Source organism: Brienomyrus brachyistius, chromosome 4, assembly GCF_023856365.1.
Source record: "Brienomyrus brachyistius isolate T26 chromosome 4, BBRACH_0.4, whole genome shotgun sequence".
Taxonomy (NCBI): Eukaryota; Metazoa; Chordata; class Actinopteri; order Osteoglossiformes; family Mormyridae; genus Brienomyrus; species Brienomyrus brachyistius.
Window position 1 is genome coordinate 23452636 of NC_064536.1, and position 236321 is coordinate 23688956.

Below are 236321 nucleotides of genomic sequence, written 5' to 3' on the forward strand. Positions count from 1 at the left end.
TTGATGCATCTCTAACTGCCGATATTCTGCTTAGCATAAGTTTACCCTACTTTGCTATATTTGCTTGCTTGCCTGCCACCAAATAAGTCTCCTCTAACCCCCTGCCCCCCCAATCAAAAAGACCTTTCCACCCACAAGATGCACAGTTAGTCGGGGTACTTTATCATGTTATATCATAGACCACAGACAACGTGTTTTGTTTTTAGGTCATGATGGCTGCCATTTCAGAAATGTTGTACAGTAGCCAGAGGGCCAGGCACTAAGCTTAGCTTCACACTATTCAGATTATGATCCTATTAGATCATGTTGTGGCCCTTTTGTTCAGGTGTGCATGTGTTACACCTGTTATATTCTCTGTGGCAGTAAAGCGACAAAATGTAAAATTGATGGCTATCAGTGATGTCAGAGCGGAAGAGAGAGACCAGGAAGAGAGAGCCAGTCTTCAGAGGGCTGGTGTCTCTGACGGACTCAGTCATGGCTCCTCTGCTCTTCCTCCTCCACGTCTTCTTCATTACTCTGCCAGGTAAGACAAAAATATCGATCGTAATGCAATATTCATAAGTTCATTAGTAATAATTATAAAAAGAAGCATCCAGTTGATAAATATATCAGGTTTTATTTTCTTAGAAAAATGTTAGAATATCAGCCGATGTATGTTTCTTTTAATTGCTTTTCCTTGTTGTGGGGCATCATTAAAAGTACATTGACTCTTATTTCGTGATCATTTTTATTAGTGATACTATTTTGGTATAAGTTGCTCTGTTCCATACATGTCAACTTGGCCACATTGGAATTGGTGTGATGGATGATTAAATGAAAACCTGTACAATTTGGTGATAACAGTGAGCCATCAAAGAAGGGCAGGGTCTTCTTACGCACAGTGGGGCACTGATGTGAAACTGATATATTCTAATGCCTAGAGGAGTGGAGGGCAATGGTAATACTTGCCAAACAGGGGTGGAAGGGTGTCTGACAGTGATGCTTGACCTTCCCCATGTTGTCATTTTGTCTTCGACATTTTCATAGAACTACTGTACGGGTCCCAGTTCCCTGGATTCCTTTTAATCAGAGCTAGATAAGATTTTAACAACTCGGAGCTATTAGTTAAGTTCTCCCCAAACGAGCTTGATGGGCCGAATGGTCTCCTCTCGTTTGTAAATTTCTTATGTTCTTATGAGTCTTCTGGGAAAAACCGTCAGACTTGTCACCTGTGGTGTTCAATGTGTGCTGATTGTCTGCAGGAAGTATGTGAGTACTTAGTAACTGGTATATAAGCCAGAGCAACTAAAAACGCAGTTATTAAATACTTTTAAGTTTAAACTTAGTGATTTAAATCAAATTAGTTTTTTTCTGCAAACTTGAATTTACTCACATGTTGAATTGCATCATTTATTGCATTGAAAATAACAATGTCTCATTGTGTGAAAGGAGGTTTACATGGATGCTGTGGAAATGCTGCGTAAATCAAACACAGTCTAAGAAATAAGTTCTGCCAGTGACTGTATAGACAGTGAGTTGCTAAGTCACCATTTCCATGATGTCCCTGCAGGTGGTGACAGTGACAGTGTGAGGACATTCGGGTATTTAACTGGACAGAGTGGAGAATCTCTCACCATCCCATGTTTCTATGATCGGAAGTATAAAGACCATGTAAAATACTGGTGTAGAGGGTCATTATGGTCCTCCTGTAAAACCATGGCACGCACAGACTCACCAGAGGGCTCCAGAAAAGTGTCAATCACTGATAAACCCGCCCAGTTAGTTTTCAATGTGATCATGTGGAACCTGAGGACACGTAACACTGGTATCTACTGGTGTGCTGTAGAGATTGGTGGAATTGGTGAGATGGACGACTTCCAGTCTCTGTTGATAGAGGTTAAAGGTAAGATGCAACGACTTTCACAAATTTGAATGCCAGTATCAGTGCAGTATTTGCATACTGATTTCACACAATGCCCATATACTGATTTTTGATTAAAATAAATTTGCAGTGCCTGATTTTTTTTCCTGTTCACACAGATGCTCGGAGTGTGAGGACTGTGAGCTGGGAATCTGCAGAGAGAGGAGGATCTGTCACCATCCCATGTTACTATGATCAGAAGTATAAAGACCATGTGAAGTACTGGTGTAAAGGGCGTGACTGGAACTCCTGCTCCACATTGGCACGTTCTGACTCCAATCAGACAGCAGGGAAAGTGTCAGTCAGTGATGACCCCACCCACCTGGTCTTTAATGTGACCATGAGGAACCTGCAGGAAACGGACTCTGACACTTACTGGTGTGCTGTGGATATTCACAGGGCAGCAGATGATGGTGTTTATCTACAGCTGATTGTGATGGAAGGTGAATTATACGTCTATACAGTATGTCTAAATATTCTGTATACTCCGTTTGGCCAAGAATAAAAAATGACCCACCTTCACCACAGTCCTATGATACAGCCTCTTGACTGAATTTTAATAATTACACCAGTTTTGCATGAAGAAGCAATCTATCTATCTATCATGCTCTCTGACTGAAGAAATATTAAGATACTATTGAATCAGGTCATTTATTATGTAAGGAATAATTGACGACGGGCCATTGAATTATTAGAAAATAATGCACACCCGAGGTGGTAATGCGGCCACGACGCGAAGCGAAGCATCGATCAGATGATATATTTCAAGGGATTCGTCCGGTTTTTCTACTTAAATCGCTATTGTGAGTAGGATTATTTCTTCCGCATCTCATCCAACGACTCTTTTGCTAGTTCCAAAACGTCATTTTAAAGCTGGCAATGGAGGCTTGAGCCGTTGATAGCAGACTAATGCAGTTAATAATGAAGTTATTAGAAAGAGAGCGAGAGAGACAGAGACACAGAGAAAGAGAAACAGAGAGAGAGAGCTTGTATGAATTAGGCTACCTCTGTGTGTCCCTCAACAGTGTTCTGAAGCACCGTCTCTAAACTGTAAGTCTGCTTTAAGATGCAGCGCTGTTATTACCTCGCTAGTGAGAAATGTCATGTGTAGCCTTTAAGTTGCTACACTAGGCTAACTAATACTGCTGCAGCCCAGTTGTTGAAAGTTTCATATTCACCGTAAATATTAAAATTTACTTTCGGAAAATCGTCTGTCATGTTGTTGTTTTTGTTAGTCCTGTGTGCTGTATAGGTACTGTATGCTAATTTCCGTTATTACAGTTAACTATGCGAAGTGATATAGAACTGTAATGCGGTCAAGAGAGCTGCCTGGAACTACGTTCGCCGTGCGTTTATCTGAAAATAATTGCACACCTCAGAACGTTCGTCAGTCAATCAGATTCAAGCATTCAACGGTCCCGTAGTATAAGGTAGTATAGTGGTTGGCACTGTTGTCTCACTCTTCTGGGACTGGGGTTGGTATCTCCACCATGGTTCTTGTGTGTGGAATTTGTTTGGTCTTCCTGTGTCATTGTGGGCTTCCCTACCGGAGCGTTGGTTTCCACCCCAGTCCAAAAACAAGATGAATCGGAGTTACCAAACTTTGAGTGTGCCCTGTGACGGGTTGGCGCCCCGTCCTGGGTTGTACCCTGTGACGTGTTGGCGCCCCGTCCTGGGTGGTACCCTGTGACGTGTTGGCGCCCCATCCTGGGTTGTCCCCTGTGACGGGTTGGCGCCCCGTCCTGGGTTGTCCCCTGTGACGGGTTGGCGCCCCGTCCTGGGTTGTACCCTGTGACGGGTTGACGTCCCGTCCTGGGTTGTACCCTGTGACGGGTTGACGTCCCATCCTGGGTTGTACCCTGTGACGGGTTGGCGTCCCATCCTGGGTTGTGCCCTGTGACGGGTTAGCGCCCCATCCTGGGTTGTGCCCTGTGACGGGTTGGCGCCCCATCCTGGGTTGTGCCCTGTGACGGGTTGGCACCCCGTCCTGGGTTGTGCCCTGTGACGGGTTGGCGTCCCATCCTGGGTTGTGCCCTGTGATGGGTTGGCGCCCCATCCTGGGTTGTGCCCTGTGACGGGTTAGCGCCCCATCCTGGGTTGTGCCCTGTGACGGGTTGGCGCCCCGTCCTGGGTTGTGCCCTGTGACGGGTTGGCGTCCCATCCTGGGTTGTGCCCTGTGATGGGTTGGCGCCCAGTACTGGGTTGTGCCCTGTGACGGGTTGGCGCCCCTTCCTGGGTTGTCCCCTGTGACGGGTTGGCGCCCCGTCCTGGGTTGTCCCCTGTGACAGGTTGGCGCCCCGTCCTGGGTTGTGCCCTGTGACGGGTTGGCGCCCCGTCCTGGGTTGTCCCCTGTGACGGGTTGGCGCCCCGTCCTGGGTTGTCCCCTGTGACGGGTTGGCGCCCCCATCCTGGGTTGTCCCTCTGCCTTGTGCCCATAGGCTCCAGACCCCGCATGACCTTGAATAGGACAAGCAGTTACAGAGGATGGATGGATGTTTATTATGCTTTTACAGGTGTTGTAAATAATTTCTTAGTGGCTTAATTTGTCTTAAATGACAATTAATTTGGCTTAAATGAATTTCTATGTCAGAAATTACCCAAAGGTGTACCCTTTTTGGCCTATATTTTCAGTATTTTTTAACTTGTTGTATATTCATCTTTATTAAACTATTTAACAATATTGTGTAACTATGATTTTCAAGTTGTTTCAAAAAGGTTTTACTGCTGTCTTGACCTGGTCCTCCACAGCAATGGGAGTTTCACCCAAACAGGGAGAGCCGACTACAGCTTTACAGCAGACAGAAACTTTTACTTCATCTACACAGCAGAGAGACAATTTAACTTCAGCGACAAAACACCCAACAGGATGGGCTGTGACCACATGTCCCTCTGGTGTCTTGACTTCCAACAATAATGAGAATCTGAACACCACACAGTCACCAAGGTAAACTGACATTTCTCTTGTAATTTCTCTGTTAATTTTTCAGTCTTGTGATTACGATCTTGTGATTTCTTTGCATCATCCCTAATATTCCTTAAACCCATTTTTTTCTCTGCAAACTCAATTTAAAAATGTGCATTCAAGATTCAAAGTTAGATAAGAAAAACCTGCAATGGATCCTGCATGAAACCCCCTGCATGTCTTAAACCTTCACTTTCCTTCTCTTCTCCTTCTCCAGTCAGGTGATCCTTCTGTTGACACCGGTGTTGCTCCTTTTCCTCTTAGCCACTGTCATGATCATCTGGATTCTGCGAAGAAGAACCAGTGAGAAAAAACAACAGATAAATGTTTACCCGGAATTTGAACGACATTATTTGATTATTGATGTTATTTTCTTTTTAATTCATAATTTGATTAATCATATAACACTTTTAATTATTAAAGCTTGTATTGATCAACACAGATATGAATGAAGCTCAGCTTTACCATCATGTCTCTGCAGAAACACTGATCAGTAACAGAAACACACCCAGCCGCCCTGTGAGTATGCATTTCTACGTCTGCATCTGTGTTTGTTGCACATTGCCAGTTTGGCTGAGACAGAGCTGAGTCAGTTTATAATGGATGAAATTTACTGTATTACTGTAGCTAATGCAGATATATGGGGTTGTTTTACCTTGGCAGACCACAAAGTCTGGAGATGAGCTGGTCTACGGCACCGTGGTCTTTATGAAACCATCAGCACAAATTGTGAGTTGAGTATAATGTTTCCCTTTAGTTAAATGTAATGATTTCTGATTACCTCAGTTATGTAGGCAGGATAAATACTAACATGTGACACATTCTGAAACCGGATTGTATGGGGAACATTACATGGTTACAGTATCCATTTACAGTGTGTGTCCTCTCTGAAATTATACAGTGTAACAGTAATGGTACATTATTACTGTATCCATTCACAATATGTGTCCTCCCTGAAATTATACAGTGTAACAGTAATGGTACATTATTACTGTATCCATTCACAATATGTGTCCTCCCTGAAATTATACAGTGTAACAGTAATGGTACATTATTACTGTATCCATTCACAATATGTGTCCTCCCTGAAATTATACAGTGTAACAGTAATGGTACATTATTACACTATCCATTTAGAGTGTGTGTCTTCCCTGTAATTGTACAGTGTAACAGTAATGGTACATGATTATAGTATCCATTCACAATGTCTGTCCTCCCTGTAATTTTACAGTGTAACAGTAATGGTACATTATTATAGAGTCCATTTACAATGTTTGTTCCCTCTCTAGCCCTCTGTAGACCCACGAGACGAAGTGACATACAGCTCAGTAATCTACAGGAAAGACAGGGTATGATTCCCCTGTATAACAGTAGCTAATATGACTTCACAAACCCAGACACAACTATTAGGATATAAATAAAATAATTTACCAACTCTGAAACAAAGACAGATGGATTGCCTGTTAAATGGAGTTCACAAAGTTACCTGTAAAATCCCCTTTCAGAGACCATGATGTGTCATAATAACTGTGTTTTCTCCCCTCAGAATGTCCCCCCCTTTGACGTGACCTCTGCTGCTGTGGTGTCGAAGAAGGATCGGATCTCTTGAAGTCCTTCTTTAAGTCTGTGTGCTGCCTGCGATGCCCTCAGAAAATGGAAGTGTATCTGAAGGAGACGCCATTTGTAGTTATTTGTGTTGGCCTGTTAAATATCATGCCCCCCCCCCCCCCCCCCGCACGAAAAACAGAGTAAGATAATTATTGAAATGAGTCATTTTGTTAGACCACTTCCTGTTTCTTTGTCTTGTTGAGTAACAATACAGAAAAACAAAATAACATTACCGGTGTGACCCACATAATGCATGTTGAATTGTTTTCAGCTATTAGTTAAGTTCTCCCCATATGAGCTTGATGGGCCGAATGGCCTCCTCTCGTTTGTAAATTTCTTTTGATGATGATGATGATGAGAACCCTTTATTGCTGTTGCAATACACCATGTCACTAGTCACAAGTACCAGCGAAAAAACTGATCAACCCAACCATACATATACACAAATATCACAGTAGGGGGTAGACAGGTCGAGAGACAGGGGCAAACAGAGAGAAGAAAAGAAACAGAATAACATGAGGAGAGAGGAGGAGAATAAAAAAACAGCCCCCAGACTGTACTCCAGTGGGGAGGACATTGTAGGAACCGAAAAACACACCTCAGCAACATAAGCACATGGTCACTACACCTTATAACATAAAATGACACGACTTGCAACAGGTGAGGGAAATGGGGATGTGGAGGTAGTCCAGCAGAGACAGACAGCCATCCGGTCCTGCAGCCAAGGTAGGTGCTGGTCACAGACCCGCCTGTTCATGCTGGGGGTACGAAGCGGCGAAGGCGTGGGATGGGGGGAGGGTGCAGTGAGTCCTTGGGATCGGGGGAAAGGAATGCAAGAGAGTCTCACTGCCTTGTTCTTCTGGGGGAGTTATTAGTTTAGCAGCAGCCTTGGCCGAGGCCAGTGCTGATTGGGGGAAGCCAAAACCTGGTAGGATAGGGTTGTTTGGGTTTCCGGGCGAGAAGCTGTAATTTCCAGCTCCCCTAATGTCCACGCTTTTGAGCGGCTGTCACCGTTTTCTTCAATCTTTGATAAACTAGGGCAATGCCTAATCCAATCAGCATAATACCTGTAATCATGATTCCGAATAGGTAGATGTCTTCAATGTCCTCCACGGAAAGAGCTGCCAGGCACACGACCCTCCACTTCCCCCATCCATCCATTGTGTAGCCAGCTGCGTACGTTCCTGCCGGACAGTCGGGTTCCCCCGAACCTAGGCTTCTCGTCGAGAAGATGGTGTCAATTGCGTTCTTATGTTCTTATGTTCAATGTTCTTATGTTGCTTATACTACCATATGTTGTGCTCTGGTGCTGATTGACCAGCATCATTAATGAAATATTGCTGGTGGACCAGCTTCATGTGCTGGTAGATCAGCACGTCTGTGCTGGTCCACCAGCTACACCAGCACCCAACTAGGACTAATCAGCATAGACTAGCATTGAACTCGTGCTGGTCTAAGCTATTTTTTCCAGCAGAGAGAGATTTCTCTCTCTTTAGTTACTTCATTGTGCTTCATTGTCCTGTCTTTATTGCTTGTGCTGTGACTTCTCTGATGATGTAGAGGGAGACAGAGTGACATATTTGTGTTTAACTGTGGCCCAGCCTGGAAATGCTGCCAATGTAAACACCCTGCTGCTTATAATACGCTTATTTCACTGAATTATGTCACTGAAATTAAAAACACACTTTAAATCAGGAATTATTTTAATGATTAAGGAATATTAGGGATGATGCAAACAAATCACAAGATCATAATCACAAGACTGAAAAATTAACAAAGAGAAAATACATACAGTACAGTAATAGCCAATCATAATATGAAGGAGAATGTTGGAGGGAGAGGGGATCAATATGAATGTGATTCATTATGTGGAATTTCAGAGGGCTGACGAAATTAAAAAAAAACAAGCATACAGTACAAAACTATAGAACGTATTTCTGTTGCGATCAAACACAGCATTACTCTCCATTGTAGAAAAAAAACTGCAAAGGTTACAACAGTTTCCTTCTGCTTTCTTCCGTTCATCTGCTCAGTAAGATAATGTACTGGCGGGCAGGCCGAGGCATCGCAGCAGAGAGCAGACGAGGAGAGACAGTTTTACACAAAACTGCTCTTTAATCACAGTCCTTAAAATTGCTGCATGATGAGCAGCAACGAGTCTTTGACAAGGAAATCTTAGGGAAACGCAGGGAGGTCCCATGATAGAGGGGAAGCCTCACGCATGGTAGGTCGCTACAAAATATTAGAGCACGTGAGGATTACACATATAACACTGGTATGGGTACATGCAACTATCAGGAGCACAAGTATTTATACTAAACACAGACAGCTGTTTATAATGAGACATGCACGGGGGCAATATGAATGGCTCCCATGCATGGTGGGATATGCTAATCCTGCTAGTGCTTCAATATACTGTAATAAAAACGTCCTGCAGAGCTCAGTGTGCTTGGTTATTTAACCACTTAAAACACCACATTGTATGTGTCGTAAGTAACAACTTGTAGGTACCGATGTTAGGCTACGTTAATATCATCAAACTACCTGTTTGGCCTTTTGTGATCATGCAAGATTCTGCACTATATTTACACACTTGGATTTACTTTGGAATATTAAACTATCAGCAAAGTCTGTAATAGTGTAATTAGTACCAGTGTAATGTTTTATATGGTAACCCCATAAAGAGGCAGCTCACCCCAAAACTTTAAAAGGGCTTTAGTATTATCAATCCATCTCAGTTGTTCTGCTGGGAGTTGATCTTCTCTTGAATTGTTATGGTGAGATGTGGCACAGGTTGGAGAAAAGTGGCATTCTCCGGGGCAGCTCCGAGACAAAGGGGTGAGAGATACTCCACTCTGCAGTTAAATACCTGAATGTCCTCACACTGTCACCACCTGCAGGGACATCATGGAAATGATGCACTTAGCAGCTCACTGTCTACACAGTCACTGGCAGAAATTATTTCTGATTTACCCAGCATTCCCAAAGCATCCACGTAAACCTCCTTTCACCCAATGAGACATTGTTATTTTCAATGCAATAAATGATGCAATTCAGCACGTGAGTAAATTCAAGTTTGCAGGAAAAAACTAATTTAATCTAAATGACTAATTTCAAAGTTCAAGTTTTGTCATGTATATCATTTGCTAAGTATTCACATACTTCCTGTAGACAAGCAGTCACAGGTGTCAAGTCTGACGGTTTGCCCACAAGGCTGGCAGTCTTATGTTGCCATGGCAATGAGATGAAAATCTCGTGGTTTGTCATTTGGCCAAACCAAACAAAGACGACATGGGCGAATTCAAGCTTCACTGTCAAGTTTTACCATTGCCACCCACTCCTCTGGGCATCAAAATATATCAGTTTCACATCAGTGTCCCGCTGTATGTAAGCAGATGGCTCAGTGTTATCATCAAATCGTGCTTTTTTTTTTATCTCCCATCTCACTGTGTTCAAAGCAAGCAGTTTGACAAGTATCAAGAAATAACAGCCAGCGACATGGAATAATAAATGATGCCCAACATTAAGACCAAGTAATTAAATATAACATCCATATGTTGCTGGATGAGTATTTAGGTTGCTGCCCCTTTAATTCACGCAGTAACAAAGTGACATGGATGTGGGTTTTCTATATAGGTCAGTAGTAATGGGTTGGGGGAACCTGACGCTGAGAGCCTGGTCCACTTCCGGTTACCCGACTTCTGCTTTCTGTCACAGGTACAGTATGGGGTGGCTTGTCCACAGTCTGTTGCTGCTGTTTTGTGTCTGACTCAGTGGTTGCGCTGATCACTTTTGACTTCCACCCGCGTCCTTTGGATCCCCTGTTGGAAGCAACTGTTTCATGGTCTGCGACTGGAACTGCAAGTGCAGGGTGGTGTCTAGCCGGTTGGCAGGGGGCACCATAAATGTCACTGGTTTAGCTGCTGCGACTTGGCCTGCTCTGCTGCCGCCCTGCTTGCTCTGCAGCTCCTGCTCTGCCTTTTGTCTTTTATACCCTGCTTTTCCATGCTCTGCCTTCTCTTGTTTGTTTTGTTGTGTTTTTTTTGCTAAGAGTCTAAAGAGGGCTGGGGAGTGTGCTGATTCGCCAAAGCTGGTGGTGTCTCCTACAATTGTGTGCAATTTCAATGGTATCAAATCAGACCCGCCACAACCTGAACGTTGAATTTATTTACCATAATTTTAATGTGTTAAGCTGCATTGTTAACACATTCACCTGTCCTATTCCAGAGGTCTTTACCAGAAGCAAGGCAGGGAATAACCCAGGATAGGGTGCAAACCCATTGCAGGACACACATGATATTTAACCCTACAGACAATGTGGTAACTCCAATCCACCTCAGCATGTTTTTGGACTGTCGGGGGGTAAAAAAAAGAACCTGGAGGAAACCCCACAGGGAGAACATTCAAACTCCACACACATCGAACCAGAGCAGAGACTCAAACCCGGGTCCCAGAGATGTAAAGCAGCCTTTCTAACCAATGCGCCACTCCCAACATAAAACGTATTCAAATATTTCATAGCAGTGAATTGTTTTTTTAAGAAAATTTCCCATCAGTCTAAAAATATAAACTGCTATAGTTCAGTTTTATGACCCTTTCTAGCTAAATCATGAACATTATGTAATGGTAAATAGTTCTGTTTTACTTGGCAATGTAATGAAGAAGACGTGGAGGAGGAAGAGGAGAGGAGCCATGACTGAGTCTGTCAGAGACCCCAGCCCTCTGAAGACTGGCTCTCTCTTCCTGGTCTGCTCTGATACCACTGATATCCTTTCATGTCTCTGTTCCTAGAATCAAAAGGTGAAATACATTTGCACAGTAACATATAGCAACTACACAGACACTGTGTGATTACACGTCTCTGTGGGGTCTATAGAACCTCTATAGAGGGTCACTGTGTACCTGACCAGAAAAGGGGGGGGGGGGGGTGACGCTGACTGACTGGTTATGGTCTGGCCCTCTGAATGTGGCATCTGTAGTTGATTGTGAACTATGTGGTGTCACACTGCTCCACTCGCAGAAAGCCCGTGCAAACAGTGAAGGCGCTGTAGTTTGTCTGTGGGTGGAGCCATCAACCTCTCTTGTGGGTGGAGACTCAAGGTGCTGGAGTGAGAGCTGGAGAGCAGTGAAGCCCAGAGGTGCGTTCAGTGGTGGATGTGAGTTTGAACTGAACCAGAGATTAAGGAGGAGAGGATGAATCCAGACAGGAAGAGGAAAAAAAACAACAACTGACAGCTACTGAAGAGGATTCAATGCAGTGGTGGAGGATTTAGAGGAGATAATACCACAGGGGATCACCACAGGGTGAAAAGAGGACAAAACGAGAGGATCGCCAGTGTTGCTTGGGATACCAGTACTGGAAAGGTACCGTGGTACCACATTTTTGAAAGCTGTTCAGTATTACATTTCTTTAGTACCAGTGTTGTGATTTAAGTGGTGATCCTATTAACTAATGACATGTTCACGTGGCATGCATTCACTTATTTTTGCAGAAGATGGAAGCAGATTCATCAAATTTGTAGAGCCAAATTAGACAGATAAAAATACTCTAATGGAGAAAAGGCCCCACATGTCTATACAATATGGCAAACATGCATGCAGTTGTAAAGGTGATGTAGCAGCCTGTGAATATGAATTTGAATACCTTATGAAAAAAGATTGCTGTTGGTGTCAGATCAGTGCCACCTCTAATTTTTGTAGATCAGCACATGGTGGTCAAAAATGATCAAAGATTGTTTTGAGATAAATTAATTTAGAAAAGGCTGAGTGCTCATGTGAGAGATTATTTCCAGCAGAACAGAGAACCTGGAGACGAGCTAATCTACAGCACCATTGTCTTTAAGAAATCATCAGTAAAATTGTTTAGTACTAAAGTTTAGTGAAATGTTTCCTTATAGTTAAATCAAATGATTTTTGATTACCTCAGTCATGTAAGTGGTATTAACATTGAACAAGTGACACATTCTGTAACCAGATTGTAGGGGAAACATATGATTTTAGTATCCATCCACAGGGTGTGTCCTCTCTGAAATTATACAGTGTAACAGAAATTGCGCATGATTTCAGTATCGATTTACAGTGTGTCCTCTCTGGAATTATACTTAAATGGTTAAAGTGCTACATGTGAATACAGTTAAAGTTTTATGTTCTGTCATAATTTATAATGATAAGTAAAGTACTGTTGGAAAATACTGTTGGTATCAATCTAAATTGTTCAATTGGCACATTGAAATGTTATTTGTAATGGACATTGTGTCCAATATTGGTGCTACAAAGAATGTCTCTAAGTTCTAGCCACTACAGTGTTATTCAAATAATCCTCAATACAATAGCATTTAAAAGTATTTCTTAGCAAACTGATTCTGGTTTAATGGTAGAATATGTACACAGTTAAGAACCCCAGAAGCTGAGTTTGTAACTTAACTGTTAATCTTTTCGTTCCCAAATACTTAATAATGTTTCATAATTACTATCCATGGTGAATATTATCTATCATCCTGTTACTTTTTCTTATTGCACCCAGGCATTCTTTAGACATTTTACTTACGTTGATTGATGGTGTATTTGTTTTTTTATTTACTTTTTAACACCACCCTCTTGTGGTCTTTATTTGTAACAGCAGGAGATGCTTCAATCCCAAGACAAATTCATTATTCGAACCTCCAGGCAATAGAATCACAAGATTTCTGATCCATACAATTCACACTCTCACAGACAGAGGACAGTCTGGCAGCTCCAGCGTTCGCCACTAACCGCTGGAATACACACCAAGCCGTCAGTACGATGCCTCTTTGCTTATGCGCTATTTGTCCATTGAAGTTCCAGAACAGACGACACTGCATTAAAGAAATGTCAGGTGATCTCGCCGATCGGTTTTAACCACAAGGTGGCTTTTATTCACCTGTACCAATCGTACTGGCAACCCACTCACATGGCCCCACCATGGCTATCACCCTGCTTACGCCAAACACCCATGGTGGGCATACACACACGCACACACTGTATACAATGATGAACATTAAACCCTATGCATGTGTGGAAGTAAAACACCTATACTGACTTTTATTCCTCTAAATTCTGCTCGACACCAGGAATGAAGTAAATTTTACCTGACAGAACTTGAGGAAGATAAAATTTCTTTATTAAAGCAGGGTGCAGCCGGAGTTGACATCTAAGAAACGGGGCATTCCCGTCCCAAAGAAGCAGACCCCCGAACAACAGAAAAGCTCAGTTCTAATACATTTCTTTTACTCCCTTTAAAAGAATCTTCTACCTCACTGCATAAGATGGAAAGTGTGACGGTCTCAGAGGTGGTGATCTCATGCCCCTTCACACTCCTCTAGGCCCAGGGACAGACATCCAGTTGCCATCAGCTCCATCCCAGCCTTGCTAAGCCCTTCACATATTTCTATTCGGTCCAATCCATGCGATCAAGTAAATCATATTAAACATAGCACACATATTAGACTACATAAGAATATAAGTCTCTTTATTCGGTATTTCTGTCTGCTCCTCCATTATCTTCCTCTGCAGCACTGAGTAGCCGGTGTAATGCATCCTGTTTCTCAGCAAGTCTCCGATTATTTTCAGAAACAGGTGGTTTCAGCTTCCAGTTTCAGGGTCAGCGCAAGACACACATGCACACGTCTTCTTGCCTAAGGCCTTAGACATTGACAGCATTACCTCTACGCACCCCTCCTGGCCCTACTGGAATTTTTCTTCCACACATGACATTACAATGCAGCACAATGACATGCAGCGCATGCCGACTATGGAGCACTTATTACACTGATAGCACCAAACCAACCTCCACGGTGCTCGATGGTACCTTCAGTGCTACAAAACCATTAAATCATAAACGACCTTCCCACTGCTTTTGTTACTGAAATGAGAAGTGTCCAGCAATAGAAAAGAGCCTCGCTTATCGTGGATCTATGTGTGTGACGTGCCATCCCATACAGTAGGTGGCAGCAATATATGAACTGGAGTCCCATGGTTATAATGGAGAAGAGTAGACCAGTGACAGGAATCATAGGCGATGTTCAAATTCAGGGACTGTGTCCGAATTCAGGAGCTGCATCATTATGAGGATGAATTTGAAGTAGAACTGGGCGGTATGACCAAAAATTTATATCACGATATTTTTCAAAGATATATTGGTTTCATGGTATACGACGGTATGACTGGGTGTTTATCACATTTTACAGGACTCACTTTTGTTTTACGTCTTTGCATTGTTCCCACATTAACTATATTATTTTATTATTAGCCATTGTGCCTATCTGCTACCTTGATGGTAACATACGCCTAACATGTTTGTTGGCTAACTGCTTATAGATAAATGGCTAATGTTAAGGTGTGTGCCGGCCAAATTAATGTTTTTGTTAAGTGTTCAATAGTTCAGTGTTGCTGGAATGCGAGCTTCACTGACCCGTCCGGGATGTTGGTCTTTAAGATGCTTCACCAGGTCCGGCCAACCAGCGCAAATGCGTTCAGCGGCTATTGAGAGGAGGGGAGGGGCTGCGCGAGAGTGTGCATGTGCGTGTGTTAGGGTGGTCCACTGTTATGTAGTAAAATTTCATGTTTCTTATACTGAATCAGACACACAATGCCCTTATTACAATTGACAATGTAAATGAACTCTGAAAATTTGAAGACAATCGGATAATATTTAGAGGTCGCTCCAAATGTCAGCTTTTGCAAGAAATTACCAACCACACTGAAACAACACGTAATGCGTCCTATTGTACTATTGCACTATGCAGGCTACCAAGCACACGTACACATTGCTACAGCAGCTGCAGCACACACTAGCCACTCACAGCCAGTCTATTATTAGTCGGATTCGCTTTTTTCGATGAAAGAATCAATGCCACAGAGAAGAATGCCATGGTGCAGAACCTGAAGCAACCGCCAAAGAAAGAAGCTCTTAAGAGACTCGAAGGCAAGAATTTTTTCCCCTCGGCAGTCATCAAGTGAATTTGTGAGCATTTTCGCAGCGCTTCTCCTAGATGGTGCTGTGCTGGCTGGTCATTTGCTGTACAAGAAACCTGAAAACCCTACCTACATATGGCTCAAGACATCTTGTGATAAGATGACAGTGGTCAGTGGTTGTGCCGAAAGCAATCTGTCACAAAATTTTGTCAAAAATTCAACTCGACCCTAACAATGGACAAGAAACAGAAGCAGTATATCCTGATTGATCCCGACAGCAATTTAAGGACGTGCCTTACTCTCCAAAGGACGCTTTCACCGAATAACATCTTTGTGGGATATTGAACATTGTTGTTTCTGGTACACATGTTATTACTACAGTATAATGCTTCATTTCTGTTGTATCAGTAACAAAATAAATGTGAATCATCAAAATGAAATATCCATAGTGCAAAAAAGGCACAAACTGGACCCCTAAATGATGAGCTATAAGCCTGAAACTATGTAGTTTTATTTTGTTTCTGAAGTGGAAATAGGGCAACATCTGTCTGACCTGGTAATTTTAAACTGGAATTTTTGGACCACCCTAGAGTGCGTGCACGCGTACCTGTACTGTAATGGTGCTGTGGGAAGTGTGGCAAATGAGGTGAAAACCGCACTGTTGGTATCAATAATGGTGAAAATAAGTATCTAAACAGATACTAATTTTTACTATCGATTAGTATCTGAGAATCGATTTTGACAACCCCAGTGTCTCATTAATTTCAACTCCAGCATCAGCTATACTGTATCTTCCATTTCTGATCTTTTGTGGTCACCCCTTAAACAGTTTCCAGCTGTGTCACTTTCCGAACGTTGTGTAGGCTATTTAAACCGATACTGCGGTATAAGAAAAATTCACATCATAACAAACATAAAAAACAGTTTTCGGTATGAACCGGTATACCGCCCAACACCAATTTGAAGACTGAATGTATCACAGCGATGCAACAAGGATGCCTCATTTCAAAGGGTCCTTCAAGTGCAGCTTAGAAGTGCATCGTTCTTTCATGAAGGATCCACCTGCTCCATGATGGATGCATCCCAAGGATTCTACTCAGGCTAACATGTCCCAAGATTCATTGTGCAGAGGTGGGTGTGCCCCAGTTAGGTGATAGGAACAACGCTTCATGACTCAATGTTAAGGGCAGGAACAGCAGGTGACAGAAATTCCCCAGAACCCATTGAAAACCCTTTCTGTTTGAACTTCGATATTGGGATCTCAGCCAAAGAATGACGTTTTTTTGTATTTGTATTTGAAGAAGCCTCTGGAATAGATTAAGCTTTGTCATGTCACTGTGACACACTCAGTCTACTAATACAGCCTTAGAAGGATGCAGCCCCTGAATTCAGACACAGCTACTGTGTAACTACTCACTGTTTATGTGCCTTACTGTCCGACTTCCCTGCTTTTCCTGTTATTTTTGTTGGACTATTGGAATACACGTATTTAGTCTTTTTAAGGATTACCATTGAAGTACTCCCCATTTGAGTAAATATGTTTTCATATTGTTCCTCCCTGGGTCTAAAATGCTTAACTATATATAATGTGCAGTTTGTTAGAATAGATTAGAGGTATGAAGAAGCACTCCAAGAGAAAGGAGCCACGATGACCTTCATTTTAGAATGCCATTAGAACCACCACATCTCTAGTTCTCTGGCTGTGTACGCTATACTCGTACAAAAAATACAGTTGGCGCTATGGTAGGACCATGTCAGCAGTACATTCCTAAGGAAAGAGCGACTGACTAAGATCAGATCCAACTGGTGCCCGTGCTTCAAACGAAGTCTAGGAGACTTTGTGTTGAGGCTTTGTTTGGAAGAAGGAGTTGGTTGTGCACTGGTCAAAGTATGTGCATAACTCCTGTAGTTGCTGCCCTTTGTTATTCATGTTTCCTACTCCAGGTGTCCGAAGTAAGTGGGCAAGGATTTATGGTCAACACACACTCTTGGGATACTTCTAATGACAGTTCACAGGTTCTCATACAATTTGTCCTTTGCCTCAGGAGTGGCACTCAATGCAAAGCTCACTTCATGCTCTCTACTTATCATAACACTTCCTCTGCCAGAAGAAGGTGTAGTCTTTTAGAGTGCTGGAATCTGTCAGGTGAGTTTCCTGAAGGCTGGCTATGTTGAAGTTGAGCCTCTTGAGCTCCTTGTTGATCACAGCTGTCTTCTTGGCATTGGTAATGTCATGGAGGTTGTCAGTGAGCCCTGTCATCATCGTACAAACTTTCCAGGTACCCAGTTTAAGAGGTGGTCTCTATTGTTGTCTGTGCTTTTCACCTGGTACAATGTTTATAACCTGTAATGTTTATAACCTGTAATTCTGATTAATCCTCTTGTCCATGCACCCAATGAGGAAGGCAGGCTGTGGCAGAACAGCACCTGTTTCACTGGGGGCCCCCAGCTTAAAGTGGTCGGTAACTGTCCAGTGCGATCCTAGAATCCTTCCTACTGATGGAAGCAGCCCCTGGTACAATTGAGGTGAGTGGCTTATAATCGATACCTTTTAGAGCTATAGTATAGATAACAGAATATGATGTTGTTTCTTTTGTGATGTATGATATTATAGAAATGTTTAAAGGAATGACTGTTTATTTGTAATAGGGCACCTTACCAATGGTGCCACATAAGGTACATTTGATTTTCTCTGAGAAGTCAGAAATTCCAAGGTGTGCTATGCCTCATCCAAATAATCTCCCGTTCGAGCTACACATCACAGAACAAACATGGCTGTCACCATGAAAACACTGTTGTGTGTTGTTGCCTTTAGCAGATTTGGACCAAGATTCTTTTTTTTTGAGAGACAAACAAACAAGAAACATGAGCTAGTCAATCCACATTAAAACCTTCATAATATTTCAGTAGATCCAAAGTGCTATTCTTTCGAGAGGCAAATTACAAACAAACAAAAGACACTAACAAGCCTGGTAGAAATCTGATATTGCATGCTAGTCATGATATAGTTTTCTCTAAATCAACCACATGCAAATACATTAATAACTATAGTAAAGTTTAGCAAAATAAACATTCTTAAATATTTATAAAATAGTTGACTGTGTAAGCCATCATGTTGAAATGACGACACAGGGGAATCTTGTACAACAAAATTCTCTCTGACATCATAGGAAAGGAGACATGTTTCTGACAGGAGGTGACATTTTCAACTCAATTTCGTGACGTTTTTATCCAACTTCCAACTCAGAGAGATAATCGAATGCAGGAATAAGCATTTAAGTAATTCAAACATTTTGATGTGTGTTCAGTAGGTGTAGGGGACTGGATAGTCTGACAGATACTGGATGGATACCCTGGCAGATTCAGGGGGACCGGCATTATAGATCACCGGCACAGATCTTACCCACCTATAAGTCATCCACTTCTCCCCCTGCCAGAAGAGGGCAGAGCCCATCATCAGGGAGACCAGCCACCCAGCTCACACCTCGTTCGCACTCCAGTGCTTAGGAAAATGCTACTGGTACATCATCAACTGCACCACCTATTTCAGGGACAGCTTCTTTCTCCAAGCCATCAGTTTCCTAAATAACCAGTAACCTTCACCTGTCCCCACTGTTTTGTATTAAACAGTATTGTCAATTCCATTTCTGCACTATATTAGTACTCTCTAGCTCACTGGCTATCTACATATATCTCTTATTCTGGGGGTGGCTGTCTAGTGATGGGCCCCCATATGATGGAAAACCACACTGTAGCATTTTTCCTTCTTTTTAAATGCCTGTTGTTTCACCCTAAAGCCCTAAATTAGGGATTGGGTTAGGGTTATGATTAGGCTAGCATAATGCTAGTGTTAGGGTTCGAAAAAGTATGGTATTTCCAGGGATCAAAATGAGTTTTAATGGTACTTCTAGTGACCCGTAAGATGGGAAACCACACTGGCATTTCCAACAGCCTGTCGATCCAACCTAATGCCCCAAAATACGGTTAGGGTTAGCAAACTGAGACTAGGGTTAGGTTAGAAAAAATATGGCATATTTTTATTGGCAGACATCAACATATTTTTTATGACAGTTCAGCTCCCCCGTAGGATAGGAAACCACAGTATTAGCATATTCCCTACTTTCCAACAACCTGTTGTTTCACCCTAAGGCCCCAAATTAGGGTTAGGGTTAGCAAACTGAGACTAGGGTTAGGTTAGAAAAGGTATGGCATATCCAAACATCAACATGTGTTTTTATCACAGTTCTGCTACGCAGTTGGATAGGAAACCACAGTTTAGCAGACTTTAGTAGCATATTTCCTACTTTCAAACAACCTGTTGTTTCACCCTAAGGCCCCAAGTTAGGGTTAGGGTTAGCAAACTGAGGCTAGGGTTAGGGTTAGAAAATGTATGGCATTTCCAGACATCAATATATGTTTTTATGACAGTTCTCCTCCCTCGTTGGATAGGAAAGCACAATTTAGCAGGATTTAGTAGCATATTTCTTACTTTCCAACCACCTGTTGTATAACCCTAAGGCCCCAAGTTAGGGTTAGGGTTAGCAAACTGAGCCTAGGGTTAGGGTTAGAAAAGGTATGGCATATCCAGACATCAGCATGTTTTTTTTAATGACAGTTTTGCTAACCCTATAAATGCCTGCTTGGGCTTCCGCCTGTCAGGCATCTCCATTTCATAAATCACATAACTCAGCCTTCGACTGACCCAATAGGGCCTTTGGCCAGCCGTCGTTGGTAAAAGCAGGAGAACCTTTTGGTCAGGCTTGAAAGTCCATCTCCTTGTTGACTGGTCATACCACTGGGCCTGTGTCCTCTGAGCCTGGTGCACATGTTCCTTTGCCTGACGCACCATCTCTGCCATCTTGTCTCGCATTTTTAGAACACATGCGAGTACACTGGTGTTTGCTGTAGGCTTAGGCTGCTCGCAGGCAGCACGCAGCAGATGAAGAAGCTCCCTCATCTGCCATCCATACAAAAGTTCAAAGGGCGAAAACCTAGTGGAGGCTTGGGGCAACTCCTGGTAAACAAAGAGGAGATAGGGCAACCACTGGTCCCAGTCCTTGCCATTGGCTGACAAACTTTCAGTGCATACTTTTTAAAGTCCTGTTGTACCTCTCCACCAAGCCACCCATCTGAGGGTGATAGGGAGTGGTTCTTACCCCTTTAACCCCCAATATAGTATAGACTTGTTTAGGGGTCTTTGATAGGAAAGCAGTGCCCTGGTCTGTGAGTTTTTCCTGAGGTAGCCCTACCCGGGAGAATAACTTAAAGAGTGTACGGATGATGGCTCCAGCTGCGACTCTACGTAAGGGGTAAGCCTCGGAGCAGCGGGTTGCATAATCACACACTACCAGAATAAATCTGTGACCCGAATGGGTCCTCTATATGGGTCCGACTATGTCCATACCTATGCGGTGAAATGGAACCTCCATAATAGGGAGTGGCTGTAGAGGGTAAGGTTGAACTGTATCTGCTAGACAGCTGACATGTGGGACAAGTCTTGCAATAGTTCTGCACCTTGGTGTATAACCCCGGCCAGTGAAAATGAGTGGCTATACACTCAAAAGTCTTAAAATTGCCCAAATGTCCTGCCCAAGGAAAGTCATAGCCTAATGCTAGCACTTTGGCCCTGAGACAGTTTTGGACAACCAACTGTTCAGAACTGCCTCCATCTGGTTGATGGCACAACAGACCACCATGAACAAAGTAGTATTCCTCAGTTAAAGCTGCAGCTGCTCCTGTCTTCTTCCCCTCAATCTTGGTGATCTTATTGAAAGCTTCTCTCAGGGTCTCATCCTTCTTTTGCAGGGCACTCAAATTACTGGGAACCTCCCACAGTCCGCTTACAGGTTCCTCAGGGCTTAACACCTGGTTCTGCACTAGGGTCTGGGTGCTGCCCATGTCAAGGAGGGCAACAGTGGGCTGGCCATTCACCACCACTAGGGTAGTCTGAACCATCCCCCTGACATTCCACCGGTTCCCTCCCAGGTCGTCTGAAGGTCTGGAACCTGAAGTTCTTTGGTCCCTGGCGAGAAGCAAGGAATGCCTCCACCTGTTCTGCTGCGGGCTGTACTCCTTCACACACACCTGTACATCAGGGGCCAGGGCAAGAAGGTACTGCTCTAGGACGATGATCTACCCGATCTCCTCCACGGTCTTCCCTATGGGCTTGATCCACTTCCGATACAGGTCTTTCAGCCGATGGTAGAGTTCCTTGGGCGTCTCCCTGGGTCGAATATCTGGATTATGGAGCCTCTCACGATAGACTTCTTCATTGATGTCATATTTCATTAGGATAGCTTCTTTTACTTTATCATATTCCATGCCCTCCATAATGTCCATAGCTACATAGGCAGCCCTCACCCGACCCATAAGATACGGCACCAGGTATACAGCTCAGTCTGCCCTTGGCCACCTATAAGCTACAGCCAGTCTTTCGAACGCGGTGAGGTATTGTTCTATGTCATCTCCTTCCTCCAGGCTAGGCACCTTGGCCCTGGTCCAGGCTGCGGGCAACATACTTGTGGAGTCAGTCCCTGTACGGTGGGAGGTGCAGGCCAGCTCCTCTGGCTGGGTGTGGAGAGGAGCTTCATCCAGGCGTAGCCGTCCCCCACGGTCACCCGTATGCTCAGCTTCCAGCTCATCCTGAAACTGACTGAGTTAGACTTGTACACTCTGACACATCTGCTCCTGCTTGAGAGACTCCCGCTTCAGGGTCTGCGGGGTCTTCTGGATCAACCAGTAGAGCATGTTCAGGTCCTGGATGGCTGGCAGTTCACTCGCCCCAGGATCCACCTCTACCATTCCTCCAATGGCTCTATGCTCACCCTGGTCCCCAGAATGGTCCACTGGCAGCTAACCCATGGCTTGTTGGCTGTAGGACATATCAGGCTTGGTCTGCTTAGACTTGATGGTCTTCCACCCAAGTGTGCTGGAGGGCATCATGATCACACTTCTGACACCAAATGTGAAAAAATGGAGGGGCTAGACAGGCCCCCCACCTCATTAAGGGGATGTCAACACCCATATGACATGCAAAGTACAAACAAAGCACAGCTCCAGTAGTCAAACTTCACATCAAGCCATCATGAACAATACTGAAATTCATTTAGTTCAGGCCTGAAAAGAAAGACTCCCTTACTCTAGCCCCCTCCCCTTATATACCGGTTCTCAATAGGTTAATTAGAAGAGTCCAAAAATACAGGGGGAAACAGATTTGAGTACACCATATGACTACAACTTGCAATACCTACTTTCACCACCAAACTAAACAGAATAGCTGAACATTAGCCACATACATTCTGCCTCCACAAACGAGAAGTTTGTTTTTAACTTTCAACACAACTATCCGGTTGAGGGTGGTGCTTGAGAATGGCACCCCTACTTGAGCCGCTAGGCAGAGGATTCTGAAGGCATACACACATTCGCCAACGCTAAGCACAAGTGCTTTAGAATCTGATGATTACGCCTCCCACTTTGCTTGCTTTGAGGCCTGGCACCTCAGATCCATCCACTTGTTAGTAGCCTGTCTTATCCAAGCAACATCATCAAGAAGCCTGGATAAGCTGCTGAATCTTCTCACATCCAGATGGTTTTTGACAGCTGAGCCACCAGGTGTTGCCCTCTGTAATATTTTATCTTGTAAACCAGTGGGTGGTGGGTGTATCTGAGCAGAGTTCAGGTTGAGTCAGAACAGTAGTGTCGTTTCTTACTCCAGATTCCTCAGTTGTGGAGTTCTCATGCGAGGTGGCTTCTTCGCGTTACTTCTTAGCCTGAGCTCTTGTTGTCGTTGCTGAAAATGCCTTCCTTCTCATCTTCTTGATGCTATCTCTGGTGTCTGTCACAACCTTATCAGCAGACTTTATTGACCATTCAGCAGCACCTTCATGCAGAGGAGAACATCAGCAATGGCCACTGAGAGTACATCATGACAGCAGCACAAAATCACTTTTCACAGAAAACGTGAATTAGATCAGTGATGCTGCTCCACTCAAAGAAAGCCCATGCAAACAATGAAAGCACTGCATCTTGTCTGTGGGTGGAGCCGCCATCCTCTCTTGTTGGTGAAGACTCAATGCCCTGGAGTGAGAGCTGGAGAACAGGGAAGCCCAGAGGGGCATTTAAGGGTGGATGTGAGTTTGAACTGAACCAGAGATTAAGGAGGAGAATCCAGACAGGAAGAGGAAAAAAGCAGCAACTGACAGTCAAAGAGGAGGATTCAATGAAGCGGTGGAGGATTTAGAGGAGATAATACCACAGAGAGGTACTGCACGCTGAAAAGTGGAGAAAATGAGAGAAGTACTGTAGTTCCAGCAGCAAAAGGATAAAGGCAAGAAATATGGTCTGGGACAGAGAAGAGAGATCAAAGTGAGGTAAACACGACAATATAAGAACCCATCACAAATCCTGTGAGTTGAACTCTTAGGGCTATAAGACTCAGCACCAAGCCCAGCAGCAGGAGCTGAGATAGTCAGCTGGCAGAATTTCCAGGCTGGGCAGCAGTTTAGGCTATATACATGACCATGAGAGGTGGCATGGTGGTGCAGTGCTTAGCACTGTCGCCTCACATCTCAGGGACGTGGGTTCACGTCTCCACCGGGGTTCCGTGTGTGTCGAGTTTGCATGTTCTACCCGTGTTGTTATGGGGTTTCTTTTGGGTACTTTCATTTTCCTCCACAGTCCAAAAACATGGTGAGGCTAATTGGAGTTACCAAATTGTCTATAGATGTGCATGTGTGTGTGAATGTGCCCTGCGATTAGCGCCCCATCCTGGGTTGTTCCCTGCCTTGTGCCTCTAGCCTTCGGCATATGCTCTGGATGCCCAGGATAACTGATTTCACCAAATGGATAAAAATCACCCTGAACACAAATATGTAACTCCCTACCTAGTGTACCAGAGAAGTCACAGCACAAGTAATAAATACAGGCTTTTTTAGCAAGCAAAGTAATTAGCGAGACAGAAATCTCCATCTACACAGGAAACGTGGGTAGAGTATGCAAACTACACCCTCCAACCTGGAGGTGCAAGGAAACAGCGGTACCCAGTGAACTGCCATTGAAAACTGACTCTATATTTTCAAAAATATCTTTAGGTACCATTAAGCATACGATTAACATGAGAAACACAGGAAAGTCTATTATCCATATACATCTCATAATAACTACCAACACATTATCAAACATTCATGTAATTCTATGAAAATTTTACATGACTGGTTTCAAGATTAATATTGTACCACCTTCTGAGAATGGTGAACAAACAGAGTCACAGGACACTGGGATGGGCAGAAGGAACAGTCATTTATTTGGGGATGGAGGGGAGGGCAGTGGGGATGGTTGAAAATGAAAGAAGGGGAAAAAAGCACAGAAAAAAATAAACAGGTCACAGGAAGGACTAAACTGTCTCACTTGTCCTGTTACCATGGTGAGTCTCACCAGGCCTGTGGTTTCAGGTTCTATTATTGACTGTTTAGTACATTGAGGGAGTGACTAAATAAATATACTCGGTAACGAGACACAAAAATGATTACAGGAGGCCATCAGTATCCGCAAGTTCAGCATCAACAGATTCAACCAACCATGGTTTTAAAATAGAAATGAAAAGCAAGAACAAATATTTCCAAAGCCAAACTTGGATTATCCGCTATCATAAGGAGGGGAGCGTAATTTTCAGTCAGGTGTGGGGGCGGCTGAAAAGTAACGTGGCTTCATTCATTTTTCATTCACCACAATGCTTTATTGTGCTAATAATAAAAGATGGAAAAATTCAGTATATGAGCCCAAGCTATATACAGTACAAGGCACATTCATCCCATGTTATTTGTGTTGTGTTAGGTATTACAAGTGAGATAAAGATGATTTAAAGTATATGGGAGGATGTGCATAGATTATATGCAAATACTATGTCATTTTATAAAAGGGACTTGGTAGATTTTGGTATTTGTCTTGTAACCACTCTCCCAGGGATAGCAAGGGATAACTATATTCTTAATTTGAATAACAGAAAGCATTAAGAACTAACATGTAATTCACTGCAGTTCAGTAACTGAAGGAAATATTAATTTTCCTCGTGCCAAGACAAACAAGCAACTCAATGAATTTCTCAGAAAAAGCAATCTGTAATAGCAATCTGTAAAAAGATAGATCCTATTCCTTTTCAAATTGATTTGTACAATCAATCGCTCACCAGCTCTTTCCCATTTTAGATGTTTTTAGTGGCACTCACGCCACTCAGTGGCTGTAAGTGCAGTGACTTCTGCCTGCTGTGATGTCATGTGCATACCCTTTGCAGTACGAGGAGTGCAAGAACATAAGATAAGAGGGTGACAATCTGGAAGTATTTTAAGCATTTAACAACAACTAGTAGGACAGCGACTTGCAATCGTTGGAAAAGAAAAAAGTTTTGAGAGATGGAAGTACGAGTAGCATTTAGTGGAACAAAGCCCACCATTTGTTCCAGACTGCAAGTAATATGAAAAAAGCAGTGGATGCCTTGAGACTATTCGCCACTTGTATATGCTCGATTATTGTGGGCAGTGCCCTGAGCAAGGTACTGTACTGTCCCCAAGCACTGCTCCCCGGGCGCTGAATTAGCTGTCCTCTGCTATGTCACATTGTCACATATGGGTTAAATGCAGAGGACAGATTTCATTGTTGTGTGCTGTGTTAACACTGATCACTAAATTCCATTTTTTTTTTGGGGGGGGGGGGGGGCGTGTGGCTCAGTGAGCTAAGCCTGTGTGCCTGTAATCACAAGGCCACCAGTTCGAAACCCTGCCTCAGCCCATCTGTGGGTCCTTGAGCAAGGCCCTTAAGTCCCAGCTCCCTGGGCACCCCAACAGGTGGCTGCCCTTTGCAGACAGCTTGGTCTACAATGAGCAAGTTGAGGGAGGCATAAAAAAGAATTACAATAAAGAGTCAATTCCTGTTTTTGGTGGCTTGATGATTAGGGAAGCGCACTTGTAATTGAAAGATCCCCGACCAGCAAGGCACCACTGAGGTTCCCTGAACAAGGTACTGTTCCATGGGCGCTGAATTGGCTGCCCCCTGCTATGTTACGAAAGTCACATATGGGTTAAATGCAGAGGACACATTCTGTTGTTGCGCACTGTGTGCTGTCGTGTGTTAACAATGACCACTGATCTCTAAATTCTAATCAATTTGAACTGCAAAATGCCTTAAAAATGTTTCCAACAAGATGTACAAACGAAGTGGAACAGTACGTTATGTTTCTATTAGCTTAATTAAATTTTTGTGCATACATTTTTCATTGATTTACTAGTTTAAAATGATTAATAATATATGAAGTATAAGTAATATACAGACGCTCCTCTACTTATGAACTTTCCACTTACGAACTTTCAGACATACGAACTAAGAGGACTGTAAGTCCAAATTGTGTTCATTGCAGACAGGAAGCGGGAGCCCAAACATCTTTTCTGCAGGCCAATTCTGTCTAGTATGACTTCTGGCTGCTACTGTCGCTGTACAGCAGCGTAGCGTGCGTACTCCCAGCATCCTAGTTCTTTGTACTTGTGTATACCCTTAAAATGATGTTGAATAGCGATTTACAAACATTACGAAGTTCCGAATGGCCGTTCGGAACGTATCACGTTCATAAGTTGAGCGGCATCTGTATACATAAGTATCAGAATCTGTATTAGTATCAGCAGTTGTGTATCAGAATCGGATCAGAACTGAGAAAATCTGGGTTAGCACATCCCTTAAAAAAAGGTCAGATAAAATGACACATTTTAAGGTGCACCCAAGCTGCCTAGAGGGGCTCACCTGCCTTATACAGTAAAAACACAAATAACTACAAATGGCGTCTTCTTCAGAAACACTTCCCCTTTTCTGAGGGCATCGCAGGTGGCACACAGACTTAAAGAAGGACTTTACAAGATTTGTTTCTTCTTCGACACCACAGCAGCATAGGTCACATCAGAAGGGGGGCATTCTGAGGGGAGAAAACACACTTATGATGAGAGATCATGGTCTATGAAAGCAGGTCTTATAGGAGACCTTGTGAACTTGAGTTAACAGGCAATCCATCGGTCTCTATCATAGAGCTCATAATTTTTTGTCCATCCATCCATCCATCCATTCTCTGCCACTTATCCAGGTCCAGGTCGTGGCCTCAGCAGTCCCAAATGCCCAGACCTCTCATTCCCCAGCCACCTCCTCGAGCTCTGCTGGGGACACTGAGATGTTCCCAACCCAGCCAAGAGACATAATCTTCCTAGCATCTTCCTGGGTGTGCCACAAGGTCTCCTCCCAGTTGGACGTGCCCAAAGCACCTCCCCAGGAAAGCATCCAGGAGGCATCCCAGACAGATGCCCGATCTACCTCAGCTGGCTCCTTTCAAGGTGGAGGAACAGCAGTTTTACTTCAAGGCCCTCCTGAATGTCTGACCTCCTCACCCTATCTCTTAAGCTAAGCCCAGGCACCCTGGGAAGGAAACTCATTTCTGCTGCCTCTTGCTGTTTCCATGATCTCATTCTTTTGGGCACTTTCTAAAGCTCTTATCCATAGCTTAAGGTAGGGATATAGATATATCAATAGCTTCACACTTTGACCAAGCTTGCTCTTCACTATGACAGACCGGGACAATGTCCACATAACCGTTGATGCTTCTGTCACTCATGAATAAAACCCCAAGATACTCCTCAGCTAGAGGCAGTAACTCACCCCTAAACTAGTGGGGGCAATTCACCCTTTTGTGGTGCAGAACCTTGACCACAGACATGGAAGTGCAGATCCACATCCCGACCGCTCCACAAAACACATGTAGACTAGTTGTGCAAATGTTGTTCTCCCATGAACCCTCCAGTATCCTTGTGAATGTAAAGCACTGGCCAGGTGTTCCATGACAGGAGAGAATCTGCATTGATCAGTACCCTGGCATAGCCCTTCCCAAGGTGGCTGATGAGTGTAATCCTCCCGGGAAATAGAATACATCCTCTGGTACTCTTTCTTAAATACAGTGACCACCACCCCAGTCTACCAATACAGAGGCACTGTCCTCAATTTCAGTGCAATATTGAAAAGGTGTGTCAGCTAAGACAGGCCAGCAAACATCCAAAGGTTTCAAGAATGCAGGGTGAATCTCATCTACCCCTAGAGCGTTAGCATTGAAGAGTTCTTTGACTATGTGATGAGTGAGACCTCAGAGTCCTCTGTCTCTTTTCTGCAAGGAAGGGTGATTTAGGAGGTTCTCAAAGTGCTCGTTCCTCTAGCGACTATATTCCCAGTTCAACTGCATTCCATCCCTGCTGTAAACAACATGGGCAAAGCCCTGCCTCCCCTTCCTGAGTTCCCCGATGGTGTCTCTTTGAAGCTGACCCAAAGCCATATTCCACAGCTAAATTCCCCCCTTCAAATAAGTGTCCAAGCGAAACAGTCACGGGTATGATGATTTCCTCCCAATGACACCCTTTCACTTTTCACTTCATGTTTTTCTTACATGATAAAGGATGGCTTTAGATTCTTACTATTGTACAGGTGAATATTACCTTGTCTGTCCTGTAGATTGACTGAGTTGTATGTCACTTCATCCCCGGGGTCTACAGAGGGCTGGAGAAGGAACAGACACTTTAAATGGACTCTATAATAATGTACAATTACTGTTACACTGTATAAATACAGAGAGGACACACTGTAAATGGATACTATAATCATATACCATTACTGTTGCACTATATAACTACAAAGAGGACACACACTGTAAATGGATACTGTAACAATGTTCCCCATATAATATGCTTACAGAATGTGTCACAGGGAAACATTTTATTTAACTCACAATTTGTGCTGATGGTTTCTTAAAGACCATGGTGTTGTAGATCAGCTCATCCTCGGGCTCTGTATTCTGCTGAGATGAAACAAACACCTAAATCAGCATTAAGTGTTTTCTTAATAAATTTCATCCATGATATACTCTCTCAACTGTCATTTTTGATGCTTTTTCACGCAAAACTGACTTAACAGAGGGTGCGTACATTGTGTAACTTATTTCCAAACTAATGTGAGAGTCAAAGTAGGATATTATTGCAGTTTAATGACACCTATTGATGATCACCACACAGAGCAGAAGAAATGGACACTCACAGGCTGGCTGGGTCTGTATTTGTTACTGATTAACGTTTCTGCAGAGACATAATGGTAATGCGGCACTTCATTCACATCTCAATACAAGCTTTGAGAACTAGGAGTGTTATATGATAAATCAAAATAATTAATTAAAAGGAAAATAATCAATAATCAAATAATGTGGTTCAAATTCTGGATAACTGCTTTAATTATGTTAAAGATATTTCACTCACTGTTTCTTCTTCGCAGAATCCAGATAACCATGACAGTGGCCACCAGCAACAGAAGCAGCACCAGCATCAGCAGAAGGAGCATCTGACTGGAGAAGGAGAAGAGAAGGAAAGTGAAGGTTTAAGACATGCAGGGTTTCATGCAGGATCCATGACAGGTTTATATTTATCCTGGTTTGAATATTTAATGTACACTTTGTAAACAAGTTGACAGAGAAAGAAATGGGTTTGGCAGTTTACCTTGGTGACTGTATGGTGTTCAGATTCTTATTAGTGGTGGAAATCAAGGCACCAGAGGGACATATGGTCACAGCCCATCCTGTTGGGTTCTTTGTTGCTGAAGTCAAATTGTCTCTCTGCTGTGTAGATGAAGTAAAACTTTCTGTCTGCTGTACAGCTGTAGTCGGCTCTCCCTGTTTGGGTGAAACTCCCTCTGCTGTGGAAGACCAGGTCACAGCAGTCAAAGCATTTTAAATAACTTAAACCACACTTATCCAATTCCATAATATACATTTAACAAAAATGAATCTAAAACCAATAAAACTTCCTAATGTATAATAGGCCACAAGAACACCATGCAGTCATAACTGTGTCCATAACATGTTTAATACTACTACTACTACTACTACTACTACTACTACTACTACTACTACTAATAATAATAATAATAATAATAATAATAATAATAATAATAATCCATCCAACCATCCATCATCTCCCGCTTAATCCGGGGTCGGGTCGTGGGGGCAGCAGCCTCAGCAGGGAGACCCAGACTTCCCTCTCCCCGGCCACTTCGTCCAGCTCCTCTGGGGGGATCCCGAGGCGTTCACGCAAACCCCTCCACCACGATAAGGTGTCGGCTCCAGGAGAGGATAATAATAATAATAATAATAATAATAATAACCAGGGCGGCATGGTGGTGCAGTGGTTAGCATTGTTGCCTCACACCTCTGGGATCCGGGTTCGAGTCTCCGCCTGGGTCACATGTGTGTGGAGTTTGCATGTTCTCCCCATGTCGTCGTGGGGTTTCCTCCGGGTACTCCGGTTTCCCCCCATAGTCCAAAAACATGCTGAGGCTTGAGACATGGACTTGCTAAATTGCCCGTACAGTAGGTGTGCATGTGTGAGTGAATGGTGTGTGAGTGTGCCCTGCGATGGGCTGGCCCCCCATCCTGGGTTGTTCCCTGCCTCGTGCCCATTGCTTCCGGGATAGGCTCCGGACCCCCCGCGACCCAGTAGGATAAGCGGTTTGGAAAATGGATGGATGGATGGAATAATACCAAATAACTAACAAATCATAGAATGCATCGATTTAAAATATGTAACACACGGAGTAGTTCGTTTAACCTACAGTCTAATGCTAAATAACAGTCTGTGTCTGTTTAATGTGCAGAGGAGTTAATATAATCTGCAGTGCTGTGAACTGCAGGCAAATATAATAATTCACCTTCCATCACCATCAGCTGTAGATAAACACCATCATCTGCTGCCCCGCGAATCTCTACAGCACACCAGTAAGTGTCAGAGTCCTTTTCCTGCAGGTTCCTCATGGTCACATTAAAGACCAGGTGGGCGGGGTCATCACTGAGTGACACTTTCCCAGCTGCCTGTTTGGAGTCAGAACGTGTCACTGTGGAGCAGGAATTCCACTTAGAACCTCTACACCAGTACTTCACATGGTGTTTATACTTCTGATCATAGTAACATGGGATGGTGACAGATCCTCCTCTCTCTGCAGATTCCCAGCTCACAGTCCTCACAATCTGAGCAGCTGTATGATATCAAAGATAAAAATGTCAGAAGAGCCCCCCCCCTTCACAAATCAACCTACGTTTTATAGCTTTTTTGTCAGTGACATCCCTACATGAACTTGCCAGATGAAAGGAGGAAAATGAAGTACTGTTTGCTTATTTTAGCAATCAAATACTGTACATTCCAACCCACTGATACTGGCAAGAAAATTTGTGAAATTTGTTAAACATCTTACCTTTAACATCTATTAACAGAGACTGAGAGTCGTCCATCTCGCCAATTCCACCAATCTCTACAGCACACCAGTAGATACCAGTGTAACTTGTCTCCAGGTTCCTCATGGTCACATGGAAAACTAGCTGGTCAGGACTATCAGTGATTGACACTTTACTGGAGCTCTGTGGTGAGTCTGTGCGTGTCATGATGGTACAGGAGGACCATAATTGCCCTCTACACCAGTATTTCACATGGTCTTTATACTTCTGATCATAGAAACATGGGATGGTGAGAGATTCTCCACTCTGTGCAGTTAAATACTCAAATGTCCTCACACTTCCACCACCTGCAGGGACATCATGTAAATCAGTGTTTACCAGTTGGTCGATTGCCAAGACATTCCTAGTTGATCACAACATCGTCTTCCACTGAAGACCCCTCCCACCCTCAATGTGCTAAATCAGCCATTACAGCTCTCTAACTCCCCTCATTGTTTTTTTTTTGTTATAGTAGCTCGCAGTGTAAAACTGGTTGGAGACCAAAGGTGTAAATGCCACATGGAGGAATTCACTGTCACGGGCAAAGGATCAGTGTCATGAGTGGCATTCATGGGCTATTCCACCCCCCCCCCCCCCCCCAAATTCCCCCCAGCAAGATACTGTCTCTTCTCATCTAATATTTTTCAATGAAGTAATTCATCCTAAAACTAATAAGCTTCAGGGCCCCTGCCTGCCTGTCCGCTGGCTGGTCAACGCTCACAGGGCAGCTCCGGAGCAGCACTGGAGAGATGTCTTCATGGGAAACAGTGAGACACTGTAATTCCTATTACTCCCAGACAAACCCTCTAGAGGGCGCCACTCCCCCAAGGAATAAATATATATCCATCCATCCATCCATCCATCCATTTTCCAAACCGCTTATCCTACTGGGTCGCGGGGGGGTCCGGAGCCTATCCTGGAAGCAATGGGCACGAGGCAGGGAACAGCCCAGGATGGGGGGCCAGCCCATCGCAGGGCACACTCACACACCATTCACTCACACATGCACACCTACTGTACGGGCAATTTAGCAACTCCAATTAGCCTCAGCATGTTTTTGGACTATGGGGGGAAACCGGAGTACCCGGAGGAAACCCCACGATGGCATGGGGATATCATGCAAACTCCGGAGACATGTAACCCAGGCGGAGACTTGAACCCGGGTCCCAGAGGTGTGAGGCAACAGTGCTAAAGAACAGTTCTAGAGACTTCTGGAGTTGTGGTGAGATGCGCTGTGAGTTGTGGGGGATATTAGCATCATGTGAAGGTAAAACACTGTGCTTGAGCTTTTTAAATGGAGCAGGGAGGTAACAGCAAGTTACCTGTTTTTCTATAACAAAATGTTTCTATATCAATGGACTGTTTACATTAATCAATGAAATTAGCTATGGGGGGCACTGGCCTGTCCCCACTTATTGACAACTTTTTTACTGCCACCATGTACTTACAACCCCCCCCCCCCCCCCAATGTGTCCCCCTGTGAAAATCTTGAGCCCGTCAACCTCCTCTCATTCTATGAGAGACTGTTCTTGTAAATGTGATAAATGATGAAGTTCACTGCATGAGTGAACTCAACTTAGCGACACTTAACTTTATTAGGTACACCTTACCTAATAAAACATTCTTTGCAGAAATTCAACAAGGTAAGTTCTCAGAGTATTTGGTCTATGATCACATCACGGAGTGAGATTTGTGGGCTACACCTTCATGATGTGAATCTCCTGTTCCACCACATTCCATAACTGCTCTATTGGATCATAGTCTGGTAACTGTGGAGGCCATTTGAGGACAGTGAAATTATTGTCATGTTCAAGAATCAGTCTGAGAGGATATGAGCTTTGTGACATGGTGTGTTATCCTCCTGGAAGTAACCATTACAAGCTGGGTACACTGTGCTCACAGGATGGACAAGATCAGCAACAATCCTCAGGTAGACTGTGGGATCTAAATGATGTTCAGTTGGTATTAAGGGGCCCAATCTGTACCACAAAAAAATACCTCACACCATCAGACCACCACCAACAGCCTTAACTGTTCAATTATACAAGGCAAGATGGATCCATCCTTTCATGTTGTTTACAGAACATTCTCAGTCTACCATCTGCCCATCCATAATATCTAATTGCCCCCCCAGCCTGAGCAGTCTAGATCCAGGCCTGATCTAAAACGCTGTTCAATTGGTACTAATTTAGTAATCTATGGCACAAAAATTTCCCTTGCACCATCAGACCAGCACCAGCCTTAATTGCATACTGTAACCATGTTATTCATGCTAAATTCTGACTATCAATCTGAATGTCAAAGCAGAAACTGAGACTCATTTAACCAGCAAAATTGTTCCAAAGTTCTATTTTGGTGAGCCTGTGCCCACTGTAGCCTCTGGTTCCTGTTCTTAGCTGACAGCAGTGGCACCCGGTATTTTTTCTGCTGCTGTAGTCCATCTGCTTCAAGGTTCCTGTTGTGCATTCAGAGATGTTCCCCTGCATAGCTTGCTTGTAACAAGTGGGTATTGGCTCACTGGATTTTATCTAAATTTTGGTTTAATCTTTTTCAAGCCCATTCTCTATAAACCCTAGAGATGGTTGTTTGTGAAAATCTCAGTAGATCAGCAGTTTCTGAAATACTCATACCAGCTCATCTGACACCAACAACCCTGCCACCTTCCAAGTCACATAATTCACCTTTCTTCCTCATTATGGTGTTTGATATGGACATTAGCTGAAGCTCCCGACCTGTATCCATATGATTTAATAGATTGTGTGACGCCCGCTCCGTCCGCTCCTCGTGTGTGCCACGCCCCCTAATTACCCACGTGTGATTTCCTGATCGTGCCCAGTCGTGTCTTGTTTCCTGCTGCCTTGTTTCATGTATTTAAGTTCCTGATTTGTACTAACCCGTGTCTGTCATTGATGTTAGTTGGCGTCTTCTGTTCCCTGCCCCGTTACTCGTAATAAACCCCTTGTTTGCCCTGATTACGGCTTGTCTGCCCGTTTCTGCCTGCTCGCCCGCACGATCGCCACTCTGCCCGCGATCGAGCGTTACAGATTGCATGCATTGTATATATTTTATGCATCGTACTGCTCACTTGATTGGCTGATTAGAAAAATTCTTCAGTGTGAAAACAATCTAATGTCATCTTACAATATTCACGTTTTAAGCTGTTTAATCATATTTACTAATTACTGACTCACATGCCTCCTGCAGACTAGCAACAAATGCATTTACTTACTTCGCAGACACTTTGCTCCAAAGCGACATTCAAGTGAAGCAAATAGCAAATTGCCAACATACATGCTGTCAGTAAGTCAACTGGCATAAGTGCAGCAAGGCTGAGCTTCCAATAAATGCACAGGTACAAGTATAAGCAGGACTGGAGCAGGAGCTACACAAGAACTATACTTCTACACAACATCTACACAACAACCTCTAACAAAGCAAACGTTATAAAGAACAACGTAGACCATAAGAGCAACACTAGTAAGTATCAAGTAATAACAGCCAGTGATGATACTGAATAATTAATGATGCCAAGCAAGAACACAGCAAAACACAGAAAAACACATTGTAATATATTAAGAGGAATTCAATTAATATTAACATTGTTTATTGTTTCTCTAAACAAAAACACACATCTGAAAATACAAACTGATATATTCAGGGATTGCTCTTTTTTCATTGTTTCTGGTGAAGTTATATGAATATTGCGAAATGGTCATTATTTCTGTCTTACCTGCTAGCCTAATGAAGAAGACGTGGAGGAGGAAGAGGAGAGGAGCCATGACTGAGTCTGTCAGAGACCCCAGCCCTCTAAAGACTGGCTCTCTCTTCCTGGTCTGCTCTGATACCACTGATATCCTTTTACGTCTCTGTTCTCAGAAGAAAAAAGGTGCAACACATGCGCCCAGTAACACGCTGCAAATGCGCAGACACTGTGTGATGCGACATGTTCTGTTAAAACAGTCACTGCACGTCATTAAAGTGTCTCTGGGGAGGGTCACTTTGTAACTTTACATGAAAAAGAGGAAGGAAATGACGTCAGTGATGCAGTATGTCAGAAATGGCCACCATCCTATCACACAACAGGACCTCTGTGGATCATCATGAACTCTGTGGAGAAACTGAATCTACAAGACTAAGCCCCATCACTGGAAACATGGGGAACATGGGGGTAGATGCCAGAAGCAAGATAAGTACTTTGTGTCAGTAAGGCAGGCCACAATCAAGCACACAATAGCAAGTACAGCAGTCTCATGCAGAGCAGAATATCAGCAATGGCTACTGAGAGTCCATCACAATAGCAGCACAAAATCACATTTCACAGAAAACCTGAATTAGATCTGACAGTGACTGTGAGCTGTTTTGTTGTGAAATCATATGACAGCATTGTTAGATCCATCAGTGATGCTGCTCCACTCACAGCAAGCAACCAATTAATGCCAAAGGTTGGCTCACATGAGAAGGCCTCTCTGCCTCAGTCCTCACATAATAACCTGCTGACTGTCTGTGGGAGGAGCCACCATCCTATATAGTGGGAGGAGTCTTAAGGTTCTGGAAGGGAGGCAGGCGCAGAAAGCAGAGATGCACAGGTCCAGGAACAGTGGAGGCAACAGAACCACAGTGAGTAACCAGAAGCAGAAACCAGGACAAGACAAGAGGTCTCATACCAAGAGACAAAGACCAACATCAAAATAACAAGACAAGACACAGGGCATAGGACAGAGCAGAGAGATCAAAATCAGGAAAATCGACAAGACAAGAGCCCCCAACAAGTCTAGTTACTCAAACATACAGGAATTTAAGGCTAGGCACCAAATCCTGCAGCCAGGATGTTCCACGATTTAATTCACTGCAACTATTAGCTGGTTATGATGAGGCTACAAATTCAGTTGGAGGCATTTCATAATCAGCTTTAGTTTGGCTAATTACTGTCAACAGCACAGTTTACATTAGGAAGTTACTGGAGTGTCATTATAGAAATATGCTCCCCTGATAATTTTAAGAATTCACTGGTTTCTGGGCACCTCCAGGAGAAAATGGGCAGCATGTAAATCAAATTTAAGGCCTCGGAAAGCAAGCTGAGGTGAGCTTTGGCCCAGCAATATACTTCCCTTTCATTGTCGTGCAACACAGAATTAATCTTATTAATATGCCCTGATGCCCAAAAAGTTTGAGATGTTTATTTTTGAGTGTGGAGTCACGTGACTGTGGCAAAGAGGAGACAAAATGACATACAGCTTATAAATAGTCTGTTCCACTTTCAGCAAAGCCTGCATACGCCCCGTTGTTTGGCTCTGTAGCCAACTGCCTGCATTTCACTTCTGCTAAACTGTACAGAGAGCCGTGTTGGTAAGTGTGGGTCACCAGCTTCAAAGGGGGAATAAACTGCCAAAGCCACCAGTGACAAAGTGTCAATCTTCACACCCGGCCTCAAGTGACACGTACATCAATACATCTGTTTGCAAGTAAACATGCTGCACATTTTCCATCACATGCTTAGTGTGAATCTTTATTTTATACATTCAAAAATTCAGCAGTGAATAATGTACAATATCCTACAGCTGTGCCGGTCGATGCTCCAGACGAGCTTCAAACTTTAGTTACTTTTTCTTGCCTGGGGGGGGGGGGGGTAATGTGGCGCTGGTAGTTTGCTAAGTTGGTGTCCCCTCAGAAGATGGTGCCCTAGGCAGCCCCTTATGTCGCCTAATATGTTGACCAGCATTGTTCAGTGACTAGACCATTTTAATCAGGTAAGGAAAAAAAGAAATTATAACCATCAGAACAATAGAATGCATGAAAGAGGATGTTTGTGCTCATGTCACTTCCTCCTTCTCTCTGATCCAAACTTGGCCTAATTATGTCTTTTGGCCCTGCTGTCCTTATTCGGCCTGAAAATAGACACATTTATCTGGCTGAGCAGCAGGGGGCGCTGTGACACAGTGAGCACCATGCTACCTCACTTCCTGTCTGCCTGTGTGTCATTTGTATTTTCTCTCTCTCTCTCTTTCCCCCCAAAGACCTGCAGCTTAGCTAAGCTGCTCTCTCCACGTTCCCTGCTGTGTCTGTGTGTGTCTCTGGGTCCCTGTCCATCCCCTGCCCTCTTCTCCAGGTTCCTCCTGACCCCACACTGGATAACTGCTAATGGGGAACAGACAGTGTGTAATGTGACCCAAACCATGGCCAGTTACTACAGGGTGTGTGGATGATCCCTTACTCACAGTGTGGTGAAAAGGTGAGCTTCTTTTCACTGATATCTTAATTGAATATGATTCCTTTGTTTTCTGATGCCAGCATTGTTTGTTTATCTATTTGTTTCATGCATAAACACTGTAGGGGATCTAACTTCACCTCTTTTGTTTTTGTTCCTGACACATGGCCTCATTAAAATTACATGCCAGTAGTTTCTTACTGTTGCTCAAATCACACTTGAAACAGCATGATTGAATATGACATACTGTATATTCCAGTTTCAACATAGTGAGTTTCATCATCCGGATTTAGTCTGAGATAAAAGGCCACGATTCAGCTACTTACTGCAGTAGCTCCATATTCTCATCATAGCTACAATGGTGCAGATTAAGGAGACAAGGTCAGTGGCTGAGTTCAGAGTAAAATCCAGAGGTCGCCCTCTAGTGGAAATAATCAGGAAGCTCAGGTTAACCATACCAGTGGACATTATAATTTTTTTAGGAGATTTAACAAAAAACAAGTGTATGTTCTACAGGTTTTCATCCATCCATCCATCCATTTTCCAAACCGCTTATCCTACTGGGTCGCGGGGGGGTCCGGAGCCTATCCCGGAAGCAATGGGCACGAGGCAGGGAACAACCCAGGATGGGGGGCCAGCCCATCTCAAGGCACACTCACACACCATTCACTCACACATGCACACATACGGGCAATTTAGCAACTCCAATTAGCCTCAGCATGCTTCACAATGAGTGCCTATTTAAACTTATCTACCTACCTAATGATAAAAAGCATTAACCATCAATGTACGCAAAACGAATACATAAATGAAATTGCACACATATTAAACCTACTGTATAAGCATGAAATAAATGCCAATTTTTAAGCACTTTACCTGTTTTGAGGTGAGCTAGAGGCATACTGGAAGGGGCGGGTGGAGAGGAGGAGGGATGGAGGGGTTATTGTTGGTGACGTGTCTCAATCTATACTGTACGAGTTTTAGCAGGTCTCCTTGGTTTTGTCGTGTTCCATGTTTTTGGTTGAATTACAGCTAGATTTTTGTCAACAACCCGATCGAATTAAATGAGCCTTGACCCATACAGCATTTAGTAGTTTAAGTTGAGGTAAATTCGACAGACCGGTGTGACGTCCAAGTTGGTCGAGTCAAGAGGCGTTCGAGTTCCAAGCTTCTACTGTATAGGAATAACTCAGAACAGAATGGGGAATGATGTAGGAAAAATGAACTCAAATAATTTGCCTCCACCAATATGTTGGGAAATGAAGTATTAATCAGTAGTAGACTACATCCACTTCCTGCGCAAACTCATTTTGGCATAATGCTTTCTTGAATCAGCGTGCAGAAGCGCGATCAAGCCCTATTCTAGTCTGTCTTAGGAAATAACCATGCCTTAAGCCCAGGGACGGATTATGGGTTGTGTGGGTCCCTGGGCAAAACGTTCGCGAGGGCCCCCCCCCCCACCACCAGCACCACCACCACAACCACCATAATTCAAGGGCCCTTGGCAGCCAAACGCCCTCCCTATAGGGTCAGGGGCCCTTGTAGGCAGAGGATCAAAGAATGTAGGCCCTCTAAAATAGACAAATGAAAATACATTGTTGATAAGCGTTGCAAATTGTTTTGGGCTAGGGGCCCCTGGGCAGCGGCCCTGCTGGCCCGGTCCGTAATCCGTCCCTGCTTAAGCCTACAATGTAACAAAAGCTAATTAAATCTTTCATGGTTGCACATTTCTTGCCTCACATTGGAATTGGGAATCCTGGGTAAGGACATAGTCCTTGCAACTGACAATGGCTCAAATGTGGTGGCAGTATTTAAGGACTACGTCAGGCTTTCCTGAGCAAGGCATAACATTAACTTGGCTTTGAAACATGCATTTGACCACTAAGATGAGGAGACCCCAGGGCATAATAGGGCAGGGGCGCGGTGGCAGTGGTGGTTTAATGGTTAGGGAAGTGCACTTGTAAGTGGAAAAACTTCTGGTTCAAATCCCTGATCAGCAAGGCACCACTGAGGTACCTGGAACAAGGTCCACCCCAACCCTCAAGCACTGCTTCCTAGGTGCCTTAATTAGCTGCCCCCTGCTGATTCACATATGAGCTAAATGCAGAGGATACATTTCATTCTTGTGTGCTGTGGCATGTCATGACCGTATTCTATTCTAGTCACACCCTTCAAAAGAGCAGGGTAATATATTTTACAGTGCTGTCATGCCTGTCTATCTACTTATGTAATTCTAAAATATAATATAAATCAACATAATAAATTAACTTGAAACTGTTGACTGTTGTAGAAAATGAATGGCAAAGACTGTGTTTGTGTTCATTTTAACAGTTTCAAGCTCTCAGTCTGTTCTCTGTCTTCTAGCAGGAGATGACAGGTGAACTAGTTCCAGTTGCCAGTAGATTGCTGGCAATTCCTAAGAACTTCCCTGTCACAGAGGGGTTTTAGCTTTACTGGGAGGCTAATTGAGGAGAGGTGCACCAGCTTAAATTCAGAAAATGTGAACAGTCTCTTCTTCCTCCATAGCAACATACTGACTAATAAGTGTTAGCAAGTGCTTTGACGGATGATGTTAGTTTTAGTGTCAGTTTCATGTCAATGATTTCAAAGTTTTAAAACTGGATACTTGTACTTGTCAGGGGTAATGTCGTGCACTAAGGCACCCGGAACACAGACAGAAGCGCAGGACGGCAGAAGTCGGGGAAACACGGGGTTTAAACGAAAAGCAAAGCAAACGCAGATGGACAATACAATGACCGGACTGAGGAAACAAACTGAAACACAGACTGAATACATTGGACTAAGGACAGCAACAGGAAACAGCTGGTGAACATGTGGAATCCACACGGGGTTAACGAGGAGGCATGGCACACGGAAGGAGCAGACGATCGGGGCAAGACAGGTACCTTGAGGCTACATTCTTTGCTCTAAATTTTGTTTAAAACAGAAAAGCATGACTTTTCAAAGAATGAGTTATAATAATAATTATCAGAATTACAAACTTTATTCTTTATTTTTACATACTGTACACAAGCCCAGAGCTGTGCTTTTTGTATTGAGGGAAAGGGTATAAATGACAAATTGCAAATTTAAAAAATGTTATTCAATTTATATTGTCCTGGCCCCTCGTTCCTTAACATTGTTCTTTACTGTTGTCCTACAAGGTTATTTGTCAACTGATTAAGAGTGTAACTATGGGACTTTTCATGGCACTGTAAAAATAATTTTTCACATGTAAAATACAACATTAGACATGTCATGTTTGGGTTTAAGTTCAGGTAACATAAACATTGGATTAAAATTTTTTTTTTTTATTTTTCATGGGATTCATTTTTTTGTGGGAGCAGGATGGTATTCGAGTGAAAATCCACCCCCATATCACCCTCTACTCTTGTGGGTAGTGACAGCAAAACCTGGAGGCGTGTGACTGGGCAGAATGGCCCCCATCTGAAATTGAGCGGTGCTCTGTTATTGGATTTCTGTACTAATCATGATTTGTCAACGATGAACACTGTGATTGAACGTAAGGGTGTTCATAAGTGTAGTTCAGGTAAAGGGAAGAGCTGAGCTGCGACCTAATCGCCACCTGGTGTTGAGTTGATTCCAATGGCAGGGGGGGATGCTATATAGACCTGGTAGACCCAACCACATAATGCGGACGTGCTGGGAGCGTATGGTGGACGGCCTTGTCTGGGAGATCTTTAACTCACACCTCCAGCAAAACTTCTGTTGCATCCAGAGGGAGCCAGGGTACATTGAGCCTGAATGGGCCGTGTTCCGGGACTCCATTGCTAAGGCAGCTGTGCGGAGCTGTGGCCATACGGTGTTGGTGCCTGTTGCTGCGGCAATCCCTAAACTCACTGGTGGACAGGAGCTTTAAAGGGAGCTGTGAGGCAGAGGAAGGAGGCCTTCAGGGCTTGGTTAGCTTCTGGGACTCCGGAAGCAGCTGACAGACACTGGATGGCCTAGAAGAATGAAACTTTGGCAGAAGGGAAGCAAAAAGGGGCAATTCAAGGGTGGAAGAGGAAGAAAAGCGACAACTGACAGTCAGAGGAGGATTCAATGCAGCAGTGAAGGACTTAGAGGAGACAGTACAACAGGGAGTCACCACAGGCTGAAAAGAGGACAAAACAAGAGGATCAGTACCAGCAGCAAAAGGACAAAGGCAAGAAACAGGGTCTAGGACAGAGCAGAGAGATCAAAGTGAGGGAAACACGGTGATAGAGATCGTCAGCTGGCAGCATTTCCAGGCTGGGTCACAGTTTACGGAGTATAATCACCTCAAACACAAATATGTAACTCTGTCTCCCCCTAGTGCACCAGAGACGTCACAGCAGTAAATAAATACAGGTCATTTTACCAGAAGAAATTAATTAACGAGACAGAAATCTCCATCTACACATGAAACACGGGAAGAACATGTAAACTGCACCCTTAAACCTGGAGTTGAAAACTCACTCTACATTTACAAACATAACTTTAGGAAGCATAATATAGCACAGATAACATTAACGGGAGAAATACAGGAAAATCTATTATCCATATTAATCTCATAATTAATAACATTGCGATCAAACATTAATGAAATTCCATGATAATTTTACACCAGTGGTTCCCAGAATGATATTGTACCACCTTCTAAACATGATGAACAGAAGCACAGGACACTGGGGTGGGCGGAAGGAACAGGCATTTATTTGGGGATGATGGGGGGGGGGGCACTGGAGATGACTGAAAATGAAAGACAGCCTCAAAAAGGGGAAAAAAGCACAGAAAAAACAAACAGGTACTGGGTCACAGGAAGGACTAAACTGTCTCACTTGTCCTGTTGCCATGGCGAGTCTCACCAGGCCTGTGGTTTCAGGTTCTATTATTGACTGTTTAGTACATTGAGGGAGTGACTAAATAAATATACTCGGTAACGAGACACAAAAATGATTACAGATGGCCCTCAGTATCCGTAAGTTCAGCATCCAAGGATTCAACCACGGATTGAAAACAGAAACAAAATGCAAAAACAGAAATTCCCAAAAAGCAAGACTTTTGCCACGTGCCAAACACTATGTCGAAAGTTAAATTTAGGGAGGCTATCATAATTTTCAGTCAGATGTGGGGGCAGCTGAATAGTAACGTGGCTGAATGCCAGAGATACTCTCCTTTCCCGTTACCCACGTTGCTTTATGTATTCTCAGTTTTAATAACAAGCATTAAGAGATAACATATAATTCACTGCAGTTTAGTAACTGGAAAAAAAATATAAATTTTCCTCATGTCAAGACAAACAACTCAGTTAGTTCCTCCAAAAAAAAAGGTCTGATAAAGTGACACATTTTAAGATGCACCCAGGCAGTCTTGGGGGTGGTGGGGGGGGGGGGGGGGGGTTAGACGGGTCATCAAATGGGGAAGAACACAAATAACCACAAATGGCGTCTCCTTCAGATACACTTCCCCTTTTCTGAGGACATTGCAGGCAGCAGACAGACTTAAAGAAGGACTTCAAGAGATCCGATCCTTCTTCGATACCACAGCAGCATAAGTCACATCAGAGGGGGGGCATTCTGAGGGGAGAAAACACACTTATGATGAGAGATCATGGTCTCTGAAAGGGGGTCTCACAGGTGACCTTATGAACTCCACTTAATAGCAGTACATCTGTCCCTGTCACAGAGCTGGTGTTTCATCCCTCCATTCATTCTCCACCATTTATCCAGGTCGAGGTTGCGGCGTCAGCAGTCCCAAATTACCAGATCTCTCCTTCCCCAGTCACCTCCTCCAGCTAAGAGGCATAATCATCCCAGCATATCTTGGGTGTGCCCCATGGTCTCCTCTTATTTGGACCTGCCAAAAGCACCTCCCCATCCAGGAGGCATCCCAGACAGATGCTGATCAACCTCAGCTGGCTTCTTTCAATGCGGAGGAGCAGCAGCTCTACTTGAAGTCCCTCCTGAATCTCTAAGCTGAGTCCAGATGCTCTGTGAAGGAAACTCATTTCTGCTGCTTGCTTCTATGGTCTCATTCTTGTGGGTACTCCCTAAAGGTCTTGACTATAGATTAGAGTAGGAATGTAGATCAACCAGTAAATTGATAGCTTCACATTTTAACTCGGTTTGCTCTTCATTATGACAGACCAGGACAATGTCCACATAACTTGTTGATGCTTCCCTCATTCGTGAACAATACCATGAAATATTTAAACTCCTCAGCTTAAGCCTGCGCAGAACCTTGACCACAGACTTGTACGTTCTGATCAGCATCCCGGGTGCTCCACAAAACAAATATAGATTAGTTCAGCAAACTCCCATGAACCCTCCATTATTATTCTGAATGTAATGAGCTGGTCCAGTGTTCCATGACCAGGATGAAATCCACATTGTTTCTCCTGGATCTAATGGATGGAACCTACTCTCCAGTACCCTGGCATCAGCCTTTCCAGACTGGCTGAAGTTGGAATACAGCCTTCGTTTATCCTTTCTTGAATATTGGGACCACCACCCCAGTCTACCAATTCAGAGGCACTATCCTCAGCTTTATGTAATGCTGAATAGGCGTGTCAGCCAAGAAATCCCAGCAACATCCAGAGCCTCCAAGGAAGGTATGTCAGTGAGATTTAGGAGTTCGTCAAAGTGCTCCTTCTCCTACCTGACTATACGCCCAGTTGAAGAACATTCCATCCCTGGTGCAAACTCCTTGGGGGAAACCCTGCTTTCCCCTCCTTAGTTCCCTGTTGGTTTGCCTTCTCTTTGAAGCTGATACAAAAGTCATTTTCCACAGCTCAACTTCTCTCTTCCCCCAACTGTCTAAGCCATACATTCACAGATCTGATGATTTCCTCCCAGTGACACCCTTCCAGCTTTCACTTTTGTTACACCTGCAAGAGGTAAAGTTCCCCAGTAGGAGAACTGAGACCGCAGAGAAGGTGTGATGTTCCATGAAGCACAGACAACATTTATAGCCCATCGTCGATGAGGGGCGACCCTCTTGTTCACACTGAAACTCTCTGGCACCGAACCGGGGGGCTATGAGAACCTACACTTGTATAACGCCTCTCACCCACAGCAACTCCAGAGTCCAGCATCTTTCCAGGAATTGCTTTCTGTGCACTGAAGTGAACCTGACTATACCTGGAGAGTTTCTCTTGACGTTACACACTATCTGAGGCTCCTTTCCCACCAGTGAGGTTGTGTTCCATGTCTCTAAAACCAGTTTTATTAACAGGAATCTGTATGTAAAGGCCCTACCTTTGACTGCCGCTTAATTCACGTTCTCATAGCCTCTTATGGCTTCTCCTACAGGTGGAGGCCCCACCAGAGAACAGTCTTATGTAACTCATTCAGGCTGTGCCCAGGCGGCCACTGGGTGAAGGCTTGGCCACCATGCATTCTCAAACAAGATGCCCTCCCCCCAGGCCTGGCACCAGGGTGGGGCCTTGGTTTCCCTGTTTTAGGTGAGGATTCTATTTCCATGTTTTTGTCCTTCACAAGGGTCATTGGGATCACACTGAGTCTGGCCTCTCAGTTTGGACCAATTCACCTTTGGAGATCCTACCAGGGACAATTTCTCCTAACATCTCCTAGGATCACTGGGACACACAAACCCTTCCACTATGGTAAAGTGAAGATTGATCATTTCATGTTTTTCTTACATCCTAATAGTTGGCTTTAGGTTATTGTAGTTTCATATTTGCTATTGTTATACTGGTGAATCTTACCCTGCTTGTCCTGGAGAGTTACTCTGCTGAATGTCATTTTATCCCCGGGGTCTACAGAGGGCTGAAGAAAGAACAAATAATGTAGATGGACACTGTAATAATGGCCCATTACTGTTACACTGTATAATTACAGAGAGGACACACACTGTAAATGGAAATTGTAATTATACAAGATTCGCCATTTAATCTAGTTACAGAATGTGTCACATTTGAATATTCATACCACTTACATGACTGAGGTAAGTAAAAATCATTTGATTTAACTAAAGGGAAACATTTTATTCAACTCACACTTTGGGCTGAAGGTTCCTTAAAGACCATGCTGCTGTAGACCAGCTCATCTCCAGTATCTGTGGTCTGCTGAGATGAAACAACGACATATATCAGCATTTATCCTTTTCATAATAAATTTAATCCATTATGAACTCTCAGCTGTGTCATTTTGAATTAATTTTCACAGGAAACTGACTTCGTAGAGTGTGTGTACAGTATATTTCTTTTACCTATTCCCAAACTAATGTGAGAGTTAAAACAGGGCATTAATGCAGTATAATGCAACAAACACACAGAGCAGATGCAGAAATGGACACTCACAGGGTGGCTGGGTCTGTTTCTGTTACTGATCAGCGTTTCTGCAGAGACATGATGGTAAAGCTGAGCTTCATTCACATCGGTGCTGATCAATACAAGCTCTGAGAACTAAAATTACTATATGATTAATCAAATTATTAATTAAAAAGAAAAAACATCAATAATCACATAATGTACTTCAAATTCTGGGTTTAATCGTTAGCTTTTCTCACTGGTTCTTCTTCGCAGAATCCAGATAACCATGACAGTGGCCACCAGCAACAGTAGCAGCATCAGAATCAGCAGAAGGAGCATCTGACTGGAGAAGGAGCAGAGAAGGAAAGTGAAGATTTAAGACATGCAGGGTTTCATGCAGGATCCATGACAGGTTTTTACTTATCCTGGTTTGAATATTTAATGTACACTTTTTAAACAAGTTTACAGAGAAAGAAATGGGTTTGGCAGTTTACCTTGGTGACTGTGTGGTGGAAGAATCCTCATTAGTGGTGGAAGTCAAGGCACCAGAGGGACGTGTGGTCACAGCCCATCCTGTTGGGTGGTTTGTTGCTGAAGTTAAACCGTCTCCCTGCTGTGCAGATGAAGTAATACTTTCTGTCTGCTGTAAAGCTGTAGTCAGCTCTCCCTGTTTGGGCGTTTGTGAAACTCCTTTTGCTGTGGAAGACCAGAAGGCTATTCCACAAAATTAAAAGCCGGAAGACTGTCCAAAAGGAATGCTTCTTACCTAAGCTGTTATTAGAATATCATGATTTCTGGATTAATTTATCCAACCAACTGAGAAATCTTGTTTTGTGGAATACCCCCAGCTCAAAACAGCAGTCAAACCATTTCATATAACTTAAATTATATGTATGCAATTTCATAATCCATCCATCTATCCATTTTCCAAACCGACTATCCTAATGGGTCGCGGGGGGTCCGGAGCCTATCCTGGAAGCTTTGGGCACGAGGCAGGGAACAACCCAGGATGGGGGGCCAGCCCATCGCAGGGCACACTCGCACACCATTCACACACACATGCACACCTATGGGCAATTTAGCAAGTCCAATTAGCCTCAGCATGTTTTTGGACTGTGGGGGGAAACCGGAGTACCCGGAGGAAACCCCACGACGACATGGGGAGAACATGCAAACTCCACACACATGTAACCCAGGCGGAGACTTGAACCCAGGTCCCAGAGTTGTGAGGCAACAGTGCTAACCACTAAACCACCATGCCGCCCCTGCAATTTCATAATATACATGTTAAATATAAATGAATCTACTGTAAAACCAATGAAATTGATGAAAGTATAATAGATATAAGAACCTAGGATTTCATTATTGAGTATTTCACCATGTCTCAGTCAGTCTGTCCATAACATGCAACAACATAATAATAATAATAATAAAATAATAATACAGTGGTACCTTGGACCATGAACTTAATTTGTTGTAGGAGGCTGGTTGAGCTATAATTTCCTTTTTCAGTTCTGCAGTTACTCTCACTACTTTGCTCTTTGGTTTGCTGCTATCACTGCTCAGTTTCTTAGGGGCCCTGATTACTGTATCACTAAATGTACTAGATAAAGTACCAAAAACATGAAAGGACATCGAACTTGGTCGACGAGACTGAGAGCATTCATAAGTTTCAGCATCCCAGTAGGTCTGTTTGCCTTTATTTCAGCCCATCCGAGACGCGTCTCAGTCTGTACAACTTTTAACAGGTCTGTTTTGTTTTTTTGCCTTCTGAGTTTTCGGTCGAGTTCCCGTTGGATTTTTCTTGACCGCCCCTTGCGATAGCGTGTCGACCCCTACAAGTTTTAGCAGGGATGCTCGAGTTCCAAGATTTCAGTTGAGGTAAAAGTCGAAAAAAAATCGACAGACTCATTCGATGTCCGAGTTGGTCGAGTTAAGAGATGTTCAAGTTCCAAGGTTCTACTGTAATAATAATTATGCTGTATCCATTAAAATAATGTAACAGGCAGAGTTCATATAACCTAGTCTAATGCTATGATCAGCAGGATAATACAATAATTCACCTTCCATCACCATCAGCTGTAGATAGACACAATCATCTGCTGCCCTGTGAATCTCCACAGCACACCAGTAAGTGTCAGAGTCCGTTTCCTGCAGGTTGCTCATGGTCACATAAAAGACCAAGTGGGCGGGGTCATCACTGAGTGACACTTTCCCTGCTGTCTGCTTGGAGTCAGAGCGTGTCAATGTGGAGCAGGAGTTCCAGTCACGCCCTCTACACCAGTACTTCACATGGTGTTTATACTTCTGATCATAGTAACATGGGATGGTGACAGATCCTTCTCTCTTTGCAGATACCCAGCTCACAGTCCTCACACTCTGAGCAGCTGTATGATATTAAAGATAAAAATGTCAGACGAGCCCCCCCCCTTCACAAATCAACCTACATTTTAGAGCTTTTCTGTCAGTGACATCCCTACATGAACTTGCCAGATGTTTCTCGTTGGCTCATCTCCTTGTTTCTCAAAGCTCAGCTGTAATCTACTTTCTCATAAGTTTGTCTTTTTGTTCCTTTTTAGCTCAATTCTTACCTATCTCGCTACCTTTCAAGGTTCCTGGTACTATCTCGCTACCTTTCAAGGTTCCTGGTACAGGGCCCTTCAGTTCTGCCCTTAAACCTCCTAAAATTCCTGCAAGGGCCTCACCTGCTCACATATCTTTATTCATGTACTGTAGTATTCCATGTTCAATAAATGTGAAAAATGGAATAAACATTTCAAAGGGATAAAAGTTGATTGTGACAAATTGGAAAATACATGTCCTTTTACATAAGTATGGAATATTATACCATAATTGGTGTTACTATTGCTACAGCTACAGTACAAATACACATGGTGTTTTACATATAAGCACAGTGAAACAAGTTAATTGAGTATGAAATGTATAAGAACATTGTGAAACAAAAGTCTAAATGAATGTGGGGTATTAAGCTTCTTTAAAATTCGCTATCCTGGTGAACAGGAAATAAATAAAGTATTGCTTGCATATTTTAGTCAAACACGCAGTATATGAACATTGTATGAAATCAGTATTATTTTATGTACACTACAACCCACTGATATTGGCAATACAATTTGTGAAATTTGTAGCATCTTACCTTTAACCTCTATTGACAGAGACGTACATTCATCCATTTTACCACCAATCTCTACAGCGCACCAGTAGATACCAGTGTCACTTGTATTTAGGTTCCACATGTTGACATTGAAAACTAACTGAGCGGGTTTATCAGTGATTGACACTTTTCTGGAGCCCTCTGGTGAGTCTGTGCGTTTCATGATTGTACAGGAGGACCATAATTTCCCTCTACACCAGTATTTCACATGGTCTTTATACTTCTGATCATAGAAACATGGGATGGTGAGAGATTCTCCACTCTGCGCAGTTAAATACTCGAATGTCCTCACACTGTCACCACCTGCAGGGACATCATGTAAATCAGTGTTTACCAGTTGGTCGATTGCCAAGATATTCCTAGTTGATCACAACATCGTCTTCCACTGAAGACCCCTCCCACCCTCAATGTGCAAAATCATCCATTACAGCTCTCTAACTCCCCTCATTGTTTTCTTTGTAACAGTAGCTCGCAGTGTAAAACTGGTTGGAGACCAAGGGTGTAAATGGTACATGGAGGAATTCACTGTCACGGGCAGAGGATCAGTGTCATGAGTGGCATTCATGGGCTTTCCCCCCCCCCAAATGCCCCCCACCAAGATACTGTCTCTTCTCTTCTAATATTTTTCAATGAAGTAATTCATCCTGAAGCAAATGAACTGCAGGGTCTCTGCCTGCCTGTCCGCCGGCTGGTCAGCGCTCACAGGGCAGCTCCAGAGCAGCACTGTAGAGATGTTTTCATAGGAAACAGTGAGACACTGTAATTCCTATTACTCCCAGAGAAACCCTCTAGAGGGCGTCACTCCCCCAAGGAATAAAGGTGTGAGACTTTGAAATGACATTGATAATTGATGCGGAGTATTCAGCAAACTGTTTCACCAAAGTTATATGAAAGTAAATCTCAGAAAAAGGCTGTACTGACACAGTGGGGGATATTAGCATCATATGCAAATAAATGGATGAAGAAGGTATATACAGTGTGTGCGTGTGTGTGTGTGTGTATATATATATATATATATATATATATATATATATATATAAACAGTTACAGGAACTGGTTGTGGTGAGATGCGCTGTGAATTGTGGATTATAATATATATATATAAGTTACCTGTTTTTCTATAACAAAATGTTTCTATATCAGTGGACTGTTTACATTAATCAATGAAATTAACTATGGGGGGCACTGGCCTGTCCCCACTGATTGACAACTTTTTTACTGCCACCATGTACTTAAACCCCCCCCCCCCCCCCCCAATGTGTCCCCCTGTGAAAATCTTGAGCCCGTCAACCTCCTCTCATTCTATGAGAGACTGTTCTTGTAAATGTGATAAATAATGAAGTTCATTCCATGAGTGGACTCAACTTAGCGACACTTAACTTTATTAGGTACACCTTACCTAATAAAACATTCTTTGCACAAATTCAACAAGGTAAGTTCTCAGAGTATTTGGTCTATGATCACATCACGGAGTGACTGAGATTTGTGGGCTACACCTTCATGATGTGAATCTCCTGTTCCACCACATTCCATAACTGCTCTATTGGATCATAGTCTGGTAACTGTGGAGGCCATTTGAGGACAGTGAAATCATTGTCATGTTCAAGGATCAGTCTGAGAGGATATGAGCTTTGTGACATGGTGTGTTATCCTCCTGGAAGTAACCATTACAAGCTGGGTACACTGTGCTCACAGGATGGACATGATGAGCAACAATACTCAGGTAGACTGTGGGATCTAAATGATGTTCAGTTGGTATTAAGGGGCCCAATCTGTACCACAAAAAAATCCCTCACACCATCAGACCACCACCAACAGCCTTAACTGTTCAATTATACAAGGCAAGATGGATTCATCCTTTCATGTTGCTTACAGAACATTCTGAGTCTACCATCTGCCCATCCAAAATATCTAATTGCCCCCCCAGCCTGAGCAGTCTAGATCCAGGCCTGATCTAAAATGCTGTTCAATTGGTACTAATTTAGTAATCGATGGCACAAAAATTTCCCTTGCACCATCAGACCACCACCCGCCTTAATTGTATACTGTAACCATGCTATTCATGCTAAATTCTGACAATCATCTGAATGTCAAAGCAGAAACTGAGACTCATTTAACCAGCAAAATTGTTCCAAAGTTCTATTTTGGTGAGCCTGTGCCCACTGTAGCCTCAGTTTCCTGTTCTTAGCTGACAGCAGTGGCACCCGGTATTTTTTCTGCTGCTGTAGTCCATCTGCTTTAAGGTTCCTGTTGTGCATTCAGAGATGTTCCCCTGCATAGCTTGCTTGTAATGAGTGGGTATCGGAGTTACTGTTGCCTTCCTATCAGTTCACTGTATTTTATCTAAATTTTGGTTTAATCTTTTTCAAGCCCATTCTCTATAAACCATAGAGATGGTTGTTTGTGAAAATCTCAGTAGATCAGCAGTTTCTGAAATACTCATACCAGCCCATGACACCAACAACCCTGCCACCTTCCAAGTCACATAATTCACCTTTCTTCCTCATTATGGTGTTTGATATGAACATTAGCTGAAGCTCCCGACCTGTATCCATATGATTTATGATTTAATACATTGCATGCATTGTATATATTTTATGCATTGTACTGCTCACTTGATTGGCTGATTAGAAAAATTCTTCAGTGTGAAAACAATCTAATGTCATCTTACAATATTCACGTTTTAAGCTGTTTAATCATATTTACTAATTACTGACTCACATGCCTCCTGCAGACTTGCAACAAATGCATTTACTTACTTCGCAGACACTTTGCTCCGAAGCGACATTCAAGTGAAGCAAATAGCAAATTGCCAACATACATGCTGTCAGTAAGTCAACTGGCATAAGTGCAGCAAGGCTGAGCTTCCAATAAATGCACAGGTACAAGTATAAGCAGGATTGGAGCAGGAGCTACACAAGAACTATACTTCTACACAACATCTACACAACAACCTCTAACAAAGCAAACATTATAAAGAACAACGTAGAGCATAAGAGCAACACTAGTAAGTGTCAAGTAATAACAGCCAGTGATGATACTGAATAATTAATGATGCCAAGCAAGAACACAGCAAAACACAGAAAAACACATTGTAATATATTAAGAGGAATTCAATTAATATTAACATTGTTTATTGTTTCTCTAAACAAAAACACACATCTGAAAATACAAACTGATATATTCAGGGATTGCTCTTTTTTCATTGTTTCTGGTGAAGTTATATGAATATTGCGAAATGGTCATTATTTCTGTCTTACCTGGCAGCCTAATGAAGAAGACGTGGAGGAGGAAGAGGAGAGGAGCCATGACTGAGTCTGTCAGAGACCCCAGCCCTCTAAAGACTGGCTCTCTCTTCCTGGTCTGCTCTGATACCACTGATATCCTTTTACGTCTCTGTTCTCAGAAGAAAAAAGGTGCAACACATGCGCCCAGTAACACGCTGCAAATGCGCAGACACTGTGTGATGCGACATGTTCTGTTAAAACAGTCACTGCACGTCATTAATGTGTCTCTGGGGAGGGTCACTTTGTAACTTTACATGAAAAAGAGGAAGGAAATGACGTCAGTGATGCAGTATGTCAGAAATGGCCACCATCCTATCACACAACAGGACCTCTGTGGATCATCATGAACTCTGTGGAGAAACTGAATCTACAAGACTAAGCCCCATCACTGGAAACATGGGGAACATGGGGGTAGATGCCAGAAGCAAGATAAGTACTTTGTGTCAGTAAGGCAGGCCACAATCAAGCACACAATAGCAAGTACAGCAGTCTCATGCAGAGCAGAATATCAGCAATGGCTACTGAGAGTCCATCACAATAGCAGCACAAAATCACATTTCACAGAAAACCTGAATTAGATCTGACAGTGACTGTGAGCTGTTTTGTTGTGAAATCATATGACAGCATTGTTAGATCCATCAGTGATGCTGCTCCACTCACAGCAAGCAACCAATTAATGCCAAAGGTTGGCTCACATGAGAAGGCCTCTCTGCCTCAGTCCTCACATAATAACCTGCTGACTGTCTGTGGGAGGAGCCACCATCCTATATAGTGGGAGGAGTCTTAAGGTTCTGGAAGGGAGGCAGGCGCAGAAAGCAGAGATGCACAGGTCCAGGAACAGTGGAGGCAACAGAACCACAGTGAGTAACCAGAAGCAGAAACCAGGACAAGACAAGAGGTCTCATACCAAGAGACAAAGACCAACATCAAAATAACAAGACAAGACACAGGGCATAGGACAGAGCAGAGAGATCAAAATCAGGAAAATCGACAAGACAAGAGCCCCCAACAAGTCTAGTTACTCAAACATACAGGAATTTAAGGCTAGGCACCAAATCCTGCAGCCAGGATGTTCCATGATTTAATTCACTGCAACTATTAGCTGGTTATGATGAGGCTACAAATTCAGTTGGAGGCATTTCATAATCAGCTTTAGTTTGGCTAATTACTGTCAGCAGCACAGTTTACATTAGGAAGTTACTGGAGTGTCATTATAGAAATATGCTCCCCTGATAATTTTAAGAATTCACTGGTTTCTGGGCACCTCCAGGAGAAAATGGGCAGCATGTAAATCAAATTTAAGGCCTCGGAAAGCAAGCTGAGGTGAGCTTTGGCCCAGCAATATACTTCCCTTTCATTGTCGTGCAACACAGAATTAATCTTATTAATATGCCCTGATGCCCAAAAAGTTTGAGATGTTTATTTTTGAGTGTGGAGTCACGTGACTGTGGCAAAGAGGAGACAAAATGACATACAGCTTATAAATAGTCTGTTCCACTTTCAGCAAAGCCTGCATACGCCCCGTTGTTTGGCTCTGTAGCCAACTGCCTGCATTTCACTTCTGCTAAACTGTACAGAGAGCCGTGTTGGTAAGTGTGGGTCACCAGCTTCAAAGGGGGAAAAACTGCCAAAGCCAGCAGTGACAAAGTGTCAATCTTCACACCCGGCCTCAAGTGACACGTACATCAATACATGTGTTTGCAAGTAAACATGCTGCACATTTTCCATCACATGCTTAGTGTGAATCTTTATTTTATACATTCAAAAATTCAGCAGTGAATAATGTACAATATCCTACAGCTGTGCCGGTCGATGCTCCAGACGAGCTTCAAACTTTAGTTACTTTTTCTTGCCTGGGGGGGGGGGGGTAATGTGGCGCTGGTAGTTTGCTAAGTTGGTGTCCCCTCAGAAGATGGTGCCCTAGGCAGCCCCTTATGTCGCCTAATATGTTGACCAGCATTGTTCAGTGACTAGACCATTTTAATCAGGTAAGGAAAAAAAGAAATTATAACCATCAGAACAATAGAATGCATGAAAGAGGATGTTTGTGCTCATGTCACTTCCTCCTTCTCTCTGATCCAAACTTGGCCTAATTATGTCTTTTGGCCCTGCTGTCCTTATTCGGCCTGAAAATAGACACATTTATCTGGCTGAGCAGCAGGGGGCGCTGTGACACAGTGAGCACCATGCTACCTCACTTCCTGTCTGCCTGTGTGTCATTTGTATTTTCTCTCTCTCTCTCTTTCCCCCCAAAGACCTGCAGCTTAGCTAAGCTGCTCTCTCCACGTTCCCTGCTGTGTCTGTGTGTGTCTCTGGGTCCCTGTCCATCCCCTGCCCTCTTCTCCAGGTTCCTCCTGACCCCACACTGGATAACTGCTAATGGGGAACAGACAGTGTGTAATGTGACCCAAACCATGGCCAGTTACTACAGGGTGTGTGGATGATCCCTTACTCACAGTGTGATGAAAAGGTGAGCTTCTTTTCACTGATATCTTAATTGAATATGATTCCTTTGTTTTCTGATGCCAGCATTGTTTGTTTATCTATTTGTTTCATGCATAAACACTGTAGGGGATCTAACTTCACCTCTTTTGTTTTTGTTCCTGACACATGGCCTCATTAAAATTACATGCCAGTAGTTTCTTACTGTTGCTCAAATCACACTTGAAACAGCATGATTGAATATGACATACTGTATATTCCAGTTTCAACATAGTGGGTTTCATCATCCGGATTTAGTCTGAGATAAAAGGCCACGATTCAGCTACTTACTGCAGTAGCTCCATATTCTCATCATAGCTACAATGGTGCAGATTAAGGAGACAAGGTCAGTGGCTGAGTTCAGAGTGAAATCCAGAGGTCGCCCTCTAGTGGAAATAATCAGGAAGCTCAGGTTAACCATACCAGTGGACATTATAATTTTTTTAGGAGATTTAACAAAAAACAAGTGTATGTTCTACAGGTTTTCATCCATCCATCCATCCATTTTCCAAACCGCTTATCCTACTGGGTCGCGGGGGGGTCCGGAGCCTATCCCGGAAGCAATGGGCACGAGGCAGGGAACAACCCAGGATGGGGGGCCAGCCCATCTCAAGGCACACTCACACACCATTCACTCACACATGCACACATACGGGCAATTTAGCAACTCCAATTAGCCTCAGCATGCTTCACAATGAGTGCCTATTTAAACTTATCTACCTACCTAATGATAAAAAGCATTAACCATCAATGTACGCAAAACGAATACATAAATGAAATTGCACACATATTAAACCTACTGTATAAGCATGAAATAAATGCCAATTTTTAAGCACTTTACCTGTTTTGAGGTGAGCTAGAGGCATACTGGAAGGGGCGGGTGGAGAGGAGGAGGGATGGAGGGGTTATTGTTGGTGACGTGTCTCAATCTATACTGTACGAGTTTTAGCAGGTCTCCTTGGTTTTGTCGTGTTCCATGTTTTTGGTTGAATTACAGCTAGATTTTTGTCAACAACCCGATCGAATTAAATGAGCCTTGACCCATACAGCATTTAGTAGTTTAAGTTGAGGTAAATTCGACAGACCGGTGTGACGTCCAAGTTGGTCGAGTCAAGAGGCGTTCGAGTTCCAAGCTTCTACTGTATAGGAATAACTCGGAACAGAATGGGGAATGATGTAGGAAAAATGAACTCAAATAATTTGCCTCCACCAATATGTTGGGAAATGAAGTATTAATCAGTAGTAGACTACATCCACTTCCTGCGCAAACTCATTTTGGCATAATGCTTTCTTGAATCAGCGTGCAGAAGCGCGATCAAGCCCTATTCTAGTCTGTCTTAGGAAATAACCATGCCTTAAGCCTAGGGACGGATTATGGGTTGTGTGGGTCCCTGGGCAAAACGTTCGCGAGGGCCCCCCCCCCCCCCACCACCAGCACCACCACCACAACCACCACAATTCAAGGGCCCTTGGCAGCCAAACGCCCTCCCTATAGGGTCAGGGGCCCTTGTAGGCAGAGGATCAAAGAATGTAGGCCCTCTAAAATAGACAAATGAAAATACATTGTTGATAAGCGTTGCAAATTGTTTTGGGCTAGGGGCCCCTGGGCAGCGGCCCTGCTGGCCCGGTCCGTAATCCGTCCCTGCTTAAGCCTACAATGTAACAAAAGCTAATTAAATCTTTCATGGTTGCACATTTCTTGCCTCACATTGGAATTGGGAATCCTGGGTAAGGACATAGTCCTTGCAACTGACAATGGCTCAAATGCGGTGGCAGTATTTAAGGACTACGTCAGGCTTTCCTGAGCAAGGCATAACATTAACTTGGCTTTGAAACATGCATTTGACCACTAAGATGAGGAGACCCCAGGGCATAATAGGGCAGGGGCGCGGTGGCAGTGGTGGTTTAATGGTTAGGGAAGTGCATTTGTAAGTGGAAAAACTTCTGGTTCAAATCCCTGATCAGCAAGGCACCACTGAGGTACCTGGAACAAGGTCCACCCCAACCCTCAAGCACTGCTTCCTAGGTGCCTTAATTAGCTGCCCCCTGCTGATTCACATATGAGCTAAATGCAGAGGATACATTTCATTCTTGTGTGCTGTGGCATGTCATGACCGTATTCTATTCTAGTCACACCCTTCAAAAGAGCAGGGTAATACATTTTACAGTGCTGTCATGCCTGTCTATCTACTTATGTAATTCTAAAATATAATATAAATCAACATAATAAATTAACTTGAAACTCTTGACTGTTGTAGAAAATGAATGGCAAAGACTGTGTTTGTGTTCATTTTAACAGTTTCAAGCTCTCAGTCTGTTCTCTGTCTTCTAGCAGGAGATGACAGGTGAACTAGTTCCAGTTGCCAGTAGATTGCTGGCAATTCCTAAGAACTTCCCTGTCACAGAGGGGTTTTAGCTTTACTGGGAGGCTAATTGAGGAGAGGTGCACCAGCTTAAATTCAGAAAATGTGAACAGTCTCTTCTTCCTCCATAGCAACATACTGACTAATAAGTGTTAGCAAGTGCTTTGACGGATGATGTTAGTTTTAGTGTCAGTTTCATGTCAATGATTTCAAAGTTTTAAAACTGGATACTTGTACTTGTCAGGGGTAATGTCGTGCACTAAGGCACCCGGAACACAGACAGAAGCGCAGGACGGCAGAAGTCGGGGAAACACGGGGTTTAAACGAAAAGCAAAGCAAACGCAGATGGACAATACAATGACCGGACTGAGGAAACAAACTGAAACACAGACTGAATACATTGGACTAAGGACAGCAACAGGAAACAGCTGGTGAACATGTGGAATCCACACGGGGTTAACGAGGAGGCATGGCACACGGAAGGAGCAGACGATCGGGGCAAGACAGGTACCTTGAGGCTACATTCTTTGCTCTAAATTTTGTTTAAAACAGAAAAGCATGACTTTTCAAAGAATGAGTTATAATAATAATTATCAGAATTACAAACTTTATTCTTTATTTTTACATACTGTACACAAGCCCAGAGCTGTGCTTTTTGTATTGAGGGAAAGGGTATAAATGACAAATTGCAAATTTAAAAAATGTTATTCAATTTATATTGTCCTGGCCCCTCGTTCCTTAACATTGTTCTTTACTGTTGTCCTACAAGGTTATTTGTCAACTGATTAAGAGTGTAACTATGGGACTTTTCATGGCACTGTAAAAATAATTTTTCACATGTAAAATACAACATTAGACATGTCATGTATGGGTTTAAGTTCAGGTAACATAAACATTGGATTAAATTTTTTTTTTTTTTTTTTCATGGGATTCATTTTTTTGTGGGAGCAGGATGGTATTCGAGTGAAAATCCACCCCCATATCACCCTCTACTCTTGTGGGTAGTGACAGCAAAACCTGGAGGCGTGTGACTGGGCAGAATGGCCCCCATCTGAAATTGAGCGGTGCTCTGTTATTGGATTTCTGTACTAATCAGAATTTGTCAACGATGAACACTGTGATTGAACGTAAGGGTGTTCATAAGTATAGTTCAGGTAAAGGGAAGAGCTGAGCTGCGACCTAATCGCCACCTGGTGTTGAGTTGATTCCAATGGCAGGGGGGGATGCTATATAGACCTGGTAGACCCAACCACATAATGCGAACGTGCTGGGAGCGTATGGTGGACGGCCTTGTCTGGGAGATCTTTAACTCACACCTCCAGCAAAACTTCTGTTGCATCCAGAGGGAGCCAGGGGACATTGAGCCTGAATGGGCCGTGTTCCGGGACTCCATTGCTAAGGCAGCTGTGCGGAGCTGTGGCCATATGGTGTTGGTGCCTGTTGCTGCGGCAATCCCTAAACCCACTGCTGGACACGAGCTTTAAAGGGAGCTGTGAGGCAGAGGAAGGAGGCCTTCAGGGCTTGGTTAGCTTCTGGGACTCCGGAAGCAGCTGACAGACACTGGATGGCCTAGAAGAATGAAACTTTGGCAGAAGGGGAGCAAAAAGGGGCAATTCAAGGGTGGAAGAGGAAGAAAAGCGACAACTGACAGTCAGGGGAGGATTCAATGCAGCAGTGAAGGACTTAGAGGAGACAGTACAACAGGGAGTCACCACAGGCTGAAAAGAGGACAAAACGAGAGGATCAGTACCAGCAGCAAAAGGACAAAGGCAAGAAACAGGGTCTAGGACAGAGCAGAGAGATCAAAGTGAAGGAAACACGGTGATAGAGATCGTCAGCTGGCAGCATTTCCAGGCTGGGTCACAGTTTACGGAGTATAATCACCTCAAACACAAATATGTAACTCTGTCTCCCCCTAGTGCACCAGAGACGTCACAGCAGTAAATAAATACAGGTCATTTTACCAGAAGAAATTAATTAACGAGACAGAAATCTCCATCTACACATGAAACACGGGAAGAACATGTAAACTGCACCCTTAAACCTGGAGTTGAAAACTCACTCTACATTTACAAACATAACTTTAGGAAGCATAATATAGCACAGATAACATTAACGGGAGAAATACAGGAAAATCTATTATCCATATTAATCTCATAATTAATAACATTGCGATCAAACATTAATGAAATTCCATGATAATTTTACACCAGTGGTTCCCAGAATGATATTGTACCACCTTCTAAACATGATGAACAGAAGCACAGGACACTGGGGTGGGCGGAAGGAACAGGCATTTATTTGGGGATGATGGGGGGGGGTGGGGGGGGCACTGGAGATGACTGAAAATGAAAGACAGCCTCAAAAAGGGGAAAAAAGCACAGAAAAAACAAACAGGTACTGGGTCACAGGAAGGACTAAACTGTCTCACTTGTTCTGTTGCCATGGCGAGTCTCACCAGGCCTGTGGTTTCAGGTTCTATTATTGACTGTTTAGTACATTGAGGGAGTGACTAAATAAATATACTCGGTAACGAGACTCAAAAATGATTACAGATGGCCCTCAGTATCCATAAGTTCAGCATCCAAGGATTCAACCACGGATTGAAAACAGAAACAAAATGCAAAAACAGAAATTCCCAAAAAGCAAGACTTTTGCCACGTGCCAAACACTATGTCGAAAGTTAAATTTAGGGAGGCTATCAGAATTTTCAGTCAGATGTGGGGGCAGCTGAATAGTAACGTGGCTGAATGCCAGAGATACTCTCCTTTCCCGTTACCCACGTTGCTTTATGTATTCTCAGTTTTAATAACAAGCATTAAGAGATAACATATAATTCACTGCAGTTTAGTAACTGGAAAAAAAATATTAATTTTCCTCATGTCAAGACAAACAACTCAGTTAGTTCCTCCAAAAAAAAAGGTCTGATAAAGTGACACATTTTAAGATGCACCCTTAGAGACGGCTCATCAAATGGGGAAGAACACAAATAACCACAAATGGCGTCTCCTTCAGATACACTTCCCCTTTTCTGAGGATATTGCAGGCAGCAGACAGACTTAAAGAAGGACTTCAAGAGATCCGATCCTTCTTCGACACCACAGCAGCATAAGTCACATCAGAGGGGGGGCATTCTGAGGGGAGAAAACACACTTATGATGAGAGATCATGGTCTCTGAAAGGGGGTCTCACAGGTGACCTTATGAACTCCACTTAATAGCAGTACATCTGTCCCTGTCACAGAGCTGGTGTTTCATCCTTCCATTCATTCTCCACCATTTATCCAGGTCGAGGTTGCGGCGTCAGCAGTTCCAAATGGCCAGACCTCTCTTTCCCCAGTCACCTCCTCCAGCTAAGAGGCATAATCATCCCAGCATATCTTGGGTGTGCCCCATGGTCTCCTCTTATTTGGACCTGCCAAAAGCACCTCCCCATCCAGGAGGCATCCCAGACAGATGCTGATCAACCTCAGCTGGCTTCTTTCAATGCGGAGGAGCAGCAGCTCTACTTGAAGTCCCTCCTGAATCTCTAAGCTGAGTCCAGATGCTCTGTGAAGGAAACTCATTTCTGCTGCTTGCTTCTATGGTCTCATTCTTGTGGGTACTCCCTAAAGGTCTTGACTATAGATTAGAGTAGGAATGTAGATCAACCAGTAAATTGATAGCTTCACATTTTAACTCGGTTTGCTCTTCATTATGACAGACCAGGACAATGTCCACATAACTTGTTGATGCTTCCCTCATTCGTGAACAATACCATGAAATATTTAAACTCCTCAGCTTAAGCCTGCGCAGAACCTTGACCACAGACTTGTACGTTCTGATCAGCATCCCGGGTGCTCCACAAAACAAATATAGATTAGTTCAGCAAACTCCCATGAGCCCTCCATTATTATTCTGAATGTAATGAGCTGGTCCAGTGTTCCATGACCAGGATGAAATCCACATTGTTTCTCCTGGATCTAATGGATGGAACCGAACCTACTCTCCAGTACCCTGGCATCAGCCTTTCCAGACTGGCTGAAGTTGGAATACAGCCTTCGTTTATCCTTTCTTGAATATTGGGACCACCACCCCAGTCTACCAATTCAGAGGCACTATCCTCAGCTTTATGTAATGCTGAATAGGCGTGTCAGCCAACAAATCCCAGCAACATCCAGAGGCTCCAAGGAAGGTATGTCAGTGAGATTTAGGAGTTCGCCAAAGTGCTCCTTCTCCTACCTGACTATACGCCCAGTTGAAGAACATTCCATCCCTGGTGCAAACTCCTTGGGGAAAACCCTGCTTTCCCCTCCTTAGTTCCCTGTTGGTTTGCCTTCTCTTTGAAGCTGATACAAAAGTCATTTTCCACAGCTCAACTTCTCTCTTCCCCCAACTGTCTAAGCCATACATTCACAGATCTGATGATTTCCTCCCAGTGACACCCTTCCAGCTTTCACTTTTGTTACACCTGCAAGAGGTAAAGTTCCCCAGTAGGAGAACTGAGACGGCAGAGAAGGTGTGATGTTCCATGAAGCACAGACAACATTTATAGCCCATCCCCCAAATGAAAGTCAATGAGGGGCGACCCTCTTGTTCACACTGAAACTGTCTGGCACCGAACCGGGGGGCTATGAGAACCTACACTTGTATAACGCCTCTCACCCTCAGCAACTCCAGAGTCTAGCACCTTTCCAGGAATTGCTTGCTGTGCACTGCAGTGAACCTGACTATACCTGGAGAGTTTCTCTTGACCTTACACACTATCTGAGACTCCTTTCCCACCAGTGAGGTTGTGCTCCATGTCTCTAAAACCAGTTTTATTAACAGGAATCTGTATGTAAAGGCCCTACCTTTGACTGCCGCTTAATTCACGTTCTCATAGCCTCTTATGGCTTCTCCTACAGGTGGAGGCCCCACCAGAGAACAGTCTTATGTAACTCATTCAGGCTGTGCCCAGGCGGCCACTGGGTGAAGGCTTGGCCACCATGCATTCTCAAACAAGATGCCCTCCCCCCAGGCCTGGCACCAGGGTGGGGCCTTGGTTTCCCTGTTTCAGGTGAGGATTCTATTTCCATGTTTTTGTCCTTCACAAGGGTCATTGGGATCACACTGAGTCTGGCCTCTCAGTTTGGACCAATTCACCTTTGGAGATCCTACCAGGGACAATTTCTCCTAACATCTCCTAGGATCACTGGGACACACAAACCCTTCCACTATGGTAAAGTGGAGATTGATCATTTCATGTTTTTCTTACATCCTAATAGTTGGCTTTAGGTTATTGTAGTTTCATATTTGCTATTGTTATACTGGTGAATCTTACCCTGCTTGTCCTGGAGAGTTACTCTGCTGAATGTCATTTTATCCCCGGGGTCTACAGAGGGCTGAAGAAGGAACAAATAATGTAGATGAACACTGTAATAATGGCCCATTACTGTTACACTGTATAATTACAGAGAGGACACACACTGTAAATGGAAATTGTAATTATACAAGATTCGCCATTTAATCTAGTTACAGAATGTGTCACATTTGAATATTCATACCACTTACATGACTGAGGTAAGTAAAAATCATTTGATTTAACTAAAGGGAAACATTTTATTCAACTCACACTTTGGGCTGAAGGTTCCTTAAAGACCATGCTGCTGTAGACCAGCTCATCTCCAGTATCTGTGGTCTGCTGAGATGAAACAACGACATATATCAGCATTTATCCTTTTCATAATAAATTTAATCCATTATGAACTCTCAGCTGTGTCATTTTGAATTGATTTTCACAGGAAACTGACTGCGTAGAGTGTGTGTACAGTATATTTCTTTTACCTATTCCCAAACTAATGTGAGAGTTAAAACAGGGCATTAATGCAGTATAATGCAACAAACACACAGAGCAGATGCAGAAATGGACACTCACAGGGTGGCTGGGTCTGTTTCTGTTACTGATCAGCGTTTCTGCAGAGACATGATGGTAAAGCTGAGCTTCATTCACATCGGTGCTGATCAATACAAGCTCTGAGAACTAAAATTACTATATGATTAATCAAATTATTAATTAAAAACATCAATAATCACATAATGTACTTCAAATTCTGGGTTTAATCGTTAGCTTTTCTCACTGGTTCTTCTTCGCAGAATCCAGATAACCATGACAGTGGCCACCAGCAACAGTAGCAGCATCAGAATCAGCAGAAGGAGCATCTGACTGGAGAAGGAGAAGAGAAGGAAAGTGAAGATTTAAGACATGCAGGGTTTCATGCAGGATCCATGACAGGTTTTTACTTATCCTGGTTTGAATATTTAATGTACACTTTTTAAACAAGTTTACAGAGAAAGAAATGGGTTTGGCAGTTTACCTTGGTGACTGTGTGGTGGAAGAATCCTCATTAGTGGTGGAAGTCAAGGCACCAGAGGGACGTGTGGTCACAGCCCATCCTGTTGGGTGGTTTGTTGCTGAAGTTAAACCGTCTCCCTGCTGTGCAGATGAAGTAATACTTTCTGTCTGCTGTAAAGCTGTAGTCAGCTCTCCCTGTTTGGGCGTTTGTGAAACTCCTTTTGCTGTGGAAGACCAGAAGGCTATTCCACAAAATTAAAAGCCGGAAGACTGTCCAAAAGGAATGCTTCTTACCTAAGCTGTTATTAGAATATCATGATTTCTGGATTAATTTATCCAACCAACTGAGAAATCTTGTTTTGTGGAATACCCCCAGCTCAAAACAGCAGTCAAACCATTTCATATAACTTAAATTATATGTATGCAATTTCATAATCCATCCATCTATCCATTTTCCAAACCGACTATCCTAATGGGTCGCGGGGGGTCTGGAGCCTATCCTGGAAGCTTTGGGCACGAGGCAGGGAACAACCCAGGATGGGGGGCCAGCCCATCGCAGGGCACACTCGCACACCATTCACACACACATGCACACCTATGGGCAATTTAGCAAGTCCAATTAGCCTCAGCATGTTTTTGGACTGTGGGGGGAAACCGGAGTACCCGGAGGAAACCCCACGACGACATGGGGAGAACATGCAAACTCCACACACATGTAACCCAGGCGGAGACTTGAACCCAGGTCCCAGAGGTGTGAGGCAACAGTGCTAACCACTGCACCACCATACCGCCCCTGCAATTTCATAATATACATGTTAAATATAAATGAATCTACTGTAAAACCAATGAAATTGATGAAAGTATAATAGATATAAGAACCTAGGATTTCATTATTGAGTATTTCACCATGTCTCAGTCAGTCTGTCCATAACATGCAACAACATAATAATAATAATAATAAAATAATAATACAGTGGTACCTTGGACCATGAACTTAATTTGTTGTAGGAGGCTGGTTGAGCTATAATTTCCTTTTTCAGTTCTGCAGTTACTCTCACTACTTTGCTCTTTGGTTTGCTGCTATCACTGCTCAGTTTCTTAGGGGCCCTGATTACTGTATCACTAAATGTACTAGATAAAGTACCAAAAACATGAAAGGACATCGAACTTGGTCGACGAGACTGAGAGCATTCATAAGTTTCAGCATCCCAGTAGGTCTGTTTGCCTTTATTTCAGCCCATCCGAGACGCGTCTCAGTCTGTACAACTTTTAACAGGTCTGTTTTGTTTTTTTGCCTTCTGAGTTTTCGGTCGAGTTCCCGTTGGATTTTTCTTGACCGCCCCTTGCGATAGCGTGTCGACCCCTACAAGTTTTAGCAGGGATGCTCGAGTTCCAAGATTTCAGTTGAGGTAAAAGTCGAAAAAAAATCGACAGACTCATTCGATGTCCGAGTTGGTCGAGTTAAGAGATGTTCAAGTTCCAAGGTTCTACTGTAATAATAATTATGCTGTATCCATTAAAATAATGTAACAGGCAGAGTTCATATAACCTAGTCTAATGCTATGATCAGCAGGCTAATACAATAATTCACCTTCCATCACCATCAGCTGTAGATAGACACAATCATCTGCTGCCCTGTGAATCTCCACAGCACACCAGTAAGTGTCAGAGTCCGTTTCCTGCAGGTTGCTCATGGTCACATAAAAGACCAAGTGGGCGGGGTCATCACTGAGTGACACTTTCCCTGCTGTCTGCTTGGAGTCAGAGCGTGTCAATGTGGAGCAGGAGTTCCAGTCACGCCCTCTACACCAGTACTTCACATGGTGTTTATACTTCTGATCATAGTAACATGGGATGGTGACAGATCCTTCTCTCTTTGCAGATACCCAGCTCACAGTCCTCACACTCTGAGCAGCTGTATGATATTAAAGATAAAAATGTCAGAAGAGCCCCCCCCTTCACAAATCAACCTACATTTTAGAGCTTTTCTGTCAGTGACATCCCTACATGAACTTGCCAGATGTTTCTCGTTGGCTCATCTCCTTGTTTCTCAAAGCTCAGCAGTAATCTACTTTCTCATAAGTTTGTCTTTTTGTTCCTTTTTAGCTCAATTCTTACCTATCTCGCTACCTTTCAAGGTTCCTGGTACTATCTCGCTACCTTTCAAGGTTCCTGGTACAGGGCCCTTCAGTTCTGCCCTTAAACCTCCTAAAATTCCTGCAAGGGCCTCACCTGCTCACATATCTTTATTCATGTACTGTAGTATTCCATGTTCAATAAATGTGAAAAATGGAATAAACATTTCAAAGGGATAAAAGTTGATTGTGACAAACTGGAAAATACATATGTCCTTTTACATAAGTATGGAATATTATACCATAATTGGTGTTACTATTGCTACAGCTACAGTACAAATACACATGGTGTTTTACATATAAGCACAGTGAAACAAGTTAATTGAGTATGAAATGTATAAGAACATTGTGAAACAAAAGTCTAAATGAATGTGGGGTATTAAGCTTCTTTAAAATTCGCTATCCTGGTGAACAGGAAATAAATAAAGTATTGCTTGCATATTTTAGTCAAACATGCAGTATATGGACATTGTATGAAATCAGTATTATTTTATGCACACTACAACCCACTGATATTGGCAATACAATTTGTGAAATTTGTAGCATCTTACCTTTAACCTCTATTGACAGAGACGTACATTCATCCATTTTACCACCAATCTCTACAGCGCACCAGTAGATACCAGTGTCACTTGTATTCAGGTTCCACATGTTGACATTGAAAACTAACTGAGCGGGTTTATCAGTGATTGACACTTTTCTGGAGCCCTCTGGTGAGTCTGTGCGTTTCATGATTGTACAGGAGGACCATAATTTCCCTCTACACCAGTATTTCACATGGTCTTTATACTTCTGATCATAGAAACATGGGATGGTGAGAGATTCTCCACTCTGCGCAGTTAAATACTCGAATGTCCTCACACTGTCACCACCTGCAGGGACATCATGTAAATCAGTGTTTACCAGTTGGTCGACTGCCAAGACATTCCTAGTTGATCACAACATCGTCTTCCACTGAAGACCCCTCCCACCCTCAATGTGCTAAATCATCCATTACAGCTCTCTAACTCCCCTCATTGTTTTCTTTGTAACAGTAGCTCGCAGTGTAAAACTGGTTGGAGACCAAGGGTGTAAATGGTACATGGAGGAATTCACTGTCACGGGCAGAGGATCAGTGTCATGAGTGGCATTCATGGGCTTTCCCCCCCCCAAATGCCCCCCACCAAGATACTGTCACTTCTAATATTTTTCAATGAAGTCATTCATCCTAAAGCAAATGAACTGCAGGGTCTCTGCCTGCCTGTCCGCCGGCCGGTCAGCGCTCACAGGGCAGCTCCAGAGCAGCACTGGAGAGATGTTTTCATAGGAAACAGTGAGACACTGTAATTCCTTTTACTCCCAGAGAAACCCTCTAGAGGGCGCCACTCCCCCAAGGAATAAAGGTGTGAGACTTTGAAATGACATTGATAATTGATGCGGAGTATTCATGCGGAGCAAACTGTTTCACCAAAGTTATATGAAAGTAAATCTCAGAAAAAAGGCTGTACTGACACAGTGGGGGATATTAGCATCATGTGAAGGTAAAACACTGAGCTTGAGCTTTTTAAATGGAGCAGGGAGGTAACAATAAGCTTACAGAACAGTGAGCGACTGAAGGATATGATAAGATTGGTTTAGCTGTTTATCTGTGACAAGATGTTTCAAAATCAGTGGGCTGTTTCACCAAAGTTATATGAAAGTAAATCTCAGAAAAAAAGGCTGTACTGATTCCGTAAAAGGAGATATTAGCGTTGAGTAATAGTGAGGTCTGGGTCGGGGGTGGGGGGTGGGTCTCGTGAGTCACATTATTGATACCATCCCCTTCATAATCTGTTTGTTGTTGTTAAGCAAGTACTTGTGGTATGCAATTATGTAGTAGTTGTGTATTCAGGTGAACATTTGGCTTCAATTTTATTCATTTTCAGCCAATTTTATTACTGAGGTCCGGACCTCGGTGACCTCATGTCTGGTTACCGCCCTGGATATTAGTATAATGTGCAGGTAAAATACTGTGCTTGAGCTTTGTAAATGGAGCATGGGGGTAACAGTGGGCTTGCAGAACAATGATTGGTATAGCAGTTTTATATGAAAATGACATTGAATCAGTGGGCTGTTTACATTAAACAAATAAATTAACACTGGCCTGTTTAAACTGATTGACAACATTTTTTATTGCTGCCACCTACTTACAGCCCCCCCCCCCCCCCCAATGAAAATCATCAGCCAGCCAACCTCCTCCTACCGTATGAGACACTGTTATTGTAAATGCAATAAATGATGAAGTTCAGTGTGTGAGTGAACTCAAGTCAGCAGCTACTGTATGGCATACACTTACTGGGTAACTTTATTAGGTACACCTATCTAATACTGGGTTGGTTCCCCTTTTGCCTTCAGAACTGCCTAAATTCTTTGTTGCAGAAATTCAACAAAGTAGTTCCTCAGAGACTTCGGTTCATGTTGACATGATCACATCACGTAGTGACTCACATCTGTGGGACCTTCATGAATCTGCTGTTCCACCACATCCCATAGCATGTCTGTTGGATTGAGATCTGGTGACTGTGGAAGTTATTTGAGGACAATGGGCTCATTGCCATGTTCAACAAACCAGTATGAGATTATATTAGCTGTGTGACATGACTTGTTATCCCCCTGGAAATACCTATTAGAAGCTGGGTACACTGTGGTCACAAAGGGATGGACATGGTCAGCAACAATACTCAGGTAGACTGTGGGATCTAAACGATGTTCCATTAGTATTAAGGGGCCCAAGCTGTGCAATTAAAATTTCCCCCCCACCATCAGACTTAATTGTTGATACAAGGTGAGATGTATCCATCCTTTCACGTTGTTTATGCCAAATTTTGACGCTACGATCTGAGTGTCGCGGCAAAAATTGAGATTCATTTGACCAGGTAAAACTGCTCTAATATACTCCAAGGTTCCTGTTGTGCGAACAGAGATGCTCCTCTGAATACCTTTGTAAAATGAGCAGTTGTTTGATTATCGTTGCTTTTCTGGCAATTCTTCTATGACCTCTGCCATCAACACAGCAACACAGCGCCGCTGCTCACTGTGCATGAAAATCCAAGTAGATCAGTTTCTGAAACACTCATACGAGCCCATGTGGCAACAACAACCCTGCCACCGTCAACGGCACCTAAAATAACCTTTCTGCCACATTCTGGTGTTTGATGTGAACATTAACTGAAGCTCCTCACCCGTATCTGCATGATTTTATTCATTGTGCTGCTGACATGACTGGCTGATCAGGTATTTGCTTCGACAAGCAGTAGACCAGGTGTAGCAAATAAAAGTACCCAGTGAGTGTGCATTATTTAATGTCATCTTACAATAATGAGTTGTTTTGCCATAATTATTTGTCTAATTACTAACTCGCAGCACTTAATACTAGCACATTGCAAACTTACATGTTGTCAATGAGTCAACCAGACATAAATGCAGCAGGGCTGAGCTTCCAATAAATGCACAGGTACAAGTACAAGTACGGAACAACTATACTTCTACACAACAACTACACAACATCTTCTATCAAAGTAAATATTATACAGAGCAACTTATCACATAAGAGCAACACTAGTAAGTATCAAGTAATAACAGCCAGTGATGACACTGAATAATAAATGATGCCAAGCAAGAACACAGGGAAATGAAAAAATACAAATTGCTATATATTAAATAAACATTTAATTAAAGTTAATTCAAATATATGAAAATATAAATTGATATATTTAGACACTGTTCTTCTGTTGTCATCCTTTCTGGAGAACTCATGAATATTGAATAATGGCCAATATTTCTCTCTTACCTGGCAGCCTAATGAAGAATATGTGGAGGAGGAAGAGGAGAGGAGCCATGACTGAGTCTGTCAGAGACACCAGCCCTCTGAAGACTGGCTCTCTCTTCCTGGTCTGCTCTGATACCACTGATATCCTTTAATGTCTCTGTTCTCAGAAGAAAAACGGTGCAACACATGCGCCCAGTAACACGCTGCAAATGCGCAGACACTGTGTCATTTGATGGGTTCTGGTAAAATAGTCACTGCATGTCAGTAAAGAGGCTCTAGGGAGGGTCACTGTGTAACTAAACATGAAAAAGGGGAAGGAAATGACCTGACTGATGCAATATGTCAGAAATGGCCACCATCTGTAGTTTATCGTGAACCATTGTGAAACTGAACCTACCAGACTAAGTCCCATCATTGGAAACATCTGGAACATGGGGGATGGATGTCAGGAGCAAGACGAGTACTGTGGCAACAGGCAGGCCGCAAAAAAGGAAATAATAGCTAAATATAGCAGCCTCATGAAGAGCAGAGTATCAACTACAGAGAGTCCATCACAACAGCTCACAAAATCACATTTCACAGAAAACCTGAATTATATCCATCAGTGGTCCATCTCACTGGACTTATCTCACAGAAACCCCATGCAAACAATGAAGGTTGACTCACATGAGAAGGCCTCTCTACCTCAGTATTCACATCATAACCTGCTGACTGTCTGTGGGAGGAGCCGTCATCCTCTCTAGTGGGAGGAGGTTCTAGATGACTGGAAGGCACAGAAAGCAGAGAATCAGGCAGAGAACACGGACCAATGTGGATCCGCTACAGAGGGAGCCGGGAATGAAGCAGGAGAGGGTGGATCCAGAGGCAGGAACAAAGGCGAGGGGAGGAGACCAGGGAACAGTGGAGGATGTAGAGGCAACAGAACCATAACGAACAAGCAGTAGCAGAAACCACAAGTGGAGCGGTCTCATACCCACAGACACAGACCAACATCAAAATAACAAGTCAAGACACAGGGCATGGGATAGAGCAGAGAGATCAAAAGCAGGAAAATCGACAAGACAAGAGTCCCCAACAGGTCTAGTTACTGAAACATACAGGTATTTAGGACTGGGCTCCGAATCCTGCAGCCAGCTGTTCACAGAACCACTGAAGCTTATTAGCTTATTCTTACCTGTTTGGGTGACAGGTTGCAGAGGGTGTTCACATCCACCATCGACACTGTCTCCACATCCTGGCCAAGAGATGTCATAACACAAGACACCCCTCCCACATGCTTTAAAGACATATAAACTTATTAAAACACACTTTGAAAATATATATGATATGTAGATGTTGGGATAAGGATATGAGTAACATAATAATAATAATAATAATAATATTATGTCCATCCATCCATCTTCCCAAACTGCTTATCCTTCTGGGTCATGGGGGGTCCAGAGCCTAACCTGGAAGCTATGGGCACAAGGCAGGGAACAACCCAGGATGGGGGACCAGCCCATCGCAGGGTCCCAGAAATGTGAGGCAGCAGTGCTAACCACTGCACCACCATCCCACCCCCCCATAATAATATGTAATGTATATACTGTATATATCTACACACATCGCAGAGAACTGTGATGCATCGGGGAAAAATCCACAATATAGCGGGGAGTGCGATAGCTGAACCGCAATATAGCAGAGGATCACTTTATACACTTTACCTAATAGTACCTAATGCATCCTTTCCTCATTTAATATTTCCAGGCGGAAATGCCTAACCCCCCAGCCCCGCTCGGTGAATTTTATCATCATGATTTCAAAATGTTGGAATAGTGCTGCTTTTTAAAATACCATTTACCACGGTATAATGTCTGGACAGTATGAAAAATGTCATTTTTTTCATAATCCTCACTTTTCAGTAATGAGCCTCCTCATACAGCTGCTCACTATAACTACCACAACAATAACAATTCTTCCTTTACTCTTTTGTCACTGACCACTAATCTGTTAAATGGGCGCTGCCATCTGCTGGAAATATCTAATCAATTATCTTACACATATGCCGTTGATATGGCGTATGGATACATGCAATTTCCACTAGACATAAATATCTGGGCTACTCGTGCACTGACGACAGCCCTCCACACTCAACCCCTGAAAAGGAAATTTACATGAAATTTACAGGAAAAGTGAAGTAAGATTTGGCCTGCGAAGAGCAGTGCACATAACCGCAAAATGGAACACAGCGGGAGATTCAAGTCTGTACGGGAATCCTGATATTCAGTGGAATTTAACTTTATTCGGTGGAAAATAAGAGAAACCTCTATCTCTTTCTTTCCTTTCTTTTATTTTCCACTGAATAAAGTTAATTTCATTTCAATTGGGCAGGTAGATTTTAAGCTAGGGGCAGCATGGTGGTGCAGTGGTTAGCACTGTTGCCTCACACCTCTGGGACCCGGGTTCGAGTCTCCACCTGGGTCACATGGGTGGAGTTTACATGTTCTCCCCGTGGGGTTTCCTCCAGGTATTCTGGCTTCCCCCATAGTCCAAAGACATGCTGAGGCTAATTGGAGTCGCTAAATTGCCCATAGGTGTGAATGGTGTGTGCCCTGCGATGGGCTGGGTTGGCTCCAGACCCCCTGCGACCCAGTAGGATAAGCGGTTTGGAAAATGGATTGATTTTAAGCTAGGTTGTTGCACTTAACTGTGTGATTAAAAACTTTTGTTTGCAATTACTCTAATAACTATTATAATTCTTAAAGCGATTTGGGACAACTCTGTTATATAGCAAAAGGCGCCATATAAAAATTTATTGAATTGAATTGAGTTTAATTTATTCTACACAGTTAAGTGTAACAATCTAGCCTAGAATCAACCTGCCCAAATGAAGAGTCTTACTTTGGGCCTGCTGGAGAACAATCTGGCGGGTCATCCAGAAGTTCATTTTGGTAGGGATTCCTCGCTGAAATTGTCTCATTACTTTCTGGAACTCCTCTGGTGGAGATGTTCCCTTCTGTGTCCTGGGGAGGGGATTATTAGTCCAATAAAGCAAAGAAGGTCTGGCCGCTTGTTTCTTTTTTCCCCAAATTGCTTTGGTGCAGCGAAGGGGGCCAATTAATTAGCACTGTGAAATGGTACAGTTTGTTCATTAATAAAGTTCTTCGTAATTGTCGGTCTGACAAAGAGATTTGATGGTTCCATGGGGGTTGAGGCCAATCAAGCAGCATGAAAAGACGAGCATAACAGCAAAAGGACCAAAGATGAAAAAGACAGAGGTGCCAAAGAAGTGCCCCCACCCCTCTCTTACAGAGACACCTCCCTAATAGGCCTCTTGGTTCATGAGCAAGGGTGTAACTTTGCTTTGAACATTTGTGAGGGTTGAGGTCTCAACCCATTTACGGGGAGACGTGATTATTGGGGAATTACATTGGCCGGTTTTGATTATTGAGGGCCATACAACCAAGCCTCCCCCCATGTCCCCAGGACTTTGCACCTATGGGCCTGAGGACAGACCCTCTGTATGCAGCACACAGTGTTTCTACAGAATCTCACCCTCTTTCTGCTTTCAGAATAACTGTCTGTCTGAGATTTACTTCTGCATTATGCTAATGATTTAGCTGCCTTTTGAGTGTGCATGTGAGAAAAACAAGGAAGTTAAACATAAGAAATAAGTTTCACTTATTGGCTTCACTTTCACATATTTGTAACATCTGTGAGCTGCAGTTATATATGACAAACTCTATATTTTTCTTTTACAATGAAATTGTTTTTTAAATAAAAAATGAGATATTTTAAAAATGTCATTCCTGTAAACAGCAGGACAAAACCATGATCAAAATGCTTTTCTTCAAATAAACAAGGAGTACACAGAAAATGCATCTGTGCACAAACTCTCACTGTAAAGATTATAGCCTTTGACAGTATGCAACCCAGTCTTGCTCTCCATGGGACACAAATGCAGGTGAGAACAAGTTTGGGGGTGGGGGGGTCACAGCATAGGCTCAGCCAACATACAGTGCCCTTGGAGGTGGGGGTTAAGGGCCTTGCTCTGCTGAGCAAACACAACCAAGGCATAAAGCAAAAACCAAAACAGAAAATAAACCACAGACTCACAGGAACTAGAAACTAATAATTGAAACAAAATACAAAAACAGAGAAGGCTTTGAACACACAACTGAAGGGATTACAGGTAGCCTCATGCACAGCTCATTGAGCCATGTGGCCATCTGGGGAAAAGGGGAAACACACTAAAGACTGACAATGGGGAAGACAGGATGGCCAGCGACACCTGCTGGCCAAACGGGGAGAAGACATGAAAGACTCAGACAGACGGGTGCTGACCCTGAACCATATTATCACATTGTTTTAATACCAATGCAATTCACAACATGTAATGTTATTAAAGAAAACGTGGTAATATCCATTTGATAAAATGACAAGTCCCCGTAGCATTGCTAATGGCCTATCCAACAGCACCGTCTCCCTGAGGTGGTGGGGGGAGCTGGTCAGGGTCGTCTTCTTGGGGCTGAGGATGAGCCCACTGTTCATTCAACTAAATTTTTTTTGTTAGATTTTTTTTTTTTTGGGGGGGGGGGGGGGGGTTGTAGATGCTGCACTCTTAAGCTAACCAAAATCAACCCCCATATTCACATCATTGTCATTTTTGGTATTTCATTTCTGAAAAAAATCTATACTGGCAACAAATTGACAGCTGAGAACTTGTTTAGTTAAATGTCATTATTAATTAAACGACTTAAGTGTATATAGTATAACACAAGATAAAAGTGCGTATAATCTCTTTCTGTAACTACATATTTATTACACTGGATTCACCTCACAAGTCTGTGACCTGGGTTCGAGTCTCTGCTTGGGTTCCATGTGTGCGGAGTTTGCATGTTCTCCCCATGTCATTGTGCAGTTTTCTCCAGGTACTCTGGTTTCCCCCCACAGTCCGAAAACATACTGAAGGTGATTGGAGTAGCCAAATTACCCCTGTGTGTGAGTAAATGGTGTGAGTGTACCCTACAATGAGCTGGTGCCCCATCCTGGGTTGTTCCCTGCCTTGTACCCATAGCCTCCGGGATAGGCTCTGGACCCCCCGCAACCCTGAATAGGAGAAGCGGTTTCAGAACATGGATGGATGGATTTTAGGACCAAAACAGGATGACAATAATATGAAATTTTATTTGCAACCTTATATCAAAATATCATTTAACATTGTTTTGATAAATAAACCTTCACAAAAGCATATGCCAATCATACCCTTAAGTTTCGAATACAGTGGTACCTGTACCCACGAGTGTACCAACTAATGTAACAATGTTACAAATTTTAGTTTTAAAACTTAATGAAAAGAACAGATGAACAGTCAGCAGTAATTTTACAGTTACAGTAAATGGAACGAAAATATGGCTTCAGCTGGCTCATTCTACTAGCTGTTTTGTGTTGCCGCAATATGCCACCAGAGCGCTGCTATGATACGTATGTTTACATCCACTCTTGTAAATGTATGAATATTTGTTATATAAAATGCTTCCTAAAGGTGAAACAGTCCTTAATGTAAGATGCGTACGTACAGATGTGCATTACAATACGGGAAAGAGGTATGTATCCTTCCCGCATAGGCTGATTGCCGTATCGTAAGCGATTTTTCGTAAATTTGTGATAACACTGATAATTTGCCTTTTTTTCTACATTTTTCTTAGCGACACAATGTACTGTAATTTTTAGGCTTGTTTTTCAATGTTTTATTCTTAGCAACAAAAAAGCCTCGAAGCCATGACCGGAGGATTCTCAGTTTCTCAGCCTCTCATTCTGAGTCTCCCAGAAATGGGGGGGGGGGGGAAGAGGACAGGATGGCCAGCAACACCGTCTGTCCAAATGGGGAGGAGACAGAAAGGGCAGGGTTGGACATGCGCTGACCCAGACAGTACCCTCTAAATGACTGTGTGAACATTGCCGGGGGGGGCAGCAAGCCAGCAAGACCGGAAGGACAAAACTAAGCTGAGGCTCGGACAGGGAGGAAAAATAAAAACCAGTAACAGAAACCAGGGACAGACAGAGCCAGGAGAGGAGACAAGGGAGCAAGGATAGACAGGTTGAACAAGAGGAGCTGGGAAAAGATGAAGAGCAACACAGGGAAGTAAACCTGGGAACCTGGGGCAAACACATTTAGAATAGGACACCGAAACAGGGAAAACTGACCAGGGAAAAAAATTTTGTGGCTGGATGTGGAACCTGAAGAACAGGACGAGGCACATGAGGTGGGGACCAGGAAGGAGAACAATAGAAAGGGAAGAACAAAAACATGCTTGATGGGACAGAAGACTTGGAAACCGAAGAGGAAGGGATTGAGGAGGAACAGGAACAGGTCGGGGCTGAGACACAGAAGGAAGGAAGAAGTGGACCGCAGGCCTAGACAAAATATCAGCTGGGCTGGATACCCAGGTGCCACAGGGCAGGAACAGGAGGGTGATGAAAGGACTAGAGGACAGGAATTGAAGGGCAATGAAGGGACTGGAGGACATTAACCAGAGAGCAACGACTACTATGCACTTTTAGAATGTTTCTGCAAGTGTTCCAAACTGCATTTTCCAATGTCTATACTTTGATGTCAAATTACAAACTTCACATAAATCTGACATATTTACAAAGTACACTAAGATTACGATGAGTTTAATGCCAAAACAAATATATAAGAAATCATTTATTTGCCATGAATTTTATTATATTGAATGAAATGCGTGACCATACACCAGTCAGTGAAAGTGTGTTCGCTACCCTTAGACCCCAGAGGGTTAAGGAAGGAGGCCGGAGGATGTGTTCTAACTTCAGGAGTATCACACTCCTCAGTCTCCCAGGGAAGGTCTATGCTGGGGTACCGGAGAGGAGGGTCCACCCTTTATTCAAACCTCAGAATCCAGATTTGGATTCTGTTCTGGTCGCAGAATGATGGACCAGCTCTTCCCCATCACTGGATAATGGAAGGTTCATGGAAGTTTGCTCAACCAGTCTACATGTGTTTTGTGGACTGATAATGTCCCTCAGGGGGGTCCTGTGGGGGGTGCTTCTGGAGTATGGGGTTCTGTTTTTGTAGGCCATCAGGTCCCCGTATAACAGGAGTGAGAGTTTGGTTTGCATTGCAAGTCAGACTCATTCCCAGTGAGTGTTGGACTGCTGCCCTTTGTTACTGATTTGGTTCATAACTTTTATGGGCTGAATTTCTAGGCATAGCCAAAAGGTTTGGTGACTTCAGGAACCTGTCTTTGCTTTTTGCAGATTATGTGGTCCTGTTGGTGTTGTCAGGCTGGGCCTTCAGTATGCACTAAGGTAGTCTGCAGCCGAGATAGATACAAAATAAAAGCAGCAGAACTTAGTTTCCTCCACAGGGTGTATGCACTCATCCTTAGAGATAGGGTGGGGAGCTCACACATTCAGGAAGGGCTTAAAGTAGAGCTGCTGCTCCTCAGTATTCAAAGGAGCCAGTTGAGGTGGTTCAGGCATCTATCTAGGATGCCTCCCTGGGCAGGTATATCCAGGGGTATATCCATCCTGAAGAAGATCGCAGGGCAGTCACAGGACATGCTGGAGGCAACAGTAAAATATGTGTTTAAAAAAAACCCGTGTAGATGTGCCTTTTTTGTACCACGTCAAGATGTTACAAATGTACAAAACTGGTCAAAAGTTCTAAAACACCCCAATTTTACCAGTTTGTCATTGAAATTCAAGCAGTTAAAGTTCAATTCATTGCTTGAAATTGTAAGTGGTGAACTGCGAGAGGTAAAACAGCTAAGGTTGGGAAATAATGTACATTTCAGAATTACACAGAAAGGCATTTTTCAGGGAACAAGAAATGGGTTAACAACTTAAAGCTGTTCTGCAGGTTTGCAGGTTAATCAAGCCTCGAAAGTCCGTGCTACCAATCCCTACAGGTGTCCCAACTTGCCCTGATTGCTTACAACCCTCTCCGTCTGCATATAAGTAGTGTTGGAACACACTGTGGCACAATACTCTCGTGAGCATTATTTGAACAATATTGTTCAAATGTTTTTATACTAACAGTAGTATGTTGTTATAAAAATGGTGAGAAAAAAGGTCATTAATAATGGAAGAGAGACAGCCCATCATAACACTCAAAAATGTAGGTCTGTCCTACAGAGAATTTGCAAAGAAAGTCAAGGTGTCAGTGAGTACAGTCTCTTTCACCATCAAAAGGCACTCAGAAACTAGAGGAAACTCTGACGGGAAGAGGTCTGGCAGACCCAAAGCCACAACAGCAGCAGAAAACAAGTTTCTGAGAGTCAACAGCTTGCGTGACACGCGGCTCACAGGACCATATCTTCAAGCACAGCTTAATAGTAGGCATAGTACGCAAGTCTCAGTTTCACCTGTAAAGCGAAGACTGCGAGTTTCCAGCAAGAAAGTCATTGATAAGACGTCAAGATACGAAAGAGAGACTTGCCTGGGACATGCAACACCACCATTGGACTACTGAAGTCTGGAAGAAGATCTTGCACAGCCGACTGAAGATTTCTAACAACGAAAATTTTGGACAAATCTGAAATAGCGCCTACTTTAAAGCTTTAAGTTGAAACAGTGAGTAAATAATCCATAAAAACAGAATCAGAATGAGAGGAAAGAGCAGAGGAAAGAACTCGGATGTGGACAGGAGTAGAAGGGTGAAGTTTCAGTAGGTCTTTGAATTTGAATTGCTCTTCCCTCCCTGCGAAGGACGGAAACACGATGGGCCGCGAGGGCAGACCATTTTTGGGTGAGGGTCCTGGCACAAACTACAAACATGCAAAAAGTAACAGTTACTCCATGAATACACTCCTTCATTAAAATTATTACATATAGGCATGTCCATGAAAAACATGAGCTCACGCCCTTTCTTTTCGGTGGTAAAATTTGCGGGTGAGATGGATGAAGGGATTGTCATGGGTCGGAGAAGACCAGGGCCCATGGCATAGTTCGTAGGGGTGACGACAGATTTTGGCCAAAGTTCCGGTGAATGATCCTGGCTACGGCAAAACGAACATAGGAGGGCTTTATGGCCACGAAAATGTTGGACAAGAAGCTCGGAGTCCAGACACGACCAGTCAATAAAAATGTTACACAACTGAATAAACAAGGCTGCTTTAGCTGAAAACGATTTGTGATAATCATAGAGACCCTCCATACCGCAAATTCAAATCGCAAATCAAAGATGAATACGTGTCCAATTCCTTATGCTGGTCCGGTTATACGGAGCAAATAACGTCTCTATAGATGCCGAACGCGACGACAAATTCGGAGATGGACAGGTTACGGTGGAGTCGGGGATCTGAAGCTTTAAGCAACACGGAAATGTCGCCGCAATCGACACACTCAGGCGAAGGTGAAAGCAAAGAAACCAAATTAATGTCCTTACTGTGGAGGATGCAAGAATGTATATGGGAAGGGATCGATGTGATTGGATGCTCTTGCATTCCTTAGGTCTCCTTGTTTGAACTTTCGTATTCACGTTCATTACATTTGCTTTGATAAATTCTATCATATTGGCAGTCGGCACAAAGATAAGCTACACGTTTGTTTGCTTTGCGACCCCTTTAAAAAGTTTTCAAGACCCGATATTCTGAAAGACCTTGTCCTCATCCACTTCGTCTACATCAGAGAGCGTCCCCAGGATTCTCTAGCATCATGGGCAGAGCAGCCAGATGGAACGCTAGCGCTCTCGCCTCCCGCACAGTGAACGGACAGTAAGCGATCGCACATAAGGAAAGGGTGATTTATAGATACATGTACGAATTAGACTACAAGATGTACTTCAATACAATGATGAGTGAATAGAAAAGTCTTGGATCTTCTGAATGTTATGGTACAAGGCTATTTCCAGAATAAATTTGGCTAACTTTTACTGTATGATTTTCAAGAAATAGCTCTTTGAAATCCATGGTTTTATATGGATTTGGTTATATGAGCCAAGTTTGACAGGATATATCTAAAAATTTCCTAAAATGTATAAGCAAGTCTTATACTGTCTGAAAGGCCTTACCTCAGCATTTTCCACCGCAATAAATTTAACTTCATATTCATTATCCAGTTTCCTGGATAATGAATAATTCCTGGCAAAATAATTTTTACCGCTTTGAATACGCGGTAATGCGGCTATTTAGAACATGAATAGCAATCGTCAGGTGAGGGCAGCACTTCACGCCCCCGATGCAGATAAAACAAAGAACGGTGACATGGTTTACTTTTTGCCAGTTTAACACAATTTTAAAAACTTTAATACTTCTGACAATGGACGTTATGAAAAGACCGATTACGGATTTAGTCAGTCTTTTTTTCATGATTCTACATAATGATTTCAGCGAGATACACACTGAAATGCACAAGAAATATACGCGGCCGACGATGCCCTTCTGCAGATCTTCTGTTAAAAGTTATTAAAGCCGGAAAATTGAATATTGAATATGAGGCTAACTTTACCGAAGTTACAGACTTTATAGTAGCAAGATATAATTTTGCCCCATTGAAAAAACAGTCACTCATTAAAGTTACAATATAGGAAAATTTCAGTAACTAATTTTATGTACATTTTCCTTTCACTTTCCTTTCCTACATAATCAGGCTTAATTTCTGTTTCGTCAAAACCAATACACTGATGTTGAAACAGACAGAAAGCCAATATATTTTCTTCTTTTAATTCATTTTAAACATGCCATATAATTTATATAAGAGTGTGACCTGACCTGTATCTCCGCCCTTCCTGCAGCAGCTGAGACTGTATCATGGCCTCTGTGTTCATCCATCGTACAGAGATAACAGATACACTGCTGGTCGGTACAGCAGTAGACCTCCAGGGGTTTGTCATGCTGGGAACAGAGCTTGTCCTGCAGATGTCCAGTGGCATCAGTCAGCTTGTGCTTCTTAAAAGCTGGAGACTCATAGTGAGGCTGGAGGTGAGATTCACAGTAAGAGGCCAGACACACCAGGCAGGACTTGACAGCTTTGTGTTTTCTCCCAGTACATAAATCACACTCCACATCTCCAGGTCCAGCATAATGGTCAGCAGGAGTAGCTGCTTGTAGTCCAGTCTTCTTCAGTTTCTCCACCACTTCAGCCAGTATGGTGTTTCTGCCCAGAACAGGTCTGGGTGTGAAGGTCTGTCTGCTGTACTTTTTAAGCTTATTTGCACTGCATGTTTACTTGTATACACTATGTCTTGCATTTTTTCTTGTTTGCACTATATGTTTGGTTGTCTGTACTGCTGTTGTATGCAACATTTTCCCCAGGAGCAATTGAGAGCAACTTATTTTATTATATGATTTCCCAGATTCCCAGATTACCAGTCTCCTTGAGGGGGGTTGGACCCTTTTCCACTCTGGAGTTGCCCGCGGGGAGAGGCGCCGAGCGGGCGTGGGCATACTTATTGCCCCCAGGCTGGGCGCCTGTACGTTGGGGTTTACCGCAGTGGACGAGAGGGTAGCCTCCCTCCGCCTTCGGGTGGGGGGACGGGTCCTGACTGTTGTTTGCGCTTATGCGCCAAACAGCAGTTCGGAATACCCACCCTTTTTGGAGTCCTTGGAAGGGGTGTTGGAGAGCGCTCCTCCTGGGGACTCCCTTGTTCTGCTGGGGGACTTCAATGCTCACGTGGGCAACGACAGTGAGACCTGGAGGGGCGTGATTGGGAGGAACGGCCCCCCCGATCTGAACCCGAGCGGTGTTTTGTTATTGGACTTCTGTGCTCGTCACGGACTGTCCATGATGAACACCATGTTCAAGCATAAGGGTGTCCATATGTGCACTTGGCACCAGGACACCCTAGGCCGCAGTTCGATGATCGACTTTGTAGTCGTGTCGTCGGACTTACGGCCGCATGTTTTGGACACTCGGGTGAAGAGAGGGGCGGAGCTGTCAACCGATCACTACCTGGTGGTGGGTTGGCTCCGCTGGTGGGGGAGGAAGCCGGCCAGGCCTGGCAGGCCCAAGCGTATAGTGAGGGTCTGCTGGGAACGTCTGGCGGAATCCCCTGTCAGGGAGAGTTTCAACTCCTACCTCCGGCAGAACTTCTCCCATATCCCGGGGGAGGCGGGGGACATTGAGTCCGAATGGGCCATGTTCCGTGCCTCCATTGTGGAGGCGGCTGACCGGAGCTGCGGCCGCAAGGTGGTCGGTGCCTGTCGCGGCGGTAATCCCCGAACCCGCTGGTGGACACCGGTGGTAAGGGATGCCGTCAAGCTGAAGAAGGAGTCTTATCGGGCCTTTCTGGCCTGTGGGACTCCAGACGCAGCTGACGGCTACCGGCAGGCCAAGCGGAATGCGGCTTTGGCGGTCGCTGAGGCAAAAACTCGGGTGTGGGAGGAGTTTGGTGAGGCCATGGAGAACGACTTCCGGACGGCTTCGAAGAGATTCTGGTCCACCATCCGGCGGCTCCGGGCGGGAAAGCGGTGCAGCATCGACACTATTTATGGTGGGGATGGTGCGCTGCTGACCTCAGCTCGGGACGTTTTGGGTCGGTGGAGGGAGTACTTCGAAGACCTCCTCAATCCCACCGACACGCCTTCCGATATGGAAGCAGAGTGTGGGGACTTGGGGGTGGACTCGCCTATCTCGGGGGTGGAGGTCGCTGAGGTGGTCAAAAAGCTCCTCGGTGGCCGGGCCCCGGGGGTGGACGAGATTCGCCCAGAGTTCCTCAAGGCTCTGGATGCTGCGGGGCTGTCCTGGTTGACACGCATCTGCAGCATCGCGTGGACATCGGGGGCAGTACCTCTGGACTGGCAGACCGGGGTGGTGGTCCCCCTCTTTAAGAAAGGGGACCGGAGGGTGTGCTCCAACTACAGGGGGATCACACTCCTCAGCCTCCCTGGTAAGGTCTATTCGGGGGTCCTGGAAAGGAGGGTCCGCCGGATTGTCGAACCTCGGATTCAGGAGGAGCAGTGTGGTTTTCGCCCTGGCCGTGGAACAGTGGACCAGCTCTATACTCTCAGCAGGGTTCTGGAGGGTTCATGGGAGTTTGCCCGACCAGTCTACATGTGCTTTGTGGACTTGGAAAAGGCATTCGACCGTGTCCCTCGTGGGGTCCTGTGGGGAGTGCTCCGGGAGTATGGGGTACCGGGCTCCCTTTTAAGGGCGGTTCGGTCCCTGTATGACCGGTGCCAGAGTTTGGTCCGCATGGGCGGCAATAAGTCGGACTCGTTTCCGGTGAGGGTTGGACTCCGTCAGGGCTGCCCTTTGTCACCGATTCTGTTCATAGTTTTTATGGACAGAATTTCTAAGCGCAGCCAGGGCGTTGAGGGCGTCCGGTTCGGTGACCTCAGGATTAGGTCTCTGCTTTTTGCGGATGATGTGGTTCTGTTGGCCTCATCGAGCCGTGACCTTCAGCTCTCACTGGAGCAGTTCGCAGCCGAGTGCGAAGCGGCTGGGATGAGAATCAGCACCTCCAAATCCGAGACCATGGTTCTCAGCCGGAAAAGGGTAGAGTGCTCTCTCCGGGTTGGGGATGGGGTCCTCCCCCAAGTGGAGGAGTTTAAGTATCTCGGGATCTTGTTCACGAGTGGGGGAACGATGGAGCGGGAGATCGACAGGCGGATCGGTGCGGCGTCAGCAGTCATGCGGGCTCTGCATCGGTCTGTCATGGTGAAGAGAGAGCTGAGCCAAAAGGCGAAGCTCTCGATTTACCAGTCGATCTACGTTCCTACCCTCACCTATGGTCATGAGCTTTGGGTAGTGACCGAAAGAACGAGATCGCGGGTACAAGCGGCCGAAATGAGTTTCCTCCGCAGGGTGGCTGGACTCTCCCTTAGAGATAGGGTGAGGAGCTCAGTCATTCGGAGGGGACTCAGAGTAGAGCCGCTGCTCCTCCGCATCGAGAGGAGCCAGATGAGGTGGCTCGGGCATCTGATCAGGATGCCTCCGGGACGCCTCCCTGGGGAGGTATTCCGGGCATGTCCCACTGGGAGGAGGCCCCGGGGAAGACCCAGGACACGCTGGAGAGACTATGTCTCTCGGCTGGCCTGGGAACGCCTCGGGGTCCCCCCAGAGGAGCTAGACGAAGTGGCCGGGGAGAGGGAAGTCTGGGTCTCCCTGCTGAGGCTGCTGCCCCCGCGACCCGACTCCGGATCAAGCGGGAGATGATGGATGGATGGATGGATGGATTTCCCAGATTACGTAAATTTACAGCAAAAGTAGTTGGTGAATTGTAATGTCAGAAGTATCACAAAGGTATTTCTCTGTAGTTCTGCATGTCTATCAATTGTCTGTTAATATTTATTTGGGTCTTGTTAGTCATTCTAAGTAAGAGTTTTGATGCAATTAGTTCATATGGCAAATAAAACATCTTGGTTTTCTGCTATAACAACAGTATTGTTCCAGTATCAGCAAAACAATGAATATATTATACATTCTATAGCTCTAGGCACCAATGCATGTGTCACGACCGCGACAGGCAGCAGTGTGATCGTGCAGGTCGGCGGGTCAGGAACAGGCAAGGCACGGCGAAATCAAGGCAAACTGGGGGATTATTCAGGACTTGGGAGCAGGAGACACGTAACCACACCAAAACCACAGCTAACCACACCAAAACCACAGCTAACCACACCAAAACCACAGCTAACCACACCAAAACCACAGCTAACCACACCAAAACCACAGCTAACCACACCAAAACCACAGCTAACCACACCAAAACCACAGCTAACCACACCAAAACCACAGCTAACCACACCAAAACCACAGCTAACCACACCAAAACCACAGCTAACCACACCAAAACCACAGCTAACCACACCAAAACCACAGCTAACCACAATTAACTACAATGACGGACAAGGGAGACAAGCAAGACTAGGACTTAAATAAGACAAGACTGAGTAAAGTAATCGGACACACCTGGAGACGATCAGGGAGGCACACGTGGGTAATTAGGGGGCGTGGCACACACGAGGAGCGGACGAGCCGGGCATCACAGCATGTTATCACTGTCAATGCATGTAAAGCCACCCTCAATTAATACAGTTTTTTTTTTTTTTGGTCCGTGTGTTGATTGTCATGCATAACCTACAGTTTACCATGGAAATATCCAGGATGTATACCTAAATTCATATTTTATGACTAATCAACATATTGTCAGTCTAAAGGATAAATTCTGTAGTTTTTAAACCTTGGGTACTTAAGGAAAACACTGAATTAACTCTGAAAAACTGAAATTACAAGTGACAGCCACATGAGGGTAGCAAAGTTATGGACCATTCACATAATACATAATCACATAACAAATGAAAATGTCGGCCCTCTGGCGGTGACATGACAAAAATTACTTGCGCAGTCAGTCTATGGAATTGAAAAGTACTGTAGATCATTGTATTTGTGCACCGGGCAAGGTAAAATAAAATCCTGACGAGAGACTAGTACCATAGTAGCATAGTTAAGATGAAGAGACAGACGAGAAATTTTACAGTACAGTAAGTAATATTCTTGTTATATTTATATGTTTAAATTCTGATTGATCATTAATGACTGGTGCCTTGACCAGGATAAGCATCTGGAGGATGTATGGATGCTAAGGATGAATGAATGACCCCTGCTGTAAAATCAAATACTCTGAGTATTCTGTAATCACAAATAAGCTGAAGAGATACGTTTATTGTTTTTTTGTCATTGCATGCAGAACAATGGATGATCTATAATGGTTTTGTTACTTCCTGTTTATAATCTGCAGAGATTATAAATGGACTGACAGAATGATTATAGAACTGACTGCAGTATTCTTTGTGTCCACTGTGTGGCAGCAGAATACAGAAATAAACCAACCTACTGCTGATAGGTAGAGCTTCAAGACAAGCGTACTCTTCAGGGAGACTCAATCTCCACACGTCAGAAGAGTTTCAGTTCAGCTGCTCTAAAATCATCAGCCATGGCGCTGCAGCCCCTGCTGGCTGCCCTGTCAGACTGCTGAGCAACTGGTTTCACTGGGTCAGTGCAGGATTGGTAATGACCTCCAGCCACTGGAAAAAAAAACAACGTAATACTGTTCCACTCCATCCAAACCAGTGTGGTGCTGAGGTAATGTGCTGTATCAGCATACGCTCCTTACCACTCTCTCTCTTTTTCATTAAATGCAGAACAAGGGGTCACCTATTATGGTTTTTGTCACTTCGTGTTTGTAGTGCAGAGGTTAAATGTAGACTGACCGGATGATTTCAGAACTGACTGCAGTCTTCTTTTTGTCCACTATGTGGCAGCAGTATACAGGAATGGTCTTTGTCTTGTGGCTGGTGTGTATAAATTCATATACCCTGATAGTATGGAATTCTGCCTCAAACTTTGTCTCAGGGATCTATGCAGGAGTGAATTACATACCAACAGCAGTATGACAGAATTATATTATATGCAATGTTTTGACCAGGAAGTTAAACATAAAAATATTCAGATTTGCAAATGCAATTATGCATAGTTTAAGTAACAGGAAATCCAACAGGAATGGGATCCTAAAAGAACTTTGCCAAAAACTACCACAAGACCGTAAGAATGACACTGATCCACCACCAGCACGGACCCCCCCTACCTTCTCAGGACAGGAAGTCAGCCCAGACCAGGTCCCACCCCCCAGCCAATAGGCCACCTAGAAGCTGGAGGGTGGTCCAGCTAGACAGCACTGGGTGATCTGGCATGGTCATTGTCACTACCAGAAATGTCACACCTACCGAAAATGTAACTTCCATGCGTCCATGAAACGACACTTTCTGCCACTTCTTTATTACGTATAGTTCATCCCTTTGTATTACGCCGCTCTTTCTGAGGCACATTGGGCATTAATGCGGAGCCTGAGGACAACTCACTGTATCTCAGTGCTGCTATACTTCATCTCTCATGCGAGGCAAGTTTATTATCTTACAGTTTCTTGCAGATGTAGAGCCCCAGCCACACATGCCACAGCCAGCCATTTAGGCTGTGCAAAGGCAGCATGATGATAAAGTCTGTGGTCAGTGGGTGAGAAGAGTACAGAACTCCTGAACTAAGCGAAAGTGGAATTTTCATTGAATGAATGAATGCCTTTTATTGTCACTATACACATGTACAATGAGATTAAAAGCAGCTCCTCCAGTACAAACATGTAAATAGAACAGACAATAAACAAATAGTGCAAAAAGTGCAAAAGGTTCTGCGGTGCTATATACATACAGTCACAGACGGAGAAACAGTGAGGATATGGAGAATCAGGAAGTGAATGTCAGTCCCCACAGACCTGAGGTCAGTGAGACACAAATGAGTGTATTTTATCTGTAAGAATCTTGGTAATGAAACGACAGGCTGTGAATTTGGGCGTCTCCATGAAACACAAACAGTGTTTAGTCTGATAGGACGGCTGATAAGGCCCAGGTGAAGTGAATCAATGTGCTCATCACCTGACTTTGCCCCCCCAGGACAGCCCCCACCCCTGTCTTACAGAGACACCGTCCTATTAGGCCTCTTGTTTTCTACTGATCCACAGAGATTAAAAGGACCCACTGCAGTGACACTATAGAAAACTATATAACACATAATATAGGCTAAACCAAAGGCCTGAGGACAGACCCTCTGTATGCAGCACACAGTGTTTATACAGTGTCACACTCACATCCTGTATGACGACATTTCTGCTTCTCAGAATAAATGCCTGTATGTCATACTAATGATTTAGCTGCTTTATGTTCATGCAAAAGAGAAAAACGTGATCAGAAATTATTTTGACATATTTGCTTCACTTACATGAATTTTTAATCACTAAGATACAATGACCTTTGTAAAGGTCAACTGTCAGTACACAAACTCTCTCAATGTAAATGTTATAGCCTTTGACCGTATGTACTGGCCTTCAATTTTACAGTGTCTCTCCCTCTCAGTTCTTTATTTCAGTTTAGGTGTGAAGCTGAAGAAAATAGCCGTAGGTCGCATGTATAACACAAGAAAGTAGACAAGCTGAAAACTAATATTTTTAAATATTTGTCCTTGGCTGCAAATTCAGTTCAGAGCAACTAGACACTGACAGTAAACTGATGGATTTTGAGGCCTTACTGTCAGGAGCCCATGTCTTCCGGTAATATTGCTGTGGTTCCTCAAAGTGTCACGCCCTGCATTCCTGCCCCCTCATTCTCTCCCTAGAGTGGCTCTAATGAGCCACACCTGTTGATCATTTGTCTTGCCTCTAATTTTAGTCTTCACATGGATCGCTCCAGCTGTCCCTCGTCTACTCCCTTGTTAGTTCAGTATAAGAGTGCCTCCCACTCCTAGTGTATACTCCTCAGTCTAATCATTGATGTTGCTGTAGCGTATGCAACCCTATGTGGCCTGCCTTTGGTTTCCCTGTTCTGTTTCCATGAATAACCCCCCTCCCCTTATCAGATTCTACACCTTACACAGCAGCATGCCCAGAGAGCCTAATGCTTTCAGTGTTCCTGCATACTTACTCTCCCTGGTTGTCAACTTCCAGTCTCTGCCCAATCCTCCTATTGTCAAGCATATTGCCCCACTGGCTTTGCTGCTGTGGTGGCCTTCCTTTGGTACCAGGGAGGATCTATGGGTACCACTTCCCCTGGTCATACAATTCCCGCATATTTATAAAAGTAGGGGGAGCAGGTGGCACCCACCAGTGAAGTGGAGCCTGTTTTCAGCTCCAGTCCATGAGGAGTCCCTGAAGTCCTCTGCTTATCTCATTCGTTGGCAGCTGGGACAGCAAAGATCAACTGCTTCTACTCCAAACCCTACCCTACCTACCTGGAGTTTGTTCTCCCTGCTTCTGCTGCTCCTTCCCCTGTTCCTTGTGATATCCCCACTGAACCTGTCCTAATCTAAGCTCCTATGGGGATCCAGGAGCTCATCACGCCCATTCTCCAGCTATAGGCCGAGCCAGCCTGTGGTGAGCCAGATACTGTCCCAAATTCCTGGCTGGTGACATCTATGGACCGGGTACCTGGCCTTGCTTGAGGACCCTAGGAGCAGAGACCATCCACAGCTGGTGTGTGGACTCATCCAGCTGGGGGATTGGCTGTTGGAGTTCACCCTGGGATCCAAGCCCAAGAGGTGGAGCATTTGAGTAGTACTTGCTCATTGCGGAGGAGCTGATGAAAACCTCACCTGGTCAGTCTGACTGTAGCGTCCACCACCAGCCTGGTCTCCAGTGCTCTACTGTAACTTATTGTCGACTCCCTGGCATCCTGTCTTTGCTTGTCACGTGAGGTGAAGGCTGCAAAAACAAGCTACTGCGGGGGTCCAGATGCCCTGCCTGGGAGAGGGTACATGGCCACTGAATCCTCCCCAGAGTGACGCTGCCTCACCCAGCCCTGACGAGGCCTCTGCCCAACTTCTAGGCTGCCCTTCCCATCTCCAGAGGCCATTGCCATGTTTGACCTGCTGTCAGATCCATGTTGTGCTCCACTTGCTGCCAGCTGCCACCAGCATAGCTCCCTAGATTTCCACAAGAGGGTGGAAAGGGTAGATGTCCTGCTGGATGACCTAGAACGGGAATACTCTCATCTGGTCCTGAGTCCCACACCTTGGGCCCTGGCCCCTGTCCAGAAATTGGTCCACCCCTGTCCCAGGTTATGGGGGAGAGCCCTGGTATCAGTGGGGGCCCAGAAAGAGCAGTTCATGCCTCCCCCCTGGAGAGGGGGACAGGGGCACAACATCTAGGGCTGCTGTCTTTTCTTACCCTAGTCTCTGCTCTTGCCTAACATGGGTTCCAGCCCTGCAGTCCTGGTGGTGCCTCCTTGTGTTGTAGTTCCTGTGCCACCCACTTATTCCTACCCTGGTTCCAGCCCTGACTCCTGCTACAGCCCCAGTCCTCTGGGTCCTTTGGCCCCCTTTGGTCCTGGCCTTGCTGCCAACTTGACACCAACCAACCCCAGCCCTGTGGGTCCTTCAGCACCCTTCAATCTGACCCACCGAGATCTGGGGTGACTTGTATCCTGGGGTCAATGGCCCACTTCCCAGGGTCCAGAGGATCCCCCTAGTCTAGCCCCTTTTCCTCTAGCTCTGTTTCAGTTTTTGCCCTGTCCTGCCTTTCCTTCTCCCTGGTTTAGCCCCCCCGGCTCTGTTCCTGACCTTAGTGACACTTTATTTGTCCACCCTGTTCTGGTCAATGTGTTCATTGGTTTCTTTGCTGTCCTTGGGTCCCTGCTCGTTTTTGATGCCCATCAGGGTCCTTGTCTATTTCATCCTGTTGTGTCTGGTTTCACCCATTGGTGTCCCACTTACGCATTTACCTCACTTTACTCTGAGATTCCAGCATTAAGGATCAGATAGTTACTGATATATGAACTGACAAAGCAGAGATGACTCTTTAAGGCAACAGGGAGCTCCAACTAATTTTTTAGTACTAACACTATAAATACACAATTCTAATTCATGAAGTCTTTACATACTGAAATTTTAATAATAAAAAAGGACTCTAAACATTGTTTATTTTATTCTGTACAGATAATTATGGTCTTACTTTCTTATATGCTAGACATTCAGCCTTGTGGTTTTGTCACTTCCTGTTCAAGGCATCCACACCCCCTTCACTTTGCTGTGAGAGAATAGAAATGACAGTGAAGGTATAGAGGATGAGGAAGTGAGTGTCAGTTTCCACAGATCTGGGCTCAGTGACACACACACGCATGGATCCTCTGATGCTCCTGTTTCTTCTCATTGCGGGACTCACAGGTGAGTGTCACTCATTACAGTAGAAATGAGTAGAGATCTCTCTCCTGCTCCTCACACACTGTCAGCCACAGTATGGAGATCAAGATAGAGAAATCGCAAAATGTCAGTTGTGAAAATATTCAGCTGCTTTGCGTAACGTCTTGGAAATCTCAAATACTTTTTGGATTCTTACTGGTGTTTGTATCAAAACATTTGCAATTGCTAATATTTTAGAAATTATCAATGTATCATGTATAAGGTTACTGATTTTATAATATCTAAATATTCACTGTAGTACTCTCATGTCTTTATTAGTCAAGCAATACAAAGACTCAGTGCAGATAAAATGCTCTTGTCTCCTGTATCCCTCTGTGAGGACTACGATTAGTCTTACTGGGGTCATTTCAGCAGCACAGGTGGTTATGTGAGCAGACAGCCGGGATGCCATCAGTCATTTCTGTGTGTACAGTCAGAGGGGTCTAAACACCCAGCTTCATGTGCTACAGCAGCAGGTCTCTTTAGCAGGGCTCAAGATCAGCCTCAATTAAGCCCCATTCATACTTCCCTTTTCCATATAGCTTTCAGGCTGTACGTTGTCATGCTTGCAGCAGCTTGTGTTCATGCTGCATTTATTGCTGGATGCAGATTGTCATGGTCAGTGCCTGCATGCAGCAGTGATATTCCACCAGACCAGGAGAGGGCAGATGAATTGCATCAAATACAAATACAAGCAGAGTAATAAAATGGGCAAACAGTTTGTCACAGAGCAGGACAGAAGATGCAGGAACCTGTGTAAGTTCAAACAAAGATTAAACAAAAGGAACTAAGACAATAGAACAAATGATTACACAGGATCAAAACTAACACAGAGGACCAGGTTTGGACAAAGACACCGAAGGGAGTGACGTCAATGACTGAATTGGCGAAGACAAGACTGGCAGGTGTAACACTTACTGGTTTCTCAGTCTGTTACTAGATTAAAACCCGTTAAGGTGAAAAAGGAGACAATGAATTACGTGTCTGGCCTTCATGAAAGTCTCTCAGTTCTGTTTTATTTCAGTAAACAACATTTATATCATTTTTCTAATTCTCCTATACAAGTAATGCCACAATATTACATTGCATTTGACTGGTTGGTTTCAGTGACAATCACGTTCAAACACACTGCAATTTAAAGAACATACGTTTACTCTTATAACAGTAATTTCCCCATAGATACGGATATCTACTAATTGTTCTCGCTTCACATTAATTTGTGCTTTAGTTATACTCGTCCACAGTGAAACAACGCGGAGGGAAAAACAAGTGATTAACATACAGCGATATAAAACATTAACGTTACGAGTCGTATTTGCAGCCCTTATTTTCTAATCTAAAAACAATCATTTTACACAGCATTCAAATCGTACTACAGCTGTATATAATGCATTTACCTTCGGTTTGGCTATAAATTTAACTTTCGCAAGTTTACAACATTAGCGTCCGCCATTAGATCCGAATCTGGCGAGCACACATCCAATAGCTAACATTCAGACATTATGTGAAACAGAATCAATAACCGTAAGCCAGCGTACAAAATACATGTTTAACATACGACAATATTAATCAAAGTTAGTAATAGACTTTAACATTTCTCACCTGTTAAACAGGATGAAAAAGGAGACAATGAACTCTGTCTCTGTTCTTCATGAAAGTCTCTCGGTTCTGAGAGAAAACGCTATATTCATGAAGTATAGCCACGGGTTCACTGCCACCTACTGGTCGATCGTATACCACTGTTTCTCTTTTTTTCCATTTACATGGCACTAACGGCTTAAACTCAATATATTACTGACATGGCTATTATCCTTACTTTTCTTTAAAGTTCATCGTAATGAGGTAAACCATAATGTAATGCCAAGGATAGTCAAACGTGAACAATATACAAAAACAAATGTGACTACACATTGTGGGCGTCACACCGGCACTTATGTACTGGGTTAACAGGGGGATAAACAGGCAGCTGGAGTGAGAAACAGGAGAGGTAGATAAGCACAGTGTGACAGTACCTCCCCCTCCCCTGAAGCGGGGCCTCCAGCCACGAAAGAGGCGACCGAAGCCACCGAACTCAGGGTGGATACATAGGGGTAGGATGCCAAAGAGGCCAGAGCATGACAGGACAAACATCACCCAGGAAGAATAGACAAACCAGAACAAGGGATGTAGGACAGAGTTAGGGACACAGGGACCAACACACCATGACATGCAAACACAGACCACCGGAAGGGTACCACAATCAGGGCAGGGGAACAGACCAGGGGCCAAAACACCCAAGAGGGACTAGTGGAAAAGAGAAACAAGAGAGGGCCTCAGGCAACATGGATTAGGACCAACTGAAGGCAAGACTAGAGACGAAAGGGGAAACAATGGCCCAGACACAATGAACCAGCTTTGTGTAACATCTTGGAAATTCTGAATATTTTTGGGTTCTTTCTGGTGTTTTTATCAAAATATTTGTAATAACTAATATTTTAGAAATGATAAATGTGCCATGATTAAGGTTATTGATTTTATAAATATAATACCTAAACATTCAGTGTAATATTGGCACATCTTCATTAATCAATCAGTACAAAGACTCTGCCAGTGCCGATAAACTGCCAGTGCCGATAAACTGCCAGTGCCGATAAACTGCCAGTGCCGATAAACTGCCAGTGCCGATAAACTGCCAGTGCCGATAAACTGCCAGTGCCGATAAACTGCCAGTGCCGATAAACTGCCAGTGCCGATAAACTGCCAGTGCCTCTTGCACCCTTTGGTCATCTATGATGGAACTGCAGAAGACAAGCCTGGCAGCACTTATGTACTGGGATAATGAGGGCATAATCTGGAGGCAGCTGGAGTGAGTTAACAATGGGGCAGTAAGGAGAGGAGAGACTAACACAGAACAGGTGTGGCTCATTAGAGCCACACTAGGGAGAAACAGGAAGGGCAGGTAAGCAGGGTGTGATGGAGCACGGCATGACAGAGATTTATAGTAGTTAGTGGAGGCTTGGGCAGAATAACATTGCTTTTGAAAATACTGTATACGGTGGTATAATGTCGGGAAAATATGAATTATCTATATAGTAAAAATGTTAAAAATAGATATCTGCATCTCCTACAGTACAACAGTTCTCCTTCCTCTGCTTTTTCTATGTTGACTTTCTTCTGAAAGTCAGTGCTGCCACCTGCTGGAAACACCTAGTCAATTACCTATGAGACTAAGGTATAGAGGGACCACAAGATTACAGCACTTAAGATTGGAGGACTGTGGGACTGCGGTGCATCATCTCCAGAAGCCTGCTTACTCCTGCTGGGCAGCTTTCATGTGGCACCCCCTGCTGGACAGTGGAGACATTACAAAGGCTGTGCGTTGTGTTCAGTCACCTTTCATTGTAAATAACACATGGGTTCGCGATCATTTGTGTCTTCTCTGAATCCCCATGAGCCGAGGTGAAAACTCCATCCACTTTAGCTAATTCAGGGGCCTCTTGCCAAGTTATGTGAGCTTCGTGTTTGATTCTATGGGCTTCAGTACTGGATGCAGTCCAGGGTAATTCTGGGGAAGTATGGGGCTTAAACAAAACCAAACTACAGCGTAACATGCTGCCAAGGGGGGATTTTTAGATTTGGGAATATTGTGTAAACATACTTCTATTCTTTTTGGAAGGAAAAACATTTATGTATGTAATTATGTAGTTTTTTTAAATATATGGATAGCGCACTATTGTATACGAAGTGACATTCCAGGCTTGCAGTTTTGCAGTGTTTATGTGCTGCCACCTTCTGGGTAAACGATGAACTGACTTTCATATTAAAACCCGGAGAACTACACATTTACATTTAACCACACGTGACACTAGGCTTTTCTCTCAGGGGTGTAAGGTTAGAGAGACCTACCAGAGAGAAAACTACCAGAATTTGTTTTTCCTAGTTACTGTTGTGTATACATTTATATCAGACGCTTTTATCAAAACGACATTCAAATGAGGAAGCAAATTGATATGGTGCTGGGCGTCGCCCCGGTACCCGAAGTGCTTGGAAAGATTAAAAACGGCAAAACATTGGATTAAAGATCGAGTCCAAGCGCAACAATTATTAAAAATAATACTTAAGAATATCAGTAACAGAGCTCAGCACCAGCATGTATGTGCCCTCAGGAGCTGTGATGATGAGCACAAAATCACCCACGCAAATCCCCAAGCTGCACAATATTGTGATTTGAGTCGAACCTCAATGAGTCTTTCGGTTCATGACATTGTAACAATATCCAGGAACTCTGGCGCTACATGCAATTTCCAAAGCGCACCACTAGATGGCGGCTTCCTGCCGTGAGCTGAAACAGCCGCCGGAGTGCTGATGAGCGGCGAGTTTCCCCAGCCGCCAATTGGCGTGTATCAGGGCTGCGTCTGGGTCAGGCTTTTGCCTGCTGCTTTCCTCCAGCTTATTTTCTTTTGTAACTTGGTGCTGGGCTCCTCGCCATATAAACAAACTCAGCCTCGCAAACATTAAAAAACCTGGATGCTATAAAAGGATCGTCTCCTATACTCCCATATTCCACTCTGCTTTCATCCGACTGTCTTTGGTTTTGCTGCTGGGAACCTGTGCTTTTATTTTACTGCAAACGTAATCACATGATTACATTATATCGTGATGTCCCTTCCCCCAGGGTAATGTTGAAGCTGCATGAAGGTCAGACCCACTTCTGTAACGTTTAAAATATGTGTTCATCATTTTTACCCCTGCAAATATAAGCATTTTGGAGATATTTATTTGCAAAGAGATTTACAATTAAGAAAGCAGCGAGTTGAACAACAAACTTAGGGCGGTGTGACTAAGCAGGTATGGACTCACAAAGCTCAAATACCACGATCAGCAGAATGATGTCACCATTGGGCCCTGGGGAAAGACCCTTAACCCCCCAATTGCTCCAGAGACTGTCTGACCTGCTTTCTCAATCGCATGTCCCTTTGGATAAAAGCATCTGTTAAAAACGTAATTACAATAAGTGTGATTGCTAAAGTTTATCAATGTTAAAGCAGTGGTTGCTCATCACATTCCGGGTTCAGGTATGACCCAGATCGAGGCCACGCCTCCCCTGGCTAAACAGAACCATGAAATATGATGGCAGCCATGATCCCAGAGGGAGGGGCTAGGAATGTATATCCGTTCCTCACCACTCCGACCAGATGTGGGTTTTTAGGGCGACAGCAGTAATTTCCAGCCGCCTGGTCAGTCCCTGGAACACCGCCAAGGGAATCGCACATCTATATCCTGTTCACGGTTCTGCCACGCCCCCCTCGTTACCTCGTGTGAAACCCCGATTGTTATCAGCTGTTTCATGTTATTCCTGATTAGTCCTGTGTATTTCAGTCCGCGTTCTAGGCCGTTTCCCTCGGTTTGTCATTGAAGTCTCTAGTGCTGGTTTGCCGGCTGTCTTTTGTTTTATGTGTTCCCCGACGATAAAGCCCTCGTTTCCCCGACTACCCGGACTTCTCCTGTTCTGTTCCTGCTCCATCCCGCATGCTTTTAACAACTGTATTGTTTAATGAAAAATGAAACATTTATTACTGTAAACAGTAACAAAGTCCCCTTTTGAAAGAAAGGTCAAATATCACAGAAAATAATAACAAAGAATTCCCATTTTGACACATTTGGCAGGTTGACTATCAGTATAAACATAAAAAAAGCAAAAAATAAACAACAAAAAAATCCCCCCCTTTGACACGTTTGGAATGACAATTAACACTGCAAATAGTAAACAGATCCTGCCTTTTTCAAACCTGTATTACTGTAAATAGGTAAAATAAATAATAATATTGATAATAAAACAACCTTTAACCCTGTTAACAGTAAAAAAAAAAAAAAAAAAATGTCCCCTTTTGTGATATTTATCTATGTAAATGGAGAAAAAAATCCTGGGAGGTTTTGTAAATATATGTAATCTTTGAGCACGTTGGATAAGGTGGACACATGCTTTCTGAGTTTAGTTGCTGACAAGGTCTTGGGGTATTTTGCTCTGCAGTCACTGGTAAATGTTCGAATGGCATCTGACCCTCTGAAGTGCTTGTCGGCTCCAGGCCTTACAAACATGAACTGATCTTCATCAGGTTCTCCACATGTTCCGTGCTGTTTCACCAGCAGCTCCATGGATGCAAGCATATCTGGGGTGAGAAGAACCGGTACCTTCCTATCACGCTTTCCTCTGATTTCTATGTGCTGGAAATGCCGGCATAATTTCTGCTCAACTTCAGATAAGGCATCTGCAACCTCAGAATGCAAATCCGATGTGTCTCTTAGAATGCAGGAACTTGCAGGAACCGGCTGTGCATGAGCGTAGAGAGCTTGAGTTCTTGATTTACCTGGTTTTGTACCTTCACAGTCCTTGGCAAGGCTACACCTTGACATGTGCCTCCACAGTGCATATCGTCTGAAAAGGCCTTGACAGTTAACACAGTGCATGTCGTCCTTCACATCTGCTTTTCTGGTAGTTGTCTGTTGATGTGGGACCAGTGCACCTTTTCCAGCTTTTAGAACATCACTGTTATGTGCACAATTCCCCTTATTTCCTATAAGGTCCAAATAAATCTTTCCTCCTTTTGACCCTTTACAAAACTTTAGCCACATCCATTTCATTTTTATGAATTCTTTCTAGGTGCCTTGCCATTGTGCTGAAAGGTTTTGAGCAATATAAGCAATACTGCTTTTATTGTACAACCTACCCCCATGTGCCCTCTTCCGGAGCTGCATGACAGACACCCCACTGCTGCTGTCATAATTTGATGCATCTTTGGCTTCATCCTCAGTTGGTGATGTGGTTGTGCAGGGCTTGATTCCATCCATGCTGTTAGTGTCTAACACATGTTCAGATGACAGAGTACTGGAGTGGGTGGCAATTTTCCTTTTTTTGGATGGAATGATCTTGTCGTTTTCCTCTGAACTCTTGGGTGATTCAGGTATATATTCATCTTTGCTGCTTTTGACGCTGCTAATCAAGTCATCTGAAGTGTAGCCCAGTGATTTTTCTTTGGTCAACTAGATGAGGAGACACATTTGCGTCAGCATTAGTTTATAACTCACATATAAAAGAGTAGCCAACTAGTTTGTAGCCACAGCTGAATGGTGATGGCATGACAATACTTTCATTAGGAGAATTTGGTCATTTCCTGCTGAAGAACATCAGAATGTAGGGAATTCAAATGAGAAAAATTGTATGCAACAGACATATGTAGAGACTTACAAATATGCTCTCAGTTCTCTTTGGCTCTGGAGCCGAGTGATCAGAACTTGTGGGAGAGTCCAAGATAACTCTGTCAGGATCACTCTCAGGACACCCTGCATCATGGTAAATTAAAAATAATTCACTAAGTACCAGGTGATTAGTACAGTGATTTAATAGCATATTATATAGAGCACTATAGCCCTTAGACATTATATTTCAGGTGAGGGTCTGCAGAGATCTAGCACCTCCTGGTATCTGATTGTCAGTGTAGTTCCTAATTTATTTCAGGGTTTTCCAACTCCACTCCAGGAGAAAACTCTGACAGGATGCTTTCAATACGACCCATATTACTTTCAGTCTGGCACATTCATTGTATTTCCATTAATGATCAGCGGTGTCTCGGTAACATTCTGCTACCATGGCAGGGAATTCGGCCAAAGGACTGTCATTTGGGTGTTTCGATTCCCTTCATGCCTTAACACATAAGTTGTAAAAAATAAGTTTTCTAAATTCTTTCATGCATTTCTTCAATGGATTATTGTTTGCCTATACCTAAGTATGTGCAGGAAAATGTTGATCAAGAGAGGAGAGGAATCTCTCCAAAAGATCTCTTGTTGTATAGTAGATATTGGACATGTTTCAGTGTGACATATTTGACTTTTAAAACATACAAAGTTCCTAGACAGACCAGTTTATTTAAAAAACTGAAAAGTGAATTTATAAAGCGCTTGAAATTGCATGTTTTTACCCTAGTTTGCTTCATCCCTTAAACTTCAATCCTAACCCATTCTGTCAAGCCAGAGAGATATTAATATGGTCATGTGAGATACTAATGTCATAAAGTGAATACTTGTGGTAGAAAAATCAATGATAATGCAAATACATCTGTAATTTCAATCAGTAATTACCAAAGAAATTTATAACGACACTGTTGATTTAACTACAATGATTATAATGATGAATTGTTGCTTTGAAATAGTTAATATCATAAACATGTAAAGCAATAATGCAAGTTGGCTTAAGTAATGGGTTTGCACTTTAAAAGTAAGATGAAGAGAGTAACTGAAAACAGCCAATCGAGGTGGGGCTGGGAGACCATAAGAACAATCGGCTTCTATCAGGTTGACTAGATCTGATAACGGGCCCCTGTAGGCAGAAGCAGCTGGTGTCCAAGGATACCCAGCCCCTCCTTAAGCTGTCTGTAAACTGTGGTGTTTTTTTATTATAAAAGAGGTATGCAATTGTTGCTCGGGGAGCAGATGACAAGACGCATGAACGACTGCTGAGTGTCTGATCCCCCAAAGCTTTGCGGTAACAAAGTGATGTCAGACTATTAAACAAATCGGCTTCAGCCAAATTTCTACCACGTATCGCTGATGGGTATGAAGCTGCACCTGATGGTCCTCTGAGCAGATGTTACCACCCTCTGTAGCGTCTCCTTCTCTGCCACAGTGCAGCCATCATGCCACACAGTTAGGCAGGAGGTCAGGACACTCTCCACCACACAGCTGTAGAAGGACCTGAGGACGTCAGCCTCCAGTCCTGCTCTCTTCAGCTTCCTCGGGAAATAGAGGTGTTGGTCGGCCTTCTGGATGACAGCTGCGGTGTTGGGCCGCCAGGTGAGGGTGTTTGTGAGGTGAACCCCAAGGTACTTGATGGAGGAGACCATCTCCACAGCAGCTCCATCTATGTAAAGGAGGGGGGGGTGCCAGTTCTGCAGAAAACCACGACCATCTCTTTTGGATGTTGAGGATGAGGTTGTTGTCCTTGCAGCATCGAATCAGGTCCCGCATCTCCAGCCTGTACACCATCTCATCCCCGAGGGTGATGCGTCCTACCACTGCTGTGTCATCTGCAGACTTCATGAAGAGGTTGTTCTTGTAGTGAGCTCTGCAGTCATTGGTCATTAGTGTGTACAGCAGTGAGCACAGAGCCCTGGGGGGAGCCAGAGCTCCGGAGGATAGTGGAGGATATGTTGTTATTAATCCTTACTCTCTGTGGGCTGCTAGTCAGGAAATACAGGACCCAGTTACACAGGTATGATTACGTACCCAATGCTGCCAGCTTGGTCACGAGCTTCTGCGGAATGATGGTAATGCATGCAGAGCTAAAATTCTCCAGGTGAGAGAGGGACTGGTGTATCACAGCAGAGATGGAGTCAGCTGTGGACCGGTTCCGCCTGTATGCATATTGGTGGGAGTCCTCAGCCACATTGATGGTCTGCTGCTATCACCAGCCTCTCAAAGCACTTCATGATTATAGGGGTGAGTTCAACGGGGCGGTAATCATTGTGGCACAAAGCTGCAGAGGTCTTTGGCACAGGGATGATGGTGGATGTCTTGAGGCATGATGGAACTCTGGCCTGGGACAGCGAGATGTTGACTATGTCCGTCAGGACCTCAGACAGCTGGTGTGCACAGTCCCTCAGAACCTTGCCTGGGATCCCATCAGGGCCTGAGGCCTTCCTAGGGTTGACTCCCTGCAGCGGTCTCCCCACCTCCACTGTTGGTACGCTGATTACTGGGGGCTCATTGGGGGAGGGGTGAGCCGGGAGGGAGTGGTGGTGTCTGAGGCCTCAAAGCGAGTGTAGAAGGCATTGAAGGTGTGAGGGAGTGCTGGACCCACCGGACACTGCACATCGCACTTCCTGTCGTCAGTGATGCACCTGATGCTCTTCCACATGCTTTGTGGCTCATTTGTATTGAACCGGCCCTGGATCTTGAGAGCAGGTATGGACTTTGCTCTCCTTATGCCCCCCGACAAGTTCCTTCTGGCTGCTCTGAGTGCTGCTGCATCACCATCCCTGAATGCGGCATCACGGCTTCTCAGCAGGGGGCGCACTTCTGCATTCAGCTGAGGTTCTTGGTTCGGCCGGATGCTGATGGTCTTGCAGGTGGTCGCATCCTCTATGCACCTCCTGATGTAGCTTAGGGCAGATGATGGGTTCTCCTCCTGGTCCACACTGCTCCCTGATGTCACAGCCTCCCTGAATATCTGCCAGTCTGTAGTCCCAAAGCAGGCCTGCAGCAGGGACACAGCACCATCAGGCCACACAGAGATGGTTTGTGTTATAGTTTTGCTCCTTCTGTATGCAGGAGCCAGCAGGAGGGAGATGTGATCTGAGGCCTCGAGGTGGGGGGACGCTCCTCTACTGTTGGTGAACACTTTGTCCAGAGTGTTCCCCCCTCGAGTGGCGATGTTAACCTGTTGGTGGAACATGGGGAGAACGTCCTGCAGATTCGCGTGGTTAAAGCCCCCCAGCACCACACACAGCGCTTCTGGGTGTTTATTTTGTAGCGAGCCGATGCTGTCATGTAGCTCCCTCAGAGCATCGCTGGCGGTAGCATGTGGAGGCGCGTAAACAGCCACTATAAACAGTGAGGATGGCATTTCACTATTACATTATAACTATAATTATTCAATTGTTAAGGTATACTGTGTAGACATCATTCTATTCTTTTTGGGAGGTAAATTATTTATTGATATATTTAATAATGTAGTTTTTATAAATATATGATAGCACATATTTGTAGCTTAAGCAATGTGCCAAGCTTGCAGTTTTGCAGTGGTGATGTGCTGCCACCTTCTGGGTAATCGATGAACTGCTTTTGAGATTAAGACCAGAAAACCATACATGTTATCAGGTGGAAACTGCTCATGCTGCACACCTGTGCTTATAGGTTAGGGTTAAGTTTGGGTCTAGGGCCAGGGCTGAGGCTAAGGCTCCAAGAGCTCAGGGTACTTCCAGGCTTGGAGGCCAAGGATCAGGTGTCTCTTTCCCCATGTAAGGATTTAATGAAGATCCAGCCCGGGGACTCTGGTGAACCTCTCCTTACGTTGGGAGCCTCTTTCTCCAGTTAAGGGTTTAAGAATCTCCTGGTACTTTCATCAAGCCCTGGGGTTCTGGAGAAAAGTCCCAGGACCATCCATACTTTACCCTAAACCTAGCCCTAGCTCCAAATGTCACGTCCTGCCACCTCCCTGACGTGACTCTCACAGGGCATGTTTGCTGCTTGTTTAAGTGCTTCCTGGTCCTGTGTTCTCCAGTTCGATCACTGATGTTGTACCTTATGTGTTACCTGTTCCATAGCCTCCCATAATGATCCCAATAAGTCCCTGTTTGTTGCCTGACAAACACCTGCTGCACGAGTCTTTCATCCCGGTGACCACAACACCAACCACCAGTGATGTCTGTGGAGCCCAGAAATACCAGCCTAGCTGCAGTAGTGCCCAGGCAGCACCTTGACAGCGGCATGTTTGCAGTGTCATGTTTGCCTCACTTGTTCACCACTTTCGGTATCAGTATCTGCTAAGTACTAGAACTGTAATCATATGCGAGTGAGTATGTCTGCTTTGAAGGAGCAGAGATCACACCTCCTTACTGTAGGTACAGGGCACAGAAACAGGTAAATCCTGTAAGGTAACATTCTTAAAGTCAGCATAAATTCAACACAGTTCTGGAATATGAAGTTCATAGCCAGTCATAATTTTGTAGCATTAAAATGTAACTTTTACATAAATCCTAACAGTATGTGTGATTGTGGGGGGGTGTGGGGTCTCGGGGTGTAACCTCTGTCTCTGGCTTGTTTCCTGTCCCTCCTGCTGTATGTGTGAAGATGTTCTTCCAATGTGGGCTTTCTCCTCCTACTTTGGAGAACATGACACTGCGATCAGCCGATTTGAATCTCTAAGCTGCCCTTAGTGTGAGTCTGTATGTGTGAGTTTCTCCTCTGCTATAAACTAGTATCCTATCCATTGTGTCCCCCCGCCCTGTGCCACCTGGGACAGGCTCCAGGCTCCCCACCCCCCTGTACAGGATAAGCAGTAATGGAGGACGGCTCCACACTGTTCCAAAGAAAGGGCGCTCCAGCTCCCATCAGGACTTCAGACCAGCTGCTCTCACTTCACGCCTCCAGGCTTGTGGGTGTGGTTCCCACTCCTGGTCCTGCATGTACAGCTTGCATGTTCTCCCCGTGTTCCCCTCCCCGGGTTTCCTCAGGTTTCCTTCTGCTGTCCAAGATCATGCAGTTTAGTGAATTGGTGTCTCTAAATTGTCCTCAGCCTGTGAGTGAGTGTTGGCCCTGTGATGGACTGGCATCCCATCCAGGGTGTCCCTGCCTTGTGCCCTGTGCTTCCTGTGACAGGCTCCAGGCTGTGTCCCATAACCCTGTACTGGATTAGCGGTTATTTTTATTAGTTGGATACTTTTTTGATATTTTATCGTTCTGTTCCTGGGGATAGCTGAAGCTGAAAGTTTTGGCTTAAATGTGAGACTGTAACTTAATAGTGTTCAATGAATATCTAGAACAAATTTTCATTATTAGATTATGGAAAAATTTTGGGTGGGAAAAGTTATCACTCTGAACCAGGTCACCTGACTCTCCATCCTAACACAAATACACCCCCAGCACAAACACACAGAAAGAAAAGGAAGAAATGACATATATGTGCTACACCCTTTATTTTCATGAATATTATATATAGAATAATGTAAAAAACAAATCTGTGGATTGACAACTCTTCTCAGTCTGGCCTCAGTTCAAAACCACACCTACTGCAGCCTGAGAAGCAGGAAGTTCCTTCCACTCTCACACACAGACGACTGTCAGAGAAAACGAAACTGAATCCTATCAGTGTTCGTGGTAAAATGGCAGAAGCCAGTTCAGCACTGGATCAGAACCAGTTCATCTGCCCAATCTGTTTGGATCTACTGAAGGATCCAGTGGCTACAGCCTGTGGACACAGTTACTGTATGAGCTGCATTAAGAGCTGCTGGGATCAGGAGGATCATCGTGGAGTTTACAGCTGCCCCCAGTGCAGACAGACCTTCACACCCAGACCTGTTCTGAAGAGAAACACCATACTGGCTGAAGTGGTGGAGAAACTGAAGAAGACTGGACTACAAACAATTACTCCTGCTGACCATTATGCTGGACCTGGAGATGTGGAGTGTGACGTCTGTACTGGGAGAAAATACAAAGCTGTCAAGTCCTGCCTGGTGTGTCTGGCCTCTTACTGTGAATCTCACCTCCAGCCTCACTATGGGTCTCCAGCTTTTAAGAAGCACAAGCTGACTGATGCCACTGGACATCTGCAGGACAAGCTCTGTTCCCAGCATGACAAACCCCTGGAGGTCTACTGCCGCACCGACCAGCAGGGTATCTGTTATCCATGTTTGATGGATGAACACAGAGGCCATGATACAGTCTCAGCTGCTGCAGGACGGGCGGAGATACAGGTCAGGCCAGAAGTTTTCTTATATAAATATTAATTTTAGTTAATTTTAAATAAATGGATTTTTTCTTAACACATTTTAGTGTAATTGCTACAGATCACTCAAGTCTGGTTTGGTAAAATGAAAGAAATTAACAAAGTGCAAGTTTGTTAGAAACATTTTTCTATGGGCAACTTCCTTTAGTTACCCATAGTGATGGCAAAACAAAGCTTTCCGAAGCAAGTCTGTCGAAAAATGAATCAGTACTCGAAGCTTTTCTAAATGGTGAACATTGGTGGCACTGAGGGGTCAAAAAAAGAAATAGCAGCTCGTTTTGACTGGGTGTCGTGCATCAGAATATATACAGTTAGGTAAACAGTGGTCTGTAGTGCTTTATGCACGTGAATGTACTGGTTAAGTTGGGTGCAATGTCTTGAGGATTGGGCAACCTTTGAATTACCTGGGAAGGGGTGCATGTGTAACTCGAGGGGGCATTGGACTAAAGATATTTGTAGAGGAACAGTATTTGTTGAACATTGTGTTGGTTGCATTTTTTATTCACAACTTCTCCTACTTTAGAGAATTTCCACTGATATGGAACGGAGGTTGCTGGAGTGCATAAATACTATAATGCAAATTCATATAAGTGTGGATCCACAGCCATCTGCATATCCCAGAACTGCAAAGGGTCTTCAGAACGCAGAATATTTGAGTCACTGAGGTACTGCTGAACCTCCACAGTAGCATCTGCTGCAGAACTCTTGACCCAACTGCTCTCCCCTCATCACTGTCCAGAAGATCCCACAGACCTGGAACTAAAATGACAAAGCATGAGTCATTATATACACTATGCATTTTGTACTGTGCAATAATTATTTATCCTAATTCAGTTTAATCGAACATTATCATTAAAATATGAAAGGTTGCAGTACCGGTGTGCATTGCAGTAGCAGATGAGGTTCCTGCAGGATCTGGTGGCTGGATGCATGTTGGTGTGGATGGGTTCTGCTGGGCCTCCTGTAAACTTATGCTGGACACACACTCTGCTGTAAGGCGTCTCACAGCAGCCTGAGCATTAGATTGGCTACAGAAACTGCAGTTTTATATCTTGTATCCAGCAGTGTGGCCAGTGTCATTATGTTCATGGTCTCACAGACTGACAACCTCTCAGTGAGCAACTTCAAGAGGTTCTTGCACAACTGCTGGGCCTTGACATTCTGTGTCTGGGACGGTTTCAGATTCACAGCATGTCTAAGCATGTGGATGAGAGGAATTACCTTGGATCCTGATACTCTCTTCTCTTCAGAAAGTATAACAGATGCCTCATTGAAATGTCATAAAACACCCAGACACTCATAAATGATGTGATATTCCTCTGAGGTCAGGGTAGTGAGCTCTGTCTTCAGAGTGACCAATGCAGCTCCAACTGGCTCTCCTTGATCATGCTTATCATTTATAAAATGGCATTTGACTGCTAAATAAGCTTCCATATGTATGGATGTCCACATGTCAGATGTTAGTCTTACTGCTTTGGCGTTTCTCACCTCTTCCTTTGCTTTCTCTTTTTCTATCTTAAATGTTTCTGTCACCAAACCCTTTCATGTTTGCCTGGATGGGAGAATGTAGGTTGGATCCAGGATACCCACAAACTCCCTAAATCCAGCATCATCCACTATGGTGAAGGGTTGTGAATCCTTCACAGTCATATTGACCAAAGCCTCATCAATCATTTGCTTCTTGGTCTCTATACTGGGAAAATTATACAGATTATTGGGTAATACCCTCACCCAAATCTGATATTATGTATTCATGCAACTAACCTGAACCTTGAACACAACAATAACTAATTATTATAATTATTATCATATTATATTATTATTAAATCATGAATAATAAATTGTTATAAAATTATTTTTGTGAGGAAACCTTATGCTGCAGTGTGTTTGCAGAGAAATATTTGTTCTACAACACGTTCGAAACCGGCAATGAGGTTTGCGCCTCATTTTCAGTTTCCAAAGCAGTCAGATGGTTTAGTGCAGAATGAAGCTTCGGATGACCATGGTCACGTGTTTAAGGTGGAACAGAGGAAACCGAAGCTGTGCTTCAGAACGCAATGCATCATTCTTTTTGGCACATACCTCGGAGCTTCAGTGTCAAGCTTAACATCACTAGCTGCCCCATTCCCTCTGTTAGTCTACGTGTCATTTTCTTAGCTACTTTTTCCCTGGTGAGTTTTGACCCCTTGTTGTTCCTTTATTGTGTGTCTTTCCAGTTTTGTTCAGTCTCCTTAAATCCCTTTATCTTTGTGCTTTTAAGTGGATCCTCACCTTGTTTCCCTGCCTGCACCAGGCTGCGCCCCAACAAGCACATTAAATATGGTTTAATATTTAATTAAAACCAATGTGGTTTTAGTGATCGGATCTCAATGCATCTTCAATGTGTCCTGGGTGCCTTCACACCTGTAATTAGCGCTGTCCACTTCTGATTGTATCACTGAGGACGCATGTTAATACCAGGTAGAAACAGGATCAAAGGCTCTATGTCCAGTTTATCCTACCTACAGTCAATAAATCATTTACGAATATCCCTGCATCCATCCATCTCCGAACCAGTAATCCCAGTCAGGGTCATGGGGAGCACCTGGATCCTTTCCCAGGCAGCATATGGCCCAAGGCTGGGATCCACCCTGGACAGGATGATTAATGAATATGATCTCAGCTAATGAAAGAAACTTTTGTCATCTTGTTTCCTATCTGTAGAAACAAATGGGTGAAAAACAAAGGGAATTTCAGCAGAGAATTCAGATGAGAGAGAAGGAGCTGCAGGAGCTGAGAGAGACTGTGGGCTCAATCACAGTGAGTATGAACCTGAGGAGAAGATAACAGCTGGCTTGTGATCTTATTAAATCGCTTCTCAGATTCAACAGATTGCAGATCTACAGACTTGTGGGGATTAATCAAATTAATGCTGCTGTGGGTTATTCTGGATCAGTGATTTAATGTGGCAAAGTTGCTAGATAAGAGTTTAACCAAGTGTTGCAGCAGTAGTACCTTATTTATTTAGAAAAATACCATAAAAGGCCCATTTGAGAAAAATGCAGCTTTTCACAACCCAGAATAATGCAAATAAACACCAAGAAAGTCACCAATTAAACTGAGACCTAAAGGTGACACCCAACCTGCCACCAGTCTCTGCCAAATCCCTGCAGCTGACAGTGTATGAGCTTAATGAGTGATCATTTCCAATCAGTGCTGGCTGGGTTTCAGTACCTGAGGCATCCAGCATGGTGACGCTCCAAACCCCAGCCCTGTGCTGTTTTTATACCTCCTGTCAGCTCTCATCTCTATTGTACAATGAGGCTCTCTGGAGTCTCAAAAGGGGTCAATTTTAATTTACCATCCTCTGCTCCCTGTGTCACCAACAGAGCTCAGCACAGTCAGCCGTGGAGGACAGCGAGAGGATCTTCACTGAGATGATCCACTCCATTGAGAGAAGACGCTCTGAGGTGACAAAGCTGATCAGAGATCAGGAGAAGGCTGTAGTGAGTCAGGTTGAAGGAGACATGAAGAAACTGAAGCAGGATATTGATGAACTGAAGAGGAGACACTCTGAGCTGGAGCAGCTTTCACACACAGAGGATCACATCCATTTCCTCCAGGTAACAGAACAGCTACTTTAGTAGTAAGAAAACCAGAGTATTCAAATGGATGCATGTTCTCATTTGTATTTCAGCTAGTCTGTCATTGGTCAGATGTTAATGGTCCTGTTCATTAGATCCCCATACACATTTGTTTTAATGAAGCTGTTTAATCAGACTGTGTGTGTGTAGAGGTACCAGGGTCTTCCTGTCACCCCTGAAGCTGGATTTGGACCCAGAATCTCCGTCAGTCCACGCTGCTCTTTTGAGAACATGAGGAAGGTGGTTTCTGAGCTGAAGGATCAACTGGAGAATGTTTGCGAAAAGAAAATGGCAGAGATCCATCATACAGGTTGATAAATACAAACATTTTTCAGTCTGTTCTTGTTATTATACACCATGCAGAGAGAGTGTGCAGTGCAGTCAGCCTCACGTTAGGGTGACCAAGTCAGTTTCTGTTTCCAATACGACTAAATCTTTATGAAAACCTGTGAGCTCTAAATTCTACAGGCTGCAAAACCCAGAACACGATTCGTGTTTCTTCTACATTACAGAATCCAAAAAATCTGTATTATGTGTAACTTACCATGATTTGCAGTTTGATAAAATGCCTGTTATTGTCTCTCATAATGATAATACTGTACTGCTGGTGTCTCCACAGTGAGTGAAGTCCATCTCCCACAAGTAAATTCTTTTTACTCACATCCCTGTTTCTCTCTGTCTCCTTCTAGTTACCAAAGACACCGTCCTACCAGTATTAGTGCCCACGACCAGAGCAGAATTCTTACAATGTGAGTCTGTTCACACACACGCTTCTCTCTCCCTGTATGAGGTGGAGTGTGTTTTATTGTGTTTTACTGTGTTTTATTGTGTTTTATTGTGTTTCATTTTCTTCTGCTAGTGGAGCTTCTCTTTCTCTCTCCTGATGCCTCCTGGTCTTTCACATTTACATGAGCTGTTTTTGTCAGTAACCTTTGAATCCAGTTGCAATGCAATGCGAAGCAAGGCGAGTTTATTCAGGGTATTTTTCCACTGCACCAAGTACGGTACTTTTGGTACTTTACCTTTTCCATTGACTTCGGGTCGAGTACCAGTACCCAAAGTACCATCACAGCTGGGGTACTTTTTTGGTACTTCGGAACTTTGGTGTGGGACTTACAAACACGTTGATTGTCAATTTAAAAGACATTTTTAAAAAGCCTAAAAGCCAAAACAAAAAAACAAATAAATACTTAACTAAAAGGAAGTGACATTGTAGAGGCAGCATATGACTAATCTCCTGCTCATAACATTTATTAAAAAGCTGCAGCAAACAGTAACGTTTTAAGCCCTGATTATAATGAGCTGACAGTGTTAGCAGACCTCAGGTCTTCAGGAAGCTTGTTCCACAGACAGGGAGCATAGAGACTAAAAGCTGCTTCAGCCTGCTTGGTCTTCATTCTGGGACACTGAGTGAATGTTTCCCAGATGCTGTCAGGGGTCTGGATGGTTCATAACGTTCAAGGAAATTAGTTCCATTTAGTGCCTTGTACACAAGTAATATTTAACTATTAATCCTGTGATGCTCAGGAAGCCAGTGCAGTGATTAAGGAGCTGTGTGATACGCTCTACTTCCTTGGTGTTAGTGAGTTCTCTGGTGGCAGCATCCTGGATGAGCTGCAGCTGTCTGACTGATTTATTTCCAAGACCTGCAAAGACACCATTACAATAGTCTAACCAACAGAAAATAGACACATGAACAAGCTTTTCTATATCTTGAAATCCTTTTATTCTTGCTATGTTTTTAAGGGGGTGGGAGGCTGATTTTGTAATTGTCTTTATGTGAATGTTGATATTTAGGTCTGAGTCCAGAACTACACCAAGATTTCTGGCTTGATTAGTAGATTTCAGTGTCATGGATTCATGGTGAGCAATAGCTTTCAGTCTTTCTGACCAAACCAATACAGGGATTTGGGTGCTGGGAACACAGGAGGATGGGCTAGACCCAGGGAAGAGAACATGGACGCGTCAAAGGAAAGAAATTAACAAAACATGACACCTCTTCCCTACCCTGTAAAGATTATAACTAAAACCAAAAATAGAAAATAAAAACCCAGACTACACTAGGCTTACCCACCCGAACATAAATACAGAAGGTGGAACTCGCCCTCTAACCCAGTGTGTTCATACAGAGAGAGAACCTACATGTTAATGTATGTGTGCACACTTCTTACCTGTTCAGTTTCACAAGGGGGGGGGGGGGGGGGGGGGGATTGCAGAAGACAGGAGGAGAGTGTCAAAGACAACAAATTCACCAAATGACACGAACAACACAACCATATCTCCCCTCCTAGACACATAGACACAGCCAGCTTCTGAATGCTAGGCCCCTCCCATCAGGAACAGACCAGTCGGGATTGGTTAGATCTTCCACTGGAACACTGAGCACCAATGATGGGTTGCCCTGTATTTCAGATGGATAGGGCTTAACAGTCAGCAGCAGCAATCCTGTTCTTGACAGCTCTGGGAAAGGGGGGAGAAAGAAAACAGATATCTACACCCCCCCCCTATGTATGTGACACTATAGTCACATGGGGACACTGTAATGTTGAGCTGTGTGTCGTCTGCTTAACTGTAATAAACAATTTTGGTAACATTTTACTTAAGGTCGTGTTTTTAGTAATTTATAAACACATTCATAATGCATTATAACAGTTAGTTCCGACCAAGAAATCTGATTGTTCTATGAGTGCCGTTATCAGAGTATAACCCCATTCAGACATCTCACACTTTACAGGTGTATCTATAAACCATCACATACGCAGGGTTGCCAGGTCCATGGTTTTCCCGCTCAATTGGGCATTTTTTGTGATCAAATTTTTATTTAACAATTTTAACATAGAACAAAAATCCCCCCCATACCCTGAGACAGCATGTAAGTGAAAAGGAAAAAAAACTATGCCAGCCCCAGGGGCAGCATGGCGGTGCAGTGGTTAACACTGTCGCCTCACACCTCTGGGACCCGGGTTTGAGTCTCTGCCTGGGTTACATGTGTGTGGAGTTTGCCTCCGGGATAGGCTCCGGACCCCCCGCGGCCCAGTAGGATAAGCGGTTTGGAAAATGGATGAATGGAAAATGGAGAGAGTGCAGCTGGAAGCTGAGGACGAAACAGTGAAAATAAAGACGTAACAGAGTCAGATAATATATTTAAAATTGATGTCTAGATGGGTAAGTCCATCCCTTTTCCAAACCGCTTATCCTACTGGGTTACGGGGGTCCGGAGCCTATCCTGGAAGCTATGTGCACGAGGCAGGGAACAACCCAGGATGGGGGCCCAGCCCATTGCAGGGCACACTCACACACCATTCACTCACGAACATGCAAACTCTACTCACACGTCACCCAGGTGGAGACTCGAACCCGGGTCCCCGAGGTGTGAGGCAGCAGTGCTAACCACTGCACCACCATGCCGATAGGTAAATGCATAAATAAATTAATAAATAAATAATGCAGACTCACACAATGACCTCCAGCCAGCCCTTGACTAGCTTGTTGAAGCCAGCTAGTAGAGCTAGAGGGATTATTAATTCGGGCCGCAGACAGTGTGAGCAGCAGCAAGTTAAAGAAGGTAGACTTCCAGACAGAGGGAATGGTGGTCAGGAGATTCCCAGCGAGAGGCTAATAACAACTTAGCTGCCAAGGAGCCTCTGCTGGGAGCGAGAGGAGAAGTCCAGAAGAAGAAAGACTGCAGAGGGATAGAAGAGGGAAAAAAACGATGTGAGAGATCTAGCCACGTAATCCCAAAGAGCAGCAACAGGAGGACAGTCCCAGAACATATGGAGAAAGGTGCCAGGGACTAAAAGGGGACAGAGGTGACATAATGGGTCAGGCTCTAAACCCATGGGATGGCGTTTCCTGGGAGTCCGGTACAATCTATGGACAAGTTTAAATTGTGTTTGCTGATGATTCATATTTTTAGAACAGGTTTTAATGTTTTGAAAAATGACACGCCAGGATAACACAGGGGTGGGGGAGAGCTCCATCTGCCAGGCGGAAGTGAGAGAGAGAGGTTTGTAAGAGGATTTGTGGAGAAGGGACTGGACACAGGCTTAGAACTGGGGGAGAGAGTCAAAGCAAACGTGCAGAGTGGGTGAGATCAGAGGATGGGGAGGCAGGAGGTGAAGAGAGTAAATCAGAATAAAACTGAAAAAAGGATTTGTTGATTTCGAGAGGGTTAGTGGTGACGACGCCATCCTTAGTTTTAACTGCAGATATAGCTGAGAATGAGTCACACTGCCTAAGCCTAAGAGCCAATAGTTTACTAGGCCTGGCAGCAGAAACATAATAGTGCAACCTGGTGTAATGAACCATAAACTCTGTGCAGTGAGATAGAAGAGAATTCAGCTCAGCTCTTACACTTGTAATAAGGATCTCATGATCCTGATCATCCACTGCAGAACACACACTTTCTAACTGAGATAGAGGCTTTTCTAATTCAGAAATATTCTGACGACCATCGCGAGCCAAACCGCTGGCATAGGCAACCGTAGCGTCACGAAGGAAGCCCTGAACAGCCATCCAGCAGTAGGTTGGGTCATCAGTTCAGCCAGCATTAATGGAAATAAATTCTTCGAGTCTAGGGGTTAAATAAGTTATGAATTTGGGGTTTTGAAGCAGAGAGGAATCAAATTTCCATCACGGGGCCCGAGAAGGTAGAGAAGGCAGCACCAACTGGAGGAAGGCAAACTTGTGGTCAGATAGAGAAGAGGAAATCAGAGAAGCAGAAGAATGAGTCGACTAAATTCAGGTCCTGCACAAATTTACACAAGGAGCGGGTGGAGGGGGGCACCCGGCTACCCACGAGAGAGGGGGATTTGTCCAGGGCAGGATTGTGAATGGCGTTGGTATCAGTACCAATAATAAGCTTTAATTAAATTCCTGGAATCTAAGAATATGATTGGACAGATCCAAGAAGAATGAGCGGCCTGGGGGGTGGGAGCATAAGCAGCAACAAAACAGACCTTCCTGCCCCCCAGGTCAGAAATAACATAACAGAACCTGCCGTCAGCGTCCCTCTCAATTTCAGAATATGGATTTGAAGGGCCCAACTAACCAAAATGAGCAGCCACATCTCCGAGAGGAAGCTGATGAGGAGGAAACAAGCCTGTAGAACCTGGAGGCCGCCAGCATTGCATCTTGCTGCCCTAAGTGGGTCTCTATTAAGTAAGGAATAATTGACGACGGGCCGTTGAATTATTAGAAAATAATGGACCCGAGGCACGTTACACCCGAGGTGTAACGGCCACTCCGCTTCGCGGCCGCATTACCACCTCGGGTGTGCATTATTTTCTAATAATTCAACGGTCCGGAGTCAATTATTCCACTTATACTACGGTTGCCACACCTCAAGACATCGATCAGATGATATATTTCAAGGGATTCGTCCGGTTTTTCTACTTAAATCGCTATTGTGAGTAGGATTATTTCTTCCGCATCTCACCCAACGACTCTTTTGCTAGTTCCAAAACGTCATTTTAAAGGTGGCAATGGAGGCTTGAGCCGTTGATAGCAGACTAATGCAGTTAATAATGAAGTTATTAGAAAGAGAGCGAGAGAGACAGACACAGAGAAAGAGAAACAGAGAGAGAGAGCTTGTATGAATTAGGCTACCTCTGTGTGTCCCTCAACAGTGTTCTGAAGCACCGTCTCTAAACTGTAAGTCTGCTTTAAGATGCAGCACTGTTATTACCTCGCTAGTGAGAAATGTCATGTGTAGCCTTTAAGTTGGTACACTAGGCTAACTAATACTGCTGCAGCCCAGTTGTTGAAAGTTTCATATTCACCGTAAATATTCAAATTTACTTTCGGAAAATCGTCTGTCATGTTGTTGTTTTTGTTAGTCCTGTGTGCTGTATAGGTACTGTATGCTAATTTCCGTTATTACAGTTAACTATGCGAAGTGATATGGATCTGTAATGCGGTCAAGAGAGCTACCTGGAACTACGTTCGCCATGCGGTTATCTGAAAATAATTGCACACCTCAGAACGTTCGTCAGCCAATCAGATTCAAGCATTCAACGGTCCCGTAGTATAAGTAAGGAATAATTGACGACGGGCCGTTGAATTATTAGAAAATAATGCACACCCGAGGTGGTAATGCGGCCACGACGCGAAGCGGAGTGGCCGTTACACCTCGGGTGTGCATTATTTTCTAATAATTCAACGGTCCGGAGTCAATTATTCCGCTTATACTACGGTTGCCACACCGCAAAACATCGATCAGATGATATATTTCAAGGGATTCGTCCGGTTTTTCTACTTAAATCGCTATTGTGAGTAGGATTATTTCTTCCGCATCTCATCCAACGACTCTTTTGCTAGTTCCAAAACGTCATTTTAAAGATGGCAATGGAGGCTTGAGCCGTTGATAGCAGACTAATGCAGTTAATAATGAAGTTATTAGAAAGAGAGCGAGAGAGACAGAGAAACAGAGAGAGAGAGAGAGCTTGTATGAATTAGGCTACCTCTGTGTGTCCCTCAACAGTGTTCTGAAGCACCGTCTCTAAACTGTAAGTCTGCTTTAAGATGCAGCGCTGTTATTACCTCGCTAGTGAGAAATGTCATGTGTAGCCTTTAAGTTGGTACACTAGGCTAACTAATACTGCTGCAGCCCAGTTGTTGAAAGTTTCATATTCACCGTAAATATAAAAATTTACTTTCGGAAAATCGTCTGTCATGTTGTTGTTTTTGTTAGTCCTGTGTGCTGTATAGGTACTGTATGCTAATTTCCGTTATTACAGTTAACTATGCGAAGTGATATGGAACTGTAATGCGGTCAAGAGAGCTGCCTGGAACTACGTTCGCCGTGCGGTTATCTGAAAATAATTGCACACCTCAGAACGTTCGTCAGCCAATCAGATTCAAGCATTCAACGGTCCCGTAGTATAAGAAGGCAATATTAACACGTTGCCTTTTCAAAACATCAGAGATACTGGACCTTTTTCCCGGGTATTTAGGGCTATGACATTCCAAGAGGCCATATTCACATTAGCCATGATCTAAACCAGTGTTTCCCAACCCAATCCTCGGGGAACCCTGGACAGTCCACACTGCCATTAAATTTTGAAGCCACTGTACACAGAAGGGCACAATAGTGTTTGGAATATTTTCTAACTTGCCTCTGAAAATATAGTTTTTCTGGCCACTCATTCTTAAAAAACAGATGTTACTTTAATACTATCTGTACCGTATATAAACACAATGTCCCGTGACAAAACGTGACCATACTGCCACCCCAATTTCTGGTGGTACTCACCTCGCGCATGCGTCGCGTTATCCTCATGTAGACGCACAGACGCAACCGGAATCAACGCAGGGAACACGTGGCGGCCAGACCAGTACTTTTATGATGCATTTTACGCCATCGTCCTTCTCCGCGGACGCTAGCGTCCACTTTAAACAACACAGATGCTTTTGACGAGGGTTGGGGTAGTTTGCAAACCCTGCAAGTAATTTAAGGTAAAACTGTTACATACATATATATGCGTATGCATGTGTTTTTGTCCCGAATTGAAAATCTCATGCCAGCCAGTTGATCAAAACTGGCGCTTTGAATTTGTAAAACGTAGGGAAACATACACAGGCCTCACTGCCGTGGTACGTGTGCAGGGAATATCAGAATAATAATTTACTACTAATAATACTTAAATAGGACACATTTAAGCCGAGATGCGTCCGCGTTGGGATCGTCGCGTCGGCGCGCTGCTGGAGAGAGGTGTGTGTCCAAAGTGGTTTAAAAGAAGTTCATATTGTGTCTGAAAGACAAACTCACTTTTAGTGGTAATCTTTGTCATATAATTTTATGGTTAACATGTCTGATGAATGCTGTTTGTAATTTTATTTACCTGTAATTAAGCCTGTTAATTTAGCACGCGTAGCATTTCGCCCAGTTTTCCCGCCTGCGTCGCGCGGCGTCCGACATTTCCTGAGATATTTCACATGCTTGAATTCCTGCTTCGTTTTTATATTTTATGCATCGTACAGAATAATAGAGCGCAGACTAAAGTGCAGTTGTGTCCCCAGCGAGTCTCTCAGCGCGGCGTGTCTCACAGCGCAGGGGGCAGCCGGAGCGCCGCAGACTCGGGCGGATACATGAGCATATTGGGAATAAAATGTGTGTATTGGAGCGAGTTCTGTGTTAGTGAGTGTGTGAGGTGTGACAGTGATAATGATGGAGATGCTGGGCTTCGTCATGGGATTAATCGCTCTTCCTCTTGCCTACAGACTCCTGCCAGCTGACGCTGGACCCCAACACAGCAAACAGATACCTGTCTCTGTCAGAGGGGAACAGGAAGGCGACACTGGGGGCAGAGCAGCAGCCATATCCTGATCATCCAGAGAGATTTGACCGCTGGCCTCAAGTTCTGTGCAGAGAGAGTCTGACTGGTCGCTGTTACTGGGAGGCTGAGTGGAGTGGAAATGACGCCTGGATAGGAGTGACTTATAAAGGAATCGGGAGGAAAGGAGACAGTGCTGACTGTCTGCTTGGAGTCAATGACAAGTCATGGATGCTGTGCTGCTCTCATGACAGTTACTCTGTCTGGCACAATGATAACCAGACTCTCATACCCATAAAGCCCTCAGACTCCAGCAGAGTAGGAGTGTATCTGGACCAGGCGGCTGGTACTCTGTCCTTCTACAGAGTCTCCTCTGATGGACTGACCCTCCTGTACAGCTTCACCTCCTCATTCACTGAACCCCTCTGTCCAGGGTTTTGGGTTAATTATACAAACTCCTCCGTGTCGCTGTGCATGCTGGGATAGCTCACTGTGTGCTGGAGGAATCATTTTTACCTTATCAGAGTGTCACATGTCGCTGCTTCTCCGTGGCAAAAAGGTAAAATCTCTGCTTTATGACCAGTATAACCCTTTTTACTCTGTCTGAAGTGTGACGTATGTTAGACAGAAATAAATTAATGTTTGTTCAGTTTGCCAAACTCATGCAAAATGACTGTTTTTCTCTGACTTTTGTTCTATGTTGTTGTTTAATGCACCAAAACTGCCAGAACAAATTCATAGTACATGCAGTTGTACCAATAAAGTGAATTCTGATTTTGAAGAAAATAAAATGTAATGAAATGTAAGCCTGATGAGTAGGGGGAAGGTTCCCCCTCCTCAGTACATTTTATATGTACATTTTATATATTTCTGTATATATATTGTATTTGCTGCCTGTACACTGTCAATAAAGGCTTCCTATTCTATCATATTAATGTCATGGTTCAGCTCTGCTCAATGCGTGAGGCAACTGAGTAACGTGAAACATATAATTAAATTACTTCACTTTACTGTAATTGAACATAACTAACACGATTAGATTAAATCAGCATTTATAATAATCATGTAAAGGAGACGGGAGACATAACAGCGAAAGCAAAAAATATCCGTAGAGTTAAAAACAAAAGTCATAAATCACATCAGTAACACACGTTAGATTAAATGATCAAAATACAAGAAGCAAGAATAAAAAATTCCTAAGTAAACCTGTGAACTGCTATACCTGATAATCGACAACCTAATTAGCAAACGGCGTCTCTCTGACCCCCATTAAACACGGGAAAAGAGTCATTAAAAGCCGAACTAAGTCCTTACTACCTAAGTAAATAATTGCACAAGTGATTAATAATAAAGCGTAACACAAAATACGGTTTAACTTCAGACGGCTGAACCTCACGTCCGCCCCCTACTGCCGCCCTGAGGTAAGGGGCCATACTTTTAGTACGTACGCACGGAATGGGGGGGGTCTAAAAATTTGACCGAATTTTGCGTACGTGTGCGTATGCTGGAGGGGGGGGGTGAATCAACTTGAGAAATTTCAAAATTTAGTGTTTCGTTCACGATACCTCACCTGCTGGATTGCATTCCATACGTGCATATAACTCAAAACGCCTTTAGTTCATCTCCCGATCATCAGCCGGCCGGCCGGCGGATAGTCCATCAACATCGAATCAATACGCAAGCAGAATTATAAGCATGCAACACTAACCATTATTATTAATGTCTGTAACAACTGTTCGCCTGACATACATTTTCGAATAAATCCAAGCTGAATAGAAAAAACGAAGAACATCCTGTTTTTAAACGTTTTTAGGTAGTTAGGTAGTAATCTCTTAATTTCAGTACATAGCCTAATGTACAGTTCGGACTTCCGACTTGGGTTCTAAAGCCGTGATCAATTTGTGAAATACGTCATCTAATGTATTTGACGTTTAGTTCAATATTGGCCTCCGCACGGAGTAAACAGTTTTTTAGCGAATATTCAGGAGTTTTCATGTAATTTCAAATTTTCAAGCGCCATTATGGCACGTTAACTGTTCAGCGAACCAAGTTTTTTTTTTTCAGAATTCTTGACAAGTGCGTCTGCCATGCTTATGCCGACTTTTGAGGAATACGCTATTCCTTGTAGCTTATTCCTCCAAGTGCCGACTGAAATACCACAATCAGAGATGATCCTGACCAGCGAGTCTTCTCTGTGACAATGAACAATCTGACAGCTGGGGACTCTGGTACCTACTGGTGTGGTGTGGAGATCAGCAGAGGTCCAGCTGTGGGAACACGGATTTCCCTGTCAGTCACTGAGGGTAAGATGTCTGTACTGCAGACTGTAGCCAATGAGATGCACAGTATGTAACATGTCATTCAGTCAGAAAGGAAGGACATTAACACAAATATAGGACAACATATTTTAAATATAAATATTTATATGATTATAAAACTTAATGTACTTTCCGTTACTGATGTTTGATGGCTCTAATTTCAAGTGTTTGTATGAATGTATAGAAAAATAAACTTACATATTAGCATTACCTCTAAGGCAGACATCCCATAATACAGTCTGATGACCTCATCAGATACAGTTCCTGCTCTTTATCAAATACATGAATGTCTGACAGCATAATAGAATAAAATGATAGAGTAGAATGCCTTTCGTTGTCATTGTAGGAATGTATAACAAGATTAGGTGTGTCCTCTAAAACAGATTCAAGACAATACTAGCATAGCTCTGCATAGTAAGCTACACACAAATACAAAGTTAGAACTCTAGCAATACTAGCCAATGAACTCTGAGTGCTTCTGTGTGCATACATATGTACAAGGTGGGTTATATAAATAGTACTGGAGTGGTTCTATTTACACTAATTGCAATGAGTGCTATGAAAATTGCACTTTTGTCCCATTGATGCCCTGGGTGACAGTGAAAGACATGAGATCAGGGGGAGGGAAGACGACACTTAATACTTAGATGCAATGAACAGTTATTTAACTGAGGTATTTAACTGAGCCATTTGATAGTGCTCGGGTACAAGCTTTTCAGTAGTCTGGAAGTGCACGTATTAATAGATCTGTAACGCCTTCCAGAGGGCAGCAGAGGTGGGGGCCTGATGATTCTCGTGGCCTGTTGAAGACATTGGGTTCTGTACTGTACATGTCCTATAGTGAAGGTAGCGGGCTGTTGGGAACTGTTTGTGCTGATTTGACGACCGCCCTGGAGGGTCTGCTTGTCAGCCATGAAGCAGCTCGCATACCATAGCAGGATGCCACAGGGGAGTTTGCTTTCCACAGAGCAGCGACAGGACGCCAGCATCTGCTTGGACAGGTCAGCCTTCCTTAGTATCCATAAGAAATAGAGCCGCTTCTGTGGCTACTTCACCAGAGATGCTGTGTTGAGAGACCATGTGAGGTCCTGGAAGGTAAAGATGGCCACTCTCTCCACTATGTCTCCTCTGATATATAGAGGAGCAAGTCCCTCTTCCTGCTTCCCGAAGCAGATAATCAGATCCTTTGTGTTGAGTGTGAGGTTGTTGATGCAGCATCATTCTGATTGTCCCTGTAGGCAGACTCCTCACCACAGTGGTGTCATCTGCAAACTTGATGATTTTGTTTGTGCGGTGTCTTGGTACGCAATCGTGAGTGTATAGAGAATAAAGACAAGGGCTCAGCACGCAGCCCTGTGGAGCCCCAGTGCCGAGTGTCAGGGTTGATAAGTGGTGAGTTCCCAGCCTGACAGTCTGTGTACGGTTTGTTAGGAAGTCCTTGATCCATCTGCACGTGTGCTGACTGACACCCAGGTTGAGCAGTTTGGTCAGCATTCTGCTGGGGTTGATCGTGTTGAAGGCGGAGCTGAAGTCCACAAATAACATCCTGACATATGTCCCCTGGTGTTCCAAGTCAGTCAGTACAGTATGGAGAGCTGTATCGATGACACATTCTGTTGACCTGTTGGCTCTGTAGGCAAAGTGGTCCAGGGTGGATGTAGGTGAAGATTTAATGTGCCTCAGGACCAGCTTCTCAAAGCACTTCATTATAGTGGTGGTGAGAGCTACAGATCTGTAGTCGTCACGGCTGCTGATTGCTCTCTTCTTTGAGACATGATGGTGTCAGACTTAAGGAGTGATTGTCTGCAGGTAGTTTCTAACTGCAGCAAAGGCCAGTGATACAGTTACACTCTGCAATAACTGATCCAGTTCCACCATAAATACATTATGATTTATTAATAACATTATTTATCTCACCTGCCCACTATCAGGGCCCTGGGATGTGGACACTTTGGTCACAATCCTAATTTATTATTCTGCATCCAAACAGATATTTTACTGAATATTTCTGGTTATTCATTTTCAGTTTTAGAAATGACCTTTCACAGTCTGTACTAACTGACAGATCAGGGCAGAGGTGCTGTAAAAAGGGGGGGGGGGGTTAAGATAATTTCTTGGACCCCTAAGTGACAGGCCTGTAAGACATTAGGAACATAATCGTATTGGTCCAGGCTGGGGGCCCAATCTGATATGCTTTCAGGGGCCCAAAATCTGTAGTGGCCCCCAGGAACAGGGATGTTTATTTTTTATGTAACAATCCTTTCTCTTGTTTCCACTGCTGTCCATTTTTGGCAGATGATGAAGAAGGAGGGAATAATGAAAAACAGAGGTAAGCATCCAGCAGCACTTACAGCAGTGTGGTGTCCAGCTATGAGCGTCTCCCTGATCACACAGTGATGGGAAACTTCTGTTACTTTATGGGAACATTGATTTTCTTTTATTCCTTAATTATAATTTCCCTGTGATGGCATCACATCCAGGTTGAGCCCCTGCTTTGTGCCCTATGCTGCTGGGGAAAGGCTGGAGGCCAGTTTGGAAGATGGGTGGGTGGGTGGATGGATGGATGGATGGATGGATGGATGGATGGATGGATTTTACAAACCAGTATAGCATGTTGTTTAATGAACATAGTAAAATTGGAAGCAAAAAAAATCCATCTATTTTCATACACTTTGTTAATGTCTCCTGTTTCTCACATGCAGCCTGTGTAATAGTACAAATGTGGCTGTACTGTGCTGCTATGAAGCATGTAAGAATTTACTGTTCAAATCCACCCTCTTATTCAGCTCCTTGGTCCAGCTCTCTCTTCATGTAGGACTGGGCTTATTGATGCTGCTGTTGATGGTTATAACTCTGTCACAGTAGATTCACTACATTGTTCTTAAAATGTAATACGTGTGACTGACAGACACACTTATGTATTATATGTCTGACAGGTGGGAGCAGGTTCTGGATGCTGTACTGAAAGCTGGGACTGGTTTGTTTTATCTGATCTGCACCATCATCGTCATTCAGCTGCACTGGAGCATCTGTAGAATGAGGGGATCCAATCAGAGAGAAGCAGAGGGAGGAGCCAATACAAACCACGGGTCTGTAATTCTGATAAAATATACAAGCTTGTTTATCCTGATAAAATGAGTAACGTACAGCCTCTATTAGCGCATATACTGTAAATGAACAAACCTTAAGGCTGTATCAGCAGGGTCATGCTGTGCTTGTATGAAATGTGTCTTTATATATCAGAAGCCTATATGTGTAGCGAAAACAAACTTTTTTTCCCACTTCAAACCAGTGCTAACACACAAAATAAAGACTGCTTTCCCACCTGGTTACATATGCTTTAGTCATATTTTGTGCATGAATCTCCCTCAGTCAGTGAAAGCTGGGGGGGGGGGGGTGACCTTTGTGGAGTAGAATGACTCAGAAGACCTATAAAGTAAATGTTTATGCTAACTGCAGTGACGCCTCTCTTGCAAGGCCATACTTATTCTGTCTATTTTCGTTAAACACGTTCAGTTAAACTCAGAGAGAGAGACTGATCTGCAGTGTTGGTTTATCTGCTGGAGAGCTATACAGTCAGTACTGCACAGCCAGTGCTGCCCAACCTTCACTTGGCTATCTTATTATTGTAGAAAAGTCAAATTATTTGTTCTGATTTAATACATTGATACATGTATGGTTTGCCGTACGATTTGCATGTTTCTGAAATTAATAAAAGTATTAAAAACAAAGTTTTCAAACTTAAATGATGTTCATATCACTCCTCCCACCACAGGCTACCAACCAGGAACCCTCTCATAGGAACCTTCTCATAGGAACCCTCTCTGATGCCACAAAATCAGGGCCGCCCACTTTTCACAGCAGCCCATACTTATTAGATATGACAGGAAACAGGACATGTCAAAAGTAAAAAGAAAAATATTAAACACCTATTTGTCTATATTAAATTAAATAAAATTTAATTTAATTCGAAATATGTTGCCATTTCACTGTGTTTACACACTTCTGTTTTATTCACATTATATCGAGCATTCCTAATTGTGAAAGTAAATGTAGTGCACTGCAGTACACGCTGTGGTACGAAATTGGATAAATAAACAGCTATGTAAGCATCAGAAAGCAGGATGAGAAAATAGAAAAGAATAACTATCATGTTATTTTAAAACATTAATTTATTTGCAAGAATACACCCTTTGTCAGTAGTTCTATTTAGCTTGCATACATCCCCTTTGAAATAAATCAATCAAAAATAAAACATGCAATCGTGGAAAATAGTTGTAACATCGGCTATATGTTTTGCAGCTCAGAAATAGCCACTCTTTTAGCCACCTCTTGTCAGGGTCAGCACCCGCCCGCCCCAACCTTTCGTGTCTCCTCCCCCATTTGGCCAGCAGGTGTCACTGGCCATTCTGTCCTCCCTGTTGTCCTTCAAGTCCTTAGTGTGTCTAACTATACTTAAAGTTAAACAGACTTCACACAAACTAGAGAGCAAATGGTGCTCAACTAAACTAGAAGTTTTCAGATCTGGCTGTCATGCCCCGACTGTGCTGATCCTCCTGTGTGCCACGCCCCCCCCCCCCCCCCCCATTTACCTCGTGTGGAATCCCCGTGTTATCAGCTGTTTCTGGTTGTGTCTAATTGGTCTTGTGTATTTAAGTCCTCGTTAGAGTATGTTTCCCCAGTCCGGTCACTGACGTCAGTCCTCCGTGTTGTTCCATGTTTCCGAGCATATCTTCTGAATAAATCCCTCATCAGCCGACCTCACAACTCCTGTACTGCTTCCCTGGTTTGCATCGTTACAGAATGACCGGACTCCAAAAAAAGATACCTCACCTGACTGAGGCTGAGTACCTCGGTCTGGCTGATGTCCGAGGTTACGGGGGACCCCGCTGCCAGAGCCCTTGTGGTGCAGTCAAGGGATATCTTGGAGGGGATTTCCCTGTCTAAAGACTCACACCTCGCAGAGGAAGTAAGGCAATACCTCCTATGACTGAGATGCGGGGTCATGGAGATGATAATGAGGAGGGTGCATTTGGACTGTGGATTGTCCGCTCCCCCATCACTCAAGCGGCCTGAACTGTCCGTAAGGAAGAAAAGGAGAGACCGAAGACGGGAGGATACGCCGAGTGTCTTCCTGGGGTCCATATCGGTCTCCGCTGCCTCCCCTGTTGCATGCCAGGAGAAGCCCCTCACGATTAACGACCCGGCAGTGTTCACGCCGCTTTGCCGTCTGTGCCCGTAGCTCGTCTGCTTACCGCTTAGCCGCCTGTGCACAAAGCTCGTCTGCCTGCTGCTTTGCCCGAGCTTGTTGTTCCATGTTTCCGAGTGTATCCTCCAAATAAATCCCTCGTTCACCTGACTTCATGGCTTTTGTGCTTCTTCCTCAGTTCGCATCGTGACACTGCCTGGAAGGAGAGCCTCTCTAAGTATTTGACAAGCACTACCAATTGCTAGGTCTGTGTACCTCTCCAGACTAATTGAAGAGAACAAAAATAATCCTAAATTCATATTTTAATCTAGGTCTAAATTAAAACAGACTTCTTCAACATTAAACTTGCAAGTCTCACAAGCTTCAGTACATTTTTAAATGGTAAAATAACATTCCATTTATAAGATTAGACAGACCATCCAGTGCATGTCTATAGCTAGACACAGCTGCCAGTCTCCTAGTCCCATGCGTACTAATAATGTGACCTTTGAATCTTTTCTTCCTGTAAAACAATCACAACTTTTGAGCTTAGTGCCACGCCGCATTTCAGGCAAGCAGGCAAGCAGAGCCGTAAATACGTGCGAACAGGGTTTATTGCCGGGGAATAGACAGGCAACATTACTGACAGACATAGGGAAACGTACTAGAACACAGACTGAAATACACAGGACAAGCCAGAAATAACGTCAAACAGCTGGGAACAATCAGGGTTTCACATGAGGTTAATGAGAGGGCGTGGCACACAGGAGGATCATACAGTACGAGCAGGTCATGACACTTAGTTTCCGCCTGCAAATCCTCTACTAGCCTCGTAGACCCTGATTAGCACCACCCTGTTAAATGTGTTATCCAAGCATAAGAGACGAGTTTATGTTCCGAAACCTTTTAAACTAGCTGTTATTAGACCTGTTCTAAAGAAACCAAATCTTGAGCCTAGTGATTTAGGAAATTATATCTCAAATCTTCCATTCATTTCGAAGATCCTGGAAAAAGCTGTTGCTCGCCAGCTGTTTTCTTGCCTATATAAAAATTATGAATTATATTAGTCTGGCTTTAGACCAAAGCTTAGGACAGAAATTGCTTTGGTAAAAGTAGTGATTTATTTGCTTATGGCTTCTGACCATGGCTGTATATAATTGTTGGTACTACTAGATTTAACTGCAGCATTCGATACTGTGGATCATAATATCCTCTCGGATTGGCTAGAATCTGTGGTTGGCATTAAGGAGACAGCCCTCTCTTGGTTTCACTCCTATTTAACTGATTGATAACAGTTTGTCCACTTGAACAATGAATCTTCCAAGATCACCAAAGTCAAGCATGGTGTCCCACAGGGATCAGTGCTGGGCCCCTACTGGTTACTTTATATATGCCTCCTCTTGGTAACATTATTAGAAATCATGGTGTTGGACTTCATTGTTATGCTGATGATACAAAGTTATATATATATATATATATATACACCTCATTGGTCTCTCTACCCATGATTCAGATTTATGTTTCGATGCTCACTTAAGAAGTATTACTAGAACTTCGTCCTATCATTTACGGAACACAGCCAAGCTTTGGAAAATGCTGTCCTTTCCTGACACAAAGACACTGACCCCATACACTGATCCTGAGCCTGGCACACAGCAAAGATATAACTTGGCTCACAGCAGGGCCCGGGCCAGAACAGAGATGACCCTGGGCATACTGAAGGCCTGTTTCCAGTGCCTTCGTGGGCTCCGTGGCCCCCAGAAAGGGCCTGTGATATCACTGTTGCATGTGTCGTCCTGCACAATTTTGCAATGATGAGAAGGGGTTGCTACACCAGAGGTTGACCCTGATAACAAGCCTGACATTCCTGTTGATGCAACAGATGGACAAGCTGTTCGAAAACCAATATGTTCTAATCATTTCCAGTAAATGTGTCAAATACAAATGACAATCATTTTATGAACTCTTCTGTATTTCCTGTAATTGAATATGCAAAGCAGCATTTTAATATATTGTTTTGAAAGACAGGTAAGATCCATCAAGTTGTGCCACTACCCACTTTTAACTGATGTTCCAATATGTGTATTTCTATTTGGGTTTTCTGCATTGTTATTGCTTAATGTGTTCCATTTCCAGATCCGATTTTTAAATTTGTTTCTCAAGGTACATTTTGTACAACTGCGTTACAGGGAGCTATTAGAATACACAAAAATGTTACATCTTGGCAGTATTGCACTGTGAAAACTATACCACTACAAACATAACTTAAAAAATAGACACTTGTAGCTAAAGACATTTTCATTTAATGAGAAAAATGATTCATATTCCAATTTTTCAATAACTGGTTGGGAAATACTGAAGCATCTTACAGAGGTAAGCTGCTCTGTGGCTGTGGATGCAGTCGGCTCACCCTGGCGATTTTCTGCATTGCTCTGTGAAGAATGGATAAATGTTTTAAAATGGTGCATCACTTACATGACATATTTGTTAGAAAGTGCATACCATGGGCTGCTCTACATCTTCCCTCCCTGTGACAGCTGACAGGCTGTCTTCATCCTGTAGTGAATATTATCTCTTACTTTCATACACCAAAAGTGAAAGATATACTGTAGTATGAAAAATCTCGAGTAGAGTATGTACCATGGATGTCTGGCGGTTCCACAACAGATATTACTCCATCAGTAACTGCAAGACAATGAGGATTACAGGCAATTCAAAAACAGAAATGTGACCTGCGCATTTTGAATATAACTTTTACAACAGTGGGCAGTCTTTCAAATATCACAGTCTTTCAACAGTATGTTCATGAAGTAATGACATTTATCAAATTATTCTCATCTACAACTTTAAATAAATTACGATCGGTTTGAATATGATGGGTTTGATGATGAGTTTAATGAATGGCCATCACTGAGCCAACACTGAACAAATACACGTACATCATTCATATGAATTACTTACTTCTTATGTAAGAACTTCTGTCCTGGGGCATGACTGTATCGGAGGAGCTTCCTCCAGGGATGCCATCAGCCATGGGCCGCCCAGTGTTTTGGCTGAGAGCCATCTCTTCAGCCTCTGTGAGTGGTGTTGGTGGTGGACCCCCACACATTTTTCGGGCCTCTGCCTTTTTCCTATTGGCTAATATGTAGGTAAAATGTGAACATATGCACCCAAGCCCACATTTAGAACCTTGTAAAAAGATTTAAACAATATTACATGCTGCCAGGTTTAAGATGAAACTGTAGCTTTTGTGTCTTATAGACAAGCAAAACCTCCCAATGGTCCAGTACTTACGGTTTGTACTATATTTTTATACTTCATCTTTATTTGCTGCCAAGTGCGGTTTATGCCTGCTGGGTTAGAATTGTAAAAACAAAATTAAATTAGAGAGAATATACAAAAACTAGTAATATTTCTTAAATATACATCAATCAACGTCGTTCTTATCAATACTTACGTATTCACTCGGTCAGCTATTTTCTGCCACGGCCCATTCTTTCGCGGCAGTAACTGTGTTTCCTTTTTTTGATATGGCATGCTCATATTCAGCACACGCCATCATTAATAATTCAAGCTCCACTGGTGTGAAATTGGAAGCGCGAGATTTGTTTCCCTGTGTTGTCATGGTGAATCATTTTCTCTGGATGCCATTGATAGGGCCTTTTTATGTGCTCGTGCACGCGCCACAATCAGGGTTAATTGAACTCAGAGTTGCGTAAACTAATAGTTATCACCTGTTCTGAAACCAAAAACTCAGAGTTTGACAGCTCAGAGTTAATCAACTCAGAGTTCAAGTTTAAACCCAGAGTTTGCTAAACCTGCTTCATGAAATACTCCCTATTAATACTCCTAGTTGTGTTGCATTATGGTTTGTTTGGTTTGTTTATGTGTGTTTATGTGTGTTTTCCTGTTTTTGACCCCTTGTGGCCTATCTTCTTTAAAATACACTCAGTGACAAAAAAGTTAAGCACCCAGACGGAGTGGTGGAAATGAAATTAATCTGCACGTGGTGAAAGGTCATGTCACTGTATCAAATTGATTATAATATCAGATCAAACGGAAAACAGAGTTGGCAGCATGGACACACTGCTGGTCCCATGTCAGACCTGGATACATGCAGCAATATGGCGAGGAAGGGAGTCGTACAACCTTTGTATTCTCTTCTCTGGCAAGTCAGCCCACAGCTGTTGTAACTGACTCTTGAGATCCTGCAGATTGGCATGGTGTCTCAGTTAACGTCCAAGCTGATCTCACACATGTTCGATTGGGGAAAGATCAGAGGACCTGGCTGGCCACGGGGGGGGGGAGCTCAACATGACGCAGGCAGTCCATAGACACAGGTGCCCTGTGTGGACGGGCTTTGTCTTGTTGACTGTACCAGGGTGCTGTCTCAGGAGGGGTTAGACATGTAGACATAGGGTGTCACTAACATGCCCTCAGTGTCCCCCGAATCACTACCAGAGATGACCTGAAGTCATACCCTATGGCTCCCCACACCATGATGTCATACCCTATGGCTCCCCACACCATGATGTCATACCCTATGGCTCCCCACACCATGATGTTATACCCTATGGCTCCCCACACCATGATGTCATACCCTATGGTTCCCCACACCATGCTGTCATACCCTATGGCTCCCCACACCGTGATGTCAAACCCTGTGGCTCCCCACACCGTGATGTCATACCCTATGGCTCCCCACACCATGATGTCATACCCTATGGCTCCCCACACCATGATGTCATACCCTGTGGCTCCCCACACTGTGATGTCATACCATATGCCTCCCCACACCATGATGTCATACGCTGTGGCTCCCCACACCGTGATGCCAGGAGTAATGCCAGTGTGTCTCTTCACAACATTGGCAGGATTGTTCCTCACCCCTAGCCAGCAGCACACAACGGTCATCCATGGTAATGCAGTACTGAGATTAATGGTAAATGCCACTTGTCAGTCCATGCCTCCACCTTACGGCACCACTCCAAACCGAGCCATCTCTGTGCTGGTTATAAGAGCAGCCTATGCATGAGACAGTGAACCCATATTCCGGCTGATGCCAGTCATCAAAACATGGTGCGGGATGACACAGGGAGTTATAGAGAGTCCAATACCTGTGTCCAGATGGCAGGCGCAGATGTCATGGGATTCTATAATACTTGGCACACAATATGACAATCCTTCCTTGGTGTAGTCTGTCTTGGGTGACTGGAACCTTCACAACGTTTGTGGGTGCCCTCATGTGCCCATTGGTTCCAACACTAGGTTTCTATGACATCTGCATGCACCAGGTGACATAAATTAAAACGATAAGCTGCATCACTTTCTACTCTCCTTGTAAATTGTACAACCTCATTACAACACACCTGGGGAGGCATATGCCCCCCCCCCCCCCCAATGGGTCCCATGAAAGTACACTGTCTGGCCAGTCAGCGCTCACAAGGCACCTCCAGAGCAGCACTGGAGAGATGTGTTATTTTTTAATAAAGTCATTCATCCTAAAACTAATAAGCTTCAGGGCCTCTGCCTGCCTGTCCGCCGGCTGGTCAGCGTTCACAGGGCAGCTCCGGAGCTGCACTGGAGAGATGTCTTCATAGGAAACAGAGAGACACTGTAATTCCTATTACTCCCAGACAAACCCTCTAGAGGGCGCCACTCCCCCAAGGAATAAAGATGTGAGACTTTGAAATGACATTGATAATTGATGCGGAGTATTCAGCAAACTGTTTCACCAAAGTTATATGAAAGTAAATCTCAGAAAAAAGGCTGTACTGACACAGTGGGGGGATATTAGCATCATGTGAAGGTAAAACACTGAGCTTGAGCTTTTTAAATGGAGCAGGGAGGTAACAATAAGCTTACAGAACAGTGAGCGACTGAAGGATATGATAAGATTGGTTTAGCTGTTTACCTGTGACAAAATGTTTCAAAATCAGTGGGCTGTTTACATTAATCAATGAAATTAACTATGGGGGGCACTGCCACTGCCTACTTACTTACAACCCCTCCCACCACCCCATGTGCCCCCCCCCCCCATAAAAATCTTGAGCCCATCAACCTCCTCTCACCATATGAGACACTGTTATTGTAAATGCAGTAAATGATGAAGTTCATTCTGTGATTGAACTCAAACTAGCAGCTATGGTATTCATACACTTACTGGGTAACTTTATTAGGTACATCTATCTAATACTGGGTTGGTCCCCCTTTTGCTGTCAGAACTGCCTTAATTCTTTGTTGTAGAAATTCAGCAAAGTAATTCCTCAGACACTTTGGTCCATGTTGACATGATCATGATTTCTGGGACCTAAATGATGTGAATCTCCTGTTCCGCCACATCCCATAGCTGCTCAAATAGATCATGGTCTGGTAACTGTGGAGGCCATTTGAGGACAGTGAAATCATTGTCATGTTCAGGAATCAGTCTGAGACGATATGAGCTTTGTGACATGGTGTGTTATCCTCCTGGAAGTAACCATTACAAGCTGGGTACACTGTGCTCACAAAGGGATGGACATGGTCTGCAACAATCCTCAGGTAGACTGTGGGATCTAAACGGTGTTCAGTTGGTACTAAGGGGCCCAATCTGTACCACAAAAATATCCCCCAGACCATCAGACCATCACCACCAGCTTTAATAGTTGATACAATGCAAGATGGATCCATCCTTTCATGTTTACTCCAAAGTTTGACCCTACGATCTAATCTTCCAATGTTCTATTTTGGTGAGTCCTTGCCCACTGTAGCCTCTGTTTCCTGTTCTTAGCTGACAGCAGTGGCACCCGGTGTTTTTTCTGCTGCTGTAGTCCATCTCCTTCAAGGTTCCTTTTGTGCATTCATAGCTGCTCCCCTGCATAGCTTGGTTGTAATGATTTACTGTTGCCTTTCTGTCCGCTTAAACCAGTCTGGCCATTATCCTCTATCCTCTGCCATCAACACGTCATTTTCATCCAGAGAACCGCTGCTCACTGGATGTTTTTCTATTTTAGCAAAAGCACATTACAGACAAACATACTGTCACTATGTCAACTAGCATAAGTGCAGCAAGGCTGAGCTTCCAATAAATGCACAGGTACAAGTATAAGCAGGATTGGAGCAGGAGCTACACAGCAACTATACTTCTACACAACAACATCTACACAACTTCTAACAAAGCAACTTATCACATAACAGCAACACTACCACTGTATGTAATAAAAATAGCCAGCAATGACATCGAACAATGAATGATGCCAAGCAAGAACACAGGGAAATAAAAAATATAAAATGTAATACATTAAATGGAAATTTCATTAATATTGATATTGTGTATTCTTTGTCTAAACAAAGACACAAATTTGAAAATATAAATTGATTTATTTAGGCATTGTTCTTCTTTTATCATCCTTTTTGGTGAATTTCTGAATATTGCATAAAGGTCAATATGTCTGTCTTACCTGGCAGCCTAATGAAGAAGACGTGGAGGAGGAAGAGGAGAGGAGCCATGACTGAGTCTGTCAGAGATCCCAGCCCACTAAAGACTGGCTCTCTCTTCCTGGTCTGCTCTGATACCACTGATATCCTTTTACGTCTCTGTTCTCAGAAGAAAAAAGGTGCAACACATGCGCCCAGTAACACGCTGCAAATGCGCAGACACTGTGTGATGCGACATGTTCTATTAAAACAGTCACTGCACGTCATTAAAGTGTCTCTGGGGAGGGTCACTTTGTAACTTTACATGAAAAAGAGGAAGGAAATGACGTCAGTGATGCAGTACGTCAGAAATGGCCACCATCCTATCACACAACAGGACCTCTGTGGATCATCATGAACTCTGCGGAGAGTCTCAACCTATAAGACTAAGTCCCATCATTGGAAACATCTGGAACATGAGTGATGGATGTCAGGAGCAAGACAAGTACTGCGGCAGCAGGCAGGCCGCAAACAAGCAAATAATGGCAAAATACAGCAGCCTCATGCAGAGCAGAATATCAGCTACTGAGAGTCCATCAGAACAGCAGCACAAAATCACATTTTACAAGGAAAACCTGATGCTGCTCCACTCACAGAAATCCCATGCAAACAATGAAGGTTGGCTCACATGTGAAGGCCTCTCTACCTCAGTATTCACATCATAACCTGCGGGAGTCTGTGGGAGGAGCCACCATCCTCTCTAGTAGAGGAGTCTCAAGGTTGTAGATGGGAGGCAGGCAAAGAAAGCAGAGAATCACAGAGGGGGTCCAGCGCTTGGTCCAGTACGGCACAAACCAGGAATGAAGCAGGAGAGGGTGGATCCAGAGGCAGGAACGAGGGTGAGGGGAGGAGACCAGGGAACAGTGGAGGATTTAGAGGCGACAGAACAGTGAGTAAGCAGAAGCATAAAGCAGAAGTTAAGTTGTCTCATACCAGGAGACATAGACCAACATCGAAAGGACAAAGGCAATTAACTAGGTCCAGGACAGAGCAGAGAGATGAAAAGCAGGAAAAATAACAAGAAAACAAATCTGGTTACTTTAAAATTCAGGAATATAAGATTGGGCACCAAGATGTTCACAGTACCAGTGAAGCTAATTATCTGAGAGCACGTCCTGTTTGGGTCAGAGGTTGCAGAGGCCGGTCACATCAACAATGTAGCTCTGTCTCCAACTTCTGGCCAAAAAGATGTCAGAACACAAACAATAAATAAAGTCTGAGGGAAAGAAACCCTGGGGTGTTAGTTACCGCTAAAATGCAGAGACTGTTTGATGTAATTTCTACTCTGTAAGTTAGAGGTATCTGAGCTGTTATTTTCCGTCATTAAAATACCTTCTGATTGCTTGCTGTCATCAGAATAGTTTCTGTTTGTATCCGTACCAGGATGTGCTCAATATATGCAGTTTATCATATGTAACCCAATTTGAGCGCTTAGATGAAACCCACCTTTGGTCCTCTATTCCTTCCCAGCCCTGAACTGAGTAAAACGAGCACCAATTAGTTTAAAAGTTGGGCCCATGTACCAGGGTGTTTTGGTTACACTAGATTTGTTTTGAAAATTGTTTAAAATGTACTTTGAGACTATTTCATTATTATTTTCTATGATTAATTGTGGGATTCTGTCTTTGTGGATTACATCACACTTACCTGGCCTGTAGAGTGGATTATTGGGGATTACAGTAAGGGTGGGAATTTTGGTTGTCTATTTACCTGTTTGATTATTTGTTCCTGCATAAGAACATGTTTGTTGTTATTTTGGCTAAGTGGAAGATGTATGTGTTTTCTTTTGTCGCTTAATTAATGTTTATTGTGAATTATTTTTGGAAGTTTTTGTAAAAATCCCCCTCCGTCTGTTATGGGATAGTCCGCGCCCCTGGTTTAGTGGAGTGGAACCCTTATTTCACTCTCTTTTTGAAACATGCCATGACGGGGAGAGGCGTGTATGGTCTGCGTGCGATATTCCATCTTCAAAAGTTAATTAACTATGTGTATGTGACCGGGTGTTTGGGTTCCCACTAATGTGAGATATACTGTTACATAGGTACAGAAAGGAGGGATACAAGACCTGTGTCTGTATTATTTGTTTTTCTGTGCAAAAATACACCAGTTTGAGTTATATGTTGGTGTCGTCCCGTCATTGGTGCCCAAACAAAACTACACAACGCAGAACGAAGTCGGCTAGAAAGTGGTGCCGTGACCCGGATCAACTGGTTAGCTGACTGCAGACCGCCGAGGGAGTGCTGGCCGTGGTACGGAGAGACGTTCGCTGCTCTCGGAGGGACCGCCACACTTCGCTGATTTACAGATCGCCTGGAGAACTGGTTTGGGTCATTCTTAGACACACGAGTCTGTGTCTCATTCCTGATTGTTATTAGCAATTTTGGACTGTACGTATCTGTCGCGATTATTATTATTTTTTTTTCTTCTTTTTCTTCCCGCATAAACTTAAACACTTGTATTTAGAGTTTTCTTTTACTTATCATTGTTCTTTTGTTGCTGTTTATAAAGATGGATGCCTATTATATTAGAAACGAATTTATTGGGGCTGCTGGTTTTGGCAGGGGAGCTTTTCTCTCAACGCCCAAAGGCCAGTTAGTACGTCTAGAGGAGCCATTCCCAAGCTATCATCATCTAATATGGATAAAATGCAGGAATGTACTTTAACTACATGTGGTATTTCACCTGTTGGTCTTACTGAACTCGTACAGCAGATTGGTTCCGAGATTGGAGCATCTGTCTCTGCAAGCATACTGGATGGATCAGGTGCAAAGGTAGCATCCAGAGCATGCCCTGAGCAGACGACTCCAATATCAGGTTTAGATCAGTTGGGCACTACTATCATTGATGCGTCTAAACTAAATTTGGTGTTAAAGTCCGAGGTTAATGTGCCACCTTATTTTCAGGGGGACGGCGCTGACAAGTGTTATTGAATGGGAGGCTTTAATGAGAGCTTACCTTGCTAAAAGAGAGCTTTCCAGCTCTGAGATGATTTAGGAAGTTGTGAATAGACTTATGGGTCGTGCCAGGGAAATTACTAAAGTGTGGATGTGTAATAATCCAAAAATTGCAGATGTCACAGCCGTTTTTGCAATTCTGAGACATCATTTTATAGATTGTTAGTTCAGGTCTACCTCTTGCAGATTTTTATGCAACTAAACCACATCCTTATGAGCTAGATTACTGGCTTAGATTAAATCAGGCTGCAGAAATAACTGAGCAAACTCTCAAAAGTGAAGGAAGGTCTATGGGAGATCAGAGTATGGAATTAGCAGTCATGTTCATTCAGAATTGTCCGGACAGAGAACTTGCTCTGGTGTTCAAGAGCAAACCTGTTCATTTTTGGACAGCCAGTGAGGTGCAGGAGTGTTTGCACTCCCTCAAAAATTCATCCAAAGCGAGAGGGAATCGGTTGAAACAACATGCAGTGGCAGTCGCAGTGGAACCTGACCCTTGTGTAAGTACAGATGTACGGTCTGATGTGGTCGTATCTGGTAGTGATTGTAAGCAAAAACAATCAGGGGACTCTACACTTGATAGGGTTTTGGCCCTGTTGGAGAAAACTCTCATGAATCACTCTCAGTCTGTGATGCACCCCCTAGATTTTCACCTAAGCGCTCCAACAAATGCCGAGTTTGTGACAGCTCGGAACACACGACCAACATTCACTGCAGAATGCATAAGCTCTGTTTCTCTCCTGAACATGTTAGTAGCAATTGCAGTTCCAAGCTGCACAGAGTAAAACCTGACTACATGCAGAAAGAACAGTTTCAGGGAAACTGAAGTGACTCCAGTTGAAGGAGGACAATGCGGGGGCAAGTTGATTTATCCTCTGATGATATTGAGTATGTTTATTCACATTGGTGTAATATAGCTCCCGTGGGCAAAACAGTGGTATTTCAGAACTCCTTAAAAGTGGGTCAGAGTGAAAGCCTGTTTTACGTGCCGGTACTGGTGCAGAATAAAGTTAAGCTGCAGGGTATGTTAGACAGCGGATCAATGGCTACCACTCTGTGTGCAGATGTGATTCCCCAGCTGAAGAAGGCAGGAGTGTTCTGTGATGATCATTCGAGCTCATAGGAAGTGGTATTGGTTGGATGTGGAGGTAAACAGACTAATCCGGTGGGTGAGTGTACCCTAAAAATTGAGTTGTTTGGGTTTATTTTTGAGGTTCCTGTCCTAGTGGTGTAAGGCCAGGTAGATCAATTCGTTATTGGTACCAATGTCTTAAAACCGTTAATCAGACAGCTTAAAACCAATGACCGCTATTGGAGTGTTTTGAACAAACCTGATGTGATGTGTCAGAATGAACAGCCATTTTCTGCAGGTATTATCCAATTTAGAGAGATGGAGAGGGGAAACCATGCCAGACAAAGTGGGTACAGTTAAGCTGAAGAGGGCAGTCACACTTAAACCGTTGAGTGAACATCTGGTTTGGGCCCGATTGCCACCAGGAACCTAACTATCTGCAGGGAGTACGTGTGACGCCCGCTCCGTCCGCTCCTCGTGTGTGCCACGCCCCCTGATTACCCACGTGTGCTTCCCTGATCGTCTCCAGCTTTGTCCATTTACTTTGCTTAGTCCTGTCTTATTTAAGTCCTGGTCTTACCTGTTTGCCTGGTCTGTCATTGATGTTAGTCTGCGTCTAATGTTCCCGGCTCCCCGAAGCCCGATTAAACCCTCGTTTACCCCGATTCCTGCTTGCCTGTCTATTTTGGATCGCTCGCGCTCCCTGAGCGATCTTCAATCCAGCCCGTCCTGCACTTCGCGTGACAGTACGGTTGTTGTTGAGCCTGGTACAGCCCGTTGTGTGCATCGTAACGTACTGGTAGGTAGAGTGGTTTCGCCACTTTGGGAAGACGGATGGCTCCCAGTAAAACTTATAAACCCGAATCCCTCAGAAATCACGCTCCGTCGAAATACTAAGGTAGCTGATGTCTACCCGTGTATCGCGTTGGAGGATTTTGATATGCTTAAGGAGCAAGAGATTTCCCAGAACATTGGAAAACTGATTTCTCACAGGGCAGACAATAGTCTGTCAGCAACAAGCTCCATAAATGGGTCTGGAACTTCTAGGGAGTGCAGGTTGATGAGTTTGGGTTTGCAGAACATAGATGTTGCCAACTGCCAGGTGACTCCTTTCTGGAAGGACAAGCTTGTTGATTTAATTGAGAAATACGACAGTGTGTTTTCCAGACATAGCTCGGACTGTGGAGAGGCAAATGGATTTTGTCACAGAATACGCCTGACTGATGACAAACATTTTCGTCTCCCCTGTCGTCGAATTTCCCTGGCTCATTATCAGAAATTGAAAGCAACACTAGATGATATAGAGGAGAAGGAGATAATACGCAAGTCGGGCAGTGAGTATGCGTCACCCCTAGTGTTGGTGTGGAAAAAGAACGGCGATTTACGCATCTGTACCGATTTTAAATGGCTGAATGCTCGCACAGTAAAGGACGCTCATCCAGTGCCGCACCAGGCAGATGTCCTCGCTGCACTAGGGGGCAATGCATATTTTAGCATTATGGATTTGACTTCGGGGTATTACAACATTCCCTTACATGAGGAGGCCAAAAAGTATACAGCTTTTTTGTCCCCCTTGGGTCTTCATGAGTACAATCGTCTACCACAGGGACTGCGTAACAGTCCAGCAACCTTTATGAGGATTATGTTAACAGTGTTTGGCAATCAGAATTTCATGAGTCTCCTCTGTTATTTGGACGATTTGTTGGTCTTTGGTAAGACAGGAGGAAAGCTTGCAGAGACTTGAAATGGTGTTTCAGCGTCTCAAGCAGCATAATTTAAAACTTTCTCCATTCAAATGTCAGTTTTTGAGACAGTCAGTGAAATTTTTAGGGCACATCATCAGTGTGGAGGGTGTGGCTACAGATCCGACGAAAGTAGAGGCCATCTTAAATGTAAATGAACAAGATTTGATGGAGTCAGATGGAGTCACCCCTTCAAGGACTAAGATAAGATCTTTTCTAGGCATGGTAGTGTATTATCAGCATTTTATTGAGCATTGTTCCACTATAGCAAAACCGCTATTCCAGCTGACCACAGGTCAGAAGAGGCCGCGCAGGGGTAAGGGTGTGAAGAGAACTGTGGAAGCTCGTGAACTCACTCCGTCAGATTGGGTTATGGAATGTAGAGAGGCATTAGGGCACTTGAAGGAGGCACTGGATAATCAAGTTCTACTGGCTCATCCGGACTTTAAAAAACCCCTTTTGCTCTCTGTTGATGCACAGTTGCACGTGTACTGTGGAATAATTTCTTTTGTATATACGGTTTTCCAAATCGTATACACTCTGTTAATAATTTAGTAGGGGGGCACTCAGTAACATTATCTTCCTGCTCGCTCTCTCTCTCACACCACTGATATCCATGTACTTCCTCTTCTGCTACAGAGAATAAGAGGTGCAGCACATGCGCACTGTAACACGCAGCCCTGCTCAGTAGGTGCTCTATTTAAATAGACTGCAGCCCGGCACGTCATTGTATGTCGCATGTGTGATTATTGTGGATGCAGTCATGTCATAATGAAGTCTATACAGTAGAGGAGCCATGACTGAGCATGTTAGAGATCCCAGCCCTCTGCAGACTGGCTCTCTCTTCCTGGTCTCTCTCTTCCGCTCTGACATCACTGATATTAATCAATTTCACATTCTGTCTCTCTACTACCACAGAGAACATTACAGGTGCAAGACATGCACATATGAACAGGGGATCAAAATGACCTAAGAGAGACAAAGTTTTAGTGTGAAGCTAAGCTTAGTAATGTACCTGGCCCTTTGACTGCAGGATTTCAGAAATGGCCACCGTGGTCAACATTCTGCACAATACGCTCTCTGTGGTTTATCACAAACAACACAGTGATACACCCCCACTGACTGAAACCTGTGGGTGGAAGCATCTTATTTATGGGGGGGGGTCAAAGGAGGAAGGCAAGGCCTTAACTTTTTTTAGCAGCCAGCAGACCCCAAACAACTAAAAAGTAGTATAGCAGACTCGCAAAGAGCAGAATATCAGCAATGGCTACTGAGAATTCATCAGATCAACAGCACAAAATCACATTTCACAGTGTGAATTAGATCCGTCAGTGACACTGCTCCACTCAAAGAAGCAGTTTGCAAACAATGAAGGCACTGCAGCCTCTCTGGTTGGTGGAAACTCAAGGCCCTGGAGTGAGAGCTGGAGAGCAGGGAAACCCAGAGGGACATTTAAGGGTGGATGGGAGTTTGAGCTGAACTGGAGATTAAGGAGGAGAGGAAGAGGAAAAAAGCAACAACTGACAGTCACTGAAGAGGATTCAATGCAGTGGATTTAGAAGAGTCAGTAACAGGGAGTCACTACAAGCTGAAAAGAGGACAAAATGAGAGGATCAGTACCAGCAGCAAAAGGACAGTTTGAGAATTATGGTCTAGGACAGAGCAGAGAGATCAAAGTGAGGGAAACGCGACAATATAAGAACCCATCACAAATCCTGTGAGTTGAACTCTTAGGGCTACGAGACTCGGCACCAAGCCCAGCAGCAGGATATTGACACAGGGAGCCGAGATCATCAGCGGGCAACATTTCCAGCGATACCCATTGAAAACACACTCAATATTCAACATACAAAAATAACTTTAGGTAGCATAATATAGCACAGACAACATAACAGGAGGAACACTGGAAAGTCAATTATTCATATATATATCTCATAATTAACAACACACGATCAAACATTCATGTAATTCCATGACGATTTTACATGACTGGTTTCAAGAATAATATCATCTTCTGCATCGGCCTTAAGAGGAAAGAAAGCACAGAAAAAAAACAAACAGGCATTTGGTCACAGGAAGGACGACATTGTCCCACTAGTCCTGTTGTCATGGCGAGTCTCACCAAGCCTAACTGACTAATATACCGTATTTTTCGGACCATAAGGCGCATTTAAAAGCCTATATGTTTCTCAAAAATCTTTGTGTATCACTTCCAGCTGTGTTTACAGACCTAGCTGCGCCGCTGAGTATTTTGCCCATGGGATTTTGCCGCCTCGCGGAGTAATACACATTATGTTTTGACATAATAATTACCGTAACATTGTCGTGTGTATTTAATGACCCCAAAATGGCTCCTGTGAAGAGACATGCTTACGAAGCGGAATTCAAGCTTAAGGCCATCAGTCACGCAGATCAACATGGAAATAGAGCCGCTGCGAGAGAATTTAATATTAACGAATCAATGGTACGTAAGTGGAGGAAGCAAGCAGACGACCTGCGGCAAGTAAAGAAGACTAAAAAAGGTTTCCGTGGAAACAAAGCAAGATGGCCAAAGTTGGAGGACAACATTGAACAGTGGATCATTCAACAGAGAGCAGCCGGTAGAAGCGTCTCTACAGTCACTATTCGACTCAAGGCAACAGCAGTAACGAGTGATATGCAAATCAATATAATGTGCTTGACGCCGCAATCGCGCAACTCAGACACTGATGGTGAAGATTTTGAAGGATTTGCGGAAGAGGAATGAACTGACAAGTATGTATATTGTTTTGTATTTCACGAGTTACAGCTGAAAAATTTTGAGTTTTTGAAATTATTCAGTTAATTTCATATTTCATGAATTACAACTGAAAAATGTTGAGAGTTATTGAAATTATTGACTTTATAATAAATAAATTGAGTAATGTTTGACTTATCTGGCCACTTTGTCTCACTTAGTTGATACGCCTTACAATCCGGTGCGCATTGTTTATGAAAATTGACACAGCTATTTATAGTGCGCCTAATGATCCGGTGCGCCTTATGGTCCGAAAAATACGGTACTCAGTGATGAGACTCAAATGATTAGTCGGGCCTCATTATTCGCAAATCCATGGATTCAGCTGTTTTAAAACAGAAATAAAATGCAAAAACAGAAACTTCCAAAAAGCAAAACTTTCAGTCAGATGTGGGGGCAGCTAAAAAGTGAGATGGCTTCATTCATTTTTCCCGCTCCTTGCTTTCAGGTTTACTGTATTGGTCAGACTGAAAGCCAGAGATACTCTCCTTTCTCAGTACCCACAATGCTTTGTGTATTCTCAGTTTTAATAGCAGGAAGCATTAGCAAATAACATGCAATTTACTGTAGTTTAGTAACTGAAAGAAATATTAATTTTCCTCATACCAAGACAAAAAACAACTCAATCGATTCCTAAGAAAAAAAAAGTCTGATAAAATGACACATTTTAAGAAGCACGCAGGCTGCCTTGGGGGGGGGGGGGGGGTGTTATCTGACTTATCAGATGGGGAAGAACACAACCACAAATGGCGTCACCTTCAGATACACTTCCCCTTTTCTGAGGACATTGCAGGCAGCACGCAGACTTAAAGGACTTTAAGAGATCAGATTCTTCTTTGGCACCACAGCAGCATAAGTCACATCAAACGGGGGCACATTCTGAGGGGGGAAGACACACTTATGATGAGAGATCATGGTCTCTGAAAGGGGGTCTCACAGGTGACTTTATGAACTCCACTTAATAGCAGTACATCTGTCCCTGTCACAGAGCTGGTATTTCATTTTTCCATTCATTCTCCACCATTTATCCAGGTCAAGATTGTGGCATCAGCACTTCCAAATGGCCAGACCTCTCTTTCCCCAGTCACCTCCTCCAGCTCCATTGGCGTCACACTGAGATGTTCCCAGACCAGCCAAAAGGCATAATCTTCCCAGCATGTCCTAGGTCTGCCTCAGGTACTCCTCCCAGTTGAACATGGCCAAAGCATCTCCCCAGAAAAGGATCCAGGAGGCATCCCAGACAGATGCCTGATCTACCTCAGGGTGGTGGAACAGCAGCTCTACTTCGAGTCGCTCCTGAATGTCTGAGCTCCTCACCTAATCTCTAAAGCGAAGCCCAGACACCCTGCTAAGGAAACTCATTTTTGCATATTTTTTATCATGATCTCATTCTTTTGGGCACTTTCTAAAGCTCTCATCAGTAGGTTAGGGTAAGAATGTCGATTGACCTGTAAATTGATAGCTTCACAGTTTGACTCAGCTTGCTCTTCACCACAAAATAACTTATTGATGTTTCCCTCACTCATGAACAAGACCCTGAGATACTTAAACTCCTCAGCTTGAGGCTTTAGCTCATCCCCAAGCTAGTGGGGGCAATTCACCCTTTTCTGGTTCAGATCCATGACCACAGACTTGTAGGTACTGATCTGCATCCTGGGTGCTCCACAAAATGCATGTAGATCAGTTGAGCAAACTCCCATGAGCCCTCCATTATCCTTCTGAGTGTAATGAGCTGGTTCAGTGTTCCATGACCAGGATGGAATCTGCATTGTTTCTCCTGGATCCTGCCGCCCCCGCATCTACTTCATTTTCTCTAAATATGGGCATGAGTCCAATATGGCGACTCACATCAAATCCAATATTCTCCCTCTCAGGGGACCGGGGTGGAACTGTCAGAGACTGAGTGCGAGGATTCGAAGCATCGTCCGGCAGGCTAGCACCGGCATGAGCTAAGGAAGCGGTTGCTCGCTCCAAGGGGCGAGCTTACCTTGCGTGGCTGAGGTAAAAGACTTTCCCCAACACAGTTAATCCACCAAACAAAGCTGAAAAAGACACAGAGACTGAATGACACAGACAAAATAGAGAGACAACTAAACTTGCAACCACTCCCCCGGCAGCTAACATACACACAGAACATACACAGAGCAAAGCGTCAGAATCCGAGGGACGCGCGAAAACGTAAACGAAAAACCGGGCGAGAGATCGAAACCAAAATGCTAGCAAACCAAGGTAAAGGTGCAGACAGGGGCAAAGCAATGAATCAGAAACCAATAAAATCAAATCAAATAAAGCAAACCAATAACGCCAAAGGCAATGAGCAGAGCTCGCGAGGTGACTTTTCACCTCGGGCGGATGGAAGTGATGCACGGTTTTTGCGGCGAGTCATGGGCGGGGTCTGAATAGGGAGGCGGAGCAAAAATCGAATGGAGGGCGTGCTGCCGACGACAAGTCTTGTGGGCGGAGGTGAGCCTGCAGCGGTGCGTAACACTCCATAGAGTGTGTCCACATTTTGTAAAATTCCCAAACTAATGTGAGAGTTACAATGGGACATCGCTAGAACAAACACACAGAGCAGATGCAGAAATGAACACTCACAGGGTGGCTGGGTCTGTTTCTGTTACTGATCAGCGTTTCTGCAGAGACATGATGGTAAAGCTGAGCTTCATTCATATCTGTGTTGATCAATACAAGCTTTGAGCACTAAAAGTGTTATACTGTATAATTAATATAACGCAGGTCTACAAAAAAAATAAATAAAATAATTGCCAAGGTTTTTTTAATGGATAATTTGAGGGTGCTGAATTAAAAAATCTCATTTTTGCTGAATTGGTTCTAGTTTTTGAGATAATGGACATCCATGAAAATAATGATTCCACCAATGCGACTTGTGTGTAATAGCAAATGCAATAGCTTCTGGTCTGTCTTATGACTCTTTAACAGTGTCTTAGCTAAGGAAATGAATGATGAAGCATTGAAGGAGAGTATGAAAATAAAATTAAAGTTAAGTTCACATGTGCGTGTTTGCATGTTCATTTATTGTTGTTGTTACTGTGGTGGTGAATATTTACCCACATCAAATCTGCCAAGTCCTTCCAAAGGAAGGGTATCATGGGAACATCTGTCTGGTATTTAGTCAGAAATGGTTGAAATGCTCATGGTAGGGCCATAAAAAAATGTAGTTTGGCCAGAAGAAGGGGATCCATTGGGGCTTCACAAATGCAAAAGAAGATGTCGGCTAACCGTTTGCTAAACCCATAGCATTTCTGCTTTCAGTGTGTCGGTTGAGGAGAATGTACTGAAGGCATTGCTTGTCGTGGGATCTGGAGACACTGCCAAAGCGTGTGTAGGGCTATCTGTAGAGGTTATACTTGCAGGACTGGCAATGGGGACAGTTGTCCAAATTTTGACAAAACACTTGTGCTTCTCTCCCTTGATATGTGAGTCGATGGCTTTAGAGCCCATTGTTGTCAGTTTGATGACTTTTTTGGGTTGCATTTTTTGTAAGGTTGCATCGCGCTTCGTAGACATTAGTTGTCTTTTTCAACCAGCCACAGTACTTTTTTTTGAAGCATTGACATTAATAACAATTAATAACTTTCATATTATATTATTTAATCAAATCATACGTAACTTTTTCCTGTCACTGTTAGATATTTTTAATTTCTTTTTTGTATGATGTTAGACTGTTTACTTACTAATTGTAACTATAATAAAAATATTCTTGCAATTCTGAATGCTTTTCAAACGTGTTGCGTTTATTAATTAGTTTCTGAGATATTTAATAGTTAATTATCTGGCAAAACCGAAGTCATATTCTTAATCAGCACCATGAACTTAATATAAAACCATTCAGACATCGTTGGCACCAAAATCACTGAATACCAGCGTAATTATTAATCAGAAAGAAAATAACATTGATAAATAATGTGCTTCAAATTCTGGATAACTGCTTTAATTATGTTAATGATATTTCACTCACTGGTTCTTCTTCGCAGAATCCAGATAACCATGACAGTGGCCACCAGCAACAGAAGCAGCACCAGCATCAGCAGAAGGAGCATCTGACTGGAGAAGGAGAAGAGAAGGAAAGTGAAGGTTTAAGCCATGCAGGGTTTCATGCAGGATCCATGACAGGTTTATATTTATCCTGGTTTGAATATTTAATGCACGCTTTTAAAACTATTTTACAGAGAAAGAAATGCGTTTGGCAGTTTACCTTGGTGACTGTGTGGTGGTTGAATCCTCATTAGTGGTGTAAGTCAAGGCACCAGAGGGACATGTGGTCACAGCCCATTCTCTTGGGTGTTTTGTTGCTGAAGTTAAACAGTCTCTCTGTTGTGTAGCTGAAGGAAAACTTCCTGTCTGCTGTACAGCTGTAGTCAGCTCTCCCTGTTTGGGCAAAACTCCCATTGCTGTGGAAGACCAAGTCAAAACAGCAGTCAAAGCATTTTTAATAACTTAAAGTTACACAATTTCATGATATATATGTTTAAAAATGCATCTACAATGAGTTACAATGCAAAAAAATATAATAGGTCATAAGAACCTTGGATGTCACCAGTGAGAATTTAACTATATAACCATAACCATGTCGTAGGCAGTCTGTCCATAGAATGTAATATAATGATCAATAACAGGATGTGTCTATTTAAATATGTAAGTTAATTTAATCTGCAGTCCTGTGACCTGCAGGCTAATATAATAATTCACCTTCAATCACAATCAGCTGTAGATAGACACAATCATCTGCTGCCCTGTGAATCTCCACAGCACACCAGTAAGTATCAGAGTCCGTTTCCTGCAGGTTGCTCATGGTCACATTAAAGACCAGGTGGGCGGGGTCATCACTGAGTGACACTTTCCCTGCTGGCTGACTGGAGTCAGAACGTGCCAATGTGGAGCAGGAATTCCAGTTAGACCCTCTACACCAGTACTTCACATGGTGTTTATACTTCTGATCATAGTAACATGGGATGGTGACAGATCCTCCTCTCTCTGCAGATACCCAGCTCACAGTCCTCACACTCTGAGCATCTGTGTGAACAGGAGAGAAATGGAGTACTGTTTGCTTATTTTAGTAATCAAATACTGTACATTCCAACCCACTGATACTGGCAAGAAAATTTGTGAAATTTGTTAAAAAATATCTTACCTTTAACGTCTATTGACAGAGACTGAGAGTCGTCCATCTCACCAAGTCCACCAATCTCTACAGCACACCAGTAGATGTCAGAGTCTCTTGTCTCCAGGTTCCTCATGGTCACATTAAAGACCAGGTGGGCGGGGTCATCACTGAGTGACACTTTCCCTGCTGGCTGATTGGAGTCAAAACGTGCCAATGTGGAGCAGTAATTCCAGTTAGACCCTCTACACCAGTACTTAACATGGTCTTTATATTTCTGATGATAGAAACATGGGATGGTGAGAGATTCTCCACTCTGTGCAGTTAAATATCTGAACGTCCACACACTGTCACCACCTGCAGGGACATCATGTAAATCAGCGTTTTCCAACTGGTTGATCTTTGTCTACCACAGAAGACCCCCCCGACCACAACCTGTAAAATCGACCAGTATGACTCCGTAGCTCCTCAAATTATTCTCTTTGAAACAGTCGCTCACAGTGTAAAAGTGACACCATTGATGTCTTCACAGCCACTGGCACAGGGTCAGTGTCATGGGGGTCATATGCATATAATGCCCCCCCTCCTCAAACGCCACCCACCAATGTACATTGTCTTTTCTGTTATTTTGTAATAAAGTCATTCATCCTAAAACTAATAAGCTTCAGGGCCCCTGCCTGCCTGTCCGCCGGCTGGTCAGCGCTCACAGGGCAGCTCCGGAGCAGCACTGGAGAGATGTCTTCATAGGAAACAGTGAGACACTGTAATTCCTATTACTCCCAGACAAACCCTCTAGAGGGCGCCACTCCCCCAAGGAATAAAGGTGTGAGCATTTGAAATGACATTGATTATTGATGCGGAGTATTCAGCAAACTGTTTCACCAAAGTTATATGAAAGTAGATCTCCGAAAAAAGGCTGTACTGACACAGTGGGGGATATTAGCATCATGTGCAAATAAAATACTGTGCTTCAGCTTTTTAAATGGAGGAGGGAGGTTTTTCTCAGGAATTTTTGGCCTTGCATTTAAAAAGTCTGAAAATGCCACAAAAATAATTTCCTTCCACAAACATCATTCCGTCAAACTACACACTGGCCATAATGTCACTGGTGGTAGAGATAGTGAATATGCAAGGGCATCACAGATTTTGTCCTCTTTTCTCTCCATATCCTCCACTCAGAAAAATGAAGCCCCCTCAGAAACATGCTCTACTGAAAAAACACAAGATCAGGAACTAAAATCATCCATCCATCTTCCAATCCGCTTATCCTACTGGGTCGCGGGAGGCAGGGAACAACCCAGGATGGGGGGCCAGCCCATCGCAGGGCACACTAACACACCATTCACTCACACATGCACTCCTACGGGCAATTTAGCAACTCCAATGAGCCTCAGCATGTTTTTGGACTGTGGGGGGAAACTAGAGTACCCGGAGGAAACCCCGCGACGAACATTATAGTATAATACACATAATACACTATCAGTGATAATTGTCACAATCCAACAATGGAGGCAGGTGCAGGCATGAGGACAAACAAATAAGGGGTTTCTTAAAGGAAACTGGAACAGGGAATACAAAAGAAGAACATGTGGGGTCAAACAGAAAGCACAACTAGCAATCAGGGAACATACTGGAGCACACTAGGGCAACATCAATGAGCAGACTGGGAAGCACAGGAGTGGGAGGCACTCTTATACTGGACTAAGAAGGGAGCAGATGAGGGGCAGCTGTAGTGATCCACACAATGGCTGAAACGAGAGGCAAGATAAACGATCGACAGGTGTGGCTCATTATTTGGGAGCGAACAAGAGGACCAGAATGCAGAGCATGACAATAACGGAGTCGTGTTGAATATGAGTTTTAGTGACATGAGGAACGCTGCAGGGAAGCATCAATCCCTCAGAATATCAATTTACAAGCTTAGAAACAGCACTTAACAGTAAACTGCTGATCTGTATACATGGTCCAGCTGTCCTGTAGTACAGGTTACTTATTCAATTCTATTTAGGAAAAAAGCGAGCGAAAAAGAATGAGTGCCAGAAGACAGTAGAGGACAGTATGACATATGAGCAGTGAGTGAAAATACACAAATAAGATAGAGGGGTCCTAAATAAGCCATTTCGGTAAGATAATCTAGTAAATGGTAAATGTGGCCCACCCTGGCCAGACCTAGTAATATCAGACATTTTTGGTCATTTTTTGTTTGTAATCGTAATGGACATGTTGATTTATGCACTAGTTTTAGGAATTTGAGCAGAACCATCAAATACGGGGTATTTTTCACTCTGATAACAGCTTTGTCTGTAGTTTACTCAGTTATGGTCAGTGGCTGAAAGCTTCATTTGCTCAGGATAATATGCCGTTATGTTACTTTCAAAGATAAAGCTACAACAGAGAATAATAATATATCAATACGAAACGAATACCTAAGTTGCTCATCAAAGTGCAAGATTAACAAGAAAATACTTGCTTTTATCTTCTTTTTTGATCAGTCTAGGAAGTGAACAAAATTTCAAGCTTTACCTGGTATCACTATAAAAACAATGAAGAGGAGGAAGAGGAGAGGAGCCATGTCTGGGTGTCGATTGTGGCCTTTAGCTGTATCTGTTTCTATCCCTCTGTAATAAACTGACTGTCTGTCCTCATTCTGAATGTGTCAGTGCATTAAAGAGGGGGGCTGGCAGAGAGGGAAGGAACGACATCACACACACACACACACACACACACTGACACACACACACACACACACACAGACACACACACACACCCAGCCAGACACACACACACACAAACACATGCACAAGTCCACGCACACACAGAGTATTAACCACAAACACCCCGAATCAGTTGCAACTATTTTCAGTTTCTCAGCAGTTTCTGCATCTTTCATATGAGTCGTCATCAAGGCTGTGTAGAGAAGTGACAGACATGTTTGCTGTTATCTCTGCTCCTGTATACAAGACACCAGTGTTAGATGCTAGTTAATAACTTTTATATAAGACTACTAAATATTTTAAGGTATAAAAGTCAGTTGTGATATTGCTGCTAGAAACCACATTCCTGAGGTGAGCTTTGCCCCAGTAGAGGGTTGAATATGATGTTCTTCATCTTCATTGTCGTAGGAATAGACTTATTAATATGCCCTGATGCCCAAAAAATTTGAGATGTTTATTTTTGAGTGTGGAGTCACGTGACTGTGGCAAAGAGGAGACAAAAGGACATACAGCTTACAAATAGTCTGTTCCACTTTCAGCAAAGCCTGCATACGCCCCTCTGTTCGGCTGTCGGCCACCTGCCTGCATTTCACTTCTGCTAAACTGTACAGAGAGCCGTGTTGGTAAGTGTGGGTCACCAGCTTCAAAGGGGGGAATAAACTGCCAAAGCCAGCAGTGATAAAGTGTCAATCTTCACACCTGGCCTTGAGTGACACGTACATCAATACATCTGTTTGCAAGTAAAACATGCTGCACATTTTCCATCACATGCTTAGTGTGAATCTTTATTTTAAAGATTAAAAAAATTCTGCAGTGACCAATATACAGTATCCTACAGCTGTGCCGGTTGGAAGCCCTAGACGAGCCTCAAACTTTACACTGCATGTTACTGTGTCTTGGCCAGTGTCATACATGCTCCTTATGCTGGGTGGGGCATGAGGGGGAGGGGGAGGAGTGGTGCTAGTGGTTTTTCCCCTCAAAAGTTGGTGTCCTAGGCAGCCCTCTCTTTTACCTAATGTGTTGACCGTCACCATCCAGTAGTGACAAGATTTTTTTAAACAGATAAAAAAGAAATTATAACCATCAGAACAACAGAAGGCATCAAAGAGGAATATTTTGCTCGTGTCACTTCCTCCTTCTCTCCATTGCAAACTTGGCCTAATTACATCTTCTGGCCCCGCTGTACTTTTCTCCCTGAAAAAGACACATTTATCTGGAAGAGCAGCAGGGGGCGCTGTGACACAGTGAGCACCGTTACCTCACTTCCTGTCTGCCTGTGTATCATTTGTATTTTCTCTCTCTCTTTCCCCCCAAGGACATGCAGCTTAGCTAAGCTGCTCTCTCCACATTCCCTGCTGTGTCTGTGTGTGTCTCTGGGTCCCTGTCCATCCCCTGCCCTCTGCTCCAGGTTCCTCCTGACCTCACACTGGATAACTGTTAATGGGGAACAGACAGTGCGTAATGTGACCCAAACCATGGCCAGTTACTACAGGGTGTGTGGATGATCCCTTACTCACAGTGTGGTGAAAAAGTGAGCTTAGTTTCACTGACATCTTAATAAGATTAATTTGGTTTCTTCTGCCAGTATTGTTTGATTTTTTTCCTTGTTTCATGTATAAACACTGTAGGGCCTCTATCTTCACCTCATTTATTTTTATTCCTGACACATGGCCTCATTAAAACTACACTTTAAACAGCAAGATTGAATATGACATATATTCCAGTCTCAACATGGTTGCTTTCATCATCAGGATTTAGTCTGAGATAAAAGATAAAATGATTCAGCTACTTACTGCAGTAGCTCCATGTTCTCATCGTAGCTACAATGGTGCAGATTAAGTAGACAAGGTCAGTGGCTGAGTTCCGAGTGATATGCAGAGCTCGCCCCCTGGTGCAAATAATCAGGAAGCTCAGGTTAATCATGATCAGTCTGTATGACAATAAGCCTCCTGTCAAATCACAATGCTGCAAAAGCTGGGAGCCATATCAGCATTAACTATAGGCAAATTAAATATATGAAATATATTATAATTGTTAATAGTGAGCTGTTAAATATCGTTTTTTATTTCATGCAAAGGACAACTATATTGTGCAACTATATTAATGAAGTGTATAACCAAACAGCATTAAATAAAACACAATTTTTGTAAGCAGTGAAAGTCATCTTACTTTAAATCAAACTTAATGTACTTCCATTCATGTTACTTGGGTGTCAGTGTGATGTGGGTGTGGTAAAGGGACTCAGAAGTGGAGCTGGGCCTTTAAATGCAGCAGGTAAAAACAATGTCAACAATCCAGGGCATAACCACAGTATCCAAACTATCAGGCAGAACCGAGGTCAGTAGAAGAGGCAAGGGTCAGGCGAGAGGGCAAACAGGCAAGTAGAAGACAAGCTGGTATTGGAGAACCAATAAGGCAGAGTAAATAACACAGGGAGAGAAATGCTCAAACTCTCACAAAATGATTAATCTTGTGCTGTTAAAGCACTCGAGGGACTAAAATAGTGGGAGGTAAGACCGGAGGCAGGGGGGTATGTGTTCATATGAATAAGGCCTGGTGAACATCACACGTGCAACACCTACAGCGCAAACAAATCCCCTAAACCGCCAATGTCTTAGAAAGGAACAGGCCAAGGGAAGGCAGAAGTATACATAAGTAATGATGGCTAGACGAGGACCAGGTGTAGGTAGTAACAATCAACCGAACACTAAGGATTAGGGCTACACAGGAGATCCTGGGAACAAAGGTGACACAAACTAAGAATAAAAGTAAAACCATAGAACCGATGCAGTTATATACAAATACAAGATTAACAAAGGGGCTTCCAAAACTCTAAACTGAACCCATGACAGAAATGAAGCACACTTACATACACTCTCAGCCCATTCAGCCACGTGGCCCAAGGAGAAAAGGAACACACTAGGGATAGCGAAGCTGCTAAATGCAGGAAATAAATTCAGAAAACCCCCATGAAAAGTGTGACCCCACCCGGAGTGGGGAGACAGGGAGGGGGGGAGTGCTCATAGGCAAGTGCAAGGCCCAGCCAGGTATAGCCTGAACTAATTACATTAGTCCTCCTGTGTGCCCACCACCTGGGGGGGGGGGGGGATTGGGGGTCGGGTGTGATGTACAGTAGATCAGATGGCAGTTGAAGGCAGGGGAATTGGCAGACTGATGCCTGGCTACCAAATCTGGCTTTAGGCACATAGAATGTATCCTCTCTGGTGGGAAGGGAGCATGACCTGGACGCAGTGAAATATGGACCAGATATAGTCAGACTCATCTCAACGTGGCCTCTGAGACCAAACTCCTAGAGACGGGCTCGACTCCATTTCACTCTGGTGCTGCCCATGGTAGAAGGTGCTGGGCAGGTTTGGGCATATTCAGAGCCCCTCGAAGTCAGTGCCAGTAAGTTGGAGTTTACTTCAGTGAACGACAGGGTCACTTTCCTTTGAATTAGAGAGTCTCTGACTCTTGTCTGTGTTTATGCATCAAACACCAAATCAGAGTATCCAGCCTTGTAGGAGACCTTGAATGGGATCCTGGGGACACAATTGTGTAGAATTTAACAACATTTCGGGAATCCCGTGGGTCACGCAATTCGCTTGGAATTCCTGTGGGATGGAAGTAATTTTTTCACATGATTGGGAAGGGATGGGTATACTATCCAAAACGGGAGCACCTGGACTGTGAATCATAATATATACTATAAGCAGTGGAAACTGCTTATAGTGATCACGTCTGTCTGAGTAAAACTGATCAGTATAAGCAATTTTTTTTCTTTGTCAGATATCATCTAATTCACATTTGTATATTTATTGCATGCGGGTAACTTAATGAGATGGACAGTGCCACTATTTACTGATTTTTATTGACTTTAAAAATACAGTACAGCTATTTCAAATGCTTTTTAAATTGCAGTATTGTACAAATTAAATGACTGAACTGTTTATAATTCAAATATGTTATAATACATTATAGTATTGTACATAAAAACACCTTATTGTAGTTTTGCTGCTGCATCTTGTTAGCTTGTTTTTTGCGGTTTATCATGCACTTCAATGAGTCAATATTTTACTTTGAGAGAAAATGACTTTCTTTTTCATGTCATGTTTTCTACGCTTGCAGTATTAGCCTCAGGTAGCTAGCCGGAAGCAGACGGCTTACTGCAGGGCAAAGTAGGGCTATCAAAGTATAGTTTTAGAATGACCATTGTTTGACTTTTCTCCATGTGTTGTCATGTATAAAAAAAACCCAAAAAGAACACTGAAAGCGCTCTGCTTGATTACTAAAAGCAAATTATTTAAATGGCACTTGTACAGGAATTAAGTAATGATTCTGTCCAAAGATTTTGATCCATATGAGTGGTTGATCAGTATAGCCGTGATCACTATGTGCAGTTTTCGCTGTAATTTATATATTTGCAGTTCTAGCAGTTCTAATAAGAATAAAATCATTTTATTTACAGTATATTAATTGGCAGAGTAGTTGTTTTTTTTATCTTGCCCTGTATGCCCTGCTGGTAGAATGCATAATTTCATTTCCATTTTCATTTCAGTTTTAGGTTACGATAACGACACTGGTCCCAACAAGTCCAACGTGCATAAACACACACACTGGCACCGTCAATCCATGTAAAATAAACCCATATTTCAGCCTAAACATTTTCACAAACACTTATTCAATGGAGATTCTAATGTAGCAGGCAGACTGTGGCTTTAATATTAAGTGTATTTAGCAGCTACAAGGACAAATGATATTAGAGCTCTCCATTCTACTGGTAATTGAATAAATATTTTAGAAATCACAAAGGCAATTTTATTCAAATAATAAATTAAAAAATGATGCATCAATTTTAAATATTGATATACACCTAATTTTAGTGTTGATGTCATTGACTACATCGACTCATTGCGGCAGCCCTAAACTAAACAGCTCAAACAGGTATGCCAGCTTTCAGGATCTCTAGGCTACATGTTGTTATGCTGGTCTAATGAAGTACATGGAATAGACTAGGAACAGGCTTCACTCTAGTCGTTTCTCAACTTTTAAGAATGTTGGGCCAATTACAGTGGTACCTTGGAACATTAACTTAATTCATACTAGAAGGTTGATTGAATTGCGATTTGGTCGAGTTCCAAGTTGAATTTACCCTTAGGAAATAATGTAAATGAATTTAATGCATTCCAGACCCCATGATCAGTGCCAATTTAAACTTATCTACCTACCTAATAATGAAAAGCATTAACAATCAATATACATAAAAGTAACACAGACATGGAATAGCACACATACTAAAGCTGTCATGACCTGCGCGTCCAGTCCTCATGTGTGCCACGCCCACCTCATTACCCGCGTGTGAATTCCCATCGTATCAGCTGTCTTACGTTTGTTCTGATGTCATGTCCTGTATTTAGTCTGCGTTCAAGTCTGTTTCCCCAGGTCTGTCATTAACATTACGTTGTCTTGGAGTGTGAAACCCTGCAATAGCCGAAGAACGACGTCTCGGTTTGCTCCAGGAGGTGATTTTCTGGTTGAACCAGCCCGAGGTCCAGCAAGACTCTGTGGCGCTGGATTTGGCCAGCCGGAGCTGTCTTGCATTTGTTCTGATGTCATGCCCTGTATTTAGTCTGCGTTAAAGTCTGTTTCCCCAGGTCTGTCATTAACGTTACATTGTCTTGGAGTGTGATACCCTGCAATAAACTCTGTCTTGTTCACATTCAGGGCTCGTTTCTCCTGCCTCTATGTACCAGACGTGACAAAAGCAATGAACATGAAATAAATCCCAATTTTTAAGCACTTTACCTGTTTTGAGGTGAGCTAGAGGCATACTGGAAGGGGCAGGTGGAGAGGAAGAGGGATGGAGGGGTTATTGTTTGGAAGGGCAGACATGTCTCGATCTGTACAAGTTTTAGCTGGTCTCTTGTTTCATCATATTCCACGTTTTCAGTCGAGTTGCAGCTAGATTTTTCTCAATGACCCGATCGGGTTAAATGCATCTTGACCCATACAGGTTTTAGTAAAATTCGACAGACCTGTTCGACGTCTGAGTTGATTCTATTTAAGAGACATTCAAGTTCCAAGGTTCTACTGTATACTGTAGGAATAACTCAGAACAGAATAGGTATTGACTAATGTAAGAAAACTCAAATAATTTGTCTCCACCAATATGTTGGGAAATTAAGTATTAATCAGTAGTAGACTACATCCACTTCTTGCACAAAACAGGGCCTTAGCTCCTGAATATTTTCACTTTTTTAACGTTCTGTTATTCTGATATTGTCCTGCCAACTAAGACGCGAACATGGGGATCCAGGCAACCAAGTCTATTGGGGATTACACAAGGGGTAGTCAAGAGCCTGTCATGGATTGCATATGGGAAAGCAGCACAGGCATAGTGAATTCGGGTAAACGGGGATTTATTTAGAGATTACAAAAACCACAAGACAAAACGCAAGCACGAACATCAATAACCGGACAGGGGTAAGACGGACATAGAAGCACTAAACCAATTAACAATGACTAGAAACAGCTGAGAACACCAGGATTCCACATGAGGTAAGAAGGGGGCATGGCACACAGGAGGACTGGATGAGCAGGTCATGACAGAACCCCCCCCCCCCCAAGGGTGTGCACACTGGGTGCGCCAAAGGCACCGGAGGGAACAGAACCAGGGACAGCACAGGACAGGACCTGGGGAAACTAAAGCAAAAACATCAACGAACCACAGGAAACAGCACAGACACGCAGAACAGGGACCAAGACAACAACCAGGACAGACAAACCAGAGGGAATGCAGAAAGACACTGGGACACCAAAAATGGGAACAGAGAACCGAGCCGAAGCAGGGAGCACCGCAGGTGACCACCAAGACGCTGGAGGCAGGACCGAAGGTGGCCGAAGAGACGCGGCAGGAAGCACCACAGGCGACCGTCAAGCAGGTGCCAGAGGACCCGCAGGCAACCGCAGAGCCAAAGCCAGGGGGACCGAAGGTGAACCAGGGGGCAGGGCCAGCGGGACTCAACCCCTAAATAAGTGTCCTCTCCCCCTTCTGGACACAGCGAGTCGAGATCCAGGATGGGATCTGCCACGCTGGGGTAATGGTTGGGGCAACCCACCAGGGGCAACCCACTGGGGCAGTAACCAGGGATATCCCCGAAGGGTCCCACTCAAGCTCCTTCCCCCCAAGAGATGGAGGAGTGTCGGTCCGATAGTCCGGGAGCTCCAAAGGGACAAGGGCAGGGTCCAGGGGATCAGGAACCATGGGGGGCGGAGCAGACACAACATGCAGGCAGGCTTCAGGCGCAGGTGACGCAGCAACAGGCACAGGAACAGCTGGGGGCAGAGCCAGCACCGCAGGGGATTGTGCAACGACTGCCGGCGCAGAAACTACGGGGACTGGAGTCGGGGTTTGTGTCTCTGCATCAGGCATTCCCCCGTTAAGGAAACCCAGGACCCGCAGGATGGCATCCGGCATGGTGCCAGCAGCGAAGCCGCAGGAAAGCCCTCCAGGTCAGTGGAAGCAGCTTCCGACGTGAACACCTCTGGTTTTAGGATCGTAAGGGGTTCCTCCAAACACACAGCAGAGGAAACACTGGAGAGAGAGACGCAGACACACCGCCTATAGTTTCTCTGCTTCTTACGGGCAGAAGCTGCGGGGGAATTAGACAGCTCGGGCAGGCATGATGGTGAGGCATGTGGCATCCCACAGTTCATGTGGACCTACATCATCGACTCTGCAACTCCGCTTGTCAGCCGCCATAAGTTTCCACGCACCTCCTCCGCGAGGTGCGAGTCTTCAGATAGGGACATCCCCTCCAAAATGTCCCTTGACCATTGAGCGAGGATTCTAGCCGCAGGGTCCTCTTGAACCTCGGGCTGACGCAGCCAGTACGTTACCTCATCCACGAGGTCGATATATTCCGCCTCACTGAGGGGAGGCGTCTTCTTCCTTGTTCTGGTCATTCTGTCATGTATTGTGCCCGGGAAAGCAGCAGAGGCGTAGTGAATTCAGGTAAACAGGGATTTATTTAGAAATTACAAAAAAGAAGGGGGCGTAGCACACAGGAGGACTGGACAAGCAGGTCATGACAGAGCCAGGTCCAAGTCATTGCCGATAGCTGTCCGATCATTTCACCAAAAGCCAAAACGCAGTCTAAAGTCGGGGTCGGGAGAGAGGAAGCTGAAGGTCAAGAAGCCAGTAGATCAATCCGAGGACATGGACGACAAACACAGGGAAGTGTTGCCAGTGCGAGATTTAAGTACCGTCTGTTAAGTGGTGATTTGGTGGTGTCAGCTGTCTCTGCGATGTGGGCGTGACAGATATGATCATTTGTTTTACATGTTAGATACCTTGATGGCAAAAATAACATGCTATTCAATCCATTTAGTGCACAGACTTTGGTGTAACCACAGACATTTTGACAGAAGAGCAGACAAACACATATTACATCACAATTACAGTATATTACATTCTTGGCTGGAAAATGATGAACTGGGTCCTGGCCACTGGTGTCAAAATTCATGAGAGCATCCAAAGGAGTACAGAATCAATCCATCAGGTATCACTTTCTCTCTTCTCTCTCTCTCTCTCTCTCTCTCTCTCTCTCTCTCTCTCTCACACACACACACACACACACACACACACACACACACACACACACACACACACCTGTTCTGTGCATGTGTGAAGTACACATGTATCTGTCTTTCTTATATTTATTGGTCTTGTACTACAGTACTAATGTTTCTTTTGGGTTTTTGTATCGTGCTAGATGGAGTACTTCATGTTAAACCTAAATAAAGTTAATCTTTATTACGTTTTACAGTTATTTTGTTTTGATTGGAAATCTTTTGTCTTTGCACATTTTTTACCTGACATAGGAATTCCTGAGTGAGGACTGAGAACCTGATGATGGCTCAAATGTGGTGGCAGTATTTAAGTACTATGTCAGACTTTCCTGAGCAGGGCATAACATTAACTTGGCTTTAAAATACGCTTTTGACCACTTGGATGAGGAGACCCCAGGGCATAATAGGATCATCAACTTCTTGCGAGATGCAAATACCCTAGTCACACCCTTCAAAAGAGCAGGGTAAACATTTTACAGTGCTGTCATGCCTGTCTATCTGCTTATGTAATTCTAAAATATAATGCAAATAAATAAATCAACATATAATCAACATATAACAATAACTTAACTTGAAATTATTGACTGTTGTGGAAAATTAGGGGGCGGCATGGTGGTGCAGTGGTTAGCACTGTTGCCTCACACCTCTGGGTCCCAGGTTCAAGTCTCCGCCTGGGTCACATGTGTGTGGAGTTTGCATGTTCTCCCCATGTCATCATGGGGTTCCCTCCGGGTACTCCGGTTTTCCCCCACAGTCCAAAAACATGCTGAGGCTGATTGGACTTGCAAAATAGCCTGTAGGAGTGCATGTGTGTGTGAATGGTGTGTGAGTGTGCCCTGTGATGGGCTGGCCCCCCATCCTGGGTTGTTGCCTGCCTCGTGCCCATTGCTTCCGGGATAGGCTCCGGACCCCCCGCGACCCAGTAGGATAAGCGGTTTGGAAAATGGATGGATGGATGTAGAAAATTAATGGCAAAGGCTATGTTTGTGTTCATTTTAACTTAACAGTTTCAAGCTCTCAGTATGTTCTCTATCTTCTAGCAGGAGATGAGAGGTGAACTAGTTCCAGTTGCCAGTAGATTGCTGGCAATTCCTAAGAAGTGCCCCATCACAGAGGTGTTTTAGCTTTACTGGGAGACTAACTGAGGAGAGGTGCACCAGCTAAAATTCAGAAAATGTGTGTTCCTCCACAGCAACATACTGACTAATAAGTGTTAGCAAGTGCTTTGACGGATGATGTTTGTTTTATTGTCAGTTTCATGTCAATGATTTCAAAGTTTTAAAACTGGATACTTGTACTTGTCAGGGGTAATGTCGTGCACTAAGACGCCCGGAACACAGACAGAATTGCAGGACGGCAGAAGTCGGGGAAACACGGGGTTTAAACGAAAAGCAAAGCAAACGCAGACGGACAATACAATGACCGGACTGGGGAAACAAACTGAAACACAGACTAAATACATTGGACTAAGGACGGCAACAGGAAACAGCTGGTGAACATGTGGAATCCACACGGGGTTAAGGAGGAGGCATGGCACACGGAAGGAGCAGACGATCGGGGCAAGACAGGTACAGTACCTTGAGGCTACATTCTTTGCTACAAACCCCGGCCCCAGTCCCCATAGTTTTTGCTTAAAACAGAAAAGCATGACTTTTCAAAGAATGAGTTATAATAATAATTATCAGAATTACAAACTTTATTCTTTATTTTTACATACTGTGCACAAGCCCAGAGCTGTGCTTTTTGTATTGAGGGAAAGGGTATAAATGACAAATTGCAAATTTAAAAAATGTTATTCAATTTATATTGTCCTGGCCTCTCGTTCCTTAACATTGTTCCTTACTGTTGTCATACAACGTTATTTGTCAACTGATTGAGTGTAACTATAGGACTTTTCATGGCACTATAAAAATAATTTTTCACATGTAAAATACAACATTAGACATGTCATGTTTGGGTTTAAGTTCAGGTAACATAAACATTGGATTTAAAAAATGTATTTATTTTTCATGGGATTCATTTTTATGTGGGAGCGGGATGGTATACGAATGAAAATGCACTCCCATATCACCCTCTACTCCACTGTTCTGCTGGGGGACTATAACATTCTTGTGGGTAGTGACAGTAAAACATGGAGGGGTATGACTGGGCAGAATGGCCCCCATCTGAAATTGAGCGGTGCTCTGTTATTGGACTTCTGTACTAATCAGAATTTGTCAACGATGAACACTGTGATTGAACGTAAGGGTGTTCATAAGCGTAGTTCAGGTAAAGGGAAGAGCTGAGCTGTGACCTAATCGCCACCTGGTGTTGAGTTGATTCCAATGGCGGGGGGGATGCTATATAGACCTGGTAGACCCAACCACATAATGCGGACGTGCTGGGAGCGTATGGTGGACGGCCTTGTCTGGGAGATCTTTAACTCACACCTCCAGCAAAACTTCTGTTGCATCCAGAGGGAGCCAGGGTACATTGAGCCTGAATGGGCCGTGTTCCGGGACTCCATTGCTAAGGCAGCTGTGCGGAGCTGTGGCCATATGGTGTTGGTGTCTGTTGCTGCGGCAATCCCTAAACCCACTGCTGGACACGAGCTTTAAAGGGAGCTGTGAGGCAGAGGAAGGAGGCCTTCAGGGCTTGGTTAGCTTCTGGGACTCCGGAAGCAGCTGACAGACACTGGATGGCCTAGAAGAATGAAACTTTGGCAGAAGGGGAGCAAAAAGGGGCAATTCAAGGGTGGAAGAGGGAGAAAAGCGACAACTGACAGTCAGGGGAGGATTCAGTGCAGCAGTGAAGGACTTAGAGGAGACAGTACAACAGGGAGTCACCACAGGCTGAAAAGAGGACAAAACGAGAGGATCAGTACCAGCAGCAAAAGGACAAAGGCAAGAAACAGGGTCTAGGACAGAGCAGAGAGATCAAAGTGAAGGAAACACAACAACAAGGAGGAGCTTGAATAGGACTGAGTGACTTCTCCGCCACCACAGCAGGGCAAATCCCCCCCCTCAGTCTCCTGGAAAGGGAGGGAACACCGGGGCCGGGTCCTGCCCGCCCTGCCCCCTGGCTCCTGTTAGATGATCACCTATGAGAGTCTTCCGGCTTCGGCTCGGTGGTCGCCTTTGGTCCCACCTCCGCCGCCTCGTTGGTCACCTGTGGGTTTCCACTCCTCGCCGGCTGTGGCAGTGCCTTCGTATGCGGCGGCTTCTGCTCCCTCCTCCCCTCCGCCACTCTCACCTTTATTTTCCTCCTCGCCTCCTTTGCCATTCCCTCTGCCTTCCTCCTCGTCCCCTCTGACGTTCCCTCCTGCTCCCTCCTCACACTTGCCGAAGGTCAAGTTTGACAGGTTTCGAATTGTTTTGTCATGTGCAGGGTTGGATAGTAACAAAGTACATCTAATTCAGTAAATTTTTCTAGTATCTGTGCTTTAGAGTTTTAATGTATGGCTTTTACTCCACTACATGCTTGGGGGATGGGCAGAGCTCAGTCGGGATCTCTGGGTGGGGCTGGACACATCAGAAGATCGGCGGAGCTCAGCAGGTACCTCAGGAGACAGGTGGAGGACCTCAGGGAAGAGGTGGAGCTCAAACACCTTGGCAGACAGGTGGAGCACAGCGGGGATCTCTGGAGGCAGGGGGAGCTCTGACACCTCAGTAGACAGGCAGGGAACTTTTGAAGACTGATGGAGATCAGACGCCCCTGGATTCGGGTGGAGCTCAGGCACCAATGGACAAGGGCAAGGAACCGTAGAAAACAGGTTGGGCTCAGCTGGGATCGGGATGGGTGCAGCAGGGATCTCACCGGGAACAGACGAAGGCATGGGGACGTCTCCTAAACAGGCGTCTCCGGGGTAGGGCATTGGGGAACTTGCTTGCCTCTGCCGCTTTTTCTGCCAGCCTCCCTGCTATGGCAAGAAAAGCTGCAGAGAGTTGTAAGCTCCCAACAGAAACCTCAGTGGCTGACTGTGGGAAATCAGTGGGCACATCCTCAGAGAGCTCAGGAGAGGAGCGAGACTTGAACACTTCATGCTCGATTAGTCCATGTACCTCAATCAGCAGACAGTGGATCTTTACTGACTCTAGGGGGTCCAAGCTGGGTTTGAGCTTGATGAAGTAAAGCTTGAAGGCACCTGTGATACTAATTTTGGTCTTTCCCTAGTGTAGCTCTATTGAGTCACCCCTGTTGCTAATTTGTCTTGCTTCTTGTTTCAGCTCACTCCAGTAAGTGTCAGAGTCCGTTTCCTGCAGGTTCCTCATGGTCACATTAAAGATCAGGTGGGCGGGGTCATCACTGAGTGACACTTTCCCTGCTGTCTGATTGGAGTCAGAACGTGTCACTGTGGAGCAGGAATTCCAGTTAGACCCTCTACACCAGTACTTCACATGGTCTTTATACTTCTGATCATAGTAACCTGGGATGGTGAGAGATTCTCCACTCTGCGCAGTTAAATCGCCTGATGTACTCCCACTGTCACCACCTGCAGGGACATCAAATCAGACATTCCTAGACAATCGCACCATCATCTACCACAGAAAATGACTCCCCACCACAAAATCAACATTATGACTCAGTAACTCCGCAACTTATTTTCTTTGTAACAGTTCCTCTTCATGCAAAACTGTAAATCTTGTACTGACCAATTCACTGTCTTCACAGCCACTGGCACAAGGTCAGTGTCATGGTGGGGGGGGACATACACAGGTAAGGTTAAAACAGTCGCTCACAGTGTAAAAGTGACAGCACTGATGTAAATAGTGCACTGAGCAATTCACTGTCGTCACAGCCACTGGCACAGGGTCAGTGTCATGGGGGGGCATATGCAGATAATGCCCCCCCACCTCAAATGCCACCCACAAAGGTACATTGTCTTTTTTGTTATATTTCAATAAAGTCATTCAACCTAAAACTAATAAGGTGCAGGGCCTCTGCCTGCCTGTCCGCCGGCTGGTCAGCGCTCATAGGGCAGCTCCCGAGCAGCACTGGAGAGATGTCTTCCAACAGTGAGACACTGTAATTCCTATTACTCCCAGAGAAACCCTCTAGAGGGCGCCACTCCCACAAGGAATAAAGGTGTGAGACTTTGAAATGACATTGATTATTGATGCGGAGTATTCAGCAAACTCTTTCACCAAAGTTATATAAAAGTAAATCTCAGTAAAAATGGTGTATTAGCAGGTAAAATACTGTGCATGAGCTTTTTAAATGGAGCAGGAAGGTATCTTACTGCTGCTTTAGGTAAACTGCGTTTTAAGTGTTTTACCTGCCTAGCAAATAGGTTTTATCCACTGATTTAGTAGTTGTTTGAATGCAGGTGTTTACCGTCAAGACTCAGTGAGTCGATGATGTTGTAACGTTGTAACTGTGTTGTGTGCTGGCAATTTCCACCTTTCCATAATCGGTTTCTTGCTATCCTACAGGTCAGCAATGCCCAACCTTTTTTACAATGAGAGCTACTATTACACAGAAAATATCAAATCACTACATTACTTTTTGCTGCTGATGGGGTGTTGGGTTGCGGGGTATTTGATCCACTTGTTGTCTGGTCCTGTCTGTCATGCTCTGGTATGGCCAGCAGAGGTCACTGCTGGCCATTCTCTTCTGTTGGAATCACCTGCCTCGGCTTTGCCCTTTGTTAGTCCGTGTATATTAGTGTTTGCCTGTCATGTGCACCCCAGTCTGGTCACTGACCTGAGTGACCTGGTTGCCTGTGCTCTTCCCTGTGCTAGTCGCAGGGGCCACAGGCGACCGCGAGGCCGAAGCCAGAGGGACCCTCGGCAAACGCGAGGAGGGAGCAGAAGGGAATATCGAAGGTGGCGAGGAGAGAGGCAGAGGGACTGACGGAGGGGGCGAGGAGGGAGGTGAAAGGGACACAGGCGGAGGGGAGGAGGGAGCAGTAGCGGAGGGGAGGAGGGAGCAGTAGCGGAGGGCAGGAGGGAGCAGTAGCAGAGGGCAGGAGGGAGCAGTAGCCACGGCAGGCGAAGGCGCAGCCACCGCCGGCCAAGACGTAGGCAACTGACGAGCCAGAGATAGGGGACCCGCAAGCAACCGACGAGACGTCGGAGGCTGGACTGCAGCCCATCCAGAACCTTGAGACTCCTCTACTAGAGAGGATGGCGGCTCCTCCCAGCAGGTTATGATGTGAATACTGAGGTAGAGAGGCCTTCTTATGTGAGCCAACCTTCATTGTTTGCATGGGGTTTCTGTGAATGGAGCAGCATCAGGTTTTCCTTGTAAAATGTGATTTTGTGCTGCTGTTCTGATGGACTTTGCTCTGCATGAGGCTGCTGTACTTTGCAGTTATTTGCTTGTTTGTGGCCTGCCTGCTGCCACATTACTTGTGTCACGCTCCGATCGTGCTGATCCTCCTGTTCCACGCCCCACTGCCCTGCTTGTTTTCCAGCTATCCCCGCCCTACACATTGCTGATTACCTAGATCAGGTGTGCTCATTCAATCAGAAGCTGACAGACAGCTGGAACTTGTGTGTGTGACAGGGATAGCAGGAAAACAAGCAGGGCAGTGGGGCCCGAGGACCGACTTTGAGAACCACTGCACTAGGGGAATAACAGATAGGTAGATGGGCACAAAGCAAAAAACCAAAACCGAATACAAAACACTGAAACTAGGAAAAACTGATGCAAATGAAATACTAGGGAAACAAATGTACAAAATACAAAAACAGAGGAAGCAGGATTCAAACACAAGACTACAGGGTGGGGTAGCTGCATGCTCATCGCATTGAGCTATGCGGCGTTTTGGGGAAGAAGCAAGACACACTAAAGACTTTAACAACAGGGAGGACAGGATGGCCAGCGACACCTGCTGGCCAAACGGTGAGGAGACATGAACAACTCGGACAGAGGGGTGCTGACCCTGACAACAGGTTGAAACAGCAGGTAGTTATCTATGTGTTAACTTATTGTATTATTTTACCTTATTACTTATTATATTAACTATAAGCCAAACTAAAAGATAAATACTCTGTACAAATATACAAGGCGGGAGTAAGGGAGAGTTAGCTAATTATGGGGCCAGCTCAGCTCTTGTGTTTGGAAGATGTTTGCCCTTTTGGATGCTTGCGTCCAATCAGACTTCATCTGTGAGCGATGTCAGCTGGTGGACTCCATCATGGTCAAGGTTCGTGAGCTAGAGGAGCAACTGGCACACATCTGACACACTCTACATTCAACATACAAAAATAACTTTAGGTAGCATTACATAGCACAAATAACATAACAGGAGAAACACTGGAAAGTCTATTATTCATACATACCTCATAAAAAATAACAACACGCAATCAAACATTATTGCAATTTCTTACATCACTGGTTTCAAGAATGATATATTTTCATCTTCTGCATCGGCTTCAAAAGAGGAAAGAAAGCACAGAAACAAACAAACAGGCATTTTGTCACAGGAAGGACGACATTGTCCTACTAGTCCTGTTGCCATGGCGAGTCTCAGGAAGTCTAACTGACTAATTAAATATACTCAATGATGAGATTCATAAACGATTACAGTCGGGCCTCATTATTCGCAAATCCATGGATTCAGCTGTTTTAAAACAGAAATAAAATGCAAAAACAGAAACTTCCAAAAAGCAAAACTTTCAGTCATATATGGGAGCGGCTGAAAACAACATGACTTCATTCATTTTTCCCGCTCCTTGCCTTCAGGTTTACTGTATTGGTCAGACTGAAAGCCAGAGATACTCTCCTTTCTCATTACCCACAATGCGCTGTGTATTCTCAGTTTTAATAGCAGGAAGCATTAGCAAATAACATGCAATTTACTGTAGTTTAGTAACTGAAAGAAATATTAATTTTCCTCATACCAAGACAAACAAACAACTCAATCGATTCCTAAAAAAAAAAAAGGTCTGATAAAATGACACATTTTAAGAAGCACGCAGGCTGCCTGGGGGTGGGGAGGGGGGGGGCTTATCTGACTTATCAGATGGGATAGAACTCAAATAACCACAAAAGGCGTCACCTTCAGATACACTTCCCCTTTTCTGAGGAAATTGCAGGCAGCACACAGACTTAAAGAAGGACTTTAAGAGATCCGATCCTTCTTCGACACCACAGCAGCATAAGTCACATCAGAGGGGGGACATTCTGAGGGGAGAAAACACACTTATGATGAGAGATCATGGTCCCTGAAAGGGGGTCTCACAGGTGACTTTATGATCTCCACTTAATAGCAGTACATCTGTCCCTGTCACAGAGCTAGCATTTCATCCTTCCATTCATTCTCCACCATTTATCCAGGTCTAGGTTGCGGCATCAGCAGTCCCAAATTACCAGATCTCTCCTTCCCCAGTCACCTCCTCCAGCTCCACTGGGTTGACCACTGTAGTTGTGGTTGAGAACCATGACTACAGACTGGTGATGAGCTGACCTACAGCACCATGGAGGTGCTGATCAGCATCCTGGCTGCTCCACAAAACACATGTAGACTCCATGATCCTTCTGAATATAATGAGCTGGTCCAGTGTTCCATGACCAGGATGGAATCTGCATTGTTTATCCTGGATCTGAGGTTCAACTAATCGATGGAGCCTCTTCTCCAGTACCCTGGCATAAGCCTTCCCTGGCTGGCTGAAGTTGAAATACACCCTTCATTTACCCTTTCTTAAATATTGGGACCACCACCCCAGTCTACCAATCCAGAAGTACTGTTCCCAACTACAATGCAATATTGAAGAGGCATATCAGCCAAGAAAATGCAGCACCATCCAGAGCCATAAAGAACTCACACTAGAGCCTTACCACTGATGAGTTTTTTGACTGTGTCACTGAGCTCAGCCATAGTGATGGATGAGCCCTCTGAGCCCTCGGACTCTGCTTCTCCAAGGATGGTCTGTTCTTCTTCTACTACCTGACTATATGCCTAGTTCAAGAATATTCCATCCCTGCTGCAAACTTCTTGGGCAAAACCCTGCTTTCCCCTCCTTTGTTCCCTGGTGGTTTGTCAGTATCTCTTTGAAGCTGACACAAAGTCATTTTCCACAGCTCAACTTCTCTCTTCACCCGACTGTCTAAGCCATACATTCACAGATCTGATGATTTCCTCCCAGTGACACCCTTCCAGCTTTCACTTTTGTTACACCTGCAAGAGGTAAAGTTCCCCAGTAGGAGAACTGAGACGGCAGAGAAGGTGTGATGTTCCGTGAAGCACAGACAACAGTCAGAGCCCATCCCCCTACTCAAGGCCGAAGAGAAGCAACCGTCTCATTAACAGGGGTGAACTGCAACACCCTGGCACGAAACTGGGGGGCTATAAGAAAACCCACACTTGTCTAATGCCTTTCGCCCACAGCAACCCTCAGAGTCCAGCACCTTTCCAGGAATTTGCTTTCAGACCTCATGCTCTGTACGTAGGTGAACCTGACTATAGCTGGACGGTATCTTTTGACCTCCAACACTATCTCAGGCTCCTTTCCCACCAGAGAAGTTATGTTCCATGTCCCTAAAGCCAGTTTTAGTAACCGAGATCTGTCTGCCAAGGCCCCTGCCTTTGATTGCCGCCTGATTCATGTTGCCATGGTCTCCTATGACTCCTGCTACAGGTGGAGGCCCCAGCAGAGAACAGTCTTATGTAGCTCATTCAGGCTGTGCCCAGGCGGCCCCATGGTTGAAGGCTTGACCACCATGCATTCGCCCACAAGCTGCTCCTCCAGGCCTGGCAGCAGGGCAGAGCTGAGCATTCTGGTTCCTTGTTTCTTCCTTCACGAGGGTCATTGGGAGTCTGGCCTCTCAGCTAAGACCAATTCACCTTTGAAGATCCTATCAGGGGCAACTTCTGCTATAGGATCACTGGGACACACAAACCCCTTCACCGTGGTAAGGTGGAGATTTATCATTTCATGGTTTACTTACGTCCTAATTGATGGCTTTAGATTTCAGCAGTCACATATTTGCTATTGTGCTACAGGTGAATCTTACCCTGTCTGTCCTGTAGATTGACTGAGTAGTATGTCACTTCATCCCCAGGTTCTACAGATGGCTGGAGAACGAACAACCACTTTAAATGGACTCTATAATAATGTACCATTACTGTTCCACTGTATAATTACAAGGAGGACACACATTGTGAATGGATACTGTAATCATGAACCACTACTGTTACACTGTATAATTACAGGGAGGACACACATTGTGAATGTATACTGTAATCATGTACCATTACTGTTACACTGTATAATTACAAGGAGGACACACATTGTCAATGGATACTGTAATCATGTACCATTACTGTTACACTGTATAATTTCAGGGAGGACACACACTGTAAATGGATACTGTAATCATTGAATGTTCCCCATAAAATCTGCTTATAGGATGTGTTACATTAGTCATACCACTTACTGTACATGACTGAGGTAATGAAAAATCACTCGTATTAACTAAAGGTAAACATTTTACTCAACTCACAGTTTGTGCTGATGGTTTCTTAAAGACTATGGTGCTGTAGACCAGCTCATCTCCAGACTTTGTGGTCTGTGGAGATGAAACAACCACATATCAGCATTTTGCCTTTTACTAATTAAATTCATCCATTATAAACTGTCTGATCTCTAATGTGAGAGTTACAATGGGACATCGCTGGAACAAACACACAGAGCAGATGCAGAAATGGACACTCACAGGGTGGCTGGGTCTGTTTCTGTTACTGATCAGCGTTTCTGCAGAGACATGATGGTAAAGCTGAGCTTCATTTATATCTGTGTTGATCAATACAAGCTTTAAGAACTAAAAGTGTTATATGATTATTAAAAATTTTTATCAAAATGAAAACAATATCAATAATCAAATAATGTGATTCAAATTCTGGATAACTGGTTTAATTATGTTAAAGATATTTCACTCACTGCTTCTTCTTCGCAGAATCCAGATAACCATGACAGTGGCCACCAGCAACAGAAGCAGCACCAGCATCAGCAGAAGGAGCATCTGACTGGAGAAGGAGAAGAGAAGGAAAGTGAAGGTTTAAGACATGCAGGGTTTCATGGAGGATTCAAGACAGGATTTTACTTATCCTGGTTTGAATTTTTAATATACACTTTTTAAACAAGTTTACAGAGAAAGAAATGGGTTTGGCAGTTTACCTTGGTGACTGTGTGGTGTTCAGATTCTCATTAGTGGTGGAAATCAAGGCACCAGAGGGACATGTGGTCACAGCCCATCCCGTTGGGTGTCTTGTTGTGGATGTAAAACTTTCTGTCTGCTGTAAAGCTGTAGTCAGCTCTCCCTGTTCGGGCAAAACTCCCTCTATTGTGAAAGTCCAGGTCAAAACATATTTATATAACTTCATAAGATATATGTTTAATAAAATCTACAAACAATGAAACTGCAGAAAATACAACAGACCATAAGAACCTAGGATTTTATTACTGAGTATTTCACCATGTAATCATAACTGTGTCATGGTCCATCTGTGCATAACATGTAATAATAATAATAATAATAATAATAGGCAATATTTTTTTTATATATATATATAACATCCAGAGGAGTTCATTTAAGCCATAGTCTGATGCTATCAGCATCAGGCTAATTTAATAATTCACCTTCCATCACAATCAGCTGTAGATAAACACCATCATCTGCTGCACTGTGAATCTCCACAGCACACCAGTAAGTGTCAGAGTCCGTTTCCTGCAGGTTGCTCATGGTCACATTAAAGACCAGGTGGGCGGGGTCATCACTGAGTGACACTTTCCCTGCTGTCTGATTGGAGTCAGAACGTGCCACTGTGGAGCAGTAAATCCAGGTAGACCCTCTACACCAGTACTTCACATGGTCTTTATACTTATGATCATAGTAACATGAGATGGTGACAGATCCTCCTCTCTCTGCAGATACCCAGCTCACAGTCCTCACACTCTGAGCAGCTGTGTGAACAGGAGAGAAATGAAGTACTGTTTGCTTATTTTAGTAATCAAATACTGTACATTCCAACCCACTGATACTGGCAAGAAAATTTGTTAGAACATCTTACCTTTAACATCTATTGACAGAGACTGAGAGTCGTCCATCTCGCCAACTCCACTAATCTCTACAGCACACCAGTAGATACCAGTGTCACTTGTCTCCAGGCTTTTCATGGTCACATGGAAAACTAGCTGGTCAGGACTATCAGTGATTGACACTTTACTGGAGCTCTGTGGTGAGTCTGTGCATGTCATGATTGTACAGTAGGACCATAATGACCCTCTACACCAGTATTTCACGTGGTCTTTATACTTCTGATTATAGAAACATGGGATGGTGAGAGATTCTCCACTCTGTGCTGATAAATACCCGAATGTCCTCATACTGTCACCACCTGCAGGGACATCATGTAAATCAGCATTTTCCAACTGGTTGATATTTGTCTACCACAGAAGACCCCCCCCCCCGACCACAACCTGCAAAATTGACCAGTATGACTCTGTAGCTCCTCAAATTATTCTCTTTGAAACAGTCACTCACAGTGTAAAAGTGACACCACTGATGTAAACGGTGCACTGAGCAATTCACTGTCTTCACAGCCACTGGCACAGGGTCAGTGTCATGGGGGGGCATATGCAGATAATGCTCCCCCTCCTGAAATTCCACCCACCAATGTACATTGTCTTTTCTGTTAGTTTTCAATGAAGTCATTCATCCTAAAACTAATGAACTGCAGGGCCTTTGCCTGCCTGTCCGCCGGCCGGTCAGCGTTCGGCAGCTCCGGAGCAGCACTGGAGAGATGCCTTCATTGGAAACAGTGAGACACTGTAATTCCTTTTACTCCCAGAGAAACCCTCTAGAGGGCGCCACTCCCAAAAGGAATAAAGGTGAGAATTTGAAATGACATTGATTATTGATGCGGAGTATTCAGCAAACTGTTTCACCAAAGTTATATGAAAGTATATCTCAGAAAAAGGTTGTACTGACACAGTGGGGGATATTAGCATATTCTGCAGGAAAAATACTGAGCTTGAGCTTTTTAAATGGAGCAGGGAGGTAAGAATAAGCTTACAGAACAGTGAGCGACTGAAGGACATGATGATTGGTTTAGCTGTTTACCTGTAACAAAATATTTCTAAATCAGTGGGCTGTTTACATTAAACAAATAAATTAATCAAAGGGGGGCACTGGCCTGTTTAAACTGATTGACAACATTTTTTATTGCTGCCACCTACTTACAGCCCACCCCCCCCCCCAATGAAAATCATCAGCCAGCCAACTTCCTCCTACCATATTAGACACTGTTATTGTAAATGCAGTAAATGATGAAGTTCAGTGTGTGAGTGAACTCAATTCAGCAGCAACTGTATGGTATACATACTCTCACAGGGTAACTTTATTAGGTACTCCTATCTAATACTGGGTTGGGTCCCCTTTTGCCTTCAGAACTGCCTTAATTCTTTATTTCACAAATTCAACAAAGTAATTCTTCAGAGACTTTGGTCCATGTTGACATGATCATGATTTCTGGGACCTCCATGATGTGAATCTCCTGTTCCACCACATCCTATAGCTGCTCTAATGGATCATGGTCTGGTAACTGTGGAGGCCATTTGAGGACAGTGAAATCATTGTCATGTTCAGGAATCAGTCTGAGAGGATATGAGCTTTGTGACATGGTGTGTTATCCTCCTGGAAGTAACCATTACAAGCTGGGTACACTGTGCTCACAAAGGGATGGACATGGTCAGCAACAATACTCAGGTAGACTGTGGGATCTAAACGGTGTTCAGTTGGTGTTAAGGGGCCCAATCTATGCCCCAAAAATATCTGCCACACCATCAGACCACCAGCAGCCTTAACTGGATACTGAAACCATGTTGTTCATGCTAAATTCTGACTATCATCTGAATGTGAAAGCAGAAACTGAGACTCATTTAAACAGCAAAATTGTTCCAATGTTCTATTTTGGTGAGTCCTTGCCCACTATAGCCTCTGTTTCCTGTTCTTAGCTGACAGCAGTGGCACCCGGTAGTTCTTCTGCTGCTGTAGCTCATCTGCTTTAAGGTTCCTGTTGTGCATTCAGAGATGCTCCCCTGCATAGCTTGGTTGTAATGAGTGGTTATTTGATTTACTGTTGCCTTTCTATCAGCTTCAACCAGTCTGGCCATTATCCTCTATCGTCTGTCATCAACACGTAATTTTCACCCAGAGAACCGCCACTCACTGGATGTTTTTTCTATTTTGGCAAATAGCACATTACAGACATACATGCTGTCAATATATCAACTAGCATAAGTGCAGCAAGGCTGAGCTTCCAGTAAATGCACAGGTACAAGTATAAGCAGGATTGGAGCAGGAGCTACACAGCAACAATACTTCTACACAACATCCACACAACAACTTCTATCAAAGCAACTTATCACATAACAGCAAGACTAGTTTTAACATCCTTTTTGGTGAATTTCTGAATATTGCATAAAGGTCAATATAGGTCTAAGGTCTTACCTGGTAGCCTAATGAAGAAGACGTGGATGAGGAAGATGAGAGGAGCCATGACTGAGTCTGTCAGAGACCCCAGCCCTCTGAAGACTGGCTCTCTCTTCCTGGTCTGCTCTGATACCACTGATATCCTTTTATGTCTCTGTTCTCAGAAGAAAAAAGGTGCAACACATGCCTAGTAACACGCTGCAAATGCGCAGACACTGTGTGATGTGACATGTTCTGTTAAAATAGCCACTGGACGTCGTTAATTGTAGATGGGAGGCAGGCAAAGAAAGCAGAGAATCACAGACGGGCTCCAATGCGGGATCTAATACAGAGCAAACAGGGAATGAAGTAGGAGAAGATGGATCCACAGACAGGAACAAGTGCGAGGGGAGGAATCCAGGCAACAGTGGAGGATTTAGAGGCGACAGAACTGCACGTCGTTAAAGAGGCTCTATGGAGGGAGACTTTGTAACTAAACATGAGAAGCAGAAGGAAATGACCTCAGTGATGCAGTATGTCAGAAATGGCCACCATCCTATCATACAACAGGACCTCTGTGGATCATCATGAACTCTGTGGAGAGTCTCAACCTATAAGACTAAGTCCCATCCATCCATTTTCCAAACCGCTTATCCTATTGGGTCGCGGGGGGTCCGGAGCCTATCCCGGAAGCAATGGGCACGAGGCAGGGAACAACCCAGGATGGGGGGCCAGCCCATCGCAGGGCACACTCACACACCATTCACTCACACATGCACACCTATGGGCAATTCAGCGACTCCAATTAGCCTCAGCATGTTTTTGGACTGTGGGGGGAAACCGGAGTACCCGGAGGAAACCCCACGACGACATGGGGAGAACATGCAAACTCCGCACACATGTGACCCAGGTGGAGACTCGAACCCGGGTCCCAGAGGTGTGAGGCAACAGTGCTAACCACTGCACCACCATGCCGCCCCCAAGACTAAGTCCCATCACTGGAAACATCTGGAACATGAGGGATGGATGTCAGGAGCAAGACAAGTACTGCGGCAGCAGGCAGGCCGCAAACAAGCAAATAATGGCAAAGTACAGCAGCCTCATGCAGAGCAGAGTATCAGCTACTGAGAGTCCATCAGAACAGCAGCACAAAATCACATTTTACAAGGAAAACCTGATGCTGCTCCACTCACAGAAATCCCATGCAAACAATGAAGGTTGGCTCACATAAGAAGGCCTCTCTACCTCAGTATTCACATCAGAACCTGCTGACTGTCTGTGGGAGGAGCCGCCATCCTCTCTAGTAGAGGAGTCTCAAGGTTGTAGATGGGAGGCAGGCAAAGAAAGCAGAGAATCACAGAGGGGGTCCAGCGCTTGGTCCAGTACGACTCAAACCAGGAATGAAGCAGGAGAGGGTGGATCCAGAGGCAGGAACGAGGGTGAGGGGAGGCGACCAGGGAACAGTGGAAGATTTAGAGGCAACAGAACCACAGTGAGTAACCAGAAGCAGAAAGCTGGACGAGACGAGACGCCTCATACCGAGAGACACAGAGTAACATCAAAAGGACAAAAGCTAGAAACAGGCTCTGGGACAGAGATTCAAGGGTATCTGTCATTCCTATGCATCAATACACTGTGCAATGTAAAGGAATGAAATGTTTCCTTCAGTCCTGGTGCACAGTACAAAAGGAAAGAGGGAGATACAACAAGAAAGTTTAAGGAATGGGATAAGAAAAGAATAATAAAAAAAAATAAAAAGATAAAGATCTTTCAAAAATACATTAATACAAAATATACATGTGGAGCCCCTCATAAGGCATGAAGTCTAACCATCCCCTTCCTGCTGGATGGTAGGGGGGCACACAGAGTGTGTTCAGAGGGGTGGAGTCCCCCATCGGGCAGGGGGCCTTCTTCCTTCACCTGTCCCCGATGGTAGGCAGACTAATACCCCTGATCCTCTTTACAGTCTTTACTATCCATTGCAGTGCCCATCTGAGTACCAGCATACCAAGTCCAGACCTCCTCATTTGTTTCAGGAAGTAGTTGAATCCTTCCTGATTGGGGCCAATTTGTCAATCGAGTAGCAGTGGTGACATGCTGGTGGATCTTTGGGAGAATATCGCTAAGATGTACTTGATCAAAATCACCTGCGATCACATTGAGAGCTTTCAGGTGTTTGTTTTGGGGCGAGCTAACGGTGTTGTGAAGCTTCCTGAGCTTGTCGTTAGCATTAGCATTCGGGGACTATAAACAGCCATGATAAACACTGCAGTAAATTCTTATATAACAGATAATGTGGTCTGCATTTGCATTTGCATCCAACGAGTTGAAATGCTGACTCTGGTATGTTGTTGTTAAGTCAGATTTCAGTCAGTAGAAGGACACAGCAGTTCCTCCTCTCCTGATAATCACTCTGCCTCAGTTCACTTCATCATTCCAATAAGCGTGCATTAGCTAGGGAGAGTGATGGAATAGCTGGTCTGGGCTCATTAGCCTTTAGCTTGGCTATTAGGCCGCCCCACTTACTATACCCCCATTCTGCTTCTGAGTACACCGCTTCCTCTTTCCTCTGTGCAGTTACAGCCAGTTATGCCAGGCCGCTGCTGCTGGGCCTTATGTTCTTTGGAGCTGCAGTGTACCAGGCTCAGCTCTCAGCCTCGGAACCAGTGGAGTGTGTCAGTTGTTGTTTTCAGAAGTTTAGTTAAACTGTACTTCCTTGGTCTAATTGCACTGAAGGTGCTGAATATATCCATTATAGGGCTAGTTTCCCTAAAAGTGTAGCTGAGTCTTTGAATCTTCCTGTTTGGGTCACAGGTCGCAGTGGTTTTTTGCATCAACTATGTAACCCTGCATCCACCTGCTGATACAGAAGTGTTCTAGCATAAATAGTAAATGACGTCCATTTAAGCACATTGAAGCTGTAAAGTTATATAGTACCTCAGTGGGGAGCACTCTTCTCCCACACCGCTGGTCTGTGAGTGTGCAGCTTGCAAGTCCTGCCCCCTCCATGCAGGTTTCCTCTGTGAGAGAAACAGAACAGAAGGTATATTTTTCTTAACTAGGTTTTAGATAAACTGCTTTAGGAATGTATTTTCATATTGTTGCAGGAACGCCTGGGTGACAGACAGCTGACACTCATGAGACAGGCTAAAAGAGAATTGAGGTTTGAGCTAATTGTTGCACTCATGGTTTGGTTACAAGAAATGCAGACTGGGGGACAAAGGCGTGAACATCGAGTGCACGTGGCAGACGTGACAGGAAGACCACAAAGACAGAGGCCATGCAAAAGCAGACGCCCCCTCATGTGCCCCAGGTCTGCAGCCTGCTGATCGCGTGAAGTACACATGCTTGTAAGATGCAAACTGAGTAAAGCATATGTGTTACAAAGTGCACCCCCTACCCTAACCGGTTTGATCTGGTTCAGAGGAGGGGGCACGAACTGTCAGTGTACCCCTATACAAGTTATGTTGACCAGAAAGTTCTTTGAGCATTACCACGGAGACAACCTCGAAGCTCGGCAATAAAGCGACATTATATTCTGAAGCTAAGTGTCATAAATTACTACCACACCTCCTAATGCCTCTATGGGTAACACTGTTCTCGCCAGGGGCACAGGACCGTGGGTAACAGTGGACCTGACTAACCAGGCCCTTGCCTAGATGGGGGGGGTAATTTGATTTTGGTTTCTAATTCTAATATTTTCTCATATTCCATAAATAAATAACTTACATGATAAGTTCTGCTTGTCTGCCTGGTGTTTCCTTTATCTGCTTATCTTGTCACTACACCCCCCCCCCCCCCCATGTCCCCCTCCCCCGCCTTCAAAGCAAAACTGGTTTCATTATCCGTCGCACAAATTATTGGAATGAAGAACGTATGCAGATAATGGATTTTGCAAATTCTGCATCCAAAGTGAAAACGAAACTACAACCAGGATTTCAGAAGTGCCAAAAGGGGTGAGGGGGGGTGAAAGGGAAAGTTAAATGTTTCCGTAAACTTATTTCCTTAGGAGAGGATATGGTAGGAGGGGAGGAGCCCAAAATTTGGTGCTACACCCCTGGTTCTCTCACACCACCTGTCTGTGTGTGGAGTTTGCAAGTTCCCCGCATGTCATGCGAGTTTCCTCCACATACTCTAGCTAACCCCCACAGCCCAAATATGTGCAGTGTTTGGTACCTCTGAAATGCCTGTAGTGTATGTCTGCATTGTGATAGACTGGCATCCTGTCCAGGGTGTAGTCCAACCTTAAACAAATGCAAGGTACACGATGATATGTGGAAGGAACAGAAATTTATTTGGGGATTAGAGGGGAGATGGATCAATAGAAGCAGGACAACATGATGCAAGAAAAACAGGCAAAGTGTAGCTTATATATCACTTTGCTCTTAAAAGGACAACAGATATGAACAATTAGTCATTTTCACTCTTCTGGTTAGATAACAGTGTGTGTGGTCAAACATTCATTATTGAGAAAGTGGTAATGGTAGAAGCTCAGGCTCTGGTGTTTAAGACACTGAGCATGTGCAGTGGAGGAGAGAATGAGGGCAGGACCTCAAAGGGGGCGACGAAGGGCATGAGGGCGTCTCACACGGGGCCCCGGATTTCAGGAAGTGCCTGTCGCAGCTGGAGGCAGGATCAGAAGGGGCATCAGTGCAGTCAGAGCCCCGTCCTAAGGAGCTGTCACTGCTGCTGCCCTCCCTAGGAGAGAGACCACAGTGATCACTGGCCTGTTAGGGGGAAGCGAGAGAACCACGTGCTGGGATATAAACCGACACCCACAGTAAGTCACTGCACCAGTACATACATAGGTCTGAACACACCTTTTTCCTATTTGCATTTCCAATCCATGAACATACAGCCTTTAGCACAACTTACTATGGTTTCTCCAGGTGATGATGGCCACTCCGGTACAGAGCAGGTAGACCAGACCAACAGCAGCGTGAAGTAGAAAGTGCCAAGTGTGGTCGCTGGTGGATAAGCAAGCAAAGAACATGCATTCAGAGGTCAGAGACTGGAAACATTCCTACTCATCCATGGTAACTTGATTTCTGCAGATCTTTCAGTCACACATTCATGTTGTGAATGTCCAGTTCAACTTCATCCCAAAGCTGTACTTGAAAGTTGCGATCTGGGGCCACTGAAGGAACCTGAACTCACTCTCGTGTTCCTGTATCCACTTTGTATTGGGGCGTGTAATATCCTGCTGGAATTTTCTATTTTAAAAAGGGTGAACTGTGGACATGGTAAGCCATGATGTTTAGGTTCACATTAGTTTCAGATTCAAGTGAAACTCAGATGGCATTAAGGTGAATGTTTTGTGCCAACAAACATCCCCACAGTTTTACACCATCACCAGTCTGTAGGGTGGATACAAAGCAGGATGGGTTCATGTAGTCATACCTTTTACTTCTGATTCTGCTCTCAGATTTTGACTTATCTTACTTTGAATCTTGAATGTGCTCTTGTTAATGAGTATACAGAGAACAAAATGGGTTTGGCAGTTAACCTTAGTGATTGCATGGTGTTCGGATTCTTATTAGTGGTGGAAGTCAAGGCATCAGAGGGAAATGTGGTCACAGCCCATCCTGTTGGGTGTCTTGTTGCTGAAGTAAAACTTTCTGTCTGCTGTAAAGCTGTAGTCAGCTCTCCCTGTTTGGGAAAAACTCCCTCTGCTGTGGAAGACCAGGTCAAGACATCAGTCAAAGCCTTTTAAATAACTTAAATCAAAGTTACAGTATTTCACTTTATATATGTAAATATGAATGAATTTACAACCAGTTAAACTGATCAAAAAGTATAATACACTAAAAGGACCTTGGATGTCACTAGTGAGAATTTAACTATGTATCCATAACCATGTCATAGGCAGTCTGTCCATAGCATGTAATGTAATGATCAATAACAGGATGTGCTATTTAAATATGTAATATACCGAGAAGTTAATATAATCTGCAGTCCGGTGACCTGCAGGCTAATATAATAACCATGTAATCAGTTATTATCGTATTTAATCATGTAATCAGAACTGTGTGATAGTCAGACTGTCCATAGCATGTATAATAATGATAATATATGTAACAGGCAGAGGAGTTAATGTAACCTACAGTCTGATGCTATGAGCTGCAGGCTAATATAATAATTCACCTTCCATCACAATCAGCTGTAGATAAACACCATCATCTGCTGCCCTGTGACTCTCCACAGCACACCAGTAAGTGTCAGAGTCCGTTTCCTGCAGGTTGCTCATGGTCACATTAAAGACCAGGTGGGCGGGGTCATCACTGAGTGACACTTTCCCAGCTGCCTGTTTGGAGTCAGAACGTGTCACTGTGGAGCAGGAATTCCACTTAGACCCTCTACACCAGTACTTCACATGGTCTTTATACTTCTGATCATAGTAACATGGGATGGTGACAGATCCTCGTCTCTCTGCAGATACCCAGCTCACAGTCCTCACACTCGGAGCATCTGTGTGAACAGGAGAGAAATGAAGTACTGTTTGCTTATTTTAGTAATCAAATACTGCACATTCCAACCCACTGATATTGGCAAGAAAGTTGGCTAGAACATCTTACCTTTAACTTCTCTTATCAGATTCTCAGAGTCGTCCATCTCGCCAACTCCGCTAATCTCTACAGCACACCAGTAGATACCAGTGTCACTTGTCTCCAGGCTCCTCATGGTCACATGGAAAACTAGCTGGTCAGGACTATCAGTGATTGACACTTTACTGGAGCTCTGTGGTGAGTCTGTGCGTGTCATGATTGTACAGGAGGACCATAATTGCCCTCTACACCAGTATTTCACATGGTCTTTATACTTCTGATCATAGGAACATGGGATGGTGAGAGATTCTCCACTCTGTGCAGTTAAACCCCTGAATGTCCTCACACTGTCACCACCTGCAGGGACATCATGTAAATCAGCATTTTCCAACTGGTTGATATTTGTCTACCACAGAAGACCCCCCCACCGACCACAACCTGCAAAATCGACCAGTATGACTCTGTAGCTCCTCAAATTATTCTCTTTGAAACAGTCGCTCACAGTGTAAAAGTGACACCATTGATGTAAACGGTGCACTGAGCAATTCACTGTCTTCACAGTCACTGGCACAGGGTCAGTGTCATGGGGGGGCATATACAGATAATGCCCCCCCTCCTCAAATGCCAAACACAAAGGTACATTGTCTTTTCTGTTATTTTTCAATAGAGTCATTCATCCTAAAACTAATAAGCTTCAGGGCCTCTGTCTGCCTGTCCGCCGGCTGGTCAGCGCTCACAGGGCAGCTCCGGAGCAGCACTGGAGAGATGTCTTCATAGGAAACAGTGAGACACTGTAATTCCTATTACTCCCAGACAAACCCTCTAGAGGGCGCCACTCCCCCAAGGAATAAAGGTGTGAGACTTTGAAATGACACATAGATCATTGATGTGGAGTATTCAGCAAACTGTTTCACCAAAGTTATATGAAAGTATATCTCAGAAAAAAGGCTGTACTGATTCCACAGTGCGGGGTATTAGCATATTCTACAGGGGAAATATTGTGCAAGGGGCGGCATGGTGGTGCAGTGGTTAGCACTGTTGCCTCACACCTCTGGGACCAGGGTTCGCCTGGGTCACATGTGTGTGGAGTTTGCATGTTCTCCCCATGTCGTCGTGGGGTTTCCTCCAGGTACTCCGGTTTCCCCCCACAGTCCAAAAACATGCTGAGGCTAATTGGAGTCGCTAAATTGCCCATAGGTGTGCATGTGTGAGTGAATGGTGTGTGAGTGTGCCCTGCGATGGGCTGGCCCCCCATCCTGGGTTGTTCCCTGCCTCGTGCCCATTGCTAGGGATAGGCTCCGGACCCCCCGCGACCCAATAGGATAAGCGGTTTGGAAAATGGATGGATGGATGGAATATGCCGTTATGTTACTTTCAAAGAACAATCTACTACAGAGAGTAATAATATATCAATACGAAACGAATACCTAAGTTGCTCATCAAAGTGCAAGATTAAGAAGAAAATACTTCCTTTTATCTTCTTTTTTTATCAGTTAAACAGACAGTGAACAAAACTGGAGGCTTTACCTGGTATCGCTATGAAAACGATGAAGAGGAGGAAGAGGAGAGGAGCCATGTCTGGGTGTTGATTGTGGCCTTTAGCTGTATCTGTTTCTATCCATCTGTAATAAACTGACTGTCTGTCCTCATTCTGAATGTGTCAGTGCATTAAAGAGGGGGGCTGGTAGAGAGGGAAGGAAGGACATCACACACACACACACACACTGACACACACACACACCCAGCCAGACACACACACACACACACACACACAAACACATGCACAAGTCCACGCACACACAGAGTATCAACCACAAACACCCCGAATCAGTTGCAACTATATTCAGTTTCTGTGCAGTTTCTGCATCTTGCATATGAGTCGTCATCAAGGCTCTGTAGAGAAGTGACAGACATCTTTGCTGTTATCTCTGCTCCTGTATACAAGACACCAGTGTTACATGCTAGTTAATAACTTTTATATAAGACTACTAAATATTTTAATGTATAAAAGTCAGTTGTGATATTGCTGCTAGAAACCACATTCCTGAGGTGATCTTTGCCCCAGTAGAGGGTTGAATATGATGTTCTTCATCTTCATTGTCGTAGGAATAGTCTTATTAATATGCCCTGATGCCCAAAAAATTTGAGATGTTTATTTTTGAGTGTGGAGACAAAAGGACATACAGCTTACAAATAGTCTGTTCCACTTTCAGCAAAGCCTGCATACGCCCCTCTGTTCGGTTGTCGGCCACCTGCCTGCATTTCACTTTTGCTAAACTGTACAGAGAGCCATGTTGGTAAGTGTGGGTCACCAGCTTCAAAGGTGGGAATAAACTGCCAAAGCCAGCAGTGATAAAGTGTCAAACTTCACACCCGGCCTCAAGTGACATGTACATCAATACATCTGTTTGCAAGTAAAACATGCTGCACATTTTCCATCACATGCTTAGTGTGAATATTTATTTTATCCATTAAAAACAAAAATCTGCAGTGACCAATGAACAATATCCTACAACTGTGCAGGTCGAAGCCCTAGACGAGCTTCAAACTTTACACTGCATGTTACTTGTCTTGGCCAGTGTCATGCATGCTCCTTATGCTGGGTGGGGCATGAGGGGGAGGGGGAGGAGTGGTGCTAGTGGTTTTTCCCCTCAAAAGTTGGTGTCCTAGGCAGCCCTCTCTTTTGCCTAATGTGTTGACCGTCACCATCCAGTAGTGACAAGATTTTTTTAAACAGATAAAAAAGAAATTATAACCATCAGAACAACAGAAGGCATCAAAGAGGAATATTTTGCTCGTGTCACTTCCTCCTTCTCTCCATTGCAAACTTGGCCTAATTACATCTTCTGACCCCGCTGTCCTTTTCTCCCTGAAAAAAGACACATTTACCTGGCTGAGAAGCAGGGGGAGCTGTGACACAGTGAGCACCGCTACCTCACTTCCTGTCTGCCTGTGTATCATTTGTATTTTCTCTCTCTCTGTTTCACCATAAGACCTGCAGCTTAGCTGTCTGCTCTCTCCACATTCCCTGCTGTGTCTGTGTGTGTCTCTGGGTCCCTGTCCATCCCCTGCCCTCTGCTCCAGGTTCCTCCTGACCTCACACTGGATAACTGCTAATGGGGAACAGAGTGCGTAATGTGACCCAAACCATGGCCAGTTACTACAGGGTGTGTGGATGATCCCTTACTCACAGTGTGGTGAAAAGGTGAGCTTCTTTTAACTGATATCTTAACTGAATATGATTCCTTTGTTTTCTGATGCCAGTAATATTTGTTTACCTCTTTTTTCCTCTTTTTTCCTTGTTTCATGTATAAACTCTGTCGGGCCTCTATCTTCACCTCATTGGTTTTTCTTCCTGACACATGGCCTCATTAAAACTACACTTGAAACAGCAAGATTGAATATGACATATATTCCAGTCTCAACATGGTTGGTTTCATCATCAGGATTTAGTCTTAGATAAAAGGCCACGATTCAGCCACTTACTGCAGTAGCTCCATGTTCTCATCACAACTACAATGGTGCAGATTAAGTAGACAAGGTCAGTGGCTGAGTTCAGAGTGATATGCAGAGCTCTCCCCCTAGTGGAAATAATCAGGAAGCTCAGGTTAACCATGATCTGTCTGTATGACAATAAGCCTCCTGTCAAATCACAATGCTGCAAAAGCTGGGAGCCATATTAGCATTAGCTATAGGCAAATTAAATATATGAAATATATTATAATTGTTAATAGTGAGCTGTTAAATATCTATTTTTTCTATTTCAGGCAAAGGACAACATTTTGTGCAACTATATTAATGAAGTGTGTAACCAAACAGCATTAAATAAAGCAATTTTTGTAAGCAATGAAAGTCATCTTACTTTAAATCAAACTTAATGTACTTCCATTCATGTTACTTGGGTGTCAGTGTGATGAGAGTGTGGTAAAGGGACTCAGAAGTGGATCAGGGCCTTTAAATGCAGCAGGTAAAAACAATGTCAACAATCCAGGGCATAACCACTGTGAGAAAACAGTATCCAAACTATCAGGCAGAACCGAGGTCAGTAGAAGAGGCAAGGGTCAGGCGAGAAGGCAAACAGGCAAGCAGAAGACAAGGTGGTATCGGAGAACCAATAAGGCAGAGTAAATAACACAGGGAGAGAAATGCTCAAACTCTCAAAAAATTATTAATCTTGTGCTGTTAAAGCACTCGAGGGACTAAAATAGTGGGAGGTAAGACCGGAGGCAGGGGGGGGGTATGTGTTCATATGAATAAGGCCTGTTGAACATCACACGTGCAACACCTACAGCGCAAACAAATCTCCTAAACCGGCAATGTCTTACAGAGGAACATGCCAAGGGAAAGCAGAAGTATACATAAGTAATGATGGCTAGACGAGGAACAGGTGTAGGTAGTAACAATCAACCGAACACTAAGGATTAGGGCTACACAGGAGATCCTGAGAACAAAGGTGAAACAGGACAAAACTAGACACAAACTAAGAATAAAAGTAAAACCCTAGAACCGATGCAGTTATATACAAATAGAAGATTAACAAAGGGGCTTCCAAAACTCCAAACTGAACCCATGACAGAAATGAAGCACACTTACATGCACTCTCAGCCCATTCAGCCACATAGCCCAAGGAGAATAGCGAAGCTGCTAAATGCAGGAATTAAATTCACAAAACCCCCATGAAAAGTGTGACCCCACCCGGAGTGGGGAGACAGGGAGGGGGGGAGTGCTCATAGGCAAGTGCAAGGCCCAGCCAGGTATAGCCTGAACTAATTACATTAGTCCTCCTGTGGGCCCACCACTTGGGGGGGGGGGGGGATTGGGGGCTGGGTGTGATGTACAGTAGATCAGATGGCAGTTGAAGGCAGGGGAATTGGCAGACTGATGCCTGGCTACCAAATCTGGCTTTAGGCACATGGAATGTATCCTCTCTGGTGGGAAGGGAGCATGACCTGGACGCAGAGAAATATGGACCAGATATAGTCAGGCTCATCTCAACGTGGCCTCTGAGACCAAACTCCTAGAGACGGGCTCGACTCCATTTCACTCTGGTGCTGCCCATGGTAGAAGGTGCTGGGCAGGTTTGGGCATATTCAGAGCCCCTCGAAGTCAGTGCCAGTAAGTTGGAGTTTACTTCAGTGAATGACAGGGTCACTTTCCTTTGAATTAGAGAGTCTCTGACTCTTGTCTGTGTTTATGCATCAAACACCAAATCAGAGTATCCAGCCTTGTAGGAGACCTTGCATGGGATGCTGGGGACACAATTATAGAATCTAACAACATTTCAGGAATCCCGTGGATCACGCAATTCGCGTGGAATTCCTGTGGGATGGAAGTAATTTTTTCACATGATTGGGAAGGGTATACTATCCAAAATGGGAGCACCTGGACTGTGAATCATAATATATACTATAAGCAGTGGAAACTGCTTATAGTGATCACGTCTGTCTGAGTAAAACTGATCAGTATAAGCAATTTTTTTCTTTGTCAGATATCATCTAATTCACATTTGTATATTTATTGCATGCGTGTAACTTAATAAGATGGACAGTGCCACTATTTACTGATTTTTATTGACTTTAAAAATACAGTACAGCTATTTCAAATGCTTTTTAAATTGCAGTATTGTATAAATTAAATGACTGAACTGTTTATAATTCAAATATGTTATAATACATTATAGTATTGTACATAAAAACACCTTATTGTAGTTTTGCTGCTGCATCTTGTTAGCTTGATTTTTGCAGTTTATCATGCACTTCAATGACTCAATATTTTACTTTGAGAGAAAATGACTTTCTTTTTCATGTCATGTTTTCTACGCTTGCAGTATTAGCCTCAGGTAGCTAGCCGGAAGCAGACGGCTTACTGCAAGGCAAAGTAGGGCTATCAAAGTATAGTTTTAGAATGACCATTGTTTGACTTTTCTCCATGTGTTGTCATGTATAAAAAAAACCCAAAAAGAACACTGAAAGCGCTCTGCTTGATTACTAAAAGCAAATTATTTAAATGGTACTTGTACAGGAATTAAGTAATGATTCTGTCCAAAGATTTTGATCCATATGAGTGGTTGATCAGTATAGCCGTGATCACTATAAGCAGTTTTCGCTGTAATTTATATATTTGCAGTTCTAGCAGTTCTAATAAGAATAAAATCATTTTATTTACAGTATATTAATTGGCAGAGTAGTTGTTTTTTCATCTTGCCCTGTATGCCCTGCTGGTAGAATGCATAATTTAATTTCCATTTTCATTTCAGTTTTAGGTTACGATAACGACACTGGTCCCAACAAGTCCAACGTGCATAAACACACACACTGGCACCGTCAATCCATGTAAAATAAACCCATATTTCAGCCTAAACATTTTCACAAACACTTATTCAATGGAGATTCGAATGTAGCAGGCAGACTGTGGCTTTAATATTGAGTGTATTTAGCAGCTACAAGGACAAATGATATTAGAGCTCTCCATTCTACTGGTAATTGAATAAATATTTTAGAAATCACAAAGGCAATTTTATTCAAATAATAAATAAAAAAATGATGCATCGATTTTAAATATTGATATACACCTAATTTTAGTGTTGATGTCATTGACTACATCGACTCATTGAGGCAGCCCTAAACTAAACAGCTCAAACAGGTATGCCAGCTTTCAGGATCTCTAGGCTACATGTTGTTATGCTGGTCTAATGAAGTACATGGAATAGACTAGGAACAGGCTTCACTCTAGTAGTTTCTCAACTTTTAAGAATGTTGGGCCAATTACAGTGGTACCTTGGAACATTAACTTAATTCATACTAGAAGGTTGATTGAATTGCGATTTGGTCGAGTTTCAAGTTGAATTTACCCTTAGGAAATAATGTAAATGAATTTAATGCATTCCAGACCCCATGATCAGTGCCAATTTAAACTTATCTACCTACCTAATAATGAAAAGCATTAACAATCAATATACATAAAAGTAACACAGACATGGAATAGCACACATACTAAAGCTGTAATGACCTGCGCGTCTAGTCCTCATGTGTGCCACGCCCACCTCATTACCCGCGTGTGAATTCCCATCGTATCAGCTGTCTTACGTTTGTTCTGATGTCATGTCCTGTATTTAGTCTGCGTTCAAGTCTGTTTCCCCAGGTCTGTCATTAACGTTACGTTGTCTTGGAGTGTGATACCCTGCAATAAAGCCTGTCTTGTTCACATTCACGGCTCATTTCTCCTGCCTCCATGTACCAGACGTGACAAAAGCAATAAACATGAAATAAATCCCAATTTTTAAGCACTTTACCTGTTTTGAGGTGAGCTAGAGGCATACTGGAAGGGGCAGGTGGAGAGGAAGAGGGATGGAGGGGTTATTGTTTGGAAGGGCAGACATGTCTCGATCTGTACAAGTTTTAGCTGGTCTCTTGTTTCATCATATTCCACGTTTTCAGTCGAGTTGCAGCTAGATTTTTCTCAATGACCCGATCGGGTTAAATGCATCTTGACCCATACAGGTTTTAGTAGTTTAAGTTGAGGTACAAGTCGAGAAAAATTCGACAGACCTGTTCGACGTCTGAGTTGATTCTATTTAAGAGACATTCAAGTTCCAAGGTTCTACTGTATACTGTAGGAATAACTCAGAACAGAATAGGTATTGACTAATGTAAGAAAACTCAAATAATTTGTCTCCACCAATATGTTGGGAAATTAAGTATTAATCAGTAGTAGACTACATCCACTTCTTGCACAAAACAGGGCCTTAGCTCCTGAATATTTTCACTTTTTTAACGTTCTGTTATTCTGATATTGTCCTGCCAACTAAGACGCGAACATGGGGATCCAGGCAACCAAGTCTATTGGGGATTACACAAGGGGTAGTCAAGAGCCTGTCATGGATTGCATATGGGAAAGCAGCACAGGCATAGTGAATTCGGGTAAACGGGGATTTATTTAGAGATTACAAAAACCACAAGACAAAACGCAAGCACGAACATCAATAACCGGACAGGGGTAAGACGGACATAGAAGCACTAAACCAATTAACAATGACTAGAAACAGCTGAGAACACCAGGATTCCACATGAGGTAAGAAGGAGGCATGGCACACAGGACGACTGGATGAGCAAGTCATAACAGAACCCCCCCCCCCCCCCCCAAGGGTGTGCACACTGGGTGCGCCAAAGGCACCGGAGGGAACAGAACCAGGGACAGCACAGGACAGGACCTGGGGAAACTAAAGCAAAAACATCAACGAACCACAAGAAACAGCACAGACACGCAGAACAGGGACCAAGACAACAACCAGGAGAGACAAACCAGAGGGAATGCAGAAAGACTCTGGGACACTAAAAATGGGAACAGAGAACCGAGCCGAAGCAGGGAGCACCGCAGGTGACCACCAAGACGCTGGAGGCAGGACCGAAGGTGGCCGAAGAGACGCCGCAGGAAGCACCACAGGCGACCGTCAAGCAGGTGCCAGAGGACCCGCAGGCAACCGCAGAGCCAAAGCCAGGGGGACCGAAGGTGAACCAGGGGGCAGGGCCAGCGGGACTCAACCCCTAAATAAGTGTCCTCTCCCCCTTCTGGACACAGCGAGTCGAGATCCAGGATGGGATCTGCCACGCTGGGGTAATAGTTGGGGCAACCCACCAGGGGCAACCCACTGGGGCAGTAACCAGGGATATCCCCGAAGGGTCCCACTCAAGCTCCTTCCCCCCAAGAGATGGATGAGTGTCGGTCCGATAATCCGGGAGCTCCAAAGGGACAAGGGCAGGGTCCAGGGCATCAGGAACCATGGGGGGCGGAGCAGACACAACATGCAGGCAGGCTTCAGGCGCAGGTGAAGCAGCAATAGGCACAGGAACAGCTGGGGGCAGAGCCAGCACCGCGGGGGACGGTGCAACGACTGCCGGCGCAGAAACTACAGGGACTGGAGTCGGGGTTTGTGTCTCTGCATCAGACATTCCCCCGTTAAGGAAACCCAGGACCCGCAGGATGGCATCCGGCATGGTGCCAGCAGCGAAGCCGCAGGAAAGCCCTCCAGAGCAATGGAAGCAGCTTCCGACGTGAACACCATTGGTTTTAGGAATCGTAAGGGGTTCCTCCAAACACACAGCAGAGGAAAGACTGGAGAGAGAGACGCAGACACACCGCCTATAGTCTCTCTGCTTCTTACGGGCAGAAGCTGCGGGGGAATTAGACAGCTCGGGCAGGCATGATGGTGAGGCATGTGGCATCCCACAGTCCATGTGGACCTACATCATCGACTCTGCAACTCCGCTTGTCAGCCGCCATAAGTTTCCACGCACCTCCTCCGCGAGGTGCGAGTCTTCAGATAGGGACATCCCCTCCAAAATGTCCCTTGACCATTGAGCAAGGATTCTAGCCGCAGGGTCCTGTTGAACCTCAGGCTGACGCAGCCAGTACGTTACCTCATCCACGAGGTCGATATATTCCGCCTCACTGAGGGGAGGCATCTTATTCCTTGTTCTGGTCATTCTGTCATGTATTGTGCCCGGGAAAGCAGCAGAGGCGTAGTGAATTCAGGTAATCAGGGAATTATTTAGAAATTACAAAAAAGAAGGGGGCGTAGCACACAGGAGGACTGGACAAGCAGGTCATGACAGAGCCAGGTCCAAGTCATTGCCGATAGCTGTCCGATCATTTCACCAAAAGCCAAAACGCAGTCTAAAGTCGGGGTCGGGAGAGAGGAAGCTGAAGGTCGAGAAGCCAGTAGATCAATCCGAGGACATGGACGACAAACACAGGGAAGTGTTGCCAGTGCGAGATTTAAGTACCGTCTGTTAAGTGGTGATTTGGTGGTGTCAGCTGTCTCTGCGATGTGGGCGTGACAGATATGATCATTTGTTTTACATGTTAGATACCTTGATGGCAAAAGTAACATGCTATTCAATCCATTTAGTGCACAGACTTTGGTGTAACCACAGACATTTTGACAGAAGAGCAGACAAACACATATTACATCACAATTACAGTATATTACATTATTGGTTGGAAAATGATGAACTGGGTCCTGGCCACTGGTGTCAAAATTCATGAGAACATCCAAAGGAGTACAGAATCAATCCATCAGGTATCACTTTCTCTCTTTCTCTCTCTCTCTCTCTCTCTCTCTCTCTCTCTCTCTCTCTCACACACACACACACACACACACACACACCTGTTCTGTGCATGTGTGAAGTACACATTATCTGTCTTTCTTATATTGATTGGTCTTGTACTACAGTACTAATGTTTCTTTTGTGTTTTTGTATCGTGCTAGATGGAGTACTTCATGTAAAACCTAAATAAAGTTTATCTTTATTACGTTTTACAATTATTTTGTTTTGATTGGAAATCTTTTGTCTTTGCACATTTTTTACCTGACATAGGAATTCCTGAGTGAGGACTGAGAACCTGATAATGGCTCAAATGTGGTGGCAGTATTTAAGGACTATGTCAGACTTTCCTGAGCAGGGCATAACATTAACTTGGCTTTAAAATACGCTTTTGACCACTTCGATGAGGAGACCCCAGAGCATAATAGGATCATCAACTTCTTGCGAGATGCAAAGACCCTAGTCACACCCTTCAAAAGAGCAGGGTAAACATTTTACAGTGCTGTCATGCCTGTCTATCTGCTTATGTAATTCTAAAATATAATGCAAATAAATAAATCAACATATAATCAACATATAACAATAACTTAACTTGAAATTATTGACTGTTGTGGAAAATTAGGGGGCGGCATGGTGGTGCAGTGGTTAGCACTGTTGCCTCACACCTCTGGGTCCCAGGTTCGAGTCTCCGCCTGGGTCACATGTGTGTGGAGTTTGCATGTTCTGCCCATGTCATCGTGGGGTTCCCTCCGGGTACTCCGGTTTTCCCCCACAGTCCAAAGACATGCTGAGGCTGATTGGACTTGCTAAATAGCCTGTAGGAGTGCATGTGTGTGTGAATGGTGTGTGAGTGTGCCCTGTGATGGGCTGGCCCCCCATCCTGGGTTGTTGCCTGCCTCGTGCCCATTGTTTCTGGGATAGGCTCCGGACCCCCCACGACCCAGTGGGATAAGCGGTTTGGAAAATGGATGGATGGATGTAGAAAATTAATGGCAAAGGCTATGTTTGTGTTCATTTTAACTTAACAGTTTCAAGCTCTCAGTATGTTCTCTATCTTCTAGCAGGAGATGAGAGGTGAACTAGTTCCAGTTGCCAGTAGATTTCTGGCAATTCCTAAGACGTGCCCCATCACAGAGGGGTTTTAGCTTTACTGGGAGACTAACTGAGGAGAGGTGCACCAGCTTAAATTCAGAAAATGTGAACAGTCTCTTGTTCCTTCACAGCAACATGCTTAATAATAAGTGTTAGCAAGTGCTTTGACGGATGATGTTAGTTTTATTGTCAGTTTCATGTCAATGATTTCAAAGTTTTAAAACTAGATACTTGTACTTGTCAGGGGTAATGTCGTGCACTAAGACGCCCGGAGCACAGACAGAAGCGCAGGATGGCTGAAGTCGGGGAAACACGCGGTTTAAACGAAAAGCAAAGCAAACGCAGACGGACAATACAATGACCGGACTGGGGAAACAAACTGAAACACAGACTAAATACATTGGACTAAGGACGGCAACAGGAAACAGCTGGTGAACAGGTGGAATCCACACGGGGTTAACGAGGAGGCATGGCACACGGAAGGAGCAGACGATCGGGGCAAGACAGGTACAGTACCTTGAGGCTACATTCTTTGCTACAAACCCCGGCCCCAGTCCCCATAGTCTTTGCTTAAAACAGAAAAGCATGACTTTTCAAAGAATGAGTTATAATAATAATTATCAGAATTACAAACTTTATTCTTTATTTTTACATACTGTGCACAAGCCCAGAGCTGTGCTTTTTGTATTGAGGGAAAGGGTATAAATGACAAATTGCAAATTAAAAAAATGTTATTCAATTTATATTGTCCTGGCCCCTCGTTCCTTAACATTGTTCCTTACTGTTGTCAATACAGCGTTATTTGTCAACTGATTAAGTGTAACTATAGGACTTTTCATGGCACTATAAAAATTATTTTTCACATGTAAAATACAACATTAGACATGTCATGTTTGGGTTTAAGTTCAGGTAACATAAACATTGGATTCAAAAAATTTATTTATTTTTATGGGATTCATTTTTTTGTGGGAACGGGATGGTATACGAATGAAAATGCACCCCCATATCACCCTCTACTCCACTGTTCTGCTGGGGGACTATAACATTCTTGTGGGTAGTGACAGTAAAACCTGGAGGGGTATGACTGGGCAGAATGGCCCCCATCTGAAATTGAGCGGTGCTCTGTTATTGGACTTCTGTACTAATCAGAATTTGTCAACGTTGAACACTGTGATTGAACGTAAGGGTGTTCATAAGTGTAGTTCAGGAAAAAGGGAAGAGCTGAGCTTTGACCTAATCGCCACCTGGTGTTGAGTTGATTCCAATGGCGGGGGGGATGCTATATAGACCTAGTAGACCCAACCACATAATGCGGACGTGCTGGGAGCGTATGGTGGACGGCCTTGTCTGGGAGATCTTTAACTCACACCTCCAGCAAAACTTCTGTTGCATCCAGAGGGAGCCAGGGTACATTGAGCCTGAATGGGCCGTGTTCCGGGACTCCATTGCTAAGGCAGCTGTGCAGAGCTGTGGCCATATGGTGTTGGTGCCTGTTGCTGCGGCAATCCCTAAACCCACTGCTGGACACGAGCTTTAAAGGGAGCTGTGAGGCAGAGGAAGGAGGCCTTCAGGGCTTGGTTAGCTTCTGGGACTCCAGAAGCAGCTGACAGACACTGGATGGCCTAGAAGAATGAAACTTTGGCAGAAGGGAAGCAAAAAGGGGCAATTCAAGGGTGGAAAAGGAAGAAAAGCGACAACTGACAGTCAGAGGACGATTCAATGCAGCAGTGAAGGACTTAGAGGAGACAGTACAACAGGGAGTCACCACAGGCTGAAAAGAGGACAAAACGAGAGGATCAGTACCAGCAGCAAAAGGACAAAGGCAAGAAACAGGGTCTAGGACAGAGCAGAGAGATCAAAGTGAAGGAAACACAACAACAAGGAGGAGCTTGAATAGGACTGAGTGACTTCTCCGCCACCACAGCAGGGCAAATCCCCCCCCCCCTCAGTCTCCTGGAAAGGGAGGGAACACCGGGGCCGGGTCCTGCCTGCCCTGCCCCCTGGCTCCTGTTAGATGATCACCTATGAGAGTCTTCCGGCTTCGGCTCGGTGGTCGCCTTTGGTCCCACCTCCGCCGCCTCGTTGGTCACCTGTGGGTTTCCACTCTTTGCCGGCTGTGGCAGTGCCTTCGTATGCGGCGGCTTCTGCTCCCTCCTCCCCTCCGCCAGTCTCACCTTTATTTTCCTCCTCGCCTCCTTTGCCATTCCCTCTGCCTTCCTCCTCGTCCCCTCCGACGTTCCCTCCTGCTCCCTCCTCACACTTGCTGAAGGTCAAGTTTGACAGGTTTCGAATTGTTTTGTCATGTGCAGGGTTGGACAGAAACAAAGTACATCTAATTCAGTAAATTTTTCTAGTATCTGTGCTTTAGAGTTTTAATGTATGGCTTTTACTCCACTACATGCTTGGGGGATGGGCGGATCTCTGGGTGGGGCTGGACACATCAGAAGATCGGCGGAGCTCAGCAGGTACCTCAGGAGACAGGTGGAGGACCTCAGGGAAGAGGTGGAGCTCAAACACCTTGGCAGACAGGTGGAGCACAGCGGGGATCTCTGGAGGCAGGGGGAGCTCTGACACCTCAGTAGACAGGCAGGGAACTTTTGAAGACTGATGGAGATCAGACGCCCCTGGATTCGGGTGGAGCTCAGGCACCAATGGACAAGGGCAAGGAACCGTAGAAAACAGGTTGGGCTCAGCTGGGATCGGGATGGGTGCAGCAGGGATCTCACCGGGAACAGACGAAGGCATGGGGACGTCTCCTAAACAGGCGTCTCCGGGGTAGGGCATTGGGGAACTTGCTTGCCTCTGCCGCTTTTTCTGCCAGCCTCCCTGCTATGGCAAGAAAAGCTGCAGAGAGTTGTAAGCTCCCAACAAAAACCTCAGTGGCTGACTGTGGGAAATCAGTGGGCACATCCTCAGAGAGCTCAGGAGAGGAGCGAGACTTGAACACTTCATGCTCGATTAGTCCATGTAGCTCAATCAGCAGACAGTGGATCTTTACTGACTCTAGGGGGTCCAAGCGGGGTTTGAGCTTGATGAAGTAAAGCTTGAAGGCACCTGTGATACTAATTTTGGTCTTTCCCTAATGTAGCTCTAATGAGTCACCCCTGTTGCTAATTTGTCTTGCTTCTTGTTTCAGCTCACTCCAGTAAGTGTCAGAGTCCGTTTCCTGCAGGTTCCTCATGGTCACATTAAAGATCAGGTGGGCGGGGTCATCACTGAGTGACACTTTCCCTGCTGTCTGATTGGATTCAGAACGTGTCACTGTGGAGCAGGAATTCCAGTTAGACCCTCTACACCAGTACTTCACATGGTCTTTATACTTCTGATCATAGTAACCTGGGATGGTGAGAGATTCTCCACTCTGCGCAGTTAAATCGCCTGATGTACTCCCACTGTCACCACCTGCAGGGACATCAAATCAGACATTCCTAGACAATCGCACCATCATCTACCACAGAAAATGACTCCCCACCACAAAATCAACATTATGACTCAGTAACTCCCCAACTTATTTTCTTTGTAACAGTTCCTCTTCATGCAAAACTGTAAATCTTGTACTGACCAATTCACTGTCGTCACAGCCACTGGCACAGGGTCAGTGTCATGGGGGGGCATATGCAGATAATGCCCCCCCACCTCAAATGCCACCCACAAAGGTACATTGTCTTTTTTGTTATATTTCAATAAAGTCATTCATCCTAAAACTAATAAGCTGCAGGGCCTCTGCCTGCCTGTCCGCCGGCCAGTCAGCGTTCAGCAGCTCCGGAGCAGCACTGGAGAGATGTCTTCCAACAGTGAGACACTGTAATTCCTATTACTCCCAGAGAAACCCTCTAGAGGGCGCCACTCCCCCAAGGAATAAAGGTGTGAGACTTTGAAATGACATTGATTATTGATGCGGAGTATTCAGCAAACTGTTTCACCAAAGTTACATAAAAGTAAATCTCAGTAAAAATGGTGTATTAGCAGGTAAAATACTGTGCATGAGCTTTTTAAATGGAGCAGGAAGGTATCTTACTGCTGCTTTAGGTAAACTGCGTTTTAAGTGTTTTACCTGCCTAGCAAATAGGTTTTATCCACTGATTTAGTAGTTGTTTGAATGCAGGTGTTTACCGTCAAGACTCAGTGAGTCGATGATGTTGTAACGTTGTAACTGTGTTGTATGCTGGCAATTTCCACCTTTCCATAATCGGTTTCTTGCTATCCTATAGGTCAGCAATGCCCAACCTTTTTTACAATGAGAGCTACTATTACACAGAAAATATCAAATCACTACATTACTTTTTGCTGCTGATGGGGTGTTGGGTTGGGGGGTATTTGATCCACTTGTTGTCTGGTCCTGTCTGTCATGCTCTGGTATGGCCAGCAGAGGTCACTGCTGGCCATTCTCTTCTGTTGGAATCACCTGCCTCGGCTTTGCCCTTTGTTAGTCCGTGTATATTAGTGTTTGCCTGTCATGTGCACCCCAGTCTGGTCACTGACCTGAGTGACCTGGTTGCCTGTGCTCTTCCCTGTGCTAGTCGCAGGGGCCACAGGCTACCGCGAGGCCGAAGCCAGAGGGACCCTCGGCAAATGCGAGGAGGGAGCAGAAGGGAATATCGAAGGTGGCGAGGAGAGAGGCAGAGGGACTGACGGAGGGGGCGAGGAGGGAGGTGAAAGGGACACAGGCGGAGGGGAGGAGGGAGCAGTAGCGGAGGGGAGGAGGGAGCAGTAGCGGAGGGCAGGAGGGAGCAGTAGCGGAGGGCAGGAGGGAGCAGTAGCCACGGCAGGCGAAGGCGCAGCCACCGCCGGCCAAGACGTAGGCAACTGACGAGCCAGAGATAGGGGACCCGCAAGCAACCGACGAAACGTCGGAGGCTGGACTGCAGCCCATCCAGAACCTTGAGACTCCTCTACTAGAGAGGATGGCGGCTCCTCCCACAGACAGTCAGCAGGTTATGATGTGAATACTGAGGTAGAAAGGCATTCTTATGTGAGCCAACCTTCATTGTTTGCATGGGGTTTCTGTGAATGGAGCAGCATCAGGTTTTCCTTGTAAAATGTGATTTTGTGCTGCTGTTCTGATGGACTTTGCTCTGCATGAGGCTGCTGTACTTTGCAGTTATTTGCTTGTTTATGGCCTGCCTGCTGCCACATTACTTGTGTCACGCTCCGATCGTGCCGATCCTCCTGTTCCACGCCCCACTGCCCTGCTTGTTTTCCAGCTATCCCCGCCCTACACATTGCTGATTACCTAGATCAGGTGTGCTCATTCAATCAGAAGCTGACAGACAGCTGGAACTTGTGTGTGTGACAGGGATAGCAGGAAAACAAGCAGGGCAGTGGGGCACGAGGACCGACTTTGAGAACCACTGCACTAGGGGAATAACAGATAGGTAAAGCACAGCCATGGGCACAAAGCAAAAAACCAAAACCGAATACAAAACACTGAAACTAGGAAAAACTGATGCAAATGAAACTAGGGAAACAAATGTACAAAATACAAAAACAGAGGAAGCAGGATTCAAACACAAGACTACAGGGTGGGGTAGTTGCATGCTCATCTCATTGAGCTATGCGGCGTTTTGGGGAAGACGCAAGACACACTAAAGACTTTAACAACAGGGAGGACAGGATGGCCAGCGACACCTGCTGGCCAAACGGTGAGGAGACATGAACAACTCGGACAGAGGGGTGCTGACCCTGACAACAGGTTGAAACAGCAGGTAGTTATCTATGTGTTAACTTATTGTATTATTTTACCTTATTACTTATTATATTAACTATAAGTCAAACTAAAAGATAAATACTGTACAAATATACAAAGCGGGAGTAAGGGAGAGTTAGCTAATTATGGGGCCAGCTCAGTGTTGTGTTTGGAAGATGTTTGCCCTTTTGGATGCTTGCGTCCAATCAGACTTCATCTGTGAGCGATGTCAGCTGGTGGACTCCATCATGGTCAAGGTTCGTGAGCTAGAGGAGCAACTGGCTCTCATCTGACACATTCTACATTCAGCATACAAAAATAACTTTAGGTAGCATTATATAGCACATATAACAACAGGAGAAACACTGGAAAGTCTATTATTCATACATACCTCATAAAAAATAACAACACGCAATCAAACATTCTTGCAATTTCTTACATCACTGGTTTCAAGAATGATATATTTTCATCTTCTGCATCGGCTTCAAAAGAGGAAAGAAAGCACAGAAACAAACAAACAGGCATTTGGTCACAGGAAGGACGACATTGTCCTACTAGTCCTGTTGCCATGGCGAGTCTCAGGAAGTCTAACTGACTAATTAAATATACTCAATGATGAGATTCATAAACGAATACAGTCGGGCCTCATTATTCGCAAATCCATGGATTCAGCTGTTTTAAAACAGAAATAAAATGCAAAAACAGAAAATTCCAAAAAGCAAAACTTTCAGTCATATATGGGAGCGGCTGAAAACAACATGACTTCATTCATTTTTCCCGCTCCTTGCCTTCAGGTTTGCTGTATTGGTGAGACTGAAATCCAGAGATACTCTCCTTTCTCATTACCCACAATGCTCTGTGTATTCTCAGTTTTAATAGCAGGAAGCATTAGCAAATAACATGCAATTTACTGTAGTTTAGTAACTGAAAGAAATATTAATTTTCCTCATACCAAGACAAACAAACAACTCAATCGATTCCTAAGAAAAAAAAAGGTCTGATAAAATGACACATTTTAAGAAGCACGCAGGCTGCCTGGGGGTGGGGAGAGGGGGGGGGGGCTTATCTGACTTATCAGATGGGATAGAACTCAAATAACCACAAAAGGCGTCACCTTCAGATACACTTCCCCTTTTCTGAGGAAATTGCAGGCAGCACACAGACTTAAAGAAGGACTTTAAGAGATCCGATCCTTCTTCGACACCACAGCAGCATAAGTCACATCAGAGGGGGGGCATTCTGAGGGGAGAAAACACACTTATGATGAGAGATCATGGTCCCTGAAAGGGGGTCTCACAGGTGACTTTATGATCTCCACTTAATAGCAGTACATCTGTCCCTGTCACAGAGCTAGTATTTCATCCTTCCATTCATTCTCAAACATTTATCCAGGTCAAGGTTGCGCAATCAACAGTCCCAAATTACCAGATCTATCTTTCCCCAGTCACCTCCTCCAGCTCCACTGGGTTGACCACTGTAGTTGTGGTTGAGAACCATGACCACAGACTGGTGATGAGCTGACCTACAGCACCATGGAGGTGCTGATCAGCATCCTGGCTGCTCCATAAAACACATGTAGACTCCATGATCCTTCTGAATATAATGAGCTGGTCCAGTGTTCCATGACCAGGATGTAATCTGCATTGTTTATCCTGGATCTGAGGTTCAACTAATCGATGGAGCCTCTTCTCCAGTACCCTGGCATAAGCCTTCCCTGGCTGGCTGAAGTTGAAATACACCCTTCATTTACCCTTTCTTAAATATTGGGACCACCACCCCAGTCTACCAATCCAGAGGTACTGTTCCCAACTACAATGCAATATTGAAGAGGCATATCAGCCAAGAAAATGCAGCACCATCCAGAGCCATAAAGAACTCACACTAGAGCCTTACCACTGATGAGTTTTTTGACTGTGTCACTGAGCTCAGCCATAGTGATGGATGAGCCCTCTGAGTCCTCGGACTCTCCTTCTCCAAGGATGGTCTGTGCTCCTTCTACTACCTGACTATATGCCTAGTTCAAGAATATCCCATCCCTGCTGCAAACTTCTTGGGCAAAACCCTGCTTTCCCCTCCTTTGTTCCCTGGTGGTTTGCCAGTATCTCTTTGAAGCTGACACAAAGTCATTTTCCACAGCTCAACTTCTCTCTTCACCCGACTGTCTAAGACATACAATCACAGATCTGATGATTTCCTCCCAGTGACACCCTTCCAGCTTTCACTTTTGTTACACCTGCAAGAGTTAAAGTTCCCCAGTAGGAGAACTGAGACCGCAGAGAAGGTGTGATGTTCCATGAAGCACAGACAACAGTCAGAGCCCATCCCCCTACTCAAGGCCAAAGAGAAGCAACCATCTCATTAACAGGGGTGAACTGCAACACCCTGGCACCAAACTGGGGGGCTACAAGAAAACTCACACTTGTCTAATGCCTTTTGCCCAGAGCAACCCTCAGAGTCCAGCACCTTTCCAGGAATTTGCTTATAGAGCCAATGCTGTGTACTTAGGTGAATCTGGCTATACCTGGACAGTATCTTTTGACCTCCAACACTATCTCAGGCTCCTTTCCCACCAGAGAAGTTATGTTCCATGTCCCTAAAGCCAGTTTTAGTAACCGAGATCTGTCTGCCAAGGCCCCTGCCTTTGATTGCCGCCTGATTCACGTTGCCATGGTCTCCTATGACTCCTGCTACAGGTGGAGGCCCCAGCAGAGAACAGTCTTATGTAGCTCATTCAGGCAGTGCACAGGCGGCCCCATGGGTGAACGCTTGCCCACCATGCATTCACCCACAAGCTGCTCCCCCAGGCCTGGCAGCAGGGCAGAGCTGAGCATTCTGGTTCCTTCTTTCTTCCTTCACGAGGGTCATTGGGAGTCTGGCTTCTCAGCTAAGACCAATTCACCTTTGAAGATCCTATCAGGGGCAACTTCTGCTATAGGATCACTGGGACACACAAACCCCTTCACCGTGGTAAGGTGGAGATTTATCATTTCATGGTTTACTTACGTCCTAATTGATGGCTTTAGATTTTAGCAGTCACATATTTGCTATTGTGCTACAGGTGAATCTTACCCTGTCTGTCCTGTAGATTGACTGAGCTGTATGTCACTTCATCCCCAGGGTCTACAGAGGGCTGGAGAACAAACAACCACTTTAAATGGACTCTATAATAATGTACCATTACTGTTACACTGTATAATTACAAGGAGGACACACATTCTGAATGGATACTGTAATAATGTACCATTACTTTTACACTGTATAATTACAGGGAGGACACACACTGTAAATGGATACTGTAATAATGTACAATTACTGTTACTCTGTTTAATTACAGGGAGGACACACATTGTGAATGGATACTGTAATCATGTACCATTACTGTTACACTGTATAATTTCAGGGAGGACACACACTGTAAATGGATACTGTAATCATTGAATGTTCCCCATAAAATCTGCTTATAGGAAGTGTTACATTAGTCATACCACTTACTGTACATGACTGAGGTAATGAAAAATCACTCGTATTAGCTAAAGGTAAACATTTTACTCAACTCACAGTTTGTGTTGATGGTTTCTTAAAGACTATGGAGCTGTAGACCAGCTCATCTCCAGACTTTGTGGTCTGTGGAGATGAAACAACCACATATCTGCATTTAGCCTTTTACTAATTAAATTCATCCATTATAAACTGTCTGATCTCTAATGTGAGAGTTATAATGGGACATCGCTGGAACAAACACACAGAGCAGATGCAGAAATGAACACTCACAGGGTGGCTGGGTCTGTTTCTGTCACTAATCAACGTTTCTGCAGAGAAATGATGGTAAAGCTAAGCTTCATTCATATCTGTGTTGATCAATACAAGCTTTAAGAACTAAAAGTGTTATATGATTATTAAAATTTTTTATCAAAATGAAAACAATATCAATAATCAAATAATGTGGTTCAAATTCTGGATAACTGGTTTAATTATGTTAAAGATATTTCACTCACTGCTTCTTCTTCGCAGAATCCAGATAACCATGACAGTGGCCACCAGCAACAGAAGCAGCACCAGCATCAGCAGAAGGAGCATCTGACTGGAGAAGGAGAAGAGAAGGAAAGTGAAGGTTTAAGACATGCAGGGTTTCATGCAGGATCCATGACAAGTTTTTACTTATCCTGGTTTGAATATTTAAAGTACACTTTTAAAACAACTTTACAGAGAAAGAAATGGGTTTGGCAGTTTACCTTCGTGACTGTATGGTGTTCAGAATCTCATTAGTGGTGGAAATCAAGGCACCAGAGGGACATGTGGTCACAGCCCATCCCGTTGGGTGTCTTGTTGCGGAAGTAAAACTTTCTGTCTGCTGTAAAGCTGTAGTCAGCTCTCCCTGTTTGGTCGAAACTCCCTCTACTGTGAAAGTCCAGGTCAAAACATATTTATATAACTTCATAATATATATGTTTAATGAAATCTACAAACAATGAAACTGCAGAAAATACAACTGACCATAAGAACCTAGGATTTTATTACTGAGTATTTCACCATGTAATCATAACTGTGTCATGGTCCATCTGTCCATAATATGTAATAATAATAATAATAATAATAATAGGCAATATTTTTTTAAATATATTACATCCAGAGGAGTTCATTTAAGCTATAGCCTGATGCTATCTGCATCAGGCTAATTTAATAATTCACCTTCCATCACAATCAGCTGTAGATAAACACCATCATCTGCTGCCCTGTGAATCTCCACAGCACACCAGTAAGTGTCAGAGTCCGTTTCCTGCAGGTTGCTCATGGTCACATTAAAGACCAGGTGGGCGGGGTCATCACTGACTGACACTTTCCCTGCTGGCTGATTGGAGTCAGAACGTGCCAATATGGAGCAGGAATTCCAGTCACGCCCTCTACACCAGTACTTCATATGGTGTTTATACTTCTGATCATAGTAACATGAGATGGTGACAGATCCTCCTCTCTCTGCAGATTCCCAGCTCACAGTCCTCACACTCTGAGCAGCTGTGTGAACAGGAGAGAAATAAAGTACTGTTTGCTTATTTTAGTAATCAAATACTGTAGATTCCAACCCACTGATATTGGCAAGAAAGTTTGTTAGAACATCTTACCTTTAACATCTATTGACAGAGAATGAGAGACGTCCATCTCGCCAACTCCACCAATCTCTACAGCACACCAGTAGATACCATTGTCACTTGTCTCCAGGCTCCTCATGGTCACATGGAAAACTAGCTGGTCAGGACTATCAGTGACTGACACTTTACTGGAGCTCTGTGGTGAGTCTGTGCGTGTCATGATTGTACAAGACGACCATAATTGCCCTCTACACCAGTATTTCACATGGTCTTTATACTTCTGATCATAGAAACATGGGACGGTGAGAGATTCTCCACTCTGTGCAGTTAAATACCTGAATGTCCTCACACTGTCACCACCTGCAGGGACATAATGTAAATCAGCATTTTCCAACTGGTTGATATTTGTCTACCACAGAAGACCCCCCCCCCCCCCCCGACCACAACCTGCAAAATCGACCAGTATGACTCTGTAGCTCCTCAAATTCTTCTCTTTGAAACAGTCGCTCACAGTGTAAAAGTGACACCATTGATATAAACGGTGCACTGAGCAATTCACTGTCTTCACAGCCACTGGCACAGGGTCAGTGTCATGGGGGGGCATAAGCAGATAATGCCCCCCCTCCTGAAATGCCACCCAGCAATATTCATTGTCTTTTCTGTTAGTTTTCAATAAAGTAATTCATCCTAAAGCAAATGAACTGCAGGGCATCTGCCTGCCTGTCCGCCGGCTGGTCAGCGTTCACAGGGCAGCTCTGGAGCAGCACTGGAGAGATGTCTTCATAGGAAACAGTGAGACACTGTAATTCCTATTACTCCCAGAGAAACCCTCTAGAGGGCGCCACTCCCCCAAGGAATAAAGGTGTGAGAATTTGAAATGACATTGATTATTGATGCGGAGTATTCAGCAAACTGTTTCACTAAAGTTATATGAAAGTAAATCTCAGAAAAAGGTTGTACTGACACAGTGGGGGATATTAGCATATTCTGCAGGAAAAATACTGAGTTTGAGCTTTTTAAATGGAGCAGGGAGGTAACAATAAGCTTACAGAACAGTGAGCGACTGAAGGACATGATGATTGGTTTAGCTGTTTACCTGCAACAAAATATTTCTAAATCAGTGGGCTGTTTACATTAATCAATGAAATTAACAGTGGGGGGCACTGGCCTGTTACTGATTGACAACTTTTTTTACTGCCACCATCTACTTACAACCCCCCCCCCCCGCCCCCATGTGCCCCCCTGTGAAAATCTTGTGCCCATCAACCTCCTCTCACCATATGAGACACTGTTATTGTAAATGCAATAAATGATGAAGTTCAGTGTGTGAGTGAACTCAAGTCAGCAGCTACTGTATGGTATACATACTCTCACTAGGTAACTTTATTAGGTACACCTATCTAATACTGGGTTGGTTCCACTTTTGCCTTCAGAACTGCCTTAATTCTTTATTGCACAAATTCAACAAAGTAATTCTTCAGAGACTTTGGTCCATGTTGACATGATCATGATTTCTGGGACCTTCATAATGTGAATCTCCTGTTCCACCACATCCCATAGCTGCTCCAATGGATCATGGTCTGGTAACTGTGGAGGCCATTTGAGGACAGTGAAATCATTGTCATGTTCAGGAAGCAGTCTGAGACGATATGAGCTTTGTGACATGGTGTGTTATCCTCCTGGAAGTAACCATTACAAGCTGGGTACACTGTGGTCACAAAGGGATGGACATGGTCAGCAACAATACTCAGGTAGACTGTGGGATCTAAACGGTGTTCAGTTGGTGTTAAGGGGCCCAATCTATGCCACAAAAATATCTGCCACCCCATCAGACCACCAGCAGCCTTAATTGGATACTGAAACCATGTTGTTCATGCTAAATTCTGACTATCATCTGAATGTCAAAGCAGAAACTGAGACTCATTTAACCAGCAAAATTGTTCCAATGTTCTATTTTGGTGAGCCTGTGCCCACTATAGCCTCTGTTTCCTGTTCTTAGCTGACAGGAATGGCACCCGGTGTTTTTTCTGCTGCTGTAGCTCATCTGCTTTAAGGCTCCTATTGTGCATTCAGAGATGCTCCCCTGCATAGCTTGGATGTAATGAGTGGTTATTTGATTTACTGTTGCCTTTCTATCAGCTTCAACCAGTCTGGCCATTATCCTCCATCCTCTGCTATCAACACGTCATTTTCACCCAAAGAACCGCCGCTCACTGTATGTCTTTTTCTATTTTGGCAAATAGCACATTACAGACATACATGCTGTCAATATGTAAATTAGCATAAGTGCAGCAAGGCTGAGCTTCCAGTAAATGCACAGGTACAAATATAAGCAGGATTGGAGCAGGAGCTACACAGCAACTATACTTCTACAAAACAACTACACAACAACTTCTATCAAAGCAACTTATCACATATCAGCAAGACTAATTTTATCATCCTTTTTGGTGAATTTCTGAATATTGCATAAAGGTCAATATGTCTGTCTTACCTGGTAGCCTAATGAAGAAGATGTGGAGGAGGAAGATGAGAGGAGCCATGACTGAGTCTGTCAGAGACACCAGCCCTCTGAAGACTGGCTCTCTCTTCCTGGTCTGCTCTGATACCACTGATATCCTTTTATGTCTCTGTTCTCAGAAGAAAAAAGGTGCAACACATGCGCCCAGTAACACGCTGCAAATGCGCAGAAACTGTGATGTGACACGTTCTGTTAAAATAGTCACTGCACGTCGTTGAAGATGCTCTATGGAGGGAGACTTTGTAACTTTATATGAAAAAGGGGAAAGAAATGACCTCAGTGATACAGTATGTCAGAAATGGCCACCATCCTATCACACAACAGGACCTCTGTGGATCATCATGAACTCTGTGGAGAAACTGAATCTACAAGACTAAGTCCCATCACTGGAAACATCTGGAACATGAGGGATGGATGTCAGGAGCAAGACAAGTACTGCGGCAGCAGGCAGGCCGCAAACAAGCAAATAATGGCAAAGTACAGCAGCCTCATGCAGAGCAGAAATTCAGCCACTGAGAGTCCATCAGAACAGCAGCACAAAATCACATTTCACAAGGAAAACCTGATGCTGCTCCACTCACAGAAATCCCATGCAAACAATGAAGGTTGGCTCACTTGTGAAGGCCTCTCTACCTCAGTATTCACATCAGAACCTGCTGACTGTCTGTGGGAGGAGCCGCCATCCTCTCTAGTAGAGGAGTCTCAAGGTTGTAGATGAGAGGCAGGCAAAGAAAGCAGAGAATCACAGAGGGGGTCCAGCGCTTGGTCCAGTACGGCACAAACCAAGAATGAAGTAAGAGAGGGTGGATAGAGGTAGGAACGCGGGTGAGGGGAGGAGACCAGGGAACAGTGGAAGATTTAGAGGCAACAGAACCACAGTGAGTAACCAGAAGCAGAAAGCTGGACGAGACGAGACGCCTCATACCAAGAGACACAGAGTAACATCAAAAGGACAAAAGCTAGAAACAGGGTCTGGGACAGAGATTTAAGGGTATCTGTCATTCCTATGCATCAACACACTATGCAATGTAAAGGAATGAAATGTTTCCTTCAGTCCTGGTGCACAGTACAAAAGGAAAGAGGGAGATACAACAAGAAAGTTTAAGGAATGGGATAAGAAAAGAATAATAAAAAAAAATAAAAAGATAAAGATCTTTCAAAAATACATTAATACAAAATATACATGTGGAGCCCCTCACAATGCATGAAGTCTAACCATCCCCTTCCTGCTGGATGGTAGGGGGGGCACACAGAGTGTGTTCAGAGGGGCGGAGCCCCCCATCGGGCAGGGGGCCTTCTTCCTTCACCTGTCCCCGATGGTAGGCAGACTAATACCCCTGATCCTCTTTACAGTCTTTCCTATCCGTTGCAGTGCCCAGCTGAGTACCAGCGTACCAAGTCCAGACCTCCTCATTCGTTTCAGGAAGTAGTTGAATCCTTCCTGATTGGGGCCTATTTGTCAATCGAGTAGCAGTGGTGACATGCTGGTGGATCTTTGGGAGAATATCGCTAAGATGTACTTGATCAAAATCACCAGCGATCACATTGAGAGCTTTCAGGTGTTTGTTTTGGGGCGAGCTAACGGTGTTGTGAAGCTTCCTGAGCTTGTCGTTAGCATTAGCGTTCGGGGACTATAAACAGCCATGATAAACACTGCAGTAAATTCTTATATAACAGATAATGTGGTCTGCATTTGCATTTGCATCCAACGAGTTGAAATGCTGACTCTGGTATGTTGTTGTTAAGTCAGATTTCAGTCAGTAGAAGGACACAGCAGTTCCTCCTCTCCTGATAACCACTCTGCCTCAGTTCACTTCATCTTTCCAATAAGCGTGCATTAGCTAGGGAGAGTGATGGAATAGCTGGTCTGGGCTCATTAGCCTTTAGCTTGGCTATTAGGCCGCCCCACTTACTGTACCCCCATTCTACTTCTGAGTACACCGCTTCCTCTTTCCTCTGTGCAGTTACAGCCAGTTATGCCAGGCCGCTGCTGCTGGGCATTATGTTCTTAGGAGCTGCAGTGTACCAGGCTCAGCTCTCAGCCTCGGAACCAGTGGAGTATGTCAGTTGTTGTTTGCAGAAGTTTAGTTAAACTGTACTTCCTTGGTCTGATTGCACTGGAGGTGCTGAATATATCCATTATAGGGGTAGTTTCCCTAAAAGTGTAGCTGAGTCTTTGAATCTTCCTGTTTGGGTCACAGGTCGCAGTGGTTTTTTGCATCAACTATGTAACCCTGCATCCACCCGCTGATCCAGAAGTGTTCTAGCATAAATAGTAAATGACGTCCATTTAAGCACATTGAAGCTGTAAAGTTATATAGTACCTCAGTGAGGAGCACTCTTCTCTCACACCGCTGGTCTGTGAGTGTGCAGCTTGCAAGTCCTGCCCCCTCCATGCAGGTTTCCTCTGTGAAATCTGTTCTCTGAAACAGAACAGAAGGTATATTTTTCTTAACTAGGTTTTAGATAAACTGCTTTAGGAATGTATTTTCATATTGTTGCAGGAACGCCTGGGTGACAGACAGCTGACAGTCATGAGACAGGCTAAAAAAGAATTGAGGTTTGAGCTAAGTGTTGCACTCATGGTTTGGTTACAAGAAATGCAGACTGGGGGACAAAGGCGTGAACATCGAGCGTACGTGGCAGACATGGCAGGAACACCACAAAGACAGGGGCCATGCAAAAGCAGACGCCCCCTCATGTGCCCCAGGTCTGCAGCATGCTGATCACGTGAAGTACGCATGCTTGAAAGATGCGAACTGTGTAAAGCATATGTGTTACAAAGTGCACCCCCTACCCTAACCGGTTTGATCTGTTTCAGAGGAGGGGACACGAATATGGAAAATTATTTAGCACTATATAACGTAGAATACAAGTATTATGATATTATTAAAAAGTATGCCAAATATCCATGATGTAATCATTACAATGTAAACATTATAATGTAATCAACACAATGTAATCAACTGAGTATGTATTTGCACCTTTTGTTAGTCTGACGTTTCTGTTAGCTACTTTATGTTAGTCCTGAATCTATGAATATTCACTTTTATTAGCGTATATTTTATCACTATGTTAAAGGACAAATATATTATTAACCTTCTAGTTAGACAATGTGCAACAGGCTGAAACTGCCAAGGTTTACTACTGAAGGAAGGCATTCGCCTGAGTTCACCAGAAGTGTCACGGGACGCTCGCGATCGCTGGATGAGCGTGCAGGTAGGCGAGCGAGCAGGAACAGGCAAGCAGGCAGAGTACGAAATAACGGGGTTTAATCTCGGGACAGGGGTCGAACTGAACACAGGCAGCGACAAACATCAATGACAGACAAGGCACACAGGTAAGACCAGGACTTAAATAAGACAGGACCAAGCAAAGTAAATGGACAAAGCTGGAGACGATTAGGGAAGCACACGTGGGTAATCAGGGGGCGTGGCACACACGAGGGGTGGACATAGCGGGCGTCACAAGAAGTTCACGGCTGAGCATTTTTAAAAAACCAAGTGGAGATGGTCGCGCCACCATTATGTTCAGCCGAGGGAAAAACAGTAAAAGAAATGATGGACAAACTTATCACCAAGGGGTGTGGATTAAGGGAAAAAACAATGATTGTGAATGACTGCAGGAATGATGATGCTTAAGTGACGAGATATTGTTAAATGATAAGAACTTATATAAAAATTGGTGTAAAACAGTACTGGACACACTTTACGTGTCCAGCCTTGGTTGTAACTTCATTGTTGCACTAAATACTGAATTCTGGATACTACACAAGCGGCCCTCTGACTTCTGATTTGGCGGGGAAGGAGAAAAAAACCACAACACTGTCAGTGTACCCCTATACAAGTTATGTTGACCAGAAAGTTCTCTTCAGCATTACCACGGAGACAACCTCGAAGCTCGGCAATAAAGCAACTAATAAATTACTACCACACCTACTAATGCCTCTATGGGTAACACTGTTCTCGCCAGGGGCACAGGACTGTGGGTAACAGTGGACCTGACTAACCAGGTCCTTGCCTAGTGCTGGGGGAGGTAATTTGATTTTGGTTTCTAATTCCAATACTTTCTCATATTCTATAAATAAATAACTTACAGGATAAGTTCTGCTTGTCTGCCTGGTGTTTCCTTTATCTGCTTGCTTCTTGCCCCTACACCCCCCCCCCCCATGTCCCCCTCCCCCAGCTCCAAAGCAAAACTGGTTTGATCCTCCGTCGTACAAATTTTTGGAATGAAGAACGTATGCAGATAATGGATTTCGCAAATTCTGCATCCAAAATGAAAACGAAAGTACAGTCAGGATTTCAGAAGTGCCAAAAAGGGTGAGAGGGGGGTGAAAGTGAAGGTTAAATGTTTCCGTAAACTTATTTCCATAGGAGAGGATATGGTAGGAGGGGAGGAGCCCAAAATTTGGTGCTACACCCCTGGGTCTCTCGCACCACCTGTCTGTGTGTGGAGTTTGCAAGTTCCCCGCATGTCATGCGAGTTTCCTCCACATACTCTAGCTAACCCCCACAGCCCAAATATGTGCAGTGTTTGGTACCTCTGAAATGCCTGTAGTGTATGTCTTCATTGTGATAGACTGGCATCCTGTCCAGGGTGTAGTCCGACCTTAAACAAATGCAAGGTACACGATGATAGGTAGAAGGAACAGGAATTTATTTGGGGATTAGAGGGGAGATGGATCAATAGAAGCAGGACAGCATGATGCAAGGAAAACAGGCAAAGTGTAGCTTATATATCACTTTGCTCTTAAAAGGACAACAGATATGAACAATTAGTCATTTTCACTCTTCTGGTTAGATAACAGTGTGTGTGGTCAAACATTCATTATTGAGAAAGTGGTAATGGTAGAAGTTCAGGCTCTAGTGTTTAAGACACTGAGCATGTGCAGCGGAGGAGAGAATGAGGACAGGACCACAAAGGGGGCGACGAAGGGCAGGAGGACGTCTCACACGGGGCCCCGGATTTCAGGAAGTGATACTGGCAAGAAAATTTTTGAAATTTGTTAAAAAACATCTTACCTTTAACCTCTATTGACAGAGACTGAGACTCGTCCATCTCGCCAACTCCACCAATCTCTACAGCACACCAGTAGATGTCAGAGTCTCTTGTCTCCAGGCTCCTCATGGTCACATGGAAAACTAGCTGGTCAGGACTATCAGTGATTGACACTTTACTGGAGCTCTGTGGTGAGTCTGTGCGTGTCATAATTGTACAGGAGGACCATAATTGCCCTCGACACCAGTATTTCACATGGTCTTTATACTTCTGATCATAGAAACATGGGATGGCGAGAGATTCTCCACTCTGTGCAGTTAAAAACCTGAATGTCCACACACTGTCACCACCTGCAGGGACATCATGTAAATCAGTGTTTTCCAACTGGCTGATCTTTCTCTACCACAGAAGACCCCCCGACCGTAACCTGCAAAATCGACCAGTATGACTCTGTAGCTCCTCAAATTATTCTCTTTGAAACAGTCGCTCACAGTGTAAAAGTGACACCATTGATGTAAACGGTGCACTGAGCAATTCACTGTCTTCACAGTCACTGGCACAGGGTCAGTGTCATGGGGGGGCATATACAGATAATGCCCCCCCTCCTGAAATGCCACCCAGCAATATACATTGTCTTTTCTGTTAGTTTTCAATGTAGTAATTCATCCTAAAGCAAATGAACTGCAGGGCCTCTGCCTGCCTGTCCACTGGCTGGTCAGCGTTCACAGGGCAGCTCCGGAGCAGCACTGGAGAGATGTCTTCATGGGAAACAGTGAGACACTGTAATTCCTACAGTATAACTCCCAGAGAAGACCTCTAGAGGGCGCCACCCCCCAAGGAATAAATGTGTGAGAATTTGAAATGACATTGATTATTGATGCGGAGTAGTTGCTCTAATGGATCATGGTCTGGTAACTGTGGAGGCCATTTGAGGACAAGGAAATCATTGTCATGTTCAGGAATCAGTCTGAGAGGATATGAGCTTTGTGACATGGTGTGTTATCCTCCTGGAAGTAACCATTACAAGCTGGGTACACTGTGCTCACAAAGGGATGGACATGGTCAGCAACAATACTCAGGTAGACTGTGGGATCTAAACGGTGTTCAGTTGGTGTTAAGGGGCCCAATCTATGCCACAAAAATATCTGCCACACCATCAGACCACCAGCAGCCTTAATTGGATACTGAAACCATGTTGTTCATGCTAAATTCTGACTATCATCTGAATGTGAAAGCAGAAACTGAGACTCATTTAACCAGCAATATTGTTCCAATGTTTTGTTTTGGTGAGCCTGTGCCCACTGTAGCCTCTGTTTCCTGTTCTTAGCTGACAGGAATGGCACCCGGTAGTTCTTCTGCTGCTGTAGCTCATCTGCTTTAAGGTTCCTGTAGTACATTCAGAGATGCTCCCCTGCATAGCTTGGATGTAATGAGTGGTTATTTGATTTACTGTTGTCTTTCTATCAGCTTCAACCAGTCTGGCCATTATCCTCTATCGTCTGCCATCAACACGTCATTTTCACCCAGAGAACCGCCGCTCACTGGATGTCTTTTTCTATTTTGGAAAATAGCACATTACAGACATACATGCTGTCAATATGTCAACTAGCATAAGTGCAGCAAGGCTGAGCTTCCAATAAATGCACAGGTACAAGTATAAGCAGGATTGGAGCAGGAGCTACACAGCAACTATACTTCTACACAACATCCACACAACAACTTCTATCAAAGCAACTTATCACATAACAGCAAGACTAATTTTATCATCCTTTTTGGTGAATTTCTGAATATTGCATAAAGGTCAATATGTCTGTCTTACCTGGCAGCCTAATGAAGAAGACGTGGCGGAGGAAGAGGAGAGGAGCCATGAATGAGTCTGTCAGAGACCCCAGCCCTCTGAAGACTGGCTCTTTCTTCCTGGTCTGATATCACAAATATCCATCTACTTCCTCATCTGTATCTCTTCTGCCACAGAGAACGGAAAAGGTGCAAGACATGTATACAGGAACACTCAGTCCCGCTTCTCCATGTGCAGAACACCGGGATGTGATGTGTTCTGTTAAAGTAGTTACTGCATGTCAGTAAAGTGTCTGTAGGGATAGTCAGAGTGTAGCTGACCATGAATAAAAGGGAAGGAAATTACCTAAGTGATGCTGACTGTGGTGTTAGGGTTATTGCCCTGCCCCCTTTCTCTGCTGTCTCGGATATGGCCACCATCTTGTGACGTACCGCACACCAAAGAGGCATCTTAATTTGGTGGCAATGCTGGCAAGCTGCCCTGACCAAGGGTCTCAAGTTTTCGAAAGATTGGAGTGAGATCTGTCAGGGGTGGAGCGTGTCTCTCACGGTCAATGTGTGAGGCTTGAGGTCCCTGCCTACCGCATTGATCGGATCTTGCTGTTCCACTTCCCCCTCCTCGACACTTCATCTGTGTGCGCATCCATGTAATAACGTGCCTGCAGCCAGATCACATATAACTGATTCTCTAATTTACCTGGAAACAACAAATGGTATTTTCTGATTGGCTGGTACGCGGCTATTATGTCTGTATAACTGGGGACAGATATGAACGCGGCGGAAAACTCCACTCAGCCTGCCTGCATGGAGTGTGCACAATACAGTTTTATTGTTATGTATAATCACACCTCGATTAGCATGACTATTCCCCATATTATAATGATCATAAAATACACATGTGGTGTGTCTGGATATGCAGACTACTAATTCTCCAAAAAAATACAGATAATTTGTTCAAAGCTGCTAATCACCTGTCAATTCATTTCACTTAAAATTAATACAGAAAAGATGCTCTTCATAAGTCACCCATAACATTTTGAACGAATTAAACTTAAAATTGCATAATATGCAAGTGTGTGAGAATGGTGTTACTTTTGAATTCCTTTTTGATGTTCCATACTCTGGTGATGTACCATCCCTCACTGGGAGAACGCGTTAAGCAGTCCCAATCAAGCAAGCTGAATCTGAAATGCTTTAATTCGATCACCACTAAGAAAGACAAGACCATCAATCCACTGAACTCAGAAAACATCCATCCATCCTAAACAACCATCATCATCTTTCCACTCATCTATCAATACTGTCATGAAACTCTTGAGTAAAAAATCAATCTGATTGTTACTGAAGAAGAGAAACGCTCATCCCACTCGCTAATTAGTCACCCTTATAAGTGCTTTCATTTCACAGAGAGCACAGTTTAACAGCAGTTCCCGTCCTACAGATATAAAATCCAGGATAGAGGGGCTCTGTGAATGTGGTCTGGAGCCTGTGCAGGAGGGTCATCGTGTCGGAGATGCTGTAGAAGGACAGGGTTCCTGTCCAGAAGTTCAGATACACCCCTATCCTGGAGGAGATGGGTCCATGCACTGCAGTCTTGCGATCATTGTGTCTGAAAAAGTAACTAGTGGGAGAGCAGAACAAACTCCAGGATTTATCATTGCGCCCAAAGAGGTCAGCTGTGCCTTTCCTGCCTATCCCATTATATGACACTGCAATATAGACCCCGATGGTGCCGCTCCACTCTGCCTCCCAGTAGCAGCACCCAGTCAGGCCTTCTCTACACAGCACTTGCTGGTGGAACCCAAATCTCTCCGGGTGATCAGGATACGGCTGGCAGTCCTCCACCCACGTGACCACCCTGTTCCCCTCGGATAAGCAGAGCTGTCTTTGGAGGGTGTTGGGGTCCAGCGTAAGCTCACAGGCATCTGACAGGGAAGGAAACAGACGCATAAAATACATGCTTAAAATAATAATAATAAAATAATAATCTTAATAAGTGTCAGGTTTTATGGTACGGAGTAGAGCCTGACCAATGATATCAACTGATGGGCACAGACTGGCCATCGGGAAGTTCGGAAATTTTCCTGCTGGGCTGGTCTTTCTTTCCTGACATATAACCTATATATAATATTTAGGTAACTGGTTCATCGCAATCGGTAGAAGAAAATACTAGGGGATTCCAGCTGCTTTTTGTTTCCAGTCCATTCCTGTTGACTGATAAGTGCTAATTGCAGATAAGTCAGTACTGGAATTTATAATGGCCGAAAAATGACAATTAAAAACAAAACGGAGAGATGGAAGGTGGATCCTTCAACCATGTTATGGGTGTCATTGCATAGCTTGTCCACCAGAGGGCACAGAGCGACTCTCCTGTTGGCAACACACGTGTTTGGAACATGCGCTTTCCTATGAAAACTTGAATATATATTGTTGTATATTTCTTAAAAGTTCTATTTATGAAAATAAATGGTTTTTTTTTAAATGCATTATGTCCTGTTATGTTGGTGAGGGAATTTAAATAACAAGAAATAAATGCTGAGGAAAACATTTCTTGGGAGACAGGGAGTGAGTGGCTCTCTGCCTGTGCTCAGAAGGTTGCTGGTTCAAGCCTCAGCAGAACAGTCATATGACCGTGGCTCCTTGAGCAAGGCCTTTTAGACAAACCCCCAACCCCCCAGGTCCAGGGGTACTGCACATTAGCTGATCCTGCTCTGTGACCCCCCCCAAGCTATGGAGAGCAACATGAGGTTGTACCTGTGTGTACCTGTACTTGTGCAAATTTAAAAAATCATCCTGAATAATATTATTATAGTCATATATATATATATATATATATAGGGGCATGGTGGTGCAGTAGTTAGCACTGTTGCCTCACATCTCTGGGACCCAGGTTCGAGTCTCTGCCTGGGTCACATGTGTGTGGAGTTTGCATGTTCTCCCCATGTCGTCGTGGGGTTTCCTCCAGGTACTCCGGTTTTCCCTCCACAGTCCAAAAACATGCTGAGGCGAATTGGAGTTGCTAAATTGCCCCTAGGTGTGCATGTGCGATGGGCTGGCCCCCCATCCTGGGTTGTTGCCTGCCTCGTGCCCATTGCTTCCGGGATAGGCTCCGGACCCCCCGCGACCCAGTAGGATAAGCGGTTTGGGAAATGGATGGATGGATGGATATATATATATATATATATATATATATATATATATATATATATATATATATTTACATCAAATAAATTAGGAAATTCTAGAAAAAGTGATCTTGAAAAAATCTTATGAAATGTTCTGACTTTGTTCGGCGTGTGTGAACTCACATTGTAAGAAATCCTCTCTTGTCTTAGGTTCCAAGAAAAAGAGTTCCGTCACTGCAAGACAATAAGAGAAATCTTGAATTGAAAATGTGATTTAACATAAAGACAGGATTCAATAGAATTAGTGCTTGCGCAACAACCTGAATTCCTGAGTAAATCTCCTTTGAGGAGGTATTCCAATTGGTCTTTGAGAACGGAGACCTCTGTTCCAACATCCGCAAATGAGCAGTACGGATTAAAAGCAACTTTGGACATGTCTCTGATGTCAAAGAGAGACTTGCAGTTCTGCAGAGAAAAGATAGACAGTGAGTCTTGCTGTACATTCTGATGAAGGCATCCAAATGAAAGCAGAAGAGTATAGCTGCATGCACACCTGTAGGAAAAGGATGTGATCCTCCGTATGTGAGAACTCCTTTAACTCTGTGTTTCTTCTCCTGAACTCATAGATCTCCTGCTCCAGTCTCTTCAGAATCTGTTCAGCCTGACTCACTGCAGCCTTCTCCTGATCTCTGATCAGCTGTATCACCTCAGAGCGTCTTCTCTCAATGGAGTGGATCATCTCAGTGAAGATCCTCTCGCTGTCCTCCACTGCTGACTGTGCAGAGCTCTGTCACAGATACAGAAATATAAGCACTTGCCCATTTCTCTATCCCCTCGTTCTCCTGTCCTCTGTGGCCTTCACTGGATGCCTGGAAAAGGTTCCGGACTAAACCATGAAATGTCTCTTAGGGTTTCTCTACATGTCCATGTTCCTACTCACCCTGAGAAGGTCTACAGCCTGCCTCAGCTCCTGCAGCTCCTTATGTTTCTCCTTGACTTTCTTTTCTGATTCCTTCTGCATTGTCTTCAGCTGCTTCTAAAAAAACCAAAATGGGGAAGTCGGGTGAGAAGGAAAGTTAGACGATTTCAAACACTAAAACATTCTGACTTACATCAACTCCAGATCAAATACTGATACGACCTTGATCTCAAATGAGAACATCATGTGGGGTGCCCTTCAAATAAACATTGCCGGTAAGAGTTTACTTATCTACCATGCGGACTTCCTACCTTAACATAATTGTAAATAGTGTGTTTTGATTGGAAAGTAGCCTCCTCCAAGACACAAACATTCTTCTGTTCATATGCAATAACAAATGTACTTTACACTAGGAAAAACACCCCGGTGAATTAATATTGCACTTTGTACTTTGCATTACAAATATCAACCCCCTGAGGGACCAGGTGACTCCATGTTTGGATTAATGATAGGTTTGTGTCCAGTTTATGGTAAGTGATTAAGGAGAAACATATAAGCTACAATAGAGAAAAGTACATTATTAATGAGTAAACTTTGTGAAGTATATGAGTACTAATGGAAAACATTATAAGTACTGTCAGAGAAACATGACAGTAGACTGTCATATCTTATAATATGCGAATGTAGCCAAGTGGGGAATATTGATCCCTTTGCCCTATTGGTTCCCCTGTGTTTTGGGTGGGGCTTAGCGCTATATAGAGGGTGGATTCGGTTAGGTATGGGGCTGACGCAGTTCCTGTTGCTGGCGGTGGAAGTAGCAGCTGTGCTGTGAGTGGGCAGGGGGTTAATTGGTTTCCGTAACCATCCCTTAGCCATTGGTTGCGGTATATTGATCGCATGGTTGGTGAAATGCATGCCGCTGGGGAGTTGCGTCCTGTTGCTGTTGGGGAGGTGGTGAAGGCAGCCCCAGCAGTGGTATAAGTCTTCCGGTTGGTGGTAGGTATATCGGGGAGATTAGCGGGATATTTAGTTGTTAGCGTGGCCTGTAAGTATTTTAATATATTGCAGGTTTACTGGGGAACGTGGACCTCGCCGCTGTTTTGTCTGTCCGGTTACCAGTGATCGACATCCGTGTATCCTGTGGAGAACGTGGATTCGTGGGGGTGGCCAGAGTGGGACTTTGGTGCCAGGAGTTGCTCGGAATGCTGCTATTCCGCTGCCGATTGCGGCATCTAGTCTATGCATATACTGCCTCAAGATTTTGTATTTTGGTTGTTCTGGTATGTTTTATTTTATTGCATGTATTAATTATTTGTGTTTGCCTTGGTTCGTTAATTTATTTTGATTGTGATTTTGTATTTATCTTGGGGGCGGTTAAGCAGGCCTAGCGGGGTAATGGAAAGCGGCGGTACCCTACTAACCTGGTGTTTTGTTCCCTCATCTGTGTTTCAGGGCTAGTAGCCTTGCGCAGCACCCGCCTGGTGTGTGGTGGACGTCACCCGTGTGCGTGTGCTGTAAAGTCACCGGTGTTGGTGTATTACGCCGTGTGCGGGGTCGATGGCAGGGATTGGGCGCCTACGGGGTTTTAGATTTATGGTGTGGACTACTGAACCTTTTCATTGAATGTAATAAAACAAATAACTTTTACTGGCTCGCGTCTCTGGCCCTTTCCGGTGATTCGAACCTGTGTGCTGTTTTGAGGGTTGGGGTGTTAGGGTCCCCAGGGCAGTGTCCCTGGGGTGGCGTAGTCGGCTACTCATAGGAAAAAAATGGGTATTGTAGATCGCTAGGCCACACAAGCAAGATCTTGGAAGGAATGTGTAGCCTATTAGAAGTCATATAAGTACTTCTAGAGTAATACAGAAATTAACATCTATGTCAATTTTAGGCTGCACAAGAACACATATATAAGGTATGAATGAGAAGCAAATAATCAGATGGTATATCCTAATACATCATGTGACTAGGGTGGCACGGACCCAAACGGTGTTGGCTATTAACATAAAGGGTGTAGTATTTTAGGTTGCTCGGCAGACCAGCTCAACATTATTACTTTGAAATAAAGTCTATTGATTTCACAAGTCCAAGTCTGTGGCTGGTTTGTTTAGAAATTCAGCACAACAGATAGTAGATCGACATGAAAGATTGATCCAGCTTGTCATCTTACTCTGTATCAGAATCTCCCCAATCCAAATGTAGGTAACGTTAAGCATATGGAAATGTAAGGGTATCCCCTGCCAATATAATATCCTAAAAAGGGAGTAAATGTGCTTCACCACAATATCATAGCTCTCAGTTCATAAATAACATCTTCATTCATGAATGCTGCACAATAGACCCCTTACATTATAAAAGTGCAGTACAGGCAAAAATATAATACATACAATACTCATTTACTCCCTTCCAATGAACCTTGAAAGCTGTGTGAAAATGTCCAGGGCATCATACATGTTGGATGTGGTGTCTCACATGCACGCAATCCCGTTATTCAGGGTAAATTTAAAAGTACACACCCCCACAGGAAGCCCTTGTGCCACAGTGTTACACTGTGTTACAGTGCTATACACTGATTGATATGAATCCCCTGCATAAAATTACTATTTCTAGTCCTTACCTCTTTCTCTGCCCTTCCTGCAGCAGCTGAGACTGTATCGTGGCCTCTGTGTTCATCCATCACACACAGCAGACAGATACACTGCTGGTCGGTACGGCAGTAGACCTCCAGAAGTTTGTCGTGTTGGGAACAGACCTTGTCCTGCAGATGTCCGATGGCATCAATGAGCTTGTGTTGCTTTCCTTGGTTAAGTTTATTGTGAAGCTGCAGGTCAGTTTCACAGTACGAGGCCAGACAAACTAGACAGGTTTTTATAGCTTTGCGTTTTCTCCCAGTACAGACTTCACACTCCACATCTCCAGGTCCAGCATAATGGTCAGCAGGAGTAGCTGCTTGTAGTCCAGTCTTCTTCAGGTTCTCCACCACTTCAGCCAGTATGGTGTTTCTGCCCAGAACAGGTCTGGGTGTGAAGGTCTGTCTGCACTGGGGGCAGCTGTAAACTCCAACATGATCCTCCTGATCCCAGTGTCCCTTAATGCAGCTCATACAGTAACTATGTCCACAGGAAGGAGCCACTGGATCTTTTAGCAGATCAAGACAGATTGGACAATTAAATTGATCCAGATCCAGGAGATATCCAAGTTCTGCCATTTTAGCTCTCACACAAACGCAGAGACAGAGAGAGTGTAGTGAAGGTAAGTTTCGCTTTGCTACTGTTTTCTCCACTCGGTAGGAGGGACTTCCTGGTTACTACTCAAATATCACAAGCAAGGGGAAGAGGCTGGGGGGAGGGGAGTGCTTTACAGGCCAATCAGATGCGAGAATGCGAAAGCCCGGGAAACTCAGGGAATTCAACCATGCGACGCAGGAATTCCTATGCAATGGGGCAAAAAAGAAACACTTGCTGGTTCAGCGAAGACAGAAAAATACAGCAGAATGTGATGAGCAAAAACCTGAATAAACACTTAAGTGAGAAACTCATACGGAGACCAACCCACCCCCATCCCAGTCTCACAAAGGCATTGAGCAAACTTTCATAGTAAAAACAGTCAGTCACACTTCAGGTTAGCAGCCCACGTGCCCCCTGTGCAAGGAAGCTTTACAAATTAAAATGGTAAATGGACTGCATTTATACAGCGCTTTTCTACTTATTACTAAATTTTCTATTACTATTATTTTCTACTCTTACTAAATTATTTGTCAGCCCCCCCCCCCCCGCTTTAACTGAGAATGGATTTAACCAAGACAGGAACCAATGAACAAATGTGAACTGTGAGACTTCATTTCCTGCGGGGGGGTCAGGCGAACAGACTCAACCGGCATGGGAGTGGCATGATGGAATGGGGTCTGATGATTAACAAAAGGGGAGAGAGTCGAAGACGGGGGGCCAGAGACAGAGGGAGGACGATGCAGGTGGACCATGGTTAATAACACATCCCCCAGCCAGGCCACTTAGGCGAAGGCACCACCACAACCAAAAAGTGAAGAAACTTTGAACGTGAAATTAGATATTTCAGGCCTCTAAAATGATCCAGTGACTGTAAAGTGATAATACAAAGGGCGAGTGCTAAAGCAATAAATATCCTTATCCACTGAGGGGTGCTGCTTGTGGACTTACATTGTAAACAGTACATGTATACACACCGGAAAAACAGGATAACCATTATTTATTATTACATGAATGTAACAATTCAGGCCTCTGTCATGAGATAATGAAGGAAAAAAACTTCACTGGCCCAAGTTGGATGATGAATATGATTGATTTGTAGACGCTGTAAAATAGTCAGAGTAATGATTGGGTCCAACCTCTAATGCTTTGTATTTTATTAGAGGCTAAGCATGGCTTCCACACAAACAGTGATGAAGGAGTATCACTGAAACGTTTGTGTGAATTTCCTTCTGGATGAATAAAGTGAATGTATGTATGTATGTATGAGTGTATGTATTGTATGTATCTATCTATCCATCCATCCATCCATCCATCTATCTATCTATCTATCTATGAAATCTATGGTGGGGCTCTGATAAAATACAGACTAATGAAGGGAATTACTATGAATGTAATGTTAAAACATGCATGCTACAGGAAATATGTTGCTTCAGCAGGGCAAAGCTGGAGCTACAGACTGACCGGAGTACGTCTCAGTCAAAATAATTTATCCAATGTCGTGGCTAGTTATTTTGAACTTGTGAGGTGATTTTTCTTATTAATCCCACTGCACGATGTGCTAATGGACTGGACTAACTTATGCTTCAACAATGTGGTAATACTTGCTTGGAAACAATGGCCAATCATGCATCCGTCTAACAGGCGTTTCCATGTTAAACAAGATATCTGATTTACATCCTCCCCTACACTCCGTTGTCCCAACAGTGGGCAATAAGATGTAATTATGGTTTAAGAGGTTTCAGCCTTGCCATTCTACCAGTTGTGAGGTCAAATCTCATACCTCTACATCAGTGTTGCTTAACCCCGCTCCTGGACATCAACCACCCTGCAGGGTTTAGGTGCCGTAATTTAACACACCTGATACAGATAATACTCCGGTTTCCCCCCACAGTCCAAAAACATGCTGAGGCTATTTGGAGTTGCTGAATTGCCCGTAGGTGTGCATGTGTGAGTGAATGGTGTGTGGGTGTGCCCTGCGATGGGCTGGCCCCCCATCCTGGGTTGTTCCCTGCCTCGTGCCCATTGATTCCGGGATAGGCTCCGGACCCCCCGTGACCCAATAGGATAAGCGGTTTGGAAAATGGATGGATGGATACAGATAATCAGGTCCTTCAGTAATATCTCAGTATTACAGCCAGCTTAGCGTCAACAATGCTGGCTCTAATACTGAGATGCTACAGAATCTCAGTACCGAGTGTACTGGGTGTAATACATCAGGGCTGCACCTAAGATCAGGAGGGTGGTAGACGGTTGGGCAGCCCTGCTCCACATGCTGCAGTGTTTCAAATTTTGGATTTGTTTTTAATGCAAGTTGTTTTAGTCTTGCAGTTTGGTATCAAGCAGGATCAGCAGAAGATGCATGGGTACTAAAATTATACCAAGCCAACTGTGCATCTGTGAAGCCTCTCTGCTAAATCACAGAAGCCTTACCTGGGGAAATGGGGTTATCTTTGCCTTTGTAATTAATTTATTTACATCAGGTGCAAGGATATGCGTGCAATTATAGGTCTGAATGACATCACTTTTCGTGAGTTTTCAGAGCAACCTGGGGTAACTAACCAACTTCAAAACAGGCCGAATAGTCGGTGCCTGTACAACAGGTGCGTCAGTCAGAAAAACAGCAAACTCATTTAATGTGTTGTAGGAAAGTTTCAAAAACCATGAGAGTTTGAGAAATGCGGACAGACTGCATCGTCAAAGAGGAGCTGTGACCGCAAAGCTCACTGACAGTGACTGAAAAGCACAGTAGTACAGCATAAGAGATCCATAGGGCCAAATCAGCACCTACGCATCCCAGTCCAAAGCTGGGATTTGTGGTGGGGCTGCCCTCCGGAATCCACTAGCTCCAAAACCGATAGGCAAGCATGCATAACCTGACGTCCTGACAGATAAGCATTGTTAAATATATACACAATAACAGTGTCCCAAGATCAAATTAGTAAAAGGAAAATAGTTTGCGGGCTGATTGATAATGTACTGCTAACGATGTAGCACCATTCATAAAACTCTCATGTTATATACTGTAGATTCACCATTTTCTTGTTAATGTTACTTTAAATAGGGGACAGCTATTATTTTCACTTGTGTATTTATTCATCTACAAAACTCGTTTTACAGCGCAACTGAAACAAGTATATAAATTGCTCACTGCAACTGAATTGTAAATAATAAAAGATTGCTGACTAGACAAACTTTTATGGAGAACATCTATCCATTCTGTCGTCTACCTGCTTTTGTGAACCTAAAAATGTTTTAAAAAAACTTTGCATGAAATTAATATGAACAAGCACTATAGTGAATTACAGTAATTAAAAATGTCTCGGTACAATACACTTAATGTAGGCTGACATAAACCCTTGATGTCCTGTATCTTTTCTGTTTTCACATCAGACTGTTTTGTTCAAAATTAGAGTCTGGGAACAATTTTCAATAAGAAAACAGCATCTTATGGACGACTTAACTATGACCTTCGACACGACACATCAATACATAACAATAATGGGATCTCAGAGACTGGTTTAACGTTTGGCTCTCTGTCATTGGGGGTGGAGATTATGCTGGGTTATGTGTTTGCGAACTTTGATGGTTTTACATTATGTTTTTGTACTTCAAACCCCGTTAAGGCTTTTTACATTAACCCTATTGATTCATAAGGCGCACTACCGGCTAGGCACTGACTTCGAGCAGCCCTGCCATATACGGTAAGTACCGTCACATGACAGGACTCGTCAAGACCGGTCTTGTGCCATGGTCTCAATTTCAGCCAATCCCGCAGTCGTAAATAGCGAGTGCTGCATGGCCACGCCCCGCACGTCACGTTATATCTCCTAATGCGAGGAGCGAGTTGTGTCGGCCATTTTGCGAGAGAAAAATAGCCTGGACGGTGTGAGGTCCTTTGGTTTTGTTTTAAGTCCGTATTTTCGTCTTTAAAGATTTTTAAAGGGCTACCTACTGCTAACGCCAAAAGGCACGGCAGATAAGCGCCGGTAGATTTCATCTCCACACAGTTATCGTCCTAATATCGCATGTCCACTATCCAGAACCTCCAATCTTTCGGTAAGTGGGCCGCACGGGTTCTCAAGGCGGCTAGTCGGCGACTACACGGCGGTGCCTGTTCGGTGGATACCGCCACCCAGCTCAAAATGGCCGCTCGGCGACAGCTAGACGGAATAGTCGTTTCATTGCATCTTGTTTGTAGTTATTGTGCTGTTGTAGTATTTTTTTAATGGTGATGCTGGGTGTTTAGAAGTCGAGAGGCATTTTAGTGAACAGGGCGCGTCGACTTGGTAGCTGCTTCGTAAATGAACCCAGTATTTGGGTTAAGTCCGTGCAGTTAAACGCACTATTTTCAAATGCACTAATTTCCCCGTTGCGTTTCTGTATTGTCTCTAAAAAACTTTCACGTCAAATAATGGATTAGTTAGCCAGCTGTGGTCTTGAAGGTGCTAGGGACACAAAGCTGTCTTTGTATTCCCCCTCCCCCGGGTAGCTGGCCCATGCTACCCTGCCTGCTGCATCCGTCGACATGTAATCGGTTGTTTGTCCCAGGAGGGGGGTGGGCTTTCCGGCAGACACGGCAGCTCCTTGGCGTCTCTTGTCGATCCCCGTGGTGCCTCCGCCGTTGTAGCAAGTGATGCGATGGACAGCCACCGTTCGGGTTGTTCGGCCACGGTTTGAGGCCTATTCTCTCAATATGAGCCCTTTGTAAGCTGTTAAAAAGAATGGCGATGTTAGAATACTGACTCGTCCGTCCACTGTCATTCTCTTGGAAAACACTCAACATTTTCGCCTTTACCAATGGTCAACATGGCGTGTCCATGGTGTATAGCGTGTAATGAGTGCTAGTATTGATTTGTCTAGTATTAGGATGAACACAACATGGGGGGGTCACTTGGAGGATCCTATTTCCATATTTGTTATGATGACGGCAGTGTGGTGATCACTTCATCTCAACCTCAGATCCCTTTGCTGATGCAACCAAGGGTGACGACCTGCTCCCGGCCGGGACCGAGGATTACATCCACATAAGGATCCAGCAGCGGAACGGCCGCAAGACCCTGACCACCGTGCAAGGGATAGCCAATGACTACGACAAAAAGAAGCTTGTGAAGGCCTTCAAGAAGGTATTCACCCACTCGTGGCTACATACCACAGGCTGACAAACTCTAGGGAGTAGATTGATCAGTTTCCCAGAATTATGTTCAGGTGGAATTCACTAGAACCTCAGACATCCACAATGCACTGGCCTTGTTCCCAATGTGCCTGATTTAGCTCAGTGACTGGATGACTAGTTCAAAATTCCTGTGTGTAATTCTGGTGTCCCATGTTGCTAGGTGCCAAATGAAAACTAGTATACCTGTTTGATGCCAAATTGTGAAGTTCAGTGTATGACTATGGGGGCTGGGGGGGAAATGATGGGGCTGAACTGGTGTCTGTGTTGCAGAAATTCGCCTGCAATGGCACTGTGATCGAGCACCCGGAGTACGGGGAAGTTATTCAGCTTCAGGGAGACCAGCGGAAAAATATCTGCCAGTTCTTGCTTGAGGTGAGTGTAAGAACTCTCAGGGAGAATTCATGATTTGTTCATGCTAATTTGAAAGGTGAGAATTGGTTCCTCCAGTGTGATAATTGTGGGATGTTGTTGTTGGGCCTTGTTTATGTCATATGGTGTTTTGAACTCCTTCCAGCTCTGGGTGGTGCTGAAGAGACTCAACTGCATGTTGCTTGCTGGGCTACTCTTGGCAGCACTCGTTTGCTAATTGTGCTCCAGGCTGTATTAGTGATGGGCTAAAATCAGTAGAACTTTCTGTGCAGTGTTACATTTTGCTTTTGATGGTGAATTTGGATAATTATCTTAAAGTCCAAGCTAATATGGCAACTGGATCTTAATGGTGTACTGGACCCATTCACTTAAGATGGTGTGCATCATTCTGTTGGTTAAAATTCCTGATGAGCCATAAATTTGTGCTAAAGCTGATCTAGTACAAGGCCAGGAGTGAGTCTAAATGGCTGCTAAATTTGCTGTTCCTTGGCAGCTGTGTGGGACGGTGGGTGTGAATTGTGGAAGGTTCGACTTCCCTCATGAGTTTTGTTGCTCTTGCAGGTCGGCATTGTCAAGGAAGAGCAGCTGAAGGTGCACGGGTTCTAAAGTGACACCGGAGCTGCCTACACCTCAGCCCCTGTGAAGCTCTCCAAACAGTGAACAAAGTTTAGCAACATGTCTGACAGGATACATACGATGCATATAATTTTAGTCAGATCGTTTAATTTGAATTAAACTATGGCAAAAGTGTGGATGTTTCTTTTTGGGAATTTTTAAATGAATAAAACAAACCTGAATGATAGGCAAGAGTTGCATGGAGATCCAGTTCTTTCCCCTACATCTGAGTGGTAATGAGGCATCGGCCACTTGGTTGCTTGGGTAAGGTGCTTTCTGCTCTTGGAAGACTAGTGTGAATGTTACCGGTTGACTAGGCATTGGGTTGGGATTTCCTTGCTTTGACATGGTCCGCAGTGTTTCTATGCAATCGAACATCCTGCTGCTTTTAGGAGCCATGACCCCTCTGAGTTTGGGGTCACCCTTGGTCACATGGCATCTGCCCTGGTTTTGGTAATGCTGTTGGCATGAGGTATGAAGTGTCAGCGCTCCGCTGCTCTGATGTGCATCAGACTGATTGCTGCCATGGGTATCTAATGGACTGCAGTTGGCTTAAGACCTGTGGCTTGCAGTCATTTTGAGAGCCTAGGTGTTCCACTCTAAGCTGTGATGGTTTTGCACTCCTATGTCTGGTAGTGTACATTAGGGTAGTCTGCTATAGCGGCTGCTTGGTCTCTGCCTGACTTGAAATTGCCCTCCCCTCCCTTAAGTTCTGTAAGTGTGGGGTTGTCTCTGTAAGCTTTGAACTGTCTGTCACATGGCTAAACATGAGTCAGTTGGCAGGAAGTTCTCACCCTTTTTTTTTTTTTGGTATACCTGGACCTGTGTCTGAGCCAATCAGTCATGGTGGGTGGAAATTGAATTTCCTTACTCACTTCAACCTCAGGCTATGTCCTTCAACACTTTGGTTTTGGTCCCTTGAATAACTAGCTATTTACTCCTGTAATGTTTTTAATGACACATCAGGTATTGGTTTTATAGGCATATTGGGAGCTTGGGATGTGCAAGTGAATTATTACATATCAATCCATAAATAATGGGGGCGCTGATCACTTGTGCTTCCATTTACACTGTGAAGGATGGGGTGACAGCTCTGAGAAAGTGAGGGGATACTTCTAAGGTGACTAAATGTGTTTGTAGATTCCTGATCACATATCAGTAGCCAATTGGTGACGTCCTGGTCCACATGGCGTGAACCACTGCAGGTTTGACTCTAGGGCTGACGTGTGCATTCTGAGTCAATTTTTGTTGAGTAATTTCTCAGTGAGACTAACAGTGAACCCTGATCTAATCCCCTCCGTCCGCCCCCCATCCCAAACAATTAATTTAGTGCTCTTGGAGCCCCCAGTATTCTTTAAACACATTCTAAAATGAACATGTATGCTGCTAGACCCCACTTACCAAAAAGGATGGCTATTTGTTTGTGAAGCTCATTTTCACGGGTGAAAGTCTTCCCATGCACCCTGGTTACCAGGAAAAACTTGATGGATCCTATCATATACTCTTGACGTTGCTGCTAGTTTGGGCCAAGATGAACTCTATCTCTCTGTAGCAGTTTTTAATGTGTCTGTTATGCAACCCGAAATTTGGAGATCATGCTAGCGATCCTTTATTGGCTTTGAAGGCTCTATAGGAAGGGTTACAGCTGGAAAGATGACACAGTGTGTGGGTGTTGTGAGATCTTCACATAAGTAAAAGTGTTAAGGACATTTCAGGAAATCAGGTTTTTTTTTTTTGGACCCTAAGACATCTTTAAGTAGAACAAAGTTTTCAAGCCTTTGGAAATTACCATTTGAACGATAATTGAAATTGCGATTGTACAAACTTGACAATTTCTTCATGTGTGTTTCTTGAGATCAAATTTGAATTTGGGACCTTGAGGCTCAAAATGTTCCTGACCCCATTTCTTGTCAAAATGTCTGTTAGAGGTTGTTTTTATTAGAAGTCAGCCAGCATGCGATAGTCGTCCTCCAGTCCATTACTGCTTCCTATTTTAAGAAAAGTTCAATACCGCCAACCCTCTCAGACCTACAAGAAATTTATATCAGCATCAAACCAAATCAAACATGTTTACTGCAGACCCTTTTCCCCTTGTTTCATCTGCCCTTTACTCTTCAATTCTGACTAACAACAGTTCAAATGTTTACATGGTACCTCCAGCAATAAAACAAATGAGAGCCATCCGTCTAGTACAGTTCAGATAATTGTTGCTAAACTTTCTCCTTTTTTCTAACTACTTGTGTTTATGAATATCAAACATCTGGAGTGGTGGTGTGTGCCTGTATGTGTGTGTGAATTCCTGCATGCCTAGGTGAGGAGAGTATTCGGTTTTTTTTCCTTCTTCATTTTATTGTCCTGAATGTTTTTTTTTTTTCCCTCTCCGTAGAGTTTGTGTGAATTTGTTTAAACCTTTCAATAAATTCAGGCAATAACTGTGACTGATTCATGTCATTGATTTACACCGTCTTGGTTCACTCATGCATGCAGTTTTTCGACCCCCTTGGAATTATCCAGATTTCTACATGAATGACTCCTAAAATGTTATCTGATCTTCATCAAAACCATATAGTGATGGATTGTAATGAGCAATGCACAACCATATTGATGGAATGAGTATGTGATATTTAGTAATTAGCGAAACCTTTGCTGGCAATAATCTTGACCAAACAACTTTTGTAGTTGTACAGCAATTAGGAGATACGTTATATTGTATCCAAATCGTTTAATTCAGGTGTTCCAATCACTTCTGTAGCCACATGTATAAAATAATCAATCACCTAGGCATGCGGACTGCTTCTACAAACATTTGCAAAAGATTGGGTCTCTCTCAGGAATTCAGTGAATTCAAGCATGGTACCGTGATAGGATGCTACCTGTGCAATACGTCCACTGGTGAAATTTCCATGCTACTAAATATCTCACAGTTAACTGTTAGTGGTATTAAAACAAAGTGGAAGCAATTGGGAACAACAGCAACTGAGCCATGAAGTGGTAGGTCACGTAAAATCACAGAACAGGGGCAACGCATGCTGAGGCGCATGGTGTGCAAAAGTGGCCAACTGTCTGCTGGGTCAATAGCTACAGACCTTCAAAGTTCATGTGGCCTTCAGATTAGCTGCAGAACAGTGTGTAGAGAACTTCATGGAATTGGTGTCCATGGCTGAGCAGCCTTACATCACAAAGTTCAATGCAAAGTGTCGGGTGCAGTGGTGTAAAGCACGCCACCACTGGATCCTAGAGCAGTGGAGACGTGTTCTCTGGAGTGACCAATCACGCTTCTCTGTCTGGCAATCCGATGGATGAGTCTGGGTTTGACGGTTGCCATTGGAACGGTACTTGCTTGACTGCATTGTACCAAGTGTAAAGTTTGGTGGAGAGGGGATTATGGTGTGGAGTAGTTTTTCTGGGGTTGGGGTTGGCCCCTTAGTTCCAGTGAAAGGAACTCTTAATGCTGCAGCATTCAAAGCCATTTTGGACTATTTCATGCACCCAACTTTCTGGGAATGGTTTGGGGATGGCCCCTTCCTGTTCCAACATGACTGTGTACCAGTGCACAAAGCAAGGTCCCTAAGGACATGGATGAGCAAGTCTGGTGTGGAGGAACTTGACTGGCCTGGACGGAGTCCTGATCTCAACCTGACAGAACACCTTTGGGATGAATTAGGGAGGAGACTGTGAGCCAGGCCTTCTCATTCAACATCAGTGCCTGACCTCACAAATGCTTTCCTGGAAGAATGGTCAGAAATTTCCATAAACACCCTCCTAAACCTTGTGGACATCCTTCCCAGAAGAGCTGAAGCTGTTATAACAGCAAAGGCTGGGCCAACTCCATATTAAAGCCTATGAATTAAGAATGGGATGTCATTACAGTTTGTGTAAAGGCAGGTATCCCAATACTTATATAGTGCATTCTTCTATAAAAATTTAGACATTATGGTTATTTTTAACCATTTCAAGTCAGGACTCTAGCCTGCACTTAAAATATGCAATTGCTCATATATGCACTATTCATTTTGGAGATAAGGTGGAAAGACGGTGTCGTGGCAGTACTTCTTGCACTTTAAAGTTTGACACAACAGTTGAGTTTTGTATGAATTAATTATAATTAGATTCCGGCTTGCAGTCTATTCATGATTGCACCTTTTTAAACGTTCTAAATGTTTTATAAACAAAAATGATGACTAAGTAAAAAATAATGAGCTGAATTATCTGGGAAAAAAACTATATACACTATTCAAAAGAATTAAAGGAACCCTGGAAACATCAGATCTCAATGGGGAAAAATCATGCTGGATATCTATACTGATATGGACTGGGTAATGTGTTAGGAACGAAAGGATGCCACATCGTTTGATGGAAATGAAAATTACCTACAGAGGGCTGAATTCAAAGACACCCAAAAACATAAAAGTGAAAAAATTATGTGAAATTTTGCCAAAATTTCATTGCAGCAACTCAAAATCATACTCGGTAGTTTGTATGCCCCCCACGTGCTTGTTTGCATGCCTGACAACGTTGCGACATGCTCTTAATAAGATGCCGGATGGTGTCCTGGGGGATCTCCTCCCAGATCTGGTCCAGGGTATCACTGAGTTTCTGGACAGTCTGACGTGCAACCTGATGGCTTCGAATAGATTGAAACATAATATCCCAGAGGTGTTCTATTGGATTTAGGTCAGGCAAGCATGGGGGCCAGTCAATGGCATCAGTTCCTTCATCCTCCAGGAACTGCCTGCATACTCTCACCACATGAGGTCGAGCATTGTCGTGCACCAAGAGGAACCCAGCATAGAATCTGAGGATTTCATCCTGATACCTAATGGCAGTCAAGGTGCCGTTGTCTAGCCTGTAGAGGTCTCTGCGTCCCTCCATGAATATACCTACCCAGACTATCACTTACCCACCACCAAACCGGTCATGTTGAACAATGTTGCAGGTAGCATAACGTTCTCCACAGCTTCTCCAGACCCTTTAACGTCTGTCACATGTGCTCAGGGTGAACATGCTCCCATCTGTGAAAAGTACAGGGCGCCAGTGGCAGACCTGCCAATTCTGGTATCTTATTGCCAATCCAGCTCCACAGTACTGGGCAATGAGCACAGTGCCCACTGGAGGACGTCGGGCCCTCAGGCCACCCTCATGAAGTCTGTTTCTGATTGTTTGGTCAGAGACATTCACACCAGTGGCCTGCTGGAGGTCATTCTGTAGGGCTCAGGCAGTGCTCATCCTGTTCCTCCTTGCACAAAGGAGCAGATACCAGTCCTGCTGATGGGTTAAGGACACTGACTATACCCAAATACTAGTGAAAAAACAGTCTGAAAAGATGAGGAGGGAAAAATGTCAGTGGCCTCGACCTGTTAAACCATTCCTGGTTTGGGGGTCGTCTCATTGTCGCCCCTGTAGTGCACCTGTTGTTAATTTCATTAACCACAAAGCAGCTGAAACTGATTAACACCCCCCTCTGCTACTTAACTGACCAGATCAATATCCCAGAACTTTAATTGACTTCATACTATACTCTGATTAAAAAGTGTTTAATTTTAACACTTTTATTTTTTTTGAGTAGTGTATATATTGCAGATTTCCTCAATCGCTTTTGGTGCACGTCTTAGATCAGAAATGAAATTCTCTGAACTTCCACATCGAGTCACCTGTGTACACCATAAAAGCAATTTCTCATTCTTTTTGGAAAATTGCAAATGCTTTGGCATATTTATGCAAATGGTTATATATGATTGTCTGCTGATTCCTATATAATCAGCTATTTATGTCATGTTGGCAAAAATGTATTACACTGGTAGTCTGATGAATTGAAACATTCAGGCATTTGTTCATTGTATGCCATTACATGAAAAATGGTTGAACCAGCTGTCATAATCTGTCAAACCGATTCAGCATTCATCACTATTAGTTTTTTGGGGGGTTTTTTGTGATTGTGTTTTACACTATTCTGCCATCACTTATCAAACTTGAGTTTTATGTCTACTGACTGCTTGTTGCATGAACTGCCCATTCAGATGAAATATTTATATACAAATGGAATGACCCCCAATAGGTAGTTATTATAAACGAAAGCCAATCACTGTTCATATGGTAGGAGGGGGGCATTGGGGCCCAATCATATTCCAAGGGGAAACGGTATCACCCCTGGCCACCATGTATGCACACACCCCTGCCAGTGCAGGCAATGTTCCGCTGGGAAACTTTGGGTTCCGCCATTCAGGTGGATGTTACTTTAACACGTACCCCCTACCTAAAAATTGGTGCACAACAAATACATCCCTTCATAGCAACGGTATTCCCCGATGGCAGTGGGCTCGTCCTGCAACCCCAACCCCTATACCAGTGCTGATTGGACCACCTGACCCGAATTATCTTATTTTCAAGAGATCGTTATCACAGACTTGTTTATGACCTTGTCTGTATCATTCAGTCAATAAAGAAACCGCCCATTTATATCGATAATTATATCGATAAATGCACGCCTAGTCAGATTAACAAAATAGTAACTCGCAAGATGAATGAAAACCAATGAAAATGAAACAGTGAAGGATCACATTAAGTGAACATCTTTAGACCCAACTGCAAAAATATATGTCTCTTATTTACAATACTGACCACCAGGTGGCAGTGCTAAGCCACGTATTTCAGCTCCCACGGTAGTAAGGGACCAGAAGAAGCACTCTGAAATGTATTGATGTCTTGTAAGCAGGATGAACACCAATAAATAAGATTACCTAATATAAAACACTCTGGGCTGATAGAATAAAAACAGCAATGTTTTCAAAGCTAAGCCAATTGGTTTAATTCAGCCATGCTGTAACTTAAATGTTATCGGTGTATTGGCGTTTATGGTTAAAGCCGAGACCCTTGAGTCTGACGACTTTCCAAGTGTCTTACCAAGTTTTTTAGAGTTTGGGCATTTAAAGGAGACCTGTAAGCTTCTGACACGGTATATTCTGTTGGATCGAATAAACATATTACATTCAGCATGTAATTGACGTTATACTGCAGCACTGGATAAACTGAATGCTGGAAAAACGTTTTTAACATATTTATTACTCAAGAAACATGTAGGCTATATAATAAACCGAAGCTAAGTATGTTTCTGTATGTAGTGTCTAATGTCATTTGAGGTTGAATGATGAACTGGTTCTGTCAGCATGGCTTATAGGGAAGTATTCTGGTGATCACATAATTCAAAGGAAATCGACGTCGTTTTGTCAATACAATAGTAAATATTTGTGTTTCGTCAGCGTGTAACAGAGAGTGTCGTTTAAAATTATTGGCTTCCCTCTCTATCCTACTGCTAGTATTAAACCAATAGTTGCTAATAGATAGCAACTTCCATTTTAAATCAGCTGTCATCTCCTTTATTAAAATGACACACGCTCTCGCCACAATACATTTATTTGCGCTCTGAATGTGGGTCTGCTGCATCGAAAACCTTCTGCGTGACAGAATGAACAATTTGGCGGGGTCGTTTTAAGTATGCGACAGATTGTTGACGTCGATTTAGTTTTGTCCGTACATTTGCAGTATACGGCCATGTTTCTCCGTTAGAAAATTCCCTTCCTGTCCAATAGGTGGAGCCTTTGGCCTTGATAAAAAAAAGCCCAATTACAGCTTCTCCAAGGTAGGTTGGCAGGTAGTCCTGCATCCTAACAGATCAAGGGCTATAGGTTTGATTGTAAGCTGCTTTTAGTGTAACCATGTGAATGTGTGGCTGGGATCTCTGATCAAAGTGCAGCCCGGTGACACCACAGTAGGTATGTTCTGGACTGGATGCGAGTCCATCGGAGACCGCTAGGGGGCTGGGTTCAAACCCAGAAGCAGCAATGCTCCGTTCTGAGAAAGCGGGATATAAAACAGAGAAATGAGGCAAATTTGGGCTGATCATTGTGGGCGTCCCGCTGAGAATTTTCCCCGCAAGGCTGCACCTCCCTCAGCAGGCTGGCAGGGGGTGCTGAGAACCCCCCACCCAGTACTGTGCCCCTCCCCAGCAGAGCAACTGAGCAGGAAAGACAGGTGTGCGTTGTGGGGTGGGGGGTGGCAAGATAGAGCGCCACCAATCGTCCCCACATGCCAGCGATGTCAATCACGGCTGACGGGAGGCGACGCGGCAACATCTGCTGCGTCAGGCGGACTGAGCGAGCGGCGGATGAACGAGGGGGCCTCGGCCAATCAGCATCCAGGACGCCTGCTGATCTCGTTAGCTCCTGGAGAACCGTAGCGCAAAGCTGGGGAGGCTTGGAGGTGAGACCTTCTCCAGACACCATGAGACACAGCAATTCATGTTTTACATGGTGAATGGATGGGTGAATTAAATAAAGAGAAAGAAAGAAAGAAAGAAAGAAAGAAAGAAGTACTATGGGCATGGAAACCCTGGCATATTCAGGCAGGGTCCTGTAACATTGTTGGGTGCTGGTGGAGCCCAAGGTGACATTTTAGGCCCTGCTATGCACCTGCTCCAGATACCAATGAAATCACGCAGACTGGTTTAAAGGGACGCCATTGGCTAGATCCGAGCTCCACTTTGGAGACCAAAATCAAAGCAATAAACTCAATTTTATCTAGACAGATAACTCTTAGGGGAGAGCTGCACTTATGCAGTCACATGGCAGCAATTAAAACATAATTAAATGCACTCTTAATTATAAATGATCTCACATTTCGAAGGGGATGCATGAAGAGGATGCATTTTGGATTTGCACTGAAATAAATGTGCACATTAAGTGTGCTGGCAGCGAGCGCTATTGCTGGTCTGAAGGAAATGAGCGTCAAGCAGCGTCTGACAGATCCGACGTACAGATTGAGCCGCAGCTGCCAAACAGCGTTTCTTCAAAACAGGGTCTGGCACTTGGAGGGAGGGTATGTCTTCTCGTATATCAGAGAGGAGGTCTGTGCTTTGTCAGTCAGACAGGATTCACTGTAAACATCCAAAATGTCTGCTCGAACATCACTCGTATAAATCTCATCAACCCACATTTCACATTTCTCCGGCGCTGGCGGGACATAAACTGTTTTGTGTGCCCCTCAAATAACATAGCATTCTTTCAGTTTTTGACTGAACTATTTTCAGTGTCATTAAATCCGTAACAAAGCACCATCTTTCGAAACAATAATTCGCCATCCTGTCAATCCACATTCCCAAAAACGGAAAGCAGGCTCCAGATTGGCAAGTGAGAATCAGATAAGAGGTTTATTTCACATTCTGAGCGCATACATAGAGATGTTACACAGGTCAAAAGTACAGTGTCCTTAATCTGAAAGAATAGCTGCCGGTTTAACAGTGGTTATGCTACGCTCATGCATGGTGTACAGAAGGGATCGCTAGCTAATGTTCTTCAGTAAAAGGCTTTCAGTTTGTTCCCCTCCTTCTGCTGTAATATGCAGGACATTACATTTAAAATGTCCTTTTTCGATAATATTCAGCGTGGCCACATTACTTTGACCTCTTGGGCTTTTTTCTTCTATCTAGGGAAACCGAAACCTCCTGGGGGCATGGAGGAGAACTCAGAACTTCTCCAAAACCGTTCTCAAAAAATGCATGATTTTTACAAACAATATGGTAGTAAAGTTATAAACTGCATTTAAATATCAACTCAGATACCAAGAACAATACAAGGTGGCTAACAGTAAGTGTGAATTCAGAAAAGGTAATAATGAACTAATGAAAAAAAAAACCATAGTATACATCACAGATGAACATGAAACAAAACACATGAACGTCACCTGCAAAAATACAAGAATGAAAAGAAACAACATATATGAATATGAGCTAGAAACATACAAGAATGTGAGCTACGGACATGCATGACTACAAAACACGTAACTACAAAAACACAAGGACGTGAACTACAAACATGAATAAAAACATCAATGTCACCTGCGCTAATTCGACATGCATGAAAAATACATGATGATGGACTACAAATATGTATGATAGCAAATTACAAAAAATTGTGATCAAGCAATAATCATGTTAATCATGTCACAGAAAACATGTCACGTACGTGAGCTGAAAATATGCATAAAAAGAAACTACAAAAATACAATGGGGAACTACAACCATGTATGACTGAAAACTACAACAAGACATGAATTTGAACTGCAAACATGATTGTGAGTTACAAAAATGCTGAATGTGTACAGCAAACATACATGAGTGTGAGCTACAAACACACTTGACTGCAAACTTACAAAACCATGAATACAATCTATAAAAACATGAGCCTCAAACATGCATAAGAAGAAACTATTAAATCTCATGACTGTGACCTGCACACATGCATGACTGCAAGCAGTAAACTGTAACATACGTGGATGTCAGCTGCAATCACGCAGCACCGGAAACTATAAAAACATGCATATGAACTGCAGACATACTGTAGGGAGGGAGTGTGACTGTTAGCAAGAAACATCCCTGATTGCAAAATCCCATAAATATGAGCTACAAAAATACACAAATGTGATGTGTATATGCATAAAGGAAACTATAAATACACATGCAAAAATGCACTACAAAAATACATGAATATGTATTACAAAAATACTAGAATGTCGGCTACAAGAACACTACTACGGACTACAAAAACACATAAATATGGACTACAAAAACACACCTGCTTTCTCTGCACAGGCATTCCATTAGCTACTACTCTTCTGTGTCAAAGTTTCAAAAAGTGGACAAAAGTGACTCTAAATAGCAAGGAGCATGACTAATGGCAGAAGCATGTTAAAATCATTGCCGAAATGTCCTTGGAAGACAAATGAATTTTCAGCAGAATAATTAACTTAATTAACAAATTTGCATGCATATTCATCAGGCTATTGAAGTCTTTTCTGGCCAGCTTGATGAGCGCTGGTGTAATAACCATCTCATTTGCATTCTCAGTCTACCACCGATTATGGAGGAAGGCCGAGAGAGGAACGGCACGCGCACACGTGTGAAGAACACGTCAGGCGAGCGGTGACACACACGTGTGCTGTTTTATGCCCCTTAAGGCCAGGGAAAGAGTCAAACCAATCTATATGTTCATTGACTGACCTTATCTCAGTACTTTTAAAATGGATCACCCCGGGGTTTAGGATCAAACATGCAACAAAACAAAAGAGGCTTTAGAGAATTTATGGCCAGACGAGTGGTTTTGTGAATAAGAGCCGAGAATTTAAGGCCAGAATCCAACACGCCGGAATTATATGAATAACTGGCTGGCTTTGGGCTTGTTTACAGCATCTGTGATGCATTACATACCCTGTGTCCCACTGTAAGTTATTTTAGGACTTAGAAAAAAAGAGAAGACTGACCACATGGTAACTTAGACCAAGGCAACCTGGGCTAAGGTCACACTTGTGTCAGGTGACACATGCATCCTGGGGGGGGAGGGGGGGGTCAGAACTAGGTCATGCACTTCTGCTCTTAATGGTACCTGCTGGCAGACATGAACAATACCGCACACACAGACACTCTCTCTCTCCCTCTCTCTCTCTTCCCTCTCTCTCCTGGGCACGTCTTGGCACCAGTCCTGAGTAACACCCCCCCAGGCCGCCAGCCTGGGCCACATAAACGTGGGTGCTCAGGCCTGCCTCTCCACGGGGCAGCGGTTAAAGCCACTCTGGTGTGACCGGGCCAGACGACGACCTCCAGGCAATGGATCCTTCATGTTTTTTTTTCTCCAAATGAACTGATACTTCTTTCCCCTCGGTGTTTCTGGAAAATGTCTGTGGTGTGGTTCACATTAAGAACCGCCTTACTGAATAACATTTCACTGTGTGATCGATTAGGCGGCAGCCCCAGCTTTCATCTCATACGCAGTCCAGGAGGAAGTCAAGGAATCCTGTCGGAATTAACATAAAACATACTGGGACATGCTAACATCCGGAATGTTATGGCGCGCACCATGCTGTGGCTCAGTGGGTTAGTACTGTGATCGGAAGGTTGCTGGTTCAAGTGATTTCCCAGAGTGATGTATGTCACTCTGCATAAAAGTGTCTGTTAAATAAATAAACTGTAAATGTGTGATCACTGCATGATCTCACTGCTGAAGCCTGTTCAGTGATACCATTCCAGAGGGCCACTGCATGATCTCACTGCTGAGGCCTGTTCAGTGATACCATTTCAGAGGGGCACTGCATGATTTCACTGCTGAGGTCTGTTCAGTGATACCATTCCAGAGGGCCACTGCATGATCTCACTGCTGAGGCCTGTTCAGTGATACCATTCCAGAGGGGCACTGCATGATCTCACTGCTGAGGCCTGTTCAGTGATACCATTCCAGAGGGGCACTGCATGATCTCACTGCTGAGGTCTGTTGCGTGATACCATTCCAGAGGGGGTACTGTATGATCTCACTGTCGAGCCTGTTTGGTGATACCATTCCAGAGGGCCACTGCATGATCTCACTGCTGAAGCCTGTTCAGTGATACCATTCCCGAGGGCCACTGCATGATCTCACTGCTGAAGCCTGTTCAGTGATACCATTCCAGAGGGGCACTGCATGATCTCACTGCTGAGGCCTGTTCAATGATACCATTCCAGAGGGGCACTGCATGATCTCACTGCTAAGGCTTGTTCAGTGATACCATTCAGGGGGGTGCTACATAATGTCACTGCTGAGGAAGGGAGTCATATATCTGGTATGTTTCTAGTATCCGTGGGGTGTTTCTGTCAGACCCATTTCTTGTGGGATATTAATTGCACCTCCAGGGGCACCCTAGTGCCCATTATAGATACCAGACAACACACATGCTGGGGGTCCAGACTTGAGAGATTGCCCAAACTATTGCATTTCAGGAAAAAAATGACAATGGGGGGAAAATAAGGGAAAAAAAACAATACTCTGTAGAAGATAACCCAATGGAGCCTTCAAGGGAGCGTGACGGTCATGTGATCGCTGTGAAGGCCTGCAGGCCTCCGGGGCGAGTTAGCGTCATGGTGCGGCCATGGCGCTTGTTTCCCGAAAAACATGCCATTTGATGGGAAAGTTCTAAAGAAAGTCACGGAGCCACAGAGGAATTTGATTACCTCTATCCATTATCCACACAGCACGCGAGCGCCGCACCGGCCATCTGTCATCTGTTTCATTTGCATCATCAACACCTGCCTGCCTGTTTATTGCTCTCCCACCTCCCCCCCCTCCCACCCGCAGGTTTTTTTGTTATTTTTGTCTTAAAACATTACTTTAATAGCACGGGAAAATGTTTTTCTTAGCTGTAAATTAGGGTGCTAGTCCCGAAGCTTCTAGTAGATTCTACTAGCTTTGCTGTATGTAACGGAAACGATTGTGTATATTCACCACAGAATATTATTAGTTGGACCAGGGGGATTTTTACACAACTGGAAACTCTGGGTCCCATTGATAAACATGGTAAACATGTTATTTATGTGGCTTGAGACGCCATTCACCCTAGCCTCCCGTTAGACCAGCTCACTGGCCTTAGCAGACCTATGCGAATCACCGTTTGTGTCCAGCAGATGCCAGAGAAAAACACGCTAAGGCCACCACACTGGGACGAACCAGCAGAGAGCAACCTTCATATGCGGAGACCCTTTCAAATAGGTTACCTATACTTTGTCAGTGTCCCATCCCCCCCTCAACGCTGCCCCCTGGAGGCTCTGAGAGTCACTGCCGCATATTGGTGCATGCAAGCTCTTTTTCTGAGATCGGCATGGGGTCCTGGGCAGGAACTTGAGGGAAGACTCAGTAATTGTTTGGTTTTATCGGACTCATCACCGTGGAGCAGGATCTGGGCTCATCCTGTACCTATTCAGAAGTATGTAAAGGGACAGCTTACAACTACAGAAGATGAAATTACAAAAAACTGAAACATTGATGACAGACAGAGGGCCTGAAATGGGAATGTAGAGGACTGTCTATCTAACTCAGGGATGCCCAATCCGATCCTTAGGGACCCACAGTCAGTCCATGTTTTTGATCCCTCTGAGCTCCCTACCACAGTCCACATTTTTTTCTCCAGCACCCCTCCCCCCAAAAAAGAGTGTATTCCTCATCTGTACATCCTGCCGCTAAAAAGATTAAGTACAAAGTCTTTCTTAGTAACACGAAAGCAGATGAATCTCGAGGGTCCGACGGCATTTTTTTCAGCTGGCGTGATGGGTGTTAAATTTCTTTTTTATCGGGTCTGTAGAAAAATGATTAACGACGGGAATAAAAACCACCCCAGTCTGTGAGTGTAACACCAGCCCACAAAAACTGGGAAGCGTGTTCTGGAAAGAAAGCGGGCGATCCCCACTCGGCTGCAGTCCGGGCAGATGTGAAGGCTGTGATGCAGTCCAAACTAACAAATGCTGAAAGATACCACATTTAAAATAAAACCCAGTTTAGGCAAATGTAGATGAAGTTTTCATTAGCAAGTTAAAAAGGGAAACTCAGAGGTAACGATACACAATCAGTAAGGGTTTAGAATGAAGATCAAAATCTGAATCAGCTTACACAGCCCGAGTACAAGGAAACAGTTTTGTGTAACTAGTTATTTTAAAGAGAAATAAAGTAGATTACAAAAATAACATTACATAGTGCATTAATATAAAGCACTAACCAACCAGCACCACAGAGTACATACAAGTGAACAAAACAAGACAGGTAGATCATGCCTACTGAGCTAACTGGAGTGATTATCCAGAGATGGTCCACCAGTCTGTATACAGACAAATGTGCCTTGGGGAAAAATGCATTTTGATCAGAATTACTGTCAGAATTCACTAATCGCTTCTTACAGTAAGACAGTCTATCACATTTTTACTAAGATGATGTTAAACACTTAGCACTTAAATATTCCAGGCTTATGACAAAGGTACCCAGAATCTGGAATGGACATGGGCTTGGCTATCGAGCCGGATTCGCGGCTTCAAGGGGAAGTACATCCTCCACTTGAGCGTACTAATAGGATGGTAGGATCCACTTCTTGGCATTTGAT

At 44.1% G+C, this 236321-nt stretch overlaps 7 protein-coding genes and 2 long non-coding RNA genes across 17 annotated transcripts; 5 read left to right on the forward strand and 4 right to left on the reverse strand.

The window, feature by feature from the left end:
- The first annotated feature begins 399 nt into the window (after positions 1-399).
- LOC125739856 (CMRF35-like molecule 8) lies at positions 400-6544 on the forward strand. Its single transcript, XM_049010374.1, has 9 exons — positions 400-523; positions 1550-1882; positions 2020-2343; positions 4649-4844; positions 5080-5165; positions 5344-5381; positions 5526-5591; positions 6152-6211; positions 6409-6544. Exons 1-9 carry the CDS (start codon positions 400-402, stop codon positions 6469-6471), a joined length of 1290 nt encoding a protein of 429 aa, XP_048866331.1. The 3' UTR covers positions 6472-6544.
- Positions 6545-11593: 5049 nt separating this feature from the next.
- LOC125739935 (uncharacterized) lies at positions 11594-160125 on the forward strand. 6 transcript variants are annotated; one of them, XR_007397392.1, is made up of 11 exons: positions 11594-11834; positions 13090-13326; positions 17450-17550; positions 17806-17930; positions 29739-29877; positions 35463-37954; positions 40570-40832; positions 45223-45374; positions 63604-65487; positions 144068-144094; positions 159999-160125. It is a non-coding gene; the product is annotated as an uncharacterized LOC125739935 (long non-coding RNA). The 6 variants fall into 6 exon arrangements; XR_007397389.1 differs by having other exon boundaries at positions 13090-17930; XR_007397391.1 differs by lacking the exon at positions 45223-45374 and adding an exon at positions 62376-62527 and having other exon boundaries at positions 13090-17930.
- On the reverse strand, positions 24690-35582 carry LOC125739929 (CMRF35-like molecule 8). Of its 2 annotated transcripts, XM_049010498.1 has the most exons (9): positions 35456-35582; positions 31707-32033; positions 31167-31490; positions 29960-30155; positions 29723-29808; positions 29508-29545; positions 29203-29271; positions 28913-28973; positions 24690-27357 (listed from the first exon to the last, which is right to left on the reverse strand). In XM_049010498.1, the coding sequence occupies exons 1-9, from the start codon at positions 35502-35504 to the stop codon at positions 27296-27298; spliced, it is 1212 nt and encodes a 403-aa protein (XP_048866455.1). In that variant the 5' UTR covers positions 35505-35582; the 3' UTR covers positions 24690-27295. The 2 variants fall into 2 exon arrangements, with proteins under 2 accessions (XP_048866455.1, XP_048866456.1); XM_049010499.1 differs by lacking the exon at positions 35456-35582 and having other exon boundaries at positions 31167-31326; positions 31707-31817.
- Positions 42604-130928, reverse strand: LOC125739928 (CMRF35-like molecule 8). 2 transcript variants are annotated; one of them, XM_049010497.1, is made up of 9 exons: positions 130704-130928; positions 49342-49662; positions 48248-48571; positions 46679-46880; positions 46442-46527; positions 46233-46270; positions 45930-45998; positions 45639-45699; positions 42604-43488 (listed from the first exon to the last, which is right to left on the reverse strand). In XM_049010497.1, the coding sequence occupies exons 1-9, from the start codon at positions 130750-130752 to the stop codon at positions 43427-43429; spliced, it is 1212 nt and encodes a 403-aa protein (XP_048866454.1). In that variant the 5' UTR covers positions 130753-130928; the 3' UTR covers positions 42604-43426. The 2 variants fall into 2 exon arrangements, with proteins under 2 accessions (XP_048866454.1, XP_048866453.1); XM_049010496.1 differs by lacking the exon at positions 130704-130928 and adding an exon at positions 52620-52841.
- On the reverse strand, positions 60456-208996 carry LOC125739927 (polymeric immunoglobulin receptor-like). Its single transcript, XM_049010494.1, has 14 exons — positions 207979-208996; positions 206183-206239; positions 205702-205769; positions 203483-203581; positions 170167-170302; positions 144416-144742; positions 144068-144297; positions 65394-65487; positions 63825-64026; positions 63588-63673; positions 63386-63423; positions 63083-63151; positions 62792-62852; positions 60456-60624 (listed from the first exon to the last, which is right to left on the reverse strand). The coding sequence occupies exons 1-14, from the start codon at positions 208025-208027 to the stop codon at positions 60563-60565; spliced, it is 1578 nt and encodes a 525-aa protein (XP_048866451.1). The 5' UTR covers positions 208028-208996; the 3' UTR covers positions 60456-60562.
- Positions 103172-116687, forward strand: LOC125739923 (tripartite motif-containing protein 16-like). 2 transcript variants are annotated; one of them, XM_049010490.1, is made up of 6 exons: positions 103172-103830; positions 106566-106661; positions 107231-107464; positions 107636-107795; positions 108175-108234; positions 115706-116687. In XM_049010490.1, the coding sequence occupies exons 1-6, from the start codon at positions 103240-103242 to the stop codon at positions 116242-116244; spliced, it is 1680 nt and encodes a 559-aa protein (XP_048866447.1). In that variant the 5' UTR covers positions 103172-103239; the 3' UTR covers positions 116245-116687. The 2 variants fall into 2 exon arrangements, with proteins under 2 accessions (XP_048866447.1, XP_048866448.1); XM_049010491.1 differs by lacking the exon at positions 106566-106661.
- A 139-nt stretch (positions 208997-209135) lies between the features above and the next one.
- Positions 209136-215275, reverse strand: LOC125739926 (E3 ubiquitin/ISG15 ligase TRIM25-like). Its single transcript, XM_049010493.1, has 6 exons — positions 214615-215275; positions 212022-212117; positions 211635-211868; positions 211402-211546; positions 211265-211315; positions 209136-209881 (listed from the first exon to the last, which is right to left on the reverse strand). Exons 1-6 carry the CDS (start codon positions 215203-215205, stop codon positions 209358-209360), a joined length of 1641 nt encoding a protein of 546 aa, XP_048866450.1. The 5' UTR covers positions 215206-215275; the 3' UTR covers positions 209136-209357.
- LOC125739937 (uncharacterized) lies at positions 212687-213647 on the forward strand. Its single transcript, XR_007397395.1, has 2 exons — positions 212687-212996; positions 213069-213647. It is a non-coding gene; the product is annotated as an uncharacterized LOC125739937 (long non-coding RNA).
- A 3773-nt stretch (positions 215276-219048) lies between the features above and the next one.
- eif1b (eukaryotic translation initiation factor 1B) lies at positions 219049-221573 on the forward strand. Its single transcript, XM_049010508.1, has 4 exons — positions 219049-219280; positions 220184-220347; positions 220668-220769; positions 221328-221573. The coding sequence occupies exons 1-4, from the start codon at positions 219250-219252 to the stop codon at positions 221370-221372; spliced, it is 342 nt and encodes a 113-aa protein (XP_048866465.1). The 5' UTR covers positions 219049-219249; the 3' UTR covers positions 221373-221573.
- Positions 221574-236321: the final 14748 nt, after the last annotated feature.

Coding starts and splice junctions, on each gene's coding strand:
- LOC125739856 (XM_049010374.1), top strand. CDS start 400: ATGTCAGAGCGGAAGAGAGAGACCAGGAAGAGAGAGCCAGTCTTCAGA. Junction 5,166..5,343: donor GATTCTGCGAAGAAGAACCA/GTGAGAAAAAAC, acceptor ATGTCTCTGCAG/AAACACTGATCAGTAACAGA. Junction 5,592..6,151: donor TGAAACCATCAGCACAAATT/GTGAGTTGAGTA, acceptor TTCCCTCTCTAG/CCCTCTGTAGACCCACGAGA.
- LOC125739929 (XM_049010498.1), bottom strand. CDS start 35,504: ATGGCTCCTCTCCTCTTCCTCCTCCACGTCTTCTTCATTAGGCTAGCA. Junction 30,156..31,166: donor ACAGCTGATGGTGATGGAAG/GTGAATTATTAT, acceptor GGTCTTCCACAG/CAGAGGGAGTTTCACCCAAA. Junction 29,272..29,507: donor AATACAGACCCAGCCAGCCT/GTGAGTGTCCAT, acceptor GTTTCATCTCAG/CAGAATACAGAGCCCGAGGA.
- LOC125739927 (XM_049010494.1), bottom strand. CDS start 208,027: ATGGCTCCTCTCCTCTTCCTCCGCCACGTCTTCTTCATTAGGCTGCCA. Junction 203,582..205,701: donor ACACTACAGGCATTTCAGAG/GTACCAAACACT, acceptor GTTCTGTTTCAG/AGAACAGATTTCACAGAGGA. Junction 63,674..63,824: donor TCCACCACACAGTCACCAAG/GTAAACTGCCAA, acceptor CTCCTTCTCCAG/TCAGATGCTCCTTCTGCTGA.
- LOC125739926 (XM_049010493.1), bottom strand. CDS start 215,205: ATGGCAGAACTTGGATATCTCCTGGATCTGGATCAATTTAATTGTCCA. Junction 211,869..212,021: donor AGGCTGTAGACCTTCTCAGG/GTGAGTAGGAAC, acceptor TATCTGTGACAG/AGCTCTGCACAGTCAGCAGT. Junction 211,547..211,634: donor ATCACATCCTTTTCCTACAG/GTGTGCATGCAG, acceptor TTTTCTCTGCAG/AACTGCAAGTCTCTCTTTGA.
- LOC125739928 (XM_049010497.1), bottom strand. CDS start 130,752: ATGGCTCCTCTCCTCTTCCTCCTCCACGTCTTCTTCATTAGGCTGCCA. Junction 46,271..46,441: donor GATTCTGCGAAGAAGAACCA/GTGAGAAAAGCT, acceptor ATGTCTCTGCAG/AAACGCTGATCAGTAACAGA. Junction 43,489..45,638: donor AACTCTCCAGGACAAGCAGG/GTAAGATTCACC, acceptor TTCTCCCCTCAG/AATGCCCCCCCTCTGATGTG.
- eif1b (XM_049010508.1), top strand. CDS start 219,250: ATGTCCACTATCCAGAACCTCCAATCTTTCG. Junction 219,281..220,183: donor CCAGAACCTCCAATCTTTCG/GTAAGTGGGCCG, acceptor TCTCAACCTCAG/ATCCCTTTGCTGATGCAACC. Junction 220,348..220,667: donor TTGTGAAGGCCTTCAAGAAG/GTATTCACCCAC, acceptor TCTGTGTTGCAG/AAATTCGCCTGCAATGGCAC.
- LOC125739923 (XM_049010490.1), top strand. CDS start 103,240: ATGGCAGAAGCCAGTTCAGCACTGGATCAGAACCAGTTCATCTGCCCA. Junction 106,662..107,230: donor AGACTGTGGGCTCAATCACA/GTGAGTATGAAC, acceptor TGTCACCAACAG/AGCTCAGCACAGTCAGCCGT. Junction 107,796..108,174: donor GGCAGAGATCCATCATACAG/GTTGATAAATAC, acceptor GTCTCCTTCTAG/TTACCAAAGACACCGTCCTA.